This window comes from Pipistrellus hanaki (genome assembly GCF_964339955.1).
Source record: "Pipistrellus hanaki genome assembly, chromosome: 4".
In the NCBI taxonomy this organism is placed as follows: domain Eukaryota; kingdom Metazoa; phylum Chordata; class Mammalia; order Chiroptera; family Vespertilionidae; genus Pipistrellus; species Pipistrellus hanaki.
In genome coordinates this window covers 5,576,914-5,865,271 of record NC_140506.1, presented here as the reverse complement: position 1 = coordinate 5,865,271, position 288,358 = coordinate 5,576,914, and the positions used below count along the sequence as shown (strand labels likewise).

General features: G+C 47.9%; 2 protein-coding genes and 1 long non-coding RNA gene across 5 annotated transcripts; 2 read left to right on the top strand and 1 right to left on the bottom strand.

Moving 5' to 3' along the window:
• Window positions 1-71,654: 71,654 nt before the first annotated feature.
• On the top strand, window positions 71,655-136,465 carry LIFR (LIF receptor subunit alpha). Of its 2 annotated transcripts, XM_084880564.1 has the most exons (21): window positions 71,655-71,962; window positions 92,712-92,872; window positions 94,902-95,016; window positions 97,327-97,466; window positions 99,976-100,139; window positions 103,542-103,716; window positions 105,708-105,962; window positions 110,718-110,847; window positions 111,455-111,624; window positions 114,027-114,172; window positions 115,349-115,511; window positions 117,790-117,860; window positions 119,913-120,126; window positions 122,969-123,148; window positions 124,678-124,779; window positions 125,553-125,720; window positions 127,474-127,635; window positions 128,242-128,335; window positions 129,410-129,488; window positions 129,866-130,511; window positions 130,730-136,465. In XM_084880564.1, the coding sequence occupies exons 2-20, from the start codon at window positions 92,734-92,736 to the stop codon at window positions 130,484-130,486; spliced, it is 3,288 nt and encodes a 1,095-aa protein (XP_084736690.1). In that variant the 5' UTR covers window positions 71,655-71,962; window positions 92,712-92,733; the 3' UTR covers window positions 130,487-130,511; window positions 130,730-136,465. The 2 variants fall into 2 exon arrangements, with proteins under 2 accessions (XP_084736690.1, XP_084736689.1); XM_084880563.1 differs by having other exon boundaries at window positions 129,866-136,465.
• A 3,492-nt stretch (window positions 136,466-139,957) lies between these two features.
• On the top strand, window positions 139,958-144,517 carry LOC311620884. The gene is made up of 4 exons (XR_014794754.1): window positions 139,958-140,067; window positions 143,077-143,311; window positions 143,702-143,977; window positions 144,113-144,517. It is a non-coding gene; the product is annotated as an uncharacterized lncRNA (long non-coding RNA).
• Window positions 144,518-144,804: 287 nt separating this feature from the next.
• On the bottom strand, window positions 144,805-269,744 carry EGFLAM (EGF like, fibronectin type III and laminin G domains). 2 transcript variants are annotated; one of them, XM_084880565.1, is made up of 23 exons: window positions 269,415-269,742; window positions 220,148-220,257; window positions 219,167-219,247; window positions 216,471-216,497; window positions 211,803-211,920; window positions 210,375-210,510; window positions 198,818-198,984; window positions 186,930-187,045; window positions 186,041-186,359; window positions 184,879-184,979; window positions 183,484-183,584; window positions 182,450-182,594; window positions 178,966-179,155; window positions 177,819-177,944; window positions 175,581-175,824; window positions 171,822-171,933; window positions 169,695-169,811; window positions 166,799-166,979; window positions 160,765-160,843; window positions 157,285-157,425; window positions 149,793-149,876; window positions 146,694-146,797; window positions 144,805-145,941 (listed from the first exon to the last, which is right to left on the bottom strand). In XM_084880565.1, exons 1-23 carry the CDS (start codon window positions 269,509-269,511, stop codon window positions 145,787-145,789), a joined length of 3,051 nt encoding a protein of 1,016 aa, XP_084736691.1. In that variant the 5' UTR covers window positions 269,512-269,742; the 3' UTR covers window positions 144,805-145,786. The 2 variants fall into 2 exon arrangements, with proteins under 2 accessions (XP_084736691.1, XP_084736692.1); XM_084880566.1 differs by lacking the exon at window positions 177,819-177,944 and having other exon boundaries at window positions 269,415-269,744.
• Between the last annotated feature and the right edge of the window lie 18,614 nt (window positions 269,745-288,358).

Here is a 288,358-nt window from a genome sequence, read left to right as displayed (position 1 = left end):
GGCGGGGGCAGGGCTGGGAATCTGCAGGCCATGCCCACGGGGCCAGATCTTTACTGCTAGGCCCTTGAGCAGATGAAAACATGTGCTCCGTGCAATGGGCAGACCCCAAAAGGGGAGAGGCAGGAGCTGAGCACTGTCCTTTATTCCTTTTCCCCAACTCAAGAGACAATTCTGTCCTCGTCCCTATTGGGAAGAGTTCCAACAATGATTTTAAAAGTATAAAAAGAGACCCATCAGTGGGCCTCCTGGTTAACCCATCCCTTTTTCCCTTCCTGAGAGCAGCCCTGGGGTCATCTGTAAGGGAAGCTGCCCAGTGGTTTCCCAGCTTTCTGTGTCCTTACCTGACTTCCAGGAACCCTCATTGGACCTGTGGACACTGATTCACACAACTTCTCTGGGAAACCAGGTCCTTGTCCCTCCACCCCCTCCCCACCCCCACCCCTGCTCCATGCACCTGCACTGAGAGGCAGGACCAGGCTCCACCTCCGCTTCTGTCCTCCAGGTGGCAGAAGCAGCCTGGCCTGGCCCGCTCCTGGGCAGCCTCAGGCCAAGCCAAAGACAACACTGTCCGAGCTCACTGCTCCTGAGGTTCCCAGAAAAGCAAATCACAGTCAAGGTCAGCAGTGGTGTTGGACTGTGGATAGCTCCCCTTTAGGGTTTGAAGGACAGAGATGAGATCCCAGAACTTTCTGTTATCAAGCCTCAAAGCCCCCTGCCTGTCCCCTCTGAACTTTTGCTAACCAGAGTCATGCAAGCCCTGTCCACTCAGCTTCAGGAATTCTCCAGCAGCCAAGCGCAAGTACCCAGGGTAGAATGCTGCTCCAGTTGCTCTGGATGGAGGGCAAGTTGTTGCAAACACCCTCATGATGTGTGTCCATAGTGTGTGTGTGTGTGTGTGTGTGTGTGTGTGTGTGTGAGAGAGAGAGAGAGAGAGAGAGAGAGCACACATGTGCTCAAGGGACCCGGAAAGGGGTCAGCCCCTATTTTCGCCAGGCAGCCTCTCACTTCTCCAGCTGCCTGAGGTCTTTGCCATGAGACCACACCTTGTAGACCTGCAACACCAGGGAGTGAACTTGAACCAGGCTGCTGTGATCTGAGAGCCATCTCCAGTTTGCCCTAAGATCGTACTTTCTTCAGGTTGGTCCTAGCTGATAACTGGACACAGCAGGAATGTCAAGGCTGGCTTGCTCATGGGGAGAGGTGGAGCATGGGACTCCTCTGTCCTCTTGACCATCTGGAAGTTCTGTAGACTTCTGGGCGATCTAGGAAGCACCCACCCAACTTTCCTTCCCTCTTTCCTCTATTCAGGTCAGACTCACATTGCCCCTCCCAGCCATACCAGCTCCTTACACGTGGTCTGTCATATCCTTCATGTTCAATCCCACTTTATCAGCTGCCCTCAGAGGACCCAGGCTAACTCATCTTCTTAACCATCTCCCAAAGAGCAGCATGCCAATAACAGCAAAGCTTTCCAACCATGCTTTTGAGGTAAGAAGGCTGAAAAAAACATTAAAAACTACACATATACAGTGTGTAGACATATGGATGTGTTAGTAATAATGTCGGATCTCAGTACTTGACTTCATGTGGAGAAGATTTCACAAGTGAAGGTGCTTTTAAAAGCTGGAGACAGTGTAACAAAGAGAGGGCAGGATCATAGTGAGCCTAGGTGTGGATGTCTTGGCCCTTTAGAAAGGAAGTCACAGAGGCTGGGCTGCATGGACTCAGGAAACAAGTTAGTGAAGCAGAAGAAGGTCCCTTGGAGAAGGAAAACAAAGATACAGGCCTTAGGAAAGAAGGAAGGGAAGGCGTAGGCATGCTCTACAGAGAGAGAGAGAAAGAGAGGGAGACAACACACACGTATGCATACTGGGTCCTTGCCTCAAGGGTTTTCTAAAAGTGGTAATTTTAGAGGATATCTTGGGAGGATCACAAGAGAATATTTATCAGCCTTCCTGGTATGTCCTTTTAGGGTCATGGTGGCTACTGATTGGTCGGCTCTAGGGTAGAGGGTCATTAGTCATTGCATCTGGTCTTGATGCCAGCCATGGAGTAACCTTGTCTGGTTTTGCTGCTTTCCTGAGCCTGGAGCTAAGACACAACTAAGGCCTAAGTGTTATCTCTAGTTTGACTAAAACTCTGTTTCTGTGGTCAACAGACCCAAGGCGTGTTCCTAAGATTATTTGATGCTGAGCAGACCTTCATTGTCCTGAGGACTTAATGCTTAAGAGAGTGACCATGCAAGGGAGAAGGGGGCAAGTGAGTCCGGGGGCTAGAGGAGAGCAGTCTGAATCAGCCATCTGTCTTCAGTGTCCCCATTCCACTTGCCAAGGAATTTTCCTGGCTTCTTACTATCCTGCCTCACATGGACCACACACAATATGTAATTTTTACATAAATTAAGCGACGGCATATTTCTTTAAATGTCCTTTAAAAGGCATGAAAGAGCTCAGTCAGCTGGGATTCAGAGGCAGTCCTGCTGAATTTCTTCTTGACTTTGAGAACCATGTGACATGTCGAGTCCTTCAGTGGCCTCAGCAAGGTCAAACTGCTCTGCATAAAGGCCAGGCCACCTCAGCATTCAACCCAGGCTCTGAATACTCTTGGGCTTGTGGGATTTCCCCTTCATGGGGTCAGAAACCAAAATGAAATGTTTGGTATTCCAAACAGAAAGGAGGAAACTAGTGAGAGAATGAACAAAGCATCAATTTGGCCATGGGGCTCGCCAAGACTGTCCTGTGGGAGATGAAGGTGAAGTTCATGGCTCCGCCAACATCCCGGGACGAACTGGTCCATTGGCAGAATGGTGTCATTTGCTGTGTATGGTGTTCATTGTCATTTTAATTCATACATGTACTTATAAGCAACATCCTTTTAAATCTAAAAAATGATTGCTCTATGCTTCTAATTTATTATGAAAATAACTACAACACTTATTGAATATTTGAATATGTCTTAAGTAAGTCACATACATGTGCCCTTGCATTTCACTTAATTTCCAGGTTATGGGAGATGAAGTTATATAATAGGATAGGATTTTGCACACCAAAGACAATGTTATTCCCTATGCGTTTTTTTTTTTTCTAAGTAGATTTATTTTTAATCTTAAATTCAATAACCGAATCAACTAATCGTAAAGTTCTAAGGAGAGAACCACCTGGAGCGCTTCTGGAATAACCAAGGCAAGAACTCCCCCTGGCTCCACAGCTAGCAAGGCCAGAAGCAAGATTCAAACTCAAAAGTGTTCAACTCCCAAGAGTTCTGTTCCTTAGAATAGCAGCAGCGAGCTCTTAACAATAGAGTTAGATGTCTGGAAAACAAATAGCTGAGTGTATGATTAAAGAGAAAGTCGGGCAATTCAATATGAGACGTTACCATAGATTTCAACCTGAGTTCTGGTTCAGTTGTTAAATGACTTTGACAGACAGAGCTTTGTCTTGGGAGAAAATAACCTATTTTCTTAAACACACAAAAAAGGGCTTGTGGTATTGAAAAACACTGCCTTCTCTCAGAAGCAATAGGGGCAATGACCAAAAAAATAGAATAACACATCAATATTGCATACAATGATATTGCTTCAGTCAAGCTAACAACAGTTTAGCGTTCTTATGGGTGTGGGAAACATTATCACGGCTGAGTTATATTTTCCTCTCTTCCTCATGGCCCAAGTTGCAAAATGAACTAGCTTTTTAAAAAAAAATCCCTACTTTGAAAATTATTCACTCTTTTCCGCCTGTTTTCTCCCGGAGAAATATTTTTGAGCAGTGTTTGCTACCCCTATTTATAGCTTTCCAGTTTTGGCAGGTATGGGAACATTTATAAGTGGTTTGTTGCCTTTTTTTTTTTTTGTCTTGTTTTGTTTTTTTGCTATATCCAGTGTTGATTTCGGTGTCTTTAGCCACTAAAACAATTGGAAGCACTTTTAAGGGCGGTTGAAATCTGTTGATGACTGATAGCATTGTGAAATCTAGATCATCACAATCAAAATTTCAGGGCATGGGAGTATGGGTCAGTTAGACAATCTTACTCCTGCCGTGGTTTGAATAATTACCTTTATTTCTTTTTTGGTGACTGTTACTTTTTGTGTGTGTGACAGTAGGAAGAGCATCTCCTGCATATTTTCCTAGTTTTTGATAACTCTAATTGGACTCTTAGTTTGACAGTGAGGTAAAAAAAGCATGTGGCACCCAGCCTGTGTTGCTCAGTGGTTAAGCATTGAGTGATAAACCAGGAGATCAAGTTCAATTCTGGTTAGGTTACATGCCTGGGTTGAAGACTCCATCCCCAGTATGGGATATGCAGGAGGCAACTGATCAATGATTCTCTCTCATCATTGATGTTTTTTTCTCTCTCCTTTTTCTCTCTGAAATCAAATTAAAAAAAAAAAAGACATATTATAAAAAAGAAGAGAAAAGAAAAGAAAGCATGTGGCCTGCAGGCCCTCCCTATCTGAGCTCTGGCCTGTAAGGATCCCTCCTTAGGAATCTATGTCTAACTTTTGGGTTTTAACCAAGTTTCACATGCTGACCAGAAGCAAACATTAGCGGTTCTTTTGTTTGGGAGAGATGCCTGGAATTTCTGGGTTTTGTTTCATAAATGACTGAACTAAATACATAGGAAAGCCAGGAGAATTATAGGCATCTTCCCCTCCCATTTGGCATATTTTTATGGGTGGTATGGTTGATTCTTGTTTTCTGTGTGCTTTTTTTTTTTCCCCCCTGGATTTTTCCACCCTTTGCCTCCCTATAATTTGTGGGCCTTGAAAAAGTCATGGTTTTCCCTGTAAATGTAGAGGGAGAACTTGTTTGGGGTCGGCTCACCCTTGCTTGTCGCCAGGCTCCTGTCGGCCACAGGGGGGGGGACCACAGGAATAAAGGGCCCCAACACAAAGAGATGATTTCCAGCCTCACAAAAGTCAGAGAAAGCTGCCCTTGTCTAAGGTGAAGTGGCTCCCGCACAGCCAGCCTCCCTGGGGCCAGAAGCAGGGCGGGGGCAGCCCGCTTGTCATCGGGTGCAAGAGTAGGACCATCAAAGCTCATAGAGAGACTTAGGAGAGTCTGAGGCCCTTGAGTAGCTGCACCCATTCCCTGGGGATGAAGAGCACCTGACAGGGAAGCACTTTCCCAGTTCTACCCCAGTAAGGGACTTTATCCAAGGTTACCCAGTCAGGCTAGGTCAAATCTTGAAATAGGTCTGAGGCAGCTCCATACCCACCATTCTTTATTCCCCCCTCTCCCTACTTCCCTGAATCCATCTTCTAATGAGCAGGCCAGTTCTTTTCTTTCCTCTTTGCTCATCACTATGATGTATATCTCACTCCTCTTTTAAAAATGCCATTGGTACTTTAACAACGTCTTTAAACCTCTTTTTATTATGAGAACTTCAAATATATACAAAGCTAAAAGAATGGTATGCTGAACCCCATATGCCATCACCCAGTTAAACCATGATCAAGTCTTGCCACAGGTGCCCCATCTCACTCCCACCTTGGTCAAATCCCCACTTCTGTACGCATCTCTAAGCTTTGTAATATTTCCATGTGTAGACATGCCATTGGCCCTCTCATGAAATTCCTTAATATCCTTTCCCTTAGCCTTCTGTCTAAAAGTTCCCAGTTTCCCAAAGAAGTCTGTTAGCAATGGACGTGGTGAGCAAGGAGCCCATGGAGGACCTCTCGTTCTTGCTCTGTCATTGCATTCCATCTTTCATCGGTCTCTCTCTTTTTCTTCCCAACACAATTTTGTTTGGAGGAGACAAATCCACCGTCTAGATTGTTTCCCCACAATTACATGTATTATTTGAGGACTAAGAGTGGGGATAGCCTCCCTCAATTGCAGCAACCAATAAAAAGCATTAACTATCCAGAAAGAAGATACTATTGATGTGTAGTCAATGATAGCTGGTAATGGTATATCACAAAAACTTAGGAATTTTCTTAAATGGTGACACAGGTTAGTAAGAGGGGTTGTCATGAAAACCACTTGCTGTCGTTGAAGTGTAGCTCTTTTCCACAGACACAAATTAAAGTAGCAGGGCAAGAGCAATTTGGAGGAATTTAGTTGAAACTGGAAGGGAGTGCCCACCAATAAAAGCATCGGGCTGCTCTTGGAGAAATAGTACATTCGTTGCACATGTTGCCCTCTGGGCCAATTCCCTTATCCCATTATCTACTTTTTCTATCACTGAGTTTTAAAAACAGCTTTATTGAGGCAACATACAATAAAGTGCATGTATTTATAGTGTATGATTTGTTGCATTTTGAGGTGTGACTATATTCATGAAACCAGCACCACAATTAATATAATGATCATATAATTCAACCCAAAGTTTCCAGACCCCCACACTGTAATTCCTCCCCACACTATCTCCCATCCCCACCCTGTGGCGATTCCATGGGGACAGGATGTCTTTTTACTTAGAAAAGCTTATCTTTGTCGAGAAAGCAGACTGATTTGCTAGGCCCCTACTCCTATCTTCTCCTTACTCCAGGCAACCACTGAGCCGACTACTGTCACTCTAGGTGAGTTTGTATTTTCCGGAAATTTATTTAAATGGAGTCATAGATTTGTACTCTTGTCTGGCTTCTTTCATTGAGCATAATTATTTTGTGGTTTATCAGTGATGTTCTACTGAGTATCAGTTATTTCCCCTCCTTTATTGTAGAGTAGTAAGTAATCCATCCTAGTCCTGATCAACCGTGGGAAGGATTTAGGAGACCATGAAAGTTCTCTTGGGTCTTCAATGGCTTCAGTACTTCTGATGACACACTGGCTTTGGGACAAATGACATTTGATCCATAAACCTACTCCTCAGAGAATACATTCTTGCCCTGTCAGTACATTCTTAAACTTCTCTGACCCTGGTTCAGAATGATAGGGATCTGAAGTCAATGTCCTCTTCTGAATCACATGAGTATTCTTCATGAATCACATGAGTATGTAGGTGGTGGTGCTGGACTTGGGTGGGGTCAGGGGGAAGAGTAACATCTATTTAACAAATCATAGTGACACCAAATTTATCTTTAGGGCAACACTGAAATCCCTTTACTCACCACTTCTACGAATGCTGTGGAATGTGAATTCTATGAATTCTATGAAAACTATGGAATATTTGAAGGGCCCTATTTCTTTAACTAGTATAATACAAATACCTATGCCATTTCTAAAGATTGAAGCAATTATCATAGTGAGAATGACTTTCTTTCAATCATATGCAGAGGGTGTTGTTATTGTTCATGACTCATTATGACTTAAGATATGCTAAGTATTCTTCTAATGTGGTTTTTAAGCACAAGCTCAGCATGATGATCTGATGATTGGGAGACACACTGGTAGAGAACGGTTCCAGAAAGGGAAGGTGAACCAGCGTGGTCCTGGTGAGAAAAGAAAGAATGAGTAACACTGTGTTTTCCATCTTGCTCCTAACCCAGATTATAGAAGAGAACCACGTCCCCACACTATCTCCCGTCCCCACCCTGCGGCGATTCAGTGGGGACAGGATGTCTTTTAACTTAGAAAAGCTTATCTTTGCCAAGAAAGCAGTTCTGATTTGCTTGGCACACACTGGCCTGGAGCAATTCAGCCTTCTTCCTTAAGGAGTCAAAAGGCGAGTGTGAGGAGGGTGTGGTAGGGGATCCAAGGTCACCACAGCCATTTCATTTCTTCCTAGAATAACATTTTCTTTGCTGCCTGCCAGCATGCTTATTTTTATGTAGATTTGACCTTGGTGGCAACCTTGAACAACTAAAATAGAATAAAAAGAACTATAAGCTACTTCAAAAAGCTTGACCTTAAAAAGTATATAAAAATATAAGACAAAGGCAGGAAAACAAGCCAGGCCACAGTTTGGAGCCCAGTATCAGCGAGCTTCTTGGGGCTGGTTAAAACCTCTGCTTTGTGCATATCAGATTTCATCCTGGGCTTGATTATTTCTGCAGCGAGTGCCGCCTTCATCGATTGCTGGAGTTGAATGTTCACGAGCATTAGGTTACAATCTGCCTCCAAATGGATCTTCGGAAAGAAATTTCCTGTAACTCCGAGGCAGAAATTACACAGGGAACTGAAGGGGAAGAGACTGGACAGCTGAAATGCACCCAGACTTCTGCAGAAGGAAAGGTGATGGAGTGTTTGCCCAGAGAAAACTCCGATTGGTTTTCCTACAAAAGAGGGTCAGTTTCAGCTCATTATTATCGCATCCCCAGACACTACACTGAATACCTCATGAAGCCACGCTGACAGGGTGGTAGCTTTAGGGTCACCGGGCTGCACAGCTAATGTAGAGGCCAGGGCCTCTTGGCTCACATGGCTCCCCCGGCTTCTCTCTCCTTCATCCATCTGCTCCTACATGTTCTTGCCTAAATCTCGCCTCCTCCATGAAGCCCCTCACCCTCCTTCAGAGACTGTCTGAACTGGCTGCCCTCTGCATAGTCTTCCTAACGGTTACTTATGCGTCGGCTTTAAGCCACAGTCACACTCCCAAGTACGTCTTACACATGGCTGTCCTCCAAGGAGAGCTTGCGTGCATCGGGCAGGGAGGGAGGGCTGCATGTGTGTGTGCCTGGTTGTGTGCGTGCGTATCCCACCCCATCACCCATTAGTGCCCTTAGTCAAAGATGCGGTTTATCTACATCAATAATATTAGGGTTGTGTAGACCAGAAACTTCCAATTCAACTCAACTTAAACAATAAAGGAATTTATTGGCTTCATGTAACCAAAAGCATCCAGTTGTTGGTTTGGTTTCGAGGGAGGTTCAATCCGGTGGCTTAAGGATGTCAAAACAGACCTGGTGTCCTCCGGAGCCTCTGCTTCGCTGTCCATGAAGCTGGCTGTCTCCTGCGATCATTTGGCGGCCGGGCAACGTGGTGTCCTGTTCACGTCCCGAGGAGAGAGAGCGTCCCTGTCCCAGCATTCCCAGCGAAAGTCTTGGGAACTGTTGCCTGTCGCACACTCACCCCTAGTGACCCCCGCATACACAAATTCGCTCCGGCAGGCTTCCCTGGGATGAAAGGGACCCCGCACTGAAATTGGGGAGGTCAGCTTAGTACATGGGAGCTTGGGAAGCGACCAACAAATGCTGTCACATTTCAACAGCCTCTGTTTCTCAGCCTCCCACAGTCTGCTCAGATGGAGTCTCAGGCGGAAGGGATCTGCTCTCTGCCTTTAGGTATTTTTATCCTAGAGAAAATAAAGGGAACCAATCAATCGCTCGGGCATCGTCTGGCCTCCGCTGAGTCCGGCAAATTCTCATGTCGGCACATCACTAATAAAGTTCTCCAGGGACCAAGTTCCTTTCTAGACACTGCCCATCACCGCAGTTTTATCTTAAAGAAAAAGAAAAATGCAAACTAGCATGAAAGGAAAGAAGACAGGAAGGAGGGAGAAAAGACACGCACTTGAGCTTGAAGGAAACACAGAAGCCCCTCTGGGTCTGGTTCCCTCAAACTGAGGACACTTCCTGGACCAGGTCTGCCAAAATGAAGAATAAAATACTAACGTTGCAAAATGAAGAACCACCTTCACGGGCTGGACTTCTGGCCATTGCTGCTTTGCGGCCAGGTGAGTAGCAGGTATATTTGAGGAGACTGGGCTCCTGGAGGAGACATTCGGGGCCAGTGTGAAGCTTGTTTGTTCTCGGCCCCATTTAAAACCCTACAGAGGAGGGCCCCATGGGTTCGTGACACGATCTGAGCTCACTCCCGCTGGCAGGACTAAGATACTGGTCCACGGCAGGACGAACATGGATTTTCAGGTTGTGGGGTTGACCAAGCAGAGCATGGGTCTTAGACATCTGCCCACAGGAGCTAAGAAAAGGGGGTGGGAAGGTGGGAGGAGAAGGCGCCCAATGAAAGCGATCCTTCCTGCCCTGATTTGCCATTTGGGAAAGTCGGTCTTCAGTTTGAACTCAGGGTGGGAGAGGGTGGCAGGCAAGGGGAAAGATAAACCTCTTCAGGAGGAGGGTGTGTGGAAGCCTCTGGCACACACCAACTTCAGGCTTTTAAACAATAAATACTCTCCATCTGCACAGCCTGGTGTCCGAAAACACAGGGCGGGGCAAAGGAGGTCTACGCTGTGAATCTGCGAAACACGGTTTATTCTTAAATTATTATTTACTCATTTTCCACTCAAACAGCCATAAACCTTCTTTTGCCACTCCCCGCATAATTTACAAAACATCAAAGAAAGCAACGAAAGGCGATGGAGGAAGGAGTTCTTTCTTTTATAGGAAGATGTCTGCAGGGAGCCCTCCCCTGAGCCTTGGAAGCTGGCTCAGCACTCCCCATACTTTTCCAGAACCCATCTACTTCATAAAAGGAGACATAAGATTCAGTGTTTAGCTACTTGTTGAGACTTGAGTAAAAATGTGGAGGACTGGCTTAATCTGCCCAGAAGAAGACTTCAGTGTAAAGAGAGCCGAAATGCGTTTTTCTTGAGCGCCTGACTCAAGTTACTGCATTGAAAGAGATCTGGGAGATAGGAACAGTTCTTGCTCTGGGGAAGGAATCCCGTCTGATGAAAGAGCTACAGACTTGACTGAAACAAAAGTGATGTTTGCAGGCACCTCGTTCCGTCTTCCCCTAGACCTGTCTTGACAAGAAGAAGCTGCAATCTGGTCCCACCATCCATACAGTGGGGGGAGGGGTGCATCTGCCCATGTCAGGGCCCTCTGGCCCTGTCAGTCTTGGAGTCTGTGTGCCTGGGTCTGCCCAGCAAGAACGGAGACTGACACAATGCAGACATTCAACCAGCCAGTTCCTCTTGCCAACTGTGCCTCCCGGGGAACTGATTGTCCCAGCACAACGCGATTCCCACATTCCCAACATTGTTTGTAGCATTGGAGTGCCTGCTCACCACTTCTTCACAGCACAACACCTGTGAAAGGAGCACTCTACAACAGCAACATTAGAAGGGCCATTTATATCTAATGTTCGGATAAGATAAGCTGGAGGTCATGGCGGCATGGCTCCTTACTAAAACATTGTTTAAGAACAAGCAGTTGCTCTCTGGAAGACTCCAGCATGGTCAGGGCTCAATGGTTAGTCCTGCTGTGTTTTAAATTCTTAAAGGAATGTTCATGGCTAGATGTGGACCTGAAATAGAGGCTGAGTGTCCAGAGCAAGGTAGTTTTCACAGCTATGTTACAGTGGAACTAATGCCGACCACTGGCTTAGGGAAACACAGAGGTTGCTCTGAAGTTATGGTAGCTGGTATTTCTTAGAAGGGAGAATGTGAATGTCAAAGATTTTGCTGAGCTGATAATTATATTAAAAACAAAACAAAACACAGAAAACTGTGCCTACGAATAGAAGAAAAACTCCGTAAAGCTGTCTTCTCTCCATGCAACTCGTGTTTCAAAAAATTCTGTAAATCAATTCTACTTACTATATAATCATATATTCACTTCGGTTTTTCTAGGATACTTCCAATTTATGCCTTTTGTCCAGTATCCTTATTAAGAGCTTCCTTTTCAATCTCTAACTATCCCATTTGGAAAATAAGGTATATGGCTATCCTAATGAGAACAAGCATGGTTTGATTTTGCAAATATATATGGTTCCCTCCAGCTACCCCTTTTTATTTATTTATTTATTTATTTTATATTTTATTGAGTTTTGTACGGAGAGGAAGGGAGAGGGATAGAGTTAGAAACATCGATGAGAGAGAGTCATTGATCAGCTGCCTCTTGCACACCCCCTACTGGGGATATGCCTACAACCAAGGTACATGCCCTTGACCGGAATCGAACCCGGGACCCTTCAGTCCCCAAGCTGACGCTCTATCCATTGAGCCAAACTGCTTTCGGCCCGGCTACCCCTTTTTAAAAGTAGCTGAAAAGTAGCAGACTCTATTTTTTGGAAAATTGTTCTAGATAGATTATTTTTTTTTTTTTAGCCTGAAAATGTGTGAATCTGTGACACTACTGAAATTATCTAGAATAGCCTTTATTCATGCCATGAGAGTGATATGGACAAGTACCCACAGTCTGTTCAGCCTCATTTGGAACAGACAAGAATGATAAAGAGTACATGCTTTAGTCAAGGGAGTGAAAACCTCAATCTACCATCAGTGTGATGATTGCCAGAGGGAAAGGGTGGATCAATAGAAACCAAAGGAGACTTGACTTGGGATGGTGAACACACAATATAATATACCAGCGATTTTAAACAGTTGTGCTATGGCACACTGGTATGACACAAGACTTTGTAAAAGATGCAACACCAGACTATTCATTCAGAGGCATTAATCTCTTTTCCCTTAAGGGGAAAAAAAATAACATACATATATATTTATTAAAGAGGTAATATGCAGATTGACCATCACACCCTCGTACAAGATGGCCTTTCCCATGTGGTCATAAGATGGCCAGCAAGGGAGGGTAGTTTATATATATATATATATATATATATATATATATATATATATATATATATATATATATATTTGTCCCGCTTTTGGTGGGACAGTCCCAATTTTTAACAATTTGTCCCCGTCACTGCACTATACAATGATGTAATACAGACTCGTACACTTGAAACCTATATAATTTATTAACCAGTGTCACCCCAATAGATTCAATAAAAATGCTTACAAAAGCCGAAATTGGTTTGGCTCAATGGATAGAGCGTCGGCTTGGGGACTGAAGGGTCCCGGGTTCGATTCCGGTCAAGGGCATGTACCTTGGTTGCAGGCATATCCCCAGTAAGGGGTGTGCAAAAGGCAGTTGATCGATGACTCTCTCTCATCGATGTTTCTAACTCTCTATCTCTCTCCCTTCCTATCTGTATAAAATCAATAAAATATATATTTTTAAAAATGTTTACAAAAGATAAGAAACTTAATCCCCTCTTCTTGATATTTACCGTTTCATTGGGAGACAGACAGTAAACCCAGAAAGTGAATAGATCAATATTTTGAGGTGTAGTCACTAATATATTGTAAAATATTTTGCAAGAACGTAGGCCTTGAACAGTAAGAACCCAAGCCACTGGAAAGAGAAAGCAGAGCGCCCATTCTCCAGACCCATTCTTTGGGTGTAGGTTGCGCCATGGGCTGCAAGATGCATGCTTCATCCCTTAATACAAATAAAATGAGTAACTGCTGGTGACACAAAACAAGTGGTTGTCATTGCTTCAGGCCATGCTGGGGGAATTGGGCTCCCCAAATTCAAGGGTGATAGCTGTGGTGCTTCCCTGAGCGCTCAGGGGGTGTGGCCAAGCGGCACTCAAAGGAAAGGCCATAGCGGCCCAAAGATTCCATGCTTCCCAAAGGCCAGGGAGACACAAGTTTTGTTTGTGAGAAATTAGTGGTCTGGGGATTTGCGTTCATTACTTTCTTCTCCATTCTCACGCACTGGTCCCATCTTCAAGCCTCCTCCCCTTTGTGTTCCATTCCTTGGGTGTCAGTCAGAGGGAGCATTATTAGCTAAAAGAGGGCTCGCTTTTTATTTTTTGCTCTTGTTGTTTATAAATCACAGAAGAATTTTAGAAGGGAAAATGGTCAAAAATAGAATTTTAAGAATTATACCATGACTGTGGTCATCACACGTTTCATAAATGAGCAACAGAATGGCACAGTTGTTATTTGTGTCTTAAAGAAATCCGGATGGAGCACTGTCCCTGGGTTTTACAACATAGTTGCAGGTGCATGGACGGTGCTTCAGAAAAGCTTATTGAATCCAAAGGAACATTTAATGTGTTTGAAAAACAAGGGCTGCAGTGGATGGAGGGCCTCACCAGCACTTTGCTCTGACTGCATTCCAAGAGTTGTTCTCACTAAAGTTGTTATCACTAACTTCCAAGAATTGTTATCACTAACAGTTAAAATATATGAGGATGGCTCAGCAGAATTGACTTCCATGGAAGCACACTGATTCATACACCACAAGCTGAACCACTTGTTTTCTCAGGCGCGTGGAGAGGAAGGGTCATCTCCCCTCGGCTAGGACACGCTGCCAGCTAGTCGATGTACAAGTTACTTCTTGTTTGAAAAGGAGTAAGAAAAGGACCAGAATCGAGAGCTAAAGTTAGAGAACCCTCAGAGACAGTTCCCACAAAGAAGCAGAAGGCATGGGAGAGTCACTGGGTTGCCCAACATGACAGTCTGTCAGCATCAGGCTCTTCTTCTGATGACGGAGGAGAGGAGCTTGCCTCAACACAAGGATTCTTTCAGGTTCACTCGGTCGACCTCTCTCTCCCATTCCCCAAACATCCTACCTGTCTCCATGTCTTCAAGCCCAACACCACCTTCCCGTCCATTCCAGCAGAGACTTTCTCTCCTGCCTCACAGGTAACAGACAAGACAAGCCTCAAGCTCATCACCTCTGCTTCAGCACCACAGTCTTCCCTGGGCTCTCCTTAGACAGTCGAAGAGCTGACTTTTCTCCAATGTCACCTCCACCCTGTGCTCGAAATCCATTTCTCCTCACATCTTCAGGAATTTTCTTCTCTAACCACTATACTCTTTCCTATATCCTATGCTCACATAGGGATGTTCTCGATTCTCCCCAAATTTCTTTTATTTTTAAGTATATTTTTATTGATTTCAGAGAGGAAGAGAGAAGGAGAAAGAGATAGAAACATCAATTGATGAGAGCATCATTGGTCAGCTGCCCTCCTGCACTGCCCCTACTGGGGATTGAGCCTGCAACCCGGGCATGTGCCCTGACCAGGAATCAAACCATGACCTCCTGGTCATAGGTCGATGCTCAACCATTGAGCCAGACTGGCTGGGTGATTCTCCTCATCTTTAGAAAAGAAAATAAGATCCCTCAATTGTACATTTCCCTAACAAGGGACCTTAAGCTCTTCAGGGCCAGGATTCTAGAAGAAGTGGCATCTCCTCTTCCTCACTCCATTTCCTCCTTACCTGAAGGCCTCCCACCCACAGACAAGATTCTCCATAAGGACTCTGATGCCTTTCTGGCTGCTAATCTTGTGGACGTGCTTTCATCCTGGCCTTTCCTGACCTCTCTCTCAGTGGCATTGGGCACTCTTGTGTCTTCTTATTTCTTAAACCACTTGCTCTTGGATTTCCTTTGAATTCTTTGGCTTCCCCTCTCCGCCTTCCCCTTGGCTCTGTTTCCCTCATACATGTGGGAGTTCCCTGGGGATCTATTCTGATACATTCTTGTCCTTCTTCACTGTTCCCAGAGCGATTTTTTTTTTTTAAGGCAAATAGAATCCTTTCACTCTCCTCAAGGCCTTTCAGAAGCTCTCAATTAACCTCAATAAATCCTGACTCCTCTTGCCAAACCTCTCCTGATCAGACTCATGGTAGCTTCATTTCTTTCCTCTTCCCTGCGAACTCTCTGAGCTCCAGTAAAATTAGCAATTAACTGAACAAACCACATTCTTTCTGGCTTCTGTCCTTTAGAGAACATTGTTTTCTCTGTTCAGAGTGCACTTTCTTTCCCCATCTTCACCTAACAAATTCTAAGACTTCCTCCCAATGCTCAGCACCCATTTTTATCATAGGGTTTATTATTTTGTATTGCTTTTCCCATTAGAGTTTGAATTTCTTAAGACAAGGACTCTTTTATTTACTTATTCTTTTAAGCTCTGTTGACTCCCTGCCTAACACAGTGCGTGCATGAGCAATACATTTGTTGAATGAATGAGTGAATAAATGAAAGACCTCATTCCTCTTGATTCCAAGTCCAGTAAACTAAGTTCTAGTCATGCAGACTTTTTTTTTTTTAATATATTTTATTGTTATTTTACAGAGAGGAGGAAGGGAGAGAAATAGAGAGTTAGAAACGTCGCTGAGAGAGAAACATCGACCAGCTGCCTCTTGCACACCCCTTACTAGGGATGTGCCCGCAACCAATGTACATGCCCTTGACTGGAATCGAACCTGGGACCTTTCAGTCCGCAGACCGACGCTCTACCACTGAGCCAAACCGGTTTTGGCTCACACAGACTTTTCTATCAGACCTGAGTACAATGCTTCTAAACCAACTGCACCTTCTCCACAAAATAAATATCTTGATTATTGATTTTCTATCTTCAAAATAAATGTAGTTCCTGTTGAGAGTAATGTGTTTGTTCTAGCCTTCCTGGTAGTCATGGAAATGAATTACAGCCTTGGGTAAAAGGGCATCCCTCAGTCAAGGGGATGTGGTGTGATCTGGTGGGTAGCAATATTCTATTTATAATTGGTGTTGACTCCTCCAGGCCTTTAAGGTGACAGGCAGTAAGGACTGATCCCTCCTCTCCTTTTTCCAGTCCATCCCTGACATGACGCTAGCAGAAAGGATTTGCTCTTCTATTTCCAGTTGAGTTTTATTTCAAGGCTAGAAAAGCATTTGCTGATAGATGGAGGTCAGAGAGAACTTTGCTAAGATTTTATTCTCATGGTTTCCGGTTTTGTTACTACAATACATCTGTGTAGTTCTTATGAGCTCATTAAAGGTTCGTGCTGTTTTCCTCACAAAACATTAATGTCTTTAAGAACAGGTACCATGTATTTTTCTTTCTTTGTAGTGTCTCTCCAGTTACGTTTATCTCTCTACTTTCAGTTTTTGGCTAACAGATCTTAATAATGGTTTATGAATATAGTTACCAATCATAAACTTATATACCTTTCTTGAGTAAAAGTGAAACATAATCATAAAACCATCATTTAATATTTAAATCTCCAACGTGATGACATATAAGCTTCTCTATGGAACCCTAGAGAGTGTGAGAATACCTCAATCAGAAAAGATGCAATTTCATGGCACAAGCTTTACAGCACAATGATATGATTTTCCAAACTATTTCTAGGACAACAATAATATGTTTTTGAATTGTGGCATAATCTGCTGCAATAGATTACTGCAGTGATGGGTTGCTTCCTGTAAACATAGTTGTGTGTAGCAAGAAAGAACAGATTCAGGCCCAGCCAGTATGGCTTAGTGGTTGAGTGTTGACCTTGGACAGAAGAGGTCACAGTTTGATTTCTGATCAAGGCACATGCCCAGGTTGTGGGCTTGATCCCTAGTAGGGCCCGTGCAGGTGGCAGCCAATCTATGATTCTCTTTCCCTTCCTCTCTGAAATCAATAAAATATATATTTAAAGAAAAAAAAAGGAAGAACAAATTCAGCTGATGTGGGTAGATCCTGGCTCCACTGGGTGCTGCTGAGCCGAGGTTCTACCCACACAGCCACGTGGCTGGACACAAAGTGGTGGGATCAGAGCCCCTGTGTTGTCCCCAGGTCAAGACATCTGGAATGTGAACTGGGCACACAGGTCCTGGCTGCAGAGGGTCTTTCTTAGAGTAAAAAAGAAATGTTACGTACTCAGAAGTGGGAGGGCCCAGAGAAGTCCTGTGTGACCTTAGAAGGACCCGGAAGGAAACAGCCCAGCTGTCCCACGGGCTCTCTCTGCAGGACTCCATCTGCCCGCTCAGCCACGAACACTGGATCCTTTCTATGGTTCTTTTAGGACCTGGTTGGGGGTGGGGAGAAGCAGAGTCAAAGAGTGCATTTCTGTTGCTATTCTTGCCCCTTTCCCCAGCCAACCCTCAGTCTCCAGCAGTTTTCAAACCATCGTTTAGCTGTGAATACCCGAGATTTTCTTCCTGGGCTGACCACAGTCGCCCGGTGGTCATGCCACTTTCTGGCAGAGCCGGGCAGAGGGCCAGCCGCCTCAGATCCAGGGAGAGGAGGGGCGAGGAGAGACGCCTCCCCTTCACGGGCCAGAGGAGCTGTGGGTTTCAACCGCCTGGACACTCAGGGTAGAATCAAGCCGGACAAATTATAGGGAGTAATTTAGGGACAGCGTGGGGGTGGGGGTGGGGCCCGTGCCTCCATCCAGACCAGAGTTCTCAAAGGCCTTCATTTTGCGAAGGTGTCCTAGCCAAATTTTGGTTTTCTCTTTGTACATGAACCCCTGTATGGAAAATTCTGGAAATAAAAAGAATAAGAAGGAGGAAACAAAGAGAAAGACAAATGGGTCTTTTCAATGCTAGCTCTCAAATGACCCTACAATTTCAGAGACTATGTCCCCTGGGGTTTTCTACCCCTGTTAGTGGTATTTTGGGCTCCCACATCTTCTTCCAAATGCCAGGATGAAACCCGCTGGTCCTCTGGGAGGCCGGCAATGAAGGAGACCACTCAGGGTCAGCCGCTGGCCAGTGGGCACTGAGCAGAGGGCAGCCTGTGCTGGGCATTCACAAGGCTCTTCTGCTTTAGTTTGAAAGCTACCACTTTCATATGTAAAGCACTGGAAGTAATCGTAGGCCCATACATTAGCAAAGGTGGGGATGAAGATATAAGAAAAGTGATTTGATGTTAACAATAGAGGATTGTGAGGTGGGGCTTGAGAGAGGAGGGACATGGAGCAGAGAGCTGAGTGAATTGCAGAGTGAGGATGAGGATATCCAGGGAACCACATGAGCCATACTGAACAGCACTTCTTTGCCTTTGAACCCCACTCCATCTTCATCACTTTCCAATGTCCTCCCTTCCTACCTGCCTCCCTCCCTTCTTCCCCCTGCATCTCTCTCCCTCATTCCTTCCCTCCCTGAATCTCCCTCCCTCATTCCCTCCCTCGCTGCATCTCCCTCCTTCATTCCCTCCCTGCCTGCATCTCCCTCCCTCTCTCCCTGTCTCCCCGATCTCCCTCCCTCCCTGTACTGAAATCTTTCCATCCTCCTATAACCCCCATCTTCTTCCCGTAGACCGTTTCTGCACCCTCACCCCACTTTGATTTCCCTCATGGAAGCTCTCCTTCTACTTGCAGTCAGTATCACCCAGCTAAGTGCTTAGTGGATTTCTGTTTATTTCCAGTGTTTGCCTTGTTGATCTTGACAAAGGACATGGCCCTTCAGGACCAGGATCCTATCTTCCAGGGGGATGAGCCGTCACAGGAAACAGTGGAGCCACTTGGCGAACACTGGCTCGATGGGCTGAGAGTTCAGGGCCTTGTTTTTCATCCTTGTGCCAAGTGTCCCCTCTGGAGCCACTTCCCATCCCCTGGCCATTCCATCAGCAGCTCCACAGCCCGCCTCACGCTTCCTCTGGCTCTGCAGGGCTCACTCCTCCTCAGCCCGGCGGGAAAGTGTGAGCTCCCTGCAAATAGAAGACGGCTGGCATTGTTCTTCCATGACAGAGAAGAGCCGCTGGCCTGCTTTTTGTACTTTATTCATAAATAGTTGTCTAAGCCACGTTTGGGGCCTGCACACTCAGCAGGGGAAGGAGGGCAGGTCAGTTGGTGATTTTCTCAGCTCCACACAGCGGCGTCAGCTTCCACGCGGGGGAGAGCCAAGCTTGGTTCATCCGTGTGTGATGCAAGACCTCGCCCTGGCTCAGGTCTTCCCTGTCCTCTTTTCACCCTTTATGTTTCTAAGATTTCTCTCCGAGAGCGCCTGGAGGATAGGAAAGAGGAACAAAGAGAAAAAGATGTTAACAAAGGCGCCATTGTTAGTTAGTGGCCACACTGCCGTGCTTGGAGACTTCTGGAGGGAAGGCTGGAGGTTCTGCTCAGAGCAAAAGTGTGGGGTTTGGGACCACCTTGACGTTTAGGGAATGTATTCGAGCCGTGTCCCATGGCCCTGGAAATGACCAGAATGGGAGTCTGAAAACAAAGTGGGCCATGAGCGATATTTGAAAAATAGCATGAAGAACTTCACCCACTGCTTTAACTTTATTCCAAGATGTTCTCATAATTACTATCATTTAATAAATGGCAGTTAAGTGCCACTTTATGTAGGAGATTATCTGATCTGCAAACTACTGTATAAATGGGATGAAAAGAATCATCCCATTTATACAGGTCAGGAGACTGAGGCTCCGAGGAGTTAAGTAAGTGTCATCTGTTCAGCAGCTAATGAGTGTGAGCCTTCCGCATGCCCCGACTTAGAACAGAAGCAAGAAGGGGCCTGGGGCAAGGGCGGATGTGACTGGATTCCCAGCCAGCCAGCTTTCCGTGGAAATGCGTCCCTCTCAGGGAGGAATGACTCCATAGGTTCTTCTCTTTCATCCTTATTTCAGAAGCATTTCCTTTGAATTCTGGAAGCTCTGTCTGAGTACAGGTAAAGACTGTTCACTATGTTCACCAAATGGCATGACCATATTGGAATATGTCTGGTTTGTTTGTTGTTTTTAAAGTAGAGAGACAGGTTTTGGGGTTCATTTCATGCTTCCTCACTTAGGAGCTGATTTGGGAAAGCACAGGAGAGCCAGTAGTTCCCAAGAGCAATATTTTGGCTGTAGAAGCCTCTTCAGTGGGATTATCAGAGTGGAAGGGATTGGGTGGCTTGCTTAACGGGACGTATTCTGACAGTTAAATTATCTTCTCCAATTGCTCTCCAGGTTCTGTCTCAGAGAAGCTATACTGTTCCCCAAGCCACACCCCCTGGAGTCAACTTGGACTCCCCTCACCTGGCTTACCCAGGGAAGCCACCTGTCCAACGTGGCACTTCCCATCCACACTGCCATCCTCAATTCAGACCACGGATTTTCCTGCAACTAACAGATCTCCATAGCTCTGGTTTTATTTCCCTCAATTCCATTTCCCACACAGCTCCTCAATTCCATTTCCCACACAGCTGCCAGGGTAAATTTTCTGGTATGTAAATATGTAATATGTAAATTCGATCCTGTTTCTTCCCAACGCACTTTGGATAAAGTCCAACATTTTAGCGGAGCAAATGAGCTCCCTCATAATCTGGCCCTGCCCTGTTTAGTGGGATGTAAGCCACATGTGCTATTTAAAATATTCCAGGAGCCATATTTACAAAGTAAAAAAAAAAAAAAAAAAAAAAAAAAAAAAAAAAAAAAAAAAAAAAAAAACAGGAGAAAATATTTTTCATATCTCTTATTAAACTCAATATAGTCAGAATATTATTATTTCATTCAATCAGTATTTTAAAAATACCAATGAAATACTTTTTCAGTCTTTTTCCTTGTAATTTATCTTCAAAATCTGAACACCAAATTTCTATCAGAAATCTTTGATCTGTACTTAGGTTTCATAAAATTTATACTTGAAAGAGTCAGTTCACATGTCCAAGTTGTTCAAACATACTTACAATTATTCCAGTAACTGAGTCAAGCTTTGGTTTAATAAAATTAAAATTAATTAAAACTCAACACGATCTAAAATTCAATTGTGCAGTCACATTGGGCACAACTTGAAGCACTTGGTAGCGACAGGTGCCTAGGGCCACCTACTGAACTACACATATCTGAACCTGGTGAAATCCTCAATAAGACCTCAAGGTCATCCTGCTAAGTAAGGTAAGTCAGACAGAGGAGGACAAATACCAAGTAATATCCCATACATGCGGAATCTAAAAGTGTCAGACGCATAAAAAACAGAAGACTAGAATGGCAGTTACTGGGGCCTTGGGGTGGAGGAATGAAGAGATGTTGCTTAAAGGCCCAGACTTACAACCATACACAAGTCTGGTAGTTGAATGCACAGCACAGCACACATTGGAAGCAGCATTGTGTCATAATCACCAGACTCACCAAGAGAGTAGATCTTCAAAAAAGAAATAATAATTATGCTACATGGTACAGTACTATCTTTACAATATATATGACATATATATTGTATATTGTATATATATAATATATTTGTGTGTATATGATAAAATATATATCATAGTGCAATATATAAATGTATCAGGTCAATGTGTTGTACACCTTACACTTATACAATGCTATATGTCAAATATATTTCAATTTCTAAACAAAAAGGTAATAGCATTAACAACGCTATATACCAGGCGCTGGTCTAAGGGTTTTCGTATATTAATTTAAGTGCGTTGTCATGGAACAACAATCCTATGTAGAACTATGATGCCTACAGCCTAAGAAGGCAAAATTGCGACGCAGAGAGGTTAAGTAATTTGCCCCAGTTCACACAGCTAGAAAGTAGCAGAATCGAGGTCTGAACCCAGGTTGCCACGCCCTTGAACCTGTGCTCTTAACCTCAGTGATCTTCACTGCCCCTGATTCCTGGACTCTCAGAGCTTCCTCCAGGCTGTCACGTCGGGTTCGCCCTGTGCTTTAGTGACTCTCCAGTGGCCGGAGGCTCCCTGGCTCCTTAGGGCTGGGAGGCTGCCATTTCCCACACTGCAGGGCTCTTCTTCTGGTAATTGTTCGATACTTATCTGTGCGGATGGTGGAATGTCAGGATTCCTAACAAATTCCAGGGCAGAAGACATAGATAATTAGACGTGCTTATCAGGGCTCCCCCTCCTCCTTGCACCCCTTTAGAGATGTCCAAGCTGCTTGTAAGCCCTTACTGTCCCTCTACGCCAACGAAAACCTTCGATCAGCTCTCGGGGTTACATAACTCAGTGTGAACTCTGGGCTCCAGCCTTGGAGATGGTGGTTCTCGGAGTGCTGACAGGACCATTTCCTGTCCTTCCCAGCTAATGGAGAACAGCCCTTCCAGGAAACATGTGCTTTGTAAAATCTGACATGAAGAGCACACTAAGTCAGCCCGAGAATGGGATGCAGTTAAGTGTGATTGAAAGTAGAAGATTAAGAATGTAACGAAGATATTGCCACAGGAAATGAAAAAGCAGGAGAATTATGAGCAAGGCGGTTCTCACTGCTTTCTGACCTCAAGAAGTTACCTGGTAACGAGAGAAGGTAAAGGAATGCCGTTGCCATAAATCACTACTAAAATTCACATTAACAAAATGACATTTAAAAAGTTAGATGGGAAGAGGCAACACTAATTGGATTCAGGTGTAGTTACAGTAATCGGTATTCTTCCCACAGATGGGAGATGGGATTTATACAGCGATGCCACTGACATGTTAATGGCCACTGGTGAATAACACCCAACGGTTTAGTGAAACCAGCAGAAATGAATCAGCTTCTTAATTTAACCCCAGAGGCATGAACCAAGAAAGATTATCTTCTAAGGCACTAGCCAGAGTCTGGCCTTCACGTAGCTCCAGGCTCTAAACAAAAGATGTGAGCATCTGCAGGCCTCACTCCATGGGTGGGTAGCCAATGACGGAGATTCTGAGGTAGCATGTGAGTTGTCTAGAGAAATAGTATATGGTTGGGGTGTGTAAAACAACTTCTCCACTTGCAGGGGAAAAATGAATCTTTCCTTTCCTTCTCCTCCATGCACACCAAGGTTTCTCCTTTATCCTGTCCATGCAGAGAAAGAAGAGAATAGATGGGTGTCATGCCACTTCAGCAAGGCTGCTGCTATCTGCTCAAGATGCTCTTGCTGGGAGCCCAGACTTCAGCTTCCAGCCACGATGGAGCAACAAATTAGTGGAATAGACTAGAAAGTCTGAAGTGCATCCTCATATACACAAGCAAATGGTTTCTGATAAAGGAAAAAGGCAATTCAATAGAGGAAGGATAATGTTTTGTTTTGTTTTTTTAATGGTATTGGAGCAACTGGATGATCATATGCAAAAAAACAATTGAAGTGTTGTAACCTATGCCTCATACCAAATACCAATGGATCAGAGACATAAAAAGCCAAAAACAATAACTCTTCTCTAAGAAAATGTAGGAGAAATTCTTTATAAACTCGGGTTAGGTATATTTCTTAGATACAACACCAAAACCATGATTGATAAAAGAAGAGATTGATATCCTGGACTTCATCAAAATTAAGAACTTCTGTTCTTCAATAGATGCTATTAAGAGAATGAAAAGATAAGCCACAGATTGTGAGAAGAATATTTACAAAGCATATATCTGATTTGTATCCAGGATACATAAAGAACTCTAAAGAGTCAATAAAAATCGTTGCACAAATATGCGCCCTGAGCAGTAGCCTGTTAGAATTCCTGCTGCTCCACATTCTTGTTAATATCGGGACAGGAGTATTTTGAATCACATTGTGATTTCAGTGTTCATATCCCTAATCTTACCTAATAATAGACAAACATGTAAATTGACTGTACCTCCACTACACCATCAGCCAATCAGGAGTGAGATGCAAATTAACCCAGCAAAGATGGTGGTTAATTTGCATACACAGGTGCTGAGCAAAAGGGGGTTGGCGGGACACATGCTACATCACCATGTCTATGATTAAAGCATTCCTCCCCACCCCTGGTCTCTCAGGGCCTCTGTGCAGTGTGGGAAGGTGAGGTGAGCTGAAAGAGGCAGCTCCGTGGCTGGGCCGGAGCGGAAATGCGGTGCAGGCAGCCAGGGAAAGGAAGGCCCATTCTAGCACAAATCTTCATGCATCTAGCTTCTAGATATTAATAAAATTAAGCAAATTTTCATAGGCTATGTAGTACTTGAATATCTTCTTTTGTAAAGAATTTTTTGCCCATTTTTCTTCTTAGTCTGCTTTAAAAAAAATAATTTATAGATATTTTTAGAAAATATTCTAGCTATAAGCTGCATACATGCATAGTAAATACCTTCTTCCAAATTAAAAATAAAAAGATTCAATAATAAGAAAACCACTGACCCAATTTTTGGAAAGTGAGCAAAACATTTGAAAAGACACTTCACCAAAGAAGACATATGCATGGCACATGAGCACACGAAAAAATGCTCAAGTTGGTTAGTCATTAGGGAACACAAAGTGTAAATCTGATGGGATACCAGCACACTTCTTGGAGTGGCTGCCATGAAAAAGACTGACAAAATCAAACATTCTCCAAGATCTGTAGGAACAGGAACTGGGAATGCAAAATGGTATGACCACTCTGGGAAACAGCCTGGCAGTTGCCTTTTTTTTTTTTTTTTTAATGAATCCCATTTTTTAAATTTAATTGAGACATAATGGACATACAAAACTGTATAATTTTAAGGTTTTGATTTCATAACTTATTGGGTTGATCCGATACATTTATATTTATATTTCCAAAAAGATTAACCATAGAGTTAGCTAGTGCTTAATTCATGTCACATAACTACCATTTCTTTTTTGTGGTGAAAATATTCATGATCTAGTCTCTTACCAACTTTCAAATCTATAAACAGGCTTGTTAACTATAGTCATCATGTTGTATATTAGATTCCTAGAACTTATTTATCTTCTAACTAGAAGTTGGTACCTTTGACCAACATCACCCCATTTTCACCACCTCTGAGCCCCTTCCTATTATTCCCACCACCATTTTCCTCTGTTCACATTCTCCTCTCTAACTTATTTCACTTAGCATAACATCCTACTTTTCTCATGTCGAGCAATGGACTTGGTAAGCTTGCCTTTTCCTTGCTGTGGGTGAAAGAACAGATGCCAGTTTCTATCTCCGCCTTCTTCTCAGAAAAGGTCCCAGAACCACAGTCTGGTAAACTCTCCTCTTGGTGAAAACCCCGGGGTTCATGTGTGTAGATCAAAGTCAGTACCAAACCAGTTTCACCAGTTTCTAGGACCACGGAGTTGGCGCTGGTGCATGACGGGCTCGCTTCCAGTTCCTCATGTTGATGTGAGGCCATGTCTCCTTGGTGATGATCACGTCAGATCCACATGTACTTTAAAAATTACACACCTGCCATCGCGGTCCTCCCATTACTCTCAATGCTAAAACAAGGCTAAGAGCACCTATATGTGCAGTTCATGTATAAGCATGTTGTCTATATGTTTGAACTCAGGTAAATAAAGGAATCTTTCTTTCTATAAAAGGAATTTCAACTATGCTTTATAGTGTGTGTATATAAATAAGCATGAGTGACAATAGGACAATTTGGAGACTGCTAGAAAATTCTAGAAAATTCCAGTGCCTTAATATAATAGTTCTTTATGTCCTCAGCTTGTAATATGGTGTCGACAATGCTCAAATTAGCCAGTATATCAATTCTCCCTTAGCCTGGTGTCCACTAAGGAGCAACATTAAATTTGTACTTGGTGGAGTTTGCTCTTGAATCTCAGGATTTCCTTTCATCTCTGTGGAAGAACTGCACCATTTGAGCCAAGGAGATATTTCTTGTCTCTGGTTTGGTTTGTTTGGATATTTTTGGCAGCGAACACTTGCGTTTGTTTGCATGTTTATAATGAGCCCTTTATTTCACCCTGTGTGAATTTGACCTTTCACTTTTAATATAAATAAATTGCAAATAAAGCAGCAGTCATTTAACCCTATGCCAGCCAGAGCAGCTAAACACTAAAACCAGAAAGTCCGGAAGCTTTTGCTGGAATGACAACCTCTCTGCACTGGCTGGGCGCTGAATGGCTCAGGGAACTGGAAGAGGACCAGGGGGTTTGTTTCCTATTTACTGCCTCAATTGCGGTTCACAAGACTCATCATGCCATTCTGACATCTTTGTTAAGTGAGCCTCTGACACAGCCCACATGTTTCTCGTTCTGACCAGTATGTGGGCAGTGACTTCTGGTCCCTTCAGGACACAAATGTACAACCTGTGCATGCATGTGTGTGCAAATAACCCCTGCAAGACCTAATTTCTCAGCTGTGAAGGGTCAATAATAATATTCCTCTCACAGAGTGCTTCTGAAGGCAAAATGTATTGTGTCTTGTCTGTGTCTGGAACATAGAACATGCCAAAGTTCTCTTGTTCCCAGGGCTGACTTCAGGGGTGGGTGGCCTGTGGTGCCACATCGGGCCCCTACTCCAAAGGGTCCCAGCTCTTGGGTCCATGCTCTGCTGCCATTATCTTGAAATTGTTAATACTTTTTTTTTTTTTAAAGGGGTTTACCTTTCTTTAAAAAATATATTTTATTGATTTTTTTACCGAGAGAAAGTAAGAGGGATAGAGAGTTAGAAACACTGATGAGAGAGAAACATCGATCAGCTGTCTCCTGCACACTTCCTACTGGGAGTGTGCCCACAATCAAGGTACATGCCCTTGGCTGGAATTGAACCTGGGACCCTTCAGTCTGCAGGCCGATGCTCTATCCACTGAGCCAAACCGGTTAGATCTGTTAATACCTCTGGAACAGCAAGCCCACCATGCTTTTCCACTTTGCACTGGGGCCTGTGGATTACGCAGCCAGTCTGCCTGTCCATTTTTACTCTTTCTGCTCTTCTTCACACGTTTTGGGTTCGGCGAACAGGATGAGCTCTTGGTTGCCTGGTGGGTCCGTTCTGTCGGCTACCCACAGGGTGTTCTTGTGGTCAGAGCAATACCCATGGCTCGTTCCCTTCCCAACCTTGACCCAGGCTGTGTCCTCCCCCCTCACAGTGCTATCACCAACCTCCTGGCTGGGGCACCTGTGAATAGTCAGGGGATAGCTCTGAACAGAAAGCTTTTCCACAGAGACTATGTTTGCCCACACCTTCTAGTTGACCCAGCACAGAGGTCATCTAATCTACGGGCCCCGTCGGCACCACCTTACCAGGGCATTGGTGGTTTCTGATAGCATGTTCTGTTCCTAGAGCCCGCCTCCCTCCCCCCCCCCCCAGCCTCCCCCCTCCCCCCGCAGGGGCAGAGCCCAGTGTTGTGGGCCTGAACTTTAGGAATTTGTGGGCTCTCTAGAGAAAAGGAAGAAGCACTAACCTACAAATACAAAATCCTACCCAGGCCTGGTCGGGCTGTGCTGGTGAAGGAGCCTGAGCTTGTGTTCCCTTTGCCTCCAGGAAACCTGCCCTCTCCCTCCCCTTTGGGTCAAGGTGACCCGGGCCCATTCATCCACAGCAGGTGCTTTATATGCACCGCTGACACGAACAGGTTTACGGGACCCTGAGTGTAGCACGTTGTTCAGCTCCTGGGAAGGCTGCAGTGACTGGGGACAGGGCTCCCTCTTTTTAATTCCACGAGTGACTTAATCTGCCCCCACCCTTTGACGCCCTGCGGTTGTCAGAAGTGTGTTCAGTGCTGCCCCCACCTGTACTCTTCCCCAAGATGCACGCTTGCGTGTGCAGTAGCCTCCTTGACCCCTCCTTCACAAGGGTCTTCTATCCCCCTCCCCCCCTCACATCCATCACAGTCCCAGGTAAACCTCACATCCAGCCACAGGTGTTTGCCTGCCCACTCCACCAGCCCAGCCCACGGCACCTCAGTCTCCCAATGGTCTCCCCATCACCACAAACGTTCTGCTTCCATGCAGTCTCTGTCTAGAGCCCAGAGCAAATGTCTAAAACTTAGATTCTTGTCCTTCCCAATGTAATATCCTTCACCAGCTTCTCACTGGGTTTTAAAGAAATTCTCTATCTGCCCCACAAAGCCGTGGCTGACCTCCCTCCAGATCATCCCCACTGCTCACCCCTTTAACCACAGCTCAGGTCCCAGGCTCGCCACGCTCACACCGGCCTCCCAGCCTTCACCTGACTTAGGGCCCTCACCTCTGCTCTTCGCATGATGGGCTCTTCTGTTCTTCAGGTCTCAGCAGAGATGCTGAGAAACATTTAGAGTGTAGGTCCACCCGCCCTGTTATCTCTGTGCCCTGCTTGTTTCCTTTATAGCAGTGGTCGGCAACTAATCAACAGAGACAAATATCCACAGTACAACAATTGAAATTTCTTTGGAGAGCCCAATTTTTTAAACTTAAACTTCTTCTAACACCACTTCTTCAAAATAGACTCACCCAGGCCGTGTTTTTTGTGGAAGGGCCACACTAAAGGGGCCAAAGACCCGCATGTGGCTCTTGAGCCACAGTTTGCCGACCACTGCTTTATGGAACTGAGCATTTTTGGAAATTACATACTGTTTTTACTGTTTGCTCATCCACTTACCTATTCTTCCATTCATTTGCAGGTTCCGTAAGGTTAGAGACTGTGTCTGTTTTTTTCTCCCCAGTGTATAATACACACGTGGATAGTGGCTAGAGGAAATAGACATTAGATACATACTTGTTAAATGAATGGATGAATGAATGAATGAATGAATGAGCTACTCCTGAACATTGAACAGGCCTTATCGCTGTACATCTATCATGTGTGTCATAATTGAATTATTTCCCTGCTTGACTATGCACTACACAGGCAGGTTATAAATGATGTTTACGCTCCGTATTGCCAGCATTTTACACAATGCTGGCCATGCACCTCTCCTACACAGCCCTCAATCAATGCACACTTAATTAAATCCGCTATCAAATTATCGATGGCCACCAGCTCTCAGCTCAGAAACAGTCAACAAAGGTGATCATCTCAGCTGGTAGAGCAGGTGACAGGGGAGGGACTTCCATAATCACCCAAGAATCAGATAAACCCGTGCTGTTTCCATAGTAGGAAATTAGGTATGTGAGAGGCTTGAGGCAGTGGATAACACCGTGCTACTCACTGGAGCGTGACCGCAGTGTATTACTGCAGTTTATAAGGATGTTCCCCCAAACATCTCAGCACTGTTATCTGTGATACTCATAGGTGAGGTGCTGACTCATGCAACAGGTTCCCAAAAAACATTCATTGACTTAATGAAATACCAGTTGGCACATCTGGATGTTCTTATCTGATGTAACTGTATCTCTCCAACTTTATTGATAGTAAAACCATGGAGATGCATTACTATTTCTTTCAAGTGTCCATAGCAACGCCCCACACTTTTTTTTTTGTCAAGAGAATATTCAGGACATTTTTGTTGATTGATAAATGTCATGTTTCCACAGTAAATGCCAAGGCAATAAACCAGGCACTTTGCTGTTATTTAGGGTTGCCAGACTGGTAATCCTCCTTCTTGAACTTGAGAATAATTTTACATGTCACCTGTGGCACCATCATATTCCTGACATGGAAGCAGTCGGGAGCGGTGCAGTGACTTGCTGAAATGCTCCCATGGCATGAACTAGACACCCAATGTTTACTTTGTTACAGAATGCTGAGTGTGGCTTCGGAATAATAATAAATAATAGTAATAATAATAATAATAATAATAAATGGAAGTTAAGTATGATTTCCTTAAGTTACATATTATTTAATGAGATGCCTGAGCATTGAAAAGTATTTTTATTTTCATTTCTTTTTTTAAATTTATCTTTATTATTGAAAGCATTACAGATGTCTTGTTTGTTTGTTTTTTGTTTTTATCCCATTGACCCTCTCCATCCTCCACCCACCCCTCCCAGATCTTCTCCACTCTATTATCTGTGCCCAAGGGTTATGCATATATGGACATATGTTCCCTGGTTAATCACTCCCCTCTTACCCCTCACCTCCACCTTCCCTCTGAGATTCAACAGTCTGTTTCAAGCTTCTTTGTCTCTGGTTCTATTTTATTCATCAGGTTATTTTGTTTATTAGATTCACATGTGAGTGAGATCATGTGATACTTATCTTTCTCTGACTGGCTTATTCTTCTCAGTTTCATTAGGGAAAGCGGAATAATGACTGACTCCAAGGTTAATGCCAGATTAATTTGTATTATAAAGACTCCATTGTATTGAAACAGGGAGGAAATGTACAGAATTAGAGTGGTCATGTATCATAGAGACAACGTCTGTGATTTATGATGCTACCCCATTCTTTTTGTAAACCATGATTCCTCTCAAAGCTTTAGTTCAGGGTGACTTTATCTTCCTACAAGGAGATAAAAACATTGTTCCCCATGACTCATAAATAGCTAGCAGAGACTGCTTAATTATGAAGATAGCCTTTACCCTCATTTCCTGGTTTTGATAAATATTTAAAATTAGTCTAAGCCCCAGTTTGAGATATAGAAAGAATCTGAACAACGACCCCCAGAGAATCCAAATTTGCCCTGATGACCCAGGCTGAGCACAGTTTTAAGACTTTCCTCCTCCGGCTCTCTGAGCAGGACTGCTCTGCGAAATCAACAGGCTGCCAGTCCTGCGGGCACTAGCTGTGTCTGCACAGTGTTATTATCGGGGGTTATTATCGGGGGGAGGGAGGATGTTCTAAAAAATATCACCCAGGCCCCACCCCAGACCAGTTTAATTTGAATTCTGAGTATGTGTTTTCTAAATAGTCTAAGTCTTTGAAACGATGGGAATTTGATGTGCAGCCAGCGCTGAAACCCGCTGGTCTGAAATGGTTCTCTCCCCCGGTGGAGCCCCCTGACCCAGCCCCAACCCGGGAGGAGAGGGCCCCGCTCCTGATGGAAAGGCTGGGTCCACACGATCCTCAGCTGAGAAGCGAGGAAGAGAACAGCGGCCCCCAGGTAGGGGCCTGGAGGACAGATTGTGTTTTGTTTTGTTGTTGTCTTTCTGCCAAAAGTACGAAAAGAGAATCAAAACCTCCGCTGTCTTTCAGAGCAGGAGGCTCAGTTTAGGCTCTGCTGGCATTTAGGGCTGGAGGCTCCTTTGTTCTGAGGGGCACTCTGTCCAAGGTAGGCTGTTCAGCGGCAGCCCTGGCCTCTACCCACTACAGACCAACAGCTCTCCCCTCCCCAGATGTGACAACCAACACCTGTCTCCAGACACTGCTCTTCTGGGGGAGCAAGGCCACCTGGCTGACATGTCCTAGAGATGGCAGAGGCCCTGGTGGAGAGTTTGGTGGGGACAGGGATGGCGTGGCTGTTGTAAGCATTGGCAAAGGGAGGCTGGCATGCCTGGGGAGGTGAAAACACTGGAGGAAGTGGGCATTGGGGACAAGGTCATAGAAGCCGTGACTAAGAGCGGACAGGGTGGCCCTGACTCTGAGCCAGCACCTTGTGGCGTGCAGGAGAGACTCCACAGAGGCTGCAGATTATGGAGTGAAGGGAGGAGCCAGGAGGCAGGAGCAGCTGCTGACCCTTCAGGGACAGGGCAGGTGTTGGTTAACCTTGACTGGGGCTGGGAGAGAGAGGAGGCATGGCGAAGGGTTCACGGGGACTTGAATGCCACTCTGGGACTACAATGTCCCAGTTGGATTGGACTGCTGAGGACGGCCAGTGAGAAGGAACTCTGCTTAATGGAGTGGGACTCCTGGGGAGTAAGTGAATAGAATGAAAGGAACAGACTTTGCTTTGAGATCTCCTCAAGGTGTACTAAGCATGACCATTACTGTTTCATTAGTCATAGGCATTGCATTGGGCCTTTAAAAGTCACATCGACCTACCTCACTCCCCCTCCTCAGATAAAAGAGGAAAGGGGTTAGAGAGTATGAGAGGGAGCAATTTTCAAAGCCTAGGAGATTAGTCCTAGCTTCACAATTTAAATCACGGCATTCTACCATTTACATTCGGAAGGGACCATCATTTCTTCTGTGCTTTTCTATGATATCCTCATACAGAAAGGGCACGTCTGCAAAGATTGTGTCTGCATTGATAATGGGAGTTACAGCATTGGCAAACAATGTGTAAATACAATGCGTATTTTTTATGTGTGCACTAAACTCTTTGAAACAAACAAAAAACAATTCAGAAATACTTCCCAGAGCTGTTTTACATAATTCACCAGGTTTTCCAGGTTTAGGGAGCAAATGACTTTCTTTTTATAGAGAATCATACATTTTAAAGCAAAAAATGATGTTAAAGGTTGTCTGGCCCATCAAATATCAATCTCAATAAAAACTACACACTATTAGAATGTTGTATTCAGCAGTTCTGACCTGAAATATGCATTTGGCTGAATACAAGGATGATAAATGATGCCTAAGTTTCAAAAGTTAAAAAAAAAAAAAAAATCCATTAGCTCTCTAGCACCCCTTCTGACATACTAGGCTACCATTTTACCACTGGAGTGTGTCAATGGAAATGAACCAATTGCCACTTGGACAATGTGTTTGGAGAACCTTACACCAAAGTTTAGCTGGTCATGGTCCAGGTCCCATATCATGTGGCAAGCAGGCTCCTTTTAGACCAGCTCCGTTTGTGCTTACTTTTTTTTAAGGTCACGGAAACTGAAGGTTGAAAAAGCAAACAGAAAAAAATAACAACCCACATTTCTTTTTAAGTTAGAGATAAGCAACGAACCCAAAGAGCATGTTCCTAACAATAAGACTTCAGGAATAATACTGCATAGAAATTCAACCAAGTGCATCAGACAGAAGCCTGGGCAGACATGCAGGGGGCCCAGGTGAGCTGCTGAGTCATGCCGGGGCCTCCTCTTCCTCACCTGTGCATTTTGAGGGTGACTTTATCTTCCTAGATCGTGTAAGTGAGGAAGCCTGTAACGTGAGGAAAGCGCCCTCTCATTTATAAACATTTTAAATAATGTTTATAAATGCAGAGATTATTTCCGAAAGGAACATCCACATGAGAAGTAGCGGTAGAGCTAACACACAATAAACAATAAAATAAATAAAGCAGTCTCTGCATTTGTTTTTGAAATGTTGCCCAGGATTTGGGGAATGGAGAATGTGAAGGAGAGAGAGGCTTGCTTTTTAATTGTAGTGTGTGAAACAAAGGGGTCATATGTAAGTTTAACTTTTCTTTAAAAAAAAAAAACACAAAAAAAAAAACTTTTATTGATTTCAGAGAAAAAGGGAGAGCGAGAGAGAGAGAGAGAGAGAGAGAGAGAGAGAGAGAGAGAGAGATCAATGATGAGAGAGAATCATTCACTGGCTGTCTCCTGCACACCTCCTGCCAGCCGGACCAAGTTTAATTTTTCTGATAAAAGTACTAACAAGTTTTAAACATATAGGTGGGAATCAACATCAATTACATGATTTAAGAGGCTTATGAGCCCAGCTGGCGTGGCTTAGTGGTTGAGCATCAACCTATGAACCAGGAGGTCCTGGTTCGATTCCTGGTCAGGGCACATGCCTGGGTTGTAGGCTCGATCCCCAGTGTGGGGCGTGCAGGAGGCAGCCGATCAATGATTCTCTTTCATCATTGATGTTTCCATCTCTCTCTCCCTCTCCCTTCTTCTCTGAAATCAATAAAAATGTATTTAAAAAAAAAAAGTGGCTTATGAACTGCTTCCTGACCAGAGAGTCATGAAAGTACCTCTAATGCAAATACCCCCCTGAGAGAAGGCATCACTGAATGAGAACGGATGGGATTTGGGAGTGAAACAGGCATGCATCTGAGGGCCGGATCCATCCCCTAACTCAGAGCTGCACAGCACAGTGCCTCTGAGCCTGGTTTCTCTAAGAGCATGAAAATGAGAGGGATAGAGAGTTAGAAACACCGATTAGAGAGAAACATCAATCAGCTTCCTCCCGCACAGCTTCCACTGAGGATATACCAGCAACCAAGGTACATGCCGTTGACTGGAATCAAACCTGGGGACCCCCCCCCCCCCAGCCCCAAGTCCGCAGTCTGGTGCTCCATCCACTGAGCCAAACTGGTCAGGGCAGAAGAACTGACTCTTATTCCTACTTTTGCCCAGTAGGTGTGGCACTACTGATCATTTGCACTCTCTGGCTATGATCCTTTGTGTCATCTTGGATCTGCCCCAACTTAGAAACTAATATTGATTGATTGATTTTATAAACACAAGTAGCACTTGCTACATGTCCAGCACTCTTCTAAATCCCACATGCATTGTAACTCATGTAGTCCTCATGAGAATCCTAGGAGGTGGGTACTATGATAATCACCCCTATTTTACAGATGAGAAAACTGAGGCATAAAGAGGTCAGGTAATTTGCCCAAAGTCAAAGAGGCAGCAAGTGCTGAAGCCAGGATTCCAGTCCGGACACTGGGCACAGTGCTCACCCTAAACCCCTAAAGGGCACTGCCTCCACACAAAACTGGAAATATAGTTTGATGTCTTTAAAACAATTGGCCTTGCCAAAACCAGTTTGGCTCAATGGATAGAGCATCGGCCTGCGGACTGAAGGGCCTCAGGTTCGATTCCGGTCAAGGGCATGTACCTTGATTGCAGACACATCCCCAGTGGAGGGTGTGCAGGAGGCAGCTGATTGATGTTTCTCTCTCATCGATATTTCTGACTCTCTATCCCTCTTCCTTCCTCTCTGTAAAAAAACAAAACAAAACAAAACAAAACAAAAAACCAATAAAATATATTTTTAAAAAAGTAAAAAATAAAACACTTGGCCTTCTTTGGGGCAATGTGCTGGATAGCCAAGTCGGAGATGCACAGAGGCCCCTTTCTCCTCTCCCCGGATCCGGGAGTTAATAGGAACTAGGGAGTCCATTCCTTCTGGGCTGAAGTGAAGGAAGGATCTGCCTCAGCAGTTGCTGAAAACGCCCCCCAGGGGTTTGACGTACCTGAGCTCAGGCTCTGCACTATTACTACTGCCTCAATGCAAATAGGAAATATTAAATTATCCTTATGTTTCCTGCATTCAATAAACATTCCTTTGGTGCCCGGTGCCCGGGGCTCGCAGTCTATGGGAGAACCCCTGTCTGCCTTCGGAAGCCTCAAGCACTGTGACTGGAGACCACTAGGCCGGACACAGGAAAGTATCAACAATGGGATAGTAGATGAAGGCGGTAAGTGCGCTGGGTCTGGGGATGTGATTCAGCCTGCGGCAGCCCAGTTCAAAGCTGGGTCTGACCACAGGAATGAATATGAGACAAGAACATCCTGGAAGACTTGACTTTCTTTAAACTCTCCAGATGATCACATCCAGCCCTGAAGTTCAGTCTCTGGAAGTATTAGGGCACCAGAGTTTCCCTCTTGAGGATTAAATTGCTGACTATGCCAGGTCAGTGTGGCTCAGTGGTTGATTATCGATCCATGAACCAAGAGGTCACAGGTTCGATTCCCAGTTAGGGCACATGCTTTCTCTCTCATTGGTATTTTTATCTTTCTATCCCTTTTCCTTCCTCTCTCTCTAAAATCAATAAAAACAAATTTTAAAAAATGGCTGACTATTCTATTGGGAGGGATGGAGGTCACTTCCTCTAGAAATGCTGCGGCCCCTGAGCCTGGGCCAACCCTTCTCTGCTCCCTGGTCACCTGGGCACGTGTCTCCACCTTGGCCTCCGGCACATGTGTTGGAAGGCTCTGCTTCTGCTCTCTCACGGCCCTGGGTTTGGAGAGAAGGAGTTAAACTAGATCTTTCTGCTGAAAGACTTCACTGGGCTCCTGTGTATTGTCAACATGCCGCCTTCCTCAAACACATCTGGCCACCAGTTCGTGTGTCAGGAAGACCTTTTGTGAGCTGTGGGGTGGGAACTCTGGAGAAAGAGTTTAGAAGCGCAGTGTGAGCTGCAGGGAGAGACCCTGCCCTCCAGGAGCTCAGAGTTTATGGGGAAGATACAAACCTAAGCAAGGAGTTAGAATTCAGTTCACTAAGTGCTGGGTTACAGGTGTGTACAAGGGATGAGGAAGTGGAAAGATCTAGAAAATGTCAGAGAAGGCTTCAAAGAGATGCTGAACCAGAAACGGAGTTTTCTTTCTTTTTCTTTTTTTAAAAAAATATATTTTATTGATTTTTTTACAGAGAGGAAGAGAGAGGGACAGAGAGTTAGAAACATCGATGAGAGAGAAACATCCATCAGCTGCCTCTTGCACACCTCCTACTGGGGATGTGCCCACAACCAAGGTACATGCCATTGACCGGAATCTAACCCGGGACCCTTCAGTCCGCAGGCCGATGCTCTATCCACTGAGCTAAATCGGTTTAGGCAGGAACTGAGTTTTCAAGGATGAGCTGGCCTCTATTAGCATAAAGCACATGTGTCAAACACAAGGCCCGCGGGCCAAATCCAGCCCGCCAGGCCTTGCAATGTGGCCCGCACCGCGCTGTCATCACTGCACTCCGCTGTCAGTTTATGACATTGTCAGTTTATGACTGTTCAGTAAACCATTCGGCCCGCGATTTAGGCTGGATTTTAGATTTTGGCCCCTTCTCTGATTGAGTTCGACACCCCTAGCATAAAGGGAAAGGGCATTCCATTTAGTTAATTTCCATAGCTTGGCTATTGCAAATAACACAATGAACATAGTGATGCATATTTATTTTTGAATTAGTATTTTGGATTTCTTTGGGTAAATACCCAGAAGTGGGCTAGTGGGGTCATATGATGGTTCTATTTTTAATTTTTTTGAGTAAACTCCATACTATTCTCCACAGTGGCTGCACCAGTCTGCATTCCCATCAGCAGTTTAAAGAGTTCCCTTTTCTCCATACCCTCGCCAACAATTGTTTGTTGATTTGTTGGTGACAGCCATTCTGAGAGATGAGAGATAATAGCTCATTGTGGTTTTGATTTGCATTTCTCTAATGATTAATATTTTAAGCATCCTTTCATATGTCTATGGGCCATCTGTAGGTCCTCTTTGAAGAAATGTCTATTCAGGTCTTCTGCCCATTTTTAAAAAAAATCAGTTAATTTGTGTTTTTGTTGTTTAGTTGTATGAGTTCTTTATATGTTTTGACTTTAATCCCTATTGGATGTATATTGGTGAATATCTTTTTGTTGATGGTTTTCTTTGCTGTACAATTTTTTTTTTTTTTTTTAGTTTGGTATGATCCCATGTGTTTCCTTTTTATTTTGTTTCCCTTGCCTTAGGAGACTTATCCAAAAAAAAAAAAACTGCTGAAATTAATATATTATTGAATGTCAACTGTAATTGAAAAAATATATATTTTTAAGAATTAGTTATCTTTAAAATCCCTAATAGAAACATATTGTGGTTAAACAATGTTAAAAAGGCAAAAAGAAAAGAATGGGCAGGGGGGTCAGGAAAGCATGCTGGGTAGGAGATTGCCACCAGGTGTGGGTGAAGCATGAAGGACTACTTCGAAAATGACTGTAAATAAACCTAGATGGAAGAGGTGGAGTCACAAAAGAGATGTGTGTTAGGGATCATGTCTAAATTATGTCTGGGAATGGGCAATGAGAAATCATCAAACCACGGAGTAAGATATCAACTTCCCACTTTGAAAAGTATCGAGTGGCATGGAGGATGGATAGGGGTTCTTAAAACTGGGCACAAGTGACCGATTGGGAAGCTGCTGAGATATCCAGGTGAGAGATATAGGGCATACCCAAGAAATTGGCAGGGGAGAAGGAAAAGCGTGACCAAATGGTCAAGAGGCAAGATTGACTCACAGATAGAGGAAGATGAGTCCAAGATGACTCCCCAGTTTCTGGCCTGGATGACAGTGGCTGTTTGTCTCATTATCAGGAGAAAAGCCTGGCAGAGGAACAGAGTCAGCTTGGAGGAGGATGGCTTCAGTTTCAGCTCAGGTTTTTATGGAATCTATAGAAATGCAGGTCTTGAATTTAGGCTGGAGATCGTATATTTTAAGTTGTCAACCTAAAAATAGTATCTCAAGCCATGGGAGCCGATAAGATACCCCGCAAAGTGAAAAAGGAAATGGAAAGAAGCCAGCCAAAGGTAGAACCCTAGACAACAAGTGCCAGGTGAGCGTGGAGGAAGCAACAGGGAGGGCCCAGGAGAGTGATATATCAAAGCCTCGAGAGCTTGTAGTCTTGAAATCAGTATTTACTGCTGTCCTGATGTTAGAAGGAGGACACTAACCCAGAAGAGTAGTGCCACGATCAGAACTCAGAATCCACGAGAGAAATCTTGAACCAACATCAGACCTGCCTGTACCTTGCATTCTCCCTCTTCCTATTTCTAATCCAGTTCTTCAAGTTTGTGTTCTGGTTGACTGGCCCCCTAATGTCAACCTTCCCACTATGTTTCCTGCTCTGCCTCCGTCCTTGTCCACCCTGTCAGACCAGTGCTGGCTTCCAGCATCCAACAAAGCTGCTGGCAGCTTTTCTAAAAGGTGCATGCACTCAGCTCCTTCTCTCAATTCCAGAGAGCCAGCCATGATCAGGCCCAAAATGAGCAGGAAAGACAGAAGCCAGAGCCCAGAGCATGGATGAAGTTGTCAAGGAAAATTTTAAAAAAGGAAAGGAGAGCCCTGGCTGGGTGGTTCAGTCAGTTGGTGCATTGTCCCATATATCAAAAGGTTGCAGGTTCAATTCTCGGCCAGAGCACATACCTAAGTTGCAGGTTCGACCCCTGATGAGTGTGGGTACAGGAGGCAACTGATCCACGTTACTCTCTCTCCCCCCTTTCATTTTCTCTCTCTCTCTAAAATTAATGAAAACACCCTCAGGTGAGGGTAAAAAAAAAAAAAAATCAAAACAAGAAAACATAGTGACATGGAAACCAGCAGAGACAACTGGTAAGCGAAGGTGGGCATCACCATGCCGAGTGCTGAATGCTGCGGAGTTTGCAGGAGACTGGAGAATAAGCCAATGGATTTGACAAGGCTGAAGCCAGACCATTTGCTAAAGAGACGTTTCAGGCTTGTGATGATGGCAGAACTCAAATCGATAAAACTAGAGGGAATGGAGGCCAAAAGAAGGTTCTGTACTAAAATTCAATGATGGAGAAAACAAGTTTAATTAATTTACTTAATGCACTGCATTCTTAAGCACCTACTCTGCCTAAACACTAAGAGGATAAATAAAAGTTTTCACGTGTCTACAGCTGTCCCTCACACCAAGAAACCTGAAATAGTATTGAGAACATACGCTTCACATAAAAAGTGAAGTGAAAATACAAGACATGGTGGAATCGTGTGCCATTTCCCACGCTCAGCCCTCTTCTCACTCTCATTTCATCCACACCCACAGCTTCAAAGACCACTTGGGTCACAAGCCCTCTGGGCTGACATGGCCCTGAGCTGTGTTCAGTCCACTCCCCCCTCCCCCCTGCAGACCCTGCTCCTGCCTGCACTCTGAGCTCTCCGTCTCCGGGAGTGTCCTTGTTCCCCGCGGGCTCAGTAACTGGGCTGGAGGCTCCGTAGTGGCACCAGAACACCGAGAGTCTGGTTTGCGGCCACTTTACCAAAATGGCCTCTCTTAGCTCGCGGCTCTGGAGGCCGTGGTTTTCAAACTGTGTTTCCTGGAGACTTAGGCATGGCCACTGGTTTAGCTTTTAGACAGGAGAACGGGAAGGTCTTGGATTTACAAAAGCCCGTGTCCCCCACTCACTTTGTGTTTTCTGTGGCCTGTCTCTGAGTTATGTGGTTTTAATGGGGAAAATAAGACTTTTTTTAAAAAAAAATTTTTAGGGGGACGCTAACATTCTGAATTTGTGCCAGTAACCTACTGTACATTCGTGATAACCTATAATTAAGTTACTGCCTGTTTCCTCCACAATCTGGTCTTGTAAGACCTGTTACCTAATGCTCACATGTGACAGAGGCTATAAACCATGACACAGCCCCCGGAGAGGGTTATCAGCGCTAGCACCAGGCCAGGCCCTTAGGTATGGTTTCAAGACCCCCAACACCTGGGGCTTTATGCAAAGCCCACGAAAGGCCCGGAAGTATAATCCGTATTTGTAGGACAAAGACACCAAAAGGGGATAAAAGAGGGGCTTCCACCATATTGGTTTGCTCAGATTTTGGAGGTGAGACGTTTGAGACTGCAGGTGTAATAAAGCTGGGTAACTCCATTTCTCTAGGCGTCACTTGGGTTTCTCCGGTCTTCTACAACAGTTTCACTGAAGTGCCTAGCTGGACGAGGCGCCCCTTCTCTCTCCTGGCTGTAGGTCCGGGGAGGCTTCGGAACCAGAAAGGGGGCGAGCTGGTTGTCTGTCGGCAGAGCCAGCATTGCACACCCTTCCCCTGCTCCTGGAATCACTGTGTGGATCTACAGTGGCTGGTGGCTGAGCGACCCTGGGCTTCCATGGGTCCCAGATGGGAAATGACTGTCCCGGGCATGGTATTTATTACCTGTGGGAGTCCAGGCCTCTGGCATCCTTCTCGCCGTACCTGTTTATTTCCTCGGTCATCCTCAGCCGCCTGCCTCGGCATCTTCCCCGCACAGGGCAGGACAATTCACTCTTAAGAAAATTACATCAACTTCAGGAATTCCGACACTGAGGGGAGAGCCAGGCTGCCAACTCCATACCTGTGGGAAAGGACTCCTGATGTGGGAGTTCCCGTCTATCCATCTCTCCTTGGAAAAAGCCAGGGCTAGAATTACATCCATCCATCCCTCCCTCCATGGAAAAATCCCAGTCTTGTCCTCAGCAGGGCTAGAATGACAGCCACTGCCCAGGTCCCCTGCTCCATAGTCAAGTCCAGTCCAATCCAGCATCTGGCCAGCTTAGCTAGTGTTCCAGCTGCAGCCCATGATGTGTAGGGCCCCCATGGCTATGGGTCCTCCTGAATGCCTGATACTCAGAAACTCTAAGACATGGTAGATACTCGTCTTAAGTATCTTAAGTTCCTGGGTAATTTGTTATGCAAAAACAGATAACTGATCCAGTAAATTCCAAGATGAAATAGTAAGCAATTGTTAAACTCCTGTTTTCAAAGCCCATTTAATGGCACAACTGCACTCATAGGAGATAGCCTCAAGCGTAATAAAAATATTTTTTAAAAGCATCAAGTAGAATTTTATGAACAGCATGATCCCAGCTTAAATGCATCTTTATAAATCTTGAAAGAAAACACACCCAAATATTGGCAGTAACATTACACAGGATAAGGTAAGTACACGTTTAATCCTTCTGCACTCTCCTGTTTCCCCCCAGATGTTTTGTAATGAGCTCATATGCCTTTTATATTCAGAACCCAGAAAGGAATCATTAAATGTAACCTATAAGTCTGTGCGAAGAAATTTCCCTTAGATAGAAAGAAAGAAAAAAGAAAGAGAGGAAGAAAAGGAAGGAAGGGAGGAAGGAAGGAAGGAAGGAAGGAAGGAAGGAAGGAAGGAAGGAAGGAAGGAAGGAAGAAGGGAAGAAAGAAAGAAAGAAAGAAAGAAAGAAAGAAAGAAAGAAAGAAAGAAAGGGAGGAAGGGAGGAAGGGAGGAAGGGAGGAAGGGAGGAAGGGAGGAAGGGAGGAAGGGAGGAAGGGAGGAAGGGAGGAAGGAAGGAAGAAAAGGGCATTGCAGGGAGCTGTCCTGTGTACGGCAGGGTGCTGGGGTGCTGGGCGGTAGCCCTGGATGCAAGGAGCCCCTTCCTCCCCGACTGTGACAGCTCCAATGTCTCCAGACCTGGCCAGCATCCCCGAGGACCACAATGCCAGTGCCTTCGCTGCTGGTTCTTCTGCTCCTGCAAAGCGATATTTGCAATCACAGTGATTACGTTCCAGCCCGGGAGAGAGGGCATCCCTGGGCCGGAGGGAGGGGAAGGGAAAGCCCGTGGCCCTGGCTCTGATCCTCTCGCCTACATCCTGCTTCGTCTTCTCTTTCTGCCGCTCTGTGCTCTCCAGGCAGCCCTCCGCCCGGAGTGCATAATCTCATTACAGCTAATCCTGTTTACTGCCGTCCTTTTGGCAGGACAGTCTTGTCAGGACCAGGCTCTTCCCTTGCACCCCCTGTTCTTGCTGCTCCATTGTTCGCGGGGACGGTGGCCTGGCCTGTAAGCACTCATTGATAGGGCTTATCCTGTTTACCGGGAGGCTGGAGGAGGGCCTCACCGAATACTTCCATCCCTTCCTTCAGTAAATGGCTCTCTTTGATCTGCCTGAGGCAAAATAATGTTTATCAGAAGCTGGGCTTCCTTTAGCTAACGATGGGCACATCCTGTCCCAGAAAGCTCCCCAAAATAACACTTTCTGAAGTTCAGAATATTTTCGGGTTTCTCTTTCTTTGTACACTTTTTTTTTTTTTTTTTTTTTGGCAGGTACCTCTTTATGGCAAGTGAAGAAAGGGGCTGATTTTCATATTTTGAGCTCTAGGTAACCCAAGGCTGAATGGTTTTCTGCAGGTCGCCCCCACACAGGAGGAAAGGACAGGACTGATGATAACATAAACAGTTGGAAGCAGGACGATGTACCAGACAAGGCCTGGCCAGGTGAGACCCCTTTTCATATTGCCGTTCAGAGCTCCAGGTTATTTAACGAGGCGAACAAAAGGTCGCGGCGTTAGTCATCTGAGTAACAGGGTGGCAGAAGCCAGTTCAATCCCGTGGGTGAATGGTAAGTGGAATTTTACACTTCCGTGGCTTTTCCAAACATTGCCGGGTGAGGAGAGATGCTCTGTCTACAGCCGCGGTTCTCCAAGTGTGGGCCCAAAGCCGCAGCAGCTGGGAGCTTGTTACAGCAGCCTCTCAGGGCCCACGCCAGATACTGGATTGGCTACTGAGGAGGTGGGGCTGCAAGCTGTGTGCACAGGAGCCCCCCAGCTGGTTGGGGTGTGTGCTGGTGTTTGAGAACCCCAATCTACATCAATACCCCTCTACCGCAGAGTCCATCCAGAATCACTTAGGAAGCTGATCAAAAGGAAGGCAGACTCCCAGGCCCCATCCTAAAGGCACGGATCATAGATCATTTGGTCTAGGGTGGGCTCCGGAAGTCTGTCTCATCGTTTATTTGTTTTATTGAAATCTATTCAGTAGGCAACAATATTGTATCGGTTTGAGCTTTTAGGCATGGCAGATCCCCCAACCCGATGGCATTGACAAACTCTCCCGGCACCTCCTGCCTGGCGTTCTTCCCTTCTTGAATCTGCCCTGACCCCTTAGAAAGGAGTGGAATCTCATCAGACCCCGTGGTTGGAATACCCAATGCCCGTGGCTGTTACATGTGTTGCCACCAGCTATGCTCACATTTTCTCTTACTCATGCTGTGGAGACGCCCTATCATAGTTCCTTTGCTCATGAGGCTCCTCCAGTCCTTTTCTAGACATTTTTATGTCTCCCTCTGTGAAGTGTTTTCGGTTCCAAACTCTACTCCTAGGAAAAACAGTAGAGTGACATCACTATGCTTCAGTTGGCAACGGCGCTGAGCCATTGTAGGGGGTTCACGCATGGTATTTTAGTTGCTTGAGGCATGACACTCAAGGAATGGAAAAGGGAGAAGTGAAGAGACAGTCACAATGGAAGGAATGAGGGGTGTCCATCCAGGAGTCAGCATGGAGTGAGTAAGGGCTGTGGACACTGGCTCTCCAGGGGATAGAGGTCCAAACACATCTGTGCCCCCGACAGGCCCATGACATTGATCCTGTGACTCAGTCTCTCAGGGACCCAGCTTTCTCCTTCAGAAAACGCAGGGTTTGGGCCAGGCACTCCAATTCAAGATGACTCTCACTAGTAGATTCCAACACTCCTTGTGTCCAAAGCAGTCTGGGAATGACCAGGAACATTGAAATGAACTTTAGTCACCCCAAAAATGTCACACAACCCCATCCCCACTGCCCCCTTCCCCAACAGCAATATTTGTGATGAACACATCAACTTTGCTTAGGACAAGGCCCAAACAGTATTTTATGAACCAGCAAGACCCAGTCCAGAGTGAGTCATTGGTCCTAGCTACTGCAGTGGCTGACCCAACCACAAGAGTTTGTGAATAGCCTATATGGTGTCCTCAAAACATCTGCCCAAACCTTTTATTTCCAGCGCTTTGAACAGAAATAAACACGGTCATTAAGCAAACTCGACATCCCACCAAAGAGATGGAAAGTTCGAGTAGAAAATGGGCTCCCTGGCATGCCCATATGTGAGTGGTCAGCTCCATGCCTGGCCTCTGTTACATAAGCAGCAGCCAATGTTCGCGTGTAAAAATAAGGCGAGCTGGTGCTGGAGTGAGATCCGTGTTTTGGAACTCTTAATGTGCACATAATTGCCACTTAGGCTTCCAAGCCAAACGACTCGCTAATGGCAGCTCAGATGCGACATGACACAGAGTGAAATCATGGATTCATGACTCGGGAGACTCTGAGAGGGTTGTCTGCAGCCAAGGGCCTGAATGTTTTCCCTCTCCCTCCTCAGACCTTGCTTCTGCTGCCCCGTGCACAGAATGCGATGGAGGTACCGTGGCGACCAAATGAAACTGGGGTGCAATGTTGCAAATTCTTCCGTCAGCCTCCTTGGCCCCATTGCAGTTGTATATCTGTTTGCATCGTCACGTGACTACCATTTCTCTTTCCTATGTCTGAGTTTCCTCCTCTGTGAGTGGGGACATGATGGAATCCACTTGACTGAATACTTGTGAAATTTAAGTGAAATAATACACACAAAGCGCTTGGGACAGTGTCTGGCACATAGCGAGGACCCCATAAACTTTAATGTGTTTTTAATGATGATGATGATGATGATGAAAGTTAATGTGTAGTCAGCACTTCGTAAATGACAGTTCGTCTTTCATTATGTACTATCGTTGTGGAGAGAGTATTTGCCCTTTTGAAGCTTCGGTTATATGGAGGTCTTCAGTTCACTATGCTGTAACACGGGGGGTGGGGAACCTTTTCTCTGCCAAGGGCCATTCAGATATTTATGACATCATTCACGAGCCATACAAAATTATCATCTCAAAAATTAGCCTGCTGTATTTGGTCAGACATTTAATTAACTCACCCCTAAGGCCTTGGTAAGGCCAGACCAAATGATTTCACGGGCCTTATCCAGTCCATGGGCCAGACATTCCCCAACCCACCAGGACCACTGCTCTCCCTCTCATTGTCGTGTGAGGCAGAGGAGTGTGTCAAAGGAGACACCAAAATGATGCACTCAATGGTACCTGGGCGTCAGGCACACTGGGTACAAAGTCCAGCATTAGAGTGACTTTGGATAAAAGTGCACGCTACTCTTTGCACACTCTTATTATACCCACTCTTTTCTCTGGATCTCAGTTTAAATCAGATCATTAGTGTCTCTGTCCACCCTCCTGCCACACACACACACACACACACACATACACACACACACCAATGTCAACAGCTGCCACTCTGAATGGCTCCGTGTCGCCTTTGGGATAACGCCCCAAACGTGGCCACAGGATCTGGCCCCTTTTCTGTTCCCTCTCCCAGTTGGCTCTGTCCCTGTTCTCTCAGCTCTGGCCATAGTGGCCTTGTTTTCGGCCCCCAGAAGGGCTGATTGGCTCTTTCTTGCCCCTGTGTTGTTCAACAACATTGTGTCTCTGCTGCGGGCCAAAGAGCCGCATGTGCCTCTCAAGCCACAGTTTGCCGACCACTGGCCTGGGTTGCTGATGGCACATAGGGAAGGGGGTCACTGACCTAGGTGGCCGGCCATGCTCTCCTGGTGGAGAGGCAGAGGACATGGGAAGGTCTCATCGGGCTTCTCTGGTGGCTTCCAAATCCATGAGCACTCAGCTAGCAAGGGAGCTCACGGGTCATATTTTGCTATCAACTGATACTTTCAAAGTTATGGCGTAATTCTGAGCTGAGTTGGATGCTTGGCTACACAGGAAACGAGTGACTAAGTGACCATTCCCCATGGCCCAGAGGTGCCTCTGTGTGGCTGTGGGTCCCTGCCCTTTAGAAATAGCAGGGCCTTCCTGGAGTCCTGCGGGCACACAGCCTTTTTGAAAAGTTGGACGGAGATCTGAAAATTCCCACCCCATTCCATCTGCCATGGTGCTTCTCGTGGCCCGCATGGGAAGCACATGGAGGCCACTGGACGTTGGGAGCCCTTCAATCTCAAGTTGTGTTTCTCGAGCGAGAGCTCTGGTAAACTCACCTCCAAACATGACCCTGCAGGAGGCAGTAGCCGCTCTTGTTCAGGCCCCATTCCTGGTGCAGCCCAGGGTTCTGGGAAGATCCGCTTGACTTACAACCTCTTTCTCCCCCTCCTACACTCACTCACAATTTCTTACATAACATGTGTTACAGATACCAAAACGGAAAATCTCCTGCTGGGACTAATTAAATGGGTGTAATTTGCATTTAGCTTCTTTTTCTTCTAGGAGATCTGGCCAAATTAACATGTTGTCCTGTTGTTATTGTTTTTTTAGAGCACACATAAATTCATTTTATTTCTTTCGCTTTCATGTCTTAGTGAAACTTTCAGTTTTGTTTTCTGTAGCAAAGATAGCCAGGAGACATTTGCTACCATCTACTTTTTCTTTAGCGTGCAATGTTATGTATGAAGACTATCTCTTTTTAAGATTGTATTTCTCTTAGTGTACTAATACGTTCTCTGGAGAATTGGTTCATTTACAAATGTCATGCATGGTGTTTATGCATGAAAGTTAACATTCACATGAATTAACTCAAAACATAGTGGTTAATACTAGAGACACTACATTCCCATAAATCATGAAAATATTAGCTTGCATGAAAACAGCAGATCCAAAAGCTTTTTTAATTGTTTCATGTTACCACAAAACGCATAAGCCATATTACTTTCCACAGTTCAGCCGTGACTCAATCTAACAAACATTAATTGAGCATAGTGAGTATGTGCAAAGGCACTTGCTCTGAGTGTAGAGAGGAATTGGACTTGGCAGTACCCGCTCTCAAAGGCTCTTATCCCATTAAGAGGAAACAGACACAAAACCAAATAATTACAATGAGATCTGATAAAACACGGTAAGAGCTTACAAAGTCAGGATTTCACTGTTTGAGGGTGGTGAAGAGAGGGCACTGGGCATGCTCTTGAACAGTGTTTCCCAAACTTTTGACATATGGGTACCCCTTCTATAATTTTCATAACGCTGAGTACCCCTCATACTCATGAGAATGTAAAATTAGGCGCAGCTAAGCACGGTGCAGTGCATATCCCCACCAAACTCTTCCCATACGTACCCCTGGGGGTACGCGCACCACACTTTGGGAAACACTGCTGTAGAAGAAAGGTGATGCCTCATGAAAAGTTCTTGATTGGCAGGAGGCTGAGAGTGGTGGGAGGGCATCTGGGTCTTTGAGACACCACGTAGGGGAGCAGTCACGTGCCGGTAAGAATGGTGGCACCTGACCTAAGACAGGGCCTATGAAGGGATAACAGGGATGACTTTGCAACAGCTGGGGTTAAACTGAACACTCAGCACTTTGAGGTAGTATCGTGTTAAGAGTCTAGCAAAGATGAAACTTACTGATGATTCATTAAGATGATTTTGCTGATATTGTCTTCTCAACAGATAAATATATTTGACAAATACTGTTTTTTTGCATAATCTGTTTTCATTTGAGTATTACGTGTTTATAAATGCTCAAGGCTATATGCATAATCAGTATCTTTTCACGAATGGCATTGATTCTTGGTACATAGCAACAGACTGAGAGCAAAATAAGAAAATGAATGTCGTATTTAGTGGGTGTGAAGGAAAAACCACGCTGGCTTTCCCATTGGTCTGAGAGCCTTCATTCTGCCTTAGAGGACTTAGAGGATGAAGAAAAATGAATTAACTCTGCCTGGTGACAACAGAAACACTTCACAAAGGAGAGGATGACTGAGCTTTGTAGGTTCTGAAGAATGGGGACAAGGAGAGACACATGGTAGCATTTCAAATACAGGGCAATGGGAGGTGATCTCTTTGTTTCTGATGATTTGCTCCATCTCCCTGTGAGAGTTTGATATTTCCCTGCCCAAGGTAAGATCAGGTTTAGTCATGTGACTTGCTTTGGGCAAGAAGATGTGAGACATATTTCGTGCTACTTCTGAGGAATACCTTTCAGATTCATCATGACATTCCAGCATTACTCCTTGTCCTCTGCACTTTCAGAAAGGGTTCTTCTCAGAGTACAGAAGACCTTGGAAGTAGAGCTGCAGACAACATGTACTGTAATAAGCAAGAAAGAAGTCTGCACTGTGAAACACCACTGAGACTTGGGGATGGTTGTTATAGCAGCAACGTAGGAAAGCTGACTCATGCAGATGTAGCATATGCAAAGGTGCAGAACTGTGGATGGTTATGAAGTGCATGAGGAATGGTGAGAAGTTTTGCATGGCTCAGAATGTAGACTCAGTGATTAGAGCATCAGGAATCAGAAATGGAGATGGAATGGCAGCTTGGGAACAGAGAGTGGAAGGGACTGTCCTGCTAAGAAAGTTGAAGTTTATTCTTTAAATGGTAGAAAACCAGTAGGAGCAAAGGAGTGACATGACAAGATTTGTTTCTTAGGAAAATGGTTTGAATGGGAGTGGAAAGAGACTAGTGCTGGTGAAGAGTCATTATAGTCCTAATAACTAACATTTATTGTACACTTTCTATTTGCCAGTCATTTTGTATGTATTTATCAAAGTAATCCTCACGACCCCACTTGGCAGGTATTATAATGATCCTTTCTTAATAGGAAACTGAGGCACAGTTAGGTTAAGTACTTGGTCACTCCAGAACTCTCTAAGGGTTGTGATGGGGAAGGTCCACAGGAGTCATAATTCCATCCCAAGTCACAATCCATACTCTTCACCCCAACATCACGCTCTCAAAATCCAGGCAAATGGTAACCAGGATCTGAATGGAGGGAGCACTTGAGATGGAGAAGAAGGTCTCAAGTCTTCTGATTTTTGGACTGCACAGAATAGGAGCAGGAGTTGGAGCTTAAGGGTGAGGAGGGGCCAGGGATAATGTCCCCCTTTATAACTCAGGAGACTAAACAGGTGGTGCAACAATGAGTGGAAACATGAGCTTGAGGAGGAAAAGAAAGAGTTTGGAGAAACGTTAATTTTGAGGCAAATCTGCAGTACCAGGTTCACATGACCTGCTGGCAGTTAGAATATGGCCCCCGGGCTCGGGAGCCATGTGAGGTGGAGGCAGGTGTGGGTGGAGCACAAGGCCAGGGAGCAGGTGTAGAAAGCGAGTTGAGAAGACAACTACGGGCAGGAATTAGAAGAGCCCTATGGTTTAAGGATAGACAGAGAAGGAGGAGGCAGGGAGAGGCTGAGCAGCTGTGATAAAGGCAAGAAAGATGTCAGAGGACAGAGGAAGGGATTTCAAATAGGTGTTCCCCCCAGCATGACTTAAAACTGGAAATATCAGGAGGTGACCACAGCCACCTCTGTTTGTGGTATGTGCCAGCCACATAATGACTTTGAGGAACAAGAGCTTCCACGTGCAGAGTGACCTCACAGTGGAGGTCACCAGCATCCCAGTGAGGGGCAGGGTGCACTGGGTAGAGGGAGAGAAAATGACCTTCCGTATCACAGCCCTTACTTACAGAGCTGAGTACCTTTTATGCTTACTGGTAACTACAGAACTGCTATGAACTTTTAAAATGACAGGTTCCCATAAGTTGGGGGGGGCGGGGGAGAGAAAGTGCATTCCCTCAATTTACAGGCATTGCCTAATTCCAAACATAGTAATGAGGAAGATTTAAAAGTAAAATATTTTCTGGAACACTCCCATACCTAGAAAAACCAGCTTATTTGGTTCACTTCTTATATGCTTTCCAGTGACACTATTACATTTCAACCGCCTGTAACTAATTAAAATAATAATAAGGATATTTGCATAGATTCTTCTACTTTCTGATGACTTAGTAGAAAACCAGAATGTTTTTACATACAAATAGCTTGAAGCTACACAGAATTTATTGTGCAATACTCTATGAGGAATATTCCACATGCATGCTCTGTAGTAGGCAAAGAAGAAAATGGCATTTTGTCTACAGTACAAATAGCATCTGTGTCCAATGCACCTCCAATTGTTGAGGTATTTTGTGATGATCTTTGAAAATGGTTCCATGGAAACAAAAAATGTATAACGAAAATCATAGAGCATTAAAAAAAGAAAGTTAAAAACATGGGGTTAAATAAGCCTTATATTTTTCCATTGCAGGATTTGCAAGAGTCTTTATGTGCTAGTTTACCTTGTGCGGCTGCAGAAATGCCTAGAGTATGTGGCAGTTTTCAATCCTATGTGACCACAGAGCCCCCATTTTTTTTCAAGAGCACACAGCTCCTTAATCAAATGTCCTAGGTGGTAGAGTATATTTCTGTTCAAAGTATTTGCTGCCTCACCCTACACCATCCTTTTTCTATGGGATCATCCTTCCCTACTCCACTGAACACAGGAGTGGGTATATGTCCTTCTTTGGCCAATGGCATGTGGCGTGGGCACCTGTCACTTTTGAGTGGATACAGTGAGAGCTGTCTGTAGCCCTCCCACTCCACCTTCCCTCTGCTACCAGACCAGCTATGTCCCAGGTAGGAAGTGCTCCCACACCCAGAGATCTGGAGTGTCTCATAATGAAAATGTAAATGCATAGGAAATACACCTTTAGAGTCGGATGCCGCTACTGTTTTGGTTATTTGTTGCCACAGCTAAGGTGGCCTACACTGATGCATCCTAAGCACTTGTAAATTCAGTTCCAATCTTACCAATGATGAGATGTCCTTAGAGTTATTCTTTAGGTTCAGGCAGTAATGCTTGAAGGTGAACAGGATTTAAAGAAATGGCACGCATACTCTTGTACTCCTAGAAAATTACCTGATATTGGCCCAAGCGGACGTTTCCAGGCCCAGCTCTCAGGGATTCTGATTAAATGGGCCCGAAGGGGGCCCAAGGACTCTGGCTGTTAAACCAGCCTCCCAAGACATTACCAACACAGGTGCTCAGGCAGCTGCGCCTGGGAGAGTATTTTGCTCCAAAGCCACTCATTTGATTAACAATTATATGCTAACATGTATTTAAATAAATGCCATTCCAATTTAAGGAGGCACCGGGGACACTCCTCTTGTAAGTAGAGGCATGTGTGAAATTAGTTTCATTGCATTTTAGTTTATATTCATCATATTTCATCCTATATAATAAAGAGCTAATATGCTAATTACATTGAATAGCAGAATGACTGTCCCGACAACTTTACAGATGAAGTTGGGGTTGCAAGGGCTGAGCTCCTTGCATGAATTTCATGCATCAGGCCTCTAGTTATAATATAATGCAAAATATTATATGCACAAAATGGCACTCTCATGTTTGAATGCCTGTCTCATTTTAAAAAGCCTAGCTCTAAGTGAGCTTTGGCTCTTTAAAAAAAAAAAAAAAAAAAAATCAATCTTCTCTAAAAAGATTAACTTCTGTTACCAATGAAGATCACAGATTTTTTTCAGTTGCAAATGACAGAAATCTCATTCAAACCTCCTTATGCAAAAAATAAAACTAGCCTGACTGTGTGGTTCAGTGGTTGAGCATTGACCTATGAACCAAGAGGTGATGAGCCTGAGCAGGGCACATGCCTAGGTTTTGGGCTCAATTTCCAGCAGGGGGCATACAGGATGCAGCCCGTCAATGCTTCTCTCTCATCCTTGATGTTTCTATCCCTTTCTCCCTCTCTCTCCCACACTGAAATCAATAAAAATATATTTAGAATATAAAAATAAATATTGGTTTATTAGAGAATTAAATCCATCGTTTTGGGAGAATGAAGTTTAGTTGCTGAACAAGTAGGGCATGTTGGAACTGGAGACCAACTTTGCCTTGAGAAGGTGTTTGTTTTTTTTTAATATAAAATATTTTTTATTGCTTCCTTATAGAGAGGAAGGGAGAGGGATAAAGAGCTAGAAACATCAATGAGAGAGAAACATCAATCAGTTGCCTCCTGTACTCCCACTGGGGATGTGCCTGCAACCAATATATGTGCCCTTGACCAGAATCGAACCTGGGACCTTTCAATCAGTAGGCTGATACTCTATCCACTGGGCCAAATTGGTCTGGCTTGGGAAGGCCAAACTTTGACCCAATTTTTATGGCCAGTTTGGGCCATGTGCCCAGCTCTGGAAGCAGGGATGACATCACAGCTACCTGAATCATAAATGTTCCCCCCAAAGAAATGAGGGCATTGTTCCCAGCAGAAAGGGGCAATGAAGACTGGGCAGGGTTAGGTGTAATCTTGCCACTGTGGACTTCATGCCATTTCTCCAATGGTATACCAGCAAGCTGACAGGGAAGGGAACTCACACGCTGGATCTTCCCCCCAAAGATTTTTTCCTAAACTGTGTGAAGCAAGCAATTTTAGTCCGAAGTGTTTGAAGTAAGCAATGGTATCTCTTCCTTCCTGAGAAAATCTCAGAGAGGGATTCAGTGTTCTAGATTTCAGTGATGTCTAATTGCAGCCATAGGAACTTGTGCCCTCTACTTCAAGGTTGCCTGTTCGTAAAACTTTTCTACCAGATATGTTGAATCTATGTACCTATTAACCTTGCTTTAAATTCACAATTATTTAGTTTGCATGGAAGCCATATTTTCTGGAGATGCATAAAATTTAGTGAGCAAAATGCTGGCATGGCAGCCCCCGTCCCTTGAAGTCAATTACTAAAGGCTGGAATGAGTTCTTCCAGGTATCACAGAGAAAGGCAGTTCAGTCTTCATTGGGACATCTATCAACTCATTGTGATTTTTTACCAAGAAGCTATGCATCAAATGTCCGTATAAAATCAGGTTTTAGCTTCTGCAGTACCTTTCTGCTTACAGTTCATAGTTTCAGTTATTCATTGTCATGGAACAATTGTAGGGTAAGGACATTCACAAAGATGTCTCTCCATCCACCTGTATCTTTTACCTAAAGAAAGCTTCCTCTGTGTGCCTTCCTGGTACAGACAGACCCCCTGTCTTGAATTTTTGTTTCTGTGATGTGCTGGTAGGAGGCTGTGTATACAGTGAGGGTATAATAAATGTTACTAATGAATGACTCAGGCATGTTTTGCATTATGCCACCATTCACTGAAGCACTTGGAGTCATTTCTGAGACAACTTGGAGTTTTGCCCAGATCTAGATATTTGGGTATTTTACCAGAAATTTGGGAAATTCCAAAAATGAGATCTTTAAAAAAAAAATGTGGCTTCTTTTTCTGATCAAAACATAGCCGCTATGCTTCTTTGCTCAAATACAAAACGCAGCACAACAATGAGGCGAGGCTTGTTGGGGAAGACTATTAAACTCTCTCCAGTTGTCAGCTTCGGCCTCAGATGTCAACACCAGACTGCAGAGGAACAGCTCCGCGGTGTGCAATCCACGTGTGATCATGCAGATGGAGCATCTTCTTCTGCCCCCCCTCCCTTTACTTTCCCTCCTCGGCGGCACTGAGGAGTAACACGTGTCCTTGCTGTTTGCAGACCATAGTAGGACGCACAGAGCCAGCCAGGAAGCCAGACTCTTGCCCCTGCAGCCCACTGACCATGGTGAGGATGCTAAGTGGCTGCCATCCCCCGGAGCGTTCAGGAACTGAAAAGTTCAAGGGCATGGAGGGTCTCTCTGTGCCAGCCCCTTCCTTTGGTAGCTTGTAGACAAACTGCTAGAGGTCAGAATGGAAAGAAGAGGAGGGTGGAGCCTGAGTTGCCTGGATACCGTGGCCAGATGTCCAGAAGCCAAATCATAATAACCGTCTTTGCAACGGGCGTCCTTGAATTCCTTGAGCGACTCATGAAATTCTTCTTTTAACTTCAGATATCTGTTTGTGTCGTCAAATCACGGATCCCATGGACAGCTTGATAAGCCATCTCCAGTTTTCTCTCAGATGAGCGTATTATGGCTCAATCAACGGTCTCTCGCTTTTGGGAGCATTTTGAGCTTCTGTCTAGAGATGTAGTCTAAGCTAACTATTTTGTTTTCAGCGCATTGCTTTACCAATTTTCACAGGGATTTGCTTTGTATGTACCTGGATTTTGCTCACAGCTCTCCCCCCAGCAGGCACTCAAGCAAACCGGAGGCAAAAATATTATGTGTTTGGTTTCCTGATCTTTCCTTATCACAGGCAGCTACTGTCTCTACGTCAGTCCCTGCTGACCTGACTGCGAGGCCTGCCAATGGAGCCGTCTCGTGTCATGTCAAGGCCGTGGAGTGATGGCCCACAGGCCCAGCCCCGAGTCCTCCTTCATGCGAGGCTCGGCGGCATGCTGACTTGGCGTTTGCAGCTGTTTGCTTACGGACCGGGTCAGGTTTCTATGGCTCCGAGTGCTGGCTCATGTTACAGTCAAGTGGAAGCAAGAAAATGCAGGCCAGCCTTTCATGGGAAAATAGGCTTGCCGCGATTTCAGGTTTCTCGGTAAATGGGCAGAGAAGACGGAGATGCAATCTCCCTTGGCTTTTCCAAGATTCTGACAGAAAGAAGTTGTGGAGTTGGGGGGGTAGGTCATGTCAGAACTGGAGACCGGACCTGCCTGTGCCTCTGGGGAGGCAGTGGGTGGGGTGCTGGTGTAGGAGGGGAGGGGTGAAGACGGGGCGCAGGCCCAGTGGGGGCTCAGCACCTGGAGTCCAGGCACAGGAAGGTGGCGATCCAGACAGGTAATCTGCATGAGGAAGGTTAGATGCAGTGTGCACAGGGGAATGGTCTGTCAGACCAGGGCTAAGCCTGGCTGGCAGTGCTGAGGAGGAGTGAGGTCGTCAGAATCAAGAGCACCAGCCAACCAAGGTCATGGCACCCTCTGGGCTCAGGGATAGACCCTAATCTTGATTGGTGGGGTTTACAAGGAGAGCCTTACGTAAAATAGGAGCACAGGGGTTAACTCCTGAAGCCATCAGATTACAACAGCGACTTGGTCATGGAAGAGTGAGGAAAAGGGAACTCCTATTCATTGCTGCCTCCCATATGCATGTCAGGCTCTGAATGGACCATAGATTTTATTCAATAAGAGTTAACTGAGCACCTACTATGGGTCAGTTGCTGGTCTAGGGCCGGGGGAAGAGCAGTGAAGAAAACAAAATCTGTGCCCCCTTGGATCTTGCATTGTCCTGGGGCAAACAGACAATAAAACAAAATAAATAAACTTTATACTATGTTAGAGGGTAGTAAGTGCTATGAAGGAAAACAAAGCAGGATAGAGGGATGAGGCGTGCAGAGGATTACAATTTGTAATGAAGGTGACCTTTGGGAAAATCCTAGAAGGAGGTGAGGCAGGGAGCCTTGCAGACATTGGAGGAAGGAGGTTCCAGGCACGGGAACTAGCAGTGCAGCAGCCAGGCGGTGTGCGTGTGCCTGGGATAGCCCACGATCGGCCGGGACCAGAATGGCCGGATCCGTACAAGTGAGGGCAGGGCAGGAGATGAGCGAGGAGCAGGCCACTGGTGCAGGCGAGGGTCATGGAGGCCCTTCCAGGTCAGTTTGTTCCAGGGGACATTTGGCAATGTCCCTGGAGCATTTTTGGTTGTCACCGTTGGGGCTGTCTATTCCAATTTAGACTTTAAATGAATCCAAGTGGACTTTCTACCCGCATCGGAGCTCTGTCTGGGCCAGTGGGTGGCCAGCACATTGGACAGGGGCATTGGGTTTCAAACTGGTGTCTATTGATTGAACTAGTCAGAAACAAACAGATGGGGGGTGTTTTGTAAAACCTATTATTGAAGTCGAATACACATACAGAGCAGTGTACATGTCAACAGGACACATGTGATAGATTTTCATAGGTGAAGCACTGATACTGAACTGGCTCCCACATCGAGAAACAACACGGTCAGCCCCACGCCACCTTCTCCAACCCAATGCTCTTGCAAGAGTAGCCACCGCCTGACTCTTCATACCACAGATTAGTTTTGCCAGTTTTCCAGCTTCTTATACATACGATCATATAGCATGTGCCTGGCTTCCTTCCCTCAGTGTTGTTAGTGAGATTCATCCATATTGTGGGTAAAGTTGCAGACCTTTCATTCTCATGGACACATAATGGGCCTTGTGTGAATGTAGAGCAGCCGATGCAGTCCACTGGCACGCTTCCATGGGGTCATTGTGAGCAGTGGTATGAAGATTCTAGGGCGTGCCTTTCGGGAAGGGGTACCCCTCTAGGAGTGGGGTTGCAGGATGGTAGGCGATGAAAGAAATATTTTTTAAAAATTTAATAAATCTTGCCCAAACCAGTTTGGCTCAGTGGATAGAGCGTTGGCCTACAGACTGAAAGGTCCCAGGTTCGATTCCGGTCAAGGGCATGTACCTTGGTTGTGGGCGCATCCCCAGTAGGGAGTGTGCAAGAGGCAGCTATCAATGTTCTCTCTCATCGATGTTTCTAACTCTCTATTCCTCTCTCTTCCTTTCTGTAAAAAAGTCAATAAAATATATTTTAAAAAATTTAATAAATCTTTTTTGTTCAGATTATTACAATTGTTCCTCTTTTTTCCCCCCCAATATCTCCCCTCCACCAGGTTCCTACCCCACCCCATGCCCTTACTCCTCCCCACTATTCTCATGCATAGGTGTACGCTTTTTTTCAGTCTCTTCCCGAACCCCCAACTCCCCTTTTCCCCTGAGATTTGTCAGTCCACTCCCTTTCTATGTCCCTGATTCTATTATATTCATCAGTTAATACTGTTTGTCAGATTTTTTATCCCCTTAGTTTTTAGATTCACTTGTTGATAGATAAGTATTTGTTGTTCATAATTTTTTATCTTTAACTTTTTCTTCTTCCTCTTCTTAAAGAATACCTTTCAACATTTCATATAATTCTGGTTTAGTAGTGATGAACTTATTTAGCTTTTTCTTATCTGTGAAGCTCTTTATCTGACCTTCAATTCTGAATGATAGCTTGGCTGGGTAGGAGGAAATGTGGCGTAACTAGAGCGGTAAACAGTTGGTAGAGATATTGAAGCATAGTAACTTCCATCTTGTAAACTCTGTCATTATAAACTCTGTCACTTTAAGACAGTCTGTTGTTCTGTAAAATGACTTTGTTTTTTAGTTTAAATAATAGAAAAAGATAAACTTAACTGTCTGACCTTGAAAGCTAGCCATCCAATGTGATAGATAATTTCCATATTCTTAAGCCAAGTACAAACACATTATGTATTCAAGGTTACTACTGTCTGTAACAATAACTCACACAGAGCCCTTTGTAATATCTGCAAACAAAGAGGCTCGAAAAGTATAAATACGAGCCACTTCCTCTATTTCAGGACTCAGAGATTTGGAAAAGACACTTCCCTCTGGGCCAAGTGTGAATAAACGACTCCTAATGAATTGGGTCATTAAAGCGTCTTGTATCTCATTCGATGATTTGCAATACAACAATATAATAGGGAAGGTTTGGACAGGCTCAGGAGTGAAGGGGAAAGTCCAGAGCTCGAGATAGAAATGGCTGACACGTGAGGAGGTGAAGTGCAGGTGAAGCCGAGGTGAGTGATGCTGTATGTAGACAGGTGTGCAGCTTGCTGAAAGCAGGGGCAGCTGTGTAGGTTCATGAAGGGGTTGAGTGGGAGTCAAACAGCCTGTGTTTGAACCTTGCTGGACCCGCTGTGACTGAGTGACCTGGAGGCCCAGCTCTGGCTTTCCATCCCAGGCAACCCAGGTTATGGAGAAGTTTAAATCCATCCATCCAACAGCCACTGATGGAATGCACACTCACGTGCAGGGCACTAGGCCTTCAGTGGTGAGCAAGAAGGAAGGGTCCTTGTCCTCACTGGCTTCATCAGGAAAAGACAGTGAGCAAGGATCATTTAATGACAACGTGGGATGAAGGGATCTAACTTAGGCTTGGGGTCAGGGCAGTTCCGCTGAGCCCAAGTAGACAGGAGCCAGGCCCACTGTTAGAGGAGAAAAATTTCAGGCGGTGAACTATCATGAGAGAGATCTCAGAAGGGTGAGGAGCAGGGCGTGTGTGGGGAAAGGAGGCAGTGAGAGTGCAAACAGGAAGCAAAGGGAGAGCAGCAGGGAGAGGGGGTGGGAGAGGCAGGCAGGCCTGTAAGTGATGGGCTTTGCCTTAATTGGTTTTGAAACATTTTAAACTGAAAGTAAGGAGAGAGCTGGGAGTGGAGCAGGAGTGGGGACAGAATTGGGTGAGTGCAGAAACATAGATTGATTTGTGAATTTGCGTTTCAGTTTTCATCCATGAGTTCACTTACATTTATGGGATGAGACCACCAAGGGAGTCTAGTAATGTCTGAAATAACGTGGGTAGCAATCACTATTGAATCAATGAATACATACATAGTGATTTATGGGGTTAACACAACTTGAAAAGAAATCTGTTTAAGATTCCCTCCCTTTGCAGTGATATTAACTTGGTTATTTAAGTAGATTTCCATTCTAGAAAGATTGGTTGGTATTATTGTGCATCAATGTCCATTCTAAGCAGTATGTATTGTCTCATCACAGCGAAGGGAGGTAGGTTTTCTTTCAGTCTCCCTCCTAGTGATGGGGAAGTGGACACTGAGAGGCACATGGATCCACTGGCCCAAGATCATCCAGTTAGCATGGAGTCAGGCAGGGTTCACACTCAGGCAGTCTGAACCCGACCCACAGGCTCTCAATGACCACTCTCTGTAGCCTCCAAAAAGAGGTCAAAAAAAAGGTCAACAGAAACACCTGCTTAGGTTGGTTGCTCCGCTTCTCATCTTAAATTAATTAATTGGCATCATGCTTGCACATTAGTCTGGTGAGTTGATTTGCATGACACTAAGAAGCCTGAGCTTCCAAACCTGCAAATCCAGTTGTGGATCAATGACTGGAGCTCAGGAAATCGGGAAGAGAAGAGACTGGGTAGGGACAGGGGGTCCAAGTCATGCAGGCCTTGTAGACTATGGAAGTGTTTCAGATTGCTTTCTTGGTGCCAAGGGCAGGGATCTGATTGGTTAGGAGGTGATTGCAATAGCCTGGGTGAGAGATGCTGGCACTTAGACTAAGGTCAGAGCAGTTAAAATGAGGTGCAATGAGAGATTCTAAGTAAAAGGCCTCACAAAATGCTTGGCCCAGAGTGGGCATGCTGTACAGGGTGGCTATGGTCAACAATGAGGGCAAGTTCGTGCCAATCTACCAGGCCATGTTCATGGGTGGGACACTGCTTCTGTAGCATGGCTGGAGAATGATTCTGAACCCCTTGCAGACCGCGTGGAGCGAGTGCATGATGGATGAGCGCTGGACAAGCACACAAGCCACGGGGCGCCTCAGTCATGATTTCCAAGTAAAGACAAGGCTCTCAGAGAGATGGTTTTGAGTCATTTTTCTCAATATTAAGACATCTGAAATACTATATGATATAAAAGGAAGGTAGGCTTAGACTATAAAATGATTTTTTTTAATTAGAATAAAAGCAATACCTGATAGGTGGTGGGTTATAGAAATTTACTGACTTGAGCTTGGGTTTGGAACTATTCACGAACAAAGCACTATAAACAAAGGATCCAGATAGTTCAACTGAGGCCAAATACTGATTCCCCTTGTGGAGACCCATAGTGCAGATTAGCATGTTGAACATTTGGAAAAGCAAGCATACTAAAGAGACTTTCAAATTGATTTGACCGTGGGAATTCTCCAATCTAATACTGATTAGCAGTTGGCAGAAACGTGATAATATCTGCATTAATGCTGTGTTATAACATGATGCTGTGCAACAAAAATTATAACGCCCTGTCTTTTTGGTTCTGCCATTTAAAAAAAATGTTTTCATTGATTTCAGCAAGAGAAAGGAAGAGGGAGAGAGAGGTAGAAACATCAATGATAGGAGAGAATCATTGACCAGCCACCTCTTACATGCCTCCTACTGGGGATTGAGACTGCATCCAAGCATGTGCCCTGACGAGAAATGGAACTGTGGCCTCCTAATTCATAGGCTGATGCTAAATCACTGAGTCATATCGTTCAAGCTGATCCTGCCTTTTATAGACCTTAATCAGTGGGAGAAAGAGCAAGAGACAAGTATATAATATTTGTTTTTAGAAAATCATTCTCACTTAATGATAATTGATTTTATATCTGGCAACTTAGCTCTGAATCTAATCACTGCCTCTTGAGTGACAATGACGCTTCACCTTTGGCTAATGCAGACCAATTCAATTCCTAGCCTGAACCCATCTTCTGACATGGCTTGAACTTGGACTACCCAGCAGACACACAGATCCCACAGATGTGGGCGGGTTGCAGAACACTAGGGCTTATTCATTTTAATATGATTTAAAATTCATTTCCAATGCTCATTTCAGTGCTTGGTCCATGAAAGACTCCCCACAAGTGATTTTTGGGTAAATGAGTGAAAACATAACTGAATGAATAATTACGGTCACTATTTGTCCTCACAGGGGAAGGTAATTATGAAACCAGTAGGTATTATGCCAAACCTAGGAGAAATTTTGAACAAAACAAGAAGTCTGAGAAATAAACAAAATGTCTTTGTTGTTGCTCTGTGCAGATTTAGCAAGTTAGAGCTACTTTTGTTTGAATTATGCATACTGAAGAAAATAGGGCCTTTGGGGAAAAGCTGGGTAATGTGATTGAGTAACTTTGTCCTTTAATAAGTTGGATAAGTTAGTGTGCATTAGACAAGTCACATGATCTCCTTGTTTTCCTGTCTCCTGGACTAGGTGAACTTTCAGGTCAAAGGTGTCTGTGAATCGATTCGCTTTTCAATTCATTCCTAAATGTGATGCTTGGTGCTTGCTTTCTCTTTGCTACGTTAGAAATGTGCTTCGTCTTCATCATCAAGCCAGTCTTAGTTCGGATTGCAAATGCCCCAGGAAAGCGAAGAATTCCAATGTTTTGCAAGAATATGCTCTCATTAAAGGAATTCTAGTAAGCAGAAAACAAGAGCTCTGTTATCAGATTTCCCTGCAGAAGAGATGTGTGAAATCCCCTTCACCACGTATATGGATGTAGTCTCCTCTGCTGCAGACTTGATGAGAACGGGTGAACACAGGCCAGCGAGAGGATGGTGACAGGGGCAGGTCCCATGGCAATCTCTAAGAGCCAACATTTATGTGTGCTTATGAAGCTGTAGCCACTGCTCTTACTGCTCTACTGTGCTTATTCATTTCATACGATGGTAACACCATGAAGTAGGTGTTGTTATCCTTATTTTATAGATGAGCAAACTGAGGCATTGCATATTAAATATGCCCATGTTTATGGGCCTAGAAAGTGGCAGAGCCAAATTTGAACCCAAGTAGTAAGGCTCCAGAAACCCTGCTCTCCTCCACTCTGCTGTACTGCCATCTCAGGAGACCATCAGGCAATTGATGAGAGCAGAAATAGACTTGTCACCCAACATTTACTGGGAGCCCACGATGCTAAATGCTGTTAGGGGATCAGGGGCGGCGGGGAGCAGGGGGTGGGGGGTCGGAGGGGGGAGGGTTGGGGTTGGTGAAATGCTGAGGACCTCATTGCTGCCCTTGCTCAGCTAACAAATAGTAAGCAACTCACTCCAGGCAGTGAAACGTGTACTAGCACAGAGGTCCTCCAGAGGAGGAAGGCAAAATATGAATATCCCTCTAAGAATAGGACTTGGATAGATAGGATTTTGGAGGAAAGATTCGAGCAACACATGGATTTCAGGGTGTGCAGAGTAGGCACATCGGCCCAGATTGTGAGGAGGATTGCAGTGGGCACATCTTTGGTTCTTAGAACGCCCTGAAGGCTGTGCTAAGGAGTCTAAATCTGATTCTATGGGCAATAAGGGACAATTTGGCTTTAGTTTGGGAGCATGATTCTGGAGATAGCATGGTGGAGTGTGGTCTAAGCAAGAGGAATGAGAAATTAAATCAGGGAAGTTTCAGAGACAAATGGTGACACAGATGGTGTGGTGGATGTTGTAATATGGCACCCAGACCTTCTTCAAGAATAAAGGCCTCAGCCCCGCCAGCATGGCTCAGTAGTTGAGCATCGACCTATCAACCAGGAGGTCATAGTTTGATTCCTGGTTAGGGCACATGCCCGGGTTGCGGGCACAATCCCCAAAAGGCAAGAGGCAGCTGGTCAATGGTTCTCTCTCATCATTGATGGTTCTCTCTCTCCTTCTGTCTTCCTCTCTGAAATCAATAAGAAAAGATTTTTTTAAAAAGGAATAAAAGCCTCACTAACCAAGTCACTGTGAATGTTGCCAACCAGAGCCCTCAGCTGTGAAGCCCCTTTGCCCATGGTCATGCCCTCTTTCTGGAATGGTTAGCATCCAATGGCTGATTATTGTGGGTGATTTAAAGACACCCCTACCTCTCACATAGCTCAGAACAGCTCCGAAGGACCATCACAGATTCAGCACTCCCTGCATGGCCATGAACTTCTTTCTCTGCCAAAGCCTGCTCCTTCTCTTCAACAGGCTGTTATCCCAAAAGGACTCCCTAATAAACCTCCTCGATGCTAATCTGTCTTAGAATCCGCATCCTGGGAAACTCAACCTGTTTCCAGTGGCTGTGGGGTACATTGTAGACATAAAACCTGCAGCTGGGCACCTATGTGGGGATGTAGCAAGTGAAAGATAAGTGTTACGTACAAAATGCCAGACCAAAGTAATTAGAAGGATGATGGTCTGAGCTAGCCTGATTTCTACCCTGGACATCTAGGCTCCTCAGTGGCCTGCCTGGTTCCATTCTTGACTCCTATAAGCTACTCTTCACACATAGGCTAGAGGGATCACACACAGAAGGAAATCAAAAGTCTTTATCATACCTACGGTGCTCCATCTAATCTGAAATCTGGCCCCTGATACCTCTCCATGTTCCCCATATGCTAGGTACCCTGGCCTCCTTGAAGTTCTGCAACATGTCAGCCATGTACTTGTGGTCCCAGATGATCCCAAGGTTCCATCTCTCACCTCATGCCAGCCTCTCTGCTCAAAAACTTCTCAGAGAGGTCCCTCCAACTACCCCACTTAGAAAAGTAGCCCCTCTTATTCTCTATCTCTTCAGCCTTTTATTTTTTCCCAAAGGACTACTTCAGATTGACATGGACATTATATTATCTACTTACGTGTTCATGTGTCGTCTGTTTCTCTTTCTCTTTCTCTAATGAGTGCTTTATGATGACAAGAACTGTGTGTTTTTCACTGTCATATTCCTGGCTAGGAACATAAATTATGCATAAGTTCATGAAAACTGGGGACATAGGAGGAATGTATTTTCAGCAGGAAATCTGAGTTGCATTTAGAGAATGTGAACTCTGAACAGCCACCTCAGTTTTCCAGGTAAAGATAAGGGAGAGGAAGTTCCATGAAGTGTGCAGGGGAGAATGAGCTAGAACCACAGTTCCCAAATTGCTCTGGGGGGTATGAGTCTTATAAATGGCCCTTTGAAGGAAAAAAAAAAAAAAAAAGAATAACATGGTCATATTTACTCATTGGAACAGAACTCAATTCAAACAGGTTTAATGAAAGAAAAAGAAGTAAATAAGCAAAGAAAGGACAATAGAGAAAGAGACAGGCAGATAGCGATAGAGATGAGAGATAGAGAGATGGGCAGATAGGTAGACAGATAGATAGTGTATGCCTGCAGAGGGAGGAAGGAAGGGAAAGGGCTTCATTGGCTTATGCAACTGCGAAGTTCAGAGGTCAGGCTGGACTGCATCCAGAGACTGGATCAGCAATACCAGAACGTGGTCCTTCTTCATCCCTCAGTGTCGCTCCTCTCTTCGCTGAGGCGACTGTTTTCTGAGCCAGGCTCTTTCGAAATGGGTCACATGGCGAGTAGATCACCAGAACTCTTTCCAACTCCTTCTCTCAGCAACCCAGCTGAAGACATGACTCTTCCACAACAGTTCCAAAAATATTCAAGGAATTGGGCCTCCTCAGGAGCTGCTGTTCAGAGTTGAATTATGTGCCCTAAGGGATAGAGGATCTGATTCACTTTGTCCGGGACATATTGGATAGCTGAGCTGAGCTCCCAGGAACTGGCTGCGTGTCTCTTCCCAACTCCACATTCCATGATTTCACCTTGGAAACGTGAAATTGGCCATGGCAGAAGTGTTTACACCATGGACATAGGCAAATGCTATAAGCCAAAGCTATTTTTCTTAGAAGAATTGGTTGTTAAATACTAACCAGTGCCCCACTGGTCCTATGACCATTCCTAGAGGCAGGAAATGGGGGACAAATCCACCAGGACTAAGAATGGGGAAGGGGTGGATCCCCAAGGGACAATTAGGATATTGTTCCTGAAAGAATGAGTATTGGGCAATGTCCTCTACCCTGTGTTATATTATCACATCACACCATATCACATTATATTATAGCTGGATATCCACAATAGACGAACAGCTCTAGAATGGCTGAAAGTGGTTTGGGATTATTTAACTCATTATCACCCAAACGTCTCTGATTAGGGAGCCCTTTTTTTTTTGCACAAAACTGGTTAATGTCCCACTGTCTTTGGAAACTAGTGAACCAGAATATAGAGACCCAAGATAAGGGAACTAAAGAAAAATATTAGTATGTAGACCGGTTGCTGTGTTAGTGGATGGAACAAAATGATTCTTTTTATGTTCTCCTTTCCCTTGAATAGCAATTTAAAAATGCCTTAAAAGAAAAAAAAAGTGTTGATTTTAAACCAACTGATATATCTGCATATTTTTATTTCTACTTTTAGCCACTAGAAAGGTTTTTAAATCAAAGGAACAACAGATTTCCTGTATCTTTTAAGATGAATATTTCATGTTAATTTATATTACTTTCATGAGCTATGATTAACATTGGGCCTTTGAGAAATCAAAGTTAAGATTTAAAACACTTAGATTTAAAACTTCCTGTCATGTGAAGACAGGAATAAAAAGAAAAAGAAAAAAAAAAGGAAGAAAGAGAAAAAAGAAAAACAGAGAGCAATAGAAAACTATTTTTAGCTAATTAATAGGAATTTATTTTAAAGCAGGAGTATTTTGGGCAACTCAGGCTAATAAAGCACATTCTGACCATGTTTTCAAAGGGTCTGAAAATGTAAATTTCATCTTCATCAAAAGTCTCTTTTGGTTTTGCTCCAAAAGTTTGTGTGTTTCTCCATGACCTCTCCCTCCTCCCTTTTGCCCTGCATTGCAAAACTAGTTAGGGTTGCATTTCTACCACTTGAGGAAATGGAATCTTCAGTCTTCTTTGATATCTGTCATACTGAACACCATATGGAATTCTAACATTCTTTGTTCTTTAACTGAACATTTTTATTTTATACAGATGGACAAATGTATTGAAAATCCAGGGCCCAGAAACGGAGTATAATTATGTGTGTAAAATAAAGATGTGTCATAAGGCATAAGCAAAAAGAACACTCTCTCTAAATCCAATGGAAGTGCCTGGGGGCGGTTGGTGCTCCTGGATGTTGGGGGTTTTACACATAAAGATACTTTCATGTCAAAGGAAGCACTCATCCCACGAGGTAAATGACAGGGTTAAAATATGATTACGGCCCTAACCGGTTTGGCTCAGTGGATAAAGTGTTGGCCTGTGGACTCAAGGGTCCCAGATTCGATTCCGGTCAAGGGCATGTACCTTGGTTGTGGGCTCATACCCAGTGGGGAGTGTGCAGGAGGCAACTGATTGATGTTTCTCTCTCATTGATGTTTCTAACTCTCTATCCCTCTCCCTTTCTCTCTGTAAAAAAATCAATTATATATCTATATCTATATATATTTTTTATTTTTTTTATTTTTTATTTTTTTAAAATATGATTATGGGGTCTCAATGCAGAGGAGAGACGCTTGGGAACACTGAACAGTGGGGTGAGCCAGGCCCTACATGGTGCTTTACAATATGGCAGAACTCACACCACACCCAGAAGGAAGAGCATGTCATCTCTCTCAATGAGTGAGAAAAGCTGAGACAGGGACGTGGAAGAGAGAGCGTTAGATTCAAGCCAACAAGGCAAAGCTGAGTTGCAAATTGGACTAAGGAGAGATGGAAGAGCAGGCCTTTTGGTTGGGAAGGGCTTTGCATAGCTCCTGGTCAAAACCCATCTTTATCAAAGCCCCAGCTACCGTGGCAGCAAGTTCTAGGGAAGATCCCAGTGTGACCCCTGAAACTGGAGGTGCAGAGGGTTCGTGCTGGCACTCAGGGTAGGAGTCCAGTATTGGAAGTGCGGGGTCTGGGGCCAGACTGTGGTGGTTTGAAGCACACTGTTGTCAGTACATTTGTGGTCTCCTTGGTAAATGGGATGACAACCCTCCCTGCAGCTCCCGGAGTTGCTGAGAGCACAGAATGAGTTGGTACACGGTAGCAGGCACGCTGGGAGTATTCATCAGTGTCCATTGCTGTTACCTGCAATGTGTTCTGAACCCTACGTCTAGCTGGTGTTTTCCAAATCATTAAAATGACGTTGGAATTAGACTGCTGTGTTCGAGATCCGAGCTTCATTTTCTTCATCTCTTCATCTCTAAAGTAGGACTGACACCTAGAACATGAAAACATTCCTAGCACTGAGATATATGTTAGTAACCTGTTAGTACTAATCTCCCAACCAGATGATCACATGCACAACCATCTCTCTTTCCTCCTCAAGACAAAAAAATAAAAATAAATAAATGAAATCGGGCGAAGTTAGATTAGTTGGTGTAGTCCAGGTTAGGCCTACCAAGGTGAATACAAGGAGATCCTGTGAGCACAGGAGTTAGAATTGCAGGATACCTTGAGTTGGGTAATGTTAAGGTTTCTGTCAGCTCTTTGTGCATACAATTCTGTGATTAAACCACAAGATTTCTTGGGCATGTCTCAGAGTGAATCTCAGACCGATCTGCCGACTTTCCCTTTGAGAGTGGTGTCCTCAGTTCCCTCAGGGAACTGTTCCAGCAGGGAAACCATCCACAGACGGGTCCCTGTGGACCAGAGCTGCCATAGTGATGGCCACTCCTATTTTCCGATAGGAGATCTGGACGTGTCCCAGGTTAGACACCCGAAGGAAACCTGGGGACAGCGCTGTTTTTGAAATCACTTAACTGACTCGTTATTTTCAGCTGCCCAATGGCTTAGAGACCTTGAAGTAAGCCTGTTGGCAAATGCTTAACCATTGAAAGTTCCTCCCGGCCAGAAACTGGAAGCAGAAACTCTCTTCCGGTTTTAGACTTTGGTGATATACAGACCAGGGAAGGCTGTGGGTTAACTGGGTTAGAATCATATATTCAAGGATTTAAGGAATTTGGGCCAATTTCGAACTGCTCCACTATCTCTGGCTTGACCTCAGCTCAGTTCCTTAATCTTTTGGCTTCTTCCTCCACCCTCTCAGGATGCCTCTGGCAACACAACTGAGCGCAGCAGCTGTAGGACTAAATTAAATAATGGGCTTCATATCGCCACTGAGGAGGAGGCAATTGCTCTTTTGTGGGATCTATTAGCTCGACGGAGAATGTGCGCCCAGGACTCTGGGTCTCTGATGGACTAAGAGGGTTAGGGTGGCATCGACTCTAATGTCTTGCTTTGTCTCTAAATGACCCTAGACAGCAGGTGAAGAACACGGGGAAGGAAAAGCAAAAGTGGGGACAGAGGAGAGGGCTTGGGAGCCAAAGGAAGAGATGAAAGGCGAAGGGAGGCAGGAAGAACCCTAAGGAAGGATGGGAGGGATGAGTGGAGATGCAGCAAAGAGAAGGTGGGCATGGCAGGAAGAAAGACAAAAGCAGAATCTGCAATGAGGGATCCTATGAAGGACGAGGGGAGTGTGGCGAAGGAAACAGAGCAGAGGGGCAGGCAGGATCCTTACAGAAAGAGAGGGCTTGCTAGTGGTGTCCGGTCCTGTCAGGGGCTCACTCCACATCCCTGGCTCTCCCCGCCCCAACCCCTGGCTTCTGGCTCTGGGAGTTAGCTTTAACAGGGTGAGGTGTTTACCTCTCAGAAGTATAAGAAGCCCTAACCGATTTGGCTCAGTGGACAGAGCATTGGCCTGCGGACTGAAGGGTCCCAGGTTTGATTCAGGTCAAGGGTATGTACCTTGGTTGCAAGCACATTCCCAGTAGTGGGCATGGAGGAGACAGCTGATCGATGTTTCCCTCTCATCGATGTTTCTAACTCTATCCCTCTCCCTTCCTCCCTGTAAAAAATCAATAATATATCTATCTATCTATCTATCTATATATATATATATATATATATATATATTAAAAGTATAAGAAAGTTAACAAGATTCTTTAGATGAGGGGTCTTAGGGACCCAAGGAATTAACTGTTAGTCTGTTGAAGGAAGGGCCATCACTCCAGGCTCCTAAGTCAAACAATTAAGTGCAGCCATGTAGGGCAGAACGTGATAGGCAAACAGTAAGAGCCATAAAAGAGAACAAGATGGTTTATGGGTTCTTATTGATGCCTGTGTACTCACTCCTCAGTCCCCTAAGCTTTACCTAAGAAGTCTAACAGTTTCTAATCCCCTCACAACCTCACCTAGCCCCAAAGCAAGCTCACACATCTGCTTTGGTCATTTTAGGAGTAGAGACAGATAATCATAATAATGATAAAAGCCGAAGCTAACCGTCACTGCCTACTGTATATCCGGCTTATACACTACGCATCCTTCCAAAAGGGGATGGAGGTGGTTTACAATGAAAGACAAATTACAAGAGGAGAGGAAAAACTATACATGCACGCCTTGGCTGAGGAAAACTAGAGCACGTTTAACACAGCAGTAAGTGGTTTTATAGACGTTAACTCTGTTCTCCTTGCCACCCTATGAAATAGCTACTTCTAATGGCCCCTTTTTTATGGAGAAGGAAAAGGGAAACCAAGATTTGACATTACCTCCTTGGCTTGCCTTCAAAGACCAGTATTAAAAGGAAGAGGAGGAGGAGGAGGAGGAGGAAGAGGAGGAGGAGGAGGAAGAGGAGGAGGAGGAGGAGGAGGAGGAGGAGGAGGAGGAGGAGGAAGAGGAGAAGGAGGAGGAGGAGGAGGAGGAGGAGGAGGAGGAAGAGGAGGAGGAAAGGAGGGAGGAGGGAAGGAAAGAAAGAAAATTCTGTAGGAGCCTGGCTACTTACTTTCAACAAGAGCAATTTCAAAGCTATTCACCAGAAAAAAGAAAAAAAACACACACACACACAAAAAAACAGATTAGCTCTGCCACCAAAAGATGTCCAAACCGTCATTAGGAAGTGTCTCTCTTAGTTTAGTTCTGAATATCCCTCATCAAAAGTCCCTCATGACAAATTCCTCTCTGCACATAGGCCAGGACAGACTTTCTCCTAAGCGAACTGTGTGGTTCCTTCCACTTGGCAATGGGCCTTAGGAGAACCTTCATTTCCCCGTCTCACTTGGCAGTGAGGAAGCGTGGAGCTAAGTTTTGTGCTCAGATGCTATTGTTAGTCTCAGTGAGTTTTACTTGATTTTTTTTTTTTTTTTTTTTTTTAATATTTGTCTTTCATGGCAAACCACCTAAGTCTCTTTGGGAGAAAGTTCAGTATAAGTAAACAGAAGACAAAGTACAATTCTGCTAGGGACATAATAATTTACCAAAATGGTTTACAGAACACTCCTGAAATCTTTTTATCTGGAAAAAAAACAGTACTTAAACAGAATCCTGGGAAGATACTATTGTTCATGGTGTTTATCTGATTTTTCATGCCCCTCAAATAGCATTCCAAACCAAACCTCTTTGGGTAAAGAACAGAACAGCTAGAGAAAATGAGCTGATTGCTCTCATATGTCTTCTTGTTACAGGGATCTAATTAGAGTTTTGAATCTTGTCCAAAACTGTGCTCTAAAATAAACCAATTGAAATCTACATTTATCAGCCAGGCTTACAATGAAGAATAGTCTCACGCATCTCAACCATGCACTGGGGACGACTCTGCTTCATTTGTAGATTTGTATTTGGCTCCAAAATATCTTCCAGGAACAAGGCCATGTCTTGTCCCACCGATGGATCAACACTCCACTACATGTTGTCATCCCTCGGAGACGCCTGCCCAGGGCCAAGATGTAATTTAATAACACAGGCCCATCATCTCACGTTTGCTGCGTTGGTGAGTGGTCCATTCTTGCAAAGAACAAAGCCTTTCATTTCCAGAACGTTCATGACAGGTGTGATCTCCTCTGCCTCAGCCTACTTGATTTTAGTAATTCAGCAGCTTGACTCCAGCGACTCCATTTTATTTCTTCACTCCATTCCTCAGAAACATTTAGTTTTTCTTCGAGTTTTATTAAATCGACTGGGGTGGCATTGGTTAGCACAATTATATATGCTTCACGTGTGCAGTTCTGACACATCATCTGTACATTGCATTGTGTGTTCATCATCCAAAATCAAAACTCCTTCTGGCCAAAACTGGTGTAGCTCAGTGGATTATGCATCGGCCTGCGGACTGAAGGGTCCCGGGGTGGATTCCCGTCAGGGGCATGTACAATACCTTGGTTGCGGGCACATCCCCAGTAGAGTGTGTGCAAGAGGCAGCTGGTCGATTATTCTCTCTCATCGATGTTTCTATCTATCCCTCTCTCTTCCTCTCTGTAAAATAATCAATACAAATATATTTTTTTTTAAAAAAACAACCTCCTTCCATAACCATATATTTGACTCCCTTTCCCCCTTTAATGCCTCCTCCCCACCGCCCCTTTCGCTCTGGCAACAAAGAAGGTACAGGTGACAGGGCGTCTGGTTTTGGTGTTCTAAACGTGCAACTGGTTAGCGCTCATCCGGACGCTGGCATAGACCATGTGTTAGGGTGAAACATTTTCTTCTAGGGAGCCTGCTTAGTAAGCAACGCCCTGGCAGGTGTATTCTTTGGCTCATTTTAGTTCCATTATCAACACGGAAAGGTTACTGCAGAAAATATGCTTCATTTTGCCAACTTAGAAATTGCCTTGTGATTCCATCCAATGGTCTCCGTGAAGCACGCTGGCGCCTTGAACAAACAGCAAATGCAACGCACAAGCTGGGCTCGCGCTGAAGGTGCGGCTGCAGGGCCCTGGGCTGGCACGTTTCTGAGCTCCGCGGAGTTAATTGCGCCGGAGAGAACACCATCAAACGCGGAGAGAACATCATCAAACGCGTCCGGCTCGGAGCGTAAACATCTTCACGCCGGATCTGGCGCCGCCGAACGCTCTCCGGCTAATTCCATTTGGTGCATTTGCTCCGGGAGGAGAAAACCGAGGCCAAGTGAAACTGCGGAAACGGGAACAATGCAGGGAGGGAAACTCGCACCCCATTAGGGGAGCCTTTTCTTCGCCGCGCAAACAAGCCCACCACGCCTCGGAGGCAAGACCCAATGGCTCCGGGATGTTCTTAGCGGGCCCCGCGGGTCCTGCCCCGGAGGCTGAGCGGGCCCCGCGCGGGGAGGGGGAAGGCGGCCCCCAGGCGCAGCGCCCGGCCTTGGGGGTGTCGTAGCTAAAGCCTAACATCCTTGCCAGCGCCCCCGCCCCCGCCCCATGCCGGGGCGCGGAGGCCGGCTTTCGGTGCATTTGCAGGGGGAGCTCACGCCAGGCCCCGCGGTGCTCTCCGCCGGGCACCGTGTGCAGAGCGCCCTCAAGCCCTTTGGGGAGCCCCTGTCCTTCCCGCAGGGCCTGCGCGCGTCCGGCCGGCCTGGCGTGAGGCTCCGCACGGCGCGGCCGCCCCGATCTCCGGGGCCCTCCCAGGACCTTCCGGGCCCGGCCTGGGGACCCGGATCGGCCTGGGGACCGAGGAGCGGCCTCTCCGCGGCGCCTCCGCCGGGTCCCAGGCGGCCTAGCGGGGAGCCCGGGGCGCGCGGCCGCGGCGGGCGGGGAGCGGGGGCGCGCGGCGGGGGCGCGCGGGCAGCTTCCGGCGGGGGCGCGGGCGGGGCGGGGCGCGGGCGGGGCCGGAGGGCGCCCCCAGCCGGGCGGCCGCAGGCCCCGCCCCCGCGCGCCGCAGTCCCGGCCGGAGCGTCTCCGTCGTGGCCGTGGCCGTGGCCGTGCCCGTTGCTCTGGCGGCGGCGGCGGCTCCGGGCGCGCAGAGGGCAGCGGGCGCCCCTCGCCCGTGGCCGTGGCCAGCAGCGCGCGCTGGGGACCCGGAGGCCAGGCTGGGCGGCTGGCAGTGCCCGGCCCTCCTCCGCCTCCTCCTCCTCCTCCTCCTTCTCGCCTTCGCCAGCCCCGGGACTGCGGACTCCGGGCAGCCGAGCGGCCGGCGGGCGATGGCGAGCTAGCGGCGCGGGAGCGGCCGGTGGGTGCCGGGCGGCGGGCGGGCGGGCGCGGGCGGGGGGCGCGCGGAGCCCGGAGCCGGCGCCGGGGGCGCATCGCCGGGGCGCCCCCCGCGGCCCGGGCAGGGTGGCGGGGTGGCGGGCAGCGCCGGGCCGGCTCCGGGCTCCGGGCTCGGGGTCCGGGGAGCCTCGGAGCGGAGCTGGGGGACGGGGTGGGGGAGGGGGACGCTCCGAGCCCGCCGCTGTCCGCGCGCCCTTGGCCGCTCGGGTCCCCGAGGGCGCAGGCTCCGAGGGCGGCTGCGAACTTGTGCCCCGCGAAGGGCAGCAAGTTCCGAGGCCGGAGGCCAGCTGGGGGGATGGGAGGGAGGCTGAATGCTTGTTTTTCTTTGATTTGCAGTCTGTATCTGCATAGGCTTTCTGTCTATCCCAAGGCGCTAAAGGGATGAGACCCAAAGTAGAAGTGGTGGCGATGACAGTTAGGCTGCCGGTGTGGTGTGTGTCTCGCAGGGACAGAGCCCCGCGTGGGGTGGGGAGTGTGTGCCTCTGAATAAGGCGGCTCTTTCTGGTCCTCACCTCCCGCCGCCGGGAATGCATGAGCGCCTTTTTGTGCAGTTGGGTATCTGTGTGTTCCTTTCTGTGTGGGCGTGTTTCATACAGCCAAATATTGATCTAATGGGTTACTGTTGTGAGTGGTGTTTGTGGAGAAATGGTGGGTTTGTTTCTTTAATTTTTTTTTTTGCATTTCTTTTTATGTGTTCTTTTAAGATTACATTTAGCAGCAAAGTTTGTTCAAGTGTGCCTTCCTCTTCGTTCTGTTTTCAGTTCCAGGTTTATCTTTGCGTTTAAGCAGTTGCTCGAAGGGACATCCTAGTACCCGTCAGAGCTATCCACATGATTTCTTAACCTAAATGTAAAGCGAACCCCCGCCCCCTCACCCCCACAAATGGCAGCTTTTAAAAGCCTTATTTTCTGCAAATGGTGCTTGCCCCTCTCCCGGTACGTGACTATTTTGCCACAGACCTGAAATCATGGTTCACTGATGTGAGAGGATTCCTTGTCCGAGCCTGGCAGACCTCACTGTAGTGGGTTTTCACCGGCACCAGCCTGGCCCTCCGCCTGCGTCACCCTTGGACTGGCTGCTGTAGGGCCAGGTGGAAGCTGTGTCTGTGTGGAGGCTTTTACCTGCTCGGTGTGAATAGGAGGCATGTCTCTCAGGACGACCCAGCCGCTCTTTCCCTTCCAAGAACTGAACGGGGCGGGTGTGCTCTGTGACAGGTGAGGTCACGCGCCTGCCTGCCTGCCTGCCTCGTTAGCGGGGACCTGGGCTCCGTTCTGGGGATCAGGATCGGCGACACCACGGTTGTGACTTGGACTGCTTTTGCTTTCTGCTGGCCGTCCTGGATAATACGTTGGCAATAACACAAGCTACTCTCATATTTAAAATTACCCCGCTGATCTGTGGGACAGGCACAGGAGCTGTGCACGCTGTAGGAGGGTCAGCCGGTATGGAAAGGTACAGAATAGAAAGTACGGACCCCTCTGCACCCTGCCCCCCCACCCAGGAAGCAGGGTCACCAGCTCCCGGCTCTTGTCTTTGCAGAGGTAGCCCGGGCTAGTCTGAACAGTCAGTGTGTGTCCTTTGTATTTGTCTCTCTGCCCTGCACCGGCTCCCTGCCCTCCCCGCGGAGCCCTGAGTCTTGGCCAGCTCTCTATCAGGACCTGAGAGCGCCGGCTCACTCCCTGACAGCTGCCGAGGACTCCATTAGGGAGAAACCGTAATTGATTTAACCTCCTCTCCATCGAGATTCGTGTAGGTTGTTTCTGATGTTTTGCTCTGAAACGGGGAAACATTAGCTCTTGAGGTTTTTAAGTGGATTTCAATGATTTCCAGAGGCCCACAGAAGCAGTTTACCTCTTTGCAGAACATTCAGGAAACAAACCCCCCTTCACGCCGATGCGCACCTTTTGATTTGATATAATTTCAGAGTGTCCGGGAGGGCCTTTGGTGTCTTTGCGGCGAAATGATCATGGTCAGTAACTAAAGCCGTATTCCTTGATTAACGCCTTCGCTCTTCCACACGAGGAGTAAAAGAGCAGAGAGGCAGTTTTAAGCCTAATCTGGAAGATTTGTCTTAAATTCTTCAGGGTTTAAATTTTTTTTTTTTTTTATTCTATCAAGCGTGAGGATAGTTTGTGTTTTATAAAATTTGTTTGCCAGCGGGCACTAAATCCCTATATCTTATATTGGAGTGCTGCTCCAGGAGGGTCACGCATTGTACAGTTTGGGAGGAGGTTATGAATACGTCTGAAAGCAGAGGAAACTTTTAGAAAATATTTGGCTCTTTTAAATAAAAAATTAAGGTCTCACAGTGCTTTCAGAACAGAATCAATTGTGGAAGCAGTGCTGATGCTAGAAATGGAGCCTGTTCCATGATAACATTTGAATATTAGCCAGTGGTGAGCTTTATAGTTCCATTATGCTCGGTTTTTGAGAATGTTTTGAAGACCAGGGCAAGCAGTCATGACCTTTCTTTGTTTTCACTGATCAAACAAACCTCTTAGCGTGTAAGGTGTAGTCTTTCCCCTCTGTTCTTTAGTGCCTGTCATGGCGGTACAACTCTGCTAATATTGTTTATGTTAGCTCTTCCAAAGACATGGAAGGATTCCGTTGGTTACGCTGTCTCAGGCAGGGTTTTAGGGAGTAAGGATAAAGCAGTGCACAGGGCCCAGAGGCCCCAGGATGAGTTCACACTTGGGGGCGGGGAGACAGATAAAAAGCAGAGAAACTGTAAAGGAGATTCTATCAAATAGTGATCAGTACTGGAAAAGTAATAAAATAGGGTTGCTGTGGTAGAGGGATGGTGGTGGTGCACTGTTGGTTTAGATCAGGGGTCGGCAAACTGCGGCTCGCGAGCCACATGCAGCTCTTTGGCCCCTTGAGTGTGGCTCCTCCACAGAATACCACATGCAGGTGCGCACATACGGTGCGATTGGAACTTCATGGCCCATGCGCAGAAGTCGGTTTTCGGCTCTCAAAAGAAATTTCAATCGTACTGTTGATATTTGGCTCTGTGGAGAGTTTGCCAGCCACTGGCTTGGATTGAGTGCCTCTACAGGCCTTCTGAGATGGAGAGATGTGAGCCAGGAGTTGAAGGACAGGAAGAGGTGTTTCGTGGGAGATCAGGCAGCGGGAACAGCATGTGCAAAGGCCCTGGGGCCCCACTGCCTCTCAGAGGACCCAAGGCAGCCAGCCCGCGCGTGTGTGTGTGTGTGTGTGTGTGTGTGTGTGGCTGGAGTTCATGGTGAAGGGAAGAGTGGCAGGCAGGAGAGAGCAGGCTCTGGGAACGGTGCCCTGTGCGTTTGCATATGTCAGGGAATGTTCCAGGACTGGAAGGGAGACCTTGAGTGGTGGGGTTTCTCCACCGGCTGGGAGCTCCCGGGGGGGTAGGCACACACCTGCTGGGTCCCGGTTGCTTCCCACGCACGGCCACAGCCTCGGCCACAGCCTCGGCCACAGCGGGCCGTGAGCATTTGTTGAAATAATTAGGAATCGGTGAGTTTAAAAAGCAATCGTGCTCCTTTGCTCAGAATGTTAGGTTTGGAAGTCTTTTTTTCTTTGTGTTTCGCCTTGGCCCTGGCCTTTCCCAAGTCTGTTACGCTGTGAATGCAGCCTCTCCAATGATTGCTCTAAGTCCGTTGCATCTGATTGCTAGTCTCTGAAGGATGAAGCCTTAAAAATGTATCTAATTTTCTGGGACATTGTAGCGGTTTCTGTCCTTTGCTCAGAAGCTTCGCCTGGATGTCAGCGGGCTGGCTGTTTGGTTAAGCGCAGAGTTCTCAAAGCGGCCCTTTTTCCGAGCCGCAGGTTTCAGCCCCCTGGGGCTGATGACAGACCGATGAGCACATCTCTGTACCTCCGGCAGGTCCCTTTCCTCACAGGAAGAATGTGCGCATGGTCTATTTTAGGGAATATCGGGAACCGTGGTATTTCCTCTTCCCACTTCTAATCTGCGTGTCGTTCTAAATATACGTTCCTTCATGCTAATTGAAAGCTTGGGAAATGGCCGTTGTGCCGAGCAGTTGTCACAGACCTTCCTGAGCCCCCGTCGCCTGTCCCTGGACGGGGACCCCTGGGCTCCAGTTCAACATCAGGACTTCTGTGATGCCGCGGAGCGGGGGTTTCCGGTTTTTTTCTCATTTCCTATTCTCCTTGGTTGATCCCAGCACCCAGGGGACCGTTTCCATGAAAGATCATATTGTCTCCAGCCCTCTCTCATAAGTTCTATGTCAGGGGTGGATTCTGTGACTCCCGAGTCTGAAGCGAATCGCCTTTGTCCCTGTCCCTGAAGCGAAGGCCCTGCAGGCCAGGAGGAGAAGCCGACAGGGTCTGCTGCCTGTTTAACTGGTGGCGACACAGGTGGGGACTTCGGTGCTTGAGTTTCAGGCGCTCTTACACCCCCTTTGCATGTCCTTTGCGAGCTGTGGAGATGCAGGCAGTGCGCACACCTTCTCGCCTGGCATGGTCATTGCCGCTGAGGTCCCTCCCTTGAGCAGGGGCTGTGTTCTCTGGTGCCAGGTGAGGAAAAACACCGGGTGGGTGCATTTTCCGTGTACCGTGGCACAGAGGTAAGAAACTCTTGGCTCGGACCCATGCGCCTGGTTTGGAGGGCAGATGCAGAATAAACCTTGGAGTCCTCTGTGCCTGTGGTTGAGAATAGGTATCTACACTGTTCAGTGGCAGTATCCCGAACGACCACAAGGAGGCGATGTTTCTTCCTGAAAGTCTGTGTGTGGCTCTTCCCTGGAGGGGGGCACTGGATCCTGAGGCCCCCCCTGAGCTGTTCCTTCCTCTCACCGAGGGGAGAAGCAGACTCTCCCAGGAGACCCCGGACCGAGCACAGTCGAAGCGGAGGTGGCAGGAGCATCTGGTGGAAAATAACAAGTGGTGGCAGAAGCTGTGCTCCCGGTTCTAATATTAGAAATGCCAGGGGAGCAGTGAGCTGCGGGCAGAGCTGGGTGCGTATTGAGTTCGGGGCAGGAGTAAGCGGCAGAGATGCAGGACTTCACCCCAGGACTTCAGGCCGGCAGCCCCGGAGGGTGGGTGCCAGCCAGCGTGCCCCCTAAAAGCGGGGTGCCCACCATACCTGCCGGCAGGCGTGGGGACCCACCGCCTTGCCAGTGAGGTCCCGTTTCCCGCGCCTTGCCTCCGTGCTTATAGTGCGGCAGGAGAGGGAAGGAGGCGAGAGCGTGCTGGAGATCTGTCCTAGGGAACAGTCAAAGTGGGAGCGTAAGTCTCCGTCTCCCTGGAAGCTTCTCCTCTGTTCATGCCTCGGAGATACTGGCATCATCAGCGTTGGTGCAAAACTGTTTATTTTGGAAGACCTGGCTCTGATTTCCCGGGGGGAACGCCATAGAGCTTAACGTGCAAAGCTCTTACGAATCCCAGGAACGTAAGCCCACGGATGTGCAGAATTGGAGGGCCAGATGAGGCCTCAGACCAGGGGTCCTCAAACTTTTTAAAGTGGGGGCCAGATCACGGTCCCTCAGAGAGCTGGAGGGCCGGACTATATGAACTACTAATTCCTACTGTAACACCTCGGCTGCGCTCACTGCCCAAAAAACCTGGCGGGCCGGATCAGACTCCTCTGCGGGCCGCATGTGGCCCGTGGGCCGTAGTTTGAAGACCCCTGCCTCAGACCATCTGGTCAACCTCTTAAGTTTCCTGATTTAAAAAAAACAAGCCCCAGAGGAGTAGGCATTTGGTATTTGTGGAAGAAAGCATTATCTAGAAGGATCTGAAGGAAGAACTTCGGGTTGCACCTTAGCTCTGGAGCAGGAGGGATATACAGTTTCATGAGTTTCTCGTTAAGAAATAGAGGAAGCTGCTATTAAAGCCCAAACTCTTCAGCCTCATAGGAGCCAGAGGGCAAGTGAAGATGCTGAGCCCGGGTCTCCCGATCTCCCAGGAGGCAGTCATTCCTTTGAGTTCAGTCCGCTGGGACCCGGTGCCTTTGACATGCAGTTTTGTATTTGAAAACATACGTACTTTAAAACCTAGCGTTTTGTTGTCAGGTTGTTTTGCTGTTTGTTCAGAAGTGCCTTCTGAATAGCTTCACTGGTTTTTGTTTTGTTTTTTTAAACTTAGGGCCATATAGGGATCTGATTGTTTAAACACAAAGCGAGCCAGCCGGAGAGTTTTGGAAATTGTCATTTCCAAATGCCACCGGTGGGTGTTTTAACGGTGACAACTTTCCAGGAGGGCAATTTTGGATTACTCATCGAAAGCCTCAAAAATGTGCCATGTCCCCTTAGTCAGGCATTTCCACCGCCAGGAATTCAAGGAAAAACAACACAAAGCATGTGTACGGGGCCGCTCTCTCGCCCCGGTCCAGTCCGCGCCCACGCGGGGCCTGTGGACACGTATTCCTGTAGCAGCTTCCTCCCCCCACGGGGAGCCTCCCCTGGGCGGGAAGGCTGCTAACCAGGGTGTCTTCCCCTCGGGAGGGGTGTGTTCTCTGGAAGCTTGGGGGGAACTCACCTCCAGGATCTGGTGACCTCCACAGAAAGTGCACGCCAAAAACAAACCACCTCTAATTTGCCAAAATGACGCTCATGGCTTTGTCTGTGATAGTGTGATAATTATAAGCTGGAACCAACTGAAATGCCCAATGATAGGGAGATGGATTGCGCCAGTGATGGCATCCTATATAATAAAAGACGTAATATGCAAATGGCCGTTAACGCCGCGAAGCAAAAGGACTGGATCTGGGATCAGCAGGAGGGTGGGGCAGCAGAGAGCTACAGGAGAGGCAGGACAGCAAGCTATGGGGGGCAGTTAGGAGAAAGAAGGAAGGGGGAGCTACAGGAGGCGGGGCAGTGGGCGGAGAGCCACAGGAGGGCGGCAGAGAGCTACTGGCGAGCTACGGGTGCACTGATCCGTGTGCAGGGCTACTAGTACCCTTATAATGGGCACTCTCTCTGCATTAACCTGAAGGAGGGCAGTGCCGATGGATGTGGAAGGTAATCCGAACTTGTAAACCCAACAAGCAGATTGCAAAACGGTATGTGCAAGTTGATCTAAGGTTTTTGTTTTTGGAGGATGGATGTGAAAGAGAGGACAAGCCGGTGTGTGTGTGTGTATGTGTGTGTGTGAGAGAGAGAGAGAGTGAGAGAGAGGGGGAGAGAGCTGTGCCAGAAAGATTATATACCAAACGTTAGATGAGATTGCCTTTGCGCGTTGGAATTACAGGTGAGCGTTACTCTTTGTGTTTTCCTGACTTCCAGCATGTAAAGCTTTGTTATATTCTAAAGGAAACGGGTGGAGATCCCACTTGCCCTCCCCTGCGGTGTGAGCGTGGGCAGGCTCTGCGTCTGTCTCCGGCTCCGTGGAGTGGGAGGGTGGCATGCCGCTCAGGTGCTACGTCCACCTCACCAGCCTGGTCTGAGGACTGAGGCCAGTGCTGTACATTCCTGTTCACACAGGGTTCCTAAGCAGAATCACCTTTTTATTTTTATTTTTTTAAATAGCTTACATCCAACTGTTGTGAGAAGCGTCTCAGGACATTCTGACAAAATATCCCACTGCTTCTGGCCACTGGGAGGAAATATTTTGTTGACTTTTTATTCACTTTGAAAGTGAAATGCTTTCTGCTGCCAAGAAGTTGCGTTTTGAATGGGAGGGAGTTTTTTTTTTTTCTGTGACTGCGTTCTTCAGTCATCCTCTACGGCGAGTTCCTGAAGGCCAGGGTCCGCTCTTTCACAGCGTCCTCAGGACACACGGGTGCACCCGCTCCGTCCCTAGCTAGCAGGGCCTTTCTGTGCCAGGCAGTGGGTCCGCTCCAGACTCTCCGCAGGGCCCAGGACAGACAGACGTGCCCCGGGATGGGGGATGACACGGGAGTGACCGGTACCGTCCAGGGCCCGGGGGCACACACAGCCAGCCTGCTACCACAGGGGGCCGTGGTAGCAGGTTGGCTGTGGCTCCTGCCGTCCCCTGCTGTTCTGAAAGGGACCTTGTTGTCCCGTGCCTTTTCCGCGAACACAAACATCCCTCCCGCGTATTCCACAAATTACACGGGGAGCAGACGAGGTGACTTCTCCCTGACACCCGCCGGTGATTTAGTGACGGCTTCCATTCGACACGCGTGAGAATGCCCCGGGCTAATAGTCTTACAATTGCCTCCATCTATCTTCGGCGAGGGCCCCGCCTTTTGGAGATTGCCTTTTATAAGATTACCACGATGGGCTCCTACCCATAAATTCAGGGCAAGTGGAATTCACGGGCATTCTGTTTGGGAAATTCCGGCACATAATCTTACTTTGGATGACAGCGATAAAGCCTTCCGTTTAAAATAATGGTCCTATCTGACGTTAATTTCATCATTTGTTCTTTATGCAGGCACAGTTGTGTGTGTGTGTTTTTTTTTTTTTCTTAGTTGGCAGCCATTATAAATATTTTTTTAAAGATATATTTTCTTTTTTACAGAGAGGAAGGGAGAGGGATAGAGAGCTAGAAACATCAATGAGAGAGAGACACATAGATCAGCTGCCTCCTGCACACCCCCTACTGGGGATGTGCCTGCAACCAAGGTACATGCCCTTGGCCGGGATCGAACCTGGGACCTTTCCGTCCGCAGGCCAATGCTCTATCCACTGAGCCAAACCGGTCAGGGCCGCTGTAAATATTTGAATGTAAAGTAAACCCTCAGTGGTCACGGAAGGGGCCTTGGTACTCTCCTGACACGCGCTGGCCTTGGCTTTTACCTCCCTGGCGCAGCCTCACGGGAGAAGCCGGGCCCGAGGGCCGTTTCTGTCCGGTTCCCGTGCAGACAGCCTGGCGGGTTAGGTCACTCCCGGGCCGGAGCCGCCAGCAGCGCCAGCACCTTATCCTCTGTTTATCTCCCACTGTTTCCTTGCCCCACCGTGGCGTTCCGAGGCCCACGCTACTCCCGTCCCCGTGGAGCCAGCGGCGAGCCTCCTGTTTTGTTTTGTTTGTTGTGGGGGAGGGGTGCACTCTTCATGAAGAGACACCGATGCCTCTGGGAGAGGCCTGAGTGCCAATGGCACAGCAGCCACGCGGTGTGGGCGTGCAGACTCCGCCTGTTGGCAGCGCCCCCTGTCAGATGCTGCGCCAGCAGGGCAGAGGCCGCTGCTCCGGGCCCTCAGCTCCCGTGCCCGGAGGCCGCGCCGTGATTGCGGGGCTCACAGGTCCCCGGGGGAGGGGGGACTCACACATCCCCGGGCCCGGCCGCTGGGACACAGGCCCAGGTGCTCCGGGGAGCCGTGGAGGGCTCCTACGCCAGGCAGGTGGTCTCTGCCTTCGGTCCTTAGGCTCCTGGGAGAGACCATAAGGATGATCTCTTTTTTCCTCTTCTTTTATTTATTAAGGTATTATATGTGTACATATCTTACCAGTTCCCTCCCCCACTCCCCTACATGCCCTCCCTCCCCAGAGTTTTGTGTCCATTGGTTGTACTTATATGCATGCATACAAGTCCTTCGGTTGATCTCTTATCTCCCCCGCCTCTCCCTACCCTCCCCGCTGTAATTTGACAGTCTGTCTGTTGCTTTACTGTCTCTATATCTTTTTGTTCATCAGTTTATAATGTTCTTTATTATCCATAAATGAGTGAGGTCATGTGGTGTTTCTCTTTCATTGACTTGTTTATTTCACTCAGCATGATGCTCTCCAATTCCATCCAGGTCTCTGCAAATGACAAGATTCCACATTCCTCTTATTTTCACTGCAAGACAGACAGCAGGGACGCCCTGGGTGGGAATTGGCAGCAGGCTCTTGTGTCTGTGTGGGGACCAGTAAGGAAAGATAGTGGGAAGGAGAGATGCCAGCCGGGTTTTGAAGGCCGAGGCGGTGTTTGCTCCGTGGACCGGGAAGAGCGGGGTGAGGGGGGCACCGGGCAGAGGGCACGGCGTGTGCAGGGACGTGGAGGACGGAGCCTGGCGGTCTGGCGGGACCGGAGCGCAGGGCAGTGGGCAGGCGTGGGGCTGGGACGTTAGACGGCACAGAAGCAGCAGGGAGCCTGACCCAGGCCGAAGCTGGCTCCCTTTCCGTTGGCTCGGCACAGCCATGGAAAATCTCAGGCCTGAGCCCGGCATTTCAGAAAGGTGACCCGAGGTTGTGCGGGGAGGACCGGGGAGTCTGGAGGCAGCGAGGCGAGGCAGTGACGGCCGGCCCTGCTGGTGCCCGGAGCGCCGGCCCCTTCCTGAAGCCCCCGATGAGCCGTCTAAAGAAGCCTCCGCGTGTTTAAAGCTCTCCCGCACACATCTGCACACGCACGGACGTGTTTACTGTGTGTGCCTCCTGGCGGGATGACCAGGGGCCCCCTGTGTGGGCGCCTGGGGTCAGGGAGCGGAGAGGCCCGCAGACACAGGGCTGCCTGGGCTGAAGCCGCTGGGCGGAGGGCGGGAGCCGGCAGGTGTGAGAGGAGGATTTCCGGAGCCGATGGGCAGCGGGACAGGTTCTCACTGTGCCGCGGTGCCTCATGTTGGCCTGGAGCGCAGACCCCACACAGAGAGGAAGGTCACCGGGAGGCGGCAGATGTGTTAATGAACTTGACTGCGGTAACCACTTTACGGTGCATATAGCAAGTCATCACGCTGCGCACTCTAAACACTAAACCTTTCTGTCAGTCACACCCCAGTAAGGCTGGGGTAGGGTCCGGGGGAAGCAGGGAGTTGGCTGCACCGACGGGGGGATGGGATGAGAGCACGTGGAGTAAGATCCGTATTGGAGTGGGAACGTGTAGTAATTTGGGCGGTCATCAAGGCAATCGTAATAGCTTCTGCTTCATTATAACACTGCCTGAATGCTGGAGGGCAGTGATGAAGTGAGGAGACAAGACACACCCTCTCCTCCTTACTTTGGCAGTTACTTTGCCCAAGGCTCCATCCCACTGACCAGTCTTTTGTGTGGTTCCTACGGGTTGCTGCTGAATCAGCTCTGCTCCAGCCCCTGTGTGTTCATTCTCTGCCTCTTGCTGTCACCATCATCGTCTGAGACTGCCTCTGCTGAACTGATCTTACTGGGTCATTGGAATCCTCCTTATTTCATCCAACATATTTGCTATTTTGCCCATTTTTTTAACCTTGCGGTTTGATGAATAGGATACTTGTGTCTCCGTTCAGCTCCTTAGTCACAGTGTCAGGGACTCTGTCACATCTGCCTGTAGCCTTGTCCATGGGGACAGCATCCGTGAATCAGCACTGCTGGTCACATGGTGAAAAGACACCCCCCCCCCCCCACACACACACACACACCGCCCCGTAATTTTTTTTTTTACAATTCTGTATTTCTTCATCTTGCACGTAAATATGTTTCGGGCTTTCGGTAAGATCTCGTTCAAAGCAAGACACCTCCTGCGTGTCTCTGACCCCTGCTTCCCCAGCGCAGTAGGATCGTCAGATAAGGGGTGCGGTGGGGCTGGGCACCCCGCCCTAGGGCCCCTCTCCCGTGTAATTGAATCCAGGATCCGCGTCCAGCTCATACGTCCTTGGTCTGTGGAGTCTGCTTTCTTGACAGTGACCCTTTCCTGAACAGCTCTGCCCGGGGTCAGGGTCTGTTGGTTTTTCACTCTGCCTTCCACTCTTGTGCAGGAGACTCAAGAAGAGGTCAGTCTCGGTGTTTTTCTTTTTGAGAGAGAAGCATTTGCATTTGCATTCTAACAGGATGCGTGGGATTTCTAGATTTGGGGTTAAACAACACCCCAGAGAAAGAAAGAGACTGCTCGGGTTCTTCTGGAGCGGGGAGCGCTCGGATCCAGACCCCGAGGAGGGTTGAGAAGGCATCCGGCACATGCGTGTCAGAAACCTGTGCGCCGGAAGGAAAGCCTTCACACAGTTTATATCTTCAGGTTATTGCGGCAGCAAGACCAGGAGTTTGTAACGCCAGTGCGTTTTGAAACAGGTTGTTAACTGGCGCCCTCAGAACTGTGTTTGGCCCGCGCGCGTGTTTTGTTTGGCCCATGCGAGGTTTTTGGGAGGGGAAAAAAAAAAATTGGACTTAGTTGCCAGCATTTACAAATAAGGAGATCTCACATTGAGAAACAACAACAAACCTGCATTTCTTGGAAAACCCTGAAGGCCGTGACTACCCTGGACTCCGGCTCCTGCAGGAGGTGCCCCGGCAGTGAGCAGCTAACTGCCCCCCCCTCCCCTCCTCCTGGCACCTCAGCTGACCGCCTTCCTCAGCTGATGGGCTGATGGGCTGGCCCTCCAGTGAGTGGAGCGTGCACCTGCTGCCCTGAGAGCTGAGCAATGAAAAGCATGCATAGCATTGGAAGGAGGGCAGTACGGTGGTGGCTGGCGGGGTTTCTTTGTTCCCTGAACTGCGGGGCCTTGTCCTGCTGTGGAAATAGAGGTGCTTGATCAAGCAGGTGGTATTTCCCCCAAGAACAGCATTAAGCTGGGGACTCCGTGGTGATCAGCATTCCTGATCACATTCTCCCTCTTCTGGTTCATGCAGGAGACAGACAGGGTGTGACATCTAAGAATCATGCACCTACACATTTTTTTATGACATTTAACGCAGGGAAAGTAGGCCCTGGGCCATCGCTGTGTAATGTCAGAGCTGCTAGGGGATTTGTCTCAGGCCACACACCTGCCACTGAGTCACTGTCCGGCGAGGGCCTGGAGCCCCGGACTTCCACCCGGGTTCGGTGAGTTTTGCTCCACATTTTCCAGTCCAGTGTCACGGTCCAGGGAGAAAATGTAAGACAGACCTGGATTGAAATCCAAGCTCTGCCCCCTAGGCGCTGACTGCCCCCGCCAGCCAGCGTCAAACCCTGTCGGTGCTCCATTCCCCTGGTTATAAAAAGGGGAGGATAAAACTGACCTCCTAAGCTTGGGACAAGGTTAAACTTAATATTGCATTGAAAGAACGTAAAATCGCGCCTGCTCGTAATAAATGTAAACAACGCATGCCATCCGAAAAATAACACTTGAGAACTTCATGGCAAACCAGTGCACTCAGAAACCTACCATTCAACGTTCTCTCTGGAATATAGAGTAACAACTGGGTGTCATCCAAGTATTTGAAGTCCTTCCCAAAGACTCCGTTGGGGTGGATCTGTTCAAGCCACTCAATAGATGGAAAGCCCCCTAAGATTAAGCTGGCTAGACGTCCCAACGCCGCGAGACGTGGGACAAATTGTTAAAAATTGGGACTGTCCCGCCAAAAGCGGGACGTCTGGTCACCTTACCTTAGATGCAAGATGAATCCCTGCTGGTTGGGAGGTCATAACGGATGGGGAAAGAGGGAGCGAGGAAGGGAAGGAAGACTCTCTGGAATGCCGGGTGTGACCTGACACAGGCCCACGCGGAAGTTAGACGAGGCTCAGTGGGAGCGTTGAGAGAGCTCGGGGTGCGGTCTGCCTCGGAGGGGTGAGAGGAGAGCAGATGGTGGAGTCCAGGTGTGATTGTGAGTTTGTCCTGCCTGCAGTCTGGTGCAGCCTTCTGGCGTTCAGCCTGAGTTTGGACGAGGAAGAGGGTTAAACATAAAGGCGAGATTGAAAGCCGGGGCAGTCACTGTGGAAGACGGATTGTCGAGGCCCTCACTGGCAGCCACGGGATGGATAAGGAGTGGTTTGGATGCCCCGAGCCAGAGCCCTGGAATGTAGATAGAGGTGGAGGGGAGGGGAGAGAATCCAGGCCTGTTTTGGGGGTGAATCTGGTGAGTTAGGTGGAAGGGGTGAGGAAGGAGGAGGAATCCAGGGTGAATCTTGCTTGGTGCCATGAAGGGATTGGGGGGGGGGGAGGGGCATGAGAGCCTCTTTGCAAGGGAAAGTGAGTTTCACTTCGTGCACGTGAAGTTTTTGAGCAATCTCTGAAACATCCAAGGGATGTGTAGTATCAAAACATTGTCATTCCCGAAAGACCGCATCTGAGTGGGTTGGTGTGGATAGGCAAGAAAGTGCCCACTAGATGGTTCATCCAGAACCGGAAGGAGGCCAGTGCCAGGGCACACGGGTTTGAACGTCATTAGTCAGATGATGGGTGAGTGAGGGACGGTGGGGTGGAGGGGCAGTGGGCCAGGAGCCCACCAAGGGCTTGGCAAGGAGTGGCATCCTGAGGACCCCTCGGGTCGGTGCGGGGAGGAGTGGGTTGTTCAATGAACAGTGTTGGGATAAGCGGTGACCATTTGGTAGGGATGAGTCCCTGACTCACACCGATCACCAAAATTAATTTCATATGGATCACAGCTTAGCCGAGTAAAAGCCTCAGTGTACTTGAGGACAGTCTGGGTGACAATTGACATAATCTTGGCAGGAGAGGGAAATTTTGTTCAGAACTCGCAAGGGATAAAGATGAGAAATCTGGCTTCATGAAAGTCAGGCAGACACCTCACTGGGAAGCGAGAAAGCAACCCGGAACTAGATTTACAGTGTAGACAACAGCTAATGTGCATCTTGGGATATTTCTTTCTTACCAAGCAGTGAGGGAGAGATGAATACTTAACGAGGAAAAATAACAGGCAAAAGATAGAAGAAGCAATTGATCACTGAAACATTGCAAATTACCGGTCACCACCAGAAAAGGGCATTTTTGCCACACAATCCAGGAAATGCATTTATAGCCAAAAGTTGGAAAAGGTTAACGTTTAAGAAAAAAAACATATCCCTGCCCAGCCTGTGTGGCTCCGTGGGTGAGCGTCCACCCAGGAGCCAGGAGGTCCTGGTTCGATTCCCGGTCGGGGCACCTGTCCAGCTCGCAGGCTGGATCCCCTGTAGGGGGTGTGCAGGAGGCAGCCAGTGGATGTTCCTCTCTCATCATGGATGTTTCTCTCTTTCTCTCCCTTCTTCTCTCTCTAAAAATCAATAAAAACATTTTTTATTAAAAAAAAAAAAGTATTCCTGGGCCTCGGTGAGATTGTGAGGGAGCAGATGCTGGGGGCGGAGCTGCTCCGGAATCTCTCTGAAGGTCCACTTTGGCCATGCTTTCTGCATTTTAAAGGCCATTTGGATGTTTTTGAAGGAGAAGGCGTGTTCTTTAGGCTGTCCCTTTACTGTAAGAATAGAGCCTTTTGCCACTGTGACAGAGGGACAGACCAGTTCATTGGTGTGCCGAGCATTGATTAGCTCCTGCCTGCCGGTCACTTTCTCCAGTGTGACAGAGAGGCTTCCGGTGGCTCCCGGGGGTGGGCAGGAGGGAGTGTGGGGGACATCCCCGAGGGTGTTCCTTAGATGCCCTGGTTTGGGAGGAGCCTTAGGGGAGCGGCAGTGCTGGCCCTCTGTGGTGTGGAGGGGGATGGTGGCCCCCGGGAGGGCTTTCTCTGCCTGGAGGAGCAGAGGCTGGAGGTGCGGAGCAGGGGGAGCCTGGGTTGGGCTGCAGACACAGCTGATGTGCATCTTGGGATATTTCTTTCTTACCAAGCAGTGAGGAAGAGATTAATACCTAGCAGGGAAAAAAAAAAACAAAAAAAAAACAGGCAAAAGATAGAAGAAGCAGTTGATCACTAAAACAATGCAAATTACCGGTCACCACCAGAAAAGGGCATTTTGACCACACAATCCAGGAAATGCATTTATAGCCAAGCAGTTGGAAAAGGTTAACGTTTAAGAAAAAAGATATCCCTGCCCAGCCTGTGTGGCTCCGTGGGTGAGCGTCCACCAGGAGCCAGGAGGTCCTGGTTCGATGGACAGGGAGGCCCTCCCTGTGGGGAAGATGACTGAAGTGGCAAGCTTCCAGGGAAGCCCGGTCCGGGTGGCAGGGCGAAGCGTTCCTGGGAAACGCAGGACACGGTGACGGCGATGGGAGCGTTCTGTTCGAATGGCAGACCAGGAAGAAACCGTGGTCCTTTCGGCAGAATCCACTGAGATGTATTCTTCTCACAAAGCGGGAGCTGGGTTTCAGTGACCCTCCTGCCCGGAGTGGGAGGGCACACTGAAGCATCGCCATGGAAACCATGGAAACCGAGAGCCGCCCCACTGTCCGGCCTGGACTCCCACACTCCCTGGTTCACAGGCCTGAGTGTCTGCTTAGTGGGTTCCCGGTGCCCCCGGGTCAGAAGGGACACCTAGCAGGTCCTTTTGTGAAGCAGCCGGGTCTAGACCGCTTACTAAGGATCTATAACCCGACATAGCAATAGCAGCTTAAAAAAAATAATGCCTTTCCACTTTAGGGGAAGCATTTTAAAAATATATATATATTTTATTGATTTTTTACAGAGAGGAGGAGAGAGGGATAGAGTCAGAAACGTCGATGAGAGAGAAACATTGATCAGCCGCCTCTTGCACACCCCCTACCGGGGATGTGCCCACAACCAAGGTACATGCCCTTGACCGGAATCGAACCTGGGGCCTTTCAGTCTGCAGGCTGACGCTCTATCCACTGAGCCAAACCGGCTTCGGCTAGAGGAAACATTTTTATTGCATTCGTCAACAGCCACACGTATGAACCTGTTAGGGACTGCATAGCGTCCCAAACTTTGGCACCAGACTGGACCCCTCCACCCTCAGTTCCATTTCTTTCTTTCTGTTTTATTTTTTTTTTTTTATGTGTTGATTTTAGAGAGAAGGGGTTGTGAGAGGGAGAGAGAGAGATTTGTCGTTCCACTTATTTATGCATTCATTAGTTGGTTCTCAGAAGTGCCCTGACCAGGGATTGAACCCGCACAGCCTTGGGGTATTGGGATGACCCTCTGACCATCAGAGCCCCCTGGCCTGGGCTCATCCCCATTCCTGCGCTGAGCTCCGGATGGCACTTGTGTTTTATCACAGCGACTCGCCCTTCACCAAGAGGCCTGCCACATAGCTGAAGGTTCCACAGTGTTGAACAGATATCACTTTCTTTGCTTTGAAAATTTAAAATATGCCATAATGCCCAGTTCAGGTGCTTCTGTGCTGGGGGCTCCTCGGCGCAGGGTTCAGAAACCACAGCCCCGACTTAGGCTTCGAGTTTGGGTCGCAGCCATCCAAAGCCTAGAGCGTAGACGTGTATTCATTTTTGTCATATATATATATATATATATATATATATATATATATATATATATATATATATATATGTTTCTAGCTCTCTATCAGTGTTTCTCTCTCATCGGTGTTTCTAGCTCTCTATCCCTCTCCCTTCCTCTCTGTAGAAAATCAATACAGAGAGGAAGGGAGAGGGATAGAGAGCTAGAAACACTGATAGAGAGCTAGAAACACCTCCCACCACTAGGGATGTGCCCACAACCAAGGTACATGCCCTTGACCGGAATCAAACCTGGGGCCTTTCAGTTGATGCTTTATCCACTGAGCCAAACCGGTTTCGGCTCATTTGTGTCTTGTTCACTCATCCAGGTACTGGCTTAGCATTCGCAGTGTCTGCTCAGTGCTAGGGGCTGGGGCTAGGGCTGGGACCCGGAGGCTGATGGTGAGCATGGAACTCCGCCCAGGGAGCTGCAGGCTGTTGGGGGAATTACAAAAGCTGGAAGTGCTGCCTTCGGGCAGGGCCAGCCCACTGAGGGTAGGGAGCCGGGCAGTGCCTGGTTTTGTGTTTGTGGAAGCCATTTAGCCCTAAGCTGCCTGGGAAGTAGCCAGGGGCTTGCCCTGTCCTAGTGCCACTGTTTACAGAGGCTCGGTGGCTGGGCCTGGCTGCTGGCCCCCGTTTGTGGAGCCCCTGCGGTGGGTGTAAAGTGTGGAAGCAGGGGAGGGGGCAGCTAGCCTCCTGGGCAGTGAGCTCCCCACCTTCTCCCCGGGGGATATTTTTCCATTGATTTTTAGAGAGCATGGGAGGAGGGGAGAGACAGAGAGAGAAACATCCATGTGAGACAGACACATCAGTTGGTTGCCTTCTGCACACGTCCCAACCAGGGCCGGCCGGGAATCGAGCCTGCAACCGAGGCATGTGCCCTTGACTGGATTCGAACCCAGGATCCTTTGGTCTGCAGGCTGATGCTCTATCCACTGAGCCACATCAGCGAGGGCTCGTTTCTCATTTTTGTTTTCTGCCTCCTTTGGTGGTGGTGGTGGTGGGGTTGAGTCACGTCCTGGAGCAGCCTTTCGGAGAATGGGTTCCAGGCCGGTGGCCGCCCCTTCAGAGACTCGGCGGGCAGCTGGGTTCGCTGCCTGTGCGGCTCGGTGCCCGCCCTGCTCTCCGGGCATTTGCCTCCTTCGTTGGCTGCTGCAACCCGGGGCGGCTATCCGGGTCTGAGGATGAGCTCCTGGAATTCTGTAAAAACACACTCTGCTCTACGAGCAAGGCCCGGGTGGGGAGAAAAGCGAATGCTGACAGTGCCGTGGCCAGGAGGGAGCAGAGACATGTTTCACGGGTCCTTTTCCCGGAAACACACCCGGAGGCTCTGTTCACATGTCTATCAGCCTTAGATACGTCCGCTTGGCAGTTTTGCCCGGCAGAGAAACGAGGTCTGTACAAGCATAGTATGACTGCATCACCTAGGTCAGCGGTCGCCAGCCCTTCGGACCTCACCCACCACCGGGGGTCCGCAGGTCACTGGTATGGCTGGCGACCGCTGGCCCAAATGACTTGCTTGGAATGTACTCTGTCGGTGGGATGACAAAGGAAAGTGGGCAGGTCATCCTGCCTGTTCTCAGTTGGCGACCTGCCTTTGATGCTTCTGCTCCTGATAGCCCCCACCCCGATGCCCCCTGACCTCCTTGGGGCGGCCCGGGCAGTCGCGCTTGCTGGCGCAGGCCTGTGCCAGGAGTGTGCCCACTGCGTGGGGCCCAGCAGGCGTGTGAGGCTGCGGCTCCCCCTGGGAAGCCCCCCTGGGGCCGGAGAAGAGCCGGCCTCTGCTGCCCCGCCTGCGGCCCAGGAGGCGGGTAAGCGGTCTGCCCTCAGTCTCCCGCTCGTTAGGGATGGAACCGGGATAGCACCTGAGTCCCCAGCACCTGTCTTGGGCGGGCCTCCATGCCTCCACCCCCTGCCCTTGCCACTTTGTGGGACACCCCCCCCCCCTTTTTTTTTTTTTTAAATGACTAGGAACGTGTAGTGAGGGGCTATCTCACTTCAAGGTCATGCGTGGCCAGCCGGTGAATAGGGTGTGTGGTTATTTTTGTCTCCTTCATCCAGTTACTCCCATACAGACGATGTAATTCTATTATATTGTGCTTCAGACGTCCCGTGAGTACATTTTCATTCTGATAAGTCATTACGACGACACTGGGCTGGACTGGAAAACAGTTCATCCTGAGCATCGCTGAACCTTGTCCCCACGTGGGGTCGGCCTCGTGTGTGTTCGGTTCTGATTGTTTAAGCAGTTTGGGCCCCGTCCTTGTTTTTGAACGGCACTCAGTGGCAGCCACGCGGGCGGCCTTGCCATCACCTTGGAGAGTGTTTTCTGGATTCTCCCGTCAGGCTCTGGATTCTCCTCTCGGGCTCTGGATTCTCCTCTCAGGCTCTGGATTCTCCTCTCAGGCTCTGGATTCTCCTCTCAGGCTCTGGATTCTCCTCTCAGGCTCTGGATTCTCCTCTCAGGCTCTGGATACTCCCGTCAGGCTCTGGTGATTTAGATGTTGGATTTCCTTTCCCTTATCAAGTCCCTGTATCTATCTCCTGTGACATTTTCTATTTTTGTCTTCTGTTTCCTCTGAAAGATTGCTCAATGTTTTTATCTGTCTTTGAAAGCATTTTAATATTAAGCAATGTCTTCAACTTGTAAGAGCTATTTTTATTTCTGATTATTCCTTTTTCATGGCATCCTCTTTTTTTTTTTTTTTTTTTTTTTTTACTTTCTAAAGTCTCTCCCCCACTGCCAGAGTCTGTCCTCCACCCAGCGGATGGAGGAATATTTTCCAAGTGCACCCCAGATCAGGGTCTCTCCTGGTTAAAGCACTCCGGTGACTTTTCCTCTGAACCCCGTTAAACCCCAAACCCTGCCCTTGGCCATGACCAGCCCACATCCCTTTGCGTCTCCCGGCTCTCAGCCCCTCTTCCTGGGGAGCTTGTCCTTGCCTCAGGGACTTTGTGCTTGCTGCTGCTTGTCCCCTGAGGTTGTCATGGCGCCTGCGCATCAGTCAGATCTTGCTCATGCACACGGACTTACTCTTTCAAAGAGCGTATCAGGAAGGCAGAGCTCTCCCTTGTTCAGGTGTGTGTCTTTCCGAATTAGTCTGATGAGGTCCTTGAGGGCAGGGCCTCTGTCTAGTTTGGTGCTGTGCCCGGTGCCTGGAGGAGGGCCTGGCCCTTGGGCTGCTGCCCTGGCCCCTCCCTGCCGCCCACCAGGCCCCTCCCTGCCACCCACCAGGTCAGTCACTGTTTGCAAGCGCCATGTGCTTACGTGTCATAACCAGTATTTTTATCACATCTGCAAAACCCCTATCTTCCCTTTCCCATTGTTTTTTACTCTTTAAACTATTTAAATGTATGTGAAATAGAAACTTTACACCACCGTGTCAAAGGAAAACTGATATTACTTGTCATCAATGAGCGACTGTAAAGGTGCATGTAAACGAATTAATTTGAAGTGTGTCATTCCATGGGTCCCTTAAAATTGTCTGTCTGAGCTTCAGTTCCATGCCTGCTGCTCTCTACTCTGGTAGCATTAGAGCGGAGAGCATGGTGCTCGGTCGTAATCTTGAACTTGAAGCCGGTCTTTTGAAAAGTGACCCTCTAATGGATCTGCGGCGACAGCTGTGCCCGATCGCTAATGTGCCCTAAAGCCCGGCCGGCGGAGCCCAGCGTCCCCGGGGATTAGCGTGCGGGTTTCAGCCGTGGTGCGGCCCGTTCTCGTGCCCGCGGTGGGCACATGCCCGGCCCGGCGCGAGGCCGGGGCGGGGCGGGCGGAGCGCCCTCTGACCTCCTCCTCCCCCCGTCCAGGGCTGACCGCGCCGGACGGAGGATGGGCCCTGCCTCGTGTCCAGGACGACTGACCCGGATGGCGGCCGGCGAAGGGAGGAGGATGACCTCACATCTCCGGCGGTTCTTGTCCACGTGTGTGCTCCTGTGGCTGATGGAGCACGCGAGCGGCCAGAGGAAGGGTGAGTGCCTCGGCGTCACCGGGAGCCAGCGGACTGCCCGCGGCCCCGTGTCTCCATTGGGACCTCGAGGGTTTGCTGGTGGATAAAACCCATCTCTCGGTCACCTTTTTTTCTACGTACGTTCGGCGGCTTTTTAAAAGGCCCTGAAAGCTAGATCTAAGCATTCTTTCCCCATTTCACAAGCTCAGGTGTAATTTACGTTCCATAAAATCCACCCGTTTGGGATCAAGTTCTGTGCTTTTTGAAAAACGCATGCAGTCCTGTGGCCACCAGCACCAGCGGCAGCACCGGCTCTCCAGAACTCTCCCAGGCTCCTCCGGGCCAGCCGCTCCCCTCCCACCTCCACACCGAATACTGTGTTTCTCTGCAATATGCTGCGTGTTTTCATTTTATTTAACTGCATTAAGAAGGTTTGTTTAGTTGCCACCTAATTTATTTGTATAAAACATTATCCTTCTGCCCCTGGGTTTAGTTCTGATGCTGTTTCCATTTCTCCAAGGTCTCGATTAAATAGCTTTATTATAATCACTGATACTTTCTAATGTGAGCGCTTATAATGGTTTTGTTTTCTTTTATGCAAACAGCTTTATGGTTTAGCGCTGATGTAAATATCATGCCAGCTCCATGTGAAAACTAGAGAAAAAGGCTTTTTTTCATAGACATTTATGTAGAGCAGGGTTCTTTTTCGGCTGGTGTGCCGCAGTAATTTTTAAAACATGACTGTTTAGTCAGGGGCACTGACCTCTCTTGCCTTAGATTGTCAACTAAGAAAATGACAGCAGCCGAAACCGGTTTGGCTCAGTGGATAGAGCGTCGGCCTGCGGAACTGAGAGGTCCCAGGTTCGATTCCGGCCAAGGGCATGCACCTTGGTTGCGGGCACATCCCCAGTAGGGGGTGTGCAAGAGGCAGCTGATGGATGATTCTCTTTCATCAATGTTTCTAACTCTCTATCCCTCTCCTTTCCTCTCTGTAAAAAAAAAATCAATAAAATATATATTTTTTTAAAAAAGAAAATAACAGCAGTCAACACACTAGTCACAAGGTGTGAATTAATTAAAATGATACCTATTTTTTTTTTTTTTTTTTTTGTAGTATTGGTGAAAAATGTATTTTTTGCTGTGCTCCAGAATTTTGGTAGTTTATGTGTGCCATGAGATGCAAAGGTTGAAAATGGCTGATGTAGAGTCTGAGATAGAATACCTCTTTTGTACTTTCATTGCTTTTCCCTCTCCCTCCCCCCTCCCTTCCTTTCCACCCTTTCATCCTTTCCCTTTCCCCCCTCTGGTGCCCTCTTTTCTTCGAATTTTCCTCTTGGAATGACATTTTCCCATCGCACAGTGCTGACACGTCCCATGACGTAAAGCTGCTTTATAGGCGCAGGGAGTGCTGTGCTGTTAGATTGCGATCTTCCGGAGGGCTGCTTTGCCATTGTTTAGGTCCGCGTGAACTATATACTTTTCACATGTTTGTGTGAGCTCATTGCCGTGGAGATTTAATGTGCTGCGTAACAGCCTGGAGGCTGGTTATGGGGTTTCCATGTAGGTGGCAGTCTGGTAGCCAGCCGCGAGGCAGGAGTGCCTGGGAGTGTCGAGAGCCCTGTTTGTGGGAAAGACATAGCTTTTACCTAGAGTTCTTTTTCTCTTTTTTTAGCAAATGAGGCTCTTGGAGATAAAAATCCTCCTAGGCCCCCTCTGGTCCCACCACAGACTCCACACAGGCGCTCCCTCTGTTTATGGCCGTTGCCTGGAAGTGGGATTTTTTATGGAAGCCTTACCCCCGCGTGGTCAGCAGTTGGCCCGCTTTCATCAGGTTCCTCTGGAGCTGTTTTAAGCCCAAGCTACAAAAAGAAACGCAAAAGCAGCCCCCTCCTGGGCCCGCAGGCTCCCCCCACACCCTCCGCACCCAGAGCGGGGCCCTCTGCCGGCACATACGTTTGTACTTACCGATTACAGTTGAACTTGCTTTTTACATGCGGTTCCATCATTAAGCACGGTGTGTGTGTGTGTGTGTGTGGTTCTGTGTCTGCAGGCGCTCCTCGGGACCTGAAGTGTGTGACCAGCGACTTACAAGCGTGGGACTGTTCGTGGAGAGCGCCCCCGGGAGCAGGCCGCGATGCGCTGTATGACGTTTGCATCAAAAACAGGTAAATGGGACTACCGCTGACGGCTACCGCCTACGAGCAAAGGTTCTTTCTCGTCCATCTGGGAGCATAGCGACCTTGTTCTGTGCGTGTCATGAAGGAAATGTGAAACCGGAACTCTCTCTTTCCGGCAAACGCTGACCCTTCCATCAGTCGGGATGGGAAGAAACCATCCCATCCCATCCAATCCCATCCCGTCCCATCCATGGGATTGTCTAAATCGGGGAGCGGGGGCGGGGGGGGGGGGACCTCTTTCTGGACAAGGGCTATTTAGATATTTTTAACACCGTCTATGGGCCATGCAAAATTATCGGATTAAAAGTTAGCATGCAGTATTTGGTCAAACATTTAGCCAACTCATCCCTAACGCCTTGGCAGGGCCAGACCCAGTGGTGTCCTGGGACTCCTAAGGCCCGTGGGCAGGGCGTTCCCCAGCGCTGGCCTCGGTGATTCCAGAGGATCCCACTGAGCAGCTCCACGTCCCAGGGGGCTGATGGGCGGTTCCCATGGCGATGGGTGTAGATGTGCGGTTACATACTGGGACACTCAGGCTTTCCTCTCACTTGGTGGGCATTGGTGGCGTGTTGTCCTAAGAGCCGGGGTAACGTATCAGCTTGGATGAGTCTGGTTGTGCTGCAGAAACAGCCCTCCGTTCTGGCGCCTTTCCTCTCTGCTGCGGACATAAAGGGCGCTTTGGCGCTGTGTCCTGTGCTCTCTTGGGTCCGCTGGTATCTCTGCCGAGTATCCCCCTCGGCCTAGGCCCAGGGCTGTGGTGACTGGAAGCAGGGAGCACAGCTGGAGGGCTTCCCACGGCCCCCTGGGAGTGGAAGTGATCTTGTGACTTCACTCAGCTTTCTCTGCGACTGAAGTCACGTCTGCAGGCCCCGCTTCGAGGGGTGGGGAGTGCCATCCCACTGCGAGTGCACAAGGGGGACCTCAAAGGTGTGAGGAGCGCCCCCTGCAGGCCACAGGGAGAGGGAGTCAGCGCCCCCCGGGAGTTCACAGAGGACGGACCCTAACGGGATGCTGACTGGACTTGTGGGGCAGGGAGCCCCTCTCCAGAGGTGGAGCTGGCATTGTTTGCACTTTCTGTGGGAAACAGCTGGTAAGGGAGACGGAGTGGAAAAAACGCATGGGATTAACTTTAACCTTTACAAGGTGTATTTTGTGTTTTGTTTTTCTTTTCCGGTCTGAGTAAGCGTTTGTGGTATGAGCAAGCTATTGATAGCAATCTGACCTCATGGCTGCTTAGCCTGGCTTTGTATCTGGTGGCAGGTAGCAGGGTAACAGGGTAGTGGGTAGCAGGGTAGCAGGTAACAGGGTAGGGTAACAGGGTAATAGGATAACAGGGTAGCAGGGTAACAAGGTAACAGGGTGGCAGGGTAGCGGGTAGGGTAGCAGGTAGAAGGGTAGGGTAACAGGATAACAGGGTAGCAGTGTAACAGAGTGGCAGGGTAGCCCGTAGCAGGGTAGCAGGTTACAGGGTAGCGGGTAGCAGGCGTGGAGTCACATGGCTTCACTTGGGTCTGTTGCTTTAGTTCCCGTGCCCCTGCCCTGTGCTGGCTGTGTTGCTGGCACCAAAAGAAGCCTCACCCACGAGCGGAGAGGAGGGACCCTGCGTTTGAAGTCCTCAGCCCGGAGTGAATGACGTGAACAGGCCCCTGTTAGGTGCTGGGGTGCAGGCAGGGGTGTGGGAGGCCCCAGAGTCCCTTAGCTTGGGTCACATTTTTTATGGGAAGTTAGAAATGCGTGTGAGTGACGGTGAAAGAAAGGAAACGTGCTTCGTAAAGATCCGAAGGGCCACAGAGCCCCAGAGGAGGCAGTCGCTCTGTCCGAGAGGGAGTGGGTGGGAAGGAGAAGCATTTTGAAGGCAGAAAGTTTGCCCAGAAAGTTTGCTCAGTGAACCAGGAGCCAAGACAGAGGAGCAGACAAGTTGAGAGTGTGTTTTTGGTTGAGAGCAGCCAGTGTCCTTCCTGAGGTCCGTGTCGGGTGGGAGAGGGGTGTTCAGGGAGGTGGGGGTGTGCAGTGGAAGGTCAGGCCGGGTTTGCAGGGCGCGCGGCCATCCTGGGCCTGGGAGAAATCACCCGGGCTTCCTCCACTTTCTGCTACAACCTGGCGACTTTTCTTCCACCCGCAGCGATGCCCTTCGTTATCCCCGCTCTTGGCATCCTTAAAAGGCAGGATAGCCTGTCGTGATTCTGTGTACAAAAGAGCATAAGACATTTTCTAGTGCCTTTTGTGTTAATCAAGTTTTAACGGGACGTGTTCTGTTCGTTTGATCTGCTGACTAAAATTTGATTTCTTACGTTGCAGGCCCCGTACTTGTTACCAGTTGGGGAAAACAAATACTAAAATCCCAGCGCTTGCACCTGGGCACTATGAAATCACGATAAGCCCTCTACAGGATTTTGGAAGCTCTATCAGCAGATTCATACTGAGTGAAAGAAATGTGTGTAAGTATCTGAAAAGAACGTGAGTTTGGGAAGTGGCTCAGATTTCCCAGTTGTTACCCAAATAGAAACTGCGTCCTATTCCACCGAACGGAGGGGGCAGGGGGGTGTACCATAATCGCTTTAAATGGTTGGTTGTTAACACGCAGAGTTTTATTTCCAGTTTTTCAATATTCTAACCAGTGCTTTCATGAGCATCTCTTGCACATACATGTTTCCGACTTGGTGTGGTGATTTCGATAGGCTGAGGGCCTAGACTTGGGAACGCCGCCTTGAAGGAAATCCCACTTTTTGTGGCTTTTCGTGTCCATGGCCAGTTGTTCTCCAAACATTCGGAATCGCTTTGTAGTCCCCAAAGCGTCGTCTTCGACAGCGCCTGTTCTCCCAGCTCCTGGCCAGGTCTGGGGGTTGTCCGTTGTAGTTTTCCATTTCAATATATTGGCCCCCAGATTACAGCTCTGCTGTTTTTGCATTTCTGTGATGGCTATTATTTTTAATTATCAGTCATTTATACTTTTTTGAACAATTTCTATCCTTTGTAAATTTTCTCATGCTGGAATTATTATGGTTGTTACTTCTGTCCTTTTTGGTACAAATACCTTTCCAAGTTTAAAATTCTAACTTTTGTGGTGTTTTTCACACCATGGGTTTTTGTCTTTATGTAAATAGAATTTCTTGCTAGTTCTCTTGATGAGTTTCCGGTTTTGCTTTCATACCCAATTCAAATCTTTCATCCATGTGGAATTGCTTTGTCGTATTGTACGAGGAATCTCAGTTTTCCCCCAGATTTTTAAAAATCCCCCAGGACTCGGTCTGAGAGCGCGTTTGTGCTGTCGGACCTGCAGCAGGTGCCCGGAGTCCTGTCTGGGAAGCTGCTTGAGGGTGAAGTGTCAGGAAGGATGAGGAAGTACATCAGGGGAGAGTCTAGCTGACTTGTTTGATTGATTGCTCATTGTTTTTGCATATTGGGTAATCTCGTGAAAGCATTTTTAATAATGGCTCAACTGTGATTTGAATATTAGATAATAGTATCCCAATACTAAGTATTACTACTACCACTGCTGCTAAGATAGCACTGGTAAGAAATTGAATGGTGCTCCAACCAGCTTGGCTCAGTGGATAGAGCATCGGCCTATGGACTAAAGGGTCCTGGTTCGATTCCAGTCCAGGGCATGTACCCAGGTTGCAGGCTTGATTCCTGGCCCTGGTACAGGTTCATGCAGGAGGCAACCAATCAGTCTCTCTCTTCCTCTCTCTCTCTCTCTCTCTCTCTCTCTCTCTCTCTCTCTCTCTCGCATCGATGTTTCTCTCACTCTGTCTCTCTCTAAAAATATGCACAGGTGATGATTAACAAAACAAAAAAAGAAGAAAGAAAGAAGTTGAAAGGCAGAGTAGATGACCAGGAGAGAGGGGGGTGGAGGCGTCAGCAGGTCCCCGGGCACCTGCCGTGTGCAGGGGAAGCGGGGGGATTAGAGGTGCGGGCGCTGGAGGAAGCAGGCCTCTTTGGCCTTTGCCACTGAATAAAAGCAGGCGAAACGAGGTTCCCCAGATCTTGAGATGCTTTTAAAAGTGTGCATATCCAGGGAGAACAAGACGTCTACCGTATATATGTGTGTACATGTGATTACTTTCTAATTGGCAAGGCCTAGGCTTTGGACAACAAAAAGTCCTTTTAAGCATTTTAATGTCTACGTCTCTTGTAATAACCTGATCGGTCTGAGGCAGCATAAATACTGTGGAACCTACGAAGGAGCTGGGAAGGCTCCCGACCTCAGATGTCCCGAGGCAAAAAGAACAGGGAGCTTTGGGAGAAAAATGCTCTCGCTTTAAAAAATAAACAAACAGGATTGGTGGAATTTCTTAGCTGAACGGTCCTAGTTTCTAGAAAGGTAGAAGTTGTTCTCAAGTATCTATTTTCCAGTATCATGGGAGCTCAGGGACCTTCCTGTGCATACCATAGAGAAAGAAGTGAATGGGGAGGGAGGGAGGGATGGAGAGAGAGAGAGAGAGAGAGAGAGAGAGAGAGAGAGAGAGCGAGCGAGGGCGTGAGCGCCTTTCAGTTATAATTGCTGCCTGGAGCTTGGAATACTGGGTATGACCTGTGTTTTGAAGAGCCTGTGTTTTGAAGAAACTGTAAATTGTGTGGGCTCTTCGGGGAGGACAGCACTTGGCTGGATGAATGTCGCCTTAGTAAAATACGCCCCTGTCCCATAACGTTAAAGTCACCGCCTCTTGCTGCCGCGGAGTGTTTAAAAGAGCCGCCGTGCTGAAGCTCGGCACCGTATGGGCATGCCGGCGCCGGGCTCCCCGCTCTGGGTGCCAAAATGCTTCTTTCTCCCCCTTCACCCCATTCTCTTTTCCCACAAATAGTTTAAGAGTTTGCATCTCATCCTTGAGGACTTGTTTTTTTATCAGGGAGGAATAGAGTTTAAGAGGAGTTGACTAATGGAAGTACAGTAGGAAAAGTCATTACTTATTTTCCTGAGCGTTATCTCCTGTTTCCTTTTCGAAGCCCTCATCCCAGACCCTCCGGAGATCCTGCGTTTGTCCGCCAACTTCTCAACTTCCACGTTGCACCTGGAGTGGAGTGACAAGGGCTCTGCTTTTCCCCGTGTCGCAAACGTCATTTGGGAAATTAAAGTCCTGCGTACAGAGAACATGGAACTCGTAAAATTAGTAAGTCTGAACCGGCTAGATTTTTTTCCTATGTCATTAAAGAGGCTGAGTGCTTTTTAAAATGGCTTTTAAGGTGACATCAGTGAACCTTCGGATTACTAGGGAACTAGATCAGATGTCTTTCCAGGGTTCATTAAAAACTAATCACTCGGCCCCGGCCGGTGTGGCTCAGTGGTTGAGCGTCAACCCATGAGCCAAGAGGTGGCTGGTTTGATTCCCGGTCAGGGCACATGCCCAGATTGTAAGCTCAGTCCCCCAGTAAGGAGCATGCAGGAGGCAGCCGATCAATCCTTCTCTCTCATTAATATTTCTCTCTCTCTCTTCCTCACCCACCCTCCCTCTCTCTCTAAAAATCAGTGTGGAAAAACTCCCACTAATAACTCAATGATTAAAATTATGTCAGCCATTATAAAAAGGAAATTAAGGGAGGAACAATCCATAATTCTATCACTTGGGCACAGTGAACATTTTCTTTCTGTATTCCAGACTTGCCTGTTTTACATGCATGTTTTTACATAAATAAAACAAAAGTGTATATATAATTTAGTCTATTATTTTATATTTGTCTAATATTAAAACATAAAAAGAAATGTTTTGAAACATTTAGCCATAGTAGTTATTGAGAAATGTTGTATAAATATGTATGTTTGAATATATCTTAATATGATTCTTATATTTAGTGTTTTTTTCCTCTTATTTTTTTAAATCCAATTTTGATGGGTTTCCTAATGATCTGTTTTTAGTTTGGTCTTAATCTAAGGCAGTGGTTCTCAACCTTCCTAATGCCGCGACCCTTTAATACAGCTCCTCATGTTGTGGTGACTCCCAACCGTAAAATTATTTTCGTTGCTACTTCATAACTGTAATTTTGCTACTGTTAATGAATCGTAATGTCAGTATCTGTGTTTTCCGATGGTCTTAGGCTCTACAGCAGGGTCGCCTAAGACCGTCGGAAAACACAGCTAATTCTAAGGGACAGTGAGGAATAGTAGTGAGAAGTTTTGACAGCTGGTAACGTGGTAATTCCCCCTTCTATCCTTTTATTCTTCTTCCTTAGTGGGTTTGAAAGATGCTACTATTTCTTTGCCTAAGTTCATAGATGAAATAGTAAAGATCCATAGGATATTCTATTTAATAGCTACCTTGTTTTTCCTTTTTGACAACCCAAAACTGTAGCAGCCACTGTTGTTAGCGTGTCTCTCACGCCTCCAGAGTTCCCCACACTGTTGTAAAAGCTCTGTACGTGTTAGTTCTCTGCTCTGCACCGCAGGCCCATGAGAGAGGAGGCACTACAAGCATCAGCCCCTTTTCACAGATGGAGAGACAGAGTCCCAGAGAGACACTGAGCGGTGGGGCCAGGATTCGAACCCAGGCAGTCTGGGGCCAGAGTCTGCTCAGCCACTGCAATTATTTTACATCGCAAGAATATAATTTTTCATCTGTGATGCCCTCCCTTCCTTTTCACCTATCCACACTGAACCTAGGTTTCAAGGCTCGTGTAAAAATCCTGCTCCTTATTTGAAAGCCCATCCTACTTACCTCAGCCTAAGATGTTCTTATTTTCCTGGAATTTTAATGGCAATCCTTGCCTGTCATTGTAATTCACAGCTAGATGTGATATAGCTCTACCCTATTGTCTCAAAATTATTACTCACTTAAAATTACATTACGTAGCTTTTTATTATGCCTTAAGATTTTGTGGGTTCCTACTTCCTGGCTTAGGGTAACTTCTCAAAACCCCCTTTCTCTCATCTGTAAATTGGTGCTGATATTTGCTCTAGTTAATGATAGGATATTTATAAAGCTGCTAACCAATTATTAGCTGTCATTACTTCCTTTGTGGGGTGGATTTTTTAAAAACTAATGTAGGGATGCTAGAATAATAGGGAATCTCTTTGAAGTATAGTGAAACCAAACATGAATGAACAGAAATATTATTCTAAGGCACATGTGTCAAACACAAGGCCCGCGGGCCAAATCCAGCCCGCCAGGCCTTGCAATGTGGCCCGCACCGCGCTGTCATCACTGCACTCCGCTGTCAGTTTATGACATTGTCAGTTTATGACTGTTCAGTAAACCATTCGGCCCGCGATTTAGGCTGGATTTTAGATTTTGGCCCCTTCTCTGATTGAGTTTGACACCCCTATTCTAAGGTCACATGACTCATTCATAACAGGACTGCAAAGGCAAGGTAGTAATTCTCCACTTTTGAGAGTACATGTGATCTTTGAAGAAACATCTTAGTATGGGAGACACAGCCAGAGGTAAGAAAATAGAGATCGAACAAGTTCATTTTAAAAAGTGAAATATAAGAGGGTAAAGGAGCCAGATCCATAAAAGTGACATTTTTTATTTATAATTATGCATTATTAATATCAGAATCCGTTAGAATTGCTTATTATCAGTCATTTTGTGGCAGGTTATAATGCAATTATTTTATAATACTTTAAAGATCAAGAACACTGTTTATTGATGTTCAGCTTGTAAGCATGTTTAGAGTGTTTTTGTTTATAAGTTGCCAGTTTCTGCCACCCCGTCTCGTACAGCCGGGGAAGCCAGGTGTAGCCCAGGCCAGGGCGTGAGCGGACCCATGGGTCACGCGGCACCTTTGCTGCTCCTGTTCTCCCTTCCTTTTTTTTTTTTCCTTTCCTGGTTGTGAGCAATGTTTTATTACCTCTCAGCAATGGAAGATGAGGATTTAGTCCCCTGTCACCTCACATACTTGTGTGCTTGCTTTCATGCCCTATGCCCCCCCCCTCTCTCTCACACACACACACACACACACACACACACAGAATTTCTATCTTTTCTCAGTATATTTTTGTTATAATTTTTGGTAGACCAGTATTTATTTTTTGTATTATAATCATATAAACACTATTTACAACTCAACCAAGTAGTAGATACTATTCTCTCTTTTTTTTTTTTTTTTGAAATTTCTTATATTGCCTTTAGTTTCTTGTATCATTTATCTACTTAATTAACTCAATCCTAAGTTCTCTCTAAAGTGTGTAAATCCCCTGTGAAAACACCCAAGCCTACTAGTATTCTGTCAGTTACATATTTGTGAGCAGCTCTCTCTGAGTCTCCTCTAAGTTTGCAGATTCAAACGTAGGTGTGCCCACCGCCCATTCAGGACAGACCTCCGTGTCTGTCGGCACGTTCGTGAGGAAGCTGTGGCCCCAGGGTCTCCAAGACTGGGCAGTGGGTTCCTTTTCCCTTTTTCTTTTATTATTATTATTATTTTTTAAAATCTTCACCCAAGGATATTTTTGCAATGGTTTTTAGAGAGAATGGGGGGGGGCGGGAGGGGGACACACAGAGAGAACGCGCCCTGACCAGGGCCCAGCGGGGAGGGGCCTGCAGCAGGGCATAGAGTGTGGCGTTGGTGTCCACCTGCAGGAGACCCTCCACACCACCCTGAGCGGCCAGGACACAGTCCTCCGCTGGAGCTGGGCCTCGGACCTGCCCCTGGAGTGCGCCCCTCACTCCGTGGGCCTGCGGCGCTTCATCGACGACACGCACTTCTCTGGCCGCAAGGAGTGGAGCGACTGGAGCCCCCTGCAGACCGTTTCCGGTGAGCTTCCGTGTGAGGACTGTGCCTCTCCCAGGGCTGGGATCCCCTTGTCTCAGGGGAAGATGTGGTGGAAGCTCTCATTCCTCTGCATGGGGGTCCCTGGGGGGGTCTTCCGGGCCCCCCATCCCAGCGTGTTCTCATTCACAAAGTCTGAGATGGGCATCAGGACTCTGTAATTTTAAAGAACTTTTTGAGTGATTGGAAATGATCCAGGTTTGAAAATCATTGTGGTAGGTATGGAAGACCGTGTAGATGGTAATGAGATCAAGTCTGTATTAAAAAAAAAAAAAACCCTCCCCATTTCTCATCCGCAGAGCAGACCCCTCTGGGGGACAGTTCTTGCAGAGACATGGGAATCGGCAAATATGCCCCAAATCACCAGCACACGGAATAAGACTCCTGTGCAGGTAGAGTGATGGCAGCACGGGAGAGGCCCGGCAAATTACTGACAGTAAAACGACATTCTTAAAAAGACTTCTCCTCGTCGTAGATTCTTCACGTTAGTGACAGTCTGGAGAAATAGGAAGGAAGGACGGGAGCAGGTGGATCACTAAGGGGCAGCTGGTTGCCGTTTAGGACAGTGAAGGCGAGGCTAGGTCCCCAGGGTTAGAAGGACGAGGGGGGCGGTGTGCACACCCTGAGGAGCCCGGAGAACCGGGCCGGTGCGTGTCCTCGGGGAGCAGCGGAGCCAAAGGAGACGGTTAGTGTGGGCAGCTGGGTAGCTGGCGCTGCTTTCCACTGAGACAGAAAGAGATGAGCACATCAGGCAGGAGAGATCCACTCCGTTTTTCAGCACTGAGCTCCAGGGACATCGGAAGTGTCTGGACAGCAGTGTCTCCTAGGCAGCTGGAAGTGCAGGTTCGCCACCCGGGCGACTGGTTGGAGCAGGAGACAACATCTCTGAAAATCGGAGCATCTGTGTGCCGTGCAAAACGTTTCAATCCCGGAGGTTCCCGGAGCTCAGAGAAAGGGGAACGGAGACCAAGGACCCAAGACCAAAGCCCTTCGAAGCTTTCTGTCTAAGGCACATGTGTCAAACACAAGGCCCGCGGGCCAAATCCAGCCCGCCAGGCCTTGCAATGTGGCCCGCACCGCGCTGTCATCACTGCACTCCGCTGTCAGTTTATGACATTGTCAGTTTATGACTGTTCAGTAAACCATTCGGCCCGCGATTTAGGCTGGATTTTAGATTTTGGCCCCTTCTCTGATTGAGTTCGACACCCCTAGTCTAAGGGGAGCATGGAAGAGAGACCAGCAAAGCGCACAGCCGCCAGGAGGGGACAGCCAGGGAAGCCAAGAGCGAAGGGAGTTTCGAGGAGGAGGACACGGGGCAGCGGCCAGAGGCTGTGGGCGTCGGAAGGGAAGATCGCTCCGAAGTGGCCGGTGACGGAGCAGTGCGGCCAGCGGGCCGCTCCCGTGTGGAATGGCTGGGGTGGATCCTCCTTACGCCTGGGAAAGAGTACGTAGGTGGAACAGAGACTGGAGGTCATTTAAAAGAGTGGCTGCTCGGGAGAATGAAAACCGAAGGTGTGGCTGAAGCTGCATAGCGCTGGGATTAGCGGGAAGGTGCTGTTTGGGCGGTGGAGTACTCCAGCGTGTCTTCAGGCCGATGGAAAGCAGGAAGCCTTCCCTAAATGCATAGGTCAACTCACAGGCAGGGAATTGGTGCCTGAGTGGTGCTTGGTGTTGACTTTTCCCATGTGGATGTACTAGTAAACCCATCTATCGAGCATTCAGAACTTCTTGGACATGACCCTAGGACCTTAGACCTTGACCTACAATCCCCTCCGTTCTCCACCATCGCTCCACCATATGTCGATAAAGCCACGCACACTTCATGTCTTGTGTGCGCCTTGCTCCTTTGTAACCTGGAGGACATCCCTTATCTTTGGGACACCGTTATAAAGCTGCCAAAGTATGTGTTGTGTGCACTGGTCTACGTTATGGTGAAAGACTTCTAACGTCTTTGTGATTCCTTTTGATCTTTCTAGGGTCTGCTGATATTCAGAATAAGGTTTTTCCTTTAGACAAAGTGGTGCCTGTGGGCTCAGATATAACGTTCTGTTTTGTGACTCGAGAAGAAGTGTCCTCAGCACAGATCGGCAACACAAAGTGTCCCCTTATTCATCTCGATGGGGAAAACGTGGCCATCGAGGTCCATAACGTTTCTGCTTCTATAAGCAGTGGAACAAATGTGGTTTTCATGACAGACAAAGACGTGTATGGAACAGTCATTTTTGCAGGATGTAAGTATAAAATACATGTTTTTAAAACTTTCTCTTCATCAGTTTTGCCCTTTGAGAGCCTTAATACTTTTTTGGGGGCTGGGGTGATTCTATTTCTTGTTTATGTTATATTTTTTACCCTTTAATATAAATGATGTAAAAGGCAGCAGAATTTTGACTTGTTTACAGGTGAGATCTAAGTTTGTTTTCTACATATAAGTATCTATGTATCTTACAGGTTTTATAATATGAGTTTTATTTTAAATTCTCAGTTAATAGGCTCGCTGATTCAAGAGAAGTTAGTATATAACATGTCTGAATCCTTTGTTTAAGTATTATTTCATGCCAAAACCGGTTTTGCTCAGCGGATAGAGCGTCAGCCTGAGGACTGAAAGGTCTCGGGTTCGATTCCGGTCAAGGGCATGTACCTTGGTTGCGGGCATATCCCCAGTATGGGGTGTACAAGAGGCAGCTGATAAACAGTTCTCTCTCACCGATGTTTCTTCTCTTCCTCTCTGTAAAAAATCAATAAAATATATTTTAAAAACAGAATTATTTCATAGAAGTTTAGTTTCCCACCTTATTATAGCATACCTTTTGAAAATAAGCACCCGAATGAAAGAAACTGTAATGATTTTACGCAAAATGTTTCAATAGCATGACACTTGCTTCTCCCACTTTAAGAAGAGCATATTTGGGAAGAGGGCAGCTGGAGACACGGGCGAGAAGACATCCTCCCATTGTGTGTGTGTCCTGTGTCCCGGAGTGCAGGGTACCTCTCTATCCGTGTGCTCGCTCCTGCAGATCTATCTCCAAGGCAATCGGGAATCGCTGTGGGGCTGCCAGACCTATATGGGTGGTGTTGAATGTACACAGATAAGGTTGTCATGAGTTCTCGGTGCCCTCCCCTGCGGTCATTCTGGGCTGGTGCAGAGATAGCTTTTTCACCAGCAGGGATTCTGTTCCCTCCCCCACCCCCCACCCTCAGTGTTACTGCATGTGGTCTAAGGGTCTCCTGAAAGGAAGTGTGTGAAATCTAGTTAGTGGGTTTCGATTGCTTTGTGATTTTCTTGCACTTTTATAAAAAAAATCTGTGCACTGGTAGGGTTTCTAGGCCTGTCCAGTGGTCAGGGCTGATCTGTGGGGCAGTTGGCAGGGTGATTGGGGGGCCCCCCATGGGCACCTGCCTTGGCTGGCCTGGGTCCTGTGGACTAGAGGCAACTCCTGAATTGAGTGTCTGCCCCCTGGTGGTCAGTGTGCATCATAGCGACCGGTCCTTCCACCGTTTGGTCAACTTGATTATTAGGCTTTTATTATATAGGATAGATTTCACAGAGGAAGGGGAGGGAAAGAGAGAATCATTGATAGGCTGCCTCCTGCACACCCCACACATGCAACCCAGGCATGTGTCTTGATTGGGAATCAAACCTTGAACTCCTGGATGCTCAACCACTGAGCCACACCTGCCGGGCTCTTACACTTCTTTCTGATTCTCGGCTGTGCTCCAGGTCAGCCCTGTCTCACTTCCATAGACACTTAGGATGAGCTCCCTTCAGTTGCTGATCCACTTCCAAGGGAAGAACTGGGATTAGGTGCACTTCTCAGCTTGTTGGCTGTAACCTTACTCCCTTTTGGCCTCCCCAGTAATGCACTGGAATTCAAGTGAGGGTGAGGTTATGTTCAAATTTAAGTTTCAGAAAATTAGGTTTTCTTTCCTGGTGGTATTTTAGGCTATGACGTGCAGTCTGAGTTGAGAAGCAGTGGTGTACTGAGGGAAGCTGCCCAGGAGCTGATACCAAAAGTGAAATATCCACTTACAAGCATGAAAGAAAAAAAATTAAAACTTAAAGGATGAGAATATCCACAGGTGTCACTATTTCAGTGTTCTAATCTTTTATCGGAGTTCTAGAACAGACCCATTAATTTCCTAACTCAACCTTCACTTGTAACATCTGTCGGTGGAAATATCACTCTCTGTTTGTAGACTCAGAAGCAGCTGTAGACTTTCCCTCTGAAGGGAGCTCTTTAGAAACTTACAATCAGGGCAGTTTATGGTGTGAGGAAGGGATCGAGTTTTGTTTGTTTTCTTTCCCTTATGGGGTTCCTGTTAACCCACAATTTTATTGAAAAGACTGGAAAGAATTTTATTTTATTTTTTTTAAATATATTTTATTGATATTTTATAGAGAGGAAGAGAGAGGGATAGAGAGTTAGAAACATCGATGAGAGAGAATCATCCATCAGCTGCCTCCTGCATACCCCCTACTGGGGATGTGCCCGCAACCAAGGTACATGCTGGAATCCAACCTGGGACCTTTCAGTCTGCAGGCCGACGCTCTATCCACTGAGCCAAACCGGTTTCGGCTGGAAAGAATTTTAGAATCAGCTTGTCAGCTTCCCCCTTTCTACACACATTTGTAATAAAAACCGGCCAATATTTTGATTTGGATCACATTAAATCTATCAATTTAGGGAATTTTTCTTTCTTAACAGTATTGAATCATTCAACCCAAGACCTGGTATAGCCCTCTGTTTAGTTAGGTCTTCTTTACTTTATCTTAGTGGTAAGAGGCCTCCATTATCTTTTAGTAAATGTACTCCTGAGTTTATGCCAATCAAAAATGGATTTTTTTTTTTCTTCTCAAGTTTATCCTTGTAATTGAAAATAAATTTATCATTTCATAGACAGGAGAATAGTTATTTACCGATATGTGTCAGTGTTCACGTAGGAGCTATTGTAATCTAGTCATAAGCAGCACAGATCTCCTGTGAACAGTATTTGTTCAGTAATCATTCACATGAGTCATTTTTATCACAGGAGCTACTTCAGCATTAAATATTGACCTAAGTGTCAATCTTTCATTACACATAAGATGTTTTAAAGTAATACACTGTGACCTAGGATTGGAGCGTGCAAATATTTATATCACATGTCACATTTAATACGTTCTCATTTGAAAACATTTCCATAAACATGGCTTTGATTTTTAAATTGTTATGTGCTGGTACATAGAAATACAGCTGATTTATACCTAGCTTGCCTAGCTTCAGTGGATTCTTTTGTAAGTTAATTTCTATGAAAGGAAAAGAAAAGCCATACGTTAGCTTGTAAATGCTGCCCCCTCATATTTTTTCTCTTTCTCACTTGGCTTCCACTTATTTCTACTTTGCACCTGTTATTTGGACTTGAAGTATTTCAACTTAATATCTTTGCCAAATAACTAAAATCGTAGGCGATTAAAATATGCTAAAAATATTGCTGTCATTTTAATAAAGTGACTGAAAGTTTGGCCTTAGGTTTAAAACAGTTTTCAAACCAAATGTGTCAGTATTAGTTTCAGTATCAGATTGTTGGGCCTTGATATAAATACCGTTCACTCCTCCTGGCATTACCTAAAACAGCGGTTGGCAAACTCATCCACAGAGCCAAATATCAACAGAACAATAATTGAAATTTCTTTTGAGAGCCACATTTTTTAAACTTAAACTATATAGGTAGGTACATTGTTATTAACTTAATTAGGGTACTCCTAAGCTGGCCTTTGCTAAAAACTCAAGTGGCCAAAGAGCCGCATGTGGCTCAGTTTGCCGACCACTGACCTAAAACTGTAGGACATTATTCTTATCTCTGGAGCAGGTATTTGAAATTTGCCAAGTCTTGGTTGATAAACTGAGAACTATTTTTAACACTTTGTGTTTTAAAATAAGATTATTTTACATAATTTTTCAATAAGTAGGTCATTGTTTTTTTAAAAAAAAAAACTTACCTTCCGTGGCAGATAGTTGGGATAAAGTTTTGGGACAGCCCATGTTTTGGGTTAAACATCACAGAAATACCAATTCCTATAATCATCAGACTGCAGAATTTCCCCTTACCACTTCAAACGTCTCGGACACACTCAGCAAAACACCTTTTTCTTTTTTCTGGTCCTTCCTGAACAAAGCCAGAGAGAATAGTTTCCATAAAGAATGAAAATGCCAGAAGAGCAGTATTCACTTTCACTGTAGGGGATGCAGGATTTTCCCGAGAGTTACTTTGTAAATAATAGTCCTTGGGACTTACTTAACAACTCGAAACTTGTAACCTGACTTAGGTTGACTTTTATTATGACTTGGTACTTCTTTTCAAGCGATATATATGGTGATCACTAATAATACGTTTAACCTGTAGATTTTTCTGACTTAATTTATTGGATACACTTCCCTTTGAGAGATTTTATAGACACCAGTAGTATTTAAGGGAGGAAAATGATAAGTCGCTGTCTTCGAGTTGCTATTGGGGGATTTTCAAATGAGCTAATAGTCACTCTTCAGTATAATTTAATCTATCATTTCTTTTTTTAAAATATATTTTTATTGATTTTTTTACAGAGGGGAAGGGAGAGGGATAGAGAGTTAGAAACATCGATGAGAGAAACACATTGACCAGCTGCCTCTTGCACACCACCTACTGGGGATGTGCCCCCAACTAAGGTACATGTCCTTGACCGGAATCGAACCTGGGACCTTTCAGTCCACAGGCAACAACGCTCTACCCACTGAGCCAAGCCAGTTAGGGCTAATCTGTCATTTCTTATGTAATATGAACTTCAAACAAACATGCTATGGAAAGAATCAGTAATTCCTGCATTGTTCAAAAAGTAAAATATAAACAGTACATTATCTCATTTTAAAGAAATGGTATAAAATATAGTTAACACATACGAAACAGAACATTTTCAGGGAGCATGTATGTAAAAATAAGTAAGTACATTTTTTTTTTCTATTTCCTTTTAGATCCACCTGATATTCCTCAGAAGCTGAACTGTGAGACCTATGACTTGAAGGAGATTATCTGTACGTGGGACCCCGGGAGGCCGACGGCCTTGGTGGGCCCTCGCAGCACCAGTTACACTTTGTTTGAAAGGTAAGCGTCCCCGGGAAAAGACGCCAGGCTTCAGCACCCGGTCCGGTAGGAGGATGTCACATGATACAGCAAAATGCTCTATCTGTTTTATATTGTGAGCAAGATAGAAAACCAGAGACACAGTGTGAAATGGGATATACTGCAGCGCAGTGCGTGCAGGCTGGAATGGTCTCCTTTTCCACACAGCCCGGAAGGAAATCTCGGTCTCGGGCTTACGGCTGATTATTTTTACTGTGTCGTATATACTTTCTTCTCTGAGGATGTAGTATATCTATAATTAGAAATAGAAATACTTTGGAAACATTAATTACTAGAAATTTACCCACTCATTTTTTTTTCCTGCACCATTTATCTTCTGCCATTTTGAGATTTTAAAAAAATACATTTTTTTATTGATTGATTTTAAGAGTTGGGGGTGGAGAAAGAGAAACAACTGGTTTTATTGTTTCGCTTGTTTATGCATTCATTGGTTGATCTTGTATGTGCCCTGACTGGAGATTGAACCAGCAGCAACCTTGGGGTATCGGGATGATGCTTCAACCAACTGAGCTACCCATTCAGGTCTTGATATAATTTTAATGTTTCTTATTCCTCTCTTAATTTTCAGTTTTTCTGGAGAATCTGTTGAATTTAAAAGAGTTGAGGCGCCCATAAATGAAACCTATCAGTTATTCTTTCAAGTGCTTCCAAACCAAGAAATATATAATTTTACTTTGAATGCTCTCAATCCTCTGGGTCAATCAGAATCAACGATTTTCATCAACGTGACTGAGAAAGGTAAGCTGCGACACAAACCAGTGTTTTATAATAACTTTAGAAGAGGCAAAATGTCTTGAGATTAATGAAAAGTTCGTCTAGGAGTTACTTTTTACTGGTTATTTTCTGTATAATTAGTATTAATCTTGTGAAGGTCATTTTAAAATGTGTAATTTCAAGTTTCACCATTTTATTGAATCCAGGTAAAATTTTGAATGTCATTTCATTTGCATAGAAACTGTCAGTGGCTTTATCTAATAGTTTTTGATTTATTAAAAAAAAAAAAAAAAGAATTTACCCAATTTTTAAAGAGTTTTTGTTTTGAAATAATGGTAGGTACTTGCAAAAATATAATACATTAGAGCCCTGTGACCCCCTTCACCTGGCTTTCCTGGGGGTAACACCTGATGTTACTGTAGTACCATATCCAAACGAGGCAACTGACCTTGGAACAATACTGCAAACCACACTACCGACTTTGTGCAGGCCCAGTTTTCACTAGTTTTTATATGCATTCCATTATGTGTGTGTGTGTGTGTGTGTGTGTGTGTGTGTGTGTGTGTGTGTTGTGTACATGTATGTGTATAGGTCCATGTGATCGGATTTATGTTTAGATTCACGGAACCGACACATTCAAGACTGCTGTCACCACGAAGGCACTTCCTCATGCTGTCCCTTTAACACCGCCCCATCCCCCCCACACACACACTTCCACAGCCCTGTCCCTGGGGGCCCAGCAGCCCGCCTGTTCTTCATCTCTGTTGTGTTGTCATTTTGAGATTGTTGTTATGAGTGAATCGTGCTGTGTATAACCTGTGGAGGTTGGCGTTTTTTACTAAGGGTACCATTTTGAGATCCATCCAAGGTGTTGTCTGGATCAGTAAGTAGTTCACTCCTTTTCACTGCTGAGGACTTCTTAATTTCTTGCCAGTCCTATGAATCTGTAGCGTAAAATAGAGAGAAAATATGGCCCCGCACTTTGCCTTCATTCCCATGGTCATTCCTTGTGCACCAGCCATGCCGGGCTCTGCAGCACGGAGATGGACAGAGGCGGAGAAGGGCTTAAACCCAGTGCCCTCCTCTACGGCCTGGCCGGGGATGGCAGTGGTCCTGCTGCCTGGTTTGTTACACGTAAATCACCTTCATCAATTATCTCCTCCCATCGTCTTTCTCGTTTCCTTATTCTTCCCGAGGACACTATGGCTACGTTTTGCCATTTCAACTTTATTCACTACATGACTTCCCCACCCTCAGACCAGAGTGTGCGGTATCCCCAGCATAGCACGCACGCTGTCTGCTGTGCCAGGACCCCGACCGGAAATGCCTTCCTGCGTTTGTTCTGCCAGCATTAGTCTGATTCTTCTTTCCAGGCTCATCCCCAGTCCAATCTCCACTGTAGGATCCTCCTTACCATGTTTAAGTTTAGACTAGAAGGCCGGTACACAAAATTCGTGCACGGGAAGAGGGTTCCCTCAGCCAGCTTGCACCCTCTCCAATCTGGGACCCCCTCGGGGGATGTCCGATTGCTGGTTTAGGCCCGATCCCTAGGGACTGCCCCAAACTAGCAGTCAGACATCCCTCTCACTATCCGGGACCACTGCCTCCTAACTGGCCCCCTCCACCAGCCTGGTTGCCCCTAACTGCCCCCCCCTGCCAACCTGGTCACCCCTTAATGCCCCCCATGTCGACCTGGTCACCCCTCACTGCCCTCTTCCCCCCGCCGACCTGGTCACCCCCAACTGTCCCCCCATCAGCCTAGTCATTCCTCACTGCCTCCCCCTGCCATCCTGGTTGCCCCCAACTGCCCCTCCCCCAGGGGCCCGGTTGCCCCACTCAGCCTGTTTTGGTCACCCAATCGGCTGCTATGGCCACTTAGGCTTTTATATATATAGATTCCTGTGGTGCCTAATATGTGTGCCCTACATTTAGAACTTAGCATCTATACTCTTGTTTATTTCCTTTCTTTTGGTTTGTCATCCCCCCAAGTAAGTCAGGGGTTCCTTGCAGATAGAGACTATTCTCTGACCTCCTTTTAGTATTCCTGACACCAGTTCAGGAACCTGAGCGAGGTTGGTTCCTAAAAAATGTTGGCATGTGGGCATAGACATTGGCTGCGGGCACATCCCCGGTAGGGGAAGTGCAGGAGGTGGCTGGTCGATGTTTCTCTCTCATCGACGTTTCTGTCTCTCTGTCTCTCTCCCTTCCTCTCTGTAAAAAAATCAATAAAAAATATATTGAAAAAAAAAAAATGTTGGCACGTTGTCGGCAGTGAAGCGAGGTTTGTGTTATTTCACAAACACTGAGGAGAATATTGTTGTTCGGCACTAACAATCCCTCTCCCGGTCTTCACTCTCCTGGATTCTCATTTGTCATATTAGAAAATTGCTGTTAAAGTAATGAATCTCTAAAAATTATATTTACAGTTTGCCCCCATCCGCCTACTTCGATCAGAGTGAAGGATATTAATTCAACAGCTGTTACACTTTCCTGGCACTTACCAGGCAGCTTTGCAAAGATTAAGCTGTTATGTCAAGTTGAAATTAACAAAGCGAATTCAGTACGGGAATTGGTGAGTAAGACTCTCCTGCAAACTTCCTTAGAGGTTATGATTGATAAAATACTTAGTCTTCAAAAATAACTAAGTAAACTTACATGCATAAGCTCTGATTACCGATTACAGAGATTTACTAAGAACCACGGTATTACGGATGCGAGTAATGACAGCATTGTATGTGGCACTTGGAAACAACTATAATACTGGCTGCTACGGAGCATAAGTCTGACTTCTCCTCAGATGGTTTCCGGGTCCAGTATAGCACCTGGCGTGTAGCTGGTGCTCAACAAATCTGTGAATTAGCGGGTGGCTTCTGCCGTAACCTCAAGCCTCAGATAATGGACTAATTGGCACCGGAGAGAAGATGTGATTTTAAAACCGCTAAGTGCAGCTGCAGGAGCAAGTTATAATTGGTTATTATAAGTCAAAACATGACTTCTTAATACATTTTAAATACTTAGGTTGACTTTTATACGGCACCATCTTGTAATTGGTGGTACGTCCAAAATAAATGATGCCATACTTAAAAATTCATTTGGAAACTTGCTAATGGTTTCTGCACTGTCTTCAGTCGCACTGTGCTCTGGAACTCTGAGAGCTCCTTTGGAGTGAGTAACCGGGAGATCACGAGGCCTCCCCGGGGGTATGCAAATCTTCAGATTTGTTTTGGATGGCTTCTTTTTAATTTCATTTGTTGAACAGTCTGCGTGTTGAGCAGCAGACTAGAGGTGCTAAGCACCACATTGGAAAATGGGGCTAAGCAGAAGCCTGCTTCCAGGAAGCTGCAAACACCACCTGAGCGACACCTGCAACCCTCAAGGTCCCCTTAGATCGCCCAAGGACAGGGAGGTTTACTGCATAGCCACTAGCCGTCGGTCTGCCGAACTTATATGCCCCTCTCTGCGTAACTTAACCGGCCGTTATTCATTAGATTCAATGTTTGGATAAAAGCCACCTCTGTTTTTGTTTATTGCTATTGCAGAGTTCAATTTCACTGATTTGGCATTTATCTACAAATTACCATATGATAGGGGATGATCTTAGAGAGGCCAACTCACGTGGCTGTTCGGTCAATTGGTTACACATTTGGGAGGCTTTCTTATTTTTAAAAAGTATGTGTACGTGTGTGTGTGTGTATGTATTCACACACACATGATGTTTCATGTGCACATATTGTTTGTTCTCTAACAGCGGAATGTCACAATCAAAGGAGTAGACAATTCAAATTACCTCATCGCCGTGGACAGGTTAAGTCCGTACACGGTGTATGCTTTCCGGATCCGTTGTTCTAGTGAAACTTTCTGGAAGTGGAGCAAATGGAGCAGTGAGAAACAATATTTAACCACGGAAGCCGGTAAGTGAACACAATGATCTGTGGTTAATTATTATTATTATGGATCCTGACACGCCACAACTGCCTCGAGAGAAAAATGTCACCATGGTGACTGAACACAGGAGAGTGGGTAGATAAATTGCATACTTACCTGATGCCTGCTGGTAAAACCTCATGCAGACGTTTTGAATGATGGCCTGCAAGGTTTCCGGATGCCATGGGCAGTGCTGGGCATGTGCCGTGTGCGAGGACGAGGCCACCCTCCCTGCAAGTCACGTCTGTGTCAAGGTGATGGGTACGAGACCACCCTTGGAACCATGGGGATATCGTGGCGAGACTTTTCTCACACACTCTCCTCCTTTTCACTATCCAGATTGCCTTTCTTAGCAAAAACAAGTGTCAGTGGAGGGAATTGGGTGGAATTTTTGTTTCCGGCCTAGGCCTGAGAAATGGCTGGGGCTGAGGTCTCAAACTTTCATTTCCACCGTTAGACCTAGAGCAAAATAGCTGTGCAGTCAGGTAACTGGTTTTCTGACTACAATCCCCAAAGACAGAGTAAGACTCAACCCCTGAACCCCGGCTCTAAAACAGAAAGTAGAAGTAGGTGTGGTTTTCAGGAATCGTTCCTCAAAAGACAGCACAGTCTTTATTTGCATTATGTGATAGAGGAGATAGTAAAATTCCTCCTCCCAAGTGGAACAAACAGGACGACAAAAAGTGACGGTGGTTCCTCGGATGCCGTGTCTCCCCATGAAGACCGAGAGAGGAGAGGGGCTTTGCAGTGCGTGTCAGAGTGACTTGGATCGTCAGAAACGAGTCCTGTGCATGAGTCCAGAGAATCATTGCTCTGGGGTCAGTTACCCACAGCTCTGTGCTTAAAGCAGCAAACGTCCTATCTCTCAGCGAGTGTCCCGCTCAGAGACTTAGGAGCAGCTTAGCTGAGAATCTCTCCTGAGACCACGCACCGTGTGGGGGGTGGCCTCGGGCTTGATTGGGGCCGGAGGGTCTGCTTCCAGGCGGTTCTCTCCCAGGGCCGCGGGCAGGAGCCTCCGTGCCCCCCACAGGGCTGCTGGTGTCCTCAGAGAGTGGCATTCGCTGCCCTGGACATAGCGGTCCCAGAGAGAACAGGGCCGCCTCCATCCACAGCCTCCTCCTGGCCTGGCCTCAGAAGGGACAGACCCTCACGTCTGCCCGTCCCTGCTGGTCACACAAGCCAGCCCTGATAAGGTGCGGGAGGGACCCACAGGGGCAGGAACCGGACCCACGGGTGCTTTGCCTTCGGTTGATGAGCCTTGGTTGCAGGCGAAAGGGAAGGAGCCTTTTGATTTTGCTTCATTGAGGTGAAGCCGTTCATCGCATGACAAATACCACGTGGCAGGAATCGCTCTGGTCTCCAGGGACAGAGCAGCAGTAGACCAGCAGTCTCTGCCCATGGAATGCAGAGGCTAGAGGATTTGAAATCATTGTTTTTATTATGTGTCTGTATGCCGGGTGGTAGTGAGTGCCACAGAGAAAAAGGAAACCTAGGAAGGGGGCGGGGAGTGCAGACGGGGTGGTGGGGGGTTGCAATCTGAAACAGAGTGGCTGGGCAGGACCTGGGAACAAGGCGGCCCTGGGTGAGGGAGCCAGCTGGGGGGTTTCTCAGGGGAAGGGGGTTCGGGCAGAGGAAGGGAGGGCGAGGAAGTCAGGGGGCAGCCTGGGCAGGCGGCCTCCGCAGGTCTGAGGAGCAGCCAGGAAGCCAGGGTGTGGCCACGGCCCAGAGGGGGACCTACCGGGCACTCACAGCCTTGAGGGGGGCTGTTGCCATGATAAGGGCCAGTGTTTTGCAGGCGTTGAGAGTGTTTTCTTCTTCATTTTCTAAGTGGAAGCCACTGAGTGCTCCCCATTCTTTTCTTTTTTCTTTATTAAGTTATTACATACCTATCCTCATCCCCCCATGAGCCCCCATTCCCCCCCCCATTCATGGCCTCACCCCCTTTTGTCTGTGTCCCTTGGTTAGGCTTATATGCATGCACACAGTCCTTTGGTTGATCTCTCCCCCTTACCCCTACCCTCCCCTACCTTCCCTCTGAGGTTTGATGGTCTCTGTCCCTTTATCTGTTTTTGTGCATCAGTTTGTGGTGTCCGTTATATTCCATACATGAGTGAGATCGTGTGATATTTCTCTTTCTCCAACTGGCTTCTCTCTTGTTGAGAATTCCAGAAGCCTAGAAACAAATTGCAAGCACCACCATCTCAGTCATGGACATCGACTGATGGAGTAGATCCTCACGTACTAACTTTTCCGTCTCTTTCCTAGTTCCTTCCAAGGGACCGGACACTTGGAGGGAGTGGCGCTCCGACGGGAAGAATTTAATAATATATTGGAAGGTAACTGTCTCATGCTTCCCGGAATGTTTATGTGACTTGGTTATGGTTAACCGCCTGACTTACAGGGTCCTGGGGCATCGGGAGCCAGGGTTCCTCAGACCTGCAGATCTGCTGAGAACGTGCCCGGGCTCCTGGCCCCCCGACTCCTCCTCGCTGCTGCACCCCGCTGCTTCAGTGAGGGTCTCAGATCGCAGCGTTCTGTGCTGTGACTTTTCGAGGCCAGCAAAAGGCCTGCGGGTTTCATGGGTCCAGTCCCTCTCACCTTAGTCAGAAACAAAGCCAGACGCAACGAGGTAGAGCCCTAACTATTAGTGTTGCCTCTTCTTTTCTTTGGCGAGTAGGAAATCAACATTTAAAATAGATGTTATATGTAATTTGTTTCCCTTAAATAAATCATAGTAATGGCTAGTTTCGTAAAATTAGTTTTGTAAAATTTTAGATAAAATACGAATTGCATTATATTTTAGTGTTTTTTCCCTTCTGGTGGAATGAACATTTCTGTTGCTATAGTTTTTATCTGATTTATGAACATAAAAAACACAGTTGTTTTCTACATCAGGTTTCATAATTGGATTCCTTTCAGTAGTGAATTTTGTTCCCTATGGAAAGGAAAAAGATTATTTTTGCAAAACTCTGACATCACTGTGGCTTTGAGGGGTGAGGCCTGAGCGTAGAAGTGCCATTGCTCGGCGGTCGCCTGGATGGGACTCGCATCCCCTTAGCCACCGAGGCGGCCTGTCAGGCCTCACAGGAATGGTATGATTGCCCCAGTTCCTCCCATGTGGGGGAAGTTCGGATATTGTTCAAACCAGATGACTGTTTAACCGAGGATTAACAGTGTTGAAGTGATTCAGACTAACTGCAGCCACGAGGTTAATTGTTCTGCCATATTTGGGTAGACATTACGTTGTTTGGGACATGTTGAGGTTTGTAAACATGTGTCACTGGGATGTCCAAGGCGAGCCCAGTGGGGGGTGGTTTGAAGTAAGCCTCTGAGCTCAATGAGAGATGGGAGCTGGAGACAGCCTTGTGGCATGCGGGGCGGGAGGTGGGGGGCAGGGGGCAGAAAAATAACACAGTAGTTAATAAAGAACAGTACAGGAATTAAACTCCGCTGCCCAACCCCATATAAGTGGAATCCCTGGTGAGGTATGCAGGTGGGAAGGGGTGGGGTGGGACCCGGGGAGGTGGCAGCGTATATAGCATGTACCCCTCTTAAAATGAGAAAACAGTGCATGTGGTAAAAAGCTATGATGCCATACTTGTTAATGTTTTGCTTTTATATAGAGCAGTGCTTCTTGGAACTTTGTGGTTGGCTTCTGAGAAATGTGAGGTCAAATAGTTTTTTTTTGTTTGTTTTGTTTTTTTAAATATCTACACTAATAAAAGAAAGATGCAAATTGGCCGTACCTTCGCAACACCCACCAGCCAATCAGGAGTGAGTGTGCAAATTAACCCAACAAAGATAGGTTAATTTGCATATGCAGGCACTGAGCTGTGGGAGCAGTCTGCACCACTCCAGCTGCTCCCAGCCTCTGTGCAGTGTGGGAAGGCGGAAAGGCGGCTTTGGCCAGAGCGAAGGCAGTGCAGGCAGCCAGGGGAAGGAAGACCCTTTCTTGCATTGGGCCTCCAGTATTTTTACTGATTTCAGAGAGGAAGGGAGAAGGAGAGGGAAACATCAGTGATGAGAATCATCGATCGGCTGCCTCCTGCATGCCCCCCACTGGGGGTTGAGCCCGCAGCCCTGACATGTGTCCAGACCAGGAATTGACCTGCTGCTTCATAGGTCCACACTCAACCCCTGGCTGGGCTAAATATTGTTTTTTGTGTACTCAGTTCTTACAGTTTTGTGTGCTCGTACTGCTCACAGTACTCATCATTCTCCTTCAGTCTCACCTTCCTGGTTTGCCCAGGCCTTCGGGGATTTTATACCATTTGTGACAGCATCCTCTTTTCTCACGTTATCTCGCCGTGAGAGTGTAGTGTTCAGGTTGGGCTCGACGGTCAGTTTTGCAGGGCATTGTCATAATTACTTTCTGTTTTTTTTCATAGCCCTTACCCATGAATGAAGCCAACGGGAAAATACTCTTCTATAACGTATTCTATTCATCAGAGGAGAAAACACAGTCCCTGTCTGAGATCCCTGACCCTCAGTACAAGGCAGAAATCCAGCTGGACAAGCATGACTACATCATCAGTGTGGTGGCCAAAAACTCCGTGGGCTCCTCGCCGCCTTCCAGGATAGCCAGCATGGAGATTCCCAACGGTGAGTGCGGAGGGGGCGTGGGGTGGAGTTTTTGGAAGAGGTGGCTTGCTCTCGTCCTGCCACTGGTATACAAGGAGGAACAGACGGGAATACTGCCCACTGAGACCCCTGTCGTGAGTCTCACCTGGATGCTCTGCGGACAGACAGAGAACCCCGGTGCCTGTGACTCTAACGCATCGTGTTGGAGGGTGACAGCCGTGGGTGTTATTCTTAGGAAGAACACTGTAACAGTTTATTCAGATACCGTTGTTATCTACCTCCCCAGCACCATGGGGAGTTGATTCTTATGTCAGCTAGGCTGTTTCCTGCCAGGCAGGAAAAGATAATCAGTGTAAATACGTTTTTATTGTTTTCAGAGAGAGAGAGAGGAGGGGAGAGGGAGAGATGGAACCATCAATGAGAAACATCAGTCGGCTGCCTCCTGCTCACCCTCGACGGGGGACTGTGCCTGAAACCTGGGCATGTGCCGCGGCTGGGAGTCGAACCTTCTTGGTGCATGGGCCAGAGCTCAACCACTGAGCAACACCAGCCAAGCAAAAGACATTCAGTTTTTAAATGGCAGCTTTGTTGATAAGACATTCTTTTAATAGAAATCCCTTATTGATAAGTTCTTCTTAGAGTCTAAATCAGACCTTCAGTATAAACTTACTAAGAAGAGTTGGTGTGATTTTTAAATTGCTTAATGCCTGCCTTTAAGTTTTATGGGTTAGCAGAGAGTGGGCCATTCCTTCTCCGACACCTCGACGGTTCCTGAGTGGGGAGTTCTCATACCATGTCACCTCTGCTTGGGATCAGCCCCTCTTCTGGGTTACCCCACCCCCCGCTGTTCAGCCCCAACATGGGGCTCTTTCTCTGACCACCCACTCCTAAAGGAAGACACACTGGTCCAGGCAGGGCCCTCTAAGTATCTTTTCCATTCTGGCTGCAGGCAGTCTTATCACTTGTTACCGAACTGGGTTCTGTGTTAGAGTGGATCGCCAGGGAATCAGGAGGAGGGAGAGGGGAGCAAAGCACGTTTCAGAAACACAAAATATCCACCAGTGCCAGTGTCGGTGCACACCTGGCTGTCCTCACCTGCCTGTGCCCCAGAGAGAGAGCGAGAGGGAGGGAAGGAGGGAGGGAGGGGGGAGGGAGGGAGGGAGAAAGTGTGTCTCGCAGCAGCTGGCCCTCTGCTCTGGCTCCTGACCCCCAGAAGCAGCCTTTGTCCCTGAGGGTCCCCACGCGGCAGGCCTGCGGGCAGCACAGGCTGACATTGCGGGCCTTTACTCTCATTGAGCCGACACTGTTACGGCCCAAAATCCTCTCTATTCTAGGCCGAACTGTTGTCTGTGTTCTGTAGTGGTTGCTTCATGAATGAAAATTGTGATAAAAAAAATCTTTGGCTTTTTACTCAACCCTTAAGCACACGTCAGTTATAGAAATTGCAGCCATCCCTCATATAGAAAATGTGGGGATTGGTCCCAGGAAACCCAAACCCACGGGTGCGCAGGATTCTCATAGGGAGTGGCTGGAACAGTGCGTACAGGTGGCCCGCATCCTCTGATTCCCCGCCGCTGGTGGAGATGACTGTCTTCATGGGTCCTTTCAGAGAGAGCTTTGGGACTAAGACCAGGAGCTCTTAGCGTTGTGACCTAAAATCGAAATTCTCCGCAGGCTGTGGTGGATACTCACTAGTGCTATTTTGTCCCGAGGAGATAAAAGATTAAGCTACTCATATCAGTGATTGGTGATGTGGGAAAGTAAATATGTTTTCCAAACTTCAAAAAAAAAGGAAAGTACTGCCTTCACCCTTGATTGAATCGGCAGATGCAAAACCCGCAGACACAGAGGCCGACTGTACTTCTTCCTCCTGTTACTGTGGACAAAATGTCCCTCCCCTCTTGGCCAGGCTGTCCTAACCCACACTGGTTTCTCACCCCCCCACCTTGGGCCTCCCTTATCACCAGGCCCAGGTCCGACACAGCCTCATCAGGCCCCCTTCCCACCAGCCTCTGCACCTCACCCTTCCATCTTCCACGGGCCCTGTTTACGTTTCTGCTCCTTTGTGCCCACACCGGCCATCCCATCCCATCCCATCCACCCCACCCCACCCCACCCCACCCCATCCCACCCCACCCCACCCCACCCCATCCATCCCACCCCACCCCATCCCATCCCATCCATCCCACCCCACCCCATCCCATCCATCCCATCCCACCCCATCCTTTCCATCCCATCCACCCCATCCCATCCCACCCCACAGCTGTTCATCCCAAACTATTGCAGCAGATGCCTCCTCTCCCTGCCGAGAACCCTGCAGTTCACATGGGGGGAGGGGGAAGCTTCCAGGAACGTAGGGACAGGCTGGTGCGGCCCACCTGCCTCCTGCTGCCGCGCTCCCTCTCTGGCTCTGTGTGCTCTGCCCGGGCTGCGATGACAGGCTCGGCTCCCGCTGCCACGGAGCTCACACCCACAGGGGTGACAAGAAGAGGGCACAGCCTAGACAGTCCACTCACGCCCTGCCCCGTCCGGCCTGCCGTCCCCTCCAGTGCCCTCACCATTCTCTCTGCCCCAGCCTTCCCGGCCCTGGCCCTCCATCTTTGTGACCTCGCCACCTGGTCCTACTGCCTTTTCATCCCTCCGTTTCAGCTGCTGAGTTCACCTGCATGCACAGGTGATCGCCATAGTCGCAGCAGAACTAGCAGAGCCCACTCGCACACGCACTGCAGGCTCACCAAGCTGGAGCTCTAGGCTAGCAGCTCCCTGCAATGGCGTGGGTCTTCTAGCTTGTGCCCGTCTTCCTGAGGTCTGCCTTACATCCTTATCCGTAACGCCAGCAAAACGCCCTCCTTTCTCGTTGAAGATGACCTCAGAGTAGAGCAGACCATCGGAACGGGCAACGGGGTCCTCCTCACGTGGAGCTACGACCCCAACATGACCTGCGACTACGTCGTCAAGTGGTGCAACGCGTCCCAGCCGCAGCCCTGCCTCATGGACTGGAAGAAGGTCCCCGCCCTCAGCACCGAGGCCCTCATCCAGTCGGGTGCGTGCTCCGAGGGGTCCCCAGGGGCCGGGTCAGCCTGAGGGGCGGCTGGGGCGGTGCAGGGACCGGACTCCCTCCCCGCTGGGCAGGCGTGGGCCGGTCAGCTTTTCCGGAAGGTGCTCTGGGTCATGTGTGTGTTAGAGGTTCCAGATCCCTCGATCTAGGAATTACGTGTCTAGGAGTTTATTCTAAGAGACAGAGAAGCTCAGATGCACAGCTGAGCATGCTCACCACGGCGCTATCGATCGTCGTCAGCGTTGAACACAGCGAGTAGGGGAAGGAGCCAGTCCTGGCACTTGTATGAAGCAGCCTTGAAGCGTGTGTGGAAGGTTTACAATGTGGGAGATGCTCACAGAGGAGGCTACAGAACTACCGTATGAGGAGTGGGGCCGCATGCAATGTTACTGCCTGGGTTTGCCCAGGGCCCTGGTACCAGGGTCAGGGAGATGCTGAGCACCAAGGCCCTGCACCCACATGACCACTTTGCCTGGCGTCCATCAAGGGCACTGGGCGTGGCAGCGGGCACAGTGGGTGGGGTCAGTTCCCTGATGGCTAACGGCCCCAGCCCATGGTGAGCTGCCATTGAGGCCCTGCGGCCTGGATTAGCCCCGGGGGCACTTGGGAACCTGCAGGCTGTGCCAGCCTTGCCCTTGGGAATGAGTGCCCTCATTCCACCCGCACTGTCCTTCCGAGCAGCTGACCAGTGCTGTGTCACTGCCCTCCGGGCCTGAGCCGTTCTTCCCCCAGGGCTGGCCCTCCCTGCTCGTGTGGTTCGAGAGCCAGGCTGTGCTGGCTCTTCCCCCTCGTTCCCTCTGTCCCTGTCAGATGGTGGGGATGAGACTCCTTTGTTAGAGGACCACGTGTGGGGTCTGGTCATGTTCCGGGTCTGCCTGGAAGGCAGCCAAGCTGCTTCCGGTGCAGAATTGGCCAGGGCAATTATTATCCTTTCTCCCCGCACCTTCTTGCACCTCCCAGCGTGCTGACTGCACCTACCCCTTTCCTTGGCCTCCCCTTGCATTTCTCCCACAGGCAGCTCTGAGGCGCGCTCCCCTCCATCGTCCTCCCTGGGCCTGGAGGGTTCTCGGGAGGGATTGGGAGGCGGTGATTAATATGGAGAGGCACCGCCTTAGATGCTGTATCTGGACGGAAAGTTGAAGCTGATGCCCGTGGGGTGAAGAGCACCTTCCAGCCACGAGGCAGAGGAGCCCAGGCCCTCCTGGGTGGAGAGAAGTTAGGCCACTGGCCCAAGGTCACCCAACGCGGATTCAGCCTGCCGTTGCCTGGTTTTAAGGAACAAAATCAAAGCCTTGGTCACCGTTTTTCCCCTCTTCAAGGGGATGTGCTATAAGGCTGGAGTGTTCATTACAGTAAACGTGGATTTGTTTTGTCTTGTCGTTTCCACTCTGAACATTTCCCGTTTTGAAAATAGGGACGTATAACTTTTGTAAACGTGCTTTGGGCGTCTCAGAGGGAGCTGCTGTAGGCTGGTGAGTAACACAGACACTCACAGCCGCTGTGTCCTCCTGCAGATCAGTTCCGCCCCGGCGTGCGGTACCACTTCTTCCTGTACGGCTGCCGGGACCGCGGCTACCAGCTGCTGCGCTCCGTGGTCGGATACGTGGAGGAACTGGGTGAGTTACGTGGGGACGCTTTCCTAGAGGTCAAGGTCACGGGAATTGGCAGCAGTTGGATTCTAAACGTAGATTCAATGGGGATGTTGAGTTCAGGAAGGGAAAAATGATGTGTGTGACACATTTAAAATTATTTACGGCTACTTATTCTTACTTCATTTAATGTTTGTATTTCACAAATTTATTGTCATTGAAAAATAATCTTACTTCAAAAATACTTCATTGGTAGTTCACACAAATTTGAACAGCTGTTAACTTTGCCAGACCATCAATAAAGAGGGGGAAATGCAAACGGAATCCATTTGAGTAGCCACTTAGAGATTTTGTGTAGGTCGCTGCCCTACATAGCAAGTTCTGCCTTTGCATGTTTGGTTGCTAGCTTCACAGCCAAAGTGTGTGTAGTAATATCTGTACGTCTGTGATTACATAGGAGTTAAGCTTTGCATTTGAAGTGTAGCTCTTTTTTAAGAAATATATTTTTATTGATTTCAGAGAGGAGGAGAGAGGGAGAGAGAAACATCAGTGGTGAGAGAGAACCAGTGATCGGCTGCCTCCTGCACGCCCCTTACTGGGGATTGAGCCCACAACCAGGCGTGTGCCCTTGATGGGAATCGAACCCGGGACCCTCGGTCCACAGGCCGACGCTCTATCCACTGAGCCAAACCGGCTAGGGCTAGCTTAGCTCTTTGGGAGGCTAGAAACTCATTAACCGTTAATGTCTTACTCTGCGTCGGTGAACTCTCCCTCAGCTGTTGACCGTTTCCCTTTTCCAGCTCCAACCGTTGCACCGAATTTCACCGTGGAGGACACGTCCGCAGACTCCATCCTCGTGAAGTGGGAAGACATACCCATGGAGGAGCTCAGAGGCTTCCTGAGAGGCTACGTGTTCTACTTCGAAAAGGGAGAGAGAGACACCTCGAAGATGCGAGGGCTGGAATCAGGTAAGTGAGTCACCCAGGTGGCAGCGGTGCTTCCCAGAAGCTCTTCGTTCACCACAAATGGAGGAGGAAGGAAGTGCTGCTCCCTGCTTTCATGCTGGCTTCCAAAACTCCGGAAAACGGGAAGTGAAAATGCGGTCATGTTATGAATAGGAGGATTTTAAGGGCGGAGGTATGTGATAAATGAAGTGTGCAGTCTTACAGAAATTATTCAAGGTATTTATTCAGAAGCCTTGGAATCTAAGACCCATCTCTTACTAGTCTGGCTTGACCCATACCATAGCATCTTATGAAGGATACTTAAACACACACACACACACACACACACACACACACACACACACAAATAGTCTTCCTGAACTTATAATAATGGAGGAGGAAGACTCAGGAACCCAACGAATAGCTTCGGAGCCTCCTTTGTTTTCTGACAAAAGCGTCCTCACAGCCACGGCCACAAAGAAATGAGAAACTTCATTGCCTCCACTGGGGACGAGTGTACCCATTAGATCCTTGGTCGGCAGACTGCGGCTCTCGATCCACATGTGGCTCTTTGGCCCCTTGAGTATGACTCTTTCACAAAATACCAAGGACTGGGCGAGTTTATTTTGAAGAAGTGACGTTAGAAGAAGTTTGAGTTTAAAAACTTAGCTCTTAAAAGAAATTTCAATCGTTGTGCCGTGGATCTTTGGCTCTGCTGGCTAATGAGTTTGCCAACCACTGCGTTAGATCTTAAAAATACAGCCAACCCCTGACACCTGTAAGTGCGTGCCCTAAGAGTTCAGAGAACTCAGAGCTCCCAGATTTGCAGCTACAGATATTCGGATGGAGGCTTCTGGCTTTTCCCTACATTGCGTTTCTGTGGGAGCCAGATGCTCCTTATCCGCAGCCGCATTGCCCAAGCGTGTCATCTGTCAGTCGGAGGGCGTTCATTTCCCTGGCGACCTCTCCCTGGAAAGAAGCCACTCTGGTTACTCGGTGTTGGTCTCACAGGTAGAGAAGGGCGTCCGCGTGGAGACACTGACGAGTCCCTCCCCCAGAGCAGCTGCGTTAACTGTGCCTCCCAGTCGCCAAGCCTGCATTTCCTGAGCCTTCCGAGTGGCCTGTGAGGGAGGGAACCCCTCATTACCAAGTTCCACGGACATCAGAGTCTGCTGTAACTGTCCTCAGATGCTCAGACGTTTTTCACTGGAGCCAGTTAAGATTCTAGCCACTAGACTCCCAGTGCGACCTGGTGGATTGGTCAGTAAAATTAGAGTGAGTCAGGAAAAACACACAACAACAACGCATAAATCCACAGAGACCAAGAGAACTAGAGGGGTGGGTGTGCGCCAGGAAAGAGAATTTGGACATTAGGGGGCTGTTGGGAGGGAGTGGTGGGATCCAGGGGGCAGTCAGCATCACTGAGAGACCACTGGATTCATCCGGAGGGACCAGCATCAGAGCGAATGTCAGGATGGATCTGGGCTGGACGCCGGGGGCAACGTGTGAGAACTTCCCACGGCCTCGCCCTCAAGGCCCGATACTCTTTCCTGGCTGGAGACGCTCAGGTCCAGGGCTTTAAATAAAAGGTCCAGCTCACGTGGCTGCTCCGCGGCAGAGACGGAGCGTGGCCGTGGCTCTGGCCGGCTCCCCGGTCCCGGGCCTGCAGATGGGCAGCCTCTGGACCCCCCCTCCCAGGGACGCGGGTGTGACAGCCACGGTGACCACATGTTTAAAATGCACAGAGATGATCTGGTCCTCTTCACCTTAAAAACAGGTCGCTCCGACGTGAAAGTGAAGAACATCACTGACCTCTCCCAGAAGACACTGCGCATCGCCGACCTCCAGGGCAAGACCAGCTACCACCTGGTCCTGCGGGCCTACACCAGCGGCGGCCTGGGCCCCGAGAAGGGCATGTTCGTGGTGACCAAGGAGAACTGTGAGTTTCAGGGGCCGCGGAGCTGCTTCCCACACTCCGGGGCACGGTGTCTCCAGCGACCTGCGTTTAGGTGGTCCCTTTCCTAAGGGCCCCGTCTGATTGCATTTTTCCAGCGAGTACACGGCAGGGGGAAAGGGCCCTGAGAGGACTTTGCATTTATTCTCTTGAGTTTCTTTGGAGATCACACACTCGCTTACGTGTACATGACTGCGAGCTGTGGTTCTCAGCTGGGGGCATTGTGCCTCCTCGGGGGCAGCCGGCAGTGTCTGCTGGCGCTTCGGAGAGCTAGGGGTGAGGACTCTAAAGTTGCTGCTAAACTTCTGCATGCACACACACACACACACACACACACACACACACACAGTGAAGGATACGGGCCCACAGTGCCAGTAGGGCCGGATTGAGAAACCCTGCTCGGAAGCGCTGAAGTGGGAGGGTAGGGACTGTTGACGCACCCGAAGGTTATACTTGAACAGCTCCAGTGTTCCTGGAGCAGGCGGGACTTTTTTCTTCTCCGCTACCCACTTACCTGTGTTCTGATGTGAATGTATCCTGTACTCCATCCCGCAAGTGGGGCTTCTCACATGGGCAACATTCTCTTTCCAGCCGTGGGGTTAATCATCGCCATCCTCATCCCCGTGGCCGTGGCGGTCCTGGTCGGGCTGGTGACCAGCGTCCTCTGTTACCGGAAGCGAGAATGGTAATGGTACCTGCGTTTGCTTTTGCTCTTCTGCTTAGTTTATGTTTAACAAATAAGTACGTTTTTTTTCGGTTGAAGCTAGTTAGTAAAAAGAAATAACTTGTTTTAGTCAGGGTTAATGTTGGATCCAAGGTTGGGCAAGCGTTTGGCATATTATTTAAAGGTTTAAAGATTAATAAAGGAAAAGTACCAATGTTTCCCCTGCCGTATTTCCTAATAACTTAAAGGAATAGTATTTTACTCAAAAGAAATCTTTGCACGCTTAAAAAAAAAAAAGCTGAAGCAAGGAAAGAGTTTGACTTTGACGCTAGAGCATTTCAGATTTGCGTTCACAGTTTTTCCTGCAGGAATGTTGAAGGATAAATAAAGCTCCTGTGAGTGGCTGTCAGGGGGCATGGCACTGTGTCTTTCTTTGGTCTGGGTTTAGTTTTTGCTCAAGACAAACAGCCTCTCTCTCTCCAAGTCCAGAGCCTCCTCGCTCTCCGTTTTGCAGGCCGAACGCGTAGGAGCGCGAGAGGCTGCTGATGCAGGTCGGCAGCTGGGTCACGTGAGCAAGGCCTGCGCTTTGCTTCTAGCCTGCGGGCACAGCCCCGTTTTAATTCTGTGCCTTCCGTCTTCATCAGAGACATGAGCGATTGTGGTTCTGGAAATAGAAGTGGGTGTTTATGTATTAAACGTGGAGCCTCTTAGTGCGTCGTATGGGAAGTTCTAGTGATCACACTAAAAGTGATCCCACTTTTTAAAAAATGTATTTTTTATTGATTTCAGAGAGGAAGGGAGAGGGAGAGAGAGAGAGAGAAACATCATTGATGAAAGAGAACCATTGATCGGCTGGGTGCCTCCTGTGCCCACAACCCAGGAATGTTCTCTTGACCCGAATCGAACCCAGGACCCTCCAGTCCACAGGCCTACGCTCTATCCACTGAGCCAAACCAGCCAGGGCTGATCCCACATTTTTATCTCATGTCCTTCGCACTGTTCTTGTGAAATGTCAGAGTAATACTCATGATGTATTGGTTGTCTAATTGCTAACCTTATAATTATTAAATGTACTTAATTATTCTTTATTTAAAGGATAAAAGAAACCTTCTACCCTGATATTCCTAATCCTGAAAACTGTAAAGCGTTACAGTTCCAGAAGGCCGTCTGTGAGGTAATCCTGTGTTTTGTTTTGTTTTTTACATTTATCTTTGAAGTACTGGCATTTGGCATTTTTAGTCTTTTGGGAAAAATTTTAACATGCAAGTGTCATCCTAAGTCAAAGAGATGGAAAAAAACAAAGGGCTCTACCATCTGCTGAATTTCTACAATTACTCCTTTTAAATCATGGGTGTCATGCTCTTTTCCCACCGCTGTTAATCGCAGGGATAATACTGCTCTGGAGGGACAAAGTTAGCTTTGCTCTCGTAGGCACTACAGAACGCAGACATGGATGTTTCCAAGCAGAGGCGAGAAAATCCATGCGATAACGTGGCTTTCCGTGGGAGCGTTGGTGCTAGCCTTAACCTCCGCCTTCGCGTTGATTTCCAGGGAAGCAGTGCCCTGAAGACACTGGAAATGAACCCCTGTACCCCGAACAGCGTCGAGGTCCTGGAAACGCGAACAGCGGTCCCTAAGATAGAGGACACGGAAATCATTTCCCCCGTGGCCGAGCGGGCCCCGGACGGCTCCGAGGCGGAGCCCGAAAACCCCGTGGCCGTGTCCTACTGTCCCCCCGTCATCGAGGAGGAAATAGCGAACCCGGGGGCGGAGGAGGCCGCGGGCACCGCCCAGGTCGTGTACATCGACGTGCAGTCCATGTACCAGCCGCAGGCCCAGCCGGACGTGGAGCCGGACGCGGAGCCGGGCGCGGGCGGCGGCTACAAGCCCCAGATGCACCTGCCGGTGACCCCCGCCGGGGTGGCGGCCGCCGACGGGGACGCGGAGAGCGCCGCCGGCTACCGGCCTCAGGCCAGCGCGAACGCCTGGACCCTGGTGTCCCCGGACTCGCCCCACTCCATGGACAGCGGCAGTGACGCCGTGTCCTTCGGGAGCCCGTGCTCCATCAACTCCCGGCAGTTCCTGATCCCCCCGAAGGACGAGGACTCGCCGCCGTCCAACGGCGGAGGCTGGTCCTTCACAAACTTCTTCCAGAGCAAACCCAACGACTAGCGTGCCCCGCCCGCCCGCCATCTCAGTAAGCTCTCGCGGCCGGGGCTGGGGCGTGGGCCCGGGCACCGGGGGGCCTGAGCCGCGGTGTCAGCGAGGCGGGCGCCGCCACGCGTGTCACACGGCAGCGGCCGCTGCTTTCCATGTGGTCTACACACCATGGCGGAGACTCAGCCCACACAGCTCGGGGTCTGGAGCTGTTTGTGATTTGAGCCAAAGAATCCTCCCTTTGTCTCCCCCCTCCAGAAGTCTTTCAAGCCGAACGCTGCCCAGCCCACACCTGCAAAACGGATGCCCCGGCCACCGGCCCCTGCTCTGTCGTCCATGGTTTTCTCATAGGGACCCTTGACAGAATCGCAGGCAGGTTTGCCGGCCAGGGGAACGTCAGAGCCACCGAGGGCGTGGGTCTGCCTGCCCTGGACTCCATCCTGGATGAAGACCAAGCACAGATCTGAAAACCTTCAACCCTTCTCCTCCCCTCTCCACGGCATCGACAAGTCCATGTCTTTGTTGAATGCAGCGACGGCGAGGGAGCGTTTCGTTTGGTCCGCGTGCTGGTCGCTGTGCCTGCTGTCTAAGGGGTGTCCATCACACAGTTTTCTCAGGGGTACACACTCGGAACAGGAGCATGACACTGAGCAGCCCGAGTCAGACTCGTCTCCCGCCTCTGGGCCGGATTCTCAGACTTCTCCGTTACTTTCCTAACTTCTCCGCTAGCTTCCCATGTCGCACTCGATTGCCTGGTATTTAAAAACGTAAGTTCCTAAGACCAGAGATCTAGGTGGTGGTGGTGGTGGTGGTTTTAATCGGGTTACTTGTTGTTCCACAGTGTCAGCTGCACACATACATGAGTGGGTTCAGCATCACCCCTAACCATCCGATGCCGGGGGCTTCCCGTTTGAGACAGCTACCCCGCGGGGTCTAGTGGCGTCCACTCTCGGCGGTGGTGACGGCTTCGGCTTCTCTGGGTCACCAGGCAGCGGCCGGGACACCTCGTGGCCGATGTTCCTTCTGATCGCGCCTCTTAGCTGCTCCTCTCCCTTATGGGATCATCCGTCCAGACTGTTCGATCCAGTCTTCCGTTTCTAAAATGATAAACTGAAAAGATCACCTTCTTCCAGGGACAGTTACTCAAGGGCTCTTTAAGGTGAAACGTCACAAGGGCCACGTGAGTGGACGGGCACCCCTGTGTTACCGCTGCTCAGAGTCAGGGCTCCCCCGACCGCCTCTGCCCACCCTCGGGGTCCACAGGTGGTGTCTGGATTGGACTTGGTTCTCAGAAAAGCAGATGAAAAACTACAAAGTGTATCTTGTTTTGTTCCTGCCCTCAGGTGGTCTATGTGTTTTATCTTTTGATACTTAAAAGAGTACTTAAAAATTTTGAAATATCTTAAGTCAAGATATGCCTGTTTTGTTTTGTTTTGTTTTTCTTCTTATCAGAGGTTCTGTGATGTATCTGTACATAATGGATCAGTTTGGGATTTTTCTAGCTCATAATGTATCTTTATAAAAACCATGTGGTGGCAAAAAGCCACGGGGTGACTAAGGGCAAGATCTGTGCAGGTGCTCTGTGTGTGAATCCTGATGTTAACGCCTGGCATTCCGCTGAGACCCCGGGCTTCCGCGATATGTGGATGTGTGGAACGAAACAGAATTCTGTACATACACTAGGATATTTAAACTATGCAATAGTTCATAAAGGTTTTCATCAATGAGACAGGTATCACATGACAGCATCCCCAACAGAGTTTGCTCTGTCAGCCTCCTGCCCTTAGTGTTCACCCGAGACACTCAGATCTGGGACTCCCCTTTCTCCTTCCCCCAATGCCGCTGTCCCCAACAGGATCCTGCCTCATCCCCCAAGAAACCCAGAGGCCCTTCCCTTTATCTCTGTAAGTGGGATCAGTGTTGTCTAAGGCGGGATTTTATTGCTCTAGACCAGTGGTCGGCAAACCGAGGCTCTCAAGCCACATGCGGCTCTTTGGTTCCTTGAGTGTGGCTCTTCCATAAAATACCATGGCCTGGGCGAGTCTCTTTCCATAAAATACCATGGCCTGGGTGAGTCTGTTTTAAAGAAGTGGCATTAGAAAAAATTTAAGTTTAAAAAATTTGGCTCTCAAAAGAAATTTCTATCATTGTACTGTTGATATTTGGCTCTGTTTGCCGACTACTGCTCTAGAGTTACTGAACTGTGATCCTGGGAAAGATCAGAGCTGTGTGAGCTCTCTCACCAATACCGATGTGTTTCACCGTGACTGTCTGGACCCAGTGCCGTTCTAAGGAACGATCCGTCTGTCTGCTCAGGGTGCCGAGCCCTGTGGCTCCCGCATCCTTTCCCTCTGTCCACGAGCTGTGACCCACTGTGTTGTTGAAGAATGCTGCCTACAGAACACACGTTCACATCTCTCCCAGCCGAGTTCAAGTCCAGCTTCCCTCATGGGGAAGGGAGACCCTGGTGGTGACAGGGATGGGATTTCTCTTACGAGTGACCCCCTTAGGTAAACACTACTCCATATAAAAACACTCTTAGGAGACTTTGCTAGGCTTTTAACATTAGGTGGACTTTTCGTTTAAGATGATGTATCGCATGGAGTAGACCCATGTCTTAAGTGTGTCGAGCCTGCCTGGAGGAGCCTGGCTTTGGGACTGTGGTCCTGAGAACCTGGATCGTTGTTGAGTGTGTGCTCAGGTGACAGAGGAGCTGTGTGCCTGCAGCTTAGACCAGAAGCAGCCGTTCATGTAAAAGTTCAAGGGAAACTTCTGTCAAAAAGTTCAAGGGCCGAAGTGTCAGCCTCACTCTCCATACCAGCATTGATTTCCCGGCTCATGGATCGGAGGATTTCACGGAAAACATGCAGTCCTAAACTTTTGCTGTGGCAAAAAGCCCCACTCGTAAAACTTCATGCAACTTGTATTCTTGCAGACAATTAGGCCTATAATGTCTTAGTTTGTCTTCCTACACCCATATTAAAGAACATTACTGTCCTTTCTGCTTTTGAGTCATTAGAGAACAGTTCAGTAACGGAGACGAAGAAATATTTTCTTCCAAAAAGAATTTGAAATAAGTTTAATGGTATTTTGAAATTGAAGTACTTCCCTACCATGTTGTTATGCAGAAAATGCCATCAGAATTTTCTGCTCAGGCACACAATCTGTTTTGCTTGTTTGTTTAAAGTACTATTTGCTGTTTTCTGTTAAAATCTATGTCTTTTATGAAATCTTTCATCCTGCAAGTGTAAAATTGGGCATCTCATGAGTAACATGTGGGCGCATTAGCTAACTTCAAATGCGAGGCCCATCGTGAAGGTTTAGTGAATGATTTCTCGTTGACTGAGTCCCACCCCAGACGGCCATTTCCAGAGTTCTCCTGAAGGGCAGTGTTGTATCAAGCTGTAACGTGTAGATCCAGTGCGTTAGAAGTGGCTTTGGGAAAGACTCAGGCAAATGTGTCACCAGAGAGCGCATTTCCCCCTCATTTTCCGTGTCCCCAGTCCTTTGTCCGTGGTGGGTATTCGACTTGGGACGTGTTTGTACCCACCAGCATGTGTTCCATTGAACCAACAACGCATTGACGTGCAGCTTCATGGGTGAAGTGAGCGCTCATTCTCTCGATAAACTATTTCTCTGCAGCGTTTATTTTAAACCATTATTTTCTGCTGAAACAAAAGTTTCCTGGTACCATGCCCATCTTTTTTAAGAACATTTTTCACTCGAGGATTTGTGTCCAGCCTTACTAGACACAAAAGGTCGTTGAGGCATGACCTTCGAATGTCATTGGAAAGTACTTGGTTTGATGTTGGTCTGCTTCTATCTTTGTGGGTTATGTGCCCAGGGGATGATCAGTGCCAGTGTAAGGATTAAGAACAATCCACGTATCAGGCTTGATGGTGTGCGGTAAGATTTAGGGGGTGTGGTTTGATTGAGAAGACATCCAAATCCACTGAATGATGATACTGAGTTAGGACAGGATTCTATTCTTTTTAACCTTAAGTAGTGCTTGTTTCTCCCTGTTATGAAGAATGTTAATACCTTGGATTATAAGTGTCCTGGTTATACAGAGTTTACCTATGCAAGACAAATTCTAACTGTGCAACACTTTAATGAAAATTAAAAGTAGTGTTTTAAGAAGGAAATCTGAATGTTTTTATGTGCAAGTGCCTACCTGAAGAACCATAGAAACAAAAAGTTTAAAAACTCTTAAGTAACTATAACTGATGGAATATTAACCAATTACAAAGCAGTCATAACTTATATTACTTTTTGGTTCCTATAACTCAATACCATAAAAACTAAGATATGTGAATGGGGAAATTAATACTTAATTGATAGGGGAATTGATTTTATTACATTTGTATGTTTATCTCCTAAGATTGCCTTTGCAGTAGCCAATCAAAGCTTTTAAAAATTAAAAATAACAACATAGACCTTATCTGCTGCAATTCAGCAAAAAAAATACTTTGTACACCTGATTGAATTGCTCACTTAAAATTGTTGCATTCCTTATATATATTTTTCCCCCTTATGTTATTTCCATCACCATTTCTCCCCCATATACTCTCTTTGACCTCCATTATATACATTTAAAATGTACTTCTCTTTATAATTACTCTATCTTAAATGGTTAACTTTCAGTTTATGAACTCATTATTTTTCCTAAGCATTCCAAGTGTGTATTATAAAAAAAGAAAAAAACACACAAAAGATTTCTGTGTGGTAATACAATATTTTGCTAAAATGTGAACAAGTTAGTGTTTAGGTTGACATTAGTATTGTGACATTTGCAACTTATCATAGAAAACAATACTGAATAATGATTTCCATAATTTTTTTTAAATAGTCTACCCTCCATTTAATTCCAAATACTCTTCTCCATTACTTATGATATATCCTCCTATTTAGGTTTTTTCCCCCTCTACGTAATGTTTAGGAAAATGTGTGCACATTATGAATAAAAGGCAACACATGGAAACCTTATTCCGTTTATTGTTGTGGAAAGGTAGGTAATATATGATGCCTGAGATTTGTTTTTATCCCATTATTTCCACCCAAAAAGAACATGGCCTTTAAAAAAGCAAACAAACAAACATTTCAACCTAGAATTGCTTGAAAAGATTGGCCTGGATAGAAAGAGATCCCAAATTTGAGATGGTACCATAGGAATGTTATTTTCCCCGTTCTGAAAGTGCTAAGAAATCACCATTTCTACTTTCAAAATTTCATTATAATGAATTACTGTTTACAAAATACACATACTGTGAACAGATATAGGTTTTTTTTTTTATAAGGTTCTTTGTAGAATGAGTGTTTTTTCAAAAGGGATGTATGTTAAATATCTTATTTTTTTATTTTAAATAAATACTAGCAACTGTTTACTACTTTTTGTTCAGTCAGGTGTGTGCAAATGTAGCTGAAAGAGAGGGGGAGGCTGCAGATCCAAACCTGTTCCCTTCTTCATTTTTTGAAATGTTACCACTGCCGACCTTTGGTTTCTTCTTTTCCTTTTTTACCTGAGTGATCCGTCATGATGTTCTGTACCTAAGATCATGCTTAGTCACATAAGGAGAAGCACTTACATACATACACAGAAAGCAAACTGCAGGTTGTAGGACATTGGTGCGGCTTGCTCTAACTCGCAAAATTCTGAGTTCAATGTGGGATGAAACAACTCCACTCACACAGGTAACAAGTATTTTCTGCCTGGTGAAAATTTGGAGATTATGTGGCGTTAGGATGGAAAATTTGGTCATTTTATATTATTGTGTAATTTCAGAATTTAGATTCCATATGTTTTGGAGAACATTGTTATAGCAGGAACCTAGAATATAAGTACCCTATTACTAAGAGACCTTAAATGTAAAACTAGTACGCTTGGCTGTTAACTCTGCAAGATGTTACTTATGTCCGTTTTTAAAACATGCATGTATTTAACAATTTTATCATAGTATTGTCATGGAAAAAATAAATATATTTTCTTACAACTTACACTGACAGTTGTGGGCTTTTTTCTTTCTTTCTTCCTGTGTTAAGCACTTAGGAAAAGTGGATTCTGTTTTGACACTTTCAGTTCCGTCCGTTAAGAATTATAGTGGTTACAAAACAGTCACACAGGGCAATCCCTACATGGCTATGCCAATGCTATAACCCTTTGAATGCTTCATTAAATCTATATTCTATTTACCAGGGAATCTAGTATCACAATAATCAAATAGTGGATATCTGACATTATCAAATAAATCCAGGTCCTTAAAATACTGCTTTTAATTAATTTCCTATGAAGATAAACATCATTTCTGGAGATTCTAGGAATACATAAAACTTTTATTGCAAGTTGTTGAATTTGGAAATGTAGTCATTGACTCAGCAAAACCTCGGTAGTTTTAAAGTGTGAGTTGACCTTAAATAGAACTTCACAGGAGAGAAATTATTCCTACATAGCCTGCGCCTACCTAGAGCAGGGGTGGGGAAAGTCCGCCCCCTGGGCCGAATAAGGACGGAGAAATACTTGGTCTGGACCTGCCAAGGCCTTAGGGGTAAATTAACTAAATATTTGACCAAATCCAGCAGGCTGATTTCTAAGTTAATAATTTTGTATGGTCCGTGAATGCTTCTATAAATATCCAATAGTCCTTGGCAGAAAAAAGGTTCCCCACCCCTGACCTAGAGCTGTGGTCGGCAAACTGCTTGCGAGCCACATGCGGCTCTTTGGCCCCTTGAGTGTGGCTCTTCCACAAAGTAGCACGGCCTGGGCGAGTCTATTTTGAAGAAGTGGCATTACAAGAAGTTTAAATTTAAAAACTTTGGCTCTCAAAAGAAATTTCAATCGTTGTCCTGTTGATATTTGGCTCTGTGGACTAATGAGTTTGCCAACCCCTGCTCTAGGACAGTGTCAGCAAACTCATTAGTCAACATTACAATTGAAATTTCTTTGGAGAGCCCAATTTTTTAAACTTCTAATGCCACTTCTTCAAAATAGACTCGCCCAGGTCATGGTATTTTGTGGAAGAGCCACACTCAAGGGGCCGAAGAGCCGCATATGGCTCGAAAGCCGTAGTTTGCCAACCACAGGGCTAGAGGAACAACTGAACTGCATGGGCTTGGCGTTAACCGGAGGCACCTGCAGACCATGTCTGCGCCAACTGTGCCAGGTGCTAGTAGTTAAGTGCAGGGGCGCCCAGTAAATAACTTGTTTTCCAGGTGGTGAATTCTTGAGTCAAAACAGGCAGCACCATCGCCCCCAGAAACTTGGAAAAGGTTGGAGTGGAATGATGTGATAATTTTGGGAAAGACCATTAGAGCGCTCTGAATAATCTTTTTTTTTTCCTTTTTATGTACAGTATTCTATATCAAGTTAAAATGTCAGCTTACAAACCCAAGTTCTTTACAAAAGAGCTGTATGAGAACTCACCTCCCCGCTGGTGTGACTAAGAGTGAAACTGAATTAAAAGCATTTTATTCCGTCGGCGAGAACTAGAGATGCTGAAGCAACCAGAGGTGTCTTGAACTGATCTGAGATTAAACTGGAGCTGGTTTTATCCCAGAGTGATTAGTCTCACGTTAAAGAGACGAGAAAAGCTTTGGGCGAGGATTCTGATGATCGAAGCGGTTACGTGGCGATCATGTGAGGGTGAATGCTCTGACTGCTCATCCCGTGCTGCCTCCCAACCTTCCACAGGTGAGAGCGACTTTCGAGGCTCAACTGAGCTGTCACCCCCCGCCAGGCCCCCACCAGCACCATCCATCGCTTGTCTTCCACTGTCTTCCTCTAGAGCAGTGTTTCCCAAACTTCTCTCATGATGAGAATCACCTGGTGGAGTTGTTAAAACACAGATTCCTGAATCCCAGCTAAGAAGTGCTAAACTAGAATTTTTGGGAACATGTAGGTAAAATTGTATACTAAACTTAGAGCACTAGTTAAGTATACTAGTTGTCAGACGAGTTGTCAGAGGTAGGAACTGGGACTTATGTTCCTGTCCTGGAGGTGCTTGCACAACCTCCATCCCCTTCTCCTGTGCTGCTGGGCGAGCCGGAAAGCCCTGCAAGAGCCGTGTGGACAAATGGGCCCTCCTAGTCCCAGGTCACCCGTGCAGGCAGCCCTCACCCCTCGAAAGTGGGCCCGGAGTCCCATTCCCTCCAGGACCGTCCGGCCCTGTCCGTCCCGGGTGGCGGAGGCAGGTTTCAGGCCCAGGGCAGCTGCCGCCCCGCCTGGGCAGCGGGGAAGGCTCGGGGTCACCTCGTGCTCCCCGGGTGGCCTTAGAGAAGCTACTCCCCCTCCCCTCCTCAGCTCTGAACCTTCTGTTCCAACGTTCGGAGGGTTCCGGGGGGGTAAGTATTGCTCCCCCAAAACAGAGGTGCCCCTACCCACCTGAGAAACCTCAGCAATACCTGGCTCTCCGACCAGCACCTCGCAGGTGTAAATGCCTCCAAACCAGGTCAGACGCACCTGAGGTTCCGTGTCAGCCCCCCGAAGTCCTGCTGGGCGGACCGCAGGGCCTGACCCCACGGGTGATGTGGTGCTCTCACCAGTCCTCACTCCCGTGCCCGGGTCTCTGCTGCAGCTAGACCAGCGACGCTTTGCCAGTGTCCGGGGGCCCATCCTGGTCCTTGGCCCTCACGGCCCCGCACCCCTCCCAGCCCTGGGCACAGTCTAACGCTTTATCGGTAACAGGAACCGAGCCACGTCCCATCGCCCCGCAGCCAGAGCAGGGCATGGTGTCTGCTGTGTCCGGGGCTTGGTAATAGTCCTTCCATAACTGCCTTGAACACAGAAGTGGCTTCCTGAGTTTATTAGAAATGTGCTATTTGACAGAGGGCGGTCCTGTGGGGTAGCCTCCCGCTGTGGAAAGACGGGGTCCCCTCAAGGCAGCTCCTCCCAGGTCTGGGCCATGAAGCTTCGCCCAGGGGGCGCTCCAGTGGGTGGTAGATGCAGCTCCCCTTTGTCCCAGGGAAATCCACCCTCATCCTCTTATCTCCGTGACAACCAGGCTGATGGAGATTAATGGGTTGTATCTGCAGTGCCCACAGGTTAGGCCACCCTCCTCCGCACCTCCCCGCTCCAAAGTGTCTTTCACTCTCCCGGTGAGGTTCTCTGCATCCTCCCAAGCGATGATCTGCGTGACCAGGTGGCCCATCCCTTCCCCACCTGTCTTCCTGGGCAGCCACCTGCTTCTCTGGGAGCTGACCCCTGCCCGACCTCGGCCTCCACGTTGGGTAGATGAGCCCTGGGAAGTCCCAGACGGCCTCCTCCCTCAGGGAGCACACATCCCTCTCTGGGCCCCAGGCTGCCTTCTCTCCGGCCGGAGGCCCCGCAGAGCCGGGCCTGTGGTCCCAGGCCCCTCCAGGCGGCCAGCCTCCCCCTGGAGAAGGCAGCACCTTCCCCCCAGCCCTCGCCTCGGACCGCGATTGGTCAGGTCAGATCACGTGCCCACTCCAGGCACGTGGCCGGGCAGAGGAGCTCAGCAAAGGCCACTTTCCCCAGGGCCTGCCTGGTGTTAATGAAGGAGGCCCAGTCCTCCAAAGACTGACGGCGTCATTCCGAGGGGACAGGACCAGAGTCACCGCAGCCTCACTGGAGAACAAGGAAACAGGTATGAGGAAAAACCACCCGTCTTTTATCACAGTGGCAGCCTCTGAACATGCTCCTCTCTGCCCTTCACTGTCACACACAGGACAGCCCACCCCTCTGCCCTTCACAGTCCTGAGGGGCGGGCTGTCCTGTGTGTGTGCTGAGGATGTGCTGAGGGTGTGATCCCCTGAGGCCATGCGGCAGGCCTGGTGTCCTCAGCGCACCCCTCCCCTGGGCTTGGACACTCTCTGCTTTGCCCATTTCCCCGCAGGCTCCCGCAGCCCAGCCCAGGCCAGCTGCCGTTACTTCGGCTTCTAAGTGAGCGCACCGTAGGAGCGGATTTCTTGCGCTTCCCTGGCTTCCTCGGCAGAGATGTCCTTGCTAAGCCATCTGCTAGCCCCCGGGAGCTGCAGCCCTGGCGGCTGGGCTGTCCACGGAGGCCATGCCCGCTGGGCCCCGGCTGGGAGGTGGGCGGCCGGGCGGAGGGGAGGCCATGCCGCCTGTTCGGAGATGGCTGGGCCTTTGTGAACCTTTGGAACCAGAGCGAGTCAGAGAGACGAAGATAGACAGACAGAGAAGCAGCGACCTCATCCCCAATGCTGAGACACAGCGTCCCGCTCAGTGCTTTCCAGAAAAAGACCAGGGCTCCTGGAAGCCAGGCCCTTTCAAGGACAAAGCTGTCTCGGCGAGGCCGGCAGGATGAGGAGGAGGGACAGGTGCTCCCTGCAGCCTGCCCTGCTCCTCCGGGTCTGGGCAGGCCCAGGGCTCTGCACGGCCCCAGGGAGCTCCCGCCGCTTGGAAAGAGCTTGCCACAGCGCCCCGGAGCGCTGCAGGTTATTCGTAGCAGGGAAAGGGGCAAAGACCTCAAACCGAGACCTCCTGGCCTGTGCGGGGACCCTGACCCCTCTCTGATGGAGAGGCTCTGCTCTGCGCTCTCAGCTTTGTTCAGCCCCGGTCCTCGCAGTGGAGAACCTTGGAAGGAGGCAGAGGTGGAGGGTGGTGAGGAGCTGGCCTGTGCCCAGTGCCCCCTCACCCACAGGACTGCTCTGCCAGACAGCAGGCCGGGACAGCCCTGGACGCCCTGCGCCATGCTGGCCGTGGGCAGGCTGCATCCCAAGGTGGGGGTCCCCGGGCACAAAAGCTCCAGTGAAGTGTCCCGGTGGTGGGGGTGGCGTCCAGGGGGTGGGACCATGCAAGTCATGCCGGGCTTTCTGGCAGCCTCTGTCCTCCGAGTCACACAGGCCGTGCCCATGGGCTCCGGCCCTCGTCTCCGGAGGGCTGTGTCGAAGAACATTCTTTGGACGTGAGGTGGCAGCGCAGTTGCTTGCAGGCCGATCCAGAGCTGCAGGGTATTGAGCTGGATCAATCCTTCTGCCGCCTGAGAACGGCCACCTGCAAGCCGGCTGCCTGGCCACCACCTATCCCTGACCTGGCCGCACCCTCAGGGCGGGCCGGGCTGAGAGGTGACCGCCCCCTCAGGATGGAGGCGGCTTCGTCTTTCCCTTTGTGTCCTGGAGGGTGTTGGTGGGGGTGCAGGCGAGTGGCCCATCCATCGGGTGAGACCTGCGGTGGGCCCAAGCACCATGGCCCTCCCTGCGGATTGGGGCTCGGACTGTGCTGGGGGCCCTTTGCTCTCCGGGGCCCTCGGGGTGGCAGCGCCGGGGGGCTTAGTCCTGGAGGACCTCTCTGGCCTCGGGAAGCTCACCACACACCCCGCTCAGCTGAGGCCCTGGGGTCACAGGGCACCTGCCCCTAACCCTCTCTTCTCCCCCAGGGCAGCTCCTGTGTCCCTGCCAGGCCGGGCTCAGAGCCAGGACGGCAGTGGGAGGAGGCGCTGCTCTGTCCCAGCCCTTGGCCTGGGCCTTCTCCTGAATGTCACCCCGGGCTGGGCCTCCCAGGCCGACCAGTCCCTCCCTCCCCGGAGCAGCCCCTGGGCCCCGGGCTCGCCCTGGAGCCTGAGAGAGGCCGCGAGCCCCTCCTGCTCCCCATGCTTCCTCCCCTGGGAACTCCCGGTGCTAAAAACAAGCTTTCTGAGAACCATATTTTTCTAGGTTAAAGGTGAAAAATGCAGTGTTTCCTCCAAGTGGAGATTGGCCACCAGCTCCGGGCGCTTTTCCGAGCTCCTCCTCCCACTCGGGGAGGCCGGGCGGAGGGCGGGGCGGGCGTCGGAAGGAAGCGCTGGTCACTGGGCCAGGGCTGCTGGGGGGGAGGGGAGTTGGTGGTGGTGGTGGTGGTGGTGGTGGGGGGGGGAGCAGGGCTGTTTGTGTTGGAGCAGCCTGGCTGGAACAGGACGGCCGGAAATGAGAGGGGAGCGAGGGGGTGGGAGCGGCGGCTCCGGCGGTGCCTGGCAGGCCTGTCATCCCTGCCTCCCCGCTCCTGGGCAGCATGGAGGGGACGAGGGAGAATCCCAGCACCGGGTTTAGAGGAAACATGGGGTCGTGGCCGTCTGTTGTACTAGGAAAAGCAAGAACAGCCCTTCCCCTGGCCCCACCCTCCGGCCATCCGTGCTCAGAACACAAGGGGAATTCTCCCGGGCCCGGCCGGTGGGACAAAGGTTTCCGTCCAGGAACCCGTGCTTCCCGCGGCCTTCCTGGGCAGGGCACGGACTGTGTGGACCTGAGAGCTCCCTGTGCTCCTTTAGCTTCTCTGGGGCCAGGGGCCCAGCCAGCTTCTCCCACCCGTGCCCCCAGAGCCGATACCCTTCCCCCCACCCCCCACAGTGCTAGTGGCAGAGGACGGCTGACCAGGTGGCCGGGTGGAAGAATGAGGAGAAGAGGGAGGCAGCAGAGGAGTGGGGGGAGAGGGAGAGGAATACATGCTGCCCCATCGGAGGGGCCTGGCTGGGTCAATCATTGAGAACTTCACAGACCCCATCCCGCACCGAAGGGTCCCCACAGAAGGACTACTGTGCCCCTTCTCCCAGCAGCACATGACTGCATCACCCTCCCTGGACCCACGCCCTTTGCCAGGTGATGGTGGGTGGCGGAGTCTGTAATTTCCTCTCTCACACCTGTGAACTTTTAACTCGTAGGATGTGCAGTTCCAGGCTGTGCAGGACCTTCCACTTTCCCTCCAGTGCCCTTACCCTCCTCCATCGTCATGGAAAGGCATATCAGGCTCCCAAGGGTCCCAGGAGGAGCTGACTCAAGTCACCTCGCCATCTCAGGCACGGCCATTCTAAATTAGCCAGCTGCTACGCAGGGGCCAAGTCCAGCCGAGACCAGAAGCGCCTAGTCGAGCCAGCCAAGATCAGCAGAGCTGCCAAGGTGAGCACTCAAGGCACGTGAGCGATAAACACTCATCCTGGTATGCCACCGGGGTTTGTGCTTGTTCGCCGTGTGGCATTATTGTCTTAGAGAGAAAATGGGGGACCCGCACACCCAAGTTCAGCCCGTCTCAGCTCTCCCGTCCCTGAACCTGGGTCTAATCCCTCAGCGTCAGGACAGTTTTACCCTCACACCAGCCTCTGCTATAAACTCAGCCCGCACCTCCTGGGTTCTGTTCCCTGAGGGGTCACAGGGCCTTCCTCCCGGCCTGTTCTGCCCGGAGCCTCCCATGTGACCAGCTGCTCCTGGGTCCCGTCCCTGCAGCCCTCTCACCAGCGGGATCTCACTTCCCTGAACCCATCATGGTGTCTGTCAACCCTTCCCTTTCAGCCCCTCCTGCATCCCACCCGCGTGCGTGCTTCAGGATTCTCATCTGCTTCACACCCGCCCCCGGCCCGCAGCCCCGGGTCACCGCATTCTTCCCCGGACCACACTCGCAGGGAACAATAGCTCATCTACAACACAGCTCTCCCGGCCTCTGCTCCGCGGGATGTTTTGCTAAAATCACGATGATATTTTTGGCTGGAGGCAACGGATTCAAAATGTGCTATGAAAGCAGCTCTCCCATCTCGGGAAGCACTGGCCCGAGCTGCCTTCAAGGAAAAGGTATGCGGGGAGGGCAGGTGGGAGGTCGTAAAAGCCACTGGCTACCACCCCACATGGCTTTTCTCCAGACTGCACGCGCAGGGAGACGTGTGGAGGAGAGGATGAGTTGTTGTTGTTGTTCCTGTTATTTCTCAGGGAGGATCCTGGCCTTCAAAGGAGCCCAGACGGAAGGCAGAGGTTGAAGCAGGAGGGGAGTCTCTGGTGTATTCATTCATTTTACAGAATTCTGAACGCACCCAAGCTGCACTCTGCCCCGCGCCCGGTCTTCCCTGAATGAATGCTGCACAAACAAGGGTGAGTCACGGCCGGGACTAAACATAGCCCTGGTGTGCCTCGGATCACATCCCCCTGCTCGTTGGGGGCAGCGGGCGTCTCACCTTTCCCTCTGCGAGTCGTGTCATGGGCACCTGCCAGCCAGCCAGCTGTCCCCATCATCACGTGCGTGAATGGCAAAGGGACAGCCGATGGCTCAGAGGAAGCATTCCTGCTCCCCCCCTCCCCCCTCCAGGACAGCCTTAGGGACACTGTCTTAGCGCCCATTTCTGGACGGGCCTGTGCAGGGCTCAGACACCTGCGTGCATGAATGAATGAATGAATGAATGAATGACTAATCAGGGGTCTTCAAACTACGGCCCGCGGGCCACATGCGGCCCGCAGAGGAGTCTGATTCGGCCCGCCAGGTTTTTTGGGCAGTGAGCGCAGCCGAGGTGTTACAGTAGGAATTAGTAGTTCATATAGTCCGGCCCTCCAGCTCTCTGAGGGACCGTGATCTGGCCCCCACTTTAAAAAGTTTGAGGACCCCTGGACTAAGTGAATGAGTTCTACCCTTCTTCATCGCCTTGATTCAAATTTATTATAGACATTCCCCTCTTAAAACAAAAATGACAGAGACCCCTCCTCAGGAGCACAGGTACCTTTTAATCTGCTTATTCTGGAAGCTTCAGATCCGTTTCCTGGAGCCGTCACCATTGACCAGAAGAGAGTGGTCAGCTCCCCAGGAGCCTGCCCACCCCCGTTACCTACCCCGCTGATGCCGTGAAGGCCCCACCAGGCTCCTTGGGGAGAAAGTTTTAGGAACTGTGCAAAGAATTCAGGGTCGTCCTCCCAAAGTTGCAAAATTACACTGTGTGGACTCTCTGCTGCTATAAAAATATACACATACAAAAGGACAGCTACAAAATCGGGGTGCCCATTTTCTTAGATTAGCGTTATAAAAAGTAGGGGTTTCTCAATAAGGGGGTGGGGGGGCAGCATTATGATTCTATGTTTAGTCTCTCATTTTCATGGAATAGTCAGAGCACATTGAACCAGCCAGCGGGGAGTGGAAGGGGTTAATCCTGATACTTCATGGGCCGAGGTGAGAAATCCCAGGTTCAAGGTCACACAGTCATCCTGCTGTCAGTAAGTGTCATGAGTCAGGGAAGGAGAGGAATATTTTAATACTGCCCTCTGGGTCTCTCTCTCTCTCTTTTCTTAGTTCCCCGCACGATGAATCACGACACAGTCGTGACTGCAGCAGACGGGCTCCGGGGGTTGCCTTCAGGTGAGATCTCTGAGGCCATCGCACAGTCAGCAGACAGCGTTCGGCGCTTCCCACGCGGAGGATTCCGGATGCCTGGGGTGTGGCCGCACGCAGCACCGGCAGGAAAGGCCACACAGGGACTCCTTGGTTGGGTCCAGTGGGTCCAGACGCTCATGGATGAGAGGAAACACACCTGGCCCCCATGTCTCCGGGAACGGCACAGGGTCTCGGGGCCCCCGGGATTCTCAGGATTGGAGGCTCCGTCCCTTGGGAAAGGCCAGCCAGTGTTACTTGGCTCCACACGTGTTGATGTTCTTCCCGTCCACGGCGTCCTCCACGAGGGAAACGTGGTAATCGGTGGACAGGGTGAAATGGGAGATGCAGCCCACGAGGCCGCGCCGGTAGTGCCTGTTGGTGTGCAGAGCGATTTCCTTCATTCCACCTGCCGGGAGCCAGAGCAGAATGGGTGAGGCACAGGGAACCATGTTTCCTTAGCATACCCGTGTCTGCTGACCAAGGTGTCCCTCCAACGGCTCAGTGCCTCACCTCTACTTTAGAATTATCCTTAAAGGAACAGGCTGACTTGGCTCAATATGATGCACAACCAGAGGCTACACATACCTACATCGTGTGTGATCTCTGACCCAGCTGGCCACTTCAAACCAAATCTGGTAAATTTTGAAATGTTGTATAATACCAACAAAATGCAGCGTGTAGTTAGAGGTGCTGTCCTCTTAAACGGAAAGAAATCCACGGATGTGGAGCGCTTTCAGTGAAGTCCATATAGAGAAAGTACACGGATGGAGACACCTTTGCACACTTAGGTGTGCGCGCTGGCGGGTTCTAAGCTATTTACAGAAACACCGCTCATTCTAACCCCGAAAGGGGCCAGGAAAGCAGGTCCTCCTCCTCGGAGGGAACTCTCGGGCTATATTTAGCAGGTTCCTGGTCTATGACAAGAAAAGCATGGTTTTCCCAGTGGATCCATCCCAGGCACAAAGGCCTCTGAGTGCTTCCTGCCCCCTCACCGTGAGTCAGAAGTTCAGAGAAGGGAGAACAGACTATCTGGAGAGCTTCCTGTTTCCAGGCATCTGGCTGGCCCGGGGGAGCACACGCCTTGGAGGAGCCCCAGCACGGCCAATGGAGGAGGAACACGAAAAGGGCATAACTTAGGTCCGGTCCAAGGCCACTCACCTACGTACAGAGCCCCATTGATGTTGAGCTGCCTCATCATGCCAGGTGACTTGCCTGTTCTGGCCCCGTAGTCATCCACCGTTATCTTTCCCGACTGACCGTCCCTGGGAAAAAAAAAAACCATCATTTCGGGAGTTGCGTTCAATTATTCAATTCTTTTCAATGAAAATGTAAGAAAGCACCTTCTCTGTACCAGGGACTATGCTAAAGGATAGAGCTGTAAAGATGAAAACAAAACAAAACAAAACAAAACAAAAAAACACATTCCATTCCTGGCTCCCAGGAGTTTTAAGTCTACCGAGGAAGACAAAACAATTCCAGTACAAATGACATCTCAGTGTCACCGCGGGACGGCGGGAGACCGCCAGCACGCTGTGGGGTGACAGGAAGCAGAGAGAGGGTCAGGGAAAGCTTCCCCCAGGGAGTCTGCCTGAGATGAGTTTTGAAGGCTGGGTAGGTCAAGCGCAGGAAGAAGCTGATGCCAACAGGAAGTCGCTATGAAGAGAGAGAGAAACGACAAGGGCTTGATGTAGCCTGAGCACTGAGAATTAGGAGGTGGGCGCTGAGTGGAGAGAGAGGAAGCCAGAGCTGAGGGTGCAGGGCAAATGGAGCTCCATGAGAATGTATCCTGCAGGTGAGAGGGGACCAGAGGAGAATGAACACGTGGTGAGTTTGTATGTTATTCAGAGCACAATGGGAAACCATGAAGAAGGTTTCCTAGATGGAGAATTACTCTAGGGAAGGACAAAGAATGACTAAGGCAGTGGTTCTCAACCTTTCGAACGCTGTGGCCCTTTAATACAGTTCCTCATGTTGTGGTGAGCCCCAACCATAAAAGTATTTTTGTTGCTACTTCATAACTGTAATTTTGCTACTGTTATGAATCGTAATGTAAATATCTGTGTTTTCCAATGGTCTTAGGTGACCCTGCTAGTGGTTCTCAACCTGTGGCTCACGACTCACAGATTGAGAACTGCTGGCTTAGAAATTTCGAAAGGACCCAAAAAATCACCCGGAAGTGACTCGGGGGACAGTGGAGTGGAAGTGCGCATCTGTGAAGGGCTTTGCAGGTTTCCCAAACCATCGCGCCCTGCGCTTCTTCAAAAAGCACGTCTGCGGCCATAGCTCTTGGGGGGATACCGACCCAGGCTGCACGTCCTTATTGGCCTTTTACTGTTCCTTTCCTACAGCAAACAGTTCTTGTTTCCTGTGAAAATACCTCTTTTCTCTCTCTGATGGTATTGATATTCATATCATTTGTTCAACAGCTCGCGTTGGGCTTCATCAAGATCACTGTCGCCAGGACTTCCTAAGCTATGTGGGAAGCTGATGGGCACAGATCTGCCTGTGTCCCCACACACCCTCTAGGGCAAGCATGTCAAACTTGGGGCCTGCGGGCCGCATGCCTCATTTGTTTGGCCCGTGCTAGCCTTTGAGTTTGACATGCTTGCTCTAGGGCAGTGGTCAGCAAACTGCGGCTCTTGAGCCACATGAAGCTCTTTGGCCCCTTGTGTGTTCTAAAGCCACTTCTTCAAAACAGACTCACCCAGGCTGAAAACCGACTTCTTGCATGGGCCACGAAGTTTTAATTACGCCCACACGTGGTATTTTGTGGAAGAGCCACACTCAAGGGACCAAAGAGCTGCATGTGGCTCGCGAGCCGTAGCTTGCGGACCACTGCCCTAGAGTGGTCAATGCACGTACAGTGCAATTAGAACTTCGTGGCCCATGCGCAGAAGTCAGTTTTCGGCTCTCAAAAGAAATTTTAATCGTTGTACTGTTGATACTTGGCTCTGCTGACTAATGAGTTTGCCGACCATTGCTCTAGGGTATCAAAGGCAGGCACAGTGGACAAGAGAGTGGGGTCCAGCTAGGCTACTCCCACGAGGGCCTATGTGCGCACAGAGTAAGAAACCGACCTTGGTAGTCCCATGTTTCCCAAGCCTCACCTTTGACCTCACCCACTAACTTCCCCAGAAAGGCTTATGGTAAATTCTCAGGGAACCCAAATAAAAACCTCTGTTCAGCTCATCTCCTGGAACCTGCAGGTCACATGGCAAGACTGTGGTTTCTCACACTGCTCAGTGAGGGCCTGCTATTTGACTTCTCAGTATATTGTTAGGAATATGGACATAGGTAGCAAGACCATTTTAAGAGAATGATTTAGGGTAGCGACTTCTGTGAGGGGTCAGAGCTTTTGAGGTTCCGGTAAAGTGATGTCAAAGAAGCAGCGGGCAATTGCCTCCACAATGAGATGTGGAGCACTCCTCCAAGCCCACCTGTCCCCACATCTCATCCCACGAGGGATACCCGGACCTCATTAAACAGGGAGGCCCTCTTCCAGGTAGCCATCAAAAAGTTATTTCTCCAGCCCTGGCCAGTGTTGCTCAGTGGATAGAGTATCGGCCAGTGCACCCAAGGTTCACGGGTTTGATTAGGGCCGAAGGCACGTACCTGAGTTGCAAGTTTGAACCCCAGTTACCATTTGGGGCGATGCAGAGAAGCAACCAAACCATGTGTCTCTCTTACATCAATGTTTTTCTCTCTGTCTCTTCCTCCCCCTTCCCTCTCTCTCTAAAAACTAATGGGAAAAAATATTTTCAGCCGAAACCGGTTTGGCTCAGTGGATAGAGCTTTGGTCTGCAGACTGACAGGTCCCAGGTTCGATTCCTGTCAAGGGCTTGTACCTTGATTGTGGGCACATCCCCAGTAGGGAGTGTGCAAGAGGCAGCTGACTGATGTTTCTAGCTTTCTATCCCTCTCCCTTCCTCTCTATAAAAACTCAATAAAATATATTTAAAATAAAATATGTTGTGCCTAGTAACATGACCTCAATACATTTAAATAAAAATTTTAAAATATATATATATTTTCCAGTGAGGATTAACATAAATAATTTCTCCAGAAAGTGGCTGGTGAGTGCGGCTTTGGGAGTTCACGGTCAATGGAGAGCACGGGTGAGAGTAGGCAGCAATGCCCTGGAGGAGGAGCATGGAGGCCAGACAAGGCTGTGGGAGAGGACATGGACTGAAGCGACTTGGAGAGCACGTCCCACCGCTGCTGGGCTCTGCGCTGTGCTGCGCCGCGGGAGGTACTCACCGAACAGCCTTGACCCGGTGCCACCGACCATCGCTGAAGGAGCCGTTCACCAGGATGGATGCCACACCACTGCCCAGGTTATAGCTGGGGCGTTGGAGAGAACAAGACAGAGCAGTCACACACTGATGCCCAGGCAGACACACGGACCTGGTGGCTAAAGGTCTATGAATTCAGAATGCTGTTTCCTCCACCGAAACAAAACAATGTTATCAACCAGGTTTCCACGCTAGGCCAGGAACGACCAAAATATGTTTTTAATTGTGGCAAAATAGACAACATAAAACCTACCGCCTTAACCACTTGTGTGTGTGCAGGTCAGTGGTGCTACATTCGCTCACCTGGTACAAGCATTCTTCAGAACGCTCCTTAGTTTGCCAAGCTCAAACTCTGCCCCCTTGTACAGCAACTCTTCATCCCCTCACCCTCCATCCCCGCGACTACCATGCTCCTGTTCACCTGAGGGGCTGGACCACCTCTAGTGCCCTCCTGCAAGTAGAATCCTACATCATCTGTCTGCCACTGGCTCATTTCACTCGGAATAATGTCCTCAAGGCTGACGATCTTTAGGCTCGTGGTCAGAAGCATCGTGTGGCAATAGGAACAAGGAAGGCTTTATCATTTGTGATGTGTTATACTCGCTGGAACAGTGTTCCCCCAAATTCTCATCTACTCGGAACCTCAGAGTGTGACCTTTATCAGAAACAGGGTCTTTGCAAATGTCCTTAGCTAAGATGAAGTCATATTGGATTGGGACAGCCCTAAGTCCTGTCGGCCCGTGTCCTTGTGAGAAAAGGAAGTTTGAACTCGGACACACACACAGGGAAGAATGCCATGCGGAGATGAAGACACAGGCTGGAGTGACGGAGCTGTGAGCCAAGGACTGCCGGCCATGAGAGCCTAGAGAGGCTCAGACCACACTGCTACTAGGCATGCCCCTACCCCCCCCCCCCCCAAACAACCCTGCCTGCACACACCTGCACATAAAGCTTTATTAATTCCTGAGAGTATTTCCCCAGAACAGACAGAATAAACTCCTATTGTTTTAAGTCACCCAATTTGTGACAATTTGTTATGGCAGCTCTTGGAAACCAATACAGGTGTTTTCACTTTTCAAAAAGCAAAACAAAGAGCCCCAAAGAGATGAAAGAAATTTGCCTGAAATCCCTTTGAACTTGGGATTTTATCTGTCCCTCCTCCCCTGCTGTGCACTCTGATACCTGGTCCCCTCAGAAGCTTCCTGTTTTCTCTTCCAGCTCCCAGATGCCCCCATGCCCTGAGGGTATCAAAAGACACACACAGCTTGTTTACCAGAGAGAAATAGCCCTCTCCGTCCAGTGCTCATTCGATTATTCTAATTCGATTGGATCAGACCATCGCTGGTGAGTGGCTGACTGGCCTGGGCAGGCCCTGGGCCCGTGCCCTGCCCTCCCAGTCATCCTGCTTGGGGAGGGAATGTCTCCCCACCGGAGCAGCTCTCTCCCCATCCTGGGAGAGGACAAGTCTGTCCCGAACTTCACCAGCCAAGGGGGAGGAAGGCGAGGCCCTGGCTTCGGTCCTGGGCTCCTGCGTGCTCGGCCTGAGAAAAAAGCGAGAACATGCAGTGCCCAGCTTTCCCAGGGAAAGCACTCTGGGTCCTTTCATCGGGAACGAGGCTCAAAGAGCCTGACATCTGACCCAGAATGGAACTGGGTGACCTGGCACCCTACGAGAGGAGGCTACGGCCGCCCCTGAAACGCCACTGTTCTCCCAGCAAGTTTCCCACGTCAGGCGCCTCCTGTGCACGCAGCCTGGAGGGGGCTGTCAGATGTCATTCCCCAGCGGCCACAGCCTGACCGCGCAGCGGCTCAGCCTGGCCAGTGACCCGCAGCCCAGTGGTCTGTGGTTTGGTGAGAGGCGCGGGGACCCAGGGGTCAGACCCACCCCAGATTCCCATTCCGGCCAGTGATGAGCCCCTTGGGCATTGGCTTCATCTCTAGGAGCCCGGGGCCCCTGATCTGAGCGGTGGGGGTGATGAATTCTACCTGCTGAAGGGCCATAGGGAGCATTCAGTAAGACAACACATACACGGAGCACAGCACAGAGTAGAAACCACACAAAGGATCTGCCACCCCAGGGATTAATGCAGCTCACAGACACTGGGCAGCACACACCCACCCTCCCCGGTGGCTGGCGGCAGGAGGAAGATGCCACTGAGAGCTAAACTCCCCGGCCTCTCCCGGGAGGGCGGTCCTGTGTGAGCACCAGCCACTGGCTGTCAATGTGTAGCCAGAGGGTCAGGAGCGCCCAGAGCAGGCATAGGTGACCCGGGAAAAGCTGTAGGACGCTGGGCTGGAACGGGATAGGAACCCAGGGAGTGGGGACCTCCGCAGTTGTGTTTGGACAAAGGCGGGGCTTCCCTCCCGTTCGGCAGCCAGTGGGCTCGCCTGTCCCTGCAGAGCCAGGCTGTGCTCCGGGGCAGCCCTGAGTCCGGCAGACGGGTGCCAGCATCAGCCCACACAGGGCCCCACACGCAGCTGGGGTCTCCAGGGCCTGCTCTCCATCCCACCCCCTCCTCTGATTCAGACCTTCTAGTAACCTTCTGCTTCCCAGACACCTGGCATCCCTTTTTCCTTTGTCTGTCTCTCTCTCTCTCTCTCTCTCTCTCTCTCTCTCTCTCTCTCTCTCTCTCTATATATATATATATATATATATGCCTAATATGCTAATTGTCCCTCCAACCATTTGACAAGTCACTATGACGTTCACTAACCACTAGGGGGCAGACACTCCAACTGGTAGGTTAGCTTGCTGATGGGGTCTGGCCAATTGGGACTGGGCAAGATGGGCTGGAAATGCCCTAGAGGGACTTGATGGTGCACCAGTGGGGTCCCTCGGCCTAGCCGGCACTCTCTTGCAATCCAGGACCCCTCAGGGGATGTTGGAGAGTCGGTTTCAGCCTGATCCACACAGGCCAGGCTGAGGAACCCCACCAGTGCACAAATCTGTGCACCGGGCCTCTAGTATAGTAGTAACTGACCAAGACTAGTGGTTCTCTTTGCTGCACAGGAAACCTTCTTGGGTGTGAAAAATGTTTTGTATCTTGTTCTGTGTGTAGGTGGGGGGGGGGGGGCGTAGTGGGGGAAGGTGGTGGAAGGAGGGTGACAGGGGGGATCCACAGGTGTTTACACATTTAAAATGTATCAAACTGCACATCTAACATTTGTGCACTTCATGTAAATTATAACTCAATTTTTTTTTCTTTAAGTAAAAACGTAAGAATGAGTGAAAAAATGATAAAAATAAAAAAAATGCCTTCTGGTTTCGCCAGCAAGGTCTTGTGGATCTGGTCAGCAGGACTGGTTTCCTGATGCAGGTTTTCCTAATCATTGGGCACGGACACGCCCCCAGGGGAGGTCTTCGGGAAACCCTCTGGCCGCCTGCATGGGGCCACATTCTCCTTAGCTGGGCCCTTTACACTGCAGCACAGGGCATGTCGCCAAGGTCAGATCGAGTCCCTTCTCTGCTGCCCAACAATGTTACCGAGGTCCCGTGGAAAATGTTACCACGGTCCCATGGGAAACGAGCGGGAAAGGCCAGGCCAGGGGTCCTCACAGAACCTGCTCACTGGGTTTTATGCCCACATGCAGCCAGGAACCCAAATGAAACGAAACCCGGATGGAAAACCACACTCGGATTCCTCTTCCTCTATGTAACCTTGCCCGGAAGCCTCAGACTGTTTCCCTCGGAGTTCCACTGTCTCCCTCATTCTCTGCCAGAGGGCTTTGAGCACCGAAGGAGCAGCATTTCGGTGAAGAAGTCAAGAAAATTGAGAATATATTTTACCATCTTATGTTTTCCATTGCTTGCTTTGGACCTGGGTCAAACACCAGAACCTCAAACACCATTTTTCTACCCAAAACACCAGTCCACTCTCTATGCTCCCCTGATGGAAGCTGCTCTCAGGCAGGCCATAGGTCTTATTAAAAACAAGAACAATAACCATAGCTCCATTTTGTGAATGGAGCTCCATACTGTGCTAACTTCCTTATGTTATCCATCAGAGGTAGGGGTTTTTTAGAACATCAAAACACATAACCAAGGAAATACGTTTGATAATCATTATCCTATATAATAAAAGCCTAATGTGCTAAGTGTCCAGTCATCCAGTCGGCCATTCAACCAATCAAACCATAATATGATAATGATATGCTAAGGCCACTCAACCTCTCACTATGATGTGCACTGACCACCAGGGGGCAGATGCTCAATGCAAAAGCTACCCCCTGGTGGTCAGTGTGCTCCCACAGGGGTGGCGCTGCTCAGCCAGAAGCCCTGAGCCGGGCTCACAGCTGGTGAGCACAGTGGCAGTGGTGGGAGCCTCTCCTGCCTCCATTGCAGAACTCAGGATGTTCGACTGCCCGGTTGGGGAGTGGGCCTAAGCCATCAGTCGGACATTCTGGATTGCGAGAGGGCACAGACTAGGCTGAGGGACCCCCTCCCCCCAACCAAGTGCACAAATTTTGTGCACCAGCCTCTAGTCTCAAATAACTAGCTATGCCAGGCCCTGCACTAAGCCCTTTGCAAGAAGAAACTAATTCAGCCCTCACCACCAACCCTTTCCTTCTCATGGAGAGATCCGGCCACTCGCAGGTCGTCACGTGGCCCTGGGAACCAGCCTGTCTGGCTCTGAAGTTCCTGCCTTTGACCACTCAGACCCGTTTCCCAGGGCGTGGCCCCAGATTGTTTCCTGTCAGAGTGGCGTCCTAGGAGACCTTCTCCATCCAAGTCTGCGGGCTGGGCCCGGGAACCCGCCTCTGAAACGAGCTCCCTGCATTCAGACCACTGGCCTGCAGTCTAGCCCGCTCCATACCAGCTTCCTGCAGGGCACCACGCACCTGTATTGGAAGTACCTGCTGGAGGCAGGCGACAGCAGAGCAGCAGCTGTGGGCCCAGGCCCAGGGGCAGGCCGGGGAGGGGCTGAGCTGTGTCCTGTGCACAGAACACAACCAGAGCTGCACTTTTCAGAAACCCGAGGAAGACGCAGTAACATAGGAAATCACTCCGGATGGAGTGGAGTTGTTGGGAGGGTGCCATGGGGCGTGGGGGGCTGGCCAGGGCCCGTGGGAGCGGTGAGGCGGCCCCGAGCAGATGAGCCTCCCTGTCCTGCTGGGAGCGGGCAGTGAATAGGTTTAGCTGGCGGTTTAGGGGAGAAGTTGGCCTCCCACCCCCGGCTGAGCTACTGTTTCAATTCCCTTTTCTGGGCACAATCGAGAACTTGAGGCCTTGGTGAGGTTAACCACAGGAAAACCACAAGAAAATGGCTGTGCGGCAGCCAGTCTGAAACTGGGGTGTGAAGAGCTTGGCGTTTGACCTCGGGGCCAGGGGGGCAGGGCGCGGAGACGGGGAACTGCTCATCGGCCAGCCTCTCGCCTTCGGCCACAGGGGTCTCTCGGAGGCCCCCGCAGTCCCGGGGTCGCATCCCTGAGCACGCCCTGTTGTTCCGGGGCCAGGGCAGGGTTGGCTAAGTGATACCGCCTCCCAAGATGCCTTTTAGTCAAATGGGAATGACTGCCATGATCCTACTCTGGCTCTGGGGAGGCAGCGCCTGCCCACAGAGGCCCCGAACCAAGTCTCATCATCTCCTCTCCATTGCTCAGTTACCTCTGTCTATACGGACTCAAATGATTTAGTGAGCACTGTGCTATGCCAGAGGGATTGGGGGGGGGGGGGGGGAGGGGTAAAGAAGGGAAGCCGGATAAACTCCTCCCCTCGGAGCAGAGGGTGGTCCAGAGACCTTGCAGGGTGTTAAACTTTAGCGAGCACAGACTCACCTAGAGAACGAGTGGGAACAGCGCAGGCCCTGCTCCTTGAGTTTTCCTGCTCTAGGGTGGGCCAGGGCATTTGCATTTCTAAGACGGTCCCAGATGACGATGCTGCTGCTGGTCCAGGGACCAGACTTCAAGACCCAGGGGTCGAGACCAGTGATCGGCAAACTCATTAGTCCACAGAGCCAAACAGCAACAGGACAACAATTGAAATTTCTTTGGAGAGCCAAATTTGTTAAATTTAAACTTCTTCTAAGGCCACTTCTTCAACATAGACTCGCCCAGGCCGTGGTATTTTGAGGAAGAGCCACACTCAAGGGGCCAAAGAGCCGCATGTGGCTCTCGAGCCGCAGTTTGCCGACCACGGGTCTAGACCCAGGGGTGGGGGGCCCCTTCTCTGCCTAGGGCCATTTGGATATTTATAGTATCATTCACGGGCCATACAAAATTATTAACTTAAAAATTAGCCTATATATTCGGTCAAACATTTAACTAACCCACCCCTAATGGCTTGGCAGGGCCAGACCAAATGATTTCACCAGCCTTACCCGGCCCACGGGCCGGATGCTCCCCACCCTGGCAGAGGATACGTTTTCCAATTTGAGACACGAGCCAGTCCGGCCCCATGGGAACCCAGTGCCCTCCCACGCTGGTCGGGACCCATTAGCTGTTGCCTAGCTTCCCAAGCGAAGAACTTTAGCATGGTCTAAATTCACTGAAAAGGGCTAAGAGCTTCAGGGACTTCCTTACAGTATCACCCAGGAAGCATTTACAAAAAGCTAAAGGTGGGGTGGAGCTGCTGAGATACGAATCTGTGCTTTGCTCTTCTTGGTAGTGGGCGCGTGGGAAGCAGGCTTCCTCCTCCCCAAGGCCGCACAGCTCACGGGGAGCACGGTCAGACCTGAATGCCAGGTCTCCCGACTCTGAGTCTTCAACGCTGCCGGAGCCCTGAGCCGGGTACTCGGGGCCACCCCAGCTGCACCAAATCCTCTACTCGGGGCCACCCCAGCTGCACCAAGCCCTCTGTTTGGGGCCACCCTCATTGTACCGAGTCCCCATTTGCAGTGGGAGCGCATGGCAGAAACACAGTACAAAAGGGGTCCCAAAATGTTCTGTAGGAACCAGTTAACAAACACTTTAGGCTTTGCCACACAGTCCCTGTTAAAACCACTGACGTGTGCCGACTGGCATAGTTCAGTGGTAAGGAGGTCAGGATTCCATTCCCAATCAGGGCACATGCCCAGGTTGTGGGCTCCATCCCCAGTAGGGGGCGTGCAGGAGGCAGCCGATCCATGATTCTCATCATTGATGTTTCCATCTCTCTCTCTCCTCTCCCTTTCTCTCTGGAATAAAAAAATATATATATATTTTTAAAATAAATAAGTAAAACTACTCAAGTGTGCCCCTGTAGCATAAAAGCAGTCGTACAGTATATAAACAAACAAGCATGGCAGTCTCCCAATGAAACTTCACTGACAAAAGCGCGTGGAGGGCCAGCCCTGCCCTCAGGCTGCGGACGGCTGGCTGCCTGCTGCTCCGGGAGGAGGGCGCCTGGAGGAAAGGCCAGGGGCCTCGGCCCCGCCCGGAGCTGCAGGCGCCGGTCACTGCAGCAGAGGGGCTCGGTTCCCTCTGCCTCCCGGTCTGCCATGACCTGCGAGGTGACGCGGAAGGCAGCGCGGAGGGCGTACCTGAACACCAGGGCTCCGTCCCGGAGGCCCAAGGAAATGAAGTCGCTGTTGGGCCTCTGGCTGTCTCCCCGCCACAGCAGCAGGCCCTCTCTGGCCGACGTCTTAAACCTCATGAACACATTGGATCTTGACCCGGACACCCTGGAGGAAACACACACAATTGCCCCCATTTAACCGCTGTCCAAAGCATCCGTGCCTGAGGTTCGTCCGCCGGCCTCGGGAAGCCCGGAGCAAGGATGAGCTACATCTCTGAGGACGGGCGTCACCGCTGGGAGCTGGCCACGGGGGGTCACCCAAAGGCTCGCTCTGCAGCAGTCTCCGTCCCAGGGACCCGGAGAGAGTACGCGATGAGCCACAGGCGAACCAGGCTCTCGTCAACTCCAAGGTCCCAGGCTGCACCCCAATCTACACCCAGTCCTCCCTCTTCCCTGTCCTGCCACAGACGGGCCCTGTGGAAAGTGCTCCCCGCTCCCCAATTGGAAGTGGGTTTTGTAATTTCCAAGAGCCCCAACTTGGTGGTTTCTTGGGGCTACGATGGTGGTGACTGTCCCAAAGATGATGGCCAGCTTTGGTGGTGACTGTCCTTGGGGGCATAGGGGTGAGTGGGCAGGAGACAGATGAGAGGTGCTGTGGCGAAGGCAGGGTGGAGGGGAACAGGAGGTGGAGAGGAGAGAAGAGGAGAGAGACTCTGGGCCCTGCAGCCATGGCTGGGAATAGGATCACAGGCATTGGAGCTCTTATCAATTCCTGGGACTACACTCATTCAGAAATCGGCTCTCTAAAGCAAGCATGTCAAACTCGCAGCCCGAGGGCCACATGCCTCGTTTATTTGGCATGTGTTAGCTTTTGAGTTTGACATGGTTGCTCTAAATATGAGGTCCTAAATTAAAAGGTAGTAAAAGTAACGGTAATTTAATATTGCAACTACCGTGGCCCCATAGGAAAAGCCTCTAGTCTGCCGTCACTTGTACCAGCCCCGGTCTGTCCCACAAACCTGGAGCTGTGGACACACTTAGTAGTGAACAGGAGGGGACTTCTGTCTAGGCTTTCCGAGCAAGGCGAGACAGGAGACCGCGGCTGCCTTCCCACGCGGGGCCTCAGAGCGGAGAGGGAGGAGCAGGGCCACGAGGTGACTTCCTAGCAGGCCAGGTGCAGAGCCCCCGCTCTGGCTCATTCCCGAGAGGCCTGCTTTCCCCAGTCCCCCATTTCAGGCTCCTGCCTTCCCCCCTTTGGATACACTGACTGGGGGCAGCTGAGCATGATGGTTCTCTTTCTCGTGCAGGGAGTGGTTTAGGGATGGGCACGTGACCCGCTGTTATCCAATGAGCCAGAGGAAATGTAGCAGGAAGATTCTAGGAAAGATTCCTTTCTTTTTAAAGAGTCACATGAGAAAAAAAAGTTGTTTTTTTCAGTCCCACTGGAGGTTGGCCTGATTTATGTCCATCTTACAACCAGGGAGGGAGTAACCCCTGGAGAGCACGCTGAGGACAACAAGGCCAACGGTCAGAGGAGACGTGCGTCTTTGATGATCCAGCTGATGCTCTGAATTACTCACACCAGGACCCAGTCTAAGCCCGGATTGCTTGTTACGGGGAATAACAAACACCCTTTAGTTAAGCCATTGTGAGCTGAGTTTTCTGTTACTTGCAGCCAAAGGCATACTAAGGTGACCAGACGTCCCGCTTTTGGCGGGACAGTCCTGATTTTTAACAGTTTGTCCCGCGTCCCGCGGCGTTTATAAAAAATCCCAATTTTATTCTTTCCAAAAATCAGGACTTAAAACACCACAGGGCGTGGGACAAATTGTTAAAAATCGGGACTGTCCCGCCAAAAGCAGGACATCTAGTCACCTTAATCTAACCGAAACAGATCTGAACTTGACTGTTGCCTGCGGCTTCACGCACATGCCTGTGTTCATGCACATACAATCATGTGCACGAGGGCCCCCGAGTGCCTCCTGTTCCCACCAAGATGCCCTGTGCCACTCGCAAAGCATCCAGGGGGCTGAGGACCCGAGCCCCTTCACACCATCCCTGCTTCCTCGGGACGGAAGGCCCTTCCACCTTTGGAGAAAAGGGCTGAAGAAAGAAGAGGTGTCTCCTGGCAGAAATCCATCTCGTCTGAGGTCCCACCAAGACCACCTACACGAACCCAAGGGGAAGTAGAGGAATGAAGCGATGGCTGCTGTCTGGTGTGGGTTCAGTTACCAGGGAAATGCTCATCCAATGCCCCAGAAAAATCTCTCCCAACTCTGTTCCTTGAAAGGCCACCAACCTCCACCCTACACACTGGGTGCTTTCAGCTTAAAGCGTTGCCTCAGTCTGTTAAGAAACAGTCAACCTGAAGAGGAAGGAAAGTTCTAGGATGGTGCTCGCGGTGTTGTGGGGCAGTGGTCGAGTCACATGCAGCTCTTTGGCCCCTTGAGGGTGGCTCTTCCACAAAATACCATGTGCGGGCATGCGTGTACAGTGCGATTAAGGAATTTCAATCGTTGCCCTGTTGATATTTGGCTCTGTTGACTAATGAGTTTGCCGACCACTGTTGTGGGGGATGGCAGACTCGAAACTACAGAGAACGAGGGGAGAGAGAGAAAAAGAAGAGGCAACATGAAAGGACCAAAGACGAGCTCCCCAGATCAAGGACTTGCCACGGGCCAGCCTTATCATGGTTTTGGAAGAGGCTATTCCACACCAGGAGCTTGGAGTGGGGCTCAGGGAGTACTGGAGCCTCAGTCACCGGGGCCTACCAGCCAGGATGATGCTTGGACACCTCCGTGTGTCTTGTCCACGTGAAGAGAGCTGAGGAGCCCTCGCTGAGCTGGCTGGCTGCGGAGGACAGGGACCTTTGCTGCTGAAGATGGGAAGTAGGACATGGACTTGTCACTGTTGGTGCAGCTGCAAGAGCACCAGAACCTCCACTGCAGCTCACAGCAAAGCATCAGGCCCTGGCCAAGAGCAGCATGAAGCCAGTGTGGCTCACTGGTTGAGAGAGAGAGAGAGAGCCCCGAATCCTAACCACTAGACCACCAGGGAGACTATGGCTCACTGGTTGAGCATCAACCTATGAACCAGGTAACCGTTCAATTCCCAGTCACGGCACCTGCCCGGGTTGCAGGCTTGATACCCAGTGGAGGGCATGCAGGAGGCAGCTGATCAATGATTCTCGCTCTCTCACTCTCTCTTCCTCTCGGAAATCAATTGCCCTGACTGGGGAATCACTCATAGCCCTGAAAACCCAAGGCCAGGCAACCTCCATCCGGTTTGGGTTGTTTGAAAGGCTGTCTCTTCAAGTTTGTTTTTTTTGTTTTTGTTTTGTTTTGTTCCAGCTTCTGTGTTTATGATGTGTGGTGGTTTTCCCCTGAGGCCATGGCTACTCTGCTTCTTTGAGAATTATCTTCTGGCTCATAAAATAAGGAAAAGCTTTGGGAAAACTATTACCCCCGGAGAGACAAGGCGCCCGCTGCCCGCGGAAACACGTTACCTCTTGAGGATGTCTGGGTTGTCGTAGGTCAGGTAGCTGCGGCCGATGAACTGCGGGATCTCGATGGTCTCTGTGATGGCTGAGGCAGAGGAGAAAACGGGAGTTACACGGCCGTGTCTCTCCTGACCCAGCACTCAGCCGCAGGCAGCGACACACAGAGGCAAGCAGGCCAGCTCCTGGGCTCAGGACAGTGAGCAGCTGGCCAGCTCCTTCCTCTCAGCCAAGTTGGAGCTGCCTGGCCTGAAGGCCTGGGGTTGGCACCTCCCTGTGGTCCCCTCCCCCTCCCCCGGGCTGGCCGGCACCGTGAAGGCCCTCAGCACTACTGAGAAGGGCTTGCGACATGCTGAAACTTGAACCCTGCCCAGGTATTCTTGTAAGCCTAAAAGCCGGTCTCGGGCCATGTGGGGCGCAGCTGGGGGCACCCCTAGATGTTCTCCGAGGGAGGCAGAGGAAAGAACCCCCCAACAAGCCCACCGGAATTTCCCTATTGGAGGCCGATCTTCCTGGGCTGCCCCTGACCAACATGCCCCTCTGTGTTTGCTTCAGCCTCAGGTGGGAGGTGCAGGCAGGGCCTGTCCTCGCTGTTACTGGCCTGGACGTGGGCCTGTGGCCACTAGCTAGGGCTCCCCTGGATTCCCTGACATGGTCAGGACATGCTTGTCACATGTCTGCTCTGCACAGAGTCTCCCTGGGTCTGCTGAGCCCCGTCCAGCTGCCTGCGAAGCCCCCACTCAGGAGCTCAGCGCATCCTGAGGCCCAGGGGGGCTCAACTGCGTTCTCAGGGCAGCTCTTCTGGAGAGAGGATTCCCGCCACCCTCCAGGGATGTCCAGGTCCCTCGCTGCTCACCCGGGTACCCCTGTGTGTGGTGACCTGTGCCCTGCCCGAGCTGGCCAAGCCGGCCTGGCACTGGCCCGGCGCTCCCAGCCTCTCGCCGGACTCACTGTACTTACTGTTGAGGCAGTAGTTCCCGCACTCTGCCGCGTGCCAGCATGAAACACAACAGGAGAGTCAGGCTCTCACAGGCATGTAAACCCCCTCTCTGTGCAGACCAGCGGGAACCAGCGAGCTTCCCTCCCACGCCCCGCAGAGGGCCCCACTCACCTCCCAGCCCCAGCTTCCAGGGGTGGGGTTGGGGGTGGGGGTTGGGGGGGTGGCAGTGGACCAAAAAGGCATGAACGGTAAGGTGCCTGACACCTCTGAGTCTCCCGACCTTGAACCGACAGTCCTCACTTAGCCAAACCTGGAGACACAGCTCCTGCTGGAGTGACTGACCTTGTCCATCAGTGATTATCACTTTCCTTGGCTCTGGGCTGCGTGTGCCAAGGGGATGATAAGCCAGCCAGCTGCCTCTTTTCTCTCCAGAGGGGAAAACATCAGCCTCGTTCCCATCCCTGCCTCCCCTCCATCCCCGCCCCCCCGCAAGACTCCAGTGGTCTGATGGACCAAGGGCAAGAGAGCTGTCCAGAAGCGACACCACGGAATCCAAAACGGAGACAACGCGCTCTGCTAGTCCGTGTGGATTCGTAATGTGCCTTCTGCCCTCACACGCGGGGGCTGGAGACCACCAGCTGGCCCCCGGGCCCTTGGTGGTGTGTTTAAATATCGCAAACTTGGTTACATTTTAGCGGACCCTTTCTGTCTGTGTGGTCACGCTGCCTTTTCCCTGTGGCGAACCTTGCCGAGGCCTCCGTAATGTGTTTCTGTCACGTCCTCCTGTTTATACCGAAAAGCCTGTGCCGTCCGAGGACACGTGAACACGCTCCACCCTGGCGAACGGCAGCCTCCAGGCCAAGCACTGTCCGCCCAGGCCCTGCGATTCCCCGCTGCCTGGAGGAGCGGAGGGAGGGCAGCTCCTCCGTGCAGTCCCGGGAGGAGCTGGAGGGCTGCCGTCCAGCCTTCCCCGCAGCCAGGCTCCGCTCAGCACCGCCTGACACGGGGCCATCCCGCCCGAGGACGCCCTGGCCGCACCGGGCAGCTCCCCATCCGGCTGGGGCAGCTCCGGGAAGCAGCCTCTGTGGCCACAAATAAACAAACAAAACCTGCTCTGCCCACCTGGGCTGGACGGCAGCCGTGTTTCATCGTTAATCACAAACCACCTAAGAAAGGAAGTCCCGGGGGTAGGCATACGTTCTCCATATGTGTTTCCATTTACTGAGTTTTCATAGAGCATGGCCTGTACTTACTGGATCTGTGTTGCATACACTGGCACCAAAGAACATTCATCCAAATCAGGCCCAACAATATGGCATGGGAGCTACTAAAGGTGACATCTAATGTCCTAAGTACTGCATATGTGGCAGATCAATGTAGACCAGGCCAGATCCCGTGGGTCAGGACCGTGCATCCATGAAGAGAGCATGCCTGAAGCCCAGGCGTGGCCTCAGTGGCTATGGGCGACGGTGGTGAGCAGGCACCAGCTCACCTGCTGCAGAGAAATAGCCCCATCTGGTGGCCAGCAGGGTCCTACATGGCCTGAGCCCAAACTTGTCAGTAATGAGGGGACAGGGAGGGAGGGGGACCAGGCCCCTATTCCTTCCCCAAGCAGCCGGTGTGCTATTGGTTGGGAGAAACCCAGGACAGAACAGCTGCATCCTATACCCGTGTCTGGAACACTCGGAGCATAACAAGGGCTCTGAGAAGTCCTGCAGGAGGGAGAGCTGTTTAACCACGTTTCCCCAAACTTCTTTGACCACAGAACGCCCCTCCCTCCATGTTGTGCATGTGAATGTGCGTGTGTCTGTCTCTCTGTGTGAAAAACAGCCATTAATATTCCTCTTTTTTTGCCATTAATATTCTTCAGAACTTAAATTCTTGCATGCACTCTGGGAAAGGTGGCTCTGGCTGCTCAGTAGCATCTGATGGCACATTTGGATGAGTAGAAAGAAGAAGAAATCTCTAAGGAAGGGGGATATTTGTTTTTGAGGAGGGAGGCCTTGTTGACACCCCTTGGGTGAGATGAGAAGGGGGGCTCGGGATTAGGGTGCTGAGGGTTGAGGTGGAGGAAGGCACCTACGAGGGAGACCCCCAAGATGAAGGTGAGGGGATCACCAGAGTCAAGCCTGATGATTTTCTCAGGACCTGAACTCGTGGCTGCGAGTCCCAGAGCCAGCAGGTCCCCAGGGCTGGGAAGAGCGGCCCCAGATCGGCAGCTGCTGCCTGGCTCGGGGAGCCTGTAGGGCCCCCGGGGCTCAGAGGACCTCCATGCCCACCTCACGCGGGGTCAGGCCCTCCTGCTACTGACCCTGACCTCTCAGGGACCACGGGGGCCCCCAAGACCTCCGCGATGGTCAGGGGGCCTAGCGCTTCCCTAGGATTTGTCTAAGTTGTGGGTCCTAGACCCTGTCTCCCAGCCAGGAGCCAAGTGAGTTCACCTGCCTGCCCTCACACTCCCAGAGGAGCCCCACACCACATTCCTGATGGGGGCGGGGTCCCCGGGTGTGGCCTGAGCGGGCCGGGTGGGTGCTGGAGATTCACCCCACGCTGCTCGGTGTACAAGGACCAGCCTAGCTCCGCAGGGAACACCAGGGCCTTGCTTCTGAAGCATGACCTGGTCCTCAGGCTGGGGAAAAACCCGAATCTGTACATCGACGAGGCTATGAGCCACCTTGCTGGGTTAGGCAGGGTTTTCTCTGCTCATCAAGATGGCTTCCAACTATTCCTGTCTTTCAAGCTAAGGATGTACCCAAACTTGTAGACTGTTCTCTTGCATCTCTGCAGAACAGTTAGAGCGGCCCACTTCCCAGCGCTGCCATCCTGACCTGGGACCAGCCGCTTTCCCCAGGATGACAGCCATCTGTGCGCCTCTGTGTGCCCGCTGGGGCTGGCAGACGGGTTCTGAGCGGCACTAGGCTGTACCTAGAGCCCCATTAATCCCTGGAAGCCGCATAACGGGTTTGCAGGCCAGGCCTCCTCTGTGTGAATCCCCACCCCCACCCCCATCCCCACCCCCAGCACTGGCAGCAGCTGCCACAGTGCCAGAGGGCCATCTTTTTCTCAAAGCACAAGGGGGTACCGATGCAACAGGGGGGCAGCTGATGGCTCCAGCCCAGTGAGCTGTAGAAAGAGCCCAAATGTTCCCCAGGTCCTCCTACACATACACACTGTCCACTCCTGGGACGGGGCCAGGTAGCCCAGACCCTCACGGAGATCCATTCCTTCATTCAGGTACAATGTGTTTCTCATTGAACCTGAACCCACGGTGACAAAGCTATACACCTGAGCTCTTTCTTCATACCTCATGCTTGATGTCCTGTAGCAGGAAGCAAGGGTTCGCCAGATTACACATGACCCTATCCTTCCTCGAATTCCGGAAGCCGCTGGCTGCTTGCGGAAGCCTGGCCTGCACTGAGCGTTAGGTTGGTGTTTAAGGCAGGAGCCAGCTTGCCCTGCCTGTGCCCGAGGGGAGGCCCTGCGATTCACACACCGACCCGTGGAAAGCCAAGCCCAGTTTTCAGAGTGCACGGGCCGCCCTGGAGCAGAATCTCGCCAGGTGCACACTGCTAGTTCCCTTGTTGGGATTCTCCTTGGGCCCGTTCACAAGTGGGTCTAGGGCTCCTCCGTGGGGGTTATCACGGGGTGAGCTGTGTGAATGCACACATTTCACACGATCTGTCCTGCAGGCTTCAAAATTCCTATAAGTGTAATACCATTGAACCTTCTATCCGGCCACTGGCATCTTTCATACTTTCCAAGACTCCTGCAAACAACTCCTACCCTCCCACACCCCGACACATCTGCCCTCGTTTCCCCTTTCCCCCTAGGCCCTCCGTCCGGAGAAAATCAGGAACCTGGAAGCACACAAGGAAGACAGCCCACTCCTTCACTTGGGCGGTGCCTGGTGTCCTTCCTCCGGGCCTGCAAACCTTTTTAAAAACTGGTTCCTAAACAGGTGAGGGCACCCTGACCCCTGAGCCGGAAGCTCCCCATGGCCCAAGGTGATGCCCTATGAGGGCAGGCCGCCTCTGACGCCAGCCCCCCGCCTGCCCCTCGAGCCAGTACTGCCCCCTGCTCCAGCTCTCGGACAGGACAGGTTAAAAGCAGAGCACTAATAAATAAAAATGGGTTTTTGTTTTTCTCACCGATAGCAATAATGGCGGGTGCCGGTTGAGTACCCACATGGCATTCTTCCAAGGAACATGCATTGTCTCAATGATCCCCCACACCCTCTGCATTAGGTACTATTGCTGTTTTTATCCTCACTTCACCATGGGAAACTGAGGCACAGGGGACACTTAGGTGGCAGGGAACATAGCATTCTACAAAAGGCTATAAATATTTTCCAAGTACAATTCGTATTTTTCTGTATTTGGTAAAATTCTTTATAACGTTCACAGGTGGGGTCAAAAATATTGAGAGAAACATTTACCAGCCTATCAGGATGGGCTCTGGGGGTGCATCAGATGAAAGGGGGTCCTGGAACCCTCCTATATCATGGGCTAACCTTTTGGATGCAGGGCATGAGGGGATTTTCAGGGAAGGGGCCGGGGCAGTTGGGTAGGGAAGCTGTTTACCTCCTGTTACAGGAAGATCTCAGCATTTTAATCGTTAAATAACTATAGCAGTTTATATGGGACTAGAGGCCTGGTGCACAAATTTCGTGCACCAGTGGTGGGAGCAGGAACCCCTCGGGGGATGTCCACCTGCCAGCTTAGGCCTGCCTCTGGGAGTGGGCCTAAACCAACAGGTGCGCATCCCCCCAAGAGTGCTACCATGGAGATGGGAGAGGCTCCTGCCACTGCCACTGTGCTCACCAGCCATGAGCCTGGCTTCTGGCTGAGCAGCACTCCCTCTATAAGAGCACACTGACTACCAGGGGGCAGCATGTGCCCCCTGTGGTCAGTGCATGTCATAGCAATGGGTTGTTCTGCCATTCAGTCGATTTGCATTAGCCTTTTAATATATAGGATTAGCCATCTACTATGTCACTGAAATCACTGATGAAAATAACAGGGGTGGCTGGCCTGGTGTCACCAGCAGTCCCCTCCCCGTCCCAGCCCGCCCCAGCCTGGCCCAGCCCAGCCTCAGCCCCTGTACCTTGCTGGCAGTGCAGGCCCTCGAAGCCCAGGGGGCAGTCACACTCATAGCCCTCCTCCCGGGGCCGGCAGCTGCCGCCGTGGACACAGGGGCCCGCCACGCACGGGTGGGCTGCGTTGTCCACGTTCACGCCGTGGGTGAAGTCGTGCCTCACGTGGATGGCGCGGTCATTCAGGGTGATCTGGGAGAGAAAGCGTAGACAGTCAGGGGCTCGGGTAACGTCTCGGCTGTGTGTGAAAAGTGTTCCTCAGCCACCAACCCAGACAATGGGCAGCAAGATCTTCGGGAAGAGGAGACAAGGGCTGGTAGCTGCCTTAGTAGTCCTAAGTGACATGACGCAGAAACCAACGTGATAGCTGGGGCGCGTGGGGGCTGCATCTGTGGTCTGGAAGCCTGGTGGCTCCGAGCTCAAAGAGAAGGCCCAGTGCCTACGAAGTGAAGCAGGGTCCTCACCAGGCTGCCTGCCAGAATCGCGGGGGACTTAGGAAATAATTAACACCCATGTCCTCCCGGATATCTGAGTGAGACTCTCTGAGGGTGTGATTAGTCACCAGTATCCTTTTAAGGCTTCCCAGGTGGTCCTGAGATGTAGCTAAGGCTGAGATAGGGAAGAATCCAGAACAAAGAACCATCACGGAGTGAAGGCTCAGGTGAGGGTGGAGGAGTGGCTTCTCGCTGGACTGCTCTGTTGCCTGACTAATGTCCTGGTGTATTGCCTCAGGCTCCGTCAATAGGGCCCTGGCGATGGCCCCACCAGCTCTTTTTATTATCTTTTTTAATCCTTACCCAAGGAAATATGTTATTGATTTTTAGAAAGAGACAAAGGGAGAGAAAGAGAAAAGAACATCGATGTGAGGATGTGAGAGGGAAACATCAATTGGTTGCCTCCTGTATGCACCTGACCAAGTATCAAAACCATATTCTAGGTATGTGCCCTGATCAGGAATGGAACCTGCAACCTTTGGGTGTATAGCACGATGCTCCAACCAACTGAACCAACCAGCCAGGGCCCCCAGCTCTTGCTGTCCTATCCTCCTTCCCTGACACTCTTGAATTCCTTTCCCCTCTACAGCCCCTTCCTCATCATTAAAGAAAAAAAGAGAAACTCAGCTCATATTTTCACCACCACTGGGCATGCTCACTGGGGCCAGAGCGCTCCGGACCCACCCCCTTTTCCCTGCAGGGGGCTCTGGAGAAAGAGGAATTCTAGGACTAACTTAGTGGGCTCCCCAAATACATATACCCATTGTTTCCAGCCCTTGGCTCAGACTGTGTATCTACCCAAGCTGCTGGTGTTCCATGTGGGGAAGGCTTTGCAGAACTCAGGGAGAGAAAGTACCCCAGGAGACCCCGCCCTGCAGGGGGTCCTAAGCAAGTAGCAATGGCACTTCCGGCCCCTAGTCCCTCTTTCCACAGGCTGGCCTGGTCCTTGGACAGTGTCGGGGGGAGCTGGGAACAAACTTCCCTCGGTCCTGAATCTCAGAAGCTTCTGGAGAGCAGCCAGAATCTTTCCATAACCACCCACGTCCCTTTTCATGGTGTGAGTGAAGGGCTGTGAAACTGTCCCCGTAGCTGAGACAAGCCATTCACTGCACCAGTCACTGCACCAGTCACCTCACCAGTTACTGCAACAGTTGCCGCAGGACATGGCACAGCCACGGCTTTGCCAGGACCTGGGAGGGGAGGTCGGCCTTCCCGGAGTGGACAGGAAAGGGCTGTGTGTGCTGTGCCAGGGAGGGGGCCTGAGAGGGTGGAAGGGGGTGAACCCTCTTAGCACCTCAGCTTGCTTCCCAAGGGAGAATTTCAAACACATTAAACAAGGGCAGATCCACTCATGGGGGATAAGAGGGAAAACAATGGTCTGAATTGAGGTGTCACTGTCACCACCGTTTGCAATAAAGGGAAACACACAGGAGTCTGAGAATAGTGCCTGGACCCCCACAAGGGGACCCCCAGAAAGACTGAGCCCAGGGGCCCTCCCCAGCTCCCAGGAGCAAATCCTGGTAGGGCCTTCCTTCCCTGAGCCTCCCACCTCAGGTCTGAAGGAATCAGTGGCCCACCCCCACTCCTGGTGGCTGAAGGAAAACTGGATGTTGCTAACATCCAGAAAACCAACATACTTCTCTTCACGTCCCTTTCCTCCAGGGTTTGGGGGCTTGGAGACCTGGCTGCAGCAGACACACCTGTGTGTCTGCTGCAGTCAGAACGCCCTCTTTCCTACCTGAGAGTCATGGCAGGGCAGCCCCCAGGGAAGGAGGAAGAGATGAATGTGAGTGGGGTCCGTGTCCTAGCTGAGCAGTTTCTTCCTGCACCTTCTATGGAAAGACTCTACCCTCTTGAGAACTGGGCTATGTGACTGAAGAACTGGGTCACGTGACTGAAGAACTGGGTCATGTGATTGAAGAACTGGGTCATGTGATTGAAGAACTGGATCATGTAATGGAAGAACTGGGTGATGTGACTGATGAACCATTGCTAAAATGGGGTGCAGGGAGGGGCAACAAGAGTTGGTTCTTGCCTTCAGCAAACTGCCAAGTGAGCTACAGAGAAGCATGGAGCTAAGGGTTGCTATTAGATCCATTCACCTCCTTCCCTTTCGGAAAGCTTTGGAAGCGACCTGATGCCAGCCCCAGGATCTGTCTGTGGATTGGCTGCAAAAATTCATCTTGGTCAGGTTGCGTTCATGCTCTGTCTGCTGGGCACAGACCCAGGAGCGGACTGAGGCTATGTGAGACATGGGGTTGAAAAGCTTGCTGTGAGCATTCACAAATAAAATCTTAAACATGTCAAAACCCTCTCCAATGTCTTTGGATACAGCGGGTTGTGCACTGATCACAATTCTCAATCCCACTGCCTGGAGTCAAGGTCACACAGCAACAGAGCAGGCGAGCCGTACCTTCTGGATGCTCCCGCTGAACGCCCTGAGGACGCCCGACTTGTTCTTCACCTCGTCGTAGCTGGGGACCCCGCCAATAAAAATGTCGGTGTTGCAATTGATCTGCGTGAAGCCTCCCTGCCAGCAGGGGAAACACAAAACACGGCGTCACGTTGAGAAAAGATGGTCAAGACGAGCGCATGCGCCCTTGGGTCCCCGAAGACCCATCGGGACGATCTGTCTTCATGTGGGTCTGACGTTCCCATTGCTTTGCGATGCTCCTCACCACCTCTCGGGATGTTTGTAAATTTCACAGCCTCTCTGAGACTCACGTTCACCACCTACAAAAGGGGACCCGCAGTGTCTACCTCGAGGATGTGTCACAGCAAAGGCGTGGATGCTCAGCCAGCAGGACCCGCCCCAGCAGGGAGCCGGCCTCCAACCTGACCGTCTCACGTGGGGCAGGGAGCCTGCGATCAGCAGTGAGACGGAAGCAAGAGGGACAGGGACCGCTTCTGGGCAGGAGCTTTCGGAGCCTGGGCTGGCTCACCCGGCCTCATCCGACCCCCGGCGCCTCCCAGTCTAGGTCTCAGGAGGAAGCTGCTGCTGGCCATGGACGGACATGGATTGTGAGTGGGAAGTGGGCCCTGTGATGAGCTGCTGGTACCCGGGGCTGTGTGGGACTGAGCACCGGCACTGAGCGGGACGCACACTCCTCACTCGGCACAGCCGGCCATTGTTATATTCAGGCGCCACAGCTACGCCTGCATCAGACCACAGACTGAATTGTCTCTGTCGATAACCTTCAGGCAGCGTGGGGTTCTTCTAATTCCCAAGAAGGTTCAGGACACCCCCGTACCCCTGCTGTCCCCGAGGTGGTTCCCAGACACGTGTGTCTTTTCTCCTCTCCTCCTCCACCAAATACCTCCGTCTCCACCCAAAGTCTGTTCCTTCCTTTTTTTTTTTTTTTCTCTACCGATCCATTTTCTCACCAGAACACCCACATTCACCACAGCCCTCTTCAAATATTGCAATGCACAAAATAAAGTCAAACATTTTTTTAGGCATCTGTAAATTTTGGAGGTGTGCAGAATCCTGGTAGGTTATAGCTTACAGCAGATCTCTCCTATCTCTTCTTTTAAAAATGCCATTTTCCTCCAGACATATCCTTGGGAATGAAATCAAGTTGTAAACTTGAGTAGAAATTCTGTGCCCTGGGACCATGAAAGCACAATATAAATACTACTGATCAATAAAGCTAACGGTGCTGCCCCTATGACAGAGTCTGCTATGTGTGACATATATCATTATTCTGAGGTGCTCAACTCAATGAGGTAGGCACAATTCTTGACCCCATTATATAGATGAGAAAACACAAACTCAGAGTCTGAGTTCACACTCTGTAAGTAAAGGGAGCCAGATTTTGAACCCAAAGACTGGTTTCAGAGCCTACTGTATTACACGCCCACAGGAACAAAGGGGGCGGCAGGCAATGTGTTAGGTGCTGCCCTCATCTTATCTCACTTAATCCGTGCAGCTGGCCTGTGAGGCATCTACTGCTATGGTCCGCACTCACAGCTGAAGAATGTAGAGAGGGCCCCCTGGGGAGGCACATGAGCATTCTTTAATTACTGTCAGCTGAATCTAGTGGTGTTGGCAAAGCCACATCCTGGGAACACACCTTGCCAAAAGGGCAAGGGTGTTGTCAGTTTGACCTTCACTTCAGCCCAAGGTTTGGAGAAGTGGGTTTTGATATCTAAATCCATCCTAGCACCAGGAATGCTCAGGGCCCACTCAAGAATGCAAATAACCTCCTTTTGTCTTGACCTTTTGGTGAAACTTCCTGGTATGTGGGGGTATAAAATAAACACCCTGCAAGGGCTCTGGGTCACTGTCCCCAGCTTTTCTTTCTATCTTTGTGTCTTGTCTCTTTCTTTTATAATATTTCTCAATTCCTAGCCACCTCTCCTCAGGCATTGGACCTGCTCTCTAGCCAAGCTGGATGCGGAAAAGAGAGACAACAGTTACAAAGAAGAGAGAAGTTAAGTAACTTGCCAGGTGGGGGGCTCGGGTTTAGCCCAGGCAGCCTGGCCCTGGCGTCCGTGAAAAAGGCCCCCCACACCATGGGGAGCACAGGGGAGTCCTTACCTCCGCCATGCCCTCCACCACCTTCTGCTTATCCACCTGTAAGATGCCGTTCTTCGCGGTGCGAGACACACGCAGCTGGTGCCAGCGGCCGAGGGCGAGGGGGTCTTCACTCCTGAGGAAGGAGGGAGACTGAGCGTGGGTTAGCATCCTCGTGTAACGAATGCCGTCCGACCACCGGCTCCGATGACACGGATGCCGACCTCAGCGCCTCACTCTGCTCGGCAAAAAGAAGACGATCCTTCCCACTTAGTGGAATCGGCAGTGTTCGCCCCGTTTATCCGACCCTGCACGGTGGGCACATGGCATTCATTAACTTATTTATTCCTTTTGCAGAACTGAAACGGGGGTGGGATGAGCCTTGTTTCCTAGTGAGGGGTGGCAGGAGGGTAAAAAGTGACCATTGTTGCACACAAGCTTTGAAGGGCTGAGGAGTAAAACAGAGATTCCTTGGTGTACTGATGTCTTGCAGTATATACTGAAATACATAGAAAATAAGATGGATGGATGGATGCATGAATAAATGGATGAATGGAAAAAAGGAAAGAAAGGAGGGCGGGAGGAAGGGAGGAAGGAAGGAAGGGAAGAAGGAAGGAAGAGGAGGAAGGAAAGGAAGGAGGGAGGGAGGGAGGGAAAGAGGGAGGAAGGGAAGAAGAGAGAAGGGAAGGAAGGCTGGATGTGTGATAAAAGCCAATACAACAAAGCACTGACTGTGGACGAATGGAGGTGGGTATGACATTCACTGTACTCTTCTATCAACTTTTAAATTAGAAATTTTTCCTAATAAATCACGGGGCAAGGACAGGTTGCGTGCTCTCTGAGATTGTGGAAAGGATTCAAAGTAGTTTAAAAACTCAGTTTTAAATTCAAGGTGGAAGCACTTGAAGTTTCAATGATGTTGGTCAGAGTCTGACACGCTCCTGCCTGCTATGAGGTAGGTGTACACAGAGTGTGCCCACTGCGTCTGTACGTCTAGTGCCCACTGGTTCCTGGCCTCTGCGGCACATGGTCGGCAAACTCATCAGTCCACAGAGCCAAATATCAACAGTACAACAATTGGAATTTCTTTGGAGAGCCAAATTTTTTAAACTTAAACTTCTTCTAATGCCATTTCTTCAAAAAAGACTCACCCAGGCCGTGGTACTTTGTGGAAGAGCCACCCTCAATGGGCCAAAGAGCCACATGCGGCTTGTGAGCCGCAGTTTGCCGACCACAGCTCTGGGGTCCAGGTGATCGCTGGGAAGCCATCCGGAATACCAATACGCCCGTTACAAAAAGGTCGTCACCCCTTACTTGATTGTTCACTTTGGCAAATGCTTTTGTGATTTGTCCTTCGTAATTAGGATTTAATCACCTTGGCTAAATCAATAGGCAATGGGAACCCAGCGGCAATTCGGCTGGCCCGAGTCCACTCTGAGGAGCGGGGCCCGGTCCTGCTCTCACCCCACAGAGGCCGTTTCCACGGATACGCCGTCGCTCAGCCCGGCTGTATCCATCAGGGCTGCTGCCAGCTCCTTACAATGTGGTCACCATTTTTGAATCTAGCTCATAAGGAGTTGGGTCACTCCACCCTCTTCCTCAAGTTAAAAGGCTGCGGCCCACTCTACAGCGTCCCATGGGCCGGGCTTTCACAGGATTTGCTTAGCTGATTGGGAAGCCTTTGGAATGGTGTATAACACAAACATCTCCCAAAGCGGGGTCTGAACCCCCATCCGCGGTCACAACGGCTGGTGTGTGTGCCCTGGAGCCTCCACTTCATCACCCCAGATCCTCAAGGATTTCGTTTCTAGGCAGCTTTCCTGACAGGCAGGAAAACAATAACAGTATTATTATTATCTTAACATTTTTATTGATTTCAGAGAGGAAGAGAGAGGGAGAGAGAGAAACAGGAATGATGAGTGAGTATCATGGACCAGCTGCCTCCTGCACGCCCTCTCCTGGGGTTGGAGCCTGCAACCTGAGTATGTGCTCTGACCAGGAATGGAACTGTGACCTCCAAGTTCATAGGTCGATGCACAATCACTAGGCCATGCCAGTAAGGAAGAATTACTATTTTTTAATTTAAGAACTACTCTGTCAGAAGGAGGCACAGAATTAGGGAGAGAAAAGCTGGTCTCCTGAGGTCCCATGAATCTGTGACCCCGCACAGCTCAGCTGCACTACTGAGATGCAGGGAGCAGTCTGTCCAGGAGGGGCGCTGGTGAGCCACAACCCTCCTCCCCCTGGCTCCTGCCAGTCATTCCTCATCCAGGACAAAGCCACTTGATAGCACAAGGTGATGCGAAAGGCATCTTCCTTTCTCAGCGTGGCAAAGAGCTCTCAGCGAACACTTAGACTGGCTGCATAATCACGTGTAAACGGAATCAATTAAATACCCCCCTCGAGACACCAGGGGTACAAGCGTGTCTGTCCATCCCTCACGGCGGGAGGTGTCCCTGATGGGCAGGGGTTCCGCCATCAGGGCAGAAACAAGCTGGCCTTTTGAAGAATGATGGAAATCCAATGCAGTGATTTCCCATCAGCCATGAAATATGACCGGCAATTCAGGGCCTCACGTGGCTGTAACATCTCACCCACATGCTCTCTCTGTAAAAGTGACAGCCCAACAAGATGAGTGGATCACTGTGACCTGCCATCGCCTTCAGAACAACAACAAGCTCACGGGCTCCCCGCTGGGGCCGCTCGGAGGCAGGGTGTCCCGTGAGCCACAGCAGAGGAGAGGGGACCACACGGGGGCAGGAGAAGCATGCCTCCGGCTGGGAGGTAAAACCACCGGGGGAGGAACACGGTTAAGAAGAGTGAGACACACAAATAAGAAAGACATCTGCCCCTCCGGGGATTCACAGAGATACTGAGGCTGTTCCGAGCCATCGACCTGAGTGAATTCACACCCACACCAGGGAGCTGAGAGGAAGTTCTGACAACTCAGAACCAATTCCGCAGACACTGGCCAGCACTCAGGGCATCAATTGGCTGCCGGGAGTGCTATGGAGCCTCCTCAAGCACACTGGTCTGAGGGGGGGCTGTGCACCCGCAGGGACTCTGTCAGAGCACGGGGTGCCGCGACTGACCTGTTCAAGCATAAGTCACCACTGGAGAAACGGCAAAGAGGAAGTTTAAAAGGCAAAGTGAGCTCACCAAGGACATTACTGTTCATTAAATTTCTGTTAATAGTTTAAAAATATATATATATATATTGTAATTGATTTTTAGAGCGAGAGGAAGTGGGGGGAGAGAGAGAAACATCAATGAGAGAGCACATCATCTATTGGATGCCTCCTGCACGCCCCCTACCAGGGAATTGAGCCCGCCACCTGGATATGTGCCCTGACTGGGAATCGATCTGGCAACTTTTTGGTGCATGGGATGAAGCTCAACCAACTGAGCCACACTGGCCAGGGCTCTGTTATTTTACTGGTCATCATTTATTGGCTAAGTGCCCACCACGTGACACTCGGGGCAAGGTGGTGATTCATTACAAGTCATCCCATCTCTGCCGAGGGCACGGTGTGACCCCACGTGGAGTCACCCCACAAGCCCGTCTTCCTTCGCTTCAAGCAAAGAATCGGCACCTATTGGGCGGTCATTTAAGAAATGGGAGCCTCGTAGCAGGCCAGCACGATCAGCAGGAAAGGATCCAGGAAGGGGAGCTGCAGGGAAGACAGGGAGGTCACACATGATTGAAGGACCTTCACCTTCTCCCAATATGGCTGCAGCCTGGCTTTCGGGGGAAGGGGAGCCCCCAAAGCTCTCGGCCCTTACCTGAGCACAGCGGTCCCCGAGCCACAGTCAAAACGGAACTCCACGTGGCCGCCCGCCAGGGTGATGGACAGGAAGTCCCTGCTGCCTGTGTCGTGGCTGTACAGCAGGACGCCGTCACCCGAGTCCGGCCGAAAGGTGATCTCAAACTCCATGAAGGACAGGTACCGCCGGGGCTCCAGGGGCCAGGGTGTGGCAGCGTAGGACCTCAGGGACTCCCTGAACTGAGGCACGGTCAGGGTGAACGCTGAGGAGACGAGCATGTGGTTAGAAACCCCTCTGTAGCAGGACTAGCCGTCTTTCCCCTGGGCACTGCCCTGCGGTGAGGGGGGTGGGCTCACGGGACACTGGCCAGCAGCATGAGGCTAGGAGCACGACACCTATCCAGGTGGGATCCAGAGAACTTGCCTCCATCCTTCCTGTGGCCTCTCTCGCCACCTGCTGGCTGGACGCAGGAATCAGAGGACTGTGTCCCTGAATGACTGTGTGGAGCACAGGCCAGCCCACTACCGCCAGCACCTCCATGCTCTGCAGCCATGTGAGCTGTGAGCAGGGATCGGCCTGTAGTACGTTAGGCTACAGAGATACAAGACGGCATGGAACAGCCTCGCTTCCCCCAACTCCTATGCCCTCTTCTAGGTGGCATGAGGTTTAAAAAAAATATTTTTAGCCCTAACTGGTTTGGCTCAGTGGATAGAGCATTGGCCTGTGGACTGAAAGATCCCAGGTTCAATTCCCGGTCAGGGGCATGTACCTTGGTTGTAGGCACATCCCTGGTAGGGGGTGTGCAGGAGGCAGCTGATCAATGTTTCTCTCTCATCGATGTTTCTAACTCTCTCTCCCTCTCCCTTCCTCTCTGTAAAAAATCAATAAAATATTTTATGAACACAGAGAGCTAGAAACATCTATCAGCTGCCTCCTGCACACCTCCCAATGGAAATGTGCCCGCAACCAAGATACATACCCTTGACTAGAATCGAACCTGGGACCTTTCAGTCTGCAGGCAGGCGCTCTATCCACTGAGCCAAACTGGTTCCAGCTAAAATATATTTTTTAAAAAATAAAATAAAATATATATATATATATATATATATATATATATATATATATATATATATATTATTAATTTTAGAGAAGGGAGAGGGAGAGAGATAGAAACATCAATGATGAGAGAGAATGATTGATGTGGTGCCTCCTGCATGCCCCACACCGAGGATGGAGCCTGAAACCTGGGCATGTGCCCTGACTAGGAATTGAACTGCAACCTTATGGTTCATAGGTCAATGCTCAGCCACTGAGCCATGCTAGTCAGGTAGTGACATGAGATTTTACATTATAGAGTTACAAAAACTTTCTCTAGTATGGCGTCATAAGTCCAAATCTGAATCGCTGGTGGAAAAGTTAAAACACATTTAGTTCTGTGTGGTTTTCCAAAATCTTTAAAAATTTTCCATTATTATATACTAGAGCCTAGCCTGTGCCCTCTCCAATCTGGGACCCCTTGGGAGATGTCCAACTGCCAGTTTATCAGGCCTAAACCGGCAGTCGGACGTCCCTCTCACAATCCTGGATCACTGGCTCCTACTCGCTCACCTGCCTGTCTGCCTGGTCACCCCTAACTGCCTCCCCTCCTGGCCTGGTTGCCCCATGCAGCCTGTTTATTCAGTCATTTAGTCGTCCCTCACTAACCCCCTGCCAGCCTGGTCGTAGGCAGCCATCTTGTGAGGGTGTGAGTGTCAATTTGAATATTACCTCTTTATTATATAGGATGTATATTTGTGTGTGCATGTGTTTCCATGTATGTATACAATGCACGAGAGGTGGAATAATTCAGCAGAACAATGCAAAGAAAATGACACAAGATCACTCTCGTCCCAGTGCATGGTTGATGATTCTGGGCGTGTCTTCCCAACCTTCCTTCTGCACCTCTCAGATGTTCTCAGCAGCAGGAGCTGACAATGCTTTGAACTGAGCCCGATACAGGCCACACAAATATAAGCTCCTCAAAGTTATTTGAGGGCCAAGAAGAGCCCCCAAAACCTGGCCTGATAACATCTTAAAATGATGAAGGTTTGGTTTGTCACTGACACTTTAAGACCCTCCACCTTAAAGAAAAAAGATCCTCCCAACCATCCTCAGGAAGCAATGTGAACCCCGTAAACACTCGTGGGACCGATGAAGACTCACAGCCCCGCCAGTTAACACGCAGACAGAAATGCCACCCACGTGCTTCTTTCTCACCGTCCTCGCAGTGCCGCCCTTTGAATCCCAGGGGACAGAGGCAGATGTAGTTGTCGGCTCGGACGGCCGTGCAGGTGCCACCGTGGATGCACGAGGTCTCGTCACAGATCCCGCTGCTGCACTCGCCTAGACACAGACCGGGAGCACACAGCCGCTGGGTGGCCGGCCAGCCCAAGGCCACGGCGCTGGCCACGCCACGGCTCAGGGCTCTGCACAGACACTGCAGGGACCCCCTCCCGTTGATTCACCCAGCCTTCAACAGGAGTGGCACCTATGATTCCTTTTCACTGGATTCTCGCTGTCCTTTCTGAGACTTTAGAACGTGGTGGACACAGTAACTCACATAGTAGATCTGGGGGCAACTGTAGGACTGCTGTCAGGGACGGCCGAGTTGTTTTTGTTTCCTTCCTCCCGCTGTTGTTCCCACAAGAGTGTGACTCCATCCCCGCCATGTGAACAGAGTGAGCATGGTGACAGTGTCCTAAGTTGTGTGGCCCCAGCAGCCTAAAGTGCTGCCGCCTGCTGGTTGAACACTGCAGCAACCAAGCTCAGCACCAAAGGAGCTCAGCAGCCATGTCTAAGCTTAGGAACTGGCCGCAGGCAGGGCCGCCTCCATCTGGGGCAGCGAGGGGCAGGGAGGACCCATGAGGCCTCAGCATGTGACTTCAGGATCCCTGTTTCTACCGGAAGTTATGATCTTATCAGGGAGAGAAAGCGGTCACCAGTAAAGGCGCTCACAGGTTCAGCATCAGATGGGCCAGTGCTCGGCAAACTGCGGCTCTCGAGCCACATGCTGCTCTTTGGCCCCTTGAGCTTTTAGCAAAGGCCAGCTGAGGAGTACCCTAATTTAAGTTAATAACAGTGTACCGACCTATATAGGTTAAGTTTAAAAAATGTGGCTCTCCAAAGAAATTTCAATTGTTATACTGTTGGTATTTGGCTCTGTTGACGAATGAGTTTGCCGACCACTGAGATGGGCTGGTTAGCTTTCTTCACCAAGCACATCAGAGAGGCCTGTGAGGGTGTGCTTGGTCATTTTCAAGTGCAGGTCACCAGAAGACGCCAACACAGACTGACTGCAACTCACCCCCACACCCGCTCACACCAAAACGGCAGGCACACCCCTGCCCACCAGGCACCCACTTACCCACATCGGCCCCGCCGAGGGCTCGCCCCAGGGGCCAGGGCCGCATGTCCACGCTCTCCCCGTTCACCCTGAGCGACTGCACGCAGCCTTGGAAGCCTCGGTCCGTGCCTGTGGCTCTGGCCAACCAGTAAGTACTGGGAGCGCCACCAAGATAAAGAGGCGTCCGGAAGGTGATTTTGCTGTACTGGCCCTTTAAGAAAGAAAGAGGAAAACCGTGATTCAAGAGAACCGACATCCAAAGCCAAAAACGCAATTGATTTTCATGAGGGGCATGCCCAGGATGTAGCTGACAACCATCCGTATTTGTCTTTAAGACGCTGCCCTCCAGCAAACTTCAACCCAGGGTCCCCGCAGGAAACTGGGTGAGCCTCTCGGAGGGCAGTTTTGAGAAAGGAGGACTTCGGAAAGCCTCGAAAGGAGGGGAGTGAGGGCCCCGAGCCAAGAGCAACCCAACAGGCCATGCACCAGGCTGGACATCCAACAACAACCTCTCCTGCCAGTCCTGACACCACTGCGCTGTGGACCTTGGAGGGGTCACAGGGCTGCTCTGTGTGCTGAGGGTGGTCACGCTTAGCGTGTGTGCACGTGGGCTAACATTTCCCCTGGCTCTGTCCGGCTCACCTTTACACCACATCCTGCAGGAAACACGGGGCGGGGCGAGGGATTAGCAAGCAGATTCTGTTGCAAAATATTTTGAAGTTTGCTCAGGGATAGAGCGTTTTGGGGTGTGTGTGTGTGTGTGTATGTGTGTGTGTGTGTGTGTGTGTGTGTGTGTGTGTGTGTGTTTTAAATGTTATTACAGTTAGGTGGAGACATTTCCAGTTTTACAGCAAACCGCAACCTGGATCGCAGCTCGTGAGGTTATAAAACACAGACCTGAACGCTCGGTGGGCACTCGCTTCTGCGATTATGGGAATATCTGGTTCACGTGCATGAACGGCTACAGAGGAGGGGGTTGGGAGAAGGCACGCTGCCAGACTCATAAAATGCCCCAAAGTTAAGCCACTGAAATGTCATCTTTATCCTTTAGACCTATGTTACCAAAAGTAGAAGCCCCAGTCCTGGCTTTCTCTCTGCTCATGACCAGGTAAGACTCCTTGGTGAACGGTACACTGACGATGACCTGGCAGGTAGAAGTACGTGCAGCGAAGCTTAAGGATGAACTGTTTGCCAGCCACTGACATGCGGCCCTGTCACGGGGATTGGGGGCCCTGTTGGCTTATTTCATCCACATCCTCCGGATGCGCTCCTTCTGGACCCCACATCCACCCTCTGGCCGTTCCCTGACCCAGGACTGCGGCAGGGGCCTGAGAGCTGCATCCCTTTCTCCTCGGAGGCCCCATTCACAACATAGTCTTCGAGCCTGGCCTTTACCTGCTCGGATGAGGGCTGCCTTCAGGCCCCTGGAGCCTGCTCTGCCTGCTGATGCAGAGAACTGGGATTGCCCCCGAGTTTGCATCCCCCCGGCACAGCCCTTAACAGTTTCTAATGAGTGCAGAAATATGAAAATCCAACTCGCTGGCTGTGGGCTGGAGTCCTCGGAGGTATGGGTATACTCAAGCTCCCTGTGGGGTCAGGCTGCAGCCGCACCCCGAAGAGATCTGCCTGAGAGCTCACCTGTGCCTACTTTCGCCCTTCCCCGTCCATCTCTCCCTCCCTTACAGGTTCCTACGGCAACACTTTGTGAAGGCACCATTTGCACAAGACCCCTTCTCTGGCCTGTCACTGAGGATCTCCAGCTTAAGACTGAGCCATGTTCTCCCCGTTTATTAAACATTTATTAAACATTCCACATCTGTGGTCCTGCTCACGCAACTTGCTTAGCTCGTCCTGGGAGTAGAGAGACAAACGTCGCTCTGAGTACCCATACAATTACATGCTTCTTGCAATTAATTCTCACAGTCATTCAAATCACAGACTCTTAGGATTAGAAGCAATATGAAAACTCATATAACCCAAGCCCCCGTTGACTGCTGGATTCCTTGAGCATCTCACTATCAAAGGTTCTGAGAAGTTTCTTCTGGAACATCCCACAGACAGGGAGCCATCTCCTGAGGAAGGCTGGTGCGTGTGTCTGTGCACCTGTGCGTGATTAGGTAACGCTGAAATTGGCTCTCTGTGGCTCACAGAGTGAGTCCTTCTTCCTCAACACTCTCCCTTTGACTCTGATGAAAAGCTACCCTCATCTTCTCGTCTCCACACTAAACAACCCTCCTTCAATCAATCACTCCAGGGATTTCAGCTCATCTTCCTGTTTCATTGGCTGCTTGTTGCACATGCTCCAGTTTTTCTATAAACCTCTGAGAGTGTGGTCACAGATCGGAACACAGTCAAATGATCCAAGTGGTCAGTCACCATTCCATATAGTCACCAGAAGAAAATAGAATTATCACCTCCCTTTTTCTAGATGATATGTCTCTATTAATGCAACCTATCATTTCATTAGCTTATGCTGTTACTACAAGGTTCTCTTTATTAACCTTCATAGAACTTCCTTGCTTTAAATCTTACGCCATTTCCAGAGGTGTTGCTTCTATTATAGCTTCTTCATCCTTTTTTTATGTTAGTGTTTTGGACCCAAGTTCAAAGCTTCTTTATTCCCATCAAACTTAATTTTAATCACATGGGCACTGATGTGACTCTGTAGTTCATTTATTCTGTCTTTTCCTTCCTTAGAAACATATGCATACGTGATCTCATTGGATTCACAGTTGTTATCTCGAGTTCCTATTCCTTTGGAACCATCAGGGTGCACGCTACCCAGGATCAGCAAGGCATGGCCCTTTGTATAACATGTCTCGCCAGCACCGAGGAGCAAAGAAAAGAACCCAGGGAGGGAGCTCTCCACAGACACACAAAGGCCTTCTTGCTGCATTTTCCCTCAGAGAATATGGACAGCTGACTGATTATAATTACAGGTTGGGTTCCTCGGCGGGCTGCTAACCCAAACTGTTTACTCCGAACACGGTTCTAAAATTGCCTCCAGCATGACAAATATGTGAATACCTGGGCGATTTGCTGAGTAGCCCACCGGGTGAATGATTTCACCACTTCCTATAATCATGGTCCCCAAAAAAGGTAGGGTAATGGGCGATTCCTGCGGATGGGACCAAGTGAACCTCTTGGAGCTGTTTTCTAAAGCCGCAGGATTGCAACACCCATCTCAGAAGCCAGCTGCGCCTCTGGCACTGACAGTGGCCCTCCCTCTGCCCTGGGCTTTCCTGTCCTGATGGGGAAAGAACCTGTCCCCGGGCGCCTGCTGTGATGACGCTTACAGATTCCGCTCTCCTGCATGAACTGGGGATGGACATGCTCTGACAGCCCACGCCTTGGGGTGGCAGGATCCCACAGGAGCACGCTGGAGCTCCGCTCCATGAACAATGGAGTCCGAGTCCTGCCACGTGTGCTTCCGCCCTGTGGGCCCTCCAGCTGCCTCTGGTGGGTGCCAGGTGGGGGTGGGGAGGTAGGGCGTGCGGGGACTCACCTGGGACTGGCCTGTCACCGGCGTGTTATTGTTTAGCTGCAGCAGCCCGTCCAGCCCGTCTCTGTACAGCGTGACTGTGTGCCAGGCGCCTAGCTTGATTTTGGCCTCACTGACAATGATGGCAACCCCAGTTCCACAGTTAAACCTGCGGAAGAGGAGAAGGAAAGATCCTGTGATCAATCAGCTCGCTGTGTGTTCTGATGCCACGGGCATCCTCTCAGGCTGACGGCCTCTCTGAGAGCCAGAGCGCTCGGAATTAGATATGAAGAGCCAGGGGCCGTTTAAATGTGTGCCCGGAAGAGCTGGAACCTGTTCTTGGGGACAATGTGGGTCTAGTTGTTTAGTTGTCTTCAACCTGCCCACATGCGGGGGCTCAAGATATACGTGCTGTGGAGGGAATGAATGGCTGTCAGGGACCAGATTCTGCACAGGCCACCTGTGGCCCTGATGCTCCAGGATTTAGTAAACTGGCTCACCCTAACCTTATGCACACTCTTCCCTAGCTACCAAAACCCCTTCTGGCCCAGCCTGCGTGGCTCAGGGGTTGAGTATTGACCTGTGAACCAGAAGGTCATGATTCGATTCCAGGTCAGGGCACATGCCCAGGTTGTGGGCTCAGCTTCCAGTGTAGGAAATGCAGAGTCAGCTGATTGTTGATTTTCTCTCATCATTGATGTTTCTCTTTCTCTCTCTCTTCCTTCCTCTCTGAAATCAATAAAAACATTAAAAAAACAAAAACAAAAACATTCTGCATTCACTTTTTTTCATACTAAACCGGTTTGGCTCAGTGGATAGAGCATCAGCCTGAGGACTGAAGGGTCCCAGGTTCAATTCCAGTCAAGGGCACGGACATTAGTTGCGGGCACATCCCCAGTGGGGGTGTGCAGGAGGCAGCTGATTGGTGTTTCTTTCTCATCGATGTTTTTAGCTCTCTATCCCTCTCCCTTCCTCTCTGTAAAAAATCAATAAAACTTAAAAAAATGGAAATAACATAAGGTGGTATTAAAACACCCGTGGGCTTTCGGCGGAGTTACCTGAATTGCAGCGAGCGCCGGATGATGGCCAGGGCCATGAAGTCGCCCCTCTCGTGCTCACTCTCCCCGCAGTAGAGCAGCAAGCCGTCTTCCGCCTCTGCCTGGTGGACAAACAGAAGCCACAGGGACAGTGAGCGCCACCTGGTCCGTAACGCGCCACCTGGACACACACAGGAGCGTGAACCCTGAGCGTGCGCCTCGGGGGGGCGGGGGCTAGAGAAGGACAAGCACATGGCGCCCCTCGAACCCCAGGTACCTAGTCCCAGCACCCGAGGGCAGTGGTACACACTGTGAGGAACGCCAGGGAGGCAATGAAGGGGAGGCGGCCTCGTATTCCACTGCTCTTGGCTTGTTCTCCGGGCCCACCAGCAGAGCCTCAGGACACCAGGCAGAGACCAGGGACCCGGGGAGCTGCTCTCGTCTCATCAATTCTATTCTCTCCAGCAGCAGCCCGTGGCTTTCCTTTATTTGGTTTTTCACTTCCCTCCCGCAGAGGCGTGCACATTTGCTTCTTCTCCCCTCTGTCAGGAGGACAGGACAGGGAAAACAGCCCATCCACAGCCTGGTTTGCTTTTCACCCGTGCTGGCTCTCCTGGAGTGCGGCCCATCATCTTCTGGGCGCTCAACATAGTGACCAGGCCCTGGCCGAGTAGCTCAGTTGGCTGGAGCATCGTCCTGATGCACAGGGTTGCAGGTTCGATCCCGGGTCAGGCACACACGGGAATCAACCAGTGGGTGCATGAATGAGTGGAACCACAAATGGATGGTTCTCTCTCCCTCTCTCCCTTCCTCTCTTTCTAGTCAATTAAAAACAACAACACACTGTGACCATGACCTCAAAGGGGACTTGTTTCCAGATCCCCAGACGTTTTCCTGTCGTCTGAGACACACAGGAGAACCACTTTAAGCTGAAGTGGCGCCTGGGTCCTGTCTGCAGCGGGTTCAGAGCGGAGGGCATCTACTGGCCTCACTCTGGGCGAGGGACGCACAGTCCAGCTTTTATTTGTTCTGTTCCAGCCGCAGCCAGGAGGCAAACATCCGGGCTCCCTTTCAAAGCAGTTTGGGGATGAGAATGCATTATGCCGTCTGACGTCCTGGCCAGGGAGGAGTCCCTGTATGAGCATCATGGCTGGGACCCAAACCTCCTCTCTGGGCACCCTCAGGTGAGCCACCCGCACAGTTCAGTAACACACAGCACCCGCCCCCCCTCACTGGCACCCCTGGAGGTGTGAACAAGCCCGTCATCCCTGCCACCCTGAAAACGGGTTTCAGGGCAGGCTCTGTGTCATTTTGACCCTTGCTACTTCCCTCCCAGCCCCTCTCCCCCTTTCGCTCCCCCTCCCCCCTGTGATAGGACATCCAGTGGACACTCATCAAACAAGGAACCCTTCTTACCCTGAATTCCAGAGTGATTTGAAATGCCTGATGGGAGTTCTTCAGGGGGTCAAAGGTTACATAGGAGTGGCCGAAGAACTGAGGGTACTGTATAGCAACGTCTGAGAAGAGAAGACAATGCAGAAACAGGTCATTTTCCTTCTTCTTCTTCAAATGCAAAAATCAACATGCGCACAGCGTAGGGTCCCTGAGTGAAACCTTGCATCGGCTCAACCTCCTTCACGCTCTTCTTTTCTCTACCTGTCACACCCAGAGTCCTTGTGGTGGGGACTCTGAGCTCCTGGAGTTCTCAGGGAGAGCCTGGGCCTTTGGAGACTGTCACCGCTTCCCTCCACAGACACAGTGGCTGTGGGGTCACCATCACCGGCGCCTGCTGCCAGCGGTGTGTCTGTGAGACGCGTGTGCACGCATGAAGTCCTTTCCCAATTTGCATGCACATATCCCGGCAGCACGTGCTTCAGCAGAGCCGTGATTAAAGGAAAGCCCACTTCCTTGAGGTGCCACCGGGATGCGTTAGTCATCGCACCGAAGGTATGACCCCTTTGGCACACTTAGCAGTAGGGCTGCTCTCCAACTAGGCACAAGGGAAGTGGCCTCATGTCTGCCCTGTGTAGCTCATGTAATGACTTACACAGGGAAGAAGGGCTTATCTTATGCCCAACCGGCATGGCTCAGTGGTTGTGCATCGACCTATGAACCAGGAGGTCACGGTTTGATTTCCAGTCAGGACACATGCCCGGGGTGCAGGCCCGATCCCCAGTGTGGGTTGTACCGGAGGCAGCCGATCAATGATTCTCTCTCATCATTAATGTTTCTATCTCTCTCTCCCTCTCCCTTCCTCTCTGACGTCAATGGAAATATATTTTAAAAAAAGAAGAGGCTTATCTTAGACCAGTGGTCGGCAAACTCATCAGTCAACAGAGCCAAATATCAACAGTACAACGACTGAAATTTCTTTTGAGAGCCAAATTTTTTAAACTTAAACTTCTTCTAACGCCACTTCTTCAAAATAGACTCGCCCAGGCCGTGGTATTTTGTGGAAGAGCCACACTCAAGGGGCTTAGACAAAGGGTTAGAAGAAACCAGAGGTGGACAGCGAACCTGCCCCCTGGCGTCCAGTGGGGCCAACCCACCCCGTGTCCTTGCCCCAGCGAGGGCCTACCTTCTGAGCAGCTCTCACCACCTTTGCCCAGGTTACAGTGGCACCGGGAGTGCCCCCGGGTGTAGTCGTTGGCACAGAAGCTGTCAGCGGGGCAGAGGGTGTCATCGCACGGCGTGTCGAAGATCCTGGGTGCCGCAGGCATGCCTTTCCTCCCTTCTCTCCTCAGCGGAGTGGGCTGGGGAGCCCCCGCAGCCGGAGGGAGGGAGGCTGGAGTGGGGGGAACCAGCCTCGCAACGGTCTTTGGGTTTGACCTTGGCACAAACGTGGATTCCACCAACACCTCCTTATTCCCTTCTTTGGTAGCAGGAAGTGGTTTCACCTGCAGCCAGGAAAGGATTGAGACGGAGCACCAGGAATTAGACGGCCTTATTATGGTGCGAACACTTGAAAACATGGTCACTTTTGATACCCCGGGGTGTAGGCGGGGCAGACAGTCCTGACCCCAGTTTGTGGCTAAAAAACTTGAGGCTCAAGGACTTTTGGTACCTTGCTTTGTATTAGTCAGAAAATCATCAGTAGAGCTGATATTATATGGTTGTTTATTCTTCTTCTTATTACATTATCACGAAGATGGAATTGTCAAGGACCTGCTCATTTGCTTATAATACCTAAGTATGTAAGCTTGGACTTGGTGGGAAATCTCAGCGTGGTTTGGCCAGATTGGAAGTCGGCAGGCAGGGCTGCCCACAGCACCTCAGCACGGTTGGCCTTTAGTTATTACTCATTTATGGTCACTGGGAGCCTAATAGTGAGAGGAAATAGATGTGTTCAAGGCAAACGAGCCCATTTAAGTCAGTTTTACGTAAAATGCTTACAGCCCACTGGCCAAATTACCTAGCTCTGCAAGAAAACAAAAACACCTGGGTTTTAACAGCAGAGATGTTGTTACCTCCTCGAAGGAAAAGTCCAAATCTAAGTCGTCTTCAAATCCGTCGTCATCCTCGCCGACGCCCGTGTTCGTTAGGTAACGGGGTCCGTAGCGGCCACTTCCGTCCTCCTCGGGGCCTTCCCAGAGAAGATAAGCACACTGCTGTCAACACACCCTCCGCCCCTCGTCCACCCGCACTGAGTCGCTCCCAGCTGCATCGAAGACACTGGGATGTGGTGGGCACTCAAAGAAGTCAACACTGAAGACGAAGGATCATGATCCAAAAATACAAAACAGGGTTCATCTCATAAGTAATCAAGAAAGTGCCAATTAGACCCCGAAAGAGCTGCCATTTTATACCGACAAGACTGGCAAAAAGGTAAAAGCTGAGCAACAAAACACACCACCAAGGATGGGGTCAATGGGCACTCGTATTCACGGATGTTGGATGTGGACAGCCACTCAGCAAAAACACTTGGAAATATGTAATAGATTAGGAAATGTTGATTCCTTTAGACCCAGCAATCTTCCCTAACTTACAAAACCTGGAAACACCAGGGGATATGCCAAACATGTTCATAGCATTAGAATTTGTAACAGAGAACAAGATCTCAAATTTGTTATTTATAATATCTCTCAAGAGAAAATGGATAAATGAATTATGGTGCATCTACGGAGCAGAAAACTATGTAGCAGGGGAAATGAATGAATGGGCATTTAGTAATGCATCAGCATGGCTTCATCTCACATCATTTCATGTTAAAAATGTAAGTTGCAAACAAACAAACAAAAAACCACAAAACACATCCAGTGTAATGCCATGTATATAAAAGTCAACAGCAAGCAAAACTTAATATATTATGTAAGAATACATATATTTATATGTAGTTTAAATGATTAAGACAGTGACCAAAAATACTTGTGGAAGGTTAGGAGAAGGACGTGCAGAAGGCATTCCAGGGCCTAAAAAAATACTAATATTCTATTCATTCAGACAGGTGTTGGGTACATGTGAGTGTTCATATTATGCTTATATGTTTTATATATGTTTTTCTTAAAAAGTTCCTGACGGAAGTTTTGGGCTCGATCCCCAGTGTGGGGCATGCAGGAGGCAGCTGATCAGTGATTCTCTCTTAATATTGATGTTTCTATCTCTCTCTCCCTTTCCCTTCCTCCCAGACAAGAGTTTTTCAGATATTGTTTCTGTGAATCCTCATGAATCCTCTGAAATTGGTATTATTGCTCCCATTTTACCATGTGGGGATTTAAACTCAGAAAGATGAAAGAACTTGCTTAGAGGCATAGAGGTGGGAGATGGCAAAGCTAGAATTTATCCTTGGAATCTCTTAGATTACATCATGCCTCTTATAATCTGACTTCGAATCCTGTCTTCAACTTTCCTCCCCCCCCCCACCCCTTCAAAAGTCTTAGCACACAAGCTGGTCTACCAGCTGACTCCTGAATAAACTCTTTGCTCAATGCTCTTCTCCACATTGCCCTCCTGCTCCCTCTTCTACCTCCTGCTGCATAGCCTCCCATTCCTCCAGCTACACCCATTCTCTGGAGACACAGGGCATTATCCAAAGATCCAACTCAAGTGATTGTTTGAGAAGGAAACATGAGACTCTTTTGGAGAAGAAATGGTGACTTCACAAAAGCTAGAGCTGCCAAGACCAGTAGGAGACACTCCTTCACCTCCTCCTGGTGGGGCTGTCCACACACAGACATTTGCCCCTGAGTGGAAGAGCGCACTCAGCTCCCATCGCTTGATGAAATCAAGAGAAGATTAAGATGGTAGTCACACCTTCTGGACTCCTGGCCTCAGAATGTTGCCCTGGTGTTTCCCAACTTGGCCGTGAACCCCTTGAGGGCAGAACCATACTTCAGACTCTTGTTATTCCTTCCCACCCTCCATTTAACCAGCACTTTACTTAGTCACCAAGGTCTCCACCCGGCGCAGGAGACACTACTGCGATGCTCCACATTACGGTGGACTGTCTGTCCGTCCCGGCCGGTGTGACATGCATGGTGAGACTTTGCCCCCAAATCCAAGGACATTCCTCCAAAACTTCCACCGTTCCCGTCCCATCCCCCTCCTCAGTCTGGAAGTTTAGAATTGAAAGAGACATGAGATACCTCCCAGTCACAACTTCTCATGTCAGTGTGAACTGAGGCCGAGACATGGCTTCCTGTCCCCTAACCATCCTGGCAAGGCCATCTTGAAGAAAAGTCCTTCGTGTGGCTGCAGGTACCAAATGGCACCATGATGAGAATGGAAATGGCTCCAGATTCTGCTCGTCTTGACAAGTAAAATAAGACACCTATGACTCCCTGCATAAGAACTGCTCTGTTTCTGCACTGTACATAACATATCTCCTAGAAGCCAGAAGTTCCTTCTCAGTGTGGGGTCAGAAAGACTGTGAGATAAGAGGGTGGGCAGGGCTGAAACCGGTTTGGCTCAGTGGATAGAGCGTCGACCTGCGGACTGAAAAGTCCCGGGTTTGATTCTGGTCAAGGGCATGTACCTTGGTTACGGGCACATCCCCAGTAGAGGGTGTGCCAGAAGCAGCTGATTGATGATTCTCTCTCATCGATGTTTCTAACTCTCTATCCCTCTCTTTTATTAAAAAAATCAATATATATATATATATTAAAAAAAAAAAAGAGGGTGGGAACAGAGTCCAAGAAATTTTGATTTTTGTAGCAAGACCTTAGTTGTCATCCATCACCAGTCAATTTTACAGGGGAGTAAACGGATGCTCAGGGAATCCATGGGACTTGCCCGGAGAGGCAGCTCATGGGTGGCAGAGCTGATCTGGAATTCTGGACTCCCTCAAGAACTCTTCGCAGGATCTCAAACTCCGGGTCTCACACTAACCCAGGCTAACAGTCATGTTCCGTTTCTGATAGGAAGGAAATGCACACAGGGAGGGCCAGACACAGCATGACCGGGAGACGCCAGGAACCCAGATCACCGCTGCTGGGTCCTGCGGGCCCCCGCCTCCGATCTCAGACCCAGCACTGACGCGAAGCGTTTACTCATGCTATTTCTAAGTGAAGACAGAACATGCAGTCTAAGCCAGCGATAAGAATTCTCCCAGTAGCCTGGGGTTATTATAATTAAAGGGCATAACTTATCTCTTTCGACTTGGCACTCGGTTAATTAGGAAAAGAGAACATTAAAAGGAAGGCATTTATTTAGAACCAGAACAGTCAAACCACGGACTGAATGCAAAACAAGTTCAAGGGTAGTGCACTATAAGAAAAACAAACACACAAGATGCAAATGTCTATTCATAAGTTAAGGATGGCTTTTATTCTACAGAACCTGTGTGTTTGTATAAAGGCTTCTCTACCCTTTCAAGCTGCTCCAAGCTAATTCTAAAGGGCTCCCAGGGCTCTGAGAGTCTGTGCCCTATCGCCACCTGCTGGGTTACTTGTGAACTGCTGCCACCTGGGGGTGCCACTTCCTGCTTGTTCCTAAGGAGCATTTGTGGGTCTTTTCCTAAAGCAGCGGTTGCCAACCTTTCAGACCTCACAAACCACCAGTGGTCTGCGGACCACCAGCTGCGACCGCTGCTCCAAAGGTTTCCTTATGCAGCTGATCCTCGGAATCCGTTGGGCTCTGGAATCCCTTATGACTGTGTGACCAGACCACTTATGGGGGGAACTTCCCACGGGGCCAGAATGGGCATGCATTCACATTTTTAGAAGCGGTGGACACTAGGGTTAGAGTTAGATGGCCACCCATCTTGTTCCGTGACAGGTTTCTGCTCTCCACGCAGGTGGGGTGAGAGGCTGGAACCACCAAAACGTCCAGTATGAGACCTGAGCTTAAACGATGGGTAGTTTCATCCTCATAGCATATGAGTTTTTTCTTTGGGGGGAAAAAAAAAACTCTCAAAAGTGTGCTTAACCATGGGTAGTACTTATCAAAATACTAAAGGTTAGACTAGCAGGTAAGAGACATGGGTGTCAAATGCTGCTCACATTGCCAATGGCTGTGCACATTAGACCATAAATGGTTCACGGCTTTGGAACCCACATAAAAGGCTCTATTCTCTGACTATAGGAGATGATACTCCTCCTCCTGTGGTGGACTTCTTCCCGGTGCCCCCAGAGCCACCTGCCCTTCTCCACTCCACCCTGGGCCCCGGGAGGCTGCCCTATCTGGCTCCAGCTTTGTGCTGCATATCAGGAAGCCCTCACAGGAGAATGGAGGAGGGAGAAAAATGAGTCAGAGCAGGCTCCATTCTAAGAGGTTGTCATGGGACACGTGTCCAAAGGTGGCAGCCCTTGCCCGGTGCCCCTCCCCCCCTGTCTGTCTCCAGGAGCTGGTCATTGCTTCCTCTTGATTGCCTTGCTTCTGTCTGAACTTGTGCAAATAGTCCCTCTGCTAAACTCAAGTCAAATGACCCAACTGCGCCAACCTCTCTGCTGCCAGGAGCTTGGTGACACCTGAGATCATTAGAAAAGCCGTCTTTTCTCCCAGGGTTGTCTCTGACTTGCACACATTTGTACCCATTTGCTCCACGTTTGGTGCATAATTGGATGAGATCCAACTGACTTGGCCAGCAGGCCTGTGTCCCTCCTACACGTCTCTCACTATGCCCCGCGTGCGCCCCTCCCCCCCCCCCTCTCCGTCCGCCACACACACACATGCACTCGGTACGCCTCTCGCTGTGTTGGGCTGACTTCCTATAACTTCTCTGAGCTAACCCACTATTGTGGTCCATCAGAGACCCTAAGTGATTCAGGAGCTGAGATGCGAAGACACCATCTGCTTGGAGAATTGTGTAAAAGCTAGAAGTGTCCCAATGGAAGGGCAGTAAAGAACAACCGTGGAATGAGGAGTCCAAGAGAAAGAGAACAAAACGGGTAACAAGAAAACAGAGGGAAGCAAAGGGAAAATCGTTAACACTTGTGTTAATGTGTGCAAATCCACTGGGAGGGGAGGAGTGCAGAGGCTGCTGCTGCCCTCGGAGGATTGATGGACAGAGGCTGCAGGACCCGGAGCACCACAAGCGCCTTGTTTGGGAAATTATATTTGCTTCTCATTTGCCTGGTCCCTCCCCTAACTAGCCAGGGGGGTAAATCCCGGCGCACCGGTTCTAAGTAACTGTAGGTGATGGAAGACGTCCAAGGCCTCAGAGGAGCGTCCCAGGGAACAGGCGTGTAAACAGCAAAGTGAATCATTTCCCTCAGAACCAATAAAGTCCTGGGAGCAGGCTGTCGCCCAGATTTACATGCGGGGAGGCTGCAACACGTGCAGAATGGAGGACCGTGCGGGCGCCCGATGCAAAGTCAGACCCCAAGTTATGTGCGCGGTGAGCTGCACACTTAGCATGCAGACTGCCTCGGCGCTGAGCAAAACAAACGACTTGTTCTTCCTCTGTCTCCTCGTTCGTCTCGCCTTCGGAAGATTTACAAATCCGCAAGCTCGCCAATTTATGAGCCTGCTTATCCCAGGCTCCCGGAGCAGGGCTGAGGATGCAAGCCCCCTCCGCTCCTCTCTCGGCCGGGAGAGCAGCACAGACCTGCCTGACAACAGTTGGCTGGCAGGCTCTCTGGGTCTGATACTTACGTCAGAACATGTGTGTGAAAGGTGAATTGCAGGGATTCCTCTCAAGGCGACAATTTCATTCATATGCACGAACTGATTCCTTCCAAGTTTGGCAAAATTGTTTGGCTCCCCATAAGAGGGCTCCCCACATTTCCTGGAGACTCTCCTGAGTTCAGCTAACTGCGACCCAGGGGCCAAATCGGACTGCCACCTGCTTTGTACCATTGAGAGGTCACGGCCCAAGATGCACCGCTCCTGCCGGGCGCCACCGGGCAAACGCACACTCCGGGTCCCTGCAGATGTCCCTGCAGGAGCCACCGGCCGTGTGCCAGTCAATCCGCAGACACCGAGCCATCTCAGGGCTGCACCATTTCCCCCTTCCTTAGCGTCTCCCTCTCTTGTTCTTTATCCTGTAAGCTTCCTGCTTCTGCCCAGCTTCCTTCCAGTTCTAGGGGCCTGTGAGAATGGTGATGGGATGAGGATGGGGGAGAAGGGCAGGGGGAACACTGTGGAGTCAGGGTTAGTATAGAAATTTGATTGCTTTGAGCCAGGCTGGGTTTGTCTCAGCTCGGTAGAAGAAGCTTCTGAAACTGTTGGAGAAATTGGATTGTGGGGAAAATGCAGCAAAAAACCAAACAAATCAAACATCTCTCCCACCTCCTATGTAGTCTCTGAGGTTCTGAGACCAGAATCAGACCTATTAGGATGGAAGGAGAAACTTACTGTAGAAATGATAAAGTTTATTCTAATGCTCAAGAAATAGCACAGGAGCAAAACGAGGGCTTGCCAAAACCGATTTGGCTCAGTGGATAGAGCGTCGGCCTGTGGACTGGAAGGTCCCGGGTTCGATTCCAGTCAAGGGCATGTACCTTGGTTGCGGGCACATCCCCAGTTAGGGGGTGTGCAGAAGGCACTGATCGATGATTCTCTCTCATTCATGTTTCTAACTCTCTATCCCTTTCTGTGAAAAATCAATAAAATATATTTTAAAAACAAACAAACAAACAAACAAACACACACACACAAAAAACAAGGGCTTGTTTAGAAAGTGTCTCTCTTCCTCATTTACACTCTTGATCGCTGGATCTCTCAAACACCTCTTTACCATCTTTATTGCCTTGGACTCAGTCCTCAGGAATTTGCTTTCTCCCGTCCTTCCTTCTGTCTTCCCTCCTCCTTTACTGTATTTACTTTGCTCTTATTGGTGTCACTTCTTGGAGTTCGACTTTGCTTAGAAACTTAGCCATTGGTGCAACCCAAGGGTTTCTTGACCAACTTTCTCCTCCCACCTCCTCTGAATTCCCCAGCCAGGAGCAGTGGAAAGTTATCCAGCCCTCAAAGGACTCCTGTGTTAAGTTCTATTCAGCCATTCACGTACTCAATCAATATTTATTGAGCTCCTGCTTTGTTCAGGGTGTTGGGAACACAACCTTGAACAAGGCATTCCACTCCAGTTGGAGCTTATACGGGAGGGTCGATACAGATAATAAATAGTTTCAGGCAGCGAAAGGGCTTCGGAGAAAATCAAGCAGGAAATGGGCCCGGGGTAACAGTGAGAGGGCAGCCTGCCTGACAGATAGCCATGGGAAGATCTGGGGAGAGAGTTCCAGCAGAGAAAACAGGGTGCAAAAGCCCCCAGCTGGGGAAGAGAAAAGTGACTTTTGATCGGAAAAAAAGAATGCCTTCTACTGGGCACTGCCCTGAGGGTACCAATTCCCCTTCCCCCTGCCTGCATCATGAGCATAGGACACGAGAAGTAAGTGGCTTAGGGCGCCAGGAGGAGAGAACTCCCAGGGAAGGCCGTTATGATCCCAAAGCTGGTCACACAGGTGAGTTGTTTTTCATTTCATTTCATGTGTGTATGGTAAAAAGAAAACACTTCTGACTTCCGCCGTTTCTATTATTTATAGCTCACATTTGTATTACTTGTTCCATCCTTCCTGGCTCCCAGATTAGAAGTTGACTGCCTGGCGGGGCAAACACATGTCCTACCAAGCCACGCGGGAACTCAGGGCGGTGATGTTCCACAGGCCCCTGTTCTGATGGGCTAACCTACACAATCAATCCTGGGGATGAAAGAATGCCATAAAACACCAAGGCAAATTATAATGTTTGTATTTCTTAAAAAATCGAGCAGGATGGGGTGAGAGACCGGACCGTGACCTTGGCCTTTGTGCTTCCTAACAGAATGGGTGCTGGGAGGACAGTCTCCAGTACAAGGATGGGCGTAAACACAGGCAGCATCATTATTGGTCAAGGTCAGTGAAATGCGCCATTTCTCATCTGAGGACACGAACACTAAAACATCTTAGGATCTCGGTCCGGTGCACAGTGACTTTGTGGAGCTAAGATGTGGATGTTGGACAGGCCTACTAACACCCCAGTGAAGGCTTCAGAACCCTCCTCCCTCCTCGATGGGCTGAGCGCTAACGGAGGAAGACGCTGGCCCTGGCTTTCGGACACAAAAGCTACTGAGATCTACCAGCGTTCCCATTGAGCAATTAAGCTGCTAATAGGTCTGACATTAATAGGGAAGTCAATGCTTGTTAATAAGAGAAGGGAAGTGTTTTATTTTTTTCCTTTGGAAGGAGGTGGGCGTAGGCTAAAATAGGCAAGAGCAGTTGTGACTGGCCGTTTCCAGGGTGGGATCTAAGGCTCCCATTGGGCACTCTGCCTCAGTAGCCACCATGAACATTCTGTACTCAAGTTCACTGCTTAGGGAGCAAAGTGGACATCACAGCAAGAAAATGGCGAGGCAGGAAGGACCCTGGCGAGGCAGGAAGGACCCTGAGGTGGGGAGGAAGAGGAGCAGTGAGCGAGTGGGAAAGCTCAACAGCTGAAAATGCTGTTCTCACAAATTCCTTCAGGGCCATGTTCAAACGATTTACCAATGGTTGGACTTGGGTCTAACCAATCAGAAGGGCAGCTGGCTACAGCGTCCCAGAGCTGTACGTATGCATACTGGGTGGATTTCAGGCTGGTATGTAAGGACAGTGTACCTCACTAGGTTTTAAAAAAATATTTTTAAAATTGATTTTAAAGAGAGAGAGAGCAGAAAGGGGACAGAGAAAGAGAATCACCAATGTGAGAGAAACATTAATCGTTTGCCTCCTGCTCACCCCCTACTCGGGATCTAGCCTGCAACCCTGGCAGGTACTCCGATCAGGAGTCAAACCAGCAACTCTTTGGTGCACAGGACATCACAAACCAACTGAGCCACACTAGCCAGGGCTATCTCCAAGTTCTCTATGAAAACAATCTTATATGTTAGTCCTGTGCTATCAGAACTCCCTCAGTCCATTCTGTTTAGTTGTTGACCTTACCATTCCCATGTTATTGGCATTAGAAGAATAAGAACCACCTTTAATTTGAATCTCACTCAGGGAAATGGCTTTGCAGGCAGCCAAACCCGAGTTCAAATCCTGCCTTTGTAATTTCTCTTCTTGGCAAAATCCACAACCCTTCAAAAACGCACTTTGTAAAAACCTATGGAAAGGGACACGGTTCCTCCAGCGTGAGGTGGTTTGTGAGGATTAGCACGGGGTTTGCCGGGGAACACGCTCAGTGCGGCGCCTGGCTCACAGGAGACTCACAGCGGCAGCTCAGATATCCAGAATCCACTGTGATCCGCGTAAGTGCTCCTTGGTAATTAGGGGATTTTATATATTGGAAAATGGGTTTTGGAAACAAAATTACAGTCTACACTAAAAGCAAATAAGCAGTGTGAATGTGCCGGGACACCGGGGTCTCTAAAACATTGGAAGTGATCATGAGGAAAAAAACACGACTGAAATATGAATTACAGCACATTCTTAGTATCCGTGATTGGGCCATCTAACAGATTCTATGTCTGTCATCCTGACTTGAGTAACTGTACATATGTAAAAGCCATTCAATTATATTCACTTAAGACTATTTCATGATTGAGAGTTTTCACTGAGTCAGCCACTCCCCTGCACACAATTACTTTGAAATGGTAACATTTTGCTTAGCACAGGAGACCCACTGTAATGACACGTTACGTATCTGTTGGGGTGGCGAACACACAAGACAATACACAGATGATGTATTGTAGAATCGTACACCAGAAACCTGTGTAATTTTAACCAGCATCACCCCAATAAATTCAATAAAAAAAACCACTACATGTCTGTAAAGTACTTTCACATACCCTATCCATCTGAGTCCACAAAACTGGCATCCCCCAGGGGCAATGATTATCATGAACTCCAAGACTAGACCCATGCTTGAGTTTAAAAAAAGAACCAAGAGCTAGGGATGCTCCAATGCACGTCCCCTCCTCTCCTCCGATGTCCACACCCATACCCAGGGCCGTCTCATCCTTCCGGGGTCCTGCCTCTATGGGGAAGGAGACACTAGGGATGGGAGGCAGAAATTGAGTGTGGGTCAGCCCGCAGAGTGGGTGAGCACACAGTGTGACTGCCCAGGCTCCTGGTACCCCAATTTTGGGTCATGCGGCACAAAGTTTAACCAAAGACTATAGCACAGATCTCCGCCAGTGCGAGTGGAAGGAGGCCTTCCTTGGGTTTAAAATAGAATCGTTAGCATTTCTAGGAGGAAGGTGCTTCATTCCTGGTCATACGCCTGGGGGGTTTTAGCTCCTAAATTCGAAAGAAGAAGAGGAGTAACAGTTATGGGTGATCAGAGTTATTGTGTATGTAGCGGTGTGCGTCCTCATCCCATCTCCATAACCCCCAACAGCTCATCGTGAAGGAAGAAACCTGACAGGGTTTAGTCTAAGGCAGTGGTTCTCAACCTTCCTAATGCCTCAACCCTTTAATACAGCTCCTCATGTTGTGGTGACCCCCAACCATAAAGTTATTCTTGTTGCTACTTCATAACTGTAATTTTGCTACTATTAATGAATCATCATGTAAATATCTGTGTTGTCCGACGGTCTTAGGCGACCCTGCTAGCGGTTCTCAACCTGTGGGTCACGACCATCGGAAAACACAGATATTTACATTATGATTCATTACAGTAGCAAAACTACAGTTATGAAGTAGCAAAGAAAATAATTTTATGGTTGGGGGTCACCACCACATGAGGAGCTGTATTAAAGGGTCGAGGCATTAGAAAGGTTGAGAACCACTGGGCGAAGGGCTGCTCTCAGAAGAGCCCACATTCCTAGGACTTGTTTACTCTCCACCCCTGATGGAAGCCAGCTGTGTGGGTGTCCTGGGAGGAGAGGGGAGGACTTGATTCAGATGCCCTAACCAATAGAAATAGGGCTCCGAACCGCCAATGGAAAGCCAGGGGACAGTGCTGGGCAGGCTGCCTTCCTGGGACAGGGGACTCAGGGCTCTTGAGACAGAAACATGGAGGAATTTATTGGCAAAACTGAAAAGATGACAGTCTTCCAAGTTTCAGCTCTGAGACCTCCCGGCTGCACAGGGTTCCATCTTTAGGTACATGTGCCCCCCACTTTCAAAGACAAAGGTTTCTAAGCAGCGGTTGGCAAGGAGGTCTAAATAGCTGAAGTGGTTCCTGAGTCCATCCTGGGGGAACTCCTTAAACTATGGGCTGTAATAAAGAGTTGAATCTGACATTCTGAAAAAATGCCCAGCAGATCTGACAACCACCCAGCTCCCCCAGCCCCAGAGAGGTGCTGGGACCAAAGGGAACTTCTGCCATCAACGCCCCCTGCAGGTGTCAGCACACCACTGACCCCTCTGATCCTCCCTGACCATCTTCCGAGGGACTGGCTTACCTGGGCGCCCTGAATTTGCAAGCGAGCACTAGCCCCGAAGCACCTGGGAGCGTTATTTTATTTTATTTTATTATTTTTTAAAATATATTTTATTGATTTTTCACAGAGAGGAAGGGAGAGAGATAGAGAGCTAGAAACATTGATGCGAGAGAAACATCGACCAGCTGCCTCCTGCATACCTCCTACTGGGGATGTGCCCACAACCAAGGTACGTGCCCTTGACCGGAATCGAACCTGGGACCTTTCAGTTCACAGGCTGACGCTCTATCCACTAAGCCAAACCGGTTTCGGCTGGGAGCATTATTTTAAATCCTGTGATTTAAACATGAACCCATCATCTCAAAGGATAAAATGGGCGGGAGGCCGTGGTATGCGCTCTGTTTCTGCGGTCGTGAAAGAAAGCTGACCTCACGCTCCCCAAGGAGGATGCAAAAATAAGTCCTCCGCTGACCTCGCGTGTCCATAGAAACAGCCGTGTCCCTGCTGGAAGGGCTTCTGAAGGGCTGGGAAAGGGTCGCAGAAAAGGCCTAAAGCGGCCCGGCCTTGGCTGCCCTCCCGCAGGGCACTCAGCGGGTCCTCAGGAGGCGACCTCAGCCCTCAGGGCCCGGTACTCACGGGAGGTCCGGACGGTGTGGCTGGGCGGGCTGCGCGGGCTGCGGCCGTGGGGGTTCATGGCTCTCACGGCAAACTGGTAGTGGGTGTCTGGATCGAGGCCCCTGATAACCATGGAGTCCATCTGGATCTGCTCTTGGATGAAGGTCCAACTGCGGTCGAAATCTGGCCTTGATGGAGGAAGGAAGGGGATAAATAAGAAGCACGGTCAGGCGCAGAGGCGAGGGGTGCTGAATGGCTATGCACACCCGTGGCCTTGAACTCGGCCAGCAAGGCTGATGCAAAGGAGGGGACCGTCCCTGTTTGAAAGCCATCTTGATTTTCCATCACAGGTTGTTGTTTGCAAGTGCCTGCCTGTAAAAGCAGGCAGGTTTTTTGGAGGGCTGGTTTTTAAACCCCGTGTGAGGACCAGCCGCCCACTCCTTGCAGGGCCTTGGCTGTGCACAGAGGTCCCCCCGGGAGTCGGTTTCCAGGGCTCCGGCCTGCAGATGTTTCATGGACCAGCTTCCCCTGACAGCCCCATTCCCGGAGGTCAGGGGAGCACAGATTCCGTGGGCTCACAGTCTGCTCACAAAATAAACAAATAAAAGTTTTATGGGGTGACTAATTTGTAGGGATCGCCATGGGAAAACCCAGGCGGATTCTGTCTGTGGCCATTCTTCCTACTCTGAGGAAAACCACAGAACTGTCCCCATGTGCAGAGAGAATGCAGACCCTCACTCAGAGCCGCCCCTGCGGAGGCAGCACACAGAGGGACAGAACCACTCAAATCCTACCGGCTGCTCTTTCACGTCTGTAAGTCTTTATTTTCTCATCTGTAAACTGGGGGGAATAGAAGTACTTCTCTAAGAGGGCTGTGGTACAGATGGAATAAAATCTGTATCCTCAGCAGGGTGCCTGGCGTCCCATCATTAACTCTCAGCACGTGTTAGCCATTATCTAAGGGACTTGCACACATCACAGTGGTAGGAGGAAACCCTGGCGAGCTGCTTACTCTAGACCTGGGTGCATCTGGCTGGTCAGCACTTGAAATGGGGCTAGAATGTATTGTGAGGATAAAACACCCATACCAGAAGGCAATTCCAGCATGTCAACAGAGCTAAATAATCTGGAAATGGCTGAGGGCATTTCCCCAAACCTGAAAAGGCTGCATAAAGGATTGCTTACTGCCAGAGAGCTGAGGGCATTTCAGTCTACATGTTATTGTCTCCTCCTAGCCAAACACCTGAACAGCAGAAGGCAATTCCCCCAATCTGACAATGAATTTTGTGTACTAAACCCTGGCCTTTGATGCATATTTTCTTTGCCTTAGGACAATTAGTGTTAATAAAAAGCAAGGGGTCCTGAGACAAGAGAGAACTTGGTGCCTTTAGCTAAGTCTTCCCTGCCCCCAAATGTCCTCCAAAATTATGGTTCATCTCTGGACTCTTGATTAATTTACACACAGCACTTCTCCAAATTCCTGAACCCTTCTAGATGCTGGATTATGACTCCCAGCACATACACTGGATTTTTAAATGAAAAAAAGAATGTACACTATCTCATTGATTACATACTGAAATGATATTTTGGATGTACTGGGTTAAAATATGTTATTAAAATTAACTTCACGTATTTCAATTATAATGCCACTATTAGAAAACTTCAACCTCTGAACTGCTCACATATGGGATCTCTGCTGCTCTGTGTGGACTTCCCCGCTGGTGGGAGAACAGAGCATCCTGGGTAATAAGAGCTGTGAGGTGACACTTGGGAAGGACTGTGGGTGACAGGAGGGCCGTGAGGGTGGCCTGGCTGGAGTGGAGGTTCTGTGTTAATAGCTAATAATAGTCACCATTTATCAAGTTCTTAGGAAGTACAGTATCCCCCTTATCTACCAGAATGCATACCAAGGCCCCCAGTGGGTACCTGAAACCATGGATAGTACTGAACCCCGGCTATACTATGTTTCCTCCTCTACGTACATACCTATGATAAAGCTTAACTTATAAATTAGGCACATTTTACCAAGAATAACGAATAATAAAATAGAACAATTGTAACAACCTACGTGTAATAAAACTTATGTAAATGTGGTTTCTCTCTCTCAAATGTCTTGTTGTACTCACCTTCTCATTTAAAGGAAACACTTTATGGCTTCATTTTGGCACATCCGCATTGCCAGCATCACCGCTCCCACTCATTGGAGACATCAGTAAGTAAAATAAGGCTACCTCAACCACAAGCACTGCGATGCCATGCCGGCCGATCTGCCCTTCTCACCCGTCTCAGCAGGTGATCTGATAGCCACGCGGGCTCCTAAATGACTAGCCGGCAGGTAGCACAGAGAGCCTGCGAACTCTGGACAAAGCGGTGAGTAAGGTCCCCAGGGGAACAGAGTGGGACAGTGGGCGATTCCATCATGCTACTCAGAACAATGTGCAACTTAACATGTATGAATTGTCTAGTTCTGAAATCTTCAGTGTCATATTCTTGGGTCACGGTTGACTACAAGTAACTGAAACCGCAGAGAGGGAAACCATGAGTAAGGGGACACCACCGGACCAAGCATGGTTCCAACTTAATTCATGTATTTCTCCCCCCCCCCCCCCAAAACTACCCTATGTAGAAGGTAATCGCATGAAAAGCCCTCTCCCATTTTACAGGGGAAACTAAGGCATTTACAGGGACGTCACTTGCCAGAGGTCACAGCGGATAAATGGTGAGGCCAACTTGGGTTGATGGGGGAAAGCTAGACTAAGAAGACCCTTGATATTGGATGAAAACCTGGGGGTACAGTGGCTGGCAGGAGTCCTCCACCCTTTAGCTTGCTGCCTGGTCCCCTCTCTGGTGCTCTATTGTTAAACACCTCGGCTCACAGGTGTTTAGAAGAAGCCAGGAAGCAAAAAAGACTGATGTTTATCCTTCCTGAACTTATTGTGCATGGCAATATTCATTTTGCTGAAAGAAATGCTCAGATGATACCTAGATTTCTCTAAAAGGTGAAATGGAGTCCTAAAGCCCAAGAAAAGATGCCTCCTCAGGCTCACGGAACCGAGGGGTTTGTGGGGCTGGACCACACAGGAATCCACGCGTGGGAGCAGCAGAGGTCACACGGCATGCCCACTGGAGGAGGCAGGGCCGGTTTCTCTTTCTTGGTCCCCTCTTCCTACAGACGGCCTTCCCCTGTAAACTAACTTTGTCACCCAAGAGGGAACCTCAGAGAGTGGAAGGAAACACACTTACAAAGTAAAATTAATAAAAGAGGAAAGCCACAGGGAATGCCCTAGAAGTAAGGTCAGAAAGATACAGTCTTCCTCCTCTTACTCCCTGCCACGCTTCCCTGTGGCATTTCCAGAGGAGCTGACCTGGAACTGTTCTCGGATGCCACTGTTCACCCGACTACCGGCCACCATCGCCCTGTAAAAACGCCACCCCTTCCCTGGAAGGGCAATTGCTTTGTATTCATTCATTTCATGCAGGAAAGAAAGCTACGTTTTCAGCAAATAAGAGATTAGAATCATTAACCTTTCATTTCATTATATAGAGGGAGAGGACGGCTCATGCAGACTGAATACCAGTTCAAAACCTTTACCACCTGGCCTCTGCTTTTCATGGGCTGTGCGTTTCAATGCTGCGAGTCTCTCAAGGTGCAGCAGTGCAAAGGGGAGGTAGGGAAAGGGACAACTAGACAAAAGGATTGTCTTAGGTCTCCCTCCAGCCACCGCTTCCTTTTTCAATTAAAGGAAATTATTTTATTCAACTACTCAGCTGCCAGTTAAATCACCATAGCAACTCTGCCTGCCAATGTGCCCAACGATGAAAAGGCTAGAGGGAGAGAAGCAGACGAAGAATGCGCTGCCACCACAGGTAAAGATGGGCAGCCACCAGCAGATGGGCAGTGGGCACACTTTTCCAAAGGGTGGGCGAGGGTTGGGTCTGGTCTTGCATCTCCAGGGATCAGCGGAGCACCTCTGCATGGTGGCTTGGCAGAGGAGATCAGAGGCACAAGCAAGGTGCTGGCAGTGGCTAATCAAATCCCAGTCAACTGGTTCAAGTGATCAAGACTCACGCACTGGTACAACGGGGTGGGAAAAAGCATGACCCCTGGCAAGGTAGCATCCAACCTGGTAATCGGCATCTTAGAGGTCATTTAGCCCAAGTGCCTGAAGGCTCTCAGAAATTGCACGTGAGAGCTTATGTGTCAACATTATTTTATTTTTCTTAGTAAAGGGTCCTCAGCTTTCATCAGATTCTCAACAGCTTTAAGAGCCACTTGTCTAGTTGAGGCTCACATTTGACCCACATGGACACTGAAGAAAAGAATTTATCCAAAGTCACACAATCAATAGGTGATATATTTTTCTGTTTCATTCCTTTTCTTTCTTTTGGCATTTAAACACCTCTCCCATTGCCAACCTCATCCTTACTGGACAACTGTTTTTCTTGGTTCCCATCAAACCCAGTAGGCAGCTGCCATGGGCTAGTCAATTGGCAAGTGATTAATGATTATCAACTGGGCTTCCATCACAGAAGTTAACGTTCTGGAGACTTAAGAAACTATAAACATAGTTCTTAGGGAGTTTACAATCTAATTGGGAGATAATACATCTAAGTATCAGTAGGAAGCCAGTGCAAAATAACGTATTTCAGGAGTTCTATTTGAATGGGTCAATGTGAAAGAAAATTCCTGGGAAAGTCTAGGAGGACAAGGAAGAACTTAAGTTAGGCTTGGGATGTGTTTGAGTTTGGATAACTGAAAAGGAAGAGAGCATCTTTGGGTGGAGGAGGACAGAGCAACATCAGCTCTGTGTACAATGTGCACATGGATACCCCACAGTACATGTTTGGATGGATGTAGGCACACAGTAGATGTCAAATAAATGATGGTTGAGCTGAACTGAAACATCTTTAGAATTTCACCTTAGGAAGAACAAGATGCCCTAAACCAGGGGATAGCAAACTTCGGCCAGCTGCCAGGCTGTGGAACACAATCTCGCTTGTTTGTTTAGTTGTCTATGGCTGCTTTCCTGCTACAATGGCAGGGCTGAATAGTGGAGAAAGAGACATATAACTGGCAAAGCATAACGTATTTGCTATCTGACCCTTGAGAAAGAGTTGTAAAACCCTTGGCCCAAAACAGCAATCTTTATTTATTTTTAAAATATATTTTTATTGATTTCAGAGAGGAAGGAAGAGAGGCAGAAACATCAATTATGAGAGAGAAACACTGATTGGCTGCCTACTGCACATCCCACAATGGGGATCAAGCCCCCAATCTAGGCATATGCCCTGACTTGGAATCGAATTGTGACCTCCTGTTTCATAGGTTGATGCTCAACCACTGAGCCATGCCAGCTGGGCACCGAAACAGCAATCTTTAAACTTGTTTGTGCTGCTTTGATAGTCTGAGGAAGCATCTGAGCCCTCTCTAAGAATATTTTTTTAAGTATTTTTATTTATTTCAGAGAGATAGGAAGGTAAAGAGAGAGAGAGATACAAACATCAGTGATGAGAGAAATCACCAATCTGCTGCCTCCTGCATGCCCCCTACTGGGGATCAAACCCTGACCCGGAATCGAACCGGGACCTCCTGGTTCCTAGGTCAATGCTCTACCACTGAGCCACCCTGGCCAGTCTCAGAATATTTTTAATGAAAAAATGACATACATAGGATCACCAAGAAAACCAATCATATTGAAAACAAGGATAAAAACAAAAAAAATTATGATATACTAATAGATGTATTTCTTTATTAATACATCAAATAATAATACCTCGCAATAGATTTAATTACCACAATAATTTTAAATAGTGATGAGCATGACTAGTATTTGGGGATGTGTGCAAATGTAAGGGGATAAGAAAACATCTAGAATGCTAATGCTGACAAAGTCTCAGGAATTTTTAATACCACCATGGCTTGTTGCCTATGTTCCTATTTTCTTTTTCTTTTCTTTTTTTAAAATATATTTTGTTGATTTTTCACAGAAAGGAAGAGAGAGGGAAAGAGAATTAGAAACATCAATGAGAGAGAATCATCGATCAACTGCTTCCTGCACACCTCCTACTGGGGGGATATGCCCGCAACCAAGGTACATGCCCTTGACCAGAATCAAACCTGGGATCTTTCAGTCTGCAGGCCAACGCTCTATCCACTGAGCCAAATCGGTTTCGGCTGTTCCTATTTTCTTAAAGAGCACACTAGATCTGGTAAAACTACAGATGTAATTTTTGTCCAACCAAAGTCCAGGGACCCTTTGAATCCTATCCATGGGCCTCCTTAGGATCTGCGGAGTGCAGGCCAGCACCCTGTTCTAGAAGAGAAATGACCCCCAAGACCACCCAGGGCGACACAGCAGAGGTGAGCGAGAACCTCACGCTTTAAAGAGCCTCCGCTCTCTGTCACTGTCACGGGACCTGCTCGGCACAGAAACGAATTGCAGAGGAAATCCAGAACCACTAAGCAGCCACAGGTTTAAAAAATGTATCATTTGACCTTCAGCTTCCAGCCTTCTCTCTTTACTTACAAATTGGTTCAATCCAACCCAATGACAAGCAGACAGATAGAGTGGAGAAGGAGACTCAGCTGGCATTTCGTCCCAGGCCAGCAAGGACACTCTTCCACTCACAGCTCCCACAGGGCTCCTGCCTACACAAGGGCTCAGGTTAGGTGGCCAGCCACAGTGTGACAGGGATGGCATCAGAGGTGCTCGTGGTGGGAGGGGCTGGAGCTTTTTGGGATCGATGTGTAGGAAGGACAGTTGGTGAGATTCTGCAAGGCACTCAGAATTGCCCTCCCACCCGAGCCCCAGAGGGTGTGATGTGTAGGAAGGACAGTTGGTGAGATTCATAGCAAAGCTCTGAAGCAATTTTAACAAATCAGGTCACACTATAGAAAAACTACAGGTAAGTTCAGTGAAAACTATTTTTCACCTTCAACCTGTCTAATGATAGCACACTAATATGGGAAGCATGGCGTCCCATTTAGAACATCACGGGTGATAAATATTTTTCCAGGACTTGGTTTTCATTGCCACCATAACATATATTTTTTTGCTTATGAGAAAGACACTTACCCTGGGGAAATTCTTAGGCAGAGAGAGGAAAGTTTCTCAGACATTTATAGCCAAAATATTTCAAAACATAGGTAGCTATATTTATGCTTGGTTCTTATTTTAACAAACGCTAAGCATTACTGCCCACAAATAAATTTTCAGTATCACTTTAGAAATGTTCTCTTTCATCATGAATGCACGATTTCTCTGTTTTAAGAAAGCAGGTAACATTTCAAAAACATTGCAAAATGGGTTACAGCCTGCAGCCTTACTTAGAATTTGCTTCTTCAAATCTTCCCTATCCTGATTAAAAATTTAAAATCTACTGTTAGCAAAGAGGATAATGAACAACCTCAGGTCAACTGTAGGGGAAACAGAAGCTGGATGAGGAACAAAATTGTGCTTGGTCGCAAGTCCACGGCTCTGGAGAGCATCGTGAATACATAATATCTACCTGCAACATCACCAAAACTAGCCAGTGAGCAGTCAGTTCCCCATACCCTGGTCTGGTGTAATTTCTCAGGTTAATCTTTTATTAGCCAGGTAAGTGTTTCTAAAGATTTTTAAAGACTATTTCCTAACAATGCCTTTGATACCATTATCCTCGTTTCATAAATAAGAAGCGCAACTGATGTATAAGTACCTACCAAGCCAGAGAAAGAACTGGAACCTAATTCCAAGGACAGAACCTAGATGGAACCTTCACATTAAGATGGCTGAAACTGGAGCATAACCTCTGGCCATAAACTGATTTAGACAATTTCTTAGCTTTGGGCTCCCAAAGGGAGACCTGTCACAGGTGTTTCTATATGCAGGAGGTTATCCGTATCCAGGCAAAAGACTTCAATATTAAACATCAAACAGACCTCTCTGGGAAAACAGAATGATTGAGGACCCCCAGAGCTGTTCGGACTAATTGCAATTCCTGCCAGAGCACAAGAGAAACTCTCCCTAAACACAGATCCTCAGGCCTCACCTGTAATGGGAGAGCCTCGGAGATGTTTACAAATGAATGGGGGGATTTATCTTGCAGCCAAACAGTAAATGCCACAACCAGCTGTGAAAGCTTTCTCTCTGGTCCAACAGCAAACAGCAGCTGAGCTGAGGCTCCCCATGCCCTTGGCCAGCAGGGCTGGGGGCTGAGGGGCTGCGTTCACACTTCTTTCCCTCCCGGAAGGTGGGTTAGACGTGAAGAGATGTGGGTTGTGTAGAAAGAGCATGGGGCTGGATGTCAGGGGACTTCAGTTTCCATTTTATTCTGTCCCCATCTAGTCGTTTTGTCTCGGAAAAGCAACTTCAGCAACTGAGTCTCACTTTCTTTCTTTGTAAAAGGAAAATAATGGTGGGAAGGAAACAAAACATTGCATGTCTACTGTGTATAAACACTGTGTGAAATCTATGCACAGCAGCCCTGCAATGAGGGTCACATGAGCTTGACATTACAGATGAGAAAATGGAGGGGGCTGAGAAAAGGTCATGTGACCAGCCACATATTCTGGCAGAATTCCTAGTGCAGGACTGGAATCAGGAGCTGGCTTCCCCATTCTACCTGGCTCCATTTGGAACTCCAAGATGTCCAGGGTTACTAAAGTTGAAGCTAGCTTTCCAGAGCATTATTACAGTATATTTTTCAAGATAAACAGAAAAAACCATATATATAATAGTTTGTTATGATGATTAATAACTTAAAAATATTTATACATAAGAATTTGGGGCCTAAACCCATCAAATGTTAGAGACAATTCTGAATGTTAAAATGCATCTTTGCAGAGAGAAATTATAATTATTAAATGTAGGTATAGGACAGCCACATATACCTGGAACTCTTCTGGGTGTTTTGTTTAATATATTTTATTGATTTTTTACAGAGATGAAGGGAGAGGGAGAGAAAGTTAGAAACATCAATTAGAGAAAAATATTAATCGGCTGCCTCCTGCACAGCCCCTACTGGGGATGTGCCCGCAACCAAGGTACATGCCCTTGACTGGAATCGAACCTGGGACCTTTCAGTCTGCAGGCCAACGCTCTATCCACTGAGCCAAATCTCTTCTAGGTTTTTAATGTCGACAAATTCTTCCTCATCTGTGATTTCCTTTGATTCTCCTAACCACACTTCACCATGTTTTGCAGCTAAGGATACTGTCCTCAATGCCTGGGGGCCCATGTCAGCTCCCGGGTTCCCCCACTTCTGATTTCGGTGGCAGCTGTGGCATAGAGAGCTTCCTGTGAACTCAGACTCTCCTCCTGGCAAAGCCCACATCCAACCTCAACAAGCACCCGCTGCGCTCCTATCACAGCTCCTCCCCTCCCAGGAGCCATCCTTGATCCACAGCCAGCAGGGCCTGGAAGGTGAGAACTATGCCCCTGGGGGAACCCTGGTCAGCAGAGAAGGAGGAAGGCAGAGAGCAGAGGCTCCTGTCCTTTAGATAGGGACTTTTTGGAGAAAGAACTCTGCACAAGTCCCTTGGAAGGAGCTAGAATCACACATGGTGATGTGCCCTCCTTCCTTCTCTCATTTTCCTCATGTCTCATTCTTACTTGTAAACAAAGTAATAAAATAAACACCGTGCAAACAAAATAAGTGACTTGCACCCAAGTCCCTGTCTCAGGCATGGAGGGTCTCAGCAGAGGAAGTTACAGCCTCAGGGCCCCCTGCCCCAATTCTTCTGGTTCTTAATCCTGTGAACTTTTCATATCTCTACTTTCAGTTGTACACACAAGGCTACAAGCTGTAATTCCTACAGTCTACCAAGATGCTGGACTTAAAACAAGTTTTAAAATGCACACTTCAGAGCAAAATGAGTACTGAATGATAACCATCATTTGTGCCAGGGGGTTATACAGATCATCTACCTTTAAAAAACTTGACTTCCCCCCCAAATTTTTGAAGTATTACATTTTGCTTTGCTGGTAAATGAGAAATGATGAGTTTTTGTCCATAAGAAAGCTGAAGTTTTAGAACTTCCCTATGTTATGCTTTTAACTATTATTGAAACCAGAATTAGAATCTTTTCTACTCTACTCTAGGCTTTGTCTACCAAATCTACTCAACAACAGGATTGTAGATTATCCTTAAGGCAGAGCATTGGCCTGGAGCTTTAATAAGAGGCAAGTTTTTGTTGTTGTTGTTGTTGTTGTTGTTGTTGTTTAATGTTCTTTTCTTTTCCTGTAGTTGCACCACAATTTCCACCCTCTTGAGCTCTTGGTCATGTACTCCAGGTCTGAACAACCTGCCCTTCCTCACTTCCAGAGCTCAGAATATGACATGTGCTGACAATTAGTGTGGGCTCCTCCCTGGCCACACTGATTGGCTCAGAGAACAGAGAGGAAGCCAAGCCTGGCCAATTAGAGTGGACACGGGGCCTTTGATGGATCCTTGCCCAGCAGGGAGCTACACAGCTGGCTGCACATCTTCAGTGCCTGGTGGCCATGTGGCCACCTACAGGAAGAGCCTTCCAGAAACAGACCAGCGAAGGGAAGGCGTGGCACAGAAATGGACAGAGACAGACTGTCGAGGTCACATGATCTGTCCTCCCTGAATTTAGACTTGTCACATGATCTGTCCTCCCTGAATTTAGACTGTCCTCCCTGAATTTAGGAGCCCCGGCATTCCTGCCTCATCTTCCTCCAAGCTCCTGCCACTTGTAATGCAACAAACCATCCAGAAACAAGCTCTGTACTCTGCACTGAAAAAACTCAGTGCAGAACTTCTCTGGACAAACAAATAAGTGTTTCCCATGACCAAGGAATAAGCTGGAAGTCGAGGACTAGAGCGGAGCTATTCAAATCTTGGCAGAATTCTCTGTCCCTGCTTCAGAGAGCCCAGGAAGGAAGTACTGAGCAAGACCCTTCGTGATCGTGCAGCAGCCAGCCCCAGACAACCCCTCGCCTCTCTTGCAGAGCACACTGACTATACACCTCACTTCAACAGCTCAGTGCTTCCACTCACATCCTAGCTGCAACTGGGGCTCAGAGGATGGACCTTAGATGGGAATTCCTTCGGCTCGTTTTGTTCTTTTGCTCAAAGTTACCTAGCAGCACTGAGAAGCCGTTTCACATTTTACACTCTTAGAAAGCTTCTAGTCACCCTTGTACCCTCTGAGAAGCGGAATAAAAAGGGCTGGAGAGGTGATGAGAACACAGAAAGCTGAAACTACACCAAGAAACTTGCCCACGGCAATACAGATACAATGAACTGTACTTGTTTTTAAAGGTCCTATTCCTTCTCCCATCAAGTATTTATTTCAGAGACAAAGTTCCAAAGGCAGGGAGGCAGGTTCCCAGCCTGAAATGCAGGCAGACTTGACTCTAATTGTGGAAGGGAAATGGGAAAGAGGTCAGGTGAGTGGGGACAGGTTTACCAGATGGCCCTCCACAGAAGAGTCATCTGTTACACATACACACACACACATACACACAAGCACACACGCACACACGCTGTGAGCCCATGCTTCCTCTAGTCTTCTAGCTTAGAATACCTGAGGTCACTACCTTTGGCTTCTGGGGGTGACATACAAACTCACCTGATGAATTCCACTGAATAGTACTGAACAGGGGAGCTTCCTTCACTCTCTCCAGGTTTCCAAGAGAGGGCCACCTCGGACTCGGAAACCACAGTTGCGTGCGGCTGCTGGGGTGCTGCCGGAGGCAGGCAGGAATCTAGGTGAGACAGCAGGCAACTCGTTGGTTTAGGCTCTTGGCTGCAGGAGAGGCTTAATATATATATATATATATATATATATATATATATATATATATATATATATATATATATACATACACACACATATATATATTAACAACAGGTCTGCTTCCTACTGCTGAAACCTCTCTATTCCGAGCAGCCTGAAAATCCACCCCACACAAACAAAACTGGGTTCACCATGTAAGGCTGGAGTCAGTAAGAACTGGTCTCCCCGTCTTCCCCCAGCCCCCCCTGGCTGGAAATCTAACTAAACTATCATCTGGTCCATTGACTTTGGGATACTCAATGGAGTGTATCCTTCAAAACCTCAAATCATACCACAACCTCCTAACAGCCTTTCATCTGTTTGAATGTTGGAATTGATATTTACCTACAAGGAACATAAATACTCAGCCTCTTACTTTCTCTCTCTCTCTGTGTGTGTGTGTGTGTGTGTGTGTGTGTGTGTCCCCAGTGATAATCGGAATACATATCAGTGGCAGGACATTTGGGAAATGCCCTCATGCATAAAGACATAGGCATCACCCATGATCCTCTTGCTCAAAGCTAACTGCTGCTGTTATTTTCATACCCAGACTTTCATATCACTCAGCCTTCCTTTGTACCTCTGCCTCTGCCAGAAACATTTTTCCTGCTTTCTCTTCCCAGTGATAGTTTTCAAAATTTGGGGCAAATATGTGATTCTTCCTGAAACCCTCTCTGAGCCTGGAGGTGGAGGACGTGCTCTCTCCTAGGCCACTGCACAGACCTCGGATACACTGGGGCTGCTCGCTCACTGCTTGCTTCTCCCTCGACAGAAGCTCCTTGTGAGTAATGCCATGTGATCAAAGCATCTTTGCACCCACTGCCTCCTCTGTGGGCCTTTGTTGGGTCCCCTTTGCCTATAAATCTCTCTTCCCTCATCTCTTCCTCACCCCTTCTTAATTCCTACTCACTGTCAGATCTCCACTTAGAAGTCATCTCAGGGAACTCCTACCTCCCCCCTCCATCGGGTCTCCCTTGTACGCTCTAACAGCACTGCAGGTAGCATTTATCACTGTCTGTGCCTCCACATTAATTAGATGGAGTCTTAACCCATCCCTCTATGTTCCAAGAAGGCAGAAGCTGTTCTGTTCACCACTAAATTCCCAGAGCCTCATACAGTGCCTGGTACATAGTGGATCCTTGTTGATATATATACTGAATGAAGGAAGGAATAGAAAGCATCCCTCAGTTTCCTATTATTAATTAACTGAATCTATTTTACCTTGGGGCAAGGTGGTAACATGCTGAGGAGAGCTAAACCACCCTTTGCCTGTCAGGCTGGAGGCTGTTACGCTCACTTGATATTCGGTGCCTGGTTTCAAATCTCCGATCACTTCCTCCTGTCAATGACCAAACAGGAAAGTTGTCAAAGGGGCAAACCAGACAAGTTCCATGAAGGCTGAATCTTGAGACTCCTGTGAAATTTTGCTTGGGACAGAGGCTGTTTTGCTTTCTTTGAGATTGGCCAAGTGTTCGCATTTGTAAGGAGGAAAACACCGTGATGTGTTTCCCAAAACTAGAAGATCACCCTTTATTGGAATCTATACAGTAAGTGACTAAGGGTGGGGAGCGTATGTAATGTGGACACTCTGGACAAATGGATGATTCAAGACCTGGGCTAGAGGGAGCCTGATGGCGAGAGATTTCTTCACGCTACTCAGAACGAATGCAACTTAAAACAGGTATTATCTATTTCTGGAAATTTCCATTTAATATTTTCAGACCTCAATTGACTGCAGGTAATGAAACTTCAGAAAGCAAAACGTGGGATAAGAGAGGACTGCTGTAGTCTTGCTTGGGTAAGTTCATCTTCTGCTCCCTTAGCTTCCAGCACCTTCCTTCCCCAATCTGCATCTCCAGCTCAGACCTGCCTGGGGAGTCCAGCCGTGGGCCTGTGACTGCCTCCTGAACATCTCCATCCAACAATGACCAAGCAACTCAAATTCAACATAACCAACGCTCAACTAATCCTTTCTCTTCCTCACACCCAAAACAAAACTAACCACTTTATTGCACCTCCTGTGCTCTCCCCCATTGTCCAAACCAGAAATTCTTGACACTTTTCTCCTGTTTGCCCGTCCTCACTCACTAGGTTACCTATGCAGCAACCAGTACTCTTTCAGATCACTTGACTCTAGTAATGCCATTTTGTCCTCATAGGCGTTTCAGTCCAAGTCCTCACAATTTTGACAATTATGAGAACACCAATACTGCCTGCACCTCCAAAGCAGACTCCACACTGTTAGAGTTATCCTCCTGAACCCCTAATCTGATCATGTCACTTCCCACTTTAAAACCCTTTATGACTGTGGTCGGCAAATTGCTGCTCGAGAGCCACATGTGGCTCTTTGGCCCCTTGAGTGTGGCTCTTCCACAAAATACCACAGCCTGGGCGAGTCTATTTTGAAGAAGTGGCGTCAGAAGAAGTTTAAGTTTAAAAAATTTGGCTCTCAAAAGAAATGTCAATCGCTGTACTGTTGATATTTGGCTCTGTTGACTAATGAGTTTGACGACCACTGCCTTAGGAAAGCATATGTGTGTCCCCTGTTCATCCCTCCAGCATCATCTCATGTCACCTCCCTTCCCTGCATTCCACCTTCCCATCAGACTTAAGGACATGGCAGGGCTCAGATTTATGCCAGTCAATTGCCTGCCCCTGGGCCTTTGAACCTGCTGCTCCCTCCCCATGAAATGCCCTTCTCCCCAGTCTTGCCTTGCTCAGCCCCGCTCAGCCCTCATGACTCAGTTCAGCCCAGACATTACCTCATTCCTTTGACCCCCAGCCTCCAGTTTGGTTAGGCAACCCTTCCTCTCCGCCTCTGTGCTTCCTGGCGTCCTTGGTGCCCCTCAGTCTTAACACCATCACCTTACATTGTAACTGTATGTCTATTTGTCACCTTCTCTGCACCCACCTGACGGTGGGGAGCAAGTTCTTACTCCTCTGGCATCTCAGAGCTCAGCATAGTGTTATCAGACATGTAGCAAGTGCCCACGAAATGCTTTTTGATGAACAAATGAATAAACTAGTGAATGAGAAAAACAAATGAAACCAAGATGTCCAAGGTAATCCGAGGAGCTCAAAGACAGACTGCCCTCTCCACCTGGATTCCCAGAGTCAATACCCGTGCTCCAGGCCCTGGAGCTAGTGAGGAACTCCAGACACAGGCTGACTCCCTCCTACCACCTCCCTCCAGCCACCTGCACATGCCTCTCAGATGCTCCCTTCTTCCACTTTTCCTGAATCCTGACCTGGACCATTTCTACAGCCACCTGGGGAGTGTCTACCTCCCCGCCGCCCCCCTCCAGCCCCACTCTGTCCTACATGCAGCTGCACAAGGGGTCTTTGCTAAGCATATGGACCTGCTTTCACAGCCCCTCCTGCTCTAGTTCCCTGCATCTGGGCACCTAATTCCACCATCTGCCCCCTGGTTTCAGGTCAAGTTGGGTTCAGAGACTGGACGTAGGTGAACAGCAGACTCAGTTCTCATTCTCTCCCAAGTACCACACACAGGCTTTCCCCATGGAAGCAGAGATGCATTTCAAGCCCACTTGATGCTCTCACAGGCTTTTGCTGTAGGATCCCTTTCCCTCTGAATTCACTGTGTTGCATGAAGCGTGGGGGAGTAATGTGGTTTCACAGGTTACTACAGACATTAGCTATGAGCCAACACGAATCCAGCTCCCATTGAGTGTTGTTTCTCTGTCCAGAAACACGGACAGCCTGGGTTAATTCTTCTCCTGGCCTGTAAGGTAGCTATCACTCTGATTTTCATCTGTGGGAGAAAAGTTAGCAATTTGCTCAAGGCCATGGATGGCGAGGTGGGCATTTGAAGCCTTTTTTGTTTGACTCCGAGACCCAAGCTCTAATTCTATAATATGTGGATGAAAAATACTAGATAACATTTAAATCTACAAAACATACTTATTATAAACACTTAAGACAAGGTGATTATTATTTTATCTATACCAGGGGTCTTCAAACTACGGCCCGCGGGCCACATGTGGCCCCAGAGGAGTCTGATCCGGCCCGCCAGGTTTTTTGGGCAGTGAGCGCAGCCAAGGTGTTACAGTAGGGATTAGTAGTTCATATAGTCCGGCCCTCCAGCTCTCTGAGGGACCGTGATCTGGCCCCCACTTTAAAAAGTTTGAAGACCCCTGATGTAGACGTTTATGTACTAGAAATTTCAAAGTTATCACTGAAAATCAAAACTCACACGCTGGACCCTGATTTCAGACCTCACTTTCCCCCTTTCACTTTCTCCTACTGCTGGAAACCCAGACCATTTGTTTCCAGAAATGATGCTAGATGTTGCTTTGTTCACTGGCCCGGACATGGAGTTACTGGAACATGAGGGCAGCCAGTTCACATGGCTGAGAGGAGGCATGAAGTGAGACAAGTAGCCAGGAGACCCAGATTCTGAGCCAAGTAGCTGTGCCACTTAACTTCTCTGGGCCCAAGTTCCAACACCGAAACGCTAGGGTTCTCCTTCAATAACCTTCACTGGTAGCTTTGAAGTCAGGGCTGGGTCTCAGTTGCCGTAGTGCAAGTTGGGAATGTCTAGCATCATGAGATGGAAGGCACCAGAAAAACAGAAGAATACTCTTTTCCTGACATCCTTCTTCAGTTGGCCCAGACCAGGGCTGTGCAGGCCAGGGTGGAGGGAGGGGCGGGGTGGGGGTGGGGTTCCCATTCCCTGGTGGTCACAGAAAGTAAGAGTGTCGTCCGGGGTCTGGCAGGAAGGGCAGCATTGGCTTTGGGTCAGGACCAATCTTTCTTATATTGGTCTGTCCTACGTATTACATACAAGAGAGCCAGCATCCATGAAGCTTGTCCACTAAAATGCTCACACAGATCTCCATATGCCCCACAGGGGACAAAGGAACCCTGAGTTGGGGACCATTACCTACCAATCCCTTCAGTTTATAGTCAAAGGGACATTCAGAGGGATCCAACGACCTTGCCCAAAGTCACCCTTGCTGCGGTGACAGCGCTGGGACTAGATGCAAGTCTGCTGGTTAAGTTTTCTCTCTCTAACCTTGGGTAGCACTCAAATAGAATTGCTGTCCTCCTTTAAAATTCTGTGCGATGTTATAATGTGCATAATATATCAGTAGAGTGGCACATGTATAAATAATAAGTACATAAATATACATATATTGGTACATGCTCAAATATTTGTTTACCGATGGTATGCATGATGAAAAATGTGGAGCCTGCTAGTTTAAACATCCTTTTCTATTTCTAACTCTAAGAAATGGCCAGATTGCCCTGGTTTGCTTTACTCTTTATTTTTGCAGGATGAAACTATAGATTTCTCTCCTACAAAAAAAGGTGTCAAATGCTAACCAAATCAGAAGTCTCTACATCGGCAGATTATCAAAGAAAGCATGGGAATCCCACATTATCAGCTAGGAAATGTTGGTCATTTCACCACTTGCCAACCCAGTCTTTTGTTTGTCATTCAATCCAAAGAAAATCAATCACCCAGGTTTAGGTGACCGGTCCTGTCTCACTGGGGTCTCTAATGGTTAGAGGAAGTAAGAAAGGGAGGAGAGATAGGGGTGGGGGGAGACCACCCACACAAAGGCTCTCTCACTACTTTAAATATTTCCTTTCCTTGTTAATCTTCTTCGAGTTTTGGAACGGAGCTTAAATGACTGCACCCTTTAACGATGCTCCCCTCACCCTCCGGGGGCAGGTGAGAGGAAGCAGCACACAGGAGGCTGGGATTTGCCTGGATGCTGGGCGGTCCTGCTCCTGCGGGAAATAAGCATCTTGTCTGGGCCTCGGTCAGTGAGAAGCAGATGCGGGAAAATCAACATTCTGATCCAAAGGGTCCCCTGGATCCCGGGTTGGGGCAAGGGTTTAACGTTTCTCAAGCATACTTACAAAAACCGCCGGAGGCTCAGGCTGCCCCTGCGAAGGAGAGGAAACAAAAGCACATGAGAAGGAAGGAAGGCCTGTGGGGTGAAAGGAACCCACAGAGCCGTGGTCCCCCATCATGCCAGCCTCAGGCAGCCGCCAACACCGATTCTGCAGACCCTCACTCAGTACTTCCTCGGGCAGGTATGCTGCTGAGGGCTCTCTGACCAGGACCTTGTCCAATGCTGGTGGCATCCCTATGATACGACGCAGGGCAAAGGTTCCCAAACTCCCTCTGTTCACGTCATCTTGAGCATCTCAGGAATCCTCGGACAACAGCTCTACTCCAAAGCAGTGCCTAGCAGTCCCCTTTCCTCAGGGGGTCAGTCACATTATGCCCAAACGATGTGGTAGTCCTAGCTCACAGGGATGGAGCTGTTTCCTTTGAAAAGTTCAGATAAGCTGCAGACCCCTGGGGGTTGGCTGCAGAGCCCCCCTGCACCCTGGCATGCAGCCTGCCCTCAGAGACACACTATCTGTGGATAGATGCCATGGGAAACCCGGTGTGTCAGTGAGAGAACTGAGACGGGTCAGGGGACTCACTGGTTGAGTGTAACAGGATCTGAACGTGAGTCTTCTGGATCCAGAGCCCACTCTGCCCTCCTGCCTCACTGCCTTCAAGTCTAGTCTCTTTTTCCATGTGTGCACGATCCCCTGGCTCAAAGCATGCTGTCCATCTAAATGCCCCTCCCTCCTGCCTTTCCAGAAAGTGGCGGGCAGGCCTCAATTCTCAGCCCCCAATTTGACCTCTTGTTCCTTCAGGGATCCCTCCCTCTTCAGAACCTCCCTCTGTCTGCTAAGGGGCATGTTAGTGACATCTGGCCTCCCGCTGCTCTCTATTATTTAGTCAACTGGCTGGGGTTTCCCCAATAAAACCAGAAGCTGCCCAAGAACAGGGCTCTGTTACCTCAGCTGGGTGTCCAGCCGCAACTCTGCAAGTGACTGAAATCCGCAAGGTTGTCAAATGCTATAACTGGATAGCACACTCTGACCGAGAGGATGCATTTACCATAAAGGCCATGGCCACCAGGCATGATAACGGACATGGCAGCTTTTATATGTGACCAAAGACTTAGAGAGACACAATTTTACTTGGCACTCACAACAGTGCCATTATTATATCCTTTTCACAGGAGAAAGGTCAGGTTTAGACAGGATAAGTGACTTTGGCCAATGTTATCCAACCTATAGGGATAGGAAGGAGGCCTGTACCCCTGGGGTGCTGTCCCTCCTGGCCACTATTTTATGTGTCCACTATGGTGGCCGTCCCGTGTAATGTGAAGTGCACAGTTGAGGGGTCCAAGTGTCCAGCCCAGGTTCACAGATGGGGCAGGATCTTGATTTCAGAGGCACTATCCAGACTCTGAAGCAGCTGTCACCCTCCCTGCCTAGACAGTGCTAGCCACACCCACTGCAGGACAGGATGCTGGGGCTGGGACAGTGCCCAGCACATTGCCGCCCTTGATGGGTCACAGGCTTGTTGGAAGCTCCAGTGCTACTGTTGAAGGGAGACTGAACCTCAGGTAATAGTTTCCTAGGTGAGGCCAATCCCTCCTCCCCTGTTGGGGTGGAGGGAACCACAGAGCATGGGGCTGTGGGCTGCTGAGGTGAAGGAGGAACAGTCTGGGCAAAAGTCTGAGATTAAATGCACATCGTGCAAAGGGCACGCGAGCTGAAACTACGCAGCATTTCCTTCGGAGACACAAGGGCTTTGGTGACAGTCGTCAGAGCAGGGCCCTGGAGTGCGGGGTCTACAGTAGGCTCTGTTACTTGTCAGGTCTGACTTGGGGAAAGTCATTCCTCTCAGAGACTTGGCATCCATCAGTCAAATGAGGTCATAGGACTGGGGCGAAGATGAAATGGAAGCACAAATGGAGAGCAGGCGGGAAGGAGCCTGGCAGGTGACAGATGCGCAGTAAGGGATAGCTACTTATCACCCAGGACAAATGGGTTTCCGTGCGCGCCCGCAGGCAGGCACCCCATAGAGTGACCCACAGGGCCACAGTATTCTGGGCACACACTCCCCTCCCCCCAAATTCCTTGCAGGGATGAGGAAGGCTCTAGCCTGAAGGACAATTGCAGAATGGGCAGGAGGAGAACAGTCAGGGAGATGCAAACAGCACAGGCCTAAGGCAGACATTCACCCAGACAGACCGTGACAGGAAACAGAAAAGAAAAAGATGGAAAGCCAACAGCTGGTTAGTGGAAGGACAGGCAGGAGAAGAAAAACAGGCAGGAGGGACCCTGTGAGTCTACCCTGCAAATGACATCATTTTCTCCCACACTGTGTCGCCAGGCAGTGGGGAAGACACAGCCGTGTCATATTTACTGATAAAGCTTTATTGAGATTTCACAAAAACCAGAGTTGAACTTTTGGAAGGAAAGAAGGGAAGACAGCTGTGAGGCAGATGTCTTCTCGTGTGATAAATGGGGTGGGTTGAGTCCAGGACACGAATGCTCACGTCTGAACTCTTTCTTCGTGTGGCTGCCTTTGGGGGTGCAGACGCACGTGTACACAAAAGGCACCCACACATTCGCGAGGACCACACGACATTGTTACTGTCACTACACGTACAGCAGCACCACCACCCTCCGCCCCAATCAGAAACCCTGCTGAGTATCTGGGAAATGCCAACCCCGGGGTGCCCGGATGGAGTACTCACGGTGGCGGGGTCCTGGCCCTGCTGCACGCTGCGGTTCCGCTCCCGCAGGGGCTCATTGGCGCCAACAGTGAAGTAAGAGACCTGGGAAGGTGCGGACAGCGGGTGAGGGCAGTGCAGGGCTTCCCCACCGGACCTGGGTCTGGCTTCTAGGGGAGCTCACATTGCAGTGGGCTCTGGGGTGCCCTGCCTCACCTCACACACGCTGCAGGGCAGCTGACATCACACACGGGGCCAGGGTCACCTGGGACGCCTGCAGAGGCCAGAGGTAAGTGAGGTGGGATGGACTGGCTGGGCCCAGCTCCTGTTCCCCACAACCACGCTCTCAGGAACCTTGCATTTCCCCATCCCGGATGCAACCTGAGTCGGGAAACACCTTTCTCTGCTCTAAGAAGACAGCAGGACAGGGGCGCTGAGGAATGGCTACCCTCCCTTGCTGAAATGGAAGTGCGGCCCAGTGCAGACAGCTCTCCGATGGCCCCAGAGAGCTGAGAACTCCAAATATTTCTCTGAAATCTCTTGACTTCAAAGAAAACATCTTGGGGGCTCCAGCCAGTCTGATTTGCAACCTGTGGAAGGCATGCTCTCTTCCTTCCACCACATGGCAGGCCAGCCCTTCCCCCTGGCTCGGATGCTACGTTACTTTGTACGTATAGACAACAGGCCACAGTGACTCCCTAGCATTCCCCATGTTCCTGCTACTTGACTGCAGGCAACCGGGTACAGGAACCATGTCTTGTATTTATTTTAATTTTTCTGATCCCTGAGCGGAGGAAGGACAGGGTAGATCCTAACTGACCTTCAGGGCACTTACAAGTGACCTTGAAAAGGAGACATTTCCTCTGGCTTTAGGAGGGAAAAGGGGGCAGTGATCATCAAGACGAGGGGCTGATGGGAGAAGGTCATCCAGGAGGAGCAAAGATGACAAGGAGCACCCGGTCATCCCAGCGCACCCACCGCAGAACCCCGTGCCCAGGTACTCACGGTGTACCCAACGACGGGGTGCCTGGGCTGCCTTGGCACCTTCCACCGGATGCTGAAAGCCGTGCAGTTCAATGCGTCCAGCATGACGTGCAGAGGAGGCCCCGCCTTGCCTGTGTGGTTTTTGCCAAAACAAAAGAGACTGGGTGAGAGGGACTTATCACCAGGACAAACCCATTTGTCCTTGGGGACTTGCACAGGACGGAAGGGAGGGCACCTATGGGTGGGGAACTGGCAGTGCAGCCATGTCTCTGGTATGACGTCACTGCTGTCCCCTCCCAACGTGGCACTGAAAGGGAAATCAGCCCAGCTCTTGGCCTCAGCAGCTTCTGTAACTGCTAATACCTTAGGGACGAGCAGCGGGACATTCAAATGTTCTCACTTGACTCTAGGAGCTTGGAATGTATTTAAGCAAGATAATGAATATTTTTTTAACTCAGTAGCATACAGATGTTTTATATATGATGTATACAGACAGGTCTTTATATAGCCAGTACATTCCCATTGCAGAATGTTTCAAAATATAGTTAAGTATAAAATGGGAGTTAGAAAATAGCAAATGTTTTACTATGCATTTACCTTAAATAATTTTATACTTACACATAAAACATGGAATGTCCATAAAAACAATATATGGAGATTGCAAAAATTTAGAAAATACAGAAATAATAATAATTTCACCATTTAGAAGGGTTTCGTTAATAATTTAGTAGAGTATACCTCCTTTTAGTCATATGCAATTTTAAAAATATTTATGTTTGCATATTATTATTTTTATTATATTTATTGCTGGATTTATTATATATACTAAATTTGTACTACGAGATTCGTGCACTCTGGGGGGTAAGGGGGGGGGCTGTCTCTCAGCCTGGCCTGCATCCTCTCGTAATCCGGGAGCCCTCAGGGGATGTCCGACTGACGGCTTAGGCCCACTCCACTCCACATGGGGAGCAGGTCTAAGACATCAGTCAGACATCCTTAATGCTGCTGTAGAAGGCTCCCACCACCGCTGTTGTGCTTGCAAGCCCTGAGCCTGGCTTCTAGCTGAGCAGCACTCCCCCTGAGGGAGTGCACTGACCACCAAAGGCAGCTCCTGCATTGAGCATCTGCCCCCTGGTGGTCAGTGCACATCACAGAGACTGGTTGTTCCACTGTTCAGTCGATTTGTATGCTAGCGTTTTATTATATAGGATATATTTCCAGTTTTAAACTCTGGCTCCTTAGGACAGTTCTGATTCTAAATGATGTCACACAACTTTGTCCCCTTGGATTCTTCACAGTGGGAGCTATAGGATCATTGCCATGGGGCTAATAAGACATGAAGTGAATTGCCTAGCCAGGTCTCACAACAGCTAGGGAAGGAGTGAGGGGCACATGATCAGAATCCTGGCTTCATATCTTCGTGAAGATTATAAACTTGAGCTTGTGGGGAAGCCCAGTGCTCTGAAATGCTGCCTTCACATAGACTTACTCCTATGCCCCCGCATACCAACTGGAAGACTATTTATTTATTTTTTAAATATATTTTAATGACTTTCTTACAGAGAGGAAGGAATAGGGATAGAGAGTTTGAAACATCAACCAGCTGCCTCCTGCACTCCCCCTCCTGAGGATGTGCCCACAACAAGGTATGTGCCCTTGACTGGAATTGAACCTGGGACCCTTGAGTCCGCAGGTCAATGCTCTATCCACTGAGCCAAACCAGTTAGGGCTATTTTTTCCAAAATAACTAATATGTATATGATGCTGTATTTATTATTATTATTTTGATTTTCAGATCATTTTAGAAGCAATAAAATAGGAGCAATATCTGCAAATCATATATCTGATAAGGGATTATTACCCAAAATGTAAAAGGAACTCAGACAACTCAACAGCAAAGTACTAATAATCCAGTTTAAAAATGGGCAAGGGATATAAACAGACATTTTTCTAAAGAAAACATACAAATAGCCAACAGGCACATGAAAGGGTGCTCAACATCACTAATCATCAGGGAAATGCAAATCAAAAACCACAACGACTCACACCTGTTACAATGGTTATAAAAAAAGACAGACGATAACTGTGACAATGACGTAGAAAATAGATAACCCTTGTGCACTGATGCAAGATGGTATCCATGGGACAAAAGGCTGAGACAGTGAGAAACAAGATAGAGATGTTCTTCCTCTTTCCACTCCTTAAGATTGGTGTTCTGGGTGGTTCTGCCCAACCTCCTCTTCTCAGTTCCCACTTTGCCCTCTACTTGGGTGCTCTCATCCCTGCCAGTCGCTACCACACATATGCTGGTGGCTCCCCAATCAACTTCTGCAGCCCAGCCTTCCCGTTCAGAGGGGAAGGCCTATGTGCCCAACTGCCAAGTGGACCCAGATATCACCTGGGCCCTCAAAGGCAACACATCAAAATTGAATTCATCATCTTTCTCGTCAACCTGAGCCTCTTTGGTAATCGGTATCCTGATAAACATAGCACCATCCACCACGGCTTCCAGAAACCTCTCACCCTCAACATCAAACATCACAGGGTACCCATCCTCTCCTATTCACTCAGCATCCTCTTCAACTCAGTGCCTGAAGCAACACTACCACTGTCAAAGCGCACAGTGGAACCTGTTGGCCATTGGTCAAGACTCCCCTGCTGGTTTCTCTGACTTTTCTGGATCCTAAGAGATAGTTCCCTTCTCACAGCCTCTATAGCCTGCACACCCTCTGGGGAACATGTGTTAGTAAACCAAATGAAACCTTTTTTTCCTGCAAAGTGGTTGAATGCAACACTAAGGTTGTTGGGGCCTGAGGACTGGTGGTTTTCACACTTGTGAGTAGGAGCGGTGCATGAATAGCCCTCTGGTTGGAAGGAAGCACAGAGGAGTAAGTGCCTCCTACTCAACACCCTCCTTACCCTCCCCTTGGTCCCCCAAGATAGAGTCCAGGCAGGGAAGGGCAGAGGACCAGAAGGCCAGAGACACACAAGTTGTCTCCTAAGCTGACATCAAGCAATGTCTTGCCCACATGGCTTGATGTCAGCTCAGGAGACATCTTTGTGGTCCTAATCAGGTGAGCCAAAGTATTTCCCCAAATCTTTCCCAGCTACCCAAGTGAAAGATGAGAGTGAAACTAACTCTTCTCACATCTCTACAATTTCTGAGCCTCCAGGAGAAAAGTTTAATCTTTGGACAAGCCAAGCCCCAGCTGCATTTTTCAAAAAGTCTGAATGAAGCAAAAAAGTTTTGATAATGGTTGTAGCATTGAGGTCTTCTGGGATACCAGTGCTTCCTCAATATTAAAAAAATCAAAGTAGTAGCACTGAAATGTGGACTGAGCAAGGTTAAAGCAGTTAGATGCAGAACAACACTCATATTTAACCAACAGTGGCTGCAACGACAGAGAAGAATATTACACACTAGAAGGATAGTTTTAAAGAGTGTAGCCTTTAAAACCAGTATGATGCATTTACACAATATGTCCCGGAGCTGTGTTTTCATAAGCTAAAGCTATACTTCCTAAGTATTTCTTTGCCAGGAGGGTGCTGGGCTCTCTTCTTTGGAGGGCTTTCAAAACTGTAGTAGGTTTTTACACCAGAAAACTCTGAATAATTAGGCCAGTTTCTTATGGCAATTGTATTTCATAAAATACTTCAACTTCCTGAGCAAAATTCATCTCTGATTCAATTAGTTTTGTGATCCAATTCATAAAAACACTTCAAAATGCAAATAAAAATATCATCTGTGGCAGAAATACATGGCTAGCTTTTTAGTTATTTGATTTTCACAGAATGAAACAAGTTATATTCACTGATGCACTGGAAAGTGCCCAGACTAACTAAAAATAGTCAGGAAATTCTGAATAAGAAAAAAAAAAAAAAAAAAAAAAACACCTTATTTCCATCTTTTTGAAGTTTGCTCCAACCGTTATTACTAAAGTAGTGCTATGAATATGTAACCACAGATCTGCCACTGAGGCCAATTCCAAGGTGATATCTTCACGGCTGGAGTAAAAATGTGACTTTAAGACATGGGCCAGTGTTCGCTCCAATCACCTGGGGATTCCAGAAATTCTCAGACACCAAGGAGCAGCACGAAGTGTGTTCCAGAGCCCTGCCAGCTGCATTTTGGGGGATCAGGAAGTAGTGTTCACATCACAATTGTGTTTCCCTTTGAAATCTATCACTTCAGTGTGTAATTATAGAGTCTAATTCCAGAGAGTGGTCCACCATTCCACAGTATAATTCCAGAGTAACCCAGAGTATAATTCCAGAGTGATCCATCACCACTCCAGAGTATAATTCCAGAGTGATCCACCACCACTCCACAGTATAATTCCAGAGTGATCCACCACCACTCCACAGTATAATTCCAGAGTGATCCACTAACACTCCAGAGTATAATTCCAGAGTGATCCACCACCACTCCAGAGTATAATTCCAGAGTGATCCACCAACACTCCAGAGTATAATTCCAGAGTGATTCACCACCACTCCAGAGTATAATTCCAGAGTGATCCACCACCACTCCAGAGTATAATTCCAGAGTGATCCACCACCACTCCAGAGTATAATTCCAGAGTGATCCACCAACACTCCAGAGTATAATTCCAGAGTGATCCATTAACACTCAAGAGTATAATTCCAGGGAGTAATCCACCAACACTCCAGAGTGTAACTGTAGAATGTAACCCACCACTTCAGTCTAACCACTTCCTATGGCCGGAGTGTGGCATCTCAGACCAAGAGGACATGCCGGCTGAGAATCCTGGACCTACCCCTTGACTTGTAGACCACTATCTGAATATCCAAGACTTCAGATTCCCTATCCAGAGAGCCCTGATTTCCTGGATTTCCCTGGGGCTGTCCTTATGAGTGTACCATGCTGCTGGAGGGAGCAGGCCTAAGGATGTACCCTCAGGAGTAGGGGTGGCCAGGGGATTGCAGTTTGCCAGGAGGGGTGATAGACAGAGCTTGCAGGCTGAGGTGTCTACATAGACACCCAGGAACACGCTTCAGCAAAGGGCAAACCAAGGGATGCACCAGACCAGGGCTCAGGGGCCAGCTGTCTTCACATCGCCTCTTTTCAAGTGGAAGTTCAAGGAATCTGAGAAACCCAAATTTGAACGAGGTCTTCCAGATGATGATGAAAATACATTTGTCAGTATAGAAGGAGAGAAAATATCTCATCTCATAGTTTATTAGCTTAGTGAATCAATTGTGAGTTTTTGCATAAATCAGTATGTGGATGTCCTTTTGAATTCCCCACCTACGCCTCTCTGCGCCCCATTGTGAGTCCCATTTTCCCAAGTGATCTCATTCAGTCCCACAGCACCAACAAAATGTACCTTTTCAAGTAAGTTCCACGGGGATGTCTAACTGGTCTTCTCAGCCTTGATGCTCACACACCCCAGAAGGAACCATCATCCTCAGTCTCCAAATCTCTCCCCTCCCATATTCCCCATGGTCCAAAACCCAGGGACATCTTTAATTCCCCTCTCTCTTATGCCCTAATGCAGCTCTCCATGCTGTCCAATAGCCCATAGAATGTGACCACAATGAGGGTCCTTGTGTGGAAAGAGAGCATCACCATGAGAACACCACAATGATCATCGCTGCAGACAAAATCCATGGGTCAATAAAAGCCCCAGTGGGGGAAGCTTTAATACAGAGAATATTTGCATAGCCTCAAAGCATTTCATCAAAAATATTTACTAATTATTGTGGTGATTTTAACACACGCCCACAACTTATTTTATTTTCTTCCTCTAAGACAGCGATTTTCAACTGGTGTGGCGCAAGAATTTTTAAAACATGCAATATCTGACTATTTTGTTAGGGACACTGACCTCTTAAATTGTCAAATAAAAAAAATGACAACAGTCAACACAACAATAGCTATCCAGTGTGAATGACTCAAAATTGTACCTTTTCTTTTGTCAGAGTGGCAAGAAATATACCATTTTTTGGTGTGCCACAGAATTTTAGTAATTATGTGTGCCATGAAATGAAAAAGGTTGAAAATTGCTGCCCTAGGAGATGGCACTTAACTTCCCTCACTTGAGTGTAGACTGGGTTTAGTGATTCACTTCTAACAAACCGAGTATGAAAGGGAGAAATGGTACCGTTAGTGGAGAAACCTGCCCTTCCCCACTCTAACGAGTGATCAAGGTTGACATCACCAATGGAGAGCCATGTTGATATTGTTCATGATGAGATGGGAAGGACACTTCACCTGTCTGGTGTTCCTGCCAAAAATACACAGCCGTAGCCTAATCTTTAGAAAATATTAGACAGACTCAAGTTGAATGACACACTACAAAATAATTAACCAATACTCTTCACAAGTGCCGAGGGCATGAAAGACAAAGACAGACAGAATCGAGACCACTGGTGCTCCATGAGGTCTGAAAGGTTGGTGACCGCTGCTTTAGTTAATGGCAGGTGCCAATATTCCGTGGTTTGGATGAATGTACCCTGGCAATGTAGGATGCTAACATGAGGGGAAGCTGAGTTATGAAAACCCTACACGATTGCTACAACTCTTCTATAAATCTGAAATTAATCTCACAATAAAACCACTAAAGAAAAATGTAATTTTCTCATCCTAATCCAGCAGGAGAGCCTTGTTGTCTCAGGCAGGCTCCTCTGACAGGGCAGGACTGCCTCCTGCCTGAATGCACCTGTCCCCGAGCCTGAGAGCCAACCACAGAGAGCTGATGGCATCTCTCACTGCTGCTTGCAGCCACAGTCACTCACTGCCCAGGGCAGCTATCACTCTTTCTTGTCCTCTCGGGGCTGAGTTTCTCTTGTTTCCTCCTTCCAACCCTGCCCCCATCCCCACACCATACCATAGGGTAGCACATCTGGGCGAGGTTCTTAGACTACACCTGACTTAGGAGCAGCTTCCCCCTCCCCTTGTGCTGGGCCAGAATCTGGCCTCTGCAATTTGCAGAATGGCAGCAAGAAGCATTTTTCCAACTTTGCCCAACCTTCACCTGTGGCTCCTTCCTGGCAAAGCATTGAGTTAGTGGCACATGAAGCTTCATGGTCAACAAGCTGCATAAACTTGTTTTAAACCACCAAAGGCTTGAGGTTTCTTATCCTTCAGGGGAACAGAGATGAACAGTCATTTAAAAAATGTCTAAACCAATCACCTCCATTTCTCAAAATGCTGGAAACTTTGAGAACGATAAGCTCATAGTTTCGGCATATGGATTAGGTAAGGATGATAATGACCGCAATTTATTGACCATCAGCTCAAAGCCTGGCAGTCTTCAGCATTTTACAGACAGAACCCATTCTGTCAGCCCTAAGACCATAGGACCTGTTTGGGCAAACAGGAAAGAGATTCCTCTTCCTGCCACCCGCAGATCCCCAGGCCAGGTGAGGCTTGACGAAAGAATGGAATTCACGTGGAAGAGAGAGGGAAAGACAGAGAGAAACATTGATGTGAGAGAAACACATCCATTGGATGTCTCCTGCATGTGCCCCAACGAGGGCCCGGGTTGGGGAAGAGCCTGCATCCAAGGTATGTGCCCTTGATTGGAATCAAAGCCTTTGGTCTGCAGGCTGACGCTCTATCCACTGAGCCAAACTGGCTAGGCTCTAAGTTACTCCTTTTAATTCTTTCAACGGTTCTGCAAGGTAGGCAACATCATACCCACTTACATGAGGAGACGGAGGGAAGACAATTATTAACATACTCAATATGACAGAAAATGGAATAGCCAGGATTTCATCCCAGCAGTAGAAATTCCACCCAAAATAGATATTTTCAATTACTTTCAGGATCATATGACAGAAGAACTGTTGGAACTGCGGTGGGTGGGAACAGATTTGCTCTGTGAGACAGTAAATTGTGGCAAAAATCATATCACCTGCATATCCCTTTATTGTGTATATCCCTTTATTATTTGGACCAAGACAGTAAGTCTTGCCTTGCCCTCCACCCTTGCTTAGTGGCATCTTAAATGGTAACATAAGAAAATGGGGAAACTTTATTTGCCCAGATTTAGGATTGGGGGCAAACTGACCTGGCAAGGCTACTCCCCAGAAGAGAAATAGCAGGAGCGCTGAATTGGACCTTAGGTCTCAAGGAGGCTCAGGGGTTAGTGAGGGGCAGGTAATGGGGACGTGGGTTTTGGAAGGCAGTTGGATCTAATGGAACTGAGCCTGCAAGATGGAGAGAATGGGTGACTAATATTCAATAAAAATTGCCAAACTTACAAATGTGGAAATGGAGAATAACAATAGTGAAAACTTACTGACTGCTCATTGTATGTCAGGGATTGTTTTAGAGGCCTCGGATATACTGATTCACCAATCCTCACAACAACTCTGTAAGATAGGTACTGATATGTACTGTTTCAGGGGTGTGAACTCTGAGAAGGAGAGGGGGTAAGGAGCTATTCCAAGGTGATAAGACAGACCATGAACTGAGGGCAACTCCAAAGCCTTGGGGAATAAGGCAGGGAACTTTGTGCCAAATTTAATCAACCAGCTAGGAATGAGGGAACCCCAGAGACACCTGGGCTAACCTAGTAATAAAGACAAATAAAAATAGCTACTTTAATCTGTGCTTAAGCACTTTATACATATCTTCTCATCCAATCTCTACAAAGAACCCCATTTTACAGATGAGTAAACTAAAGTCAAGAGAGATCCAACAGGTTGGCCCTATCACAATACCTCATAAGTGAAGCTAGGAATCCAGGCTGGCTGGACGCCAGAAACCAAGCCTTGTGATCATTAGACTTTCCCATCCCCCCTATTGGTGAGGAGGACACCAAAATCCTTCTCCTGCTCTGATGCTTCTCGTCCCTGGTCACCTGTGCAGGTCTATTCAGTTAGGAGCAGTGTTTCCCAAACTTCTCTCATGATGAGAATCACCTGGTGGAGTTGTTAAAATACAGATTCCTGAATCCCAACTAAGAAGTGCTAAACTAGAATTTTTGGGAACATATAGGTAAAATTGTATACTTAACTAGTGCTCTAAGCTTAGCACTTCTTAGTTGGGAGCAATAAGGTCTTGGGATTAAGTAACAAAGCACAGTGGGAGCACCTCACACACAGGCTGGGAAAATATAAAATGAACATAACACATATCCTCAGATGAAGGAAGGCAGGCCCCGGGTGGCATTATAGTCTGTGATGGGACAGAAACAGCAACAACAATTGACCATGACTACAGAACTTACCATCTTAATGAGGAGAGAAGATAAACATAGTGGGAACAATAAAATATGAAGTTGTCGACTGCCCAGCACAGCAAAGCATGCCCTTGGTATCAGAGAAGAGGGGCTGGCATCAATAAGGACTATAAAATCTAAGTTAGAAAATCAATGCCTAGGAAATGAGATTTGAGATATGCAAAGTCACCTTAAAGAGATGGGGTGATAAGACCTGACTGAAGTACCTGGCTAGCAATCGTGCCGGGTGCACCCCATGGTGTCCTGGCTGGTGTGCGTGTCCATCAGCCCATGCTCATGCCAGACCAACAGTGACATATCCTGACACTTGCTCTCAGTCAGGGCAGGCTAGGTCATGTCGCTGTAATAAATGACCCCAAACACAGTGGCTTACAACAATACGGATTAACTTGTCATTCATTCTGCAAAACTGCTGAGGCTTCAACTCTCCTCCATGCTGCCCCACTGCGGGGCTCAGGCTAACAGAGCCTGGTGCACCATGTACTGGTTCTTCCAGCTTCTTCCCAGTAGGGACACACGTCACTACCGCTCACCTTCATGGAGCAGAGCAGGTCACATGGCCCCACCTGAGCTCAAGATGCCGACATCATAGATGAACATTGGCAACCCGTCAAGGTGTCAGAAAAGATGCTATTCCTTTGGGAGTGGGGGGATTCATGTGGAACACAGAGAAAGCAGAGGCAGAGGCAAAGGACGGCGGTACCCACCTAAGCTCTGTCCAGGGGAGCTAACGCCTGGGTGGCCTTTTACATCACCGAGTATCTCCTTTCCACCAATACCAGTCACTCTGTGACACATTCAGGTTCCAAGGATGGGCAAGGAAAAGAAGACTATTAGGCATTTGTAAGTATCTACTGCCCATATCCTCACATTCACATAATTTTTCTGGCTCTGCTGGGCCTCTCTCTTGAAATAGTGGACTTAAAATATCCTTTAACTATAATTAAAACACCATGATATTGGCATAGAAATGAATAGGCAGATCAATAGGAAAGAACATATAGCACTAGAATGTATTTAAAAAAAACTTGATTTGTTATTAGAGAGGTATCTGGGATCAATGGGGAATGGAAGAATTATTCCACAGATGACAGAACAGTTGGCTAGCAAATTAGAAGAGAAAAATCAATCTCCAGCCTTAATTCATACCACATACCAACATAACTGAACCCTGCATGGATTAAAGAATTAGAGGAATTTACATTTATGAACCATAAATGTAAATTCCTCTAATTTACATTTATTAATCCCCCTTTCACTCCAATCACCCCAGGATGTTTACTCTTAAGTTTTTGTTAATAGAACAAATCATACACAGAATAAACAGGTTACCCAACAAATTAAAAACAAAACATTCCTTCCTGAAAAAACAACAGAAGATAAAATATAGCCTGGGGACAAATATTTAGAGACAGGGGGAAAAATGGTATCATTTAATGTATAAAGAACTCATACAAAATTCAACAGGCACATTTTACAGTTTCTAAAGAAAAATGGACAAAGGGCATGAACAGACTAGAAAAGATAGTTTAAAAATCCACATACAGAAAAATACTCAAAACACATGAATATTAAAGTACAACTTACTGCAACCCTCAGGGTCATTGCTTATCTATAAGTTGAAATAAGGTTTTAAAAAGGATAAAACCCAGTTCTACAAAGGATGTGTTTTTATATATTTTGATTGTAGTTTTACTTGATAAAACTCTTTTGGAAAGTAATTGGGTAACGTATGAAGACTCTTAAATATATGCTACTATGACCTAAAACTTGTATTTCTCACAATGTATTCTAAGGAAATAATCTCAGATATGGGAGAAAAAGTCTTATGCACAAGCATGTTCACCTCAAAATACAAAAAATCAAAAGCAACATGAGTCCTGGCAGGTGTGGCTCAGTTGATTGGAGCATCACCCAATGCCCAAGTTGTTGGTTCGATCCCTGGTGTGGGGTGAGGAAGAAGGCAGACATCGTTTTGTATGCAGCATTCTCTCACCTCTCTCTCTCTCTCTCTCTCTCTCTCTCTCTCTCTCTATCTCTATCTCTATCTCTTCCTCTCTCTAAAAAAATATTTAAAAACAAACAAGCATGAATTCAGGCAAGAATGTTTACATAAATTAATGTATTTGTAACCAATGGCCTATCATTGAAATTATCAAAATAATGTCTACAAAGAGCTTGTAATAACATGGGGAGAGGCTTCTGTTAAGTTGTTATGTGAACAAGGCAGTCTACAAAATGCATGTACATACAATACAAAGTTATATCGAGCAAAACCCCCCAAAAATCAGCAAAAGTTTATTGAAGGTGGCTCAAAATGATTAGTTTTTCTTTCTACTTCCCCAGATGTTTAAATTTTCTATAAAGAGCATGTTACTTTTAAGAGAGAGAAGTGAGCATCTTAATGATTGATAATAATAGCTGAGTATTGACTGAGTCGGGTGTCATGCTGGGTACTTTACCAAACCAAGGCAGAAGCACCTACAAGTAAAGGCGGAATAACATTTAACACATCTAGCTGCCAGGTATGCTCTGGCTGACCCCATATGTCATCCTGTCATTAGGTGTCATTATTATCCCTAATAATAAGAATCTGAGGCACAGAGAAATAGAGCGACTTTTCTAAAACCTCACAGCTGGTGAGTCTGATTGAGCTACGATTTGAACCAAGGCAGACAGGCTCCAAAGCCAGAGCTTGTCACTCTGCAGTGATTATGACATTTAACTCTTGCAGCAGCCCATGGAGACCATTTAACAGATGAGAACACTGAGGCTTTGAGAAGTTAAGGGACTGTAGTTACAGGACTAACAAGAAAGGACCCTGTCTGTGAACGCAGGCATGCCAAGTCTGCCGTCCACCCCTTCCTAACCACGGGGCAAACTGCCTGGTTTCCTACTACATACAGTTCCCAAACTTTCCTCCTTTCCCTCTGGGGCCCCCTTTTTCTTTTTTCTTTTTTCTTTTTTAATATATTTTTTATTGATTTTGTAGAGAGAGGAAGGGAGAGAGATAGAGAGCCAGAAACATCGATGAGAGAGAGCCATCGATCAGCTGCCTCTTGCACATCCCCCACTGGGGATATGCCCGCAACCAAGGTACATGCCCTTGACCGGAATCAAACCTGGGTCCCTTCAGTCCCCAAGCCGACGCTCTATCCATTGAGCCAAACCAGTCTCGGCCCTTTTTCTTAAAAAGTAGGCATTGAATGTCCACATCATCCCTTCCTTCTGTTTCTCCTCCTGTTTGGCTTTCCTTCCTCAGCATCTGCAATCCCAGGCTTGCTAACTTTGTTCCAAGTCCACGATTTGATAAGGAGCTTAGTGACAGGGGAGTGTAAATGCATTGCAATGTTTTGTAGATGTCTTTATTTCCATTCTTGCTTCCATCAAAACAGGAAAAAATTAAAAACAAAACAAAACAAAAAACACAGATGGATGCTTCATACAGCATGACATCAGTGACAAACCCCTGGTTCCAAGTAGGAGAGAGAAAGGCAGGGGCCGGTGGGGCGGGGGGCAGTGGGAAAGTAAGCTGACCCACATTGGCCACCTCTGCACGGAGCCTCCCCATCACAGCTTCTGGCACAGAATGACACCTGAGACGGTCACTCTGCAGTAGTGTTCACGTATGAACAGTTCTTGGAGAGAAGGAAAGCGTTTATTGGCCAAATGGGGTTTAAATGGGGCACGTCAGATAAAATGCCTATGAGACTGAAATCTTAAGTCAATGTCACGACATTTTCAACCATGTGCTTTGTTTGAACACTGTCTGCAAATCCAGGCCAGAAGGGTAGACGATAATGGCCTTATATTTACGTAACACATTCGGGGAAATGTGACATTTTATGTAAGCCATTCGGAAAAAATTGTTTTTCTCTTTTTAGTGGTTAATTTATAACATTCAAACAAAGAAATGCCTAGAGAAGGGGGGAAAGTATGAAGAAGGAGATGGGGTGTGCAGCATCCTCACATGAAAATAAAGAATAATTATAACAGACATTTTGAGCCCTCACGTCTCACTGGGTGATTTAACTCAGTACATAATATGAGTAACTCATTTAGTCTGCACAATCCTCACATGCAGGAGGTGTCGTTATCATTCCCATTTCACAGATGAGGAAACCGTGGCACAAACTGTACAGCTAGTCAGTGACGGCAGGAGCTGGGCTCCGCTGTCTGGCCCCAGAGGCCACAGCTCTTGGCCTCTCTGCTACTTGGCAGAGAGCAACCACAGAGCCAAACAGACTTAGCAAAATGGCAAGATTACCCTATTCAGAGACTTGGAGGAGTAAGAGCTAGAGAAGCACATAGTGGGTCTCCCAGATCTGCTAAAGCACCTGGAAGGAGCTCTTGTTCCAGGGAAGACGTCCCCGCTGGTGTCCACCCTGTGGTCCTCACACATGTGGCACCCTCAGGCTCTAACAGTACTGGCTCCTGCGAACTCCTCTCTGGCTCACTGAGCCATTCCCTGTCAGGCTGACAGTGTGGTTGGGGGTTGTGTTGTGGGGTGTGGAGGCATTTGGTGTTACTGTGTAGTGTCAAGATATCATTCATTAAAGTGAAAGGCAGATTGGACTTGACCTGCCTATGCAAAGAGCTGAATTTACTCTGATAGTGGACAAAGTGTCTGTCCCCTTTTCCTGTTGTATCATAGGAGGGCGAGGGACGAGGCAAGTGCACCCAGATGCGGAGGCTGAGAGATAAGCCTCCCCACACCATCAGCTGCAACCTTGGCGTGTGTGCTACGGTACCAACACTGCGCATGAACATCCACAGGGCGCAGGGCTCACTGGGACAGACCAGCCCAAGGTGACTTTTCTCATGGGCCTGGGAAATAATGTAAATGCAGCAGTGTAACTTCAGTGCATATGTAAGCAGAATAAATAGAGTTGCGTGAAAGCAAACACGAATATAAATTACAGAATAGCGGCAATAGCAGCAATGCAATTCCACGAGATGGCCCTGCATATGGAGCTTAAAAAGCAGGCATTGGGGATTGGCCCTCGCTTCCCTGTGCGCCTCGCGGCCAGGCCACCACCAACCAGGACTTCAGCCTAAACTAGGCAGCCATCAGGCCTCAACCGGGTTTTCTGCTGGGTCCACTGTCTCAGAAAAGATATTCCCAACTTTGTGTTGAACTTAGATTGGTGGATTGACTAATAATTTTCTGGCCCTTCAAAGTGATGCTGTCTTTTAAAAAAATTGTGGTGATTCAAATAAGATTTCTGTTCACTAGGCCTAGACTTCTACAAACCAAATAATAATTCTGCAGGTTTATTTCTACTTCTGTTCTAGGGATGCCGCAATGAACTAGCCAGCACCAAAGATCTCTGCAAGTCCGACTGTTCTCATTACTGCGCAGTCTGCTGGCCACCAGGACAGCGTGCCCACCCAGTGTCCGGTGAGTGAGCACTGCCTCTGCTGGGGCCCCCCTCCCTGTTCTTCCTGGGTGGAATGCCCGTTATTTGGACATTTAATGTCCCAGAATGGGCATTACTTTTCTTATCTTTTCTTCCCTTTTTGCCTTCTCTTTGCTCTACTTTCCAAAAGATTTCCCCAACTTTCTTTTTAATCTTTGTAATGAGTTTTTAATTTCTGATATCATATTAGCAAAATCCCAGAGCTCTTATTTTTTTATCTCCCCCTTCCACCTCCCCCCCCCCCTTCCCACACACACCCTGGTTAGTATTTCCTTTTATATACTATCCTGCTCATCTCTCATGGTTGCAATGGTGGCAATATTTTCTCTCTCAAGATCTGAGTGAGTACTTTTTTGATGTGTTTCTTTTACTAGTTTTCCTTCTCATAGACCTTCTGTCTTCCAAGTGCACCTTACTGTGGTATAATTTTGGTTTCTATCTTTCATGTTAGACATCCTTTAGATGCCTGAGAAGCTGTGATTATCTGCTCACATTTAGATATTGAGGAATAAAAAGCTCATTGTAAACTTGTGGGTGTTAGTGGGGCTCTCTCACTATGAACTTGACTGTCGCTGTGGGAACAGTTTTTAATGCCGATATTGTTAAGTCATTCCTCTTAGGCTGGTCAAATCCCAGAAAGGGATCCTCCAGGATCTGACCTGAAAGGGGGAGTCTGTCTGCAGACAATATGGGCGATGAGTAGGGAAGATCAGAGGTCTTGGCATCCTGTGTACACCTATTTCAGTGTGGTACCCATACCGCTGCGCACTGCCCGGGGAACCTTAAAGGATGATCAACACATAGGCTTCAGCTTTAGCTGTATCGCCCAGCAATTCAGCTCTGGCCCAGGCTTGCATAGCTCACTCAGCAAAACTTAGAAGCCCTGCAGATACCCGGACCCCTCTCCCTACAGGAAATTTCAGGGGCTCTTTGTTAACAAGAATTCCCCTTGAAGGTTTTATCTCATCTTCCCCATCCCAAAGTATCTTTATCAAAATGTATCTTCTAATCATAAAGAACTCTCTGAGGAGCATTCTGGTAACTACAATTGCCTTCATCTTACATTTCCAGTGAAATTTTTACTTCCCTGGGATACCTTAGTACTCCTTAGGTCAGTGGTAGGCAAACCTGTGGCTCGTGAGCCTCAGTTTGCTGCTCTGTTGACTAATGAGTTTGCCTTAGGCAACTGCTCAGCTGCCTCCTACCTTCATTCCTCACCGATTGAGGACTAATGAGACTGCCACAGTTGACTAGGGAAATGTTTTTATCTTTGGGAAATCCTTTAAAAATCTCCTAGAAATGTTCAGGATAAATCCCAGGGAGAAGGGGTTTCTGCAATTACACAACCTGCAAGTGCTTTTCTTACCTCCTCTGTGAAATGGGAATGACAAACCTGCCTGATCTTTCTCTATGAGCAGCTGAACACACCAAGTTGGAGGACACCTGCTAAGGCCGTGGAGTCCGAGAGTCTACAATGAGCTCACAGTTGAATCTGGTGCTATTAGGGCATGAGGTCAGCCAGAGAGTATAGCAAGAGTAGAGATTACTCACGAACTCCTCGTTTCAAGCATGTACAACCTGTTCAGAAAATCACCCTGGAGCTAGATAACTAAGGCTTCATCTCTTAGAAGTGCTAGAAAAATCTATATTGTCCATGTTACAGTTATTGGAGATAAAGTCATTACAGAACATGGAGATAAAAAAGCTTGCTTTCCAGGTTCCTTTTTTATTTATTTATTTATTTATTTTTATCTCAGACACTTAAAAACAAGTTTCTTAAAAAAATAGATTCTGGCCGAAACCGGTTTGGCTCAGTGGATAGAGCGTCAGTCTGCGGACTGAAAGGTCCCAGGTTCGATTCCGGTCAAGGGCATGTACCTTGGTTGCGAGCACATTCCCAGTAGGGAGCGTGCAAGAGGCAGCTGATCGATGATTCTCTCTCATCGATGTTCCTAACTCTCTATCCCTCTCTCTTCATCTCTGTAAAAAATCAATAAAATATATATATTTAAAAATCTATAAAAAAAAGAAATAGATTCTGAAATGTCAAGAGTTTGAAGAAGGGCCTCTAAATTGTTAGGGGAAAACAAACCTAAGACACAAGTAAAATTATTTTATATTTTAGAAGGATGCAGGGAACTCATTTACTGGCTTCGTTTTTAGATATATCAACATTTATATTTATTCTTTCACTGCATTTTTATAACAACTCTCTAAGGTGGTCATTATTATAGCTCCCATGATGTAGATAAGAACATGGAGGCTCCGAGATTTGCCCAAGTTCACACAGCATTGCCCAAGACACACTGAAATTTGAACGTCAACTAACCTTACTCTCAGGTCTATGCCAAGTCCATCACTATCATCTAAAGATCCCCTGTCTATTTGATGAGGTCCCTATGTCTAGTTGAGGCTGGTCTCTTTCTATCACAAGACTAAACTGAGCCCTTGGGCTGTCAGAAAAGAGCAAGATTGATGCCTACTGTAGAGCAGGCACTGGACAACTCATCTGGTACAAGACTCTGGGTTGATCTAGACATGGCTGATAACCAGTTCTCCCCAGATTCACAGAATTTAAGATGTGTCGATCCTCAATTATCTCTCTCTCTTTTCCTTCCCATGTCATGTTTATCTTTTTCCTCTCTACCTCTTCCAACCCCCACCTGACACCAGCAGCAACATTTTATTGCATTTTCTATGTGACCCCTAGCACAGAAAGATGTCATAACATTATTAAAAGGATCTGAGCTATTCATCATTTCAACCGACTGTTGTTATTTTTCCATCTTAGAAAAAAAAATCTCCTGCTTCTCCTTTTCCTGGAAAATAACCACCCATTTCTTTTCTCCCCTCGGTAGCAACACTCCCCCAAAGACCCATCAAAATGCACTGTCTCCTCTCCCACCTTTTTCCCTTAACTCATCTGGGGCAGGTTTTTAGCCTCACCCTGTCCCTGAAATGTCTTTCTCTAAGTCACCAATGCTCTCTGCTAAATCCAGCTCAGATTCTCTGCCCCAACCCCCGCCCCCCTCACTTGATCTATCAGTAGCATTCTCCAGCTGCCCTTTGTCCTCCTGCCACCCTGTCTTCACTTTGCTTCCAGCACACCATGCTCTCCTGGGGGCTTCCTGGGTTTACCTCACACCCTCTCAGAACCTTCCATTTGTTCCTCCTTTGCTTTGACTTCTTAATGTTTTAGTACTTATACTCCCTCCACTTCCCATCTCATCCACCTTTGGCTTTAAACACCAGCATTCTGTCCACGACCTCTCTTCTGGACTCCAGTCTCATATTCAATTGCTTTCCTGACACCTGGGGGTCTAGCAAGCATCTCAAATGTAACACATCACAAACTCCTGCTCCTCCCACCGCCATCAAACCTGCTCCAGTCCCAATCTCCTTCACCTGAACTGACAGGAAGTCCTTCCTTCCAGCTGCCCAGGCTAAAAAGCATGGCATTATTGTCGCCTCCTCCCTTTTACTCATATCCCACATCCATGCATCAGGAAATCCTGTTGGCCTTATCTTTGAGTTGTAGCCCCAACTCAAGCCTTTTCCACCACCTCCACTGCTACACCTTGGACTGAATCACTGCCTTCTCTCTCTCCTGGATTACAGAAATGACCTCCTCATTGGTTTCCTGCTCCTATTTTTAACTTTCAATAGTCCAGTCTCAACACAACAGCCACAGTCAATTCCAGCATGTCTAATTGCAAGGGTTTCATCAAAAGGTTGATGGAACTTGGGGACTCAACAAGGGCTGACCCACATAGGTTATCGCCTGTTGGGAATGGCTAAAGGCATTTCCCCAAACCTGAAGAGGATACATAAAATGATTGCTTGTTGCCAGACAGCTCAGGGCATCTTAATCTACATGTTATTGCCTCCTCCTGGCCAAACACCTGAACAGCCGGAAGTAATTTCCTAATCTGACAATGGATTCTGTACCTAACCCTACCCTTTTTATGTGTATATCCCCACCTTGTCTTAGGACAAATTGTGATAATCAAAAGCAAGGGGTCCTGAGACAAGGAGAACCTAGTCCCTTTAGCTAAGTCCTGTTTGAATTCCCATGATGCCTTTCAAAATTATGTTTCATCTCTGGACTCTTATTTAATTTATGCAAAGAGCCTTCTCCAGGTTTCTGAACCCTTCTAGATGCTGAATCAAGACCACCGGCATTAACAGGGTTAGTTTAAAAGACTATTCAAGCCTTGGCTAGTGCTGCTCAGTGATTAGAGCTCCGGGTTCGATTCCTAGTCAAAGAATACATACCTTGGTTGCAAGTTCCATCCCTGGCCCTGTGTCCTTCCCTAACAGCTCTTCTGTTACCTATCTTGTCAAACTTGGACATGTTTTCTGCCTGAGTCTTCCTTAGCCCTCAAAGATTTCAGTTTTCTAGATACCACTCTCCCCAGGCTGCTGTCTATGCTCCATGTGGATGATGTGGATTTGAGCTGAATGGTGCTGGGTCCTGGCTGAAAGGCACTGGGAAAACACTGTCCTTGGACCCCGAGGGGGAGCAGCTGGTAATACCCAGAAATAGCTCTGAATCTTTGCTGGGAGGTTTTCAGAGCCCAGAAATAATGGAAGCACCTCCTGCTGCCATTGGATAGTGAGCCCAGGAACAACACGATCAATCCTTTGGTGCTAATCACACTTACTAATGAAAGGCTCCTACTGCCTTTTCTCCTCAGAAGGTGACTTTAGAGATCAGGTCATTATTAAAGAGCCAGGGCAGGCTCAGAGAGGCCAGCAAACTTGGTTAGGCCAGAATTGTTCTGAAATTCCATCTCTGATTTGATTTCTTGCTCATTAGCCTAGTCTATAGAAAAAAGTCCATAATCCACAGGGCAACATCAGAAGAAAGAAAATATCCAACTGACAGTTAATGCTAAACAGAATTGTGTAATTTAAAATTCATTGCCTTGAGATTAGAATTTTTAAAATTTCAGAGCCTTCTTGATAGGTAAATAATAGATGATCATAGTCTTTATTTGATAAAATGGGGACCCTAATGATACAATAAAATCCCTAAACTACTGGAATGTAAAGTATACATTTATTTTGCTAAACTTATATTTTCAAATAATTTCATACTTACAGAAAATTTGCAAAATAGTAGAGTTCCTGTATAACCTTTCCCAAACATCCCCCAGTATCAACACCTTACATAACCTTAGCACAATGACCAAATCTATAAAAATAACATTCTTCAATACTATTAAGTAAACTATAGTCCTTATTCCACAAATATCCAATTTTTGCCACAAATATCCAATTTTTCCACAAATATCCTTATTCTATTTTAGAATCCAATTCAAGATCCCATATTGCATTAAATTGTTGTGTCTTCTTAATATCCTCCAATCTACAATAATTCCTAAATCTTTCCTTCTCTCTCACGACTTGAACACTTTTGAAAAGTACTACTCAGTTATTTTGTAGAATATCCCTCAATTTGGCTGTTTTCATGATTAGATCTGAGATTACAGATTTTGGGCAAGAATACCACAGAAGTGATGCGTCTCTCTGAGGGATACAGAATGTCAATATGTCTTATTACTGGTGAGGTTAACCTTGGTCACATGGATGAGGTAGTGTCTGCCAACTTTCTCTACTGTAAAGTTAAAATTTTTGGCTTTGTCATTAACAAATATCCTTCGGTGAGAACATAACATGTTACTATGAATTATCTTGCTTCTCCTCAAACTTTCACCCACTAATTTTAGCATCCCTTGATGGATCTTGCCTGTGTTAGTTATTATCGCAGCATTTGACTAATGGTGATTTTCTATTTCCTTTAATCCTTTGACATTTATTCATTGTAATTCTCCTGTAAGGAAGAGGCCATTCTCCTTCAGTGAGAGGCAGGTGGGAGGCTGCTGAGTCCAGATGAAAGGGAATGGACATCAGCATTAAATTGACTTTTGTTAATCCAGACCATTCAGCTTACAGGGCACATACTCAGGAAGTCAGTTTTTGCATCAGCATCAGCATCAGCATCAGCATTATCATTATCATCATCAAAAATTGACACTTGCCTCCTATAGAACAATTCTTTAGCTCAGTTTAAAAGAGTTAAAACATTAAGAGCTAAGGAAGTGTCTTTCCATCTTTTTGCCTGGGCTTCTCCCACAGAGACTGGATGGAGGCCAATCTTCTTTCTATCCTACCCTCTCAAAACTCATGGACAGTTTTTTCTTTCTTTTTTCTTTAATATATTTTATTGATTTTTTTTTAACAGAGAGGAAGGGAGAGGGATAGAGAGCTAGAAATATCAATGAGAGAGAAACAACGACCAACTGTCTCCTACACACACCCTACCGGGGATGCGCCCGCAACCAATGTACATGCCCCTGACCGGAATTGAACCTGGGACCTTCCAGTCCACAGACCGACGCTCTATCCACTGAGCCAAACCGGTTTCGGCATGGATATTTTTTTCACCCACACGTCATTTGAGAAGCATTGAATGGCCGGTAGTGCTGGGTGTAACCAAAAGTCAACTGTTAACCTCACTCAAAGTGTCATGGGGCTTGCTTGGGATTGTCTATTGCAGTCTAAATAGCTCTAGCCCTGAATCTATAGCAAGTATTCCTCTACATTTCAGGACTGCTACTTGTACTACCTGCCCTGGGATACTTGCCTTCGCAAAGTAGATAATATAGAGCCATGGCCTTTCAACCCACCCTCAGTAGAAAAGGGCTGTTTGCTTAGCAGTGGAATAGATTCTGCTGAGCATTTTTCTGCTGGAAACAGGGAAGGTGATTTTCCTAGTTGCCTGATAACCATCGCCATAATCTTACTTATTGTGTGGGCCAGTGATTCCTGGAATCAGCTGTGGTTTTTGGGTATGGATGAAGGTACATCTCGGTTATAAAGTTCAAAGAAGGATTCCCCTCTCAGTTCCAGCCTAAATTTAAAAAAAAAAAAAAATCAGTCAAATTTCTATTTGTGATTGATTATTTTCTAACCTTTTCCATTTGGTAAAAAACTGGGACTCTTCTAATATGAACCTAGAAGAAGAAAAGAGATAGCTTATTTGGGCATCCTCCACTAGGCAGCTTATCCATCTATATCTCTTCACCGGTCAGACTTTAACATTTTCAATGTATCGTGTTAAAACACCCATTTATTCAAAGATCTGACATGCGCTTCTCTCTGTCTTGCCTACTGTTACAAACATTTTTTCCTTTCTGAGCCCAAACTGATGAAATGTCAATTAAGAAAACACCCAGGTCACTACAACGCTCCATGAACTTCACTTGGTAGTCAGCTGAGCAGACACACTGGCCAGTGATTCCTGGAATCAGCTGTAGTTCTTGGTCACGGCATGCTGCCACTAGCGGGTACTTTATCACAGCAACTCGCTACTAAGCATCCCTGAAGTTCCAAGCTGAAGACTGGTTTGTTTGCTTTCTAAAAAAACCATGATAGATAGACTTTCTGGAAAGGGAGAGCAATGGTCTGATTACAGCTAGATGCAAGGCAAGCCGGGAGCACCTACAGCCTCTCATCTTTTTCAATAGTGAGGAAGATTCTGGATGGAAGCATCATCCCGTCACCATCATCCTCTCTGTGTCACTTCAGGATGGCCCCATGGAGAGGAGCACTGGGTCTATGCTTATGCAGGAGAGTTGCTCCACACGTATGTTTTTCACTCATAGGAACTCAACTTACGCATTTGGGGTCGATTAGATCATTGACCAAAAATACTTAACCTCTCCACCCCATATGGAAGAAGTATACTGCTCAGCTCCTTTGACATTGAGCTCGGCCATAGGATTTGGTTTCAAGGTAAGCAGGAAAGAGAGGATAGATGATAAAGATAAAAAAGATAAAGACAAAGATAAAATATAAAGATATGCCCTGGCCCATTTTGCTAAGTGGTTATAGCATCAGCCTTTGGACAGTAGGATCATGGGTTTGATTCCAGGTTAAAGATACATACCTTGACCCATAACAAGGAGTCAAGTAAAGATACCTAGTCTGGGCTCATATGGGAGGCAACAAATCGATATTTCTCTCTCCTCACATCAATGTCTCTCTCTCTCTCTCTCTCTCTCTCTCTCTCTCTCTCTCTCTCTCTCTCTCTCTCTCTCCCCCCCCATTCCACTCTAAAAATCAATGGAAAAAATATCCTTGGATGAGGATTTTTTTTTTTAAAAAAAAAGATAAAGATAGATAAAAATAAAGATGTAGATCAAGGTATCGATGTAGATATAGCTATTCTTCCTCATGTCTTGTTTTTAAGCTTAGCAATAATACTGGCATTGACCAATGAGATGTTAGCTGTTAGCAGAGATGAAGCAAAAAGGGGCGTAACATGTTCTTATGCACCTGGCCTTGCCTCCTGTTCATTTCCATGACAGCCCCTGCCACCTGGGTCCCAGAAAAGACATATATGGAGAGACCTAGACTTGACCCATAACAAGGAGTCAAGCCCAGAAGAACCTGCACCTTGAAGAGCCCTGCCCAGCTGAGTCCAACTTGGATAATCTGACCCAGCCAACTAGCAGAAACACGAGTGAGAATAAATTAGAATCTTACAAGCCATCGAGTGTGGGTGTGGTTTGCCAACAACAAGAGTAATAAGGAAAAGAGAAAGAAACATCAACATAAAGGGTGCTTAATGATTGAGTACCTAGAGTGAATGTGACATGGGAGTATTGACTCTACTTCTTCCTAATAGATCTCAATGCTCAGGGTGACTGTCAAAGAGTGTGATTTCAGTGTTTAAACAGAAATCCTTTTCCTACAAATAGCTCCCTGATGAGTCACATGTGTAGACATCAAAGCATATACACTACGCTCTATGCCTAATCTATTGTATATATATAAAAGCCAAAGCAACCAAACAACTGGTCAACCAGTTGCTATAACACGCACTGACCACCAGGAGGCAGATGCTCAATGCAGGAGCTGACCCCTGGTGGTCAGCCAACCTCCTGTGCTCAGCCAACCTCCTGCGCCAGCCAACATTCTGCAGCCGGCCAACCTCCCATGGTCCCTTCCCCTGACTGGCCAGCCCCTCTCCTCATGCCCCCCTCCCCTGAGCAGCCCTGATGGCTGGTCAGGCTGAGGGACCCCTCTAGTGCACAGATTAGTAATAACAACAATAATAAAGACTTCAACAATAATGTTGCCTCCTTGTGCAATGTTGACATATGGCACTGATCTTAGGAAATAACCCCATAAAGCCCACAACACTGCTGTTTCTGTTTTGAGGAGCTGCATATGAAGACGCTGGAGGGGAATGGTAAAGAGCAACTGCTAAGGACAAATATGTTTTCTGTGTGGCTAACGGTTCCCAATGGAAGTGTTTCGGGAATTGAGGAAGACCTTAAAGAGAAATTCTTGGCAGCCAAGCCTCCATACAGCGTTAGTATAATTATAACGCTGATCACTAAAAACAACAACGCAATCACAATTCATGAATGCATATGACTGAATGTAATCCTTACTGTAATTCTGTGGGAAGTAAGCATTGCTATCCTTATTTAATTTATTTTGCAAGCAAGGAAACACAAGTTCAGAGAGTTGAAGGTCTTGCGTAGGGTCACACAGCTGACTCACACCATGGCCTTCGTATTCAAACCCCATGTTCTTCCCACCACAGCACACACGCGGACAGTGGCCTACAGCCCAGATTGGAAACCCAAGGGTCTTCAGCATTTGAAACCTGGGGCCAATTAAAAGGTTAAAAATAAAAGGCCTTATTAGACTAGAAGTTCCCAGTCAATAACAGTCCAAACTCGTCTGAGTGAAAATGAAAAACATGTGAAATCAGAGGCTCAAGGCAAAAATAAAAGCGGCGACCAAAAACCAAACAGAAAACAGCAAAGCAGTTTACAATGGAGCCGCTTTGCACGAGAGCAACCGGCTGCCTTTCCACAGGAAGGGGAATAGAGAGCAGGAACTGATTATGTTTTTCACAATTGTTAATGGCTCTCCATAGAAATAGCACTGCCTCACCAGGTAGAAGAATAATAAATGCTTATGTGACTTACTATAGCCTTATGTTCTTCCCTCCTAACAGTGACACAGAATTTGACTCCTCCAGAAAGTTCTCCTTGATTAGTCACTGCCCACCCTCCCAGTTCGGGCCAATCCCTTACACATGTATATTTAAAACTCACATAATAACATGTATTTCATGTATCTTTTCAAAGTATAATGACATGGGTACACGTGTGTACTATCCTCTTAGTACATCTGGGATCTTTATGTGGTTTTTATTCAGGATAATTATTAATTCATTGACTGGGTTAGTGCAGAAGAGCAAAGGGGGGCACATGAGTGATGTATAAATGGGATGGATTTCAGGGGCTGGAAGATAAAAACAAACTTCTAGGTTGCCTGTACTTGCAAGAGACTCACAACCAGGCAGCTGATGTTGTCAATGTTTTCCTTGTAGATTTTCTATTTAAATAGTGGAGACAAACATGAAATACCACAAAGCTATTCTTTTCTTTTTTTCTTTTTTCTTTTGAAGGGAAGATAAACTGGTTTATGAGAGCAAAGTTTTATAATTTTATAATTGACTTCAACAAACCCACACTTAGGAAAGACGTAACTGCTCTTGCAGATAAATTTCACAGAAATGAACAAGTCTCTTCCAGGGATCAGAAGTGAATTGCTAATGACTTTATTGGGGTGACACTGGTTAATAAATTATACAGCTTTCAGGTGTACAAATCTGTAACACATCACCTGTACACTGTACTGAGTTCACCACCCACGTCAAGTGTCCTCCCATCACCATTTATTCCCCCTTTCCCCTCTCCAGCCTCTCCCACTTCTTCCCCTCTGCTAACACCGTATTATTGTCCGTGTCTATGAGTGTTTTTTGCTTCAATCCTTCACATTTTTTACACACGTCCTAACCCCCATCCTGTCTGACAGATGTCAGTCTGTTCTCTGTATCTATGGGTCTGTTTCTATTTTGTCAGTTTATTCTGTTCATTAGATTCCACATGTAAGTGAGATCATATGGTGCTGTCTTTCTCTGACTGGCTTGTATCACTAGCATAATAATGCTCTCCAGTCCATCAATGGATGCCATTCTTCCGATGAACTCTTAGTCATATAAGAACGAAGGGGTAGTCAATGAAATCAAAAGACAACTCATTTAAAACAGATAAAAGAAATGCTTTCTTCCACAACCACTATGTCACCGACGTAGGAATTTGCTGTGCAGGATATTGTTAAGGCAAGTAATTTGATAGGGGTTGTTTTTGTTTGTTTCAGAAAGGATTTGACTAATAATCTAATCTGTTTCTGCACTCATGGGGAGAAAAAGACCAGAAGGGTCGCCTGTCTTTGCTTTGGACGAAAGAGCACCTGTGGCCAGGGGCTCGTCCTTGGATCAGCGATTTCACACGGAGCGGCAGGGCTGAAGGAGCGGTTGGGGGAACCCTGTTAGATAACCTCATGGGGTGAGAAAAGCGATGCCCCTATCCTGCTGTTCTTTCTTAATCTGCACTGACGGCCATTCCTCAGGAACATGACTGTCCCTTTGAAAGCGAGGCAGAGCCGCTGAGTTTCATCTTCAGCCCATACCATTCTGCCCAGCCACTGGGAATGCAACTCAGGCAGAAGGACTTTGTTGGGAACCAAACAAAGCCAAAGGTTTCTGTCCCCTCCTGGTCATTAGCAATCCTTGGCACATGGCATCGAGTGTCACCTTAAGGTGAATTGCATTCTCCTGGTCCTGTCATCTGAATGGGACAAACCATCATGATTCCACTGGCACTTCTAGTGGAAACAATGGCGAGTACACATCTCCCAGACCAGACATGGGGAGGGGACCACTGCACCACCCTGCCTTTGTCAGCCAGTCAGTCAGCCCCGTCTCCTGTCCCTACTCAAGGATGGAAGGTACAAGTGGCAACACAGATGCCAGCAGTGGGGGCAGGAGAGAAGCTGATGGGGACACAGCAGCATAAAAACAGGAAAAACACCTCTTCCTGAAATCCAGGCTTCAGTGTGGCCCTTGCAAGGTCAGCCAGCAAGGCCTGCATGTGATATAAACATGCGTATGGGCATGCATGCACCTACACAGTTATATTTATCTATTTCACCTCCATTAGAAGAAACTGAATAAAAAATGGTCCTTGCCCTCCAGGAACCTACAGTGGAACCCAGAGAAAGACCCAAACATGCGTCCTTGCCAGGCGGGCCATGACAGCAGTGTAACTGACTACTGTGGGGTTTAGTCACAAGAGGCAGCGTTTCTGATAATCAAAGAAGGCTTTGTGGAGAAGGTGATGTTTGAACTGAGCACAGAACCTGGAAAGAAGTTAAATAAGAGGCACCGAGCAGAGAAAACTCCCGGCAGAAGGAATGGCATGAACAAAGAGAGGGAGTAAAGAGGACAGGATGAACCGGAGAGGGGTCAGTGATGCATTTTGGCGGGAGCACAGGTCTGTGTTCATTGTCAGTAATGGTGTGGACAGTGGGTGTGGGAATTGGAGTGTTTGGGTGTAAGTCTGATTCACTGTATCCTGGGGCAAGTAACTTCACCTCTCTGAAGCAGACACTGCCAAAGCTCGTAGCCCGTGGGTTATCATCAGCACTGTTCTAGAAAACTGATGGCTTGTACGCCTTTGCTGAACAGTTGACAGTGTGTACTTGGCTTGTTGGCAGAGCAGGGCAAAAGTAGTTGGTAGTTAACATCTCAAGAGCAACCCTCAATCAGACCTTCAGAAGTTGGTAGAAAGCTAGTCCAGTCCATTGACCTGAAGTGTGGAGCTCTGCTGTATACAATCTCTCAGATGGTCCACAGCTGGACTGAGAGCCCCAGCTGCCCACAATGATAACCCTCTCATTATCAGATTATTCACACTCCTCTCTCACTCATTGCCCTTCCTGGCACTGAGTCCTTGCTACAGGATCTGATTTTGGAAGAATCTAAACCAGAACATTCTTTAATCCTCAGTTTCTTCATCTGTCAAATGGAGATGATAACGCCTACCTTGAATAATTGTTGTAAGACATAGGTAAGATAATGAATATAAAAGACCTAGCAGAGTATCTGGCACAGTAAGTGCTTTATAAATATTAGCTAGTCAATAAATGTGAGAGACCCTTGAAATCTAGGGTGTGTGATACTATGAGTAGGGTACTACGGAAAGGTTTTAAGTAAAAGAGTGCTTTGAAGAGACTACTGATTTTCTTGGTAGGATCATGGCCTTCATTATAGGATTCTTGCCTTCATTGTTAGATAAAATAGTACAGCCCCCTAATCTCACCAATATCAATTACTCCACTTATTCCAAGCACTCAAGAGAATTTTTCATTTCTGCCATGTGACTAGTTCTGGCATATGATTGTGAGTGAAAAATCAATGTGTCACTTCTGGTACAGAATATTATTTGTCAATGTCAGATCCTCCAGGCCCTCTAGCCAACTGCCATGAGGAACCAACGAAATTCTAAATAGTAGAGCTTAGGTCACGGTGTGAAGATGCCATGAAATATCAGCTTCCTATAATCTATGATGATAACAAACTACAAGTAAGTTTTGTCTTAAGCCACTGAGATTCTCTAATTGTTTCTTACTGAAGCATAACCTGGCTTACCCTGACTAATACAGGCGGAAAGAGGCAGAGAGACTGAAGGCAGGTTAGTTAGGAGTCTAGTGCAGGCCCCTAGTAAAAAGAGTTGGAATTAAGACCTAGAAAATGGAACGTGAAAGTGGGAAAGAATGAATGCCGAGAAAGAAGAATCAGCAAACGAAAGAAAAGAGGAAAGAAATTAAACGTGACTCCAGCAATCCAAGCTTGGAAACTAGAAGAAAGATGGTAGAAGAAAAAGACAACTGAGAAGAACAGTGGGTCTCAGAAAGGCTGGTTTGTTTTGAGACATGAGTTTGAAGAGATTCTATGCCGTGCCACCAAAAGAAGCCCTCCTATCCCTCTGCCCACACAGGGATCACCATTGCTGACCACCAGACATTGTTATGGATCCAACTATAGGGCATATGGAGGATGGCTCCCTCTCAGCCCTGCCTTTTAATCCAGGGATCTTCCTACCACTCACAATTGCCCAACACTGAAGAAGTAACACCTCTGGTCTACACAGCCTGAGGAGGGGTCACTCAACAATGTGGTTACTTTAATATTGTCTGGAAAAATAAATTATGTAACTTTTAAGGAAAATAAGTCAATAACTGTCATCTTTTTTCCTTCTTATAATTTGAGTGTGTCTTACCCGAAGAAATATTAGCATTTAGGTCATCCTAAGCTTCATTACGTAACTGGAAGAAAAAAAAAATCACTTTACTTCAAGAACTAATATAGGTGCCCTATATTTTCTCAACTTGTGGATCAAAGTCTCAAACTCAAAACCCCGCTCTCATACCTTAAATAGGGATTCTTTGATAATGTTTTATGAAATTATTTAATTTTTCTAGGTAAAGTACAATTGTGAAGTGAGGGACTTCTATTTGACCAGAAGCTGAGAATAATAGTGTGCATGATAGATAATATCAAAGTGAAGTTCCTTTCTTCCTCAGCAATATCTTTTTTTTTCCATTTTCCATTTTTAAAAAATGACCATATTTCTTTCACAACCCCAGAAGTTACAGCTACTTTACTGGTCATATTAAAAGTGCTGGATGTCAAGAAAATTGGGTGATACAATAAAACAGTCTCATCATATACGTAGGCCCTTTTTAACTGTTAGTGTTAAAATCTGCAGATCATCTAACCTGTGCCCTGAATTTTCAGTTATATAAAAAGACATTAATAAAGACCTGTCTTAAGAAGCTATACCCCCCCAAAAAGAGTGTACCTTTCAGCTTTATAATTAGTGCTGTAATCTGTAATCAGATTATTTAAATCTAATATAGTTAAATTAGAAACTAAGTAATTTCTGTTTCCAACAGGAATCATTACATCTTTGGAATTTTGCAAAGCGCTAATGAGTTTTAGAGAAATTATTATATTTCTTATTCACTTTATTCCCAGCAGTTGGTGCAATACCTGGCATATGGTACTTGCTAACTAAACAAGTGCCGAAGGAATAAATGAATCTGTAATCATAAATAAGTGATTAGCAAAAGCACATTCATTTGTCACTGCTCCCACTCAGGGCATGAGTGATATTCACTTCCGTGTCTCAGCTCAGACCATGGATCCATTTATTTCCGATGGGTTGGTTGTCTATTCTGACTGGACGGCCGGTGCCTTTGCCTTCCGGGCCATTAAACAGAAGTGTGCTGCCTCTGGACAATGATAAAATGCAGAAACTACTCCTGTAAGAGTCAGGAGGCCCGGGATCTGGTTTTGCCAATCCTGTGAGTGAGCCTGCTTGTAAGTGCAAAGATCTTCATTGAACCTACTGCAGACTGTTCAAGCAATGAAGGACTTAACTCATAAAATTCCAAAAGGAAATGATTTATCCCCATTTTACATTTGATGAAAGATTGAGGGTCAGAAAGGTGAAGGAACGTGGCCACGGTCACAAATCCAGGAGGCAGGACTGCAGGACAGCTTTCTCTGCCTCCCAAGCCTATCACCAGTAGCCGCTCTCATGGTGAGAGTTCTGCAAACTCTGAGGCACCGTGCACAAAGGAGCTATTGTCACCAGGACCTGCCAATCTCCTGTTTCTATCACTGCCCTCAGAGACATCTCTTATCTGAAGGCAGCTAACACATCAGCAGGGCCCTGACTTTTCAAGATCTCTTCAGTGGGCTCTTGAACTGGTGTTCAACCTCTCCTTGGTCTGTTTAGATCAGACTTGACTGCTTGAGCATGTCCACACATAGGCACAGATTCATTTCACAGGCACAGATTCACTATTTGGGATGATGCCTGCTCACTGTCTTATAATCTGTATAAAGTACAGGAAATGGTGCTGGGGCACGAGATCCTGCCCTCGGGTGGTCAGCCCAGCGACTCGGCTTCCTAAGGGCAATGTTATGTCCATATAGATAAGTCTGCTGGAGCTTTGGGCACATGGCTGAGGATCAAAGAGGCGTGGCCAGCTCTTACTGAGGGATTCTCATACTCTGGTGGGACCTCCCTGGCTGGATGTCTACCGTGGCCACCAAGGTGTCTTCCTTGAGGAGCTGGGTGATTTGAGGAGCTGTGCTCACCTTACATCCCCGGGCTTTCTCATGATCACTGTGCTGAGAACCTAGCCCTGTGCTCATTGGAGTGAACTGTCCGATGGAAAAGATTTCAGTGTCAGAAGGCTCACTTGGGTCAAGTCTCTAACCCACTCTTGGTGGGCAACCTCAACCCAGAAAGGCAGAAAGACATAGTCAAGAAGAAAAGCTCCAGCCCCTGGTTCAAATCCCAGCTCAGCCACTTAACTTCTTCCGGCCTCAGTGTCTTTATCTGCACAATGGAGATGGGGTCAGCTGTACCGCAAGTGGACGTGAAGAGAAATGGAAGTGTATTATTTCTAAGCAGCTTGAAATAATATTTGGCAGGTAAAGCTATCTGAATGTTGAAGTTTTATAAAAATTCTGAAATGGTTAATCACTATGTTTTTTACCTACAAGTGTCATTTCATAAGGTACAGCTTTTATGGACAACTGGAAGGTTACTCAGTGAAAAGAATTCCCTTGCTTTGAACACCACCAAGGCAAACATCAGTTGACAATTTCACCAAACTTTAGTGGGAGTGTGTGCACTGTGAAGAAATAACCAGTGCAAAATATGAGTGTGAACAAGAGGGCAAGACCTGTTTTTATGAAGCAAAACCAAACTTTTCAAAGCACTCTGAGGAAAGGAAAGTTGACCTTTTTACGTCCTGAATGAATCACCCGCCTCAGTTTCCTGTTAGCGTATGGATGCTGAAGGCTGCCAGGGCCCTGGGAAGGCTAGTGGCTGGCAGTGATCCACTCCGTGTGGCTTTTGGCACCACTCCCTCCCCCCACACACCCAGCTGAGTGTCGTGCTTATCAAGTGTTGGTTGTATTGTTCCAAGATGCTATTTTAATCACATGACCTTTCATTTTATAAATAAACAAAATACAAATAAAGTGAGAAAAGTTTCTGTAAAAGCTAGGTTTACTGCTTTGCAGTTACTCAATAAAGGAATCCCTAAACAATAATTACTGCAACTCTGAAAGACTGAAAAATCTAGCTGCTTTCTGTACTCACATAATGCCCTGTTGCTTGAGTTTATGCCTGAAGGATGACCAAGAATTCCAATCACTGGGCCCATATTAAGAAGGAAAAGAGCTTTGCCTCTATACATCCAAATATTGTCAAATAAATCGTGCACTGCTATTTCTTAACTAAAAGAAAATGTATATAAATTTAAATACTGGGTTCCAGCGATCTTTGACTGTCAGCCTGTTTTGCAAATAAAGTTTTATTGAAACACAGTTATTCACATGTATTTCCATATTGCCTATGACTACTTTTGTAGCTGCAATTCAGACCCAATAAATAAAAATACAAATAACTAAAATATTTGCTACCTGGCCCTTAACAAAAGTTCACTAACCTTGGCTCTAAACGATCAATTCTTCACAAGGCAGTGCTTTATGAGGTATGGCTGTAACTGTGCTTTTTAAAAATGTTCGGGAACGTCGCCATAGTAAATTAATTCCTCAAGGTTATCCCTAACAATGAGAGGCAAGCCAAGTGATTAACTAAGCCACGGATACTGTCTTATGACACAGATTCCCCTCAACTTCCCCTTCAGGAGTGCCTCCTGGAAGGATGCATTTAAGAGCATGCTGTGGAGATGCTCCGGATGGGCATTCTGATCCTGTACAACGTCCTCTTTTCTCAGCCTTGGCACCCTGTCTGTCACCTGCGGATCTCGGACTTCTCCCAGACCCTGCAGGCTGGAGCTAATCAGGATGTGAGAAGACAGCCTGGGCCACCTTTCACAGGTCCTTTGTTCCTCCAGCCACAGCCCTGCCTTAGGGAATTGGCTGGCGGTTCATTACCTCTCAACATACAAGCAAGACCACACGCAAAGGAAAAATAGATAGTCAATGAAAGCAGAAGTCTCGACCTACCCCATGGTCACATAGGTGGTGGGTCTAGCGGACAGAGCACTAGGCCACGGGTCAGAAGAACTAGGCCAGTGGGTCTTCATGCTGAATTTGTCACTCACTAGGCAAGTGACTTACCTTCCTAGGCCACACAGGGTCAGACAGCTATCCCTAAGGTCCCTTCCGGTGCTAAGATTCTAGGGCTCCATGATGCCAGCCTTGGGACCTGTGCCTGCCATGTAGCAAGTACTATATGATGTTCGATATGCTATTATGCTGTAAATGCATGATTCTTGCCTTTAAATGGGAATGCAGACTCATCCTCATTATAACAATCCACCATTTAAAAGCAAATTCTAAATAACAGAGCATAACCGTAAGCAATGAAGACTGGAATTCCTGCTGGCCTCCTCAATGAGCACAAATGGGTCACGTTGGTGGGATTTTTTGTTTGTTGTTGATTGTGGTTCTTAGATTTAAAACCCAAGCAATTACCCTTCCTATATGTCTCTACCTGGATAAATGGTTTCTTCAATAGCCTATGTTTTGAACTGCAAGTAGATAGGTCCACCACCCCCCACTCATACTGCTATAAATCTTGATTCAAGTTGGGACTGTGAACTGGAATTCAGGGTTTGGACTATCCAAACATCCTTTGCCTTCTTCCCATAACATATATAAAAGCTTTGGGAGAAAGGGTTGTCTATTGTGAATGAAAAGAGGCCACATGTTAAACCTGACAAGCTCAGGGGAGGCCTGTGTGGTGACCTTACAATCTCAGAGACCTAAAGTAACCACAAAGGAAATTAAAACTTTTTAACTAAAAGCAGTTTATGGTGGGTCGTCTTGTCCTACGCCGGCATATAAAAGTCAAAAGTCAATCTTTACCCAAATTGAGCCTGTCAATTGTCTTTTCACAACTATGCTAACATATGATAACATATCTTTGGAATGTCAAAATAATGTTCCTTTCTCTGGATTCTCAAAGCTCTGCAGAGACCACAAATTCCCTCATTGTTATTGAGTTAATTGTTGACTGTTAAGTATCCTGCATCCCACCCAAGTCAAAGAAGTATGTTCTATCATTTTCCTGTTTACCCCATCCCAGAGGTTTCCTGGCTTTGCTTTCTCCACCTCCCTAACTATCCCCAATGGATTCCATGTAACCTACCTAGGTCTCCTCTCTTGATTGTGATGTGTAAAACAATGCGCAAAAGTGCCATGCTCTGCAGCATCATCTCAATGCATTGAGATTTTCCTTCCCAGCAAATGTCGACAGTTTGGCTCCAATAAACTCACCAAAATTCTCTATAGGTTTGAATGTTTCTTACGTTGACACTATCAAAATGGTAAATGGTATTCAGTCTTGAGTTCCCAAATAAAATTATTCAATCTGGATGTAGGAGAACAGTTAGTACCCACCATAATCCCTCAGGCCTTGCCTCGGAGCTGGCCAGCCCACTTCCAGCTACCAATCTGGTTAACTTTCTATCCAAGAGACTTCTCCAAAGACACAGAGAGAGGCTCAGTGGCAGCCAGCCGGCAGGTTGGACGTGTGTGGAAGTAACAGCACCCTTGCCGCAGCCTTCTTCCAAGAACGGAACAAATGAATGTAAATACCAAAGCCTCACCCTCCGGCAGGATAACTCTCAGCCATGAGTTCTATATCACTTTCTAGAGTTTCTCCCATGAGTTTAAACTCTAATCACCCACAGTGTAACTCGTTTGATGCGAAAACCATGGACTCCCTGTCTCACTTCCCCACTCCCCTGTATTTTGTTTTTGTGTTGTTTTGTTTTACATCTCAAACTATTTTAATTCAAATCTTTGTCCTATGGTTCCTTAATGCGGAATCCAAACAAAAACAATGGGTATAACCTAAATAATTCTTTTAAGTTTGCATAATAAGCATTTTCAACTCTACTCGTGAGTAAAATATCAGGTACAAGGTACTTATAGTCAAGAAATCAGAAGAGGGTCTAAAAAAAGTCAAGAGCATCAAAACCAGCAACAAACCTAAGAAGTGGGAGAAAGTCCAAGTTTGCTGGGGTCTTTCCTTCAGATCAAACTCACTAGAGTCATAGAGGTTAGTTTGACTAACCTCAAGAGATAAAAAAATTACCTTCTCGCCGAACCGGTTTGGCTCAGTGGATAGAGCATCAGTCTGCGGACTGAAAGGTCCCAGGTTCGATTCCGGTCAGGGGCATGTACATTAGTTGTGGGCACACCCCCAGTAGGCAGCTGGTCGATGTTTCTTTCTCATTGACATTTCTAGCTCTCTATCTCTCTCCTTTCCTCTCTGTGGAAAATCAATTTAAAAAATAATAAAAAATAAAAAAATAAAAAAAATAAAAATAAAAATTACCTTCTCTTCAGTACATATGTATTCCAGAAACCTCTAGGCTCCCACAATTTCCTTTTGTTTTGTGTTTTGTTTTAGGGAGGTTTTCTTGTTAATCCTCATCCAAGGATATTTTCCCGTTGATTTTTAGAGTGGAAGGGAGGGGGAGAGACAGAGAGAGAAACATCGATGTGTGAGGAAAACATTGATAGGTTACCTCCCTCACATCAGGAGCCAGGGATCAAGCCTGAAACCAAGGTATTGATATATATATAAACGTGCCCTTGACTGGAATCGAACCAGTGACCCTTTAGTCCGAGGGCCAACACCGCAACCACTAAGCCAAACTGATTCAGGCCAGAATTTCTATTACCTGCAATTATTTCTTGGCTCCCCACAGCAGTGGGCAGGTTAGCTTCAATGGGCTCCTATCCAAGAAGCCTGCAGATTTGGGCCCAGAGATCACGCTCAGTCTCAAAAGGTCCAGGTTACTATTGTTCTTGTAGTTGATCCATGAATGTACAGCAGGCATCTTGCAGCTAAATCAGACCTGACCTTCAGAGAGCTCTGGGTGCAAGCTAAACACAAATCAAACCCTATAGTTATGCATAAGGAGAAAAGTAGCAGAAATACTGCATATATTAGAAAGCATTGGTACCAAAGGTATCAATTAGGGTCCCAGCAGAAAGAAGAACTCACTTAATTAAAAAAGAGTTTAATTAAAAGGCTAGTCACAAATGTGTGAGCAGTTTTAAGGACCAACCAGGAATAGTGATGCTTCCAGAGGCCAGCACCAATGAGACACTGCCAATCCACCAGGGCAGGAAGTGAAGTAGAAAAATACTAGTTGGAGTCCACAGAGTTGGACACCATGGAGGGCTGAAAGATGTGGTTCTTGCTCCAACATTAAGAAGGGTTCAGCCATCTGGATAAAGGCTGTGTGTAGATTAAATAAGAGTCCAAAGACGAAAGATATTTTTTAAAGGCATTGAAGCTTTCAGAGGAGCTTCAGCTAAAGGAGCTAAAGTTTCTCCTTGTCTCAGGACCCTTGCTTTTTATTAACACAATTTGTCCTAAGTCAAGATGAAGATAATACACTTCAAAGGGTAGGGTTCAGAAGCATTGTCAGATTGGGGAATAGCCTACAGCTATTTGGGTGTTTGGCCAACAGGAGGCAATAACGTGTAGATGAAGAGGCCCTGAGCTGTCTGGCAGCAAACCATCATCCTACTCAGGTTTGGGGGAAGTGCCTTTCAGCCATTCCAACAGATGATTACATATATGACTCAACCCTTGTTGAGTCCTCAAGTTCCATCAACCTTTTGATGAAACTCTTGTAATTATGACATGCTGGAATTGGCTTCCAGCATCAGAGGAAGGAGGAATCCAGAAGAAACACACCGGGTTTTCTCCGCACTCTCCTCCGACCTCCTTCTGATGCCGCCCCTGTCCCTGGGTGGAACCGAAAGAACAAAACAGTCTGAGTGGCGCAGCCGCCAGCCCCAAGAGCACAGAGCAGGGCAGGGGGAGCAGAGAGTGGAGTGAGAAGCAGGATAGCATCACAGGACCCTTCAATGTGTGGGTGCAGAGCAGGCCTTGGGGGAACCCCACTCATGACATGTCAGACTTTGCAGTCATTTTGCTCATTTTCTTAATCCTTAGCTCATCTTTTCCATCACTTTCTTAGGGAAAAATAATCAAACACAGAGAAAAGTGGAAGGGCTTTGGAGTGAACATGTGTAAATTCACCACAAGGATTCTGCCATCAATGCTACTGTACCTGCTTCACCACCTACATACCCCACACTCTATCCCTCTCTCCACCCACCAGTGAATCTTACTTCTGATGTATTTCAAAGTCAAGTTCCGAGAGCAGTAAACCCTCCCCTAAATACTTCCTCATCATATCCTTTACTTAGCTTTTTTATTTGCTATTACAATGCAACTCCTTTTCAACTCTACTTTATCCATATATACGCAATAGAGCTGAGTATATGCCAAGAGCTAAATATATGTAATTGGTGAATGGGTCAATCAATTTGCTGCTTCAATTGGGCCATCCAGAGGCATTCATTTTACCAGGCATATTGGTCCTTTCAATGGCAAAGACTGCAGAAACCTTTGCAAATACTAGCTTTTGGCCGCTTTGCCTTCCAGGGATTACAGAATTGATCTTTGTCCACAGCCAGGGTCAGCACAATCACACCGAAGAGGAATGCTGAAGGCCCTGAGGACTGTTTCCTCCTGACCTCTCAGCCAGATCTCATTTCGAGAGATGGACTGCCTTCATCCCCTCCTGCAGCCCGACCTTCTCAGTCACCGCCAATGCCATTCCCACGCAAGGCCCAGGTTCCTTTCTTTGGATCTAAAGACAGATGGGGAGGGAGAGGAATTGAACATTAGACTGTTTCACCTCCTCACTCCTCCCCTATGTTGATGTATGAGTAGTAAAGGTATTGCCTTTGCTTCTTAACCGCCAAGACGTGATAGAAAGCAGGTCTGAAGCAGCCCCACATGTTACTTTAAGCTCTACCTGTTCTCCGGGTATGGAAAATGACATATTTCAGAGAGTAGACTCAATCAGACACTCCTTAAAAACCCACAATTCCAATAGCCTGTGGCAGCACAGAGGTAGGACTAAAATTACACACTGATGCAGACAGACTCCCTGGGCCCTTTCCTTCTCTAAATCACACTGCAGTGCGTGTTTTCAAATGTCTGCTCAGGTTAAGCAAAAAATGTTCACACATGGAAGTGACCCCTTTTCTGAATTGTACTGGAGGAAGGAAATGAATTTGGGAGTTGGGAGCAGGATCAAATCATTCACACGATGATCAAACATATTTCCCCCAAACGAGGCCATCGTTTTCCATTCTATAGCTGTCTGGGAAAGGCTGGCAGCACGGGAGACACTCCACCAGATGATGGAGAAGACACAGAAGTGAAGACATCATAGTCCTTTCCTTGACAAAGTTACAAATCTAATAGAAGGTACGGGTCAGATACACTGATAGCATGACACAGGCAGAACGGGAGAAGGCCAGAATGGCTGCTGGCTGGGAGAGGGCATGAAGGTTTCACAGAGCAGGGGGCAATGGTACCATGCTTTGAAGGGTCATTGCATTTGGGGGTGGGGGCGGGTGAAGAGGAGGTCCATGAAAGAGCAAATGATCTCACTTGGCTGGATGGGATGCAGGTGTGTATCCAGTGAGAAGACAGGAAAAGTAAGTTGGGCCATATGTGACAGACCTCAGATGCTCAGCCTTAGAGTTTAGAAGGCAACAGAAGGCCAGAAAAGAATACGAAACACAAGAGTGATGAGAACTGCATTTGGGGGAGACCATTCTGGCCAAGAATGGTTGACTCAACATGGGGAGAGAGTAGACAGCACAGAAGCAGCACCTTTTCCAGGCATCCTCGAAATGCCACAGGAAAGAAGGTAGCTATGGGAAATAACTGCTATTCCAACTGCTAAGAGCCTCTTTTTGGGTAAGGAGCCATACAGCTGATAATTCAAAATCTACATCTACCACAGGGGCTACATAAAAACATGTGATCATAAGTCTTTCTTCTTGGTTGTGTACAAAGTCCAAAGCAATGTGGGCTATTTTTATTAAGCTCTAAGCTGACTCTAGGTCTTTCATCAATGACATGAATGTGATGACTGATCTAGACACTAAAAGTCTTCTATAATAATGTAAAATTAAGGAAATTAAATTCTTTTCAATTCCATTTTCATAGGAGCCTAAGTAAGCTCAGTTATACATTTGTGTCAATGCTGTCAGTATTTGAGGTTGTACCAAACATGACAAGCTATCAGCTCTCCAATTACATTGATTCTATAAACTTTAATATCCTACCTGATATGGACTGGCTCTGAAGTGCCCATTGTGACCAAATGTTTCTGTACTTTCTTAGGAGCATTTCCGTCATCCCATCATCTCGTTTATTTATTATGTAAAACCTTTGTGGCAGCTACTATGAGCCTTACATTTCAGGTGAGAGATCAAAGATATGAAGAGACTAAGTACTCTATCAGAGGTCAGACAGCCATAAATTTCAAATTTAAACCTAGGCCTGTTTATAGGATTCTTGTTACCATTCCTGCAAGCTGAAGGGATGTGTGTTACATGAATAAGTTGTCGTCAAAATCCATCAATTACTTTAAAATAACCATCAAAAGAATGCTTCCTTGTCCACCTAATGGATTACTTATTTACACCAACTGGGAACTCCTAGAACCTCCCAGAGATGTTTGAGAAACTAACGGAAAGCCCTGAAACTTCAGTGATGCCACACTGAGGTTCCAGTAAATACGTTTGCCACAAGGAAGGTGGCTAAATAGTGGTGAATGGGAAGCTTCCGGCTGAGTCATCTCGGTGGTTGTCTACAAAAGACCCCTGGGAACTCTAGCTCGCACCTTCAGGGACCACAGCTGTTTCTCAGCTGCAAACAGCCCCTCAGGCAACATGTACTTTCAAAATGCATGAACCTGCCAGGAGACGGAGTGAAGCAGTACCAGTTCATTCTAAACAGTGTCCCTGATATGCAGGGACCCTGCCAGGAAGGGTGGCGCGCCCTGTTGGCAAGGTCCCTGATGATCGTTCAGGGCTCAGGGCTAGACTCAGCACTCTGCAGCGGCCATGCTCCATCCCATCAGCTGCGGGAGCACCTCTGGATTGATGGGAAGCCACAGGCTGGAACCCAGGATGACCTGGGTTCATATCCTGGCTATGCCTGTTTCCTCTTTGCTAAATCATCTGCTCCACACTTCCTAGTGGGGCAAGGGTTACAGGACATCAATTCTCTGGAAGTGCTTGGAGAAGGGCCATGGCCCCGCTAAATGTAAGTGTTTATTTTCACTGGGGGAAGTCCACATCACCTCATCCCCACCAGAGTAGGCTGTGGTGTCTAAAAAATATTTTTTAAGGCCCGAGAAATCATTTGGTCTGGCCCAGCCATGGCATTAGGGGTGAATTAAATGTTTGACCAAATATAGCAGCCTAAATTTTAAGTTGATAATTTTGTATGGCCTGCGGGTAATGTTAACAATACCCAAATGGCCCCTGGCAGAGAAAAGGTCCCCACCGCTGCAAGGATCTATTTCCACCTGTTTTCCTGGCAAATAGGACCAAAAACAAGAATCAAAGTCTAGCGAAGCTTGCCAAAACCGGTTTGGGCCAGGGGATAGGGCGTCGGCCTGTGGACTGAGGAGTCCCAGATTCAATTCTGGACAAGGGCATGTACCTTGGTTGCAGACACATCCCCACTGGGGGGTGTACAGGAAGCAGCTGATCGATGTTTCTAACTCTCTGTCCCTCTCCCTTCCTCTCTGTAAAAAAATCAATAAAATATATATTTTTAAAAATTCTAAAAAAAAAAAAAAAAAAAAAAATATTTTTTACATTTTCAGATGCATCTCTCACTGAATAAATTATTCTGCCCTGAATATTCTTTAATATGGGGCACAAATAGAAAGAGCTTCTAGAAAAACTATGTGTCGGGGAGGGTGGGGGGAAGGAGATGTGTTCTGGCTGTTGCTGTGCCTTAAGAATATTTTCTGCTTGCCCTAGCCAGTGTGCTCAGTTGGTGGGGCATTGTCACCAGTTGGATTCCCAGCCAGGGCATATTCCCTGGGCTCCATCCCCAGACGGAGGTGTGCTGGAGGCAGCCAATCTATGTTTCTCTCTCTCTCTCTCTCTCTAATTCACTCTACCCACTGTATATTTTACTTTTATTGATTTCAGAGAGAAAGGAAGAGAGAAAAAGTGTTAGAAACATCAATGATGAGAGAGTATCATTGATCAGCTGCTTCCTGCACACCCCACCCTGGGGATGGAGCCTGCAACCTGGAGGCTGAACGGAAATCGAACTGTGACCTCCTGGTTCATATTCAACACTCAACCATTGAGCCAAACTGGCTGGGCTGGATATTTTACCATTTAAAAGGAACTAATTTTACTTTTTTGTAAAATGTAGGCAATATGCAACAACAAATAGCTTATATCCATGGAGCCATACACATATTTTGGGGCCCCACGGCAAACAGACCCAAGTCAATGGGATGGCTTAGTTTGGGATCGTTTGTTGAGTAACAGTAGCCCCCAATAAGGAAAACCAGATGTAACTACCAGCGTTTCAGATGAACTCCAAGGCACTGCATCCCAGACAACCCCCCACAGCTGGCCCTCCTCCTCTGCACATCAATGAACTCCAAGCATGTCCCAGCCTCACACAGAAATCTCTCACACAAGCCTTCTTTCTCTTACCTCCCATGACACCTTGGCGGCCCATGTAAAGATGGGACATGACAACACAGAGGTATTAAAGACACCGTTTGGAAACCAGCCCAAGCTGTCCAACGAGGAACATTCACTTCGGGCTTGGAGGAAATGAAGGACACGTGCTGCGTCGAGCCCCTGAGGTTTGGAGCTGTTTGGTCCAAGCACCTTGCTGAGGCAGATGGGTCAATATCCCAATGGGCCCTGGCTGGTTTGACTCAGTGGATAGAGCATTGGCCTGCGGACTGAAGGGTCTCAGGTTCAATTCCAGTCAAGGGCACATGCCTGGGTTGTGGTCTTGATCCCCAGAGTGGGGCAAGCAGGAGGCAGCTGATCCATGATCCTCTCTTATCATTGATCTTTCCCTCCCTCTCCTTTCCTCTCTGAAATCAACAAAAACATATTTTTTTAAAACATTGGACCCGCAAACGAGCTAGCAGGACCAGCAAATGAGCCTGCCGTTGGCTAGGCGAGGGACACACAGGCCTGCATGGGGTGCAAAGCAGCCCCTGCTGGCCTGGGCTGCATTCTTATTTTTGCCCAGCTTATAACCTTTCCAGCTAATCCCACATTTCACCAATGGAAACGTTATTTCTACCATGATTTGTGCTAATTGACAGACCCTCTGGTTTGGATTTTTGATAACATCCCTTCAAGTATTTTCCCAGCCACCTTTGAGAGTGGCTTTCATTTCCAAGCTCTTCAAACAGGAGCAAACCAGCCCTGGAGGGTGAGTTCCTGGCTATCAAGTAGGAGAAGTTGGAAGCATTAACCACGGGTACTGCACCCTCACCTACGGAGAGATTAAAATAGATGTAAACTCTTACACTGGGGCTAGTTTGTCTCCTGGATTACTGGGAGTATTAATTAAGCACCCTCAGGGTAGAGATTAAAGTAATTCACACAGTGACTGTTAAAATAAATCACAAACAATAGAACAGGCATCTAATTCACAGCCCTCATCCAATTTACTTATGTCTCTGCTCACCCTAAGAATTATGAGCAAAGGATCATGGGACCTATTCCTAAGTGTAAGATTAGATCAATAAAATTAGCCATCTGTCCCAGGAAGGTTTTAAACTCAGGTTGTCTTTAAGTATTATGTTTCCAACTGTCCAGATGTTACAGAGAAGTGCCTGCTGCTACCACTCCTTCTGCACAGTGTACACCATTAACGGGCTAATATAAACATATGGCACCGAGAAAAATAAATAGCATTAGCATTGCATTCAATCTGATTCAAGGGTTTGGATGCCCTGTCAGCAAACACAAGTGTTAAGATTTAAAATTGCTCGGATCTGCAGAGTCAGACGAAGACAGAATCTTCCAATGTCTTCAGGGGAGTGGAGAGAGGAGAGAATGGAAATGAGATCAAAGCTTTAGAAAGTGTGTCCTTGCTTGTTCCCGTTGGCTAAGGTAATAATAATTATTATGATTGTTGTCAGATAAAAATATCCTATCTTTCTGTACCACTTTAGCTTTCAAAGCACTGGTCTGCTTTATTTCCTTTGATTCCGGAAAAAAGCTGGTAGGGTTTTCTGGGGTAAGTGGAGGACTTTTTTCAAAGCTGAGAAAATGCAAGAATCATTCATAGAGAAAGGAAGAGCCACTGGGTCTTTATCTTTCTACATCACAGGTAGGGGCTCTGAATTACTCCTACTGACTGATTAATGAGCAAACATGGGCCATTTCTTAGCTTTCTAGCTCTGTTGACATTCTCACCAACTCTCAATCACACCTCAGCCTGGGTAATTCTCTCCCCCACCACCACCACCACCACCACCACCTCCACCACCACACCCTGCAAAACTTGCCCAAGACAATTACTAGGCAGAAATCATACATCGCCCTTGGGGTTACTGGTTCTCAAAGAAATTCATTCAAGCAAGACCACACACTTGGCACAAATTAAAAATCAAGGCACGTGGTTGACCAAAGAGTCCTTCTGATTTGTCAGTGAATTTACCTGAAAATGTTTACAACTCAGTAAAAATTAAATCACATGCAAGCAATCACACATTAACATGTATGGAAAAGGATAAAAGTGCATGACTTCCCAAGTGCCTGTGTTTATCATTCACCATGGCTGAAACACAGTCTTTTCGTTAACCTAGTCATTCAGGTTTTCCCCCCTGTTTACAGTAAATTAAACAATCCCTGTTTCATAAATATTGCCTTCAAGCTTCAGGGTTCTGCCCCTTTTTAATGCCTTGGTACACTTACTGCCTCATTTAATCTTCCTTTGGACTTTAAATGGTAGGTTCTTTCATTATCCTGTTTTTACAGATGAGGAAACTGAGGCTCACAGAGCTCATACAGCTTTCTCTGTCACCAAGTCACCAATAAAAAAAAGTCAGAACCTGAACCCAAATTTGCCGAATCTCAGAGTTGGTGCTTTCTTTCAAGCCTTCCTGCTCAGCCAGCAGAAACCAGCCACGAGGACAGGGAGACAGCTGGGGGGCGGAGTGGGCCTGAGGGAAGTGGGGAGGAGAGGCTGGTTAGATGCAGCTCGGCATGGCTTTTGTTCATGCTGCTGCAGGGTTTCCCTCTTTTGGTGCAGCCATCTCTCCATGACTGGCATGGGGAAGGCAGGTGGGTAGGAGGAGGGTCTGCTCGGAAGAGATATCTCTCCGGAGCCTCCAGGAGGCCACTGGAGTCCCACAACAAACCTTCAGAACACCCGCAAAGAGCCTAAGCACGAGGCTGCCTGGTTACAGTGCTGGTGCATGTTGTTGCTGGGAACCCACCTGGTGTGAATGAAGAACCAAGTGGAGACATCGGTGGTGCTCAGAGTGCCTGGGGTAGAGGCCTTGAGGAAGGGAGGCAGCGGGAGGAGCCCAAACTCTACGTTGTCAAGTATTGTCAAGTCTCAAGGTGTGGACTTCAGCCTACATGCACTAAGTCACCTGAGGTTCCTGTCAAAAAGGCAGGTGCCTGGGGCGCGCTCCAAGAATTCTTACCCACATGGGAATTGCTTGCTGGGGTCAGAGGCCTGAGACCTTCTGAGGTCAGAGACCTGCCCTGAACCAGCTTAGGAAGGTGCGCCCTCTGCTGGCAGCACTTTGATTTGACTTTCACCTGGTCCCATACCTCATTCCTCCACTCATCTTGGCTTCCCCAACCTATGAGATCAGGGGTTCTTCAAGGTGGCAATGGCTTCCAGCTCATTTCATAAGGCTGGGGCCACACTCTGTGGTGCTTCTTCAAACCAGAGGACCCCAGCCAATGGAATCAAAGATGGCTCTGGGGGTTTCCCCTACAACTGCCCTGCGGGCTCTGTAGTATCTCCTCCTCCTTTTCCCCTTTCTGTCCCTAAAACAGCAGGTGCACTTCCGATCCCTGCAGCATGACATGCCGCGACTGAGACAAGTGGCAGGGGTCTTGGCCAGCTCCAAAGACCTGTTGCGACAAGACATTACGTCATTCATTTAGTCGACTGGGAGAGACGACAGTCCTGCTTGCCGAGTGGGTGAGGCAGGAGAATACAGAATATGCCAGGGTAACCCTGTGTGAGCCGAGGCCCTATATCAACCTCAGATGCTCGAGTCCCTATCTTCCAGAAATCTGGTTCTTACTCACCAGACCACATTTGAGCCGTAGTAACTCGTGAACAGATGGACAATCGGTCCCCAAAGAATTCTAAGGCTATGAGAGCCCTGGCTCAGGGTAAGTAACAAAGACAAAAACACCACTCAGTTCTTTCCTGGCCAAGTCACTCTTGCGTGAGAAAGAATTCTGAGAAAGAAGTACTGCCTCGTGTTTTACTACGTTTACCCCTGACCTTGACTTCTCTGTCCCTTCCTTGACTTCTTAGAAAACCAGAGGGGTTAGGGGAGAGAGGAAGAGGGTGAGAGACAGAGAGAGAGAGAGAGAGAGAGAGAGAGAGAGAGAGAGAGAGAGAGAGAGAGAGAGAGAGAGAGAGAGAGAGAGAGAGAGAAGGAGAGAGACAGAAGGAGAGAGAGATGAGGACTGGGCTTCTTTATAGGGATTAGATATGATGAAGGGCAGGAGGGCTGCTGGAATGAAGCGGAAAAGGAAGGTGCTTCTGATGTGATCCTGAACAGACCGAGTAACTAGGTGCTGGGATGTACACACAGGAACCCCTCGGAGATGCGCAGGTTCGGTTCCAGATGACCTCAGGAAAGCGAATATTGCAAAAAAGCGAATCAAAGTGCACATAAAAGTTATGTGCACGCTACACTGCAGTCTGTTAGGTGTGCAGTGGCATTATATCTATCAAAAAAAGCACATACCTTAATTTTTAAAAGTTGCTAAAAAATGCTAACCCTCATCTGAGTTTCCAGTTAGTTGAAATCTCTTGGCTGGTGGAGGATCTTGCCTTCAGTTTGTAAATAAATACACAATATCTGTGCAGCACAATAAAACGAGGCGGAGCATGGATGGTTGGAAAGGGAGAAGGAGGGACATTCAGAAGAGACGAGCCCCCTCAGTTCCTGTGCTTTGTGCTCTGGAAAGGGGATACTTTTGTCCAATTGTACGGATAGAGAAATACAACGGGAAGTACAAAGGTAAGGATTAGAAACCTGCCATCTCCCTGATGATGACCGTGGAGCCCCAGGTCCTCCGGGGAAAACCTCACATTCTGAACCCTAACCTGACCTTGTCCCACTGACCCTGGGACATCAGGCAAACAGGAAAGGAGGAAGGAGGGACGGACCCTCGTGCGGTCCTCCAGCCCAGAGAGTTCATCAACACCGGGAGGTACCAATCCGCCTTTGGGAGCTGGTGTGGCCCGGTCATGGTGCGTCTGGCCATCCCTCCCCCTCTTCCTGCCCCGCATCAGAAGGCTCACCTGCACTTCTCCATGAGACAACATAAGGGAGAAGTGCCACAGACCACATAAGAGGGCCTAGGTCGAGTTCAAGTTCAGCATCTGTCAACCAGCACAGTCCCTTACCCACCCTCAGCCCAGCTGTAAAATAAGGGCTTTGCATGTCCTTCTAGGTCTACGATTCTAATCTGTAATCTGAAAAGAAATGAAGGACATCCAATAAATGGCATTTCCAAGTCCTGGGGTATGATGGAGTCCTGGCGATCTTCAGAAGCCCCCTTTCTACCTCCAGCTACTCCAGTGGGATCTCTAGTCCCGGCCAAGCCTCAGCCCCCAGGAGTTCAACGAGAGAAAGCGAGGTTACAGCCTGACTCCTGTGGATGAGGTCAGTAGACAGTAGCTCCAGAACTCCCTAGGGTACCTTTCACACTGTTATCTTCGGAGGCCTGGGTGCAATCCCAGGTACCAATGTTCAACAGCATTCAACAGGCTCCTCCCACAGAGCAGCAGGGGTAACCCCCTGCCAGGCTCTGTCTCTGGGAGGGCCCCTCTCCAGCCAAGAGGCAGGCTCTCCGTGCCAGGCTGCACACTCTGCCCAGGAGCTGCTGGGAACTGTTTCTGGTCCCAAACATCAGAGCCTGAATTCCCACACCCCCATGTACTAGCTGTGACCTCGGGGGAGATATTGAATGCCTCCAAGCCACCATTTCATCTTCAGCTAAACAGGGGCAATAAAGGCACCCACCTCACAGAGCTGTTGATCAAATACATCTGAATGTGTCAAGTTCTTAGAGCAGTATAGCAAACACTTAATTGAGTGTTATTATTTAATTTGACTTAACTTGAAAACTGACATTTCTTGTTTTTCGTGGAAAATGCAGAGGTTCCTTTATTAATGTTCAATTAAGAAGATGAACTGTCTTGGGGTGTCTCCAGAGAAGGTGCCTATGTTGGACCCAAATCAGACTCATAACTGAAGCTGCGACTTGGCTTTGTGTCACCAGACGTAGGCGGGATGGGGAACTTTCAGGCGGATTCTGACTACAAGGCTTCTCCAGCAAAGCTGGACTTGTCAAAAGTAGATTTCACAGTGTGAGGGGACAGACAGGGCCACCAGCTAAAACAGGACTGCACCACCCACATGGTGGCTACACTGCCTTCCAAGTACTGCCCACAACCCGACTTCTCCTGAGGAAACAAGGCACACAGACTCTCCCTATGGATCCTCGCAGGGCTTGCCGGTGTCTGGGGAAGATTATAAATTAGCTGCTTGCTGTTCACATTCAGTTTTTAATCTGGACCAATTTTCTGGGTCAAAAGCTGGTCTTTCGGAGGGATGTAAATGAGCCCAGGAGGAAATCCCCCCCCCCCCCCCCCCAGATTTTATAAAGTAGCTGTCATTTTAATCGCAGCAACTTTCCAACCTGGAAGCCAGTGTCTGGTTAAAATTATAAAGAAATGAAGCATTTAAGCTGAGCATAGTCCAAACGCTCCTACCACCTCCAATTGGATGTGTTTACTAGTAAGACGCTAACGTGTTTAACAGGTGCAAGAGTTTCCACTACCAAAACCCCATCTGCGCTTCAGATAACACCAAAGAGGCATCTTCATGGCATGAACGGCAGAAGGAGGCTCTGAATGAACCAGGTAGGAAATATTTCTAGCAGAGGAGCTCCAAAAAGAATACGAAAGGAAACGTGATGGATCGTATGAGCAGTTTTATACAGCAGGGTTTTGTAAAATGCTTTGTTTTAAACATCTGCTTTAAGGCTTGACATCCTTAAAAGAACATTGCATATACTGTTGATGGTTAAGAACTACTATGCATTATTCAAAATGGTGAGTGGATGGTTTTATGTGAATAAATAAACCCGGAGAATGTAATTGATCACGATGTGGTTACTTTAAGGAGGGAAGTTAGAAAGCGGCCCTTCTCTGAAATCCTGCTAGCTGTATGTATGTGTGTGCATGTAAGAAAAGACACTAACATAACATTACGTTGGATGGCTGCTATCATCTCAGGATGAATTGAACAGTGGAAAAGGGAAATAGAATAGCTCATATGTTAAGTATGCTGCGAATTATGCTAATGTTCTCCATCCCAAGGCAGGTAGCAAGGTGATAACAGATACCGTCTGAAGAGGGAGGCTGTCTTCCAGAGCTGAACGGCAACAAGTCACAGCGCCAAACGGAGAGAGATCCTTGACCCGCGAACACATGTAAGCGGCCATATGGGAATCTGCCAAGATTATTTCCTCTGCCCTCTCATGAATTTCCCCGGGTTTGTCTCTTAGAAAAACATGATTCGCGAAGACAAAAACTGCACTTTCTGCAAAGTTTTGCAGGCTGCATCGGAATAAAGTTATATTGTTTTCCATTGTGCATGAGGCTTAATTAATCCCATAAGACAACCTTGCTTACAAAGTGAACTAAGAAAAAAAAAACACACACACACAGACTTTCCAGCATTCTAAATATAGTGCCAGCAAAGAAAAATAAAAACCGTTATTCGGGGCAAACAATGGTTAGAACTTCATTGCTTAGCATGTTAGACTGCGACAACACAGGCCAGATCAGAGTAAACAAACTACAGGAAGACTTTTTACGGGTGAAACCAAAGGAAATGCAAGTTCTTCTATTTCGAGTTCTCTCCAACTCCTCATGGCCCACCACCCTGACATTTGGGTTGGAAGCTCAGAGCAAAGGCAGAAGTTCACAACAAGATGAAATTCTGGGAAGGCATCCTCAGTCAGCGCGGAAGAGAGGATCCTGACATTAGAGGCCACATCCCCCCACGGTGCGTGGGCTGCACGGGGGACTCAGGCAAACCTTCAGCCACTTCACAGGAAATGGCTGGGCTCTGGACAGCGCGAATTCAGTAAGATGTTTGCAGACACGGGAGGAGCTGTCTGCCTCTGCACAGTTGCAATCCTCTGTAATTGAGACAGCATGATCGCTCCCCTCCTTCCCTCCCAGGTCTCCGGGATCAAATGCAGAGCCCTCTACCTCCACAGAGCCTGCATAATAGATCATTCTTTTAACAAACACATATCCCTGGAACACCCCCCCCCCCATCCCCGCCTGGGGTTGGGGGCGGGAGGGGGGGGGCTCATGTCTTTTCTCAGCCCTGGGCAGCGATGATCCCGGTTACACTGGCGCTGGTGAGGGGGGAGAGGCGGCGCGTGGACCGCTCTGCGCCCTCGCCAGGAACCAGGACCGGATGGGACCGGGGCGCTCTGGGCGCGGCGCTCCCCCAGCGCGCGGGGCGTGTTACCTGGTCTTCGGCGAGCTTCCCCCAGCCACACGGAGCCGGATCGCAGGCTGGAAGCCAGGAGCAAGAGCCGGAACAGGATGCCTCGGGTGAAATCCATGTCCCCGCGGGCTCCTTGCAAAGTTTCCCCAAGTCCCGGGCGCACGGAAAAGGGGCGTCTCCTGGGGGGGACGGGGAGGACGCGAGGCCCGCGGACCCCGTGGCGGGGCTGAGGGAGGCGGTGAGGGCTGCGGGAGCTGGACCAGCAGCCACCGGAGTCCAGGAGGCAGCACCGCAGCCGGAGGTCGGCGGGCGGAGGGAAGCCGGTGGCCAGCAGCAGGGCTGGGGGCGGGAGGGGGAGGAGGGGGCGCGGCGAGGAGGCGGGGGCTGCGCAGGAGGCCCGCGGGGAGGGCCCGGCTGGCCGCGGAGGGAGGGAGGGAGGGAGAAGGAGGGCGGGCGGCTGGACCAGCCCGGGGATGGAATTACAATCGGGTGGAAGTGAGAGGGGCGGGCCCGGAGACAATCGACTGTGCGCCTACCTCTGGGCACGACGGCCAGCCCACCGCCCCCTCCGAGGACCCCTGGCTCAGACTCAGCCCTTCCGGGCTGGGGACCCAGGAGGGGCCTGGGAAGGGCAACTCCAGCCCCTGGAAACGCAGGGCAGGAGGTCAGGGATGGCCAGTCCCGGACCCCCGGCCGCGGTCCTCCCGCTGAGATGTGGCTGCACCTCCCCCGCCCTGGCTGTGCGCTCCTCCGGCTGCTGGGGGCTCCCACCTGCCTGGGGGTTTCCCAGCACCTCCCCGGGGGGCGCCCCAGGGGGAGTGAGGGGGGAGAGGGTCTGTGGTTTGCAGGTGGGTGCGGGAAGGAGGGAGGGGGGGGCGGCCGTCTGGGCGCTAAGAAGATCAATGGGACTTAAGACGCGCAGATGGAGAGCTGGTGCCCCACCACCCAGAGGCCACCTCCGGGGAGATTAAGGCCCGGAGTTGGGGAGCGGGGCCCTTGGCTTTCCTTCCGGGGAAGGCACCTGGAGCCCCTGCAGGGTTGGACTTGAAACTCCAGGTTAAGCCTGAGACACTGGGGAGAGAGAAGCGAGCTTGGCGCCCTGGAGGGCAGAGAAGACCTGGCTGGGAGCTGCGCGCGGGGTCCCGGTGCCTGACACTGGATCGATCGGGGTTCCTGGGCTGGTTTCCCGGCCCTTGGAGACACCTGCGCCTCCGGATTTGCTGCCCGAAGGCTTAGCAAAATGTGCCTTTTGCCAGATTTTCCTGGGATGATACAACAAATAACCCATAACCCGGCGAAAAAACAGCTCCCAGTGCGGGGAGGGGGAGGGGGGAGGCCCTGGGGAATCGCCGCAGAGGAGGACTGAGGTCGCTGCCCCAGGACCAGGCGCTGAGGCTGAGACCCTTCCTTCAGCCGTGGTCTGGAAGAGCCCGGGGAACACCTGGTGACCGGTGTCTATCTCTCTCCCCCAATGAAGTTCCCGGGTGGAAAGGTCTGTCCAGAGGCGGATCTTGTTTGTCAGCAAAGCTGAGCATAGATTCCCTGATGGTGGCGTTCTGGGATGTGCAGCTGCCCACACATAAATGCCAGGGCCACTCCTACTTGAGTATTGGGAAGTCATAGCTGTGACACCAGAGCTTGACCCTTCCACAGATCTGGACTAGCAAAGTCAGGAGGGACTGTGCTCTTTACTCCGTGGCCATAACAAAGCCTGCCTGGGAGCCTGACAGGGTGACTGTCCCCAGGGCGCTGTCTCAAAAGCAGGGGTAACAGACCCTAAGGATGATGATCACCGCCCCTAGAAGACATGGAGGCCCCAGCCCTTCCTCCACACCCACAGGGACCTGCATTCAGCATCCTTGCAGGTCAGGGGCCTGGGTTTGAACTCCAGCCCCGAAGTTGTTAGCAGCTCTTCCCATCAGAAGACATCTTATTTAATAAAATAGTAATATGCAAATTGACCATCACTCCAACACACAAGATGGCCACCCTCATGTGGTCAAAGATGGCCACCTCCATGTGGACATAAAATGGCCACCACAAGATGGCCAGTAGGGAAGGGCAATTGGAAGGAACCAGGCCTGCAAGGAAGGGCAATTGGGGGCAATCAGGCCAGCAGGGGAGGGCAGTTAGGGGTGATCAGGCTGGCAAGGGAGGAAAGTTAGGGGTGACCAGACCAGCAGGGAAGGGCAGTTAGGGGCAATTGGGCCAGCAGGGGGCAGTTAGGTGCCATCAGGCTGCAAGGGAGTGGTTAGGGGTGCTCAGGCTGGCAGGCAGAAGCGGTTAGGGGCAATCAGCCAGGCAGACAGGTAAGCTGTTGGGAGCCAGCAGTCCCCCCTTGAGGAATCCCAGATTGGAGAGGGTGCAGGTGGGGCTGAGGGACACCCCTCCCCCATGCACAAATTTTGTGCACTGGGCCTCTAGTTTTCTTATATCTGACCTCAGGTGGCACCCACAACCAGGCAGGTGCTACCGAGAAGATACCTCCCAGGCTGGTTCTGCCCCTCCCTCTTCAAACATGATTCTCCCTGATGTGCACATTTGGAAGTAATAATAACCATTAGCACGATGGCCAGCATTTATCTAACAGACCCTCTGAATTGCTCACTAATCCCAACAATAGTCACCCCTCGGGTATCGTTAGTAGCCTTCTGCCATTTGACAGATGAAGAAGCCGAAGCTCCGAAAGTGAAATAACTTGCCCAAAGTCCTGCACTCCCAAGGGACAGACTCTAGGTTGAACCACACAGTGGGTTCCAGAGCCCAGGTTGTGAGACAGGCACGGGGAGAGCTGACCCAGAGGGGCTTCGTCCTGGGCCTTCTTGTAGATCTTGGTGAAACATAGGGCCTGGAGAAAGCCATCAGCGAATTCCAGATTTTGCTTTCTCTTCACATATGATAAAATAGCACTGTCTAAGCCAAGTCACTTTTGCTCTAATATGCTTTCTGAGAGAGCATACGCAGTGTCCATTGCTCATTGTGCAGGCCCGACTGCAGCCTGGCCGATGCCGTCCTCCTCTGTCCGCACCGCCTCCTCAGACTGGGCCCTGGGCCCCCTTCCATCTTCGGCGGAGGGCCTCGGCAGTTTGGGAGCTGGCCTGCTTTCTGCAGAGGCCCCTCATGTCTCCTGCTTGCAGGATTCCCTGTGATCGTTATATTCTCCTTGGGAGGCCTCCAGAGCCCTGGGGCTTCAGGCCATCGAGTTAAGAACCTGCTTCCTGAGATCTGCTCCTGCCAAAGCGAGGGCACACGTTCCCCTGAACTTGTTCCTTTCCTTTGCCAGTCAAACCGCACCCCCCAGGGTTCCCTCTTCCAGTTTGACAACCAGCTCATGGCCCTTGGAAAGACGATGAAAGACAAACAGAACAGACAGAATGCTTGCCTTTCACACTCTTCCTGCCTCTGGGGGGAAGAGCGCTAACGAGGGCAAAGAGGCTCTGAATGTTTCATTTTTAAAAATCTGTTCAGATTCACTGGAGGTCTAAACTCAATTAACAAGGTCACCAGCAGAAGACCGACCTGCCTGCTCTGCTCAATATCATGAAAGAAGACTCTGACCCTTGCCCCCTGGAATGGATTTGGAGGTTGTCAGAAGAAAGTGGAGGCGAACTTTACCAATTACAAAATATTTAGAAAGTCCCTAAGCGAGAGAAAAAGACAGCGGCAAAGAAATTAGCGTTAGGTTTAATTTAGTTTTTCAGGAGGTTATATGTACAGATAAAATTTGAAATGTGTGTCTGGCAGCGTGTGGAGTGAAAGTGAAGTTTCCTTTCACCCCTTCCTCTCCCAGAGCAATCACTGTCACCAGTTTTTTATGTATCTTCCAGTACAGATTCTAGGAACAAATGTGTACACGTATATTTTACACAAGCAGGAGCGTCTCGTACAAGCTCTGGAACCCGATCCTTCCACATAAGCACATCCAGATCTCCCCCTCTTCCTAACTGCTGAATTAAATATCCTAATTATCTGTTGTATAATGTACAGCAATTTGACTCCCCAGGGGCAGAACTGGAGTGACCAGGGTAAACCAGCTGGTATTCCCAAACCTGTCCTTCCTTCTGCATACATTTCTAGCAACACTGGTTAAAAGTGACTGGGAATTATAGTTAAGTTGGGTAACCTGATGATTCTCCAGACTTTCATTTTAATGTGAACTTTTAAATAAATAAGGTGATTAGTCCTGAGTGTATAATTCAATGGGTTGTCACAAAGGAAATAAATCCACGAGACGAGCCTCCAGATCATGAACCAGAACCATGCCGGGCTCTAAGAACCTCTTCATTCCTCCCGCGATCATAACCTACCCCACAACCGAACGGGAACGCCTTTTCCTGATTACTAACATCTGCATTAGTTTTGCCTGCTTTGACCTTTTATGTAAATGGAATCCAGTAGTTTACTCCAGTTTTGTAATCATTTATGTCTAGCCTCTTTTACACCATGTTATGCTTCAGAATTCAGGGGTCTTCAAACTACGGCCCGCGCGCCACATGCGGCCTGCAGAGGAGTCTGATCCTGCCCGCCAGGTTTTTTGGGCAGTGAGCGCAGCCGAGGTGTTACAGTAGGGATTAGTAGTTCATATAGTCCGGCCCTCCAGCTCTCTGAGGGACCGTGATCTGGCCACCACTTTAAAAAGTTTGAGGACCCCTGCTTCAGATGTTCATTCAAGCTGTGTGGTTATTTATCATTCCCATATACTATTCCATTGTGTACATGTATTTTTTAATATATTTTAGTGATTTTTTACAGAGAGGAAGGGAGAGAGATAGAGAGTTAGAAACATCAGTGAGAGAGAAACATTGATCATCTGCCTCCTGCACACCTACTGGGGATGTGCCCGCAACCAAGATACATGCCCTTAACTGGAATCGAACCTGGGACCTTCAGTCCTCAGGCCAATGCTTTATTCACTGAGCCAAACCGGTTAGAGCTGTACATGTATTTTTATTTGTTTTCATTCTCCTGCTGATGGACCTTTGGGTATTTTCTAGTGTGGAGCTACAACCAAAAATGCTTGTATGATCATTCTGGTATGTTTCTTTGGTAAGCACAGTAAGCATTTCGGCTGTGATTACTATGAGCAGAATTACTGGGTTATACGGCAGGCAGATGTTTGGATTTGGAAGATATGGTAAAACCGTTTTCCAAAGTATCTCTCCCAATTTACACCCCCACTGGCAGCATAAGAAAGCTCCCGTGGGCCCACAGTCTCATCAACATTAATACTGTCTTTTTCATTTTAGTCATTTGATGAATGGGCAACAATATCACATCGTTTTCATTTGTGTTTCTTTGAAAACTAATGAAGTCAAGTACTTTTTCACTTGTCTATTGGCCATTATATACCCTATTTTGTGAAGTGCCTGTTCATGCCTTTTGCCCATTTTTCTATCAGATTATCTATTTCTTATTGGTTTGTGAAAGTTCTTTAGATATTCTGGATACAAGTGGCAGTATTTCTGTTGGTGGTGGGTATTTATTTTGAAAATATTTTTTGTTAACCAAATGAGAGTGTTGGCTAAGATGAGTCTCAGCTCACAATCTCAGCTTCCCGGGAAGAGCCTCTATGCTTTCCCCAGGCCAAAGGTCACTGCTTAAAAATAAAGGGAGTCGTGTAAAAGTTCTATTATTAGAAAGATACTTTTCAGTTGGAAAGCAACAGTCTCTTGCAAATTAAAAAAAAAACAAAACAGTAAAAATGCAACACTTAAACACACACACACACACACACACACACACACACACACACTCACACACACACACAGAGGCACTGCATACCCCACAGGACAGTCTTTGCCTCTGAGAAGCTGTAGGCAGAGGACTCACAGTTCCCAGTCTACCAGACAGGAAGTGGGAGGTGTGAGGGCGGGGCGGGTCGCTTTGGGGGGTGGTGTAGGAAGCAGAGGAATGCTGGCTGGTGTCTGGGTTATTTAGTGACCACAAACAAATGCAGATTTCCGGATGCCAAGAGAAAACCTGTGGAAAGAAGCAAAAGGCCAACTTTTCCATCTGAATTTGATCATATTTTTATATCTGTGTGTTTCTTACGGGAGGAGGTGAGGAGGGGAGGGGCGTGGAAGATTTGGAGGTGTGGTCTGACGGCCAGGTGTCTCTAAGCGGAGGGGGTAGCTCAGGGGGTAGGGAGTAGCTTTGGGAGCAGTGTGCTTGGTTTGTACACTGGGGAGGGCTGGAGCAAGTTCAGGTGGTGTGCACGGTGCCCTGGGCGATCCCATCTGCTGGGCACAGCCTTCGAAGTAGGCGTGACACCCCATCAAACAGGAAGGAGCTGAGGCTGAGTTCGTCCCTCGTCCTTCACTGGTGATCTTTCTTCGTGTTGTCAGTTAACTTGAAAACATGAATCTCTGCCATCCCCTCCTGCTTTTGGATAGGACGAAAGGCTAAGACAAAGTCCTATGAGCTGTTATTGAAGCCAGCATGACCATGGCTGGGAAGCAAAATCTCAATGCTCTGGAGAATGGCAGATCTGCTGCTGATTGTGCACATTGCAATCACAGGAGGAGGTGTAAGGAGGTTACATGAAATTCCAAAATGGGAGATTAAAGGGGGTGGGAGAAATAAAGCAGGGAAATAAAATCTGTGAGATTAGATAAATCTGTGAGGCACACGTCTTTTCCATTGGCAGGTGCAGGGGAGTTAACACCTACAGCACCCGGAGCCGACATGCAGGGAAGAAGATAGCGGCGAGGGGTCTGAGGCAGTGTTTTAAAGGGTCTGGAAAAGGAGATGACTCTGGCACTTCAAAGGGATGTCATCCTAGATGCAAAAAGACAACAGACAGGCTCACATACGGTAAAGACTGACCTTGTCAAGGAAGGCACAGGCCCAGGACACGTCTATCCACCACGACCTACTTTTCATCAGGAATGTTAGTGGTCAGACCATCCTAGGCAGTTGCTTTCGGTCTCTGAGTGTGTAGGGCCGCCATGCAGGCCTCCCCAAAGCCTGTCAGGTTTAGTGCGTGGCCCCTTTTCTGTCCACAGTGCCAGCTCGGGGAAGACAGGGTGCAGAGGAAAGGGGTAAGCAGGAGCCGTTGTCCGCATGTCAGGACGGTAGTGCTGATGGGAGGAAGAGGAACGGGTAGCTTTAAGGAAGTGCCTTATCCAAAAAGCAGGAGGGGATGACCGAGATTCATGTTTTCAAGTTAACTGATCAACGGTGAAGGACGAGGGACGAACTCAGCCTCGGCCCCTCCCTGTTTGATGGGGTGTCACGCCTACTTCGAAGGCCATGCCCAGCAGATGGGATCGCCCAGGGCCCTGTGCACACCACCTGAATTGGGCTCTATCTTACTCCACTCCTCCCCGTGTGTAACGGAGACAGCCAAGGGCACTCTTGCGCTACGTGCAGAAGCACTAGTGAGTGTGTCTAGGCTGGCACAGGGCACGTGGGGACAATGATGGAGCTTTGACCCAGACACTTCCCACACGAGCTGGGAATCATGGGAAATCAGGGCTTGTGCTTTAGAGCAATGAGAGATCTCTCCCAAAAGGCAATGGTGTGCTTAGGCAGGGGCTGTCCCAGGAATGAAGAACGGCTGCTGTGCCATCAAAATAAAGGGACACAAACAGGGTATACCTACATGGGTAGGCGCCAGCTAGTCCTCCAGCTACTGCTGGGAGCATTCACCCATTCATAGTTTCCTTCAGCTTCAGCACCTCCTAATTGATCCCGTATGCATGTTTTGCCTGTCCCTTTCTTCTCCTTGGATTCTTACTCATCGCATGACCCTGGGTGAGTCACATTGCCTCCCTGGCATTGGCTTCATGGGCTGAACTGCACGAAGCCCAAGATCCTACCCAGTTTGGGCATTCTTGCATCCAGGCTGGGGCACGGCAGCCCCAGGCACAACCTCCTTAATCCTGTCCAGACCCAAACTTATCCCAGAGAAATTCCACCATGGCTCTGGTGCCTGAGCAGCAGGAATAGACCAAAGAGATTCCTGAACCAGATAATGGGAAACCCAAGAACCAGACACAGATGTTGACTTGCACAACGTAGGCTGTCCGGAAATTATTCATTTGGCGCATACACAGGGATGGTTTTAATTGCTCTTTGGTCCCAGGCTCTATTATTATCATGAGTTTAATTAGGGAAAAAAACGATAACACACAGTTGAAGCTATCCCCTCTCACCGGAGTGAACAGCAGACTGGACCAATATAGCGGCTTTACTTTGTATGCATCAGGAAGTCTGTTATGTATGTGCACCCCATGTTCCCACCCATGCCGGGGTACACCTGGGCTTCCCAAACAGTGGAGAACTATGTGAGTGTGTGTGTGTGTGTGGGGGGGGGGGGGGAGGAGAATCAAGACAAAGAAGAAACCCAGAAGTCAAGGGAATAAATTGGGAGTGGAGAAAGGAAGTGGAACAGACAGAGAACAGAAGGAACATTCTAGCTTGTATTCCAAAAAGTCCGCAGGACTAGCTAACAAGTTCAGTAGCACAGTTTCAAATTTTAACTATTTAGCATTTTAATGACAAGTCAAGCAGATAAACAAAATTGCCAGTTCAAATTGGTCACCCTCACCTGAGTATCCTTTAAGAAATCAGAATTGATGTGAAAGAATTTGGAAGATGATTTCTTTTTTCATGATTTAAAATATTTTTTTGGGAAAGTAGTCCCTTCAAAGTGACTTTTCCAGATGTTTTCCTTAAGAATAGAATAGACACATAAAGCTAAAGTATTAGCTTTAATTTTAATATTATGTGTTCAGATATAAAAATAAAGCATTATTAAAGTAAAAATGTAACCCAGTAAAGTAATATATATATAGATATAGATATAGATATAGATATAGATATAGATATATCTCCAAATTGAGATTTCATTTAAAAATTTTAAAAATACACATATTACATTAGTGGGGGAAAACAATTATACTTAGAAAAAATTATTATTCTTAAAATATCCTCCTTCTTTTCTCATGTTTTCTTAGGAAGTCAAAAGCATGTTCTCGAATGGAGAACAGAAATGATCTAAAGTTCTCTGTTCCTTCTTATGTACCCAAAACACATCCCCTCTTCCTATAATACATGCTTAGTCTACAGAGTAAACTTTAGTAGCAAATTATTGCTAAGATAACCTATTAGGATGCTTAAGGAACTAAGAATCAACTTTTTAAATCCATAAAGCACCTGTCAGATTCATAATTAAACAAGCACTCTTATATATTTGTCTAGATTTAAAGGGCTAGGAGATCAGGGAATGGGAGGGAGAAAGGGGTATGACAGTATTTTATCCTCAAATATCCTAATAAATTAGCCTATTACTATTTAGTTTGCAAAACAAATATATAGAAAGAAGAACTTGTATGTTGCAAATTTTCTCAATTTTATTTTCATATGTGAATGATATTCATTCTAATCTAAAGTGAGAGCTTCCAAACGTATATATTAATAAGGGTTTGTTTTATGTTATATTTTAATAATAGTAAATTAATATGGCTATGGGTTTTAATTTGATTGTCTTTTCGAAATAATAAACTTTTACTTGATCATATATTGTTAACATAATTTATATATTTCTAAACAACAATGGTTCTAATGCAGCACTATTTAAATATGACTAGATCTTTCAAAAGCTAATAAAACATCAACAAAATTATTTCCCCCCTAGCCAAAACTGGTTTGGCTCACTGGATAGAGCATCGGCCTGCGGACTGAAGGGTCCCAGTTTCGATTCCAGTTAGGGGCATGTACCATGGTTGCGGGCACATCCCCAGCAGCTGATCAATGTTTCTGACTTTCTATCCCTCTCCCTTCCTCTCTGTAAAAAAAAAAAAATCAATAAAATATATATTTTTTAAAGTTATTTCCCCCTATATCTTTGCAAAAGTAAAAAGTTCAGACTTCAGTTTATTAAACAGTCATGCCACAGACAAAAGGCCTTATTACTCAAGAGGATTACTGAGTGGAGAAAAACTATTCTCTGCTTTTGAGGCCAGCAGGGTTATGACATTAGCAAAAATTCTCATGGACCACTCAGGCCAAGGACTAGATTGGGATCCCCATGCTCAGCTGATGGGGCCCACGGGCGGGGCAGCTGCAGAGCCTCTTGCCTCTCCACACCTCCCTTTCCCTGCAGGACCACGAGGGCAGGACAAGAGGATGGGCCAAAACCTCAAGTGGGCTGGCTAACGGGGAACTCCTGGATCTCGGCCTGGCCCAGTCCCTTCCTGGTCAAGGCAGTTTAGCTGACTAAGTACAGGTCGACAGCAGCCCTGAAGTCTACCCCTCAGCAACCTGTCTTCATATCCTGCACTTCCATTTTGTGCGAACTGCCAAGCCAACAAGTGTATATTATCAAAGAGTTTGCAATAAATTATTTGCATTAAAAAATGAACTGAATTTCAAAGCACAGTGTAAATGAGGAATAGCTGTTTCTGAGAGGATATTTGCATTTTCACAGAAAATCAGAGCAAGGAAGAAAGTCAATAGCCTAAGATACAGATGGGTGGCTCTTGACCGGTGATTCATAACTTGGCTGCACATTAGAATCTCATGGGGAGCTTTATAAAATACCGATGCCTGGGCTCCCTCTCCTGAGATCTGACTTAGTTAGCCAAGGGTGAGTTCTCAGCATTGGGATTTGTAAAAGCTCCCCAAGTGACTTTAATGGGCAAAGTTGGCCACCCCTGCTCTCCAGTGAGAGAGCCTCACCTGCAGCTGGAAGGGGAAAGCTGATGAGCACCTAGGGGTGGTCAGGAGGAAGACACTGTAGATAGGATTTATCCATCAGAAGAGGGGCTGGTCTGGGCAGCACTTCACAAACGTTAATGTGCACGCTCACCTCTAGGGATCTTGTTAAACTGCAGATTCAGATTCAGATTCAGTAGGTCTGAATGTCTCCTGAGATTCTGTTCTTCTAACAAGCTCCCAATCACGTCTACGCTGCAGATCCAAAGGCCACTTTTGAGTGGTAAGGGTCTAGGTGACCTTGAAGAACCTTTTGATCCTAAGATTCTATTATTGTCTGAATTGAGAACATCACAGCTTGTGGAGAGGTTTTTCCAAGGAGGCAGCCCGAGGGCTTGAACCACGGGATGCTATTTGCCTAGGCCTGGCATAATGACGAACAAACTTGCCAAGAAGCATCACTCCCTTGACCTCCAGTTGGAGAAGTCAGGTTGAGACCCCGTGGAGAAGCAAATGTGCTAAGAAAATGATTCAGAGCTCACAGGGAACCAAGGAGCCGGCTCGGATGCTCTGCTGAGTAGACCTGGAATAAGCTTGGAAATCTAGGCACAAGGGTGAAGTATGAACAAAGTAGAAACAAGAAGTAGATGTATGATATTTAAGTATAGCAAGTGATTTCCAACAGTTTACATTTCACATTTTAAAAGTTATGAAACTTTATTTGGACAAAAACACTAAAGATAAATCTAGTAAATTAATATAAAGGAAAAAAACAAAAGAAAAAAACAGACTTGCTTTAACAATCAGCAGTTGCCAAAGACCGGAGGGGAGGGCTTATCTACAAGGGAGGTGGTATCTGCCAGGGGTGACGATAGCACTGTCCTGTCTCTTGACTGTGGTTACCCAATTGTATGTGTTTGCCAACTTTCTTTTAGAACTGTGTACTACATGTAAATTTTACCTCAATAAAACTGAATTTCAAAAATTGCATATTATGTCTTTTATATTTTTTCTATTTTCAAATGTGTTCTTTCTGTAGTTCTTTAACCTTTGTTTACAGCTAATATAACTTTAGTCTTTGTTTAGTCAGGCACAATGCTAAGTGTTTATAATTATGTTTAACTATTTCAAATTACCATTTTCATAGGTTAAAAGATGATCAAATAGTTATTTCATATGATTGAATCTAATTTTACCGAAACCCTTTGAGGTAGATACTATCATTATCTTCATTTGAGATATAAAATGAGGCTAAGGAGAGTCAAGTATTTTTCTACAAAACCCAGTGACGAGGAAGCCGGTATACACACACACACACACACACACACACACACACACATACACACACACATACACACACACACACACACTAGTGGCTCAGTGCATGAATTTGTGCACACTGAAAGGAAATAAATTAGAAGACATGTTTTAATATCGCTATTTTTCCCTTTCTTTATAATAGAGAAGTGTCAACCAAATTCATGATCAACAATGATAGATGGAAAAACATGAATGCGATTGATGCCAGCGAGAGCTTTATATGTATCGTGTATATGAGAATCAATTAGCCTTTCATATATATAGAATAAACTTGTTTAATTAGACCTGCTTTCTGATTTAGCTGATTTTTTTTCCAGTCCAGTGAAGCACCCCAACTTCTCTTTCAGGTAATTGTCAGCAACACAGAAGTAAATATCAACACAAAGCAGATTATTATTATAGATCATGCAGAGAGAATGAAGGGTAAAATAACTGCAGCAGTGTTTGACTATATTCTGTGCAGTGAGAAAACCAGAAGTCATTTTCAAGATCCACCATTTTCTTACTTCTTTTCAGTCGGGTCAAGTTTCTAAGCTTTCTAAATCTCCGTTTTCCAGCTAATGAAAAGAAAATGGGATTCCACCCCATCTCCTATCTACCTACTCCAGGACTTCTGCAAGGATCAAAGAAGAAGAGGCACAGGAAAACACTTCACAAACACTTGGTTAAAGTGTGAAATGTTTGCACCAGGCTATAAAGCAAGTCAATTTCCTGGGCTGGAGAAACTCCAAGAAGGCTAGTTGCTAGGGAGAGAAAGCTGGGTGTCGCTATGTGACATCATTACCCTGTGCCCAGTGACCCTTTTCGGACTGGGCTGGGCTGTGGACTACATTTTGCAACATGGGTGTCAGCAGTGTCAGCTGCAATTTGGTGGGGTGTCACTCCAGGGTGGTAGCGGAACCTGTGTCCCACTTGGGGGAAGCCAAATGCTGTTTTGTCGGTGTCAGGTCCACAGTGCTGTTTCTCTGTAAATGGCCAGTGCGCATTACGGCAGCTCTTGTGTTGAGTGTCTGCCCCCTGGTGGTCAGTCCACATCATAGCAACTGGTTGGACAGTCAGACACTTAGCATATTAGCCTTTTATATATATAGATTATATACATAGATATGGACAATTAACAGAGAAAAGGGACAAAACACAAATATTCCAAAAAGAAGAAAAAGGCCCACCCACACTACCATCATCACCCAAAGTGATAGGATTTTAGTGTATTATCATTTTCAATTTTCTAAGCATTCAATATAAATTATTCTGATGCTTTTTTCTAATAATTGAAGAAGCAAGATACAGACATTGAATAAATCCAAGTCAAAATAAGACAAAAATCTTAGCATTTTGATAATTGAGAAACAGTTTAATGCTATTTTATGCACTAACCATTTTAATTTTTCCCACTCATCTTCTCGCTTCACTTTCTCTCCCCTAGTATTGGAGTCAACTTCACATATTTAAGATGGCTCTTGATAATTATCCCGAGTTTCCAATGCTATGCAACACTCAGAAAGAGCCTAAAAATACCAGTGCCCATGTAAATAATTATGGCATTAATTTATCTCCAGGGTTCTCTTATCTCCTCCCTCCTGTGAATCATTGATAGCTTTTGGCTTCAGATGGAAGCCATGTGTCAGATATAGAGAAAGTGCATTGTAGAGTTAATTCCAGCTGCCAGAGAAGCTCAATAAGCCCCCAAGAAGCTTTTGAAAAATCAAAAAACTCTTTAAAAAGGTCTTTAAAAGTAGTTTTTCATGTTTGGCCCAACAGAGTCATAATGGTTCTTTAAAGACAGCGGGAGTGTGAGCCAATCAATACACTATTAAGACACTGACCGCACGAAGATAAGATTACATGGCGAAGAAATTGTGAAACCTTTAACTTTTCCATTTTCAGCAAGAAGAATGGAGAGAGGCGGCCTTTTAAAATGTATTTTTATCTGAACAGCCTTAGGTAATACAATTTTTTCGTTTTAGATCAAGGAGTTCTCCTTCAGTCCACATACAACCAGGAGATCAAGTTAACTTCACATCTCTTTTGTAACACGGCTTTCTCCCCAAGCCTGCCCAGGCTTCCTGTTCCGGTGGAAAAGCCCAAGTACCTATGTACCTGGGAAAGACTCCTTCCAATGACTGCCCTCATGCCATCATTAGAATCAGGGGAGCTTGACCAGATTAACTCGCAAAGTAATTTGGCTGCACTTAGTGACGTGAGCTCTGAAACACTTTCTAAGTAGAAGTCAGTGGTCTGTGAGAGATTTCTTAAGGCCGAAAGGCTTGCTAGAAGTCATTGGTATTCCATCTCTAATTTCATAGACAAAGTCATGAAGATCAGAGAGGTTAATCGACTTAAGATCACACTGATAAATACATAATACTGGTTTAAAAATCACCCTAAAACTCGGTCCTTTAAAATAGACCAGTGACTTCCTACTCTGTCATTTCCAGGAGCTTTAAAAAATCCTGATGCCCAAGCTGCATCTCAAATTAATTAAATTAGAATCCCTGGAGTGGAATCCAGGTGTCAATGTTTTTAAACTTTCGGAGAGCTCCCAATGTCCACTCTCCGAGTTCACAGAACCATTTCTCTTGCTATTGAAAAAATTCACTTTTGAAGAGTCAACATGTCACCATTGCCAGAAGCATTTGATGTGCATGGCTGTGCACATGCTCTAGACCAAATTCTGTCCTTCCAACCTTGAATGGCAGGTGGATATTATCAATAATAGTTTACAAATGTTTTCAGTTCTCTGTCTTCCAGGTTCTGGGTAGGATTGAGTGGGGCATGTGACCAGTGCAGGTCATTGAGTTGTGAGAAAACATTACTTTGGGCTGGAGCCTTTTTGCTGGCTCACACCCTCCCAAAGCTCCATTCTCTCTGTCACAGTGGTCAGCCATGCTCCACAGAGTGGTCATTCTGTAATCCTGGGTCCCAGAGTGAAGTCAACACTTGCAATGGATATGTGACATGGACGAAAAATAGACCTAGGCTATTTGAAGGCGCTGAGATTTTGAGGTTCTGTGTTGCTGTGATTCCCTATGTAATCCCTCTTTTTCTATGGAGGCTAGTCACATGTGTCAAACACAAGGCCCACGGGCCAAATCCAGCCCGCCAGGCCTTGCAGTGTGGCCCGCACCGCGCTGTCATCACTGCACTCCGCTGTCAGTTTATGACATTGTCAGTTTATGACTGTTCAGTAAACCATTCAGCCCGCGATTTAGGCTGGATTTTAGATTTTGGCCCCTTCTCTGATTGAGTTCGACACCCCTAGGCTAGATGATAAATATTTAATCTTGAACTCAAACTTTTGAAAGTCCTGCCTTGTTCTCAACATTTACACTGCTATTGTATTTCCATGCTTCATCAAAAGTCAACTAGAAGAATCACATAGAAGATTCCTAAATGTCCAGAAATGGGACACTATCTTTAAGTGATTTGTGTCTGCTCATTGCACACATGGGACTTCTCCTAATATACTGCTGTTATAACATCTACCAATGGATTCACACTTGAACTCATTTTTGTCTTTGTAGTATTGAGTTGTTGCTTTAAAGTTGTTAAAAGTCTCCAATGGGGGTGCCCATTTGATAGTAGAATCCATAATTATGACTTGTGATCCAAATCACTGCAGACAACCAAAGTTCTGAAGAGGGGACCTTGAACTTCCTTCTTGATCCCATATCTTAATATTCTTATTCCTGGATATAATGTCTACCCCTTTTTCCTCTTTCCCAGAAGTTATGGTAATGACAGAGGACCATTGGAGTCCATGTATGTAAAGGGACTGTCTTGGAGGAAAAACTCTCCTGTCTCCAACTCCGAACCTGCAGATGGGAGAACCACATGCAGCTGCACCAGTTAGGGGCTTAAGTCCAGCCAAGATACCATGGGATGGAGAGGAATAGATTACGGGAAGCTGAGGGTTAGAGTCATGGTGAAAAGTGCCTGATAAAAGGCTTAGGAGACAACACACCAGTTCTAATAACCCCAGCCCAGTCCATCTATAATAAATGAGCTTCCCATGCAGTCAAACACAGCCGAGAGAACAGCCCGGCATTGTAAGGGTGAAGTGGGGTGAACTCATTGACCTCATAATGAGATTCTTCTTCATCTAACATGTATGAGCCTCGGTCTTGCACTGGAGCCCTGTTCCACCACGTTTTAGTCCCAGACTTCTAAGTCAGGGTGGCCTCTCAGAGCCTTCTTTGACGCTGTAGGGTCTCAATGTATGTAGTTGATGGAACATATTCATTTTTAAGCATTTACCTTCATTCCTTTGATTCCCCTAGGAAATTTCTCCCCACCCCTAGTAACCAATCCTGAAACTCAATGGTAGCTCTACAACTTCAAGAATAAAAAATGTGAAGAAAAAAGGGGAAGATAGTTTGCAAAATAGTCAAGAAGTTCCTGAGAATACTATTTTTTTTCCTGAAGAGGAATATTTTTCTATTGGCTGACGTTAAAATCTGTCCAGTTTGCTCCAAAAAGATGGTTGATGAGCTGTTGTTACTGGGAAGCTACCATGGTGTAGAGGAGAGACTCTAAGATCTGGGAAATTAGAGGCTTCAAGTTCAAATCTCATTCGATCACTCCCCAGTTCTGCAACTGTCACACAATGAGGTGCACTTTCAGAACTTGGGTTTTTTATTTTGTAAAATGGGACAATAACAAACCTGTTCTATCTTAGAGATTGCATTGGAGTCCAATTAGTTAACATACTTTTCAAACTCTGGGCTTAACATTGTTACTGATTTGAGAGTGTCTGAAGGTTGAATCATAATCATTACCAAAAACGGGGTCTGAGAAGCAATAAAGGAAAGTATTATGATGACTGCAATTTACCTTTAGAATTCCAAAATTGACAATGTTCTGTAAATGTGCGTTAGTTTTCATAAATATTCAGATTGCTCCAGCAGGGCACGCACATTGCAGGGGTGTCATCTAGGACTTAATAAGGAGGCCACATGCCAGAGACAGCTGCTGTCAGCACGACAGCTATCTTTGTCTCTGATCCACACCAGAGGTTTCGCTAATTAGCAATATGAATATTAACAATGGATTTTCATTGCTGAAAATAGTTGTGTGGATTGGCTAATGCAGCGGTCAGAAGACTTTCTGTATAGCATCAGATGGTAAATTATTTTTGGCTTTGCAGGCAAATGATCCCTGTCACAATCACTCAGCTCTGTCACGGAAAGCACTCAATCAGCCAGAGACGATACATGGCTAAATTGGCATGGCTGTCTTCCAATAAAGCTTTATTTACAAAAACAGGCACAGACCAGATTTGTGCTTGAGCACTCTAGTTTGCCAACTGCTAGGCTAGAATAGTGGAGAAGCACCCACTATCCTTGAGTGGACAGGGTTTAAGAACATAAATCTCTGCACACATTAAAATGGTTCCCAAGGTTGAATTCCAAAATAGTCCTACATTCACTGCAAACTCTAAGCTGGCTTGGAGGATTCTGGTTACCTGATGGCAACTACAAGGTTAACCAAAGCTGCCTCTAAGATGATATGGCATTTTCTCCAAATATTCCATTTAAACGGAGTAATTGAAGCATCTAAACGGGCAAAGCCTGGAGTCACTACATTGTGTGCTTTTATGTATGACCTCTTGGCAATAATGTCTGAGTGGGGGCAGAACTTCTCTCTCTTGCTTTTATTTCCTGCAGAGTGATGGTGGGCTTGGAGGTGGGTGGAGCTCACCTACCTCTGACGACTGGACATCCACTCAGCGTGGACAAAAGAGCCTGAAGACTCTATGCTGCCAAGTTGGGCTGGGCCAGTTCACAACAAAATTAGAAAACAGATGGAGGGAGAAAGAGTATCACCAGCAGTGAAGGAAAGAAGAGCTGATTCTGGGGAGAGGGAAGAGGCAAGCAAAAAGCTCTGCTCCGTGGAGTCCCAGCCACCCAGAACCCTGCCCTGGGAGTCAAAGATGACATGATTTCCGCATGTCTTTGTGGCTGGAAAGACCACCCCCGGATTCAATAGCCCTTTCAACCCCTGTGGAGGACAGTTCTTTGATTTGGGGCAGCACATACCTTCACAAAGCTCGTTATTGTTGGCACATTTGCTGCTTCCAGTCGTGGTATGTGTGTAGAAAGATCTCCTTTCCAACTGCTGGCACCAGGCAGAATTTCCAACACCCTTTACAGGGTCTGTAAGGACTAAGAAAAGCAGGTATCTGAGGCCTGGCCCTTGGCCAACACTCCATATATGTCAGGTGTTTATTATCATGTCCCAAGTGGTCTAATACCGCTGTCTCACAGGGATCCTGGGGGTTTGGGGTGGAGTTTTTTGTTTTGTTTGTGTGTTGTTTTAAACCTCTGCTCTTCCTCTTATGCTTTTATTTACACAATTCTACAATTTTAGGGAGAAGAACACGCTGGATCATCCAACCCAATTTCCTCATTTCGTTTGAAAACCTGATCCTTGATCAGAGGGAAAGTTTGAGGAATTGTTCTTTATCCATATATTTCCTTACGGAGGCATAAAACACATTGATACTTAAAGCAGGCTTTAGAATCCCGTGGCCAACAGCAGGGACTAAAATGCATCGTTAATCTATTCCAACCAAAACACAGGTCAAAAAAATCATTTAAAAATACAGGAAAATAAAATATGCAGTAACTTTGTCAACAGTTCAAGTCACTTCAAATAAAAATCTTTCTTTCCCTCCTCTAAGGTGTGGGAGCCCATGACTTCATGAAATAATTTCTGAAAGCACTCTGAAAAGTTCGTTCGCTCATTGATTCAATCAACAAATTTTCATAAAATGCCTACCTGGGTAGGTTTTCCTCCTAATGATTAGGTCTAATAAATAGATACAAAACTCCCCGAACTATACCTCCCACCTTAGCCAGCCTCTCCTTTTGCATCTCCAGCTCACTCCTCAGTTGTGTAGAGAGGACCTGAACTTCCTTCCTTCAGTGAGTCCTCATTGGGCACCGATTCAGCCACAGTTCTGGGCACAGGGATTGGAACAGCGA

What these genes read in the sequence shown, in the direction of transcription:
- LIFR (XM_084880564.1), top strand. Translation starts at nt 92,734, where the DNA reads ATGGGCCCTGCCTCGTGTCCAGGACGACTGACCCGGATGGCGGCCGGC. An exon ending in AACAGTCATTTTTGCAGGAT is followed by an intron (nt 105,963 to 110,717) that starts GTAAGTATAAAA and finishes ATTTCCTTTTAG; the next exon opens with ATCCACCTGATATTCCTCAG. An exon ending in GATGCGAGGGCTGGAATCAG is followed by an intron (nt 125,721 to 127,473) that starts GTAAGTGAGTCA and finishes CCTTAAAAACAG; the next exon opens with GTCGCTCCGACGTGAAAGTG.
- EGFLAM (XM_084880565.1), bottom strand. Translation starts at nt 269,511, where the DNA reads ATGGATTTCACCCGAGGCATCCTGTTCCGGCTCTTGCTCCTGGCTTCC. An exon ending in TGTTACCACCTTGCCCCAAG is followed by an intron (nt 210,511 to 211,802) that starts GTAAAATAGATT and finishes TGTCTCACCTAG; the next exon opens with ATTCCTGCCTGCCTCCGGCA. An exon ending in CCACACCGTCCGGACCTCCC is followed by an intron (nt 187,046 to 198,817) that starts GTGAGTACCGGG and finishes TTCTCTGGGAAG; the next exon opens with GCCCCGAGGAGGACGGAAGT.